Genomic DNA, 205411 nt, shown 5'->3' with positions numbered 1-205411 from the left:
GTTTCTAGTTGCACTTTGCAGCTAATATGAATAAGCTAATATGAATATTGGCATCGGCTATAACTATTGCACCCTCACTGACTTACTTGAACACCATTATTTATCACCCTTTTACCTGTACTATACATTTTATCCTCTCGTGACCCGTTATGCTGATATGTGTCAGTGTAAATTCTTCTATTCCCACCCTTCCACACTTACACTAAATGCACTTGACATGACATGACATGCACTCTTGGCTATGATATGATTACTATGCAGTGTTCTTTGATGCCAGGTGGTAGCACTCAAATTTATCTGCTAGTTGCCGACTTCTCTTGTGATTGACTTTAGATAAACGTGTCTGCCAAATGAGCAAATGTAAATGTGAACGCCCAACCTGACCCCAGGAGACACGCAAACTATTATGAGATATTGTAGCAGCGCCACTAATGAAGTGGTGGTTCGGCGAAGAAGCGACTACAGAGGATTAGGAGGGTTATTGATGTAGAGACTGTCAAGTAACCCAGATTCCCAGCATGTTCCAGCACAACCGGTTCTCTGCTCTGTATTCTAAATATGTAAAACCAGGTCATACCTGACTAACCCAAACCCTCTCAGGCAAAGCCTTAATGCACTGGTGGTGTGAAGAGGAACAGTTTCAGGTGCACTGGGTCAGGTTCTTTCTGTGTCAGAAAATGCACGAAAACGAGGTTCGGGAGCACAATAGTGATCATAAAGTCCCCAGAAGTTTTCTTGCGTATTATTGCAATTAAACTTCCACTGTTGTTTCCTGTTCCGCCGTACCAACATACGTTTGTACAGTTCTTGAGCACACACTCGAACACGGAAGGAACAAAGATGATTGTGCTTCAGTCATACTGAAGCACAATCATCTTTAGTATTATCTAATTAGTATTATCTAATTGTGCTTCAGTATGAATCACCTTTTTCATACTGAAAAAAGGTGATTAGTATTATCTAATCACCTTTTTTAAAATTCTATTATACCCTCTGTCTGTCCCCCCCCCCCATCTTCCTGATTCTCTCACCCCCCCCCCCACTCGCATGCACACGCACACACACACAGTCACATGCTAGTTTGCCTATGTTTGCTTATTCGCAAATTTTTTTGTAAGTTTTCCCTTTATTTTAAAACAGGCTGAAAACCATTTGCAAGGAAATTAGATTTACAAATAGGCTGCTATGCCGGGCTGGGGGAGCTGCAACAATCAGGCCCGGTGGGAATGGAGGGAGGGGAAATTGTCCCATACTTATCTGGCCGCAAGAGAATTTGACAAGAGTTGTTACTGTAATTGATAATTGTGTGTGTGGGTTGAATGCAGCGCGCCTGTTGATAATGGCTCCCATAACCAAACCACTGAATCTGCTCTTTGCCACTCGAGCATGGAGTCGCCATGTTTCCCATCGCTCTCTCAGCCCCTCGCTCAAACCAGTGGGCGCACATGCCCAAGATGCTTATCGTTGCCCAAAGTCTGCGTGGTCACAATTGCATTTTGTTGATTGATAATAGTCTCCTCTGTATCCGACATTATTCAGTGGGTTCGTTTTCTTCATAAACATACCGGATACCAAATTTGAGTGAAAAGTAATTGTTTCATGAGGGTTGCCGCTCGTCTCCCTCAGAAGTGCCCCCCTCCTTGTCTGTGTTATGCACATAGGCAATGTAATTTGAGAGTCCCATATCCTGAACCTGAAACTGCAGTACTTTCCATAATGACAGCACATACACAAGGCCTACCATATGCAGAGGAAGTCAGGAAATTACATGTTGAAGTTTTGCCAAGTGTGAAGGTCATTTGTTGTATCTGAAAGTTTGCTCTTTATTCTCCCAAGATGGCATTTCATGTTTTATTTTACATAATGTACGAGACTGGAAAATACACAACAAACTCACCTAGAGTTTAGATCGCCGTGTATGGACCTCACTAATTTCCTTCTGTGCTTCACCTTTCCCACCGGTAATCCCACCGGTAATACTGTTTAGTTTGTTTTTTAATTATTATTATTTCTCAGTGAAACTGGAAAAACTAGAAGCGTGCACTCAGTAGAGTGCAGATCCCTGCCAGGCGTACCTCCCCTGCTTGGATTGGACTTGGCGACAAACCGGCTGAGGAGTTAGCACTCAATTGGAGTATAAAACGGGTTTTTCAAAGGTTCTGAATCACCGCAGGCAGCACAGTAGTGGTTAATGCAGTTGCCTCACAGCAAGAAGGTCCTAGGTTTGAGCCATGGGGTAGTCCAACCTTGGGGGTCGTCCTGGGGTCGTCCTCTGTGTGGAGTTTGCATGTTCTCTGCGTGTCTGTGTGGGTTTCCTTTGGGTGCTCCGGTTTCCTCCCACAGTCCAAAAACATGTAGGTCAGGTGAACCAGCCATACTATATTGTCCCTAGGTGTGAATGTGTGTGTGTCGGCCCTGTGATGGACTGGCAGCCTGTCCAGGGTGTCTCTCCACCTGCTGCCCAATGACTGCTGGGATAGGCTCCAGCATCCCCGCGACCCTGAGAGCAGGATGAGCGGTTTGGATAATGGAGGTCCAGTAGTATGCGAAATTAACGCCCCTAAAACTATTCCACCTCAAAACAAGCCACCGAAAGGACAAAACAAGAGTTCAGCTGAATCAGATGTCGGAGGCTTAAGTGACCTACCGACTGCTGAATCCATACAGTCATGGCTGTTGTGCCCACATCCGTCTCTGACACAGTGTTTGATTTTTGGGAGAGGAGCAAACACGAGCAGGCATCACGTGTCCCCCGCCCTCTGACCCCCCCCCTAACATGCTCCATTGTTTTGTCTGTGGACACGACCTCTGTGACCAGCGCTGGCGGCGGTAAACAAGTGTGTGGCTTCAGGATGAACGGCAGTTAATGATTACCGTAAACCAAACAACAAATATAAAGTTTAAAAAAAATCAAGTTTTCAGAATTGTTTTGACCAACATAACCATGAAAAGTTCCCTGTTTTCATGTTAGCCCTTGTCGATAGCCTACTACTGACTGTAATGTATGAGAGGCCATGCAGTACTAATTCACCATGCGCTATCTTTAAAGTCAAGGGTTCAGTCTCACGTCTCAAGTTTCACAATTTGAAAAGATGAGGTGATACGAAGTTTGGGCACATTTGTCCTCCGCTGCAGTCTTGTCTGTACAACAGACCCTTTTTTTTTTTTTTTTGGCCTGGGCTCTATCGGAAGATAACCTTCACTCGCTGTTGGATTTAATCTCATCCATTTGGGAATAGCGTTTCTTTCCTGGGGAAAAGAGCTCATACCGTCCCGCCGTACTTCACGTCTGTGGAGGTGATTGGGAACATATGGCGCACCGTAAGGCACGACGGGTTCTGTCTCTCCGGTCAAGGTGCGGCCTGTGTTTGCCAAACGTGCAGCCGCGGAGCCGAGGTATTCCAAACAAGACATTTATGGCGCTCCAGTTTATTACCAAAGCCACAGAAAGACCAGCGCTGATAAAGAAGAGGAATGGTATGATCAGAATGCTTTGGGTAAACACCTCAACAATGGCACGTTATGACTGTTCGCTTTCGTTCACCATCCCCGCTCTGGACTCTTCCATTCAGCGGCTTGTAAGGCGTCGAGCGGCGGGGATAACAATAGATGGGCTGTTTTCTTTTAGCGTGCGTAAGAGCGGAGACCTGATCTAGCTGATACCGGCGTCCTACCCTGAGTCTTGTCTACGTCAAGATGCGTCACATGAGAACCTTAAAGGGACGTAAAGAGAAACCCTCTGATAAACCTTGGAAAAGGTCATGAGCTGCGTTGTGGCCTTGTCACGGGGTAATTGAAGGCTTGTTTTTAATGAAAAACAGAAAACGATGATGTCCGATGCGTGTTTATTTCTATTTTGAGAAAGGAGAGACATGACGGACTACAGCTGCTGTGGATAATAGTATCGCCATGAGGACAACGGTATTATTTTGCAAAGTATTATCATTACGTCACTCACATTATGGAGTACTCTAGAAGAGACTCGTGGTTTTAGTCCTTTCCTAATCAGATCAAGTCGATTATAAATTCTATTTCCATCTGCTTTTTTTTCTAACGGCAAGGCAATCAGTGACGTCATAGGCATTTTAGGCCCACTTTGAGTTTTTCACAAGTGTCAGATAATCCTCATATGCAGGGCATTTCTTTTTTTTTGATTAAACAACAACATATTGTTCTTTTTTCTTCTTCTTCTTCTTCTTCGTCTTCTTCTTATTATTGTTGACCATCAAATGGGTTTCATTCCGAACTCATTGCATAGACAGAACTTGTCATCTGATATAAATATCAACATTTTTGGCACCGGCTCCGTGTCAGCTGGTTGTATTTGATTATGCAGAAATTCAAAACTAATCACTTTTGTCGTTATTGGCAGGAGCCGTGAGCAGCTGGGGGCCTGCCAGACTCGCTGGGTTGGCTGATCTTGGAGTGCCAGAAGAATCGCTTTCCCCCACTTTGATCCCCATTATCAGACTTTGACCCTTTTTTGTAATCGAGGGACAGAGCTGAATCACACAGTTGTTTAACACAGCATATGAGTCTGACCGTTCGCGTAGCATTTCTCACCGACTTCTCTCGCAGCCACACCGTTGGTTTGTGTTAGTCTGGGTGCTGTTTACATAACTATTGTCATAGCCGGTGGGATATTGCATGCCTTGAAATGGGCAAAATTACCAACAGTCAACATTCACAAATTACACGCCGGCATATTTTATGAGGGATGCCACACAATTAGGTAATCGTCTAATGTGACCAACCTTATGCCGATCATGCTTCGATTAGCTGTTGCGCTGAGTGACCATTGGCTCTGGTTTGCTGCACACAGGCTTTCATGGAGCAGACAGCCTGTGTGTGTGCATGTGCGTGTGTGTGTGTGTGTGTGTGTGTGTGTGTGTGTGTGTGTGTGTGTGTGTGTGTGTGTGTGTGTGTGTGTGTGTGTGTGTGTTTGCATTTAGTCTGAGAAGATTAGGCAGAGAGAAGGCTCCTTTGAAGGTGGGTATACAGACAGCTAATTTGAGAGTGAATGGGCATTTTCTTTTCTGGCCTGGCTGTGGGATATGCCTGGTTGGCTGAGCAAAGCCACCCCCACCCCACCCCCCGTCCCTCATACTCTCTCTCTCTCTCTCTCTCTCTCTCTCTCTCTCTCTCTCTCTCTCTCTCTCTCTCTCTCTCTCTCTCTCTCTCTCTCTCTCTCTCTCTCTCAAAGTGAATTAAAGCAGTCTGGTGTGAGGTGCCAGAGCTCCAGTGTGTAGGATGCTAATTCTGACCTCCTTCTCGAGAGGAATGAGGCCCTCCACTTATTTAAAAGCTTCACAGAGGTGGCTCCCTCCCTCTAAAAGCCCCACTCCACAGTTTCCACAACTTATTTATTCCCTCCACCTCAGACCCTACTGTCTCTACTGCCACCGCCCCCCACACCCACCCCTCGTCTCCTACCGCTGTATGTAATTATCCTCTCATTGTCAACCCACCTGCCCCTTCACCGTGAAATACCTCCGCCTCCCCCCATTTTTACCAGCTTGCTGAAGTGCCTAAACTGCTAAGTGAGAGGGGCCAAACTCACTCCCCCCATCCACTCCCCCCACAGGGCCCTTGAACAGCATCCACACCGATGGTGCCAGGGCAGATTAAGCCTCTTCAGCATTCTCTTTTGGCCACATCTCGGCGTTGCATAAGCCCAGGGTCCTCTGCTGTCTCGCAGACGCTTTCCCTGTCGTTTTGAAAAGGCAGAACATGGTCGGTCAGGCACACCGAGACAGCGGGAGTTTACAGTACGGCTCCGCCGGTGGGGGTGGATGGTCAAGTGAGGCCCGCTCGCTAATGTCGCGCGACAGCTCGGCGTTTGAGACCTGAACATAGTGTGCCGTCCGAGGTGCCGGCGTGGCCGAGGGCTCCGCGGGGGACCCCGGCCCCACATGCACACATAGCAGCAATTAATGCAACCTGCGAGGACACTTTAGCCAGAATGAAAGTTAAACTATGGTAAGAGGAGCACCCGAAAGCATCAGACGCTGGATGACCTTTAGACCATCGTGGGTGAACCTTTGTACCTGTCAGCCGGAGGAAAAAAAAAAGAGAACACGCTGCGGGTGTTCCCGGAGCGGTTGGGCTCATGTCGAGTTCACTGAGCCACCCTCTGTGACTCACCGAGGTCCTCGCCTTTCAAAGCCGCAGAGTTTACTTTGCCCAAGCCATTTCAAACGCAAACTGGAGGTCTCGCTTTCAAACTGTAAAAACTTGAAATCAAAGCAGTCTTTTGTTTTTGGTGATATTAGCTTTACTTGTATTTCACCAGAGACTAAGATTAACATCCGTCCTTGCTACGACTCTCGGGGCTCTCAAATCCAGCATGTTTTTTTTTTCAGATGACAGAACGGCATTTCTTCTAGGGCTGTGTGTCTCATCAGCATCACGCACATTCTATTCTTTAACAGAAAAATGAAGTTGACATAATGAGTTGAAACATGAGAGCCTTCCGCTGGTCGGGGAGCACAGAGGGGAGGATTTGCACACATGGTTATTAATATACGCAGCCACAGACCGAGCTGGGTTGGGGTGATGTGGGTCAAACATGCAGAGTGCATTTGAGTGAGTGAGTGAGGCAGATTGACCCCCCCCCCCCGAAGTCCTTGTCCTCACATTCAGGGGACTGAGTCATGGGAGGGACATGGGTCATCTTGAGTCAGGAGCCTGAGCAGGCCTCTGGTTTGTCTTCAGGTGACTTGAGCCATCAGCATGTTGGGTCTGCATACTTCACACAGTACGCAGAGAGACAGAACATGCACTTCCTCCTGTTAAGAGCAGTTGCCACAGTGGGCGCAGCATTTGAGCTTGTGTCTAGTTAGGAGCTGGTTTATTATTTTATCATTAAATGAACGTTTGAGCGCTATTATCACATAGCTTTATCAGGAATCAGGAACATTTATGTCATTTCATTTCTTGCGTACATGAAATGAAACTAAATATAATTTCCTCCAGCCCACAGCAGTGCAACACAAAGACAAAAACACATATCCAAAGCCTACAAGAACACATATATCCAAACTACAGACACAATTCTGCAAAAACTACAAAAACACATATATCCAACATTCCATTCTATTCCATTATCCAAGCCGCTTATCCCAATTGGGGTCGCGGGGATACTGGAGCCTATCCCAGAAGCCATTGGCTGGTAGGCGGGGAGACACCCTGGACAGGCCACCAGTCTATCACAGGGCCAGTTTTAAATAGTTTTATAATTACTTCCTTGTAAATACTTCACGACAAGTTTGTGTGAGTAAATGGCTCGTTCTCTTTAGTTTTGTCATAAGGAAAACTCAGTATGAATCAAATCAGAGTAATTAATCATTGATAGCATGATGCTTACGCCAGTTGCAGTATTGCACCTGCTAGCTAGTGGTCTGAGAGGAAACTACACTATGAAGTATCCAACATATATCCAACGTATCCACACGAAAAAAAAAATCACTGTCCAAGAGAGCGAGCGCCAGCCAAGATGACTGTCGGAACTGCCGGTTTGGATGGGCTAGCAGTTAGCTTAGCCTGCCTCGCGTCTGCATCCTATCAGACCGCCCTCAGTGTTTCCTCTTCAGGTGCAGCTCCGGGCAGGACCGTGGTCCCTGGGTCCACCAGACGCAGCAGACCAAGCTTCCCCAGCCGATCCAGCGCCAGCTCTCCCAGCCATCAGACGAAGACACAAACCCAGACGCAGACATGGACAAAGACGCTGCATGGACGGCACTGGGTGAGGCTGCTGCAAACTTAAGTTCGCACCGCCATCTTTCCACACCTGAAGTGGAAAGCCTATTGTTTCCAGGTTTGCACAGTGTTTCTTGACATTTTTATGTCCTTTTTATGAATTCATTGATGTATGCTTTGTGTCAAACTGAGTAATCTCAGTTTCCTCCTATGGATAATCACTTATCTTATTCAAGCCAAGTTAAATTCATTTATATAGCCCTAAATCATCTAAGGGCTTCCCGACAGTCTTGAGACTGTACATGCTATATCCATGGATTTTATAAGCTTCCTCCCACTCAAACAAATAGTAAGTGCAAGAACAGCTGCTGGAGTGCTTTAAAGGAAAGCCTGCATTTGTCAGAGTTCTTCCATAAAGGACAGAAAAAAAACCAAAAAAAACCCAAACACATAACCAGATATACACATTTTTAGGGGGTCGTATTTTCTTTGCAGTGTCTACTCCAGTCATCACTATGCTGTACTCGGCGCCCGAGAGGAAGTCGACTATCTTCGTGGTGATTAGTGGAGATGTTCTCGTATCAGGGAGGAGGACCATGAGTGCATGTCTTGGACTGCCTACAGAGAGCAGGATCCCCATCTGACATTCCAGAAGGACTATGTTGATTGTCTCCGATTGACCGTCTGAAAATTACCTCCAGATTTCGGTCACATGGCTGCCTTCATGATATGATGAAAGGCCGCTGCCAATGGAGCAGAGAACAGGGCATATGTACATGATGATGTAAGGCATCCATGCGTCCCATCAGCATATGCCATCAGCGCTGGCAGAGACTTCCACTTCTCTAAGTCAGATCATTGGGATTCTGTACATTCTCTTCTTTTTATAGGCCTGTGAGAGGACCTAGCTGTTTTAGGTGCATGCAACATACTGCTCTACAAAATGCAGTTCAGAGGAGGACAAGCATTACAGTTGGATTGATTACGAAGTAACAACCCGCAACAATTTTGGAAATAAATAAACAATTTGGGCCCTAAGAAATTAAAGAAAATCCCAATGGAAATTATATTAGATAAAAGTGACACTGCAAACAAAAAAGAGGTAGTGCTTGGAAAATGAGAGCGACCATGCAGATTTATTTTCGGAAAAGCGTCTCTGTGCTACAAAGTGTAAGTTTGAGATGGCTACAAATATACCAGGACATAGCCCAAATACACTTCTAAGCCATGAAATTAAAAGGGCTGTAGACAAAGCAAAACTGAAGAAAGCACCTGGAATAGAAGGTATCCCAAATGAAGCTTTAAACTTGCCACATCTCTCAGACGTTCTCTTTTACCTTTTCAAGACGTGCTTTGAGCATGGTATATTCCCCTCAGTATGGGTACAAGTCCATTATTAAACCTGTTCCAAAGTCATCGAAGAACGACCCCAGAGTACCCCTCCACACCACTGGGGCATCAGCCTCCTCAGTACAGCTTACAAACTGTTTTCTAACATACTGAACAACAGGCTCGTACAGTATGTAGAAATGGGACGGTATCTTGTTGATGAGCAGAATGGATTTCAGAGAGAAACAAGCCTGTATCAATCATATATATTCACTATCAACCATTTGTTGGAACAATAATTGCCAAAGGCACATCCACTTTCAAGTTTTGTTGATTTTTAAAAGGCCTTTGCCTGAATTAATAGTAATTTGCTTGCCTTTAAAATTGTTGAAGTGGTGGTGGATGATAGGTGGTGGTAGATTCTCCAAAGCAATCCAGATCTTGTGTCGTTGTACAGTTGTCTGTGTTGAGAGGAATGATTTGTTTACTGACTGCTTTGATACTGAACAGGGAGCCACAGTAGCCGCTGTGTCCAGCGCGCCACCATCTTGTGAAAGGTTTTTAATGACAATAAATTATATTGAATTGAACTGACTGGTTTGATACACCTGTTGGAGTAAAACAAGGTGATCTACTCACCCCATCTCTTTTTTGCATTACGTGTGAATGACTTCGCTCTACAGATAGAGCAAGCTAACTTGGGCGTAATGTTGCATGATATTACATTGGTTACTCTATTATATGTGGATGATATAATTTTATTGGCTAACCTGCAGAATATGTTAAATGTGGGTAGTTTGTGGTGTTATAAATGGAGATTAGCAATAAATCGGAGCAAAACACAATGCATTTCAGAGAGAAAGGTATGAAAAGAAGTACACAAATAATTAGTTTTAGCTCAGTCACTTTAGAATATATTAGCATGTGAATAGTTGAGTTTCTTTCTTGATGAATTTATGTCTTATGAGGTCGGAACCGGGTCCCTTGTTGACTCTGCTGGGACAGCAAACTGAAAATATGTAATGATCTCGGATAGTCTACATGTACCCAACTTTACAATGCATGTCTCCCCCATACTGAACTATGCTGCAGGGATGTGGGGCTTAAACGAATCTAAAACTGTGGACGCCATACAGAATAGAGCTACATGATGTTTTCTGGGGGTTCATAGCAATTCAGGGAGACATGGGCCGGGTACCAGGATCTGTACAACGAACATGTGAAATGATCCGACGGTGGAACCGTCCGATCAAAAAATAAAGTATGTGGAGCAAATCACACAGTTCTCCATGGACAAAAGAGTTTTACTCAATTTTTGAGGTGGTGGACATGTTGTATATCTATCTACAGGAGTCCTTTGTGTTGTAATGTTAACTCTATGAAAAATAAGCTTTTACTGAAATTTGAAGAAGAATGGTGTGAAAATGTTGTCAAAGACAAAGTTAAGGATGTGGTGGACACGTATTGGGGATAGAATTCACCCCAGGAACTAAGGGTTAAGTCAGGGTTGCCCTGGCAGGTTAACGCAGGGTTAAGTTATGGTTGTTCAGCCAGTTTTCTGATTATTCTTTCCGCCTCCGCTCAGTCGAGCTGTGGTTTTGTTGTCTCTCTGATTTACCGTTGATTAAAGAAAGTTGCCTACACGGCTAAAGTGTGAACCTACGGTCTTCTCCGTTCCTTCGGCTCTACAAGGACATATTTGCATATCAAGCAGAAAGTTGGCCCCTAATCTATATTGTAGCGAATTCGGGGGACAATCTGGGAGACCGTCGCCATGGTCGGGACGCGAACCTGTGTCTACCGCTCCGCAAGCGACAACGTTAACCAGTCGCCTAAAGGGCCCAACCCGTTAGTAAAGGACCAACGTGTCTACTTATCCATGCACGTTACAATATGTTAGATCTCATTTATTAAGAAGTCAAAGATCTTGGGATGCACAACTGAGACGCTGGTATTCTTCCTCTGGCTATTGAGGTCGGTCAATTCAAAAATATTTTGAGGAAAATAGACCGTGTGAGCCGTGTGATTTGGGCGAAGTGGAGAGTGAGTCCCATTTTCTTTTGTACTGTACAAAGTATGATGACTTAAGATAGTTAATGTTCCTTGAAAGGTAATCGTCTCCATTAGTGACGTTCTGTCTTACTTAAGGGATGGTCTGAAGATCTGAAAGAGAAAGACGCTTTGGTTGTTTCTTTATTTTCCTTCTCTGTTGTTCGACAATCCATACACTATACTCCGGTCCTGTTTATCTAAATGTATAGTGCCTTGTAAGCCCATGTGGGTTGGGTGTAATTGTACCCAGGACACAATAATAAAAGGTCATTCATTCATTCATATTAACCAATACCGTTGTATTCACATTGAACTTTTTGGCAACACTCTGCATGAAGTCCAGGGTTTTTATCTGTGGCTGAGTTCAATAAAACAAGTTTTTTGCCTCATTTCACTTTACTCTCCATAAACTCCCATATCCTGATTTTGATAAACAGGAATTCCTTTGGTTTGTTCAGATTCCACAGTTTGTTTCCTTCGTGATTAAGGGGGCTGGATAACTCGGAGTTTATTTCATCTCCTCCCCTCTCCAGATGGCTTGCATTTGAATAAGCATGCAAGGCTCTGATCAGAGCTAACACAAAACAAAAAGAGAGCAATCAGACCTCCAATGCAGCTCCCCGAAGGACGGAGGAATGTCAATATTTGCGTTTTCAAAATGGGTCACTCCACTTTAACGACTGTTTTTCCCTCTGCTCTGCAAAGAAAACCGAAGTTTTAAGCATTATCTTTAACAATTTACCTGATTGGAGTGAACAGGAGCTCCATGCAACACGGGTACACAAGAAGTCATACTGTTGCACACGTATGCATGTGCCGTATTCCCGTTTACAACTTTGTGTATATTTACTCCACCTCTGAGGAAGCTGGCAGGCAACGGGGCTGCCATATTCTGGGTCCAGCGGAATACAAAGAGCTTCATTCACTGCTTCAGCGGCCATGACCCACACCCATACACTTGCAGTAGTTTAGAGGACACCCAGAGCCATCCACCCAGTGTGCTGCGTACTTACACAACAGCACAACATTCACAAGAAACCAGGGCATGACAGCGGGCCTCAGAAATGAGGAAACGAGAAGAAAATGACGGAGCACGAACGCAGCAGGCACATCTGCCCAGAAAATGTCACACTTCTTCCCTCTCATCCAACATGTTCTGCAGCATGCGCGCGCGCGTTCGCGCACGCACACACAAAGATGCACGCACATGTGTGTGAGATATGCACAAAAATATGCACACTTCTTTTTTTTGTCACAACCTCTTTCAGCCTGTTTTCCCTCCTTCTCATGCCAAATAGTACAACGTGCGTCTCGCTACAAATGATAAAAGTCAACTGCGTGTTGCTGCTTTTTTTCTGCAGAGGAATTATTCACAGAATTTAAATCCATATTTTACAGCTTCAGCCAGCCAAGGAGTGCAAGAGTCCACATGCCATGAGTAGAAACCGAGTCTGACGCCAGGAGCTTCCCTGGCAGTCCTCGGCTGAGGATGAAGCCAGCAAAGATCTCAGGAGACAATGAAAGGCCCCGCTGTCTGTCTGAGCAGCTCAGCACGGTATAAAACAGTCTCTCATAAACTATAATCTCCAAGAAAAAAACAACAACAACAACAACAACGCACAATCGTCATCTCGCCCCATGAGGAAATAGGCAGGCACCCTCATGGTAACAGTTCTTGACATTTTGATGAGAGTCCCAAAGTCACAGAGGGGCTTGGATTTACAAGTTGGATTACTAGGATGAGACATTATTTACTCAATACAAACTCAAAGAATGGAAAAGGAGTTTTATTTGGGTAGTGTCTGATCTTCTGCAAATAAAACTCAGGGATAGATTCATATCATGGATCATGATAGCCATCATAGATTCATGAGCCATGGGATCTTTCTTTATCAATCTTGCAGAGATCGTCTTGGTAGTTTTTCTTAATCTGCTAGATGTTGACACTTTATATAACAACACTTGCATTTTACCCAGTGAATATTAGGTAACGTTTTACATGAAGTGCATGTCATAAGTGTTAGTGAACAGGTAATAAGGTGCTTATGAGCCCTTATAAAATGTTTATTAACATTATTGTGTTAATGACACTATGATAAGTGTTAGTTAATGGGTAATAAGGCCCTTATAAGTCTTTATAAACTGTTTATTAACGTAATGCGTCAATAGCATCATAAAGACGTTTGCGGCCGCTAGGTGGCGCTTGCAAAATATGCAAAACCTACTTCCTCACATTCATTTTAGGTCGTAAATCCAATCTGCATAAAACATTTTACGTTGCATCTAAGGACCCTCGTGATTAAAAATTAAAATAATTTTGATAGTACACAAAACGCAAAAGTTATGACTTATAAGGGCCATGTTACCTGTTAACTAACACTTATTACATGCACTTAATGTAAAACATTACGAACATTAAAATGCGTGTCTGGTAGTGTGCAACACACTGTGTTTATTAGAAGAGTCACTATCGTCATCATCATCATCATCATCATCATCATCATCATCAGTTCCGTAACCTATGCACAGCTGATGCCTCAACAGGTCTCTTCCACCGTTCCGTCACTCTTCCCTCGGTGTTAATAATGCATGGAGCTGACCGATACCAGAGACGGCTCCTCCCAGACAATAAGGGGGAGACAAAACAACAGGCAAGTGAGTGAAAACCCATAGCAGCCTCATCAACTCACCGCCTTCACAACAAATGGGTAACCAGACCCCCCTCCTTTCTTTATCGGTGTTCAAAGCCGTCGTCAGTCACGCTCACAGACAGTAATACTCTTTATGATGAAGGCCGCGATAAGAGGACGCAAAAGCAGCCCACTGATCTCTTGACGCTCTTGCAGACCGTCACTCTCACTGCATATGATCAGTAATTAGTCCTGACGCTCAGATGCTGACGTCAGCCAAGACATGGCAAGCACAACTGCAACTGTTTGCAGTCGCCCCCCCCCCCCCCCCCCGACTACTGAGCAAATACCACCAGCCACTGTTATTTTACAGCTGCCCAGGCAGTGCTCGGTTATGTACCTATGCAAATGAATTTCAACCGCCACTTTTTTTTGTGTGTGTGTGAATCATTTGGCCATCAGGGGGCAATAGGTACTGAAGAACTTTGATAACCTATAAATGGTTAACCTCTGACTCCCAAGTGCTAAGCCTTATTCAAGATATCCGTTTATAATGTCAGGTTATAAATTGGGCTGGTGACACTGTCCTGTCAGTTTCTGCCCGTCTTACTTGGCTGAACTTTTGTTTGGTAAGAGCGCCTCCCGCTGGTTCGAAATGAGAATGCACAGCCAAATCCTTTTTATTACAAGAGTTTTATTGAAAAAATAACTCATGCATATTTATCAACACTGTAGAAAAAATATCAGTAGAGGGCACAGTATGTCAGTATGTATGCTTATATCACACTAGCAGCTAGTAATATTTTACCATGAAATACTGGACGCTGTCAGTTTGGCTCTTTATCACGTATTCCCTCAATTTGAAAAACAAGCTTAATGGGACTTGGTCAAAAACGCAAAGCAGGATTCAGTCTTGACATACAGTGGTAGCTGTAAAGAAAAGCTTACTAGATACTGGCTGATCTCAAACATGGTTTATGTCATATGACTTTAACAACGGCTAAACATGAACACAAAGGCGGTATCTTCGCATAATCTGGTTGAAGTTGAATGAACCTCAATACCCTCCAAACCTTTTTGGCTCTAACTTTATGTTGCATAGTGAACATAATCCCAGATCAGCGGTGAAAGGGCTTTCATAAAATACTCCCATCAGAAACATCTGATTCACCGTCACATTTGTCTTTCTGTCTGGTTAACCTTCATTTCATAAACAATCTAATGTCATAGTTTTTCATAAAAAATCTCATGTCAGAGTTATACAGTATCATTTAACGACATACACTGAGATCACCATGAATAGCTCCTCCGCAAAGTAGTGTTTAAGCACTGACTTGGGATAAAGGTCCTTTCTTTCTCTGTATGCCGACCTTCCAATATTGCTGAGGAAGACGTGAAACCGACCCCCATGTAGATCAACAGAGTAACGTTCTGTTCTCTTCCCTAATGACCAACATCACTATGAGACCATTTTCTTTTCTATAACAGGACTCGTAACAGTTTGGGTTTTCGTTGTTTTGGTTGCTTCTTGCCCCTTCTCTTTCCTGTTAGTCTCATCTACTTTCTTCACTGCCAAATCTACCCTCTTCACTGTCACTACATTGCCGCTTTCCTCCTCAGCCTTGTTGTTGACCTTCTTCAGCCTGCTCTTTCCCTTGACGGGAGATGAGAAGGTGAGTGAGGCCTTGAGGAAATCCAGCGGGAAGATGCCCACGTCTCCGTCGAAGCGGTTCTTGGTCACCTGCAGGGACCTGCGCCCAGGAGAGCTGACCAGTTTCTTCTCCTGCAGGATGAGGATGTTGTCTGCCTCCTGGCTCGCCTGAAAGGGGTTAGAGACAACACTTTTGCAAGGTTGAAAGATTGCAACTTTGTGGAGACGGTCAGCGCACAAGATTTATGTCACACACTTAATTTTAGATAGGAGTAAGTAGGTGTCGGATGAAGCACACTGTACCAGTCACACTGAGTAAGCTCTGCCCATGATGCTATTGGCATTGCGAGGCCAACTTAAGTTAATCAGGCAGGCGGTGTGCAGAACACTTCTATTATCTCTACTTGCCATCAACTTCATTTGAATTTATCACAGTAGAAAACGTTTAAGAAAAAAATGTCTAAAGATCACATTGTTTATTTGAGAAGTATCCATGTCACTGAGCCAAGTTCTACTATTCTGGAAAATTGAATCTTAACTGAAAATATTCGAACCCTAATTGTGAATTTTCACATGAATCACACAATCCTTCTTACTGAAACCAACTATTTCGTTCAACTTCTCATATTAACACCTGAAGAAAAATCTCTTTTTGAACAAATTCTTGTTCAAATCCCCATCTCATCCACTAAAAGGCATGAGTTGCTCACAATTCACAAACCTGTCTGATATGGATTCTCACTGATATTACCTGGCAGGTTGATGCAATGTTTTCACTTATTTTCACTTTCTTTTTTTTAATTTCCCCCCCCTTTTCTCGCCAATTGTATCCGGCCAATTACCCCACTCTTCTGAGCCGTCCCAGTCGCTGCTCCAGCCCCTCTGCTGATCCGGGGAGGGATGCAGACTACCACATGCCTCCTCCGATACATGTGGAGTCGCCAGCTGCTTCTTTTCACCACTAAATCAAAACTTACCTTAAAATAAAACAATGAGGAAATGTAACCATCATTACATTCCCTCATAGTCTGCAAAGGTGCATTTTGTTTTAGTTATCACCAGTGGTGGCTGGCCAGTACAGGGCGCTGGAGCGCCACCCCCTTCAAATATCAAGAGATGAAAATCTACTTAAACATGTTAAATATAATTTAGTTGTTTAATGCATATAATTATGAAATAAAAGTGTTTTTCAGTCTGTGAGCACCTGTCAGCAGCCATTAAATATTGGTTCCAAATGGTATTTGGTTTGTTTTTTTTTTCCCCCCAATTGTCTCCGGCCAATTACCCCACTCTTCCGAGCCGTCCCGGTCACTGCTCCACCCCCTCTGCTGATCTGGGGAGGGCTGCAGACTACCACATGTCTCCTCTGATACATGTGGAGTCACCAGCCGCTTCTTTTCACCTGACAGTGAGGAGTTTCACCAGGGGGACATAGCACATGGGAGGATCATGCTATTCCCCCCAGTTAGCCCCCCCCCCCGAACAGGTGCCCTGACCGACCAGAGGTGAGGTTAGAGCAGCGACCAGGACACATACCCACATCTGGCTACCCACTCGCAGACATGGCCAATTATGTCTGTGGGCATGCCCGACCAAGCCGGAGGTAACACGGAGATTCGAACCGCCGATCCCGTGTTGGTAGGCAACGGACTAGACCTTCCTGGGTGAGGGGCGCTGGCGAAATGATATCTTATGTAAGCCCTCAAACATTTGGCGAGCAGGTGACCTGAGGCTGCTGTCTAATTGATTTCTTCAGATTTTCCATGGGCCGCAGTTCTGTGCGCCCCAGACACTCACTTTTATTGGCAGCGAATTGGTATTGTTTCAATGTTTTTGATCTAATGTGATTGGACAATTCTCATGGCTGTCAATCATGTTCACACCCACCATGACGCCTTGTCTTGACTGTCAAGCATTCACCATCTACGAATCCTGATGAAATCTATAGGCTACATTGTCCTTCTGAATAACTCTGTGACTGTGTGGACATTAAAGCAGCTGTCAGGTGTGCTGAGCCAAGGTAAATTGCGCCCCCCCCCCAAAAAATTTTTTTTTTACCACCAGCCGCCACTGGTTATCACCTTGTTTTAATATGTTTGATGACTGACACTATGTAGTTCTCGTCAAGAAATTAACATCATGGCTTTCTATGTAGATTAAAAACAAGTCTGATCAGGCCTGCCCGACTGTCGTTTTGTCTAGAATCAAAGCAGATTTTTCTTATTTAGTTATCGGCTCATTTCCATCATGGACAAATATTTTTCATCATAGATTCCCTCACCAAAATTAACACCAATGTTGAATTGCCAACTAAATATTTGCAATAAGTGCCTTAAGTAGAAATTGCCCCTGAAATTACCTTAGCCGTTCCAAATATGGAAGCTGTCTGCAGTTCCTTGTCATCCTCCTCTTTCCTCGGGTGAATGATCAGGGTGATATGACAGCTGCTGTTGGTGGCAAACTTCCTGAAAGCCCCGACGATGTTATCCTGGACAGCAAATCTGAATCAGATGAAACATCTTATATATTTTTTGATCACACATCAAGGACATTGCAAAAATTACTGACAATACTGCAAAAGATGGAGCAAATACTAATTTCCAGGTGTAAACACATAAATCAAAAGGAAAAAAATGTGCCTAGAATAGAGTTCTCTATTAAAAAAGAGGTTTCAACTATCGTTTTTTTCCTAACAGATACTAAAAACCAGAGGCCGAGGAAAGGTCATATCAAATAAAGATACGATAGCTGTCCTTGGTGCAAAGAGATTACTCGGTTTAATGATAAGACTGATCTTTTTTTAGAGCCAAGACATAGGTCTTACTTGTTGTCTGTGAGTTTTTCCTGGCCCATCATAAACTGCAGGTTGTCGATGACAACATGGTTGATATCATAGAGATAGACAGCATGCTGCATAGTGTCAAGCACTGCTCTGCAGACAGGATAAAGAGAGGGTCAGACAGACTTAAAAACTGACACATGTACACTGGTCAGACACATAACATAACGATCTGCTACAGCTGGTCATTGTGGCGGTGTCATGATTCAGCATGCTTTAAAATGGTTAGTAACAATCTATTATAAAATGTTGTTTTGGTTAAATTCATTTTCCATGTTAAATTTATCTTTACACTGTAGATGAGTTCTCATTGTCCTAAGATGTATCACAGAAAGTTGAATCAGTTCATCTGGGCACAATGTTTCAGTGTTGTAGTACTCGAGTCCAGGCCTCGACTCGAGTCCGCCTCGAGTCCTGATTTTCTGGACTCGTGACTCGACTCGGACTTGAGCACTGATGACTCGGACTCGAACACTGGGGACTTGAGACTCAACTCGGACTCAAGGTTTAGTGACTCGACTACAACACTGCAACGTTTATTGAGAGGTAGGTAGGTAGGTATCCCCGACTGAAGAGATAACTTAGATGAGTGATTAAACGTTTCTCTCAATAAATGTTGGGTCCAGGTGAACTGATTCAACTTTCTATGATTTCCTTACCTGGATTACTGAGCATGCATAAAAACATCCTAAGATGTGTGTGTGTATGTTTGTGTGTGTGTGTATACAATGCGTGTGTGTGTTTGTATACAGTGCATCCGGAAAGTATTCACACCCCTTCACTTTCCCCACATTTTGTTATGTTACAGCCTTATTCCAAAATGGATTCAATTCCTTTTTTTTCTCATCAATCTACATACAATACCCCATAATGACAAAGTGAAAAAGGTTTTGTAGAAATGTTTGCAAATTTATCAAAAAATAAAAAACTGAAATATTGCATGTACATAAGTATTCACACTCTTTGCTATGACACTCAAAATTGAGCTCAGGTTCATGCGGTTTCCACTGATCATCCTTGAGATGTTTCTACATCTTGATTGGAGTCCACCTGTAATCAATTCAATTGATCGGACATGATTTGGAAAGGCACACACCTGTCTATATAAGGTCCCGATGGTCACTCTGACAGAGCTCCAACGTTCCTCTGTGGAGATGGGAGAACCTTCCAGAAGAACAACCATCTCTGCAGCACTCCAGCAATCAGGCCTTTATGGTAGAGTGGCCAGACGGAAGCCTCTGCTCAGTAAAAGGCACATGACAGCCCGCTTGGAGTTTGCCAGAAAGCATCTAAAGGACTCTCAGACCATGAGAAACAAGATTCTCTGGTCTGATGAAACCAAGATTGAACTGTTTGGCCTGAATGCCAAACGTCACGTCTGGGGGAAACCGGGCACCTCTCATCACCTTGCTAATACCATCCCTACAGTGAAGCATGGTGGTGGCAGCATCATGCTGTGGGGATGTTTTTCAGCGGCAGGAACTGGGAGACTAGTCAGGATCGACGGAAAGATGAATGGAGCAAAGTACAGAGAGATCCTTGATGAAAACCTGCTCCAGAGCGCTCAGGACCTCAGACCAGGGCGAAGGTTTACCTTTCAACACGACAACAACCCTAAGCACACAGCCAAGACAACAAAGGAGTGGCTTTGGGACAACTCTGTGAATGTCCTTGAGTGGCCATGCCAGAGCCCAGACTTGAACCCCATTGAACATCTCTGGAAAGACCTGAAAATAGCTGTGCAGCGATGCTCCCCATCTAACCTTACAGAGCTCGAGAGGATCTGCAGAGAAGAATGGGAGAAATACCCCAAATATAGGTGTGCCAAGCTTGTAGCTTCATACCCAAGAAGACTTGAGGCTGTAATCGTTGCCAAGGGTGCCTCAACCAAGTACTGAGTAAAGGGTGTGAATACTTATGTACATGCAATATTTCAGTTTTTTATTTTTAATGAAGTTGCAAAAATTTCTACAAAACCTTTTTCGCTTTGCAATTATGGGGTATTGTATGTAGATTGATGAGAAAAAAAAGGAATTTAATCCATTTTGGAAAAAGGCTGTAACATAACAAAATGTGGGGAAAGTGAAGGGGTGTGAATACTTTCTGGATGCACTGTATATATATATATATGGCAGACTACCACATGCCTCCTCCGATACATGTGGAATCAGCTGCCGCTTCTTTTCACCTGACAGTGAGGAGTTTCATCGGGGGGACATAGCATGTGGGAGGATATAGCATGTGGGAGGATCACACTATTCCCTCCAGTTCCCCTCCCCCCCAAACAGGCGCCCCAACCGACCAGAGGAGGCGCTAATGCGACCAGGACACATACCCACATCCAACTTCCCACCTGCAGACATGGCCAATTGTGTCTGTAGGGACGACCAACCAAGCTAGAGGTAACATGGGGATTCGAACCGGCAATCTCCGTGTTGGGAGGCCACGGAATAGACAGCCACACCACCCGGACGCCCAAAGACATATTGTTTTGATTGTTTATCAATATAGCATACATTTCACAAGATAATATACAGTTTTGCAGGTTTATAGAAGTTTTACTGCAGTTTTATAGAAAGCTTGTATGGATTTGACGAAAACACCTCACCATGGTCTAACCGCCACCTTCCATGAAAATTACTTTGGTGGACTCACTTGATATTCTGGTCTTGCCCAACACAACGTCTGAATCAGCATTTTGCTTATCGTGCAGAATGTTAAAATAGCAAAGTCCTATCCCTTCGAGGCCATCTCTACATGAAATGTACTCACAGCTGAATTATTGAGACATTCATGGGACTCACTTGGTTTTCTGCTGACCATGAAATGTCATGAAGTAGAGAGGCAGCTCCTCAAACTTGTCAGCCCAGTAATCATACCGCTCCAAGTTCTCTTCCAGCCTCTGCATGGCGAACTGGGTTAACATGATCTTAGCCAGGCGCACGTTGTTGATTTCAAAGCTGCCCCATAACGTGTTGACGCCTTGTATGCACAGGTCTAGGGCTAGCTCACTAATAAAGGTAGTCTTCCCACTGCCAGTAGGACCTGTGAGCAACGTTACAGGGGGAAAAAAGAAGGAAAAAAAAAGAGACAAAGAACAGACATTAGTTCACTATTATTTTCTGAGGACTGGACACAAAATATATTATTGTTATTATTTTTATACGTTTTAGTATAATATTATTTGTACTAGGGATGCATCAATATGATCTTTTCACTGTCGATACAGATCCTGGGCACCAATCTCTATGTACTGTTACCAAGTACTTGTCTGATCCATTACTTTTGCTGAACAGTGTAGACTGTTGTGGGATCAATGGACAAAACTGAGACAGAATCAGTTCTTTCTCCACCATTAAAAAAATACTGGTTTACATGTGCCAAAAATGCAGTAAAACAAGCCATTTGCTTTTATTTATGGCATGTTCCAAATGGCTTTTGGTTGTGTATTTTAGCCTTGGGTAGGGTAAAATCTCCAATACCGATACTCCATTTTAGCCTGATATCCGAAATCAGTACTGGTATCGGTACATTGCTAGTTTGTACAGGGGCTGAAAATATGGGACAGAAAGAATGCCATTCATCAAAGGACACAAGCCATATTTAAAACCAAACTTCCACAAGTACACGGTACACAGCTCAGCCAACCTGCCTAGGAGCTAAACCAGACCTCTCTGAGCTTGGAGCTCCACAAGTGGAATTGTACTCCTACTACTGAGCCATCCCAATGCTCAAAATTTAACTTTTTCTTCTGGATATTTAGGGATTCAAAATAAAGCCCAAACTATACTTGTGCTATCTCTTATATTTTATGCCATTACTACTGATTACCTGTGAAAATAGTGAGCTCTCCCCTGCGATGGCCTTTCAGAATTCGATTGAGCTCTGGAAACCTTGTCCACTTCACTCCAGCCAATTGTTCTGTGTTGGTCAACTCTCCGTAGACATCTTCTCTGAACTGTCGGAAGGACACTATGGACTTATGGACTGCTGGTATGGTGGACTTGATGATACGGGTCAAGTCCATCCCTTGGGCCAGTGCATCCACTGGACAGGGGTGGTTCTCCCCCGGTTGCACAAGGGAACAGCGCTTTAGTCCAAGCTTTCGGGAAAATATCTTTGATGCCTCCCGAGCACGCATGTCCCCCCCCAACCACAGTATCACCCGCTTGAACTGCTCCATGTAGGGTAGAAGCACTGGTGGGAGACAGCTGACCCCACGGGGCAGAGCCACGCTGGGGAGCCCCGTGGACTGACTCACCGCCAGGGTGTCTAATTCAGAACTTGTCAAGACCACCTCAGAATCCCCACGGCCCACCAGAGACAGGCCAAACAGGTCGTGATATGAGCTAGATTTTGGTACTGTTGCTTCATTATATCTTACGCTTCCAGCCTCTGTAATTTGAGCAGATAGTAGTTTTATGCCCTTTAGGCTGGAGTTATGCCCTCCAAACCAGGGGAACACCAGGCTCTTTGTGGGCTTGAAAAGCCTTATCCCAAACTTCTTTATGGTGGTGTTGGAGACATTAGTAATCTGAAAGGAGACACAGCGGTCAATTAAAAACTAGGACTTTGACATGGCCCAAATCAAAACTGCACAAAAAAAAACAACAAAAAAAAAAACAGAATAAAGTAAAACATTCCAGATACTTGCAACGATCCAGATTCATTCCAATGAATTGTAAGTGGTCTGAAAATGTCTTCCGTGTCCTTTTAATATTAATTAAACGGTTTCCTCCAATAAAAAAAAATCATGCCAGATGTAAACTAATTTAATGCTCTCCTTTTATGATCAGCCCAAATTTAGCAAATACTGTAAATTGCATCTTAACAGAATATATTTCTAAAGAATCAAAAGAAACAAATTTGACAAAAAAATCAGTCTGAGTGTCTGAGCATGAAGGCCCCTGAAATCTACGACCTTGACTTTCAACAGTTCAGTGCTTGCTTTCTTATCAATTAGGCCAACGTGAAATGCACAAATGCCCAAAATACTTTAATGTGTTATATGACACAGTAATTTAAGCCATAGCGCACCAGTACCGAAAAGGTCTATTATTTAGCTGACATGCAAACATTAATCTACATAGCCTGGGGCTTCAACCAGCATCCTTCCAAAATTGCAACGTCCTGTTGTATTACAATTTGTTATCCACCATGACATCTAATGGTATCTTAATGTGCAGAAAAAGTGTTTTCGAGAATAAGAATAACGTTAACTAAAGAATCACTGCCGTAATTAAAAAAAAACATTTTGTGGCAGTTTGTGACCAGTAATCAGGAATGACATTTTGGCAGTTTCAAGCGCAACATCTTGAGAAAAAAAAAGAAAGGAAAAGATGGAAAGGGTAATAGCAGTCTTAACTGAAAAATTTGAATTTCTTTGGTTTGGACACAGTATACATAACACATGAAGCCCTATACAAACTCGTTTTATCTCATTTTGGGAAATTCTTGAGGCAATGCGTGCATGATGGAATAAACTAAATCCGGAGTAAACCAATTTAAAATTAAAACATTTAGAAAATATAGAGCAACAAAATTCCATTGCACGGTCTACTCAGATACTCACACAATCACACCTATGCACAACCACATACCTTAAACATGGTTTTGATGAGCCGAGCCTCCTCCTCGGGAAGGTCAGAGAACGGCAAGGAGCAGGACCAAATCCTCTCAACCTCCCTCAGCTCACGCTCTCTCTCCTCCTTCTCCGCTTTGCTTTCTGAATATTCCAGTATCACTTTAGGGCTGAGGAACGTCTGGTCCCGCTTCTGCATCATATCCACGCAGTCCCGAAGGTCCCCCCAGCTCCCTTCCACCATTGTTTCTTTACATAGAAACTGACCCGTGGTTTTGTCAATGAACATAGAGCAGTTCTCCTTCTTTGAATTTGCAGGGTCTTGACGTGAACCCCTGTCAACAAAGATGCTGGGGGCAAGCAAGCAGCAGTAGCCATCATGGAATGGAATGTCTCTGGAGCGCAGAAACTCCTTGATGTGCGTGACCTTAATGGGTTTTACTGGCAGGTCTAAGGCGGACTTGGTGTCCTTTTTGTACGTCCTGGTCACAGTGGGGGACAAGTAGTCTGCACCACGTAGTGTTTCTTCTGGGAAACATGCAGACACTGCAAACCTCGGAGTTCTCCACTTGCTCCCGCATAAGGATGAAGAATGCTTTTGGGGAGGTCTACAAGTACAGCCTTGGGCTGCCACTCGCAAAAGACGGGTGGTGCCCCTAAGCAGGAAGCCCCTCCACATTAGTTATCTGTTCAAGACATTAACCCTGCAGACATGAGGATATTATTAAAAAATTAACCGATGTTAGCGAGTTGGAACACAAGAGGCAAAGCAAGAATACTGCAAGCACAACAACCTACCTATGGTTAACTTGGTCGGCATTGGTGGACACAGATTAAAAAGGGGTTTAGCGTTGATCTTTAATGTGTTCGTACAAACTGTCGTACGAACGTGACTGACGCTGACAAATAAAATAGACAAAAGACAATTGTTTTCAACTTCTTCGGTCTCTTAGAACCCCTCGTTTTCATTCATGCTCTCTGGCCCGGGCTTTTGGTGTATCACCAAAACACGTCCGTGTGAATCGAACGATGACAGGAACATTTCACAAATCTAAATCTAAAATCAATGAAATGGTTCAAAGCCTGTTAGTATCTATTTTAGAAAATATAAATAGAGTTTATAAAATATTCTGCTAGTTTAACTGGTGTGCTGCGTTTAATCTTACAAGTTTGAAATGTGCAGATTCACGATTGCGTGTTTGACTCCGGAGTTAATTCACGGATGGACTGCGTGTCAACGTGCCCGTCAAGATGTCCTCTACACGTTTAGTTGTTAGATATTGACGAAAACGAATTATTTATTTTTTTGTCCGATAGGTTTTATTTGTGGAGTATTTGATAACTACTGCAAGGCAGCCAAAAATGACCTCCAGAGGCACGCCGAGTCGCTTCCTTAAAAGTGTTCTCCAAAACGGGGTCGGTCGGTACATATGTCAGCTGAAGCGTATCTCTATCATTTTCTCAAAAACTTCGCCGGGCTCGTTAGGAATCAGGTAAGAGATATCGTGCATGCATGCCACGGTATATGTCTTGCAACGTAAATTTGGTCTTTACGCGCTGTTATTGCTTTTTTGAGGGGATTGAGCTACCGACGGATATGATAACACACACGTTAGGCCTTGGACATCCACACACTCAAGTCAGCAGCAGTGCATTCCCCACCGTAGACGTTAAGCCATATAGTAGTCACTGCTAGAGACATGCATAACGAAGTGTAAAATTAGAGATGGGAATTGATTCAATATTATTGTTTATCATCTTTCAGTGATGTATCAGAATTAAATTTGAGCTTTGTCGAGTCAACATTTTGTTGTTTGAACTAATGAAAACGAAATTTAAATAAGCTACCTCAAATTTATCACAAAATGAGGACGGAAATATTTGAGGGAGTAATATTTGAAAACTCGGTTTGGTTTGATATTATACTTTACATTACCAAACAGTTCAACGTGATGAACTACAGTTGAATTCTTAAATGTGGTATTTTTTTGCATATGTAAGCAGATATTGTGATATGACAATCTTGATAATATTTTCCATATTGCGCAGCTCCATGTATAATCCTAAAGTAGAGGGGGCACAATATGGGAGTCATTTTATTGCTGAAATGTTTCCTTTTTTTTTACTTAGGGAATTTATTGAAGAAGGAGTGGTGGATTACACCAAGAAAAACCCTGGAACTGTAGTATATGTGTCTCCCCAGGCCAGAGAGACGCCAAAACTTGTTGCAGAATACTGTAAGTGTACATGGTTTTATGTCTTGATTACATATCCCACTCAGTCTGTGTGTCTATAATTATTGTCAGAAAAGATTCGCTGATGTATGTCACTGTCTAGCTGTACAAAAATTGCAATCATGCTACATCTTTTGGAGTCAGTGATCACATTTTATTTGTCCTGGTTTAATTAAAAATTGCAGAAAAGGTCTTCAATATGGTCGATGGGGTGTAGGGTTAAATTTCACCTATACAGGGGGAATTGGGATGAGCTCCTGCTCCTGAGCTTGTGCAGAAAACTAGCTACCTATAAATAAGGAAGGCTTAGTAGTTGTTTCTACAGATAGATACAGATGGGGGGCACCAGAATACCATATTTCAGGAGCTCTGAACTTGTTCATGTATTCACTCACAGTGATAACAGGAATCTTTTATTTATGTAGGCAATGTTACATTTAGTAGCAAAAGAAATGTTTAGAAGTGGCCTGTCATTCTATTATGCTTATACATAACAACATCACAATTGATTCCCTGCAGTAAACGGCAATGTTAGGGAGGAAATCGTCAGCAGCAAAACATCTCAGGAGATTTCTGAGCTTGTGGCCAAGCTGACCAATCAGTCCGGCATGGAGATCATCCGTCTTCGCAAACCCTTCCACACAGACAGCCCAAGCATCCAGGGTCAGTGGCACCCCTTCACCAACCGGCCCCCTTCAATAGGCCCTATCAGGCCGCAGAAACCGGAAGCTAAATAAAGACTAGAACTGGGCAAGAAAAAGTCCAATCCATGTTGGATACACCTGAAAAAAGCAAGGGGAGAGCTCAATTCGTATCAACTTCGCCAAATAAGGTACCCATTTATGAGGCTCTGGAAGTGTCTGACAACATGAACTACACCTCAAAAAGATATAGTGTATCATATTGGAGTGTATTTTTTAAGTATACTTAAGACCCACTACCACAGACTGTTGTTTTTCATTACCATGCCCTACTGTCTTGCAGTGGCTGCAGAAGCCATTTGTCTGGTTCCACTGAGCCATGGAGAACATTTCATACTGTACCAGCTCTTAATACCACATTTAAATAAACTTTACATGATTACATCAGCAGAATGTAGCTGACGTACTAGAATTGCGATAACTGTTGTGCTTCTGAAGGTTAGCAGCTGTAACTTTAGGTTGAATAAAACATTTTTTTTCACATGCTGTTATTGGTCTGCTGTTATTGGTCACAAACTGTCCCCCTTTCCAGTTGTGTCATCTATAAGCAGTGCAGTTATACACATAACTGACAAGTCACACAGAAGTAGTGTACCTTTTTAATTGTAGGACATGGGAGGTGAATATGTTTTTACATGTTAACACTGATTCAGGCAGTTTTTGCTCCAGAACTTAAATGATCAGAACAGAAGGCTTCCTGATAGCTTGAAGGACATCTCTTAACCTCCCCCAACATTTTAGCTGCACAAGCAAAAAAAATAAAACTACAGCCAAATTGGTGATTTGTTCAAATTTACACAGGCAGATGGCGGCTGAACAACCCATTGCTTCCTCTGCGTTTATCGTTGTGAATAAGGGGATTCAATCCATCTTTTTCCTGACAGAAACATGGTGTTTTTCCCGGTGTTTTTCCCTCTTCACCCCTTAAATGGTCCCTGTGTATGTCTTTCCAAACCAGAATGCAGATAAATGTGACTGATCGCTTTTCCCCTGTGCAGTCTTACATAGAGGTGATGGGAAAGATGCTCTAGGACAGATTCCTAGTTTCTGCTGATTGACAGCTACCAGACAGCTGGCTAGTGACACTTGCTGCAGGGAATGGTGAGGCTTTTTCTCTGGGAAAAAAACTAATTGTGTCGAATGGTTGAGTGAGATGACTGCAAAGGAAAGGAGGGGGTGAGGAAGAGCAGGGCAGGCCAGCCTGGCTTTCTGCGGTGGGATACTGCTGTTTTTTTTGGGGGGGGGGGTTTAAGCTCACTCTCTCCTTTCTATCTGTAGTCACAAGGGAGGATGAATTTGCATTTGTGGTAAAAATGGAGATGCCCTCTTTCCTCAAATTACCCTGCGATGTATTGATTCTACATCTCTTTTTGTCATTACCTAGACGCTTTCGGGGTATAAATAAATGTTCTACATGTAATCTAAATAGATTCTAAACATATACTACAGTATTTGAGATAGGACAAACACTAACTGATGCCTTAAACAGTTCTGACCAAAGTAATCAGAAGTCCAAAAATGCATAAACACAATTGACTGGTGATATGTGTATTGACTAGATAATGCTTGCCTCAAGCATTTTCATTTATTTATATTATATAAACATCAATTACGTGAAGCAGAGCCTTGCCATGCTCACATCACACCCGCGCTCCCCGGTGGGAACTAGCAGAGCCTGACCCACACTAGGATACTAAGGGCTCTAAATAAAGATTGCTGTTGCTAAGTTACTGTGTTGGACGCTGCATTGAAATTGCCAATGTTATTCCCCTGGTCTGTCAAAACCATATGTGTGAAAGGCTTCTGATAATTTGGGTTGTAATCCCAATAATGGAAAACTGTGGCCTAGCCACTTGCCAACAACATGACCGGGTGTCATGGTGCAAAGTGATCAGGTCTTGGTGTGAACATGTTTTGCATGTTATTTCCTGACTTCCCCCTCAGGACTGAAAATTGTTTTTCCAAGAAGAAGTGAATGAAGTGTATATTTCATTTGTCTAAACTGACAATGTGAATAGAATACACAAATATAAAATTAATATCTATAATTAATAGGTACTTTGCTATCAATAACTCAAACTATGTAACAAGAATCACTGTTGTTGTTGCAGTCAGCTACAAAATGAACTGGCACAGACAACCTTTACATCAAAAATAATACAGCGCAGGAGCAGCTTTATAGAAAGTGACATAGTTACGAAGGGTATGTTGAAGCTTTTAACAAAGTACTAGGATAAGGATGGTGCAAACTCAGCTCTTCCTAACTGCAGTTTCTTTGGCCAGTGCATTATAGTTTGTCTATGCAAACCATAACTTGCATATTGGCACACCAGTATGTGAGCATGTATTGAACTTTAGGGTTGTGTTAGTTGCATAAACAAGTGCTTCACCAAGGGTTTGTGAACAGAAATAGGATGAAGGTGGGGCTGGCAGTCAGCACATTAGCATTTTTTTTCCCAAAGTGCGTAGTGCACAACACATAACAATATCAAATTCCAGTGTCCATTGTAAACAGAGATTGTCCTTCAGTGAGATTGAAGCAGCAGCAGCTGTTGCTGACTCAGATGAAGCCTTTCCCACCGTGGTTGCCACTGTCCACCTATAGCCACATACTTTAAGCAGCTGAACCTTTTCATATCTAGAAAGGAAAAAGAAAGAAAAGCAACTATTTCATCATTGTACAGGTTACAATGAATTTGTTCTCTGCATTTAACTCATCCTATTGTATAGGAGCAGTGGGCAGCTGCAGTGCCTAGGGACCAACTCCAGTTCTTCTTTCCATTGCCTTGGTCAGGGGCACAGACAGGAGTATTAACCCTAACATGCTTATCTTTTTGATGGTGGGAGGAAACCGGAGCACCCTGAGGAAACCCACACAGACACGGGGAGAACATGCAAACTCCACACAGAAAGGACCTGGGACAGCCTGGGGTTTGAACCCAGAGCGGACCTTCTTGCTGTGAGGCAACAGTGTTAACCGCTGGACCACCGTAGACAACAAACAACAACGCATGGTTAAAAACTGCAATATATTGTATGTGACACTCCAATCTTTTACTTCCCCTCCTTTCAAACTTGGACTGTAAAATCACCAGCTACTCAACATTAGAAGTGGATGACAAGCCAGAGAAGGTACAAATTTGACTTAAATAATTCAGCTTTCTTAAGCAGAATGCTTTCATGAATCACACCTGTAACATTACATCATTACACGACTGGTAGTTACAAATGCAGCTCTACTTGTTATTCCCATTCAGAAAGACTCAGCGAATCATGATTTGACATTCTGGTTGACATCCAGCATTTTATCCACCAGATATACTGCTGACATTGGGATTTGAATTTAATTCACACTGTTTTACCCTGAGGACATGAAATACCAGTCACAGCGTATAGGCATCAGTTCAGCTGCAGCTTTTATAACCGATGGAGGACGCCTAAACCTTTTTCCAAGCCCTTGACAAAACACAAGGTCGAGGGCTCTTTGAAAGCAAGCTCTAATTGATTGCTGGCTATCGTGGCGGTTTGTGAACTCAGCAGGGTCCTTGAGAAAGAGAGTGAAAGTGAGAGGAGAGTAATAGATGATACTGTAAAACAGGTGAGGTGACGAAACAGGGAAACGACAGAGAAAGGAGGGAGGGAATTAGAGGGAAGGCTGCAAGGGAGGGAGAGAGCTGGTAGAAGACACAAGAGCGGAGATCAGCAGGAGGGATTAGGAAATGAGAGGGAGAAGGAGAAAGACAGACAAAGAGAGAGAGAGAGAGAGAGAGAGAGAGAGAGAGAGAGAGAGAGAGAGAGAGAGAGAGAGAGAGAGAGAGAGAGAGAGAGAGAGAGAGAGAGAGAGAGAGAGAGGGACAGATCTGGCAAGTGCAAAGTAGCTCCCGTCAGCCTGTTGTATCATCATCAGCTCGCCAGCTGGCTAAGCAGGACACACAGGTCAAATGATTTCTGGGCTCCTCCTCCTCGGACTACGGCAATCGATGTGAACAGAAAACAAGCCCTTGTTCTCCCTCGGCGGAGGCCAGGAGTCAAGCCGAATACTGCTGTAGCTGTCAGCGATGCCCTGACAGATTACACAGTTTGCATGCGGTTGAGGTACCAGATACTGTGGAGCCGCCTCTGCAACAGCTGATCCAACACTTTCCTCAGAAGGAGATCTGTATTCAGTATCTCTGACGGGTCTCTATAAACTTATGAGATTTTATAGTCATTCCCCTTGTTTACACATCTACCTAAGGATTTAATGTTTGTGCATCTTGCCAAGGCAATCTGGTGAGCCCTCAGCCTCAGCCTGTTGTCACGCTGTTTTAGCATTGCACTGATGTCAGGTAAACACAGGGGGCACGTTGTGGGGTTGGATGACAGTGACACACATTTTCAGTGTGAAGGTCCTCTATCCTGGTCTGGCGAGTTGCCACCGGGAGCCATGTCACACCAACAGAACAGCTCGAGCACAAACACAACGCAAACCTAGGAGGGAGTAAATATGCCTGCCTGTTGTCATCAATATTGGAGGAAAGATGAAAAACCGCATTTCCTCATTTGCGGCCCCTCATCGAAATAATCAATGATATTTTCACTGCAAGAGGACAGGGTCTGTGAAACAGATGATATGACACCAATCTCCGGAGGTAACTACAATTAGATGCTTTTTTTTTCTTTTTTTTTCGTGGAATTTTCACCCTTTTTCTCCCCAATTGTATCCGGCCAATTGCTTCACTCTTCCGAGCCATCCCGGTCGCTGCTCCACCCCCTCTGCCGATCCGGGGGTGGGGGGAGGAGGCTGCAGACTACCACATGTCTCCTCCGATACATGTGGAGTCGCCAGCCGCTTCTTTTCACCTGACCGTGAGGAGTTTTGCCAGGGGGACGTAGCACGTGGGAGGATCATGCTATTCCCCCCAGTTCCCCCTTCCCCCTAAACAGGCACCCTGACTGACCAGAGGAGGTGCTATTGCAGTGACTAGGACACATACCCACATCCGGCTTCCCACCCGCAGACACGGCCAATTGTGCCTGTAGGGATGCTCGACCAAGCCGGAGGCAACGCAGGGATTCGAACCGGTGATCCCTATGTTGGTAGGCAACGGAATAGACCACTTTGCTACCTGGACGCCCCCACATCGCATTTTTCAAGACTAGGATATCCTGAGAAAGCCGAGTCTTTCAAGGTTAGTGTTGTGTGCCCATTCGAAAATGGGGCTAATTTTCAGTTTGACAAAGGAAACGTACTGCTGAGTGATATGAATGCCTCTTTTCAACATCCCACTCACCATGGTTTTCCATCCAGCGTTGCAGTTACATCTCAGTCAACTGGGCCCCCGAGGCTACTCTGTAGTCTCTGGTGAACACAATCAGTCCGACCACAAACTGAAAGCTACTTTAATGCTGTTCATCAAACTGGATTAATGAGCTAAACCTCGGTGTCTTCAGTACATCTGCTCATTTTTTTCTACCATTGCTAGATGCTAACAACAGAAAGAGGCTTGGGAAAAAAAGCCACTTCATCTTGGCTTCGCTACAATTTTTTTTCATTTACGCAACACATTATTACTAACAGCTGCAACAGTGATGTTGTTATTGCTATTTACATTAAGACAGGAAAATAAGGAAAGAGTGTTATAAATTAAGTTTGAAATGTACGATTTCTCATACCACCTGTGCTCTTGTGCACTGTAACAGAACTGGCTCCCTAATGTGCTAAAAATTTTATGGCACTAACAAATGGCCTAACACTGGGGTTTCCACAGTTTCTAAATATGTGATCACCGCCAACATTTCGTTTGGCTGGCTTTTCCTCAGTCTCTTGACCATGTCCCAAAACGCCGCTGTTTTTCCATGTCATCTGACCTCTTTGGTGTGACTGTAGTGAATCATTAGGATTTCCACACTATGGAAATGCAAAATTGTCAGACTGTAATAGAACAATCGGTGTGACTGGTTTATCCATTATTGAGTGAAATTTGTGGACTTTTTGTTATGTGAGTCACAGGGGCCTGTACATCTCAGATAAGGTTATGACATAACCCATTGAAACTTTGACACTGGTTAAGTGACAGCAGCTTTTCATACGACAGTTAATCCTCCCCACCACTAGGGGGAAACACTGGGGGAAATTAATAAATAACTGGGAGGTAGGGAATGAGATGGGGGCCTATATAGAGCTCTCATCTGGCTGGAGGTCCAGCTGTGTGTGTTTCCTCTTCTCCAGGATTCTGTTGAGCTCCTCGGTGAAGGAGTGGTAGAGGGGCGAGGTACCTTCGGGATCAGCCTGCCTCAGTAGCACATAGCTGTTCCCATTCATTTTCCTCAGGACGCTGGGCAGAGTCGCCGACAGCCCGTTGGCGTAGTCCAAGTTGGGCAGTGGGGGGGGCATCGGAAGCGGAGGGGCTGGGGGCGGTGTCTTGGGTGACATCTGCCCCTCCCCAGGGACAATCTGGAGGAAACCTTCCCCCATGTCGTCAATGTTGGGCACTGACGTGGAGCGGCGACCCTGCCGCCCATTGCAGTGGCTGGAGATGGTTTTGAGTTCGAGGTGGGAGCTCCTCTTTCGGTCGGTGGCCCCCTGCACCTGGAGCCCCTGTTGGGAGTACTTGCGGTCCCGCATCCCTCCTCTGGTGCAGAAGCTCACATACAGCAGCACCACACTCAGTACCAGACACAGCCCGCCTAGGACAGCCACTAGTGAGATGTACATGGCCTCCATGTGCCTGTATGTCTGAAATTCTGGCCCTGGGGGCAACGGGGCAGGTGGTGAAGGCAGGGGCTGCTCGGTGGGACCACTTGTAGTGAAAATGGCTGTGCTGGAAACTGTAGTGGGGTTGGTTGTGGCTGTGGGCTCTACAGGGAAGGACAGATCTGTGTGTACCCTGACTGTGTACACGTGAAGAGGGACCCAGACGGCGTTCTCGACAGCATAACAATGGTAAGATCCATTCTGCTGAGGGCGGGCTCCGATGATAAGGAGGCCATCTGTCCCGACACGGTAGCCCGAGTTGAGGCCGTAGCCCTGCAGCTCGTGGCCATTTAGTGTCCAGCGTGGAGTTGCCAGGTTGGAGTGCAGCTCACACTGAAGGAGCACGTCATCTCCCAACATCACAGAGCGCCTCCGGTGGAGCACTGAGAACCAGAAGAGAGCATGTCAAATAGAAAAAGGCAGGGGGAGCACAGAAAGACAGGTTCCAAGCAAACAGGTGTGTGTGTGTGTGTGTGTGTGTGTGTGTGTGTGTGTGTGTGTGTGTGTGTGTGTGTGTGTGCGCATATATATATATATATATATATATTCTGCTCCTCATTTGTTGAGCACTTTTATCAACACCATTGATGGTTTCCGGGAAAAAAACCCGCTATATATATATATATATATATATATGTGTGTGTGTGTGTGTGTGTGTGTGTGTGTGTGTGTGTGTGCATATATATATATATATATATATATATATATATATATATATATATATATATATATGTATTCTGCTCCTCATTTGTTGAGCACTTTTTTCCACATCACTGATGGTTTCCGGGAAAAAAAACCCGCTATATATATACTATATGTGTGTGTGTGTGTGTGTGTGTGTGAGTAGGAAAAAATACTTGGGGTCAACTGTCCAAAGTAACAGAGAGTGCAGAAGAGAGGTGAAGAAGAGAGTGCAGGCAGGGTGGAGTGGGTGGAGAAGAGTGTCTCGAGTGATTTGTGACAGAAGGGTACCAGCAAGAGTTAAAGGGAAGGTTTACAAGATGGTTGTGAGACCAGCTATGTTATATGGTTTGGAGATAGTGGCACTGATGAAAAGACAGGAGTTGGAGCTGGAGGTGGCAGAGTTGAAGATGTTAAGATTTTAATTGGGAGTGACGAATAAGGACAGGTTTAGGAATGATTATATTAGAGGGACAGCTCAGGTTGGATGGGAGACAAAGCAAGAGAAACAAGATTGAGATGGCTTGGACATGTGTGGAGGAGAGATGCTGGGTATATTGGGAGAAGGATGCTGAATATGGAGCTGCCAGGGAAGAGGAAAAGAGGAAGGCCAAAGAGGAGGTTTATGGATGTGGTGAGGAAGACATGCAGGTGGCTGGTGTGACAGAGGAAGATGCAGAGGACAGGAAGAAATGGAAACGGATGATCCGCTGTGGCGACCCCTAACGGGAGCAGCTGAAAGTAGTAGTAGTAGATGTAGGAAAAAAATATATATAGATGGGTCGAAAAGAAAGTGATTACTGAAATGAGATGAAGATAAACAGAATTAAAATGAGTAAGGAGGAAGTAAGTGAGGGGGAGAGGGGAAGGAAAAAGAGCGAGAGAGAACAAGAAAACGAGAGAGAACAAATGTAGAAAAATATGTTTTGTCACACACATGTTACATTTTTAAAGTGGAGGTGAGCAGCCCATGTTGTTCAGCATTACAATACCTCCTTTCATCACTCTGTGAATGGACTGAGCCCTGCAATACAGCCAGCACAGCTGCAAGACCCCCAACAATAGATTAACTGGTTTAAAATGTAGATACAGAGGCCTCGAGGATGGGTGAGGGCAGTACACCTAATGACACCCTAATGATGAAATGACAACTCTTAATAACCTTTATTTATCCATCCATTCATTATCCAAACCACTCATCCTGCTCTCAGGGATGCTGGAGCCTATCCAAGCAGTCACTGGGCAGCAGGCGGGGAGACACCCTGACCGTAAGGCCATCACAGGGCCCACACACACACATTCACACTTAGGGACAATATAGTATGGCTGATTCACCTGACCTACATGTCTTTGGACTGCAGAAGAAAACCGGAGCACCCGGAGGAAACCCACGCAGACAACATGCAAACTCCACACAGAGGACGACCTGGGATGACCCCCAAGGTTGGACTACCCTGGGGCTTGAATCCAGGACCTTCCTGCTGTGAAGCAACCATGCTAACCACTGGGCCACGGTCTCCATTTATCTATCTATCTATCTATCTATCTATCTATCTATCTATCTATCTATCTATCTATCTATCTATCTATCTATCTATCTATCTATCTATCTATCTATCTATCTATCTATCTATCTATCTATCTATCTATCTATCTATCTATCTATCTATCTATCTATCTATCTATCTATCTATCTATCTATCTATCTATCTATCTATCTATCTATCTATCTATCTATCTATCTATCTATCTATCTATCTATCTATCTATCTATCTATCTATCTATCTATCTATCTATCTATTTATTCAATCTTTCTTTTTTTTTGGTTTAGTTTTCAGGCAGAACAAAGAGGAGCTATGTAACAGTCAGTTTAATGTTGTAATCTCATGGAATGAGCCACTGTTTATGTGAGTGTTACGTGTTATAAAAGTGTATGTGAAGCAAAGTTTCACAACGCTGAAAGGGGAAATAAATTATTCCTTTCAAAACAGGAGGGTGTAGTTTAGTTTATGAATTATGTTAAGAGGAAAATGATTTTTCTTCTCCCCCCTTTTAACTCACACTATGTATGCAAATGTAGTTGTGTGTGTGTGTGTGTGTGTGTGTGTGCGCGCGTGTGTTAGCACATACCATATTCCGTGCTGTTCTTGCAGCCTCTGGTCCCTCTCAGTATATCCTGGGTGAGATTTGACCTGAAGGTAGAACAAACACAGTTACCCAGAGAGCACCGTTTCAAGGTGAGAGATTCATAAAGTTAACACTTCAATACATTTTTCAACAGATATTTTGTGCAACATTGACTGAGAGGTCATGAAATGTATCTTCTCCATTATGCATTTAGCTTGCATTCATTTTGTTCCTTCCTCAATTCGCGATGCTGCCTCCAAACCACAAAACAAATCCACTGGAGAGAGGCAGACGTGTCTGCTGTGGTAATGGAGATTAAGATGTCTGCAGTTCGCTCATGCAGAGTGAATGAGCTGAGGCACAAAACAGTCCCCAGCCCCACTGTGAACCAGATTCTGTGTATGTGTGTGTGTGTGTGTGTGTTGGGGGTGGGGGGGGGGTGGTCAGGGGTTCATATGAGGTATTTGCTTATATTCTAAATACCTATACCGTTTAAGACTATGGTGTGCTGTTGCCTGTCAGGCTCAAAACCAGCATCACCAGTGCTCTTAAACCAGTTGCGACATCCCACCAGTGTTAAGGATGAACAGTTATTGAGTCTCAGTAGAAAGACTTTATGTTGCAGACAAGTTTCGCTCTGCATATTGTATCAATATGTGCTCAAAATATGGGAGATATGCTCATTATTTTCTTCAGAAAACTAGATCAATGGAAAAAAAACTAAACTATACCATACCATGCCAGGACTTGGCCCCACTGGGCTGAATAGAAATGAACTGGAAAAGGCATGCCAACATAGAGATGCTGTTTGAAAGGCAGCTTGGGTTGTATAAATAATTAATTAGTTTGGAATTCCCTGTCAGACTCAGGGATTAAGCATTGCTGTCTAAGCGAGATGTTAGGAATGCCAACATTGAGCAGAAATTCGAAGTGTCTCTTCAGATGGTCAATAAGGTAAAGCTCACCATTTGGAGCATGGAGCAGGAAATGGAGAGCAACAAATATGTGTAAGTAGCTCCTTGTGGGTCTAACAGAGTAAGGGGAAGAAAATCCTTCTGCTTAAAGACACTCAAGCAACCACAAGTTGGTAAAGAGGGATAAGGAGGTGGAAAGACAGAAATGGAGCGGCAACAGCAGACATCTTGAGATGGAGATGGTTGAAGCATGCCATCAGTAGGCTGCTGCACCACCAGGCTTAGTTGATGTCCATCCTCAGGAGGGGGACACTGAATAGGAACTCCCCATGCTTAGAGACCAGAAATGTCTTGCCAGACAAAGGAGGGTAAAGAAGTGTACTGCATCTATCGTACAGGACCGACGAAGCAACCAAGAGACCATGATATCACACTTCTAGATAGGTCTTGTCTACCTAGGGAGAGGCAGCGGGAATGGCTGATATCACACCTCAGTGACTCAGAGTAAACAGGCTGAAACTTTCAACCATCGATCAGCTGAACTCCTGTGTGCTACAGGTGGAGAATGAGAGCAGCTACAAACTGCCCCGCTTGATCTAACCAACTCCCGTAAAGCTGCTGTAGTGAGTCAGTCATGAATCATAGGACTTGAGAAATTTCAGAGTTTTTGACACAAGATGGTATGACTTCTTCAGTGGTAGTGATGATGATGTCCATGCATTATCTATGCCTGGTCAGTGAGTCCCCTGTTTGGAGATCTGGCCGCTTGTTGAAGAGAGTCAGCAGCTTCCTTCCATCCATTATCCAAACCGCTTTATCCTGCTCTAAGGGTCGCAGGGATGCTGGAGCCTATCCCAGTAGTTATTGAGCGGCAGGCGGGGAGACACCCTGGACAGACCACCAAGCCATCACAGGACCCACACATACACACACACACACACACACACACACACACACACACACACACACACACACACCTAGGGACAATTATACGTTAGCTAAGGATAGCTAAAAATTGTTTTTACAATGCTAAATTTGGCCACGCTAGCTACCGAGCTTAAGTAGAGTCGGAAGCTTGTCAGAGAAAAATGAATGGCAGTGAATGGGGTCAGCTCACAAAAACATTTTAAGTAACAACACAAGACGCAACAAAAGTTTTAACCATCGACAGCAGAATACAACATTTTCATGTAGAACCAATGCTCATTCGTCTCATGCTATAACACAGCACTATTTTGTTTGTTGAAGGATGGTAGTGTATGAATATTATACCACACACAGGCTTTTTTCTTTTTTCTTTTTTGGACCCCCCCCCTTTTTCTCCCTAATTTTATCAGGCCAATTACCCCACTATTTCGAGCCATCCCAGTCACTGCTTCACCCCCTCTTCTGATCCGGGGAGGGCTGCAGACTACCACATGCCTCCTCCAATACATGTGGAGTCACCAGCCGCTTCTTTTCACCTGACAGTGAGGAGTTTCGCCAGGGGGATGTAATGCATGGGAGGATCACGCTATTCGCCCCAGTTCCCCCTCCCCCCCGAACAGGCGCCCCGACCGGCCAGAGGAGGTGCTAGTGCAGTGACCATACCCACCTCCGGCTTCCCACCCGCAGACATGGCCAATTGTGTCTGTAGGGACGCCCGACCAAGCTGGAGGTAACACGGGAATTCGAACCGGCGATCCTGTGTTAGTAGGCAACGGAATAGACCACTACGCTACCTGGACACCCTCACACAAGCATTTTTCAACAGACAAAACCTTTCCAAGATACAGCATCAGTCAGTGGGGAGAAAGAGCATCGGATGATGAATAAACCATCACCTCAGGGGTCGGCACCTAACCGATGTCAATCAAACCCACCATGTCCCTGCTTGAGAGACAGGATAAGTATTGGAGAGGGAGCGAAAAATTCTCCACATCTCTCTATCGTTATGGAGCCAAAGAGTAAAACATGGAATAAAACTTGAATTGTAGTTCAAAAAAATGATATACCCCAGGGTTACTGTAACAAGAGGAATTGATAAACTACATAAAGCCAACTATATCAAAGTGGATCAGGACATTAGGAATGATATTAAGAGGTGGGGTGTCCTGCTACTGGACCTCAGTTCAAGAATAGATACTATAAAATGAATATACTTCCATGACTCCTCTACTTATTTTAGTCACTGCCAATTGAAATACCTGAGAAACAATTCAGAGCCTGGGATAAAGTTATTTCAATGTTTATATGGAATGGTCAAAGGCCAAGAGTCAAATTTTAAACACTACAGACTGAGAAACATAAAGACGGTATGGCATTGCCAAACCTTAGGGAATATTTCTGTGCAGCACAAATTAGACCAGTGATTTACTGGTGTACTAAGGAGTATGAAGTAAAATGGAAAAATCTAGAGCAATATGTAAAATTAAAGGAAATTCAAAGCCTCATTGGAGACATACGTTAGAATTGTGGTTTCATCTAGTATGAAAACATAAATTAGAGAAAGTGCTCAGAATACTTTGATGGATAGCCTGTGACAGACAATTTATCAACTGCAACTGGGGAGAAAAAGGATCCATATGATCAAGGATCAAGAACAAACTAGTCTCTTAACTAGTATGTCAGGAGACTTTGGTGGCCAAAATAAGGCAGACAAGGATCCGAGTGGGGTCCTGAATTCTATAAACTTATAAACCGATCTAAGAGGCAGGACGGAAAAGGACAAAAGTAAAATAAAAATCCTTGACTATCTCCTTGCCTGTGAGAAAATTGTGTCTATTTGTTCATGTGTCAAAGCATTTGCATTTTCTGAGCTTTTCTCGGTACAACTAGTAACAAATCCTTTACCTCTGTGCCTGTGAGGATATTTCCACACACATTTTCCCATCCCAGCCACAGAAGGGGTCTCTGGCGAATATGCAGTCGTAACAGGAGGTGTACCTCTGGCAGGATGACATTGGCACCTGAACAACCCCAGAGTGGGAGCCAACATAGATGCTCCGCTGCAAGATGAATTACATATACATGATCAGTCTACCTGTATTGTACTGTACTGTACTGTACTGTTATAGGCCTCAGAGTTGCCACTGAAATACTCTTTGAATTGGTTGCATATTGTTTGGCATGCACACAATGGTCGTGATCTTTATGCATTTAGCTGAATTTGTTGATAATGTGTTATGCATCGCTTGTCCAATTAGTGTTTGGATTTGGCTTTGCGCTTAGTAAATAAGGTGTGATTGTGGTACAGATTGTGCATGCGACTGTGGCAGTATAGATGTGGCTGTTGTCTATGGTATTTTTTGGTGACTTTCAAGAAGTCATGACGGTCCAGGCCCAAAGAGCATGGCCTGCCACTGGGTTTTGATGGCTATGAAGTAAGTGCTCTGGGGAGAAATTGCCCTTCACAGCAGACTACATATTCGTTTTCCCCCAAAACACTAAACACAGTTAATTGAGAACAGTCCATTTAAAATTGATGGGGGTTGATAACTGAAGCTCTTCTGCAAACAGCAAAGGATTATAAAGCACTACTTCGTGTGACTAAATTATTGCCTGATGTCAAGATTAAACAGAGAGTATATACACCCTGTAGCTACCATCTTATGTGTAGTTTAGCCAAATCATGATCTGAATGTACAATATCTGTGACAACATGCCTAAACAACTGTCCACATGGTGCAGCAGTGCTCTCAATCCAAATTGCATTTCAATAACCTTTGAAAACCGACCCCTGAGTGATGCTTTCAAGATCCCTTTGATTAGTGTCTGGCAGCCCAATCAAATTAAATAAATTCTACATAAAACATACCAGAGTCGAGGATATGACCATGCTTTCTACAGGTTGGGGTTGATCAAACAGTTGCAGCTCCTCTATGATATGCATATCGCCTTCAATCTCAACTGCTCTGTGCAGCCAGCCATCATCTGTAACAAAAACATACACCATTACGTTGGACTGTTGGACTTGAACAACAGTGTGTGGAAATTGTAGCATGTGGAATAAAAATCAAACATTAAAATACATCAAACCGCAATGTGCAAAAGTTGCTATCAGTTATGACTCGACTGTTTTACTACAGAACCCAAAGTGATATTTTCTAGATCTGTATACATTTCTGTAATGCATGTGTAATACTAGAGAACCACTTCCCTTGTTATATTATGATATACTATCCATTATATACATAGCCATTTGAATATAGAGCTTTCTATGAAAGTAGCCAGTTAGGTTCTAGCAGAGTTTGTGTGCATTCTGTAAATAAGAGACCAATTTTTTGTTATTCTTTTTCACATTTTTTGGTTATTTTTCTACACCTTACACCTTATACATGCTGCTTTGGAAAAAGATTTTGTGTCATATTTATGGTGACCTATGAAAGCAACCCACCAATACAGAGCACAGATAAAACTGATTCTGGTTTTAGATGACTTGATTGACTGACTGACTGACTGACTGACTGACTGAATGGTGGATCAATAAACTGGACTGCATGATATAGTATCTCAATCTCACCGGTTCCTAAAAAGAGGAAAGTGTAAATTGTTCCATCCAGCGCTGGAACTTTATGAACGGCTATTTTGACATAGTTGATGCTCCTCTTGAACATGAGCGGTCGGGCCCCTGTGGGCTGGATCTGGCTGGCCATCAGTGGGTGTCTCCGGGCAAAGGTCAAGACATTGTCAGGCAGGTCACGAGATGAGTTGATTCCCTGTGATCTGTGCAAATCTGTTATACACTGGGGAGACACGTGGAGAGAGTAGAAGTGAGAGACGGGAGGAGAAAAATAGGGGAGAGAGAGAGAAGCAGAGAGACAACGAGTAAGACATTGAGGGAGCGAAAGAGATAAGACAGAGAGCTAAAGAGAGAGTGAGATAAAGACTGCTGTGAAATTTATTTAATTATATCTTATTTGATCTCTATTTCCTTTATGTTCAAAATATAGGATTTGGCAGTATGTGCGCATGTATTTCATGCCAAAAAAATCACTCTGAACTGAACTGAACTCAGACAGAGACAGACAGAGATGGGGGGGGGGGGGCACAATGTTCCAGTTGCAGGTACAAAGAGAACAAATAAGGGAGAAGAGAGTGAGAGGTGACACAGTAGTAATATGATACAGGGCAGGTCATACAATACTGGATGGGGGGACGGACATGTGAATTCAGACACTTACGGAGCCAGGTCTCGGTTCTGGTACTTTCCCTGTGTATTCTCTCCACTTTGAGTCCTGGACCTCCATGTAAGGTCCCTCAAAGGCCCTCTGTATATCTGAGAAAGAGTACTGGCATATAGCAGAGGCTTTGATATTCTTCCTGAAAGACAACCCCCGCCCCAAAAAAAAGACACACAGAGAACATGTATTCAGGATTAATAATTTGACATTGTATAAACATCAAGAGGTCATTATCTGGGAAGCAACTGCCACCCAGACTGGATGTTAAACATTTCACAGATCCAAAAGAAACTCTGTCAATTATTTACTAAACATTAAGCGTGTCCCAGTGGAGTTTTTTTTTTGGGGGGGGGGGTTGGAGGGTGGGTTTTGTGTGTGGATTTTTCCCTTGTTTTCTCCCCAGTTGCATCCAGCCAATCACTCTGCTCCCCGAGCCGTCCTGGTCACTGCTTCACCCCCTCTGCCAAACCGGGGAGGGCTGCTGACTACCACATGCCTCCTCCAATATACATGTGGAGTCGCCAGCCGCTTCTTTTCACCTGACAGTGAGGAGTTTTGCCAGGGGGACGTAGCGTGTGGGAGGATCACGCTATTTCCCCCGGTCCCCCGAACAGGTGCCCTGACTGACCAGAGGAGGCACTAGTGCAGCGACCAGGACACATACCCACATCCAGCTTCCCACCCGCAGACACGGCCAATTGTGTCTGTAGGGATGCCCGACCAAGCCGGAGATAACACGGGGATTCGAATCGGCGATCCCCTGTGTTGGTTGGTAGGCAACAGAATAGACCGCTGCGCTGCCCGGACACCTGGAGTTTTGGTTTTGACCCTCATTTCAGCCTTCTTGGAGATCTTCAAGTTGCCTTGAACAGAAACATAGGGGTTGTGTCACTGACAGGTGCAACACTTTCTCTGTCTGTGGTTATCTGTATTCGATGAGTAACTTCCTCTGGCCAATCCATGGGACAAACTTTGTTTGAAGTATTTTTTCCAAAGCATTTTGACAACACACTCTGAAAGACGCCCCATGAGAAACCCATTATCTGTGAGTCACACATGAAACAGCCCCAGTCATGGTTTTGACATGACAGCTTTGAAGGAAAGGTTTTATACCGCAGAATAACGACGGCATGAGTCGGCGAGGTGGGACAGGTGACCCTTAATCTTAAGGCCTAAAGGTAAGATTAGCAATGGGGAAGAAATGTCTGATTCACATTCCTAGGCCCATTATGTGCCCACCTTAGCCTTCAAACCCATTCACATGAGGGAAAAAAAGATCGACGTGAAACCAGAATCTGTCTTCAAAATCATTATGCGGCATTGCTCAAGGGCTTACTCATTCTTACACACAGGATTTCAATGAAGAGTGACAGGGGACTACTCACACAGGTGTGCAACCCCCAGAATGAGAGAGACATGACAAGACAGCTAGACAGAGAGAAAGAAAGAAAGAAAGAAAGAAAGAAAGAAAGAAAGAAAGAAAGAAAGAAAGAAAGAAAGAAAGAAAGAAAGAAAGGCACAGAGAGTGAATGATGGTGTTACTTGTCCGTTGCAATATTATATTCTCCATTTTGAATCTAAAAACCCAGGGAACAGTTTGTTGCAGCATGACTCTTGAATCACCATAAACACACACTACATTACTGCCAGAGACTCCAATGGCAACCATTCCTCTGACATTGTCACATTCCCCCCACGTACACTTCTGTCCTCCAACTTCAAATTCACATCTAATTCAACCTCACTGTGAAACAGATGCCAGTCAGCAAACAAGCATGAAATGGTATATGGAATGACTACAACACCACTTGCGATACTTACGAAGCCATGGCGTGATGTATAATAGTCGTTTCCAGAAATGGAAATCTAATCTACAGGGCACTAAAATCCACATCACACCAAACATTCACAGATTGCCCACAAAGACTCACTAAGAGTATGTGAGTGTTTGGCTGTACTACCTTACTGTAAATGTTTGGTAAATAAGAGGTGTGATAGAAGATCAATAATGTTTAAGACAGAACAACTCGACAAGCATTAAATAACATACTATGTCTAAACTCACTTTGCTCAGTATAGCCACTTACAACCATATATGGCAAGATGGATGGAGAATTGGATGGCAGGATGGTCTATTGGTTACAGACACTGTCCCATTACCGGGGTGTCACAATGTCAGTGGGAGCTAATGGGTTCAGAAACAGCTAAATTGATATTGAACTCCAACCTGCTAGATGCCTGTAATTCAGGTGTTAGAGATAAATAAAGTGATTGTGATTTGAAGGCAAGTATTGTGTCAAACTGAAGCAGAATCATTTGTCCTCTCCTACCATTCCAGGCCAAAGACACCATAGAAGATGCTGCTTTGTGTGTCTTGTTCCTGCAAGACGAACACGCTGCGTAGGATGTTGAGGTGAAGCTCGTATTCAGGGACAGAACAAACCAGTCTGGCTTTGAGGAAGGAGGTCCACTTTCTCTGCAGGGTCCTCTGGCCACCCCAGTCACCCTGGAGACATGACATAATGAAAGAACGGATGTATGGGTGGATGGATGGATGGATTAGCACAGTCTTTCACTAGCATTGATATACTCTACACTCTCAAATCATGCAGTCACACACTTCTGTTCATATACACCAACTGTGAAGCATCCAGGAAGTGACAACAATTGATATATAGCTAGATGCAGGGCTGAACAAATCGGTTGACCAGACAAACAGAACAACCAATCTTCATGCCTGGGCAACCAAATTCTTTGCAGCTCAAAGCCCAGCCGACAACTAGAAACTTCTACTTTTTGGTTCTTTTGTAGCTCTGTGTTCAAAATGAATGTTGGTGATCATAAGGCAAAATCAAGTTGATGTAAAATAGCTGGGGGGAATTTCAGCAGGCTCTTTATTTAAAAGGTGGGAATAATTTTGGTCTCTTTTAATTTTTGTTTTCTGTCTGTCACATATGTTATGACACATTCTCTCTTAATGTATGCCAAGATAGGTAATTTACAGTGTAATCCAACATTTGAATCAATTGCAAATGTATTTTTTTCATACAAGCTAAATCAAGAGCTATCAAATAGTTTGGGCAGTTAATAATAACAATAACAATAATAATAATAATCATTACATTTATATAGCGCTTTTCTAGACACCCAAAGTGCCTCACTTGAAGAGGGTAACTCACTTTAACCACCATCAATGTGCATCACCTAGGTGGGTGTTGCACAGCAGCCATTTTGCACCAGAACGCTCACCACACATCAGCTTGAGGTGGAGAGGGAGGAATAATTCAGCCAATTACATGGGGGGTGATTAGGCAGCTAAATGGAGAGAGCCAGGCTGGGAATTTTGCCAGGACACTGGGGAACCCCCTACTCTTTGCGATAAGTGCCATGGGCTGTTTAATGACCACAGTGAGTCAGGACCTCGAGTTAACGTCTCATCCGAAGGATGGCGTCTCCTACAGCATAGTGTCCCCGTCACTACACTGGGGCATTGGGATTTGATGTTTTTATTAGGACCAGAGGGAAGACTGCCCCCTTACTGGCCCACCAACACCACTTCCAGCAGCAACTCGGTTTTCCGGGGAGGTCTCACATCCAAGTGCTAGCCAAGCCCACACCTGCGTAGCTTCCGACATTTGGCAGAGCCAGGGTACATGTGGCCAATACTCTTTATTAGTCATTTGTACATACATACAAATGAAATTTACTCTCAGCATTTAACCCATCCTAGCTGTGGAGCTAGGAGCAGTGACCGTCACTGTGCAGCATCCGGGGACCAACTCCAGTTATTTCTTCCCATTGCCTTAGTCAGGCGCATAGACAGGAGTATTAACCCTAACATGCATGTCTTTTTTTCCCCTTTAGTCTAAGAACCAATTATATAGTCAAGTCAAGTCAAGTCAATTTTATTTGTATAGCCCAATATCACAAATTACAAATTTGCCTCAGGGGGCTTTACAGCTACACAATATCCTGTCATTAGACCCTTGCATCACATAAAGAACAACTCCCTAAAAAATATATAGGCCGCTAATCATCTATAAGAATGATCAAATAAATACAGGGAATGACCTTGACTATGAAAAGGTCAGCCCTGCAGAGAAACTACCCTTGCTTGGGTCAGAAATAAGTGAGGGATGAATGTGGACCAACAGTCTGTAATAACGCCAGGTTTCATGTTTCAAAGGTGTATGGGCTACAAAGGACCACCTCCTGAGCTGTGCCATGACCTGACAAGGTTCGGAGAGCCGCTGTAGGACGCTGAGTGTGGCGGGGACTTGACTTGAGTGCACAGACCAGCGGAGTTGAGTAGAGGGTGGTGGTGAGGCAAGGTGAGGGTATCTCCAGTTATCACCAGTCTTCATTTACAAACATTTTATGAACATGTTTAGCAGCGTTGTGGCATACTAAAATAAATAGGCCGACAAGGTGTGCAGGGATTAGCACTGGCGGCTAAATTTGCACTATCCAGAATTTGCTGATGAACAGTTGTTCTCCAGATTATGTAACTTAACTGTAAAGGTACGACACCGAAGGTCGGGGGCAAACTACATTCTACTTTAAATTTAAAACCCATATTCTCTTTTCAGTGTTAGAGGAGAGCAAATTATGATGGTTGTCGAGGTTAAACAGTAACTGCACACTTACATTATTTTTTTAAGGGAAACATTGAAATATATGGTTTATTTCAATGAAAGACATCAGTCCTGCATGAAATCTCAACTTTTCTGTCCACATATGATAAAATCTGCATTTCTTTTTTGTGTGTGTGTGGGGGGGGGGATTTCTGCCACCTTTTCTCCCCCAGTTGTATCCAGCCAATTACCCCACTCTTCAGAGCTGTCCCGATCTCTGCTCCACCCCCTCTGCCGATCCGGGGAGGGCTGCAGACTACCACATTCCTCCTCCGATACATGTGGAGTTGCCAGCTGCTTTTTTTTTCACCTGACAGTGAGGACTTTTGCCAGGGGGACGTAGCACATGGGAGGATCACGCTACTCCCCCCAAGTTCCCCCTCCCCGAAAAGGTGCCCCGACCAACCAGAGGGGGTGCTAGTGCAGCAACCAGGCCACATATCCACATCCAACTTCCCAGCCGCAGACATGCCCAATTGTGTCTGTAGGGACGCCTGAACAAGCCAGAGGTAACACGGGGATTCGAAACCACCGATCCCCATGTTAGTAGGCAACGGAATAGACCGCCATGCCACCCGGATGCCCAAAATGTGTATTTCTGGTAATAAATCTCCCAACACTGTGATCCAGTTAGCTGAACTAACACATACATCATACATGAAGTAAAGTATGAGTGTTATTTCCCCCTCTGATTTAAACCATCCACCTGGACAACCAGATTTGGGAAGTTGGTCACAAACATACACACACACACACACACACACACACACACACACACACACACACACACACACACACACACACACACACACACACACACACACACACACACACACACACACACACAGAGTGAGGAGGGAGAGTAGAGAGAGAGAGAGAAGAGAAGAGAAGAGAAGAGAAGAGAAGAGAAGAGAAGAGAAGAGAAGAGAAGAGAAGAGAAGAGAAGAGAAGAGAAGAGAAGAGAAGAGAAGAGAAGAGAAGAGAAGAGAAGAGAAGAGAAGAGAAGAGAAGAGAGGAGAGGAGAGGAGAGGAGAGGAGAGGCGAGGCGAGATGAAGGAGGAGGTGGGAGATTGAGTTTTATGAGGCTGGATGTGAGTACACAGTACACAGGCTCACAGTTAGTATTTTGCACATTTGCTCTAATTGCATTTCGGTAGCACTGGGAGGTAAAGCTGCAAGCAACCACTCCTGAAGAGAGTGATTTAAAGCACCTCATTTAGAAGAGCGGAAGAAAGACGGGAGGCTTTTTTTTATCTTTGTCTGAATTAGAACTTCATCTCTCTTCATTTATGTCTTCCGTGAGCACGTATCATTCATCAAAAAGGCCTGTTGAGTTCTGTGCCTCTTCTCGGCCTCCCACACAAAGCAGCTTTAATAATAAAAAAAAACATCGCATGCTAACACCCAAAACAGAAACACCTGCATCTAGAAGTTCCTGAAATGACAACCACTCTGTCTGTTTGAAATGAGAGAAAGGAGAAGTAAATGACACAAAATACAGAAGGGCTCCCTGCCCTCCTGAAAGACATAAAACACATCAGCTTTTAAAGGGTAATACTCTCAACAAATGGATCTCAGAGAGAGAGATGGCAGAAATTAGGACTGGGCGATACTGACAAAATCGAATAATATGATATTTTTGACTGAATACCTTGATATCGATAATGTGGCAATATTTTGGGAATGACTATTGGTATTATCAATATACACACACACACACACACACACACACACACTACACACACACACACACACACACACACACACACACACACACACACACACACACACACACACACACACACACACACACACACATAAGACATTTTTGAGAAATGATCATTTGTAAAGTGGAGATGATGACCAAGCAGGTAGAGGCATTCATAGTTCATTTCACTCAATTAAAATTGTCTAAACGTCAATAAAATGGTATCATTTCCCTGTAATGCAGCCTTTAAAACAAGGAAATGACAACATTTAAGTTATATCACAATACAACAATAACCAAAATTCCCAGATGGTATCTGATCTCAAATATCAGTGTTGATATTATATAAATATATTACCCAGCTCTGGCAAAAAGCTCAAAGAGTAGGAATCAAGATGGGCACCATTCAAATACCAGCATAAACAAGAGTTGGATAGCAGGTTATCACTGTAGCTCAACCGCATGTATTTTCCCAAGAGGGGAAATATGGGTCGTGATGGTAGAGGAAGTGGATGCTGATTGGCTGGGAAGCAGACAACAAAAAGAGGGCAACCAGTGGAGCATCAGAAAAATGGCACATCTCCAGTTGTTTCTGGCTTGGAGCTACTGCCACTGCACTGTCTACGGCTATGTCTCCAACCTCCGAGGGGTCTGTCTGCCACCGGGCTGAGCTGGGGACCAGAACGACATCTGCATTAGCTGTTGTGGCCTATTTCTGACTGGAGACATCACACTCCTCTACTACTCAGCAGCTGCACCACCACTGGAATATAGGAACGGAGGGAGGGGGCCCTAATCTCATTGCCAGAAAGCTGGATTCTTCTCCTTTCAGAGAGGCTGCAACAGCGATTATGGCACAACACTGTACTTTGACGATGATTGCACCAAGGTGTAATTCCATAGAGAAAGATGGGCGAGAGAGCTGAAGAGTGAGAGGGAGAGTGAGAGAACAAAAGCGAGAAAAGTAGAAATTTGTCTGAATCCTGATGAACAGTTGCAGGGCATGCCGTCTGGCTGGGAGACACTGATTGCAAGTGAAATGAGGTGAAGTGGAAAGAGAGGCAGAGGAGTGGCAGAGGAAGGAACAGTGGAATGGATGTCGGGGGGGGGGTCTGCCTTTGGAGGTGGGGGTTGGTGGGTTTTTAGTTTGCCTGGCAACAGTGGCATAGCGAGAAGTACCTCACTTAAGAGATCAAGATTAGAGATGCACACATGGTGACAAAACAAGCGCAGATTCATTCAGCACTCAAAGTGTTCTCACAAGAGATCAGCAACTCTCCTCAGACATCAAGAACAGAGAGACGCCTTCAATCCATTAATGCTTTTCTTGTTTGGCTGTGTATTGGTGTCCTTCCCTGTGACTACTGCAAAGAATGCTGTGCCTCATAGAAAATTGTGACAGGGGGCACATACAGCATAAGATTCCATGAAAATCAAAGCCTTAATAATCCAGATGCTTATTCAGCACCTTTCCTTGGTGATTTGTGTGACCTTGCCCCTTCCCTGACATTGAGGATAGAATAAAATTCAATCAAAAATCCATATAGAGTTTGGCCCTATTTGATTGTGTGTCCCTGACCAAGAAAATTCAATTACAAATTCATATAGATTTGGCCCTATTCTAGTGTGCGTTCCAGACCAAGAAAACAAATGAGAACCACCGATACCATTTTAGGTTAAACAATGTGCTCTCTGACCTTGCAGACACGGGCTACCCTGGACACCCTGGTCTGACTGGGATATGCCATCTGCTCCTGGCTCCTCTCCGTGAAGAAGAAGTAGACCTTGTCATCGTCCCCGATAGAGCTGTTGATACTCTCCTTCAGCAACACCGAGCCAACAAAATCTGCCTCTGTAGACACACACACACACACACACACACACACACAAACAGATTAGCAGCTCATCGAGTGTCTCCAAGGAAACCAAATACTAGATGGAGCTTTTAATGATAATTGAATGCCCACATCTAAGCCAGTTTAAGGAGCAGCGCATTTTTTGAGAAAATTCTCATTTTGAAATGGTATTTCATCAATTGCAAGAAGGATTCTGACAGGCCTGTAAAATAAACAACTTTAGTATGACACAAAGGAAATCCCTGATGGGATCAAAATGTAGAAAATGTCCATGAGGTTTGATCCATCGATCAGTTTAAGAGAAGAAATGGGCCGTGCAGGAGGTCAAAACACAATAGTAGGAGCAATGCAAATTAGGGGTGGGGTAAAATATCAATACTGGAATATATCTTAATACTTCTTCTTGCGATACGCTATCGAGACACTGGCGCCAATTATCAATATTTTTATTAAAACATTTTTTTCCTTGTGATCATTTTTTTCCAATTTTATTGATAACAGTCAAACTCAAACGAAGAACAAAAAGAGGGAACAAATTGCCAGGGAATTTTATTTTATATGCCCTGTGATGGACTAGCAGCCTGTCCAGGGTGTTTCCCCGCCTGCCGCCCAATGACTGCTGGGATAGGCCCCAGCATCCCGCGACCCTGAGCAGGATAAGTGGTTTGGATAATGGATGGATGGATTTTATTTTACATTGGAATGATGGCACATGTGGACAAGTTGCAGTCAGTGTGTTTTTGCATTTTAAGGGGTATTTTTTTTCTTCTTCAGTTACACAGATGTCGTGATGTATCGTAGATGATTGTCTTTCAATGTATCGAGTATTGCAGAATCACTGTATCATGACACCATCGTTATCATGGGCAACATATTGTGATAGTATTGTATCGTGAGTTACTCTGTGATTCCCACCCCTAATGTAAATACACAAATGAATAAAGAATAAAGAAATATAGATACAACTTAATTAACTAATTCTTGTTGCGTGCATTTGTGCAGTTCCAGCCTTCCTGTGTCATCTTCTGTACCTACCCAGAAGCCACCGGGTAGGGGCCTCCTCCGTCCTGAGTGTGGGGATCGGGAAGTTACGACGGACATCTGGAGAACTGCGAAACTCGTACTGAGTGGCAGTGAACATCTCTCCATCTGAGAGGATAAATGAAAAGCGGTGGTCTTGTGAAAGCCAAGGAAGTGTACATTGCAGAGGTGGCAGGCAAACTGCCTCACTGCCTTGCATAGTCATTATACTTGCATCCAGTGTAATGTTACCAAGAGAGTCTGTCCTGCTTTGTGACCCCATAAATGCCTCCTGGAGAGAGGTGGACATATTCCCTGTGTCTCCATATTGTTTTGACTACACCAACAGATGAAAGATAGAGCTCCTTACCCACTAGGAGGCCGGTGTAACCCTTGGCCGGGTCATACGGACACCTGTCTCTGCCTTCTTCCATGCCCAATGAAAAGCTGAACCGCTCTGCATCCTGACAAATAGAGCAGGGTTCAGTTCATTTATGCTACATTTATTTCAATCCACGTTGTGATTTGATTGCTTTCGATGAAGTTCAGTTCAGTTTTAACCCAGTTCAATTCAGTTTGGGTAGGTACGGCTCATTTCGAGTAGATGTGAGCTTATTTTATTTACTCTTCTTCTTCTCCTTTCGGCTTGTTCCCTATTTCCCAGGGGTCGCCACAGCGGAATCGACAGTTTCCATCGGTACCCTGTGAGGGCACAACACCGATGGCGGTCTTGTCAATCCGCATTATTCTGGCAAAATTTTACGTCGGATGCCCTTCCTGACACAACCACTAACCCTATGGACGAGCTTATTTGATTTACTAATTCACAATATTTCAGTCAGTTTGAGTTTGTTAATTTATTTTCATCTGAACTGAGTTAGTTGAGTTGGGTTCAATTCAATTCAATTCAAATTCAAATTCCCTCATTAGGCCTTAAACAGGATTGTACAAACACTCATTTAGTGCTTGTTTTTCACTCAATATAGTTTAGCTGTTGGCCTAATCTATAGTTTGAACCCACAATAAGAGAGAGAACAGGAAAAGGAGCTCTTACTATGTAGGCACAGAGGGGCCTGAAGGCATGCGTTCCACATACATACAGGTGAGTCTCATTGTAGCGTTGCAGGAACCGGATGTGGTTATAACACTCAGTCTGCAGGGAACAAGGAACAGAACAGGGTATTCACAGCTAAAATAGGCACGCTTACATGGGCAAGTCAAATCGTCTCATACATACGTGCTATTTGCTGCAATTATCCTTCAATGAAAAGGAGTAATATCACTTCTGGTAATTACAGATTCAATGCTCAAACTCCTAAATCAGTTTTCTAAGTAGTAAGTAAAGAACAGAAAAACAGAATAAGCGGTTTGGATAATGGATGGTTGGATGGATGGATTACATATGTATAAAAGAAAGAGAGAGAGAGAGAGAGAGAGAGAGAGAGAGAGAGAGAGAGAGAGAGAGAGAGAGAGAGAGAGAGAGAGAGAGAGAGAGAGAGAGAGAGAGAGAGAGAGAGAGACACAGACAGACAGACATTGGGGTTCATGCCACAGCAAAAGTCTGCACTGTTGACATTTTACATTTTGTGATAATTACTTTTTACATTTTCTGTAAAGACCTCCTGTCTTCTAACAAGAACTGGTTGAATGAGAGTGCCTGCGTTGTACCTGATTGTCTTTGCCTTTATTTAGACACTGCCTCTTCTGTTCAGCGGAAGCTTCCCAATCAATCTGCAAACAATAGGGGGTAGTAATAGCCACTCAGTCAGCCAAATAGGGAAAAAAATGAAGAGGTAAATAGAAAGAACGAAAACGTGTGCTTATGAGAGAGAGAGAGGATGGAAAGTAGGAGAAAGCTCGAGCAAAGAAACGGAGGAGGGAGGGCAGGAGACGCACAGTGTACTCTCTTTATTTGGGTTGTATGATAAAAAGTACTCCATTCAGTAATCCTTGAATAAAGGCCCAGTGCATTTAAACGATATCTGCTAAAGCTGGAGGAACACAATGGGATTTTGCTCCGTGTTTTAAGTCCATTATTAGTTTGCCCTCGTTTTGCACTTGCGAAAGAGGAGAAGTTGCTCAAAACGCGGGTTTGCTGTCGAATTGTTTTGGGTTTTTTCTCCCCAATTGTATCCGGCTGATTACCCCACTCTTCCGAGTAGTCCCGGTCGCTGCTCCAGCCCCTCTGCCAATCTGGGGAGGGCTGCAGACTACCGCATGCCTCCTCCGATACATGTGGAGTCGCCAGCCGCTTCTTTTCACCTGACAGTGAGGAGTTTTGCCAGGGGGACGTAGCATGTGGGAGGATCACGCTACTCCCCCCAGCTGCCCCTCCCCCCTGAACAGGCGCTGCGACTGACCAGAGGAGGCGCTAGTGCAGCGATCCGGACACAGACCCACATCCGACTTCCCACCCACAAACACAGCCAATTGTGTCTGTAGGGACACCTGACCAAGCTGGCGGTAACACGGGGATTCGAACCGGTTAACCCCATGTTAGTAGGCAACAGAATAGACTGCCACGCTACCCAGATGCCCCCAAATTGTTAAAAACAAAAATGGTAAGGAACATTTGAAAGAGGTATCTTGGCACTAACCATGAGGTTTCCAGGGGTGGAGATGTCGGAGGTATTGAGCGCGTACAGAGCACCCCGCCCTCCCACGTACAGCAGGCCCATCTCCTCCTCCAGCAGCAGAGTACTGTAGTTCTGGGTGGAGCCACTAAAACGCTGGCTCCCCAACAGGCCTGCGAAAACAAGCAGACACACATTTTAATGCAACTCATAAACTCCTAACGGCACCCAATCATACCCTCGATGATACTCCCAATGAATGCACGAAAACTATTTTACAGGTCATTTTTAAAATAAGCACAATTTAACGGCATGATTTTACCCATTTCGAACATATGGAAGTTGATGGTGAGGCAGCACTAATCCCACTGAATGGAGTTAAACAGAAATTCATGAACTGTGTACATTAAGATGATGCTACACCAAAGCTGGCCAATGCTCCCTTTTGATACAGCAGCCTGTTCTGCTGGCAAATCTTCAACACTTCATCTGCACCGCCGGCTTAAACTACTGACTGCTCCACTGCCCCCCCCCCCCCACAGCTGCAGCGGGCCCTTCTCTCTCCATCAGAGGTAAATGAACAGGAGAACAGATTGACTACGACAAGTGTGGAGGCCTCACCACCACAGTAAATCGATTGGGGGGAGATGAATACAAGTTCTCTTATTACTGAGAGATGGGACACGCTCCCATCCATTTAGAACAGAAGGGGAGGGAGAAACATCAGGGCAGAGAGAGAGAGCGAGAGAGAGAGAGTGTATTTGGAGGGACGAGCGAAAGAGAAAGAGAATGGAGGGAGGGAAGAATACATGGCAATTAATGTGCTCATCTGCACTACGCTGACTCATTTTCCTCAGCTTACATGGTTCATCCCTCTCCTCTCCCTCCCTCTTTCCCTCACACTATTTTGTAAAACACAACACCTGCCCTTTTTCGTCTGTTTTTTTTTTCGTTCTTTGTCTTTTCTTAATTATTTCTGATAAGAAGTGTGGACCCTAAAAGCAAATCAAACTTTTAGTGCAGCTCAAATAATTACAAATCTCATACTACGCTCCTTGAGGGTCATGTTCCCCACCCCGGTTTAAAAAATAAAACAGAGAATAACAAAAAAACGTCCACCTTTTCTTTCTCAACTCAGCTGAATGTCCTGCCCTTATTTCAGATGTGGTAGACCAGGGTGTGATCAAATATTTAGCTTTGCGACGGGTGAATAACCCGGTTCCCCACATTGAGGACAACACATCCGATGAGCCAAGAGAAATACGTTTTCAATATTTTCCATTTCATTTTATCTGAGCGCCACATAATGTAAAGGAAGTAATAATCCCAATTTGGTCTACTTACTGTAAGAAACTCCTTCCCCCATTAAACACATTCAAAATACATGAGCGCGCACACACACACACACACACACACACACACACACACACACACACACACACACACACACACACACACACACACACACACACACACACACACACACACACGTAGCATGTACTTTATGTGCACAGCACTGGTGATGGTGTTGTCACACTTTTGCTGATGAGGTCTGGCAGTACTGGGGCACAATTCCTGCTGAAGGCACTTAAACTCCCGTCACATCTGTCCCCCTCCCCCCCTCCCCACATTCTGTGGAGCCCCCTCCCAGCAACCGCACCAGCAACCCCCATCACCCAGCTATGTCGCTGGATCTTCCACCCAGTCACACTCGGTGCATTTCAGGGTCTACAGACTCCACCATGAGGCTCTCAAACAGGCGATGAGTCAAGACAGAAGCCCAGTTCGGATTTCAAACCACCCCTGCAGACCGCAATGCCACAAATGACAAGCATTTGAATCTGCTCGCATCCTTCGGTTTAAATTTCAGGAGAAATTGTTGTGTTGATCTATGCCTTTGTTGGGAACTGCATTACCCAGAATCCTATGTGAGGGATGCTGCAGGTCCTGAGGTCAAAACATCTGCTGAAACATGCAGCAGGCTGAGGAGGATTATTAAGAAACCGGACAGATTAATTGAAAGTGTCTGAGATGTAAAAAAAAAAAGAGTAATTTATGTTTATGTATGTTAAGATCTTTCATGCTGTTCATCCTTAAGGAAAGAAATTTGTTTTTGTTTTTGTTTTTTTAAAGAAGGGAAGTGTTGTTATAGGCCTTTGTCAGGAACTGCGTTACCCAGAATCCTATGTGTTACGTTGCAGGCTCGTGACAAGCGGAGGTTAGAGTTTTGGATGTTGGAACGCAGAGTCCGGATAATAGAAGCTTCGGCATGAATTTGGAAAAGGTCTCGGTCAATTCATTTTAAAACAACAGACAAAACAATTGTGACAGCAAAAATGACGAGTCCCGTGTCCACAGTAAGGCTCTAGTCACCCAAACAATGTTCTCAAACCAGCTCATGGACCTATCATCCAACGCAAACAGACAGCTGAAATTCCTTTTTCTACAAGATGCAGACACAAAGAGACAGACCCAGAAGAATTCATCTAGTCCACTACTACTGTTACTACTACGCCGGATGGTAGTGACTCTTCCACCAGTCTCTCCAATACTGAACAATGCATCACAATGTGTTTGGTTTCCTGAAGATCATATGGGGCCACTTGCCTCCCTCCTCCCCCTGGCTTGTCGCCACATTGTCATATTGGGTCGTAGCACCCTTCAACTCTTCCAGGTAATCTCCATATGACTGAATCAGATCGGAGCCCCTGTCTCCCCTGCTGCCCATCTCGCCTCCTCCGTGAGGTTAAATTAGTCAGTCTGATTACACACGTGACAGTCAGAATGACATAATATACGGCTCTCATCCGAAGAAAACCTGCATAGATAAAACGCCTAAAAGGCCAACCAAGTTGACAGCAGCAATCGCAAGAGAATAGATTAAGAGCTGTGCAAATTCTGTGGTGTGGTGATGCGATGGAGTCACACGGACATCCACCGGTTCACTGATTCAGAGGCTGCGTTCAACCGCTGCGTTGGATCGTTCAGTGATTGGACAACGCACCCCCATCAATTTACATCAAACCAGCGAGAATCACGATAATTTGACTTAAGAGGGTCTGGCTTCCAACGTAAATGGTACATAATTTATGTAACTTTCGTCGATCTCCCACTGTGTCCAGTTTTTTCCTAACAAAACTACCGCGGCTATGAGTGGGAAATGAGCATCTCGTCTGACTAAGCCAAAGGTCAGGACATGCTGGCGGAGGGGGCGGGGCAGTCACATGGAAGGACTCCTTGTCTCCCATTTCCGTGCAACTACACTGCAAGTGCAAATTTTACACTCACATACACACACACGCACACACACACACAAGAAAGTCTTAATGTTGCCTGCGAGGTTATTAGGAAATGAGGGAAACAGGCACGTCCAAAAATATGCACGGGGAAACATCCTTTTCAGGAGCAAAACCGTGACCATTATTGAAGAAGATACAGAAGAGACCAACAGTTTTGCAAATACAAGAACAGCCCGGGGCAAAGTAAAGCCCTTTACTCGTGATGCATCCAAGAGTGAGCATGAGCCCTGGCTTCTATCTTATAAAAATAGTGGTTGAATGACGTAACAAGCTCGATGCTGATGGACAGGACTGTGGTGACGCATGAAATGTCCCTGGCCAAGAGCAGCGTTTGTAATGCAACTTTTGACTTTACTATCTGTGATGTCACAGAAGGCACCAAAAAAAACCCCCCAAAAAGACAACTATGCTACACTGGTATGTTTTATCAATGTTGCCACCTCCTCCCCAAACTTCGAGGGAAAGATCCCAGACTTGTGTAGCAGAAAACCAGTGCTTAGCTTAGTTTTGAGTCATCAACCAAATAGCATAGGTGGCATGGTGGCTCAGTGGTTAGCACTGTTGCCTCACAGCAAGAGGGTCCTGGGTTCGAACCCCAGGCCGTCCAAGGTCCTTTCTGTGTGGAGTTTGCATGTTCTCCCCGTGTCTGTGTGGGTTTCCTCTGGGTACTCTGGTTTCCTCCCACCATCAAAACGACATGCCTGTTAGGTTTAATACTCCTGACCAAGGCAATGGAAAGAAATAACTGGAGTTGGTCCCCGGGTGCTGCACGGTGGCTGCCCACTGCTCCTAGCGACACAGCTAGGATGGGTTAAATGCAGAAAGTACATTTCATTTGTATGTATGTACAAAATGATGAATAAAGAGTATTCTATTCTATTCTATAAACAAGACTAGGTCAAAACCTAGTATATGGATATGGCTGGACCGTGTATGGTCAATTTTTGAAATTGTGGCCAATTTGTAACAGGGATAGTCAGTGGTAGTGTCTATAATGTGAATTCCTGGATATCAAATGTTCATCTGAAATGTTCCGTAGTGGTCTCGGTAATATTTGTTGTTAAAGTGTACTTAAGTAGCATATCACATGACATGGTTAAGCTACATTTGAGTAAAAATTAAAGGTTATAAATGCAGTTGCAAGAACAACACTTTCCACTCATATCTTGGGATGTTTGATTTGAAAGAGAACTTGCTTTAATTGTAATTATAACTATTCTAATTACATGTTAACGCCCCCTCCTCTTTCATCTGTTTCTATCTGCTGATGGCTCTCGTTTTTCTAATAAGACTCAGCTTTATCTGTGCGCTGTCCCTCGTGCCTCTCGGCACATGGAGAGCTGTTTTCTCTCCTGCTCCGCTCTGTACTGGACTGGTACAGTGCATAAGCAGATGTGGAAAGAGCAGCAAAATATTCCGTTCTTATCGTTTCGGTAGTATGCACGAGCAGCAATATATTCCGCTCGTTAGCGTGTAATATCTATCTGCTGAGCAATCGTGTAACGTCAGTGACGTTGTTGGTTACCTGATCCAGCAGCCCAATCGTGCCAGATATGATCAGTCAGTCAGTCAGTGAGTCTAAACATGATAACTCAGCGACAGCCGCGGTTGTAGGGCTGGCCCGCCGGGCAGTCTAGCCAAGAATCAATGGGGTGTAAGTACAGTCTTGCCTAAAACGAAACATGGACAACATGGTCCAAAATCATATTTCCTCTCAACACACACATGCAGTTGCATGGCGAAGGTATGAATAGTAAGAGTGCAAGGTTACTCACAGACGACATGAGGAGCATCATTGAAAACTTCCCGAATCAAGTTTCCCTTCAATTTTTGCTATTTCACAGTGACTTCACACCAATGACGTGCCCTGGCTACTGCCAGCAGGACGATAAAGCAGTATAAAAATGTCTCTAATCACCATTTGATCTGAAACTCAGTTATGTCACTGTCTTGGCTTCTTGACAACTGACAAATGCACACCTATCAATGCAGTAAATAAACAGGCCAGAACACTGAATGTAACTAAGGATTAAGCATGGACAGGAAGGACGGATTATGTAAGGGTCAAGGAAGACGTACAAAATAGTGGCCTGTCACTATTTTGTACGCACAGCACACATGTTGTACCTTGTGCGCTTTTACGAACGAATCGATGAGGAGAATCAACAGAGCAGTAGGGCGTGCCGGCACCATCTCAGCCCGCTGGCTGGTTCTGTTTACTGTAGCCTTCATGTTTGCAAGTGTGTGTGCGCATGTGCGTGTGCGTGTGTGTGTGTGTGTGTGTGTGTGTGTGTGTGTGAATGTTACTTGGAACAAAACTGACAGATGTTCTGAGGGGCAGTTGTTTTGACCCCTCACCCCTGCCCATGTGCCAACCTGTTTACACTGACACACACTTTACCTTCAGCTGCCTCACTGAGAAAGAGCGAGGACATTTCCTGCGGTGATGCAGAGCTGAGAAGATCTTTGCCGTGTGCGTTTTCGGAAAAAAAATGTGGTCCTAAGAGTACAGTACATCCAATGTACGTGTCTTTGCGTGTCATTTTGTTTGTGAATGTGTTTGTGTGTGTGTGTAGGGGCCTGCCACAATGCAACGTGTGGCTTCCTGGTGACTCACTGATCACTCATGAGGCCCTTTTAGACCAACACAAAAAGCACATGACACGCACACACGGCTGTATGACGTTCTGGGTACAAATGCTAGGAGGAGAGCCCTGATTTAACCACTTCTGACAGTGCGAGACCTGTCAGCTGTTGTCAACTCCTCTAACATTATGTAACTCCCCCATCACTATCTATCAGGCTTTGAAAGAAGAATATGATTAAATTATATATTTAATTTGAGCTCTGTAAGCAAGTTCTCTTTCTGTTTATTAGTGTCAACTATGAAACAGTACACAAGGAACTGGTGACACAGTGTGTTCCTCAAGGATAATCCGGAGGGTTGATCTTAAACCTAATTCCTTCAGCTAAAGGGCTGTCTCTCTACAACTCAATCCGCCACGCTGCTATTTGAAGGTGAATGATTAACTACATGCTTTGCAAATGTGTACTTTATGTGTAATTCCACTATCTACAAGTACACTTTACATAGTATGCCATATGACGCAGGAACAACACTGCATTGGAAGTAGGAAGTGAAGGTCAATTCCTACTTCCTACTTCACCCCCGCCGCCGCAGTCCAGGTGGCGTAGCAGTCTATTCTGTGTCTAACAACACAGGGATCACCAGTTCAACTCCACATGTATCGGAGGAGGCATGGGGTAGTCTGCAGCCCTCCCGGATGGGCAGAGGGAGTGTAGCAGCGACCGGATGGCTCGGAAGAGTTGCGGTAATTGGCCGGATACAATTGGGGAGAAAAAGGGGTGACAAAGCAAAAAGAAGAAGTAGGAAGTGGGGGGAAGTAGGAAGTGGCATGCTTAAAGTAGCATCCTGAAACACAAGACCAGAATTTATATGCATATAATGAGGAATTTACACCCACAGGTTTGACCTAATATGATTAAATGTTCCATATATGTGATGAGAACTCTTACACCAGTGATACTCTTCCTTCTTTCCATCCCAAAATTGCACCGGCTGATGTGACTTCAACTGGACAGTGAAACAGCTGGTGTGGTGTTGGGTTGGAATGAAAACCTGTATAGTCATGGCTCTCCACAGCACATGATTGAGTATCACCGTCTTACAACATGTGGGGCAAAAGGGGAACTGACTAGTCAGGACGTCTGCAAATCCACTTCATCATGAATTATTTGTCAGCCGACACACACTTGTCCCCTATCATGCAATACCACAATACCACACCACTTGTGATGACAGAAGCACATTCGAGAGTCTTCGCTGCACTCGTGCAACATCCCACACATTCACTAAATATTGTTTTACTGCCAAGAACACAAATGGGGGGGGGTGTGGGGTGGGGAGGTGAAGGACAGCCAAGACTTTAATCTCAACAATGAAAAGCAAGCACAAACACAAATAGGACTTCTCTCCTCGTTTATTTCAGGTCTGTCGGTGAGTCACAGCCACCCGGCAGCACCATCAGAGAGGAGCAGATCAGAGCCTCACCACACCACCACTCACGGAAGTTGCTGGAAAGAGTTTTCCAAGTCCAATCAGTTTTTTAATGTTTTTTTAATCCTCAGAGAGACGTCACTACAAAGAGGGAATCGTGTCTCTCGCGGTGAGTGAGAACAAACCGACCAGAGTGCCGGCAAAGTACGACAACGCAGTCTCCTCTCCGCGGGACTTGGGGGGGGGGGGGCGATTCATTTGATAATGTAATCATGTTTGTGTTGGCTGTTCAGTATGCCGCGTGTGCAGCGGCTCCGCGTTTGCTAAATTAACAAGAGACTCGGCTAGATGCTAAGTAGGCGATGTTGGAAACATGTCATCTCAGCATTACCTCACGCTTTAATAACCCTGTTGGGGAAAACGATACACCAAATGTAGAATGTAACGCCCGGTTGGCAAGTTTGGAATTCTTCTCCTCTAATAACCTCTTCAAACCTACTCACATTAACGACTTCACAGTCATTGTACTTCATCACAGAAAAGGAATCCTGCTACCGAGACCTCTTTTGCCCTCACTACTCGTCGTCCATGGTAGACGACCTTAAAGTGCATCAATATTTCAGTTGTGTATTACTTCAGGTCTGGTTGGCAAAGGCAGAGGAAGCAGGGCAAAGGAGACACCCCATGAGTACACAGCTGAGTTCAGAACAAAGTCAAGCATTAATCTCACTGTAGGGAGGGAGAGGCAAACAGTTGTTCTCACATCCGCATGCATACCTTTAGGCACACAGGCGCCGGCCAGGGGTCAAACTCGGCAGAACTAAACTGCACATAACAGAATTCTGAATACCTACACATCCTTGCGCCTTTCTTTCTTTTGGGGGGGGGGTTGTCCTTTTTTCTCCCCAACTGTATCCGGCCAATTACCCTACTCTTCCGAGCTGCCCCAGTTGCTGCTCCACCCCCTCTGCCGATCCGGGGAGGGCTGCAGACTACCACACGCCTCCTCTGATACCTGGAGTCGCCAGCCGCTTCTTTTCACTTGACAGTGAGGAGTTTCACCAGGGGGACATTGCTATGTGGGATGATCACGCTACCCCCCCCCCCCCAAGTCCCCCCCCCGAACAGGCACCCTGACCAACCAGAGGAGGCGCTACTGCAGCAACCAGGCCACACACCCACATCTGGCTTTCCCACCCGCAGACACGGCCAATTGTGTCTGTAGAGATGCCCAACCAAGCTGGGAGGTAACACGGGGATTCGAACCAGCGATCCCCGTGTTAGTAGGCAATGGAATAGCCTGCTACACTACCCGGAAACCCCACCTTGGGCCTTTCTGAGCTTGTGCTTGTAAATCCTGACTCTTCTATGGCACATGCCTTGCTCTCCCACTCACGCAGGCCATCTGCACATCCTACTGTAAATTAACGAGTGCCCCCTCACCCCAGCTGTGCAACACATTATAAATCCACTTACACAGCGTTGCTAATACATCTCATACACTCCTATAGGTAGGAGTGCAGTTCAGCAACTACACACCCACTCACACATCCATCTTATTTCCATATTCACTCAAGTCAAGTGCCAGGCAGGCACATCCTCTTCATGAGGATCTCTGCGTTCCTCCGCGTGCCCGAAGTGACATGTCTCTCCAAAGAGGAACTGAAAGGGGAGGTATGTGTATGTGTGCAAGTATTAGATGTGACTAAAGAGATTCCCCCCCTCTGTTGCTCTCCTTGAGGTTTCTTCCTATTTTCTCTCCCTGTTAAAGGTTGTTTTTTTTTAGGGAGTTGTTCCTTATCTGATGTGAGGGTCTCAGGACAGGATGTTGTGTTGCTATAAGCCCGAGACAGATTTGTATTTGCAATAATGGGCTATGCAAATAAAATTGACTTGACTTAAATACAGCCTCCCACACACAGACATGCATGCGTGTGCATGTGTGTGTGTGGGAGTGCACACATGCATGTGTGCACTCAGCTGCACTCATACAGAATACATGCACACACGTAAACAAGTCATCATCACCCCCCCCCCCCCCGCCAACACAGACTGAAACACATGCGGACAGACAAATACACATCTAATACACATTCACACATGCATGCACTCACACATCCCTTGGTAGGCAGAATGTGGGTCAAGGACTTTCTTATGTGAGGGCAAGGAGAAAAATAAGAGCTGTGATGAGACGCAGGCTCCAGCTGCAGGAAAGAAATTTGTCCACAGTGAGCAGATTCAACGTGATTTACAATACACGACAGGCTGAGAGCATTGAAATGTATAAATAAATATCCAGTGGCGTAGCAAACAGGAGTTGAGGCATTCAGAAGAGATGATGTCAATGAAGATTGTTTGTGATTGTTTGTGACATCATGACACTTGCTTAATGAAGCTTATTAAACTAAAGCGCTGTCCCATCACATGAAGCCTTCAGAGCTTGTCGAGTGTTTCTTGTCAGCTGGCTGACATAATGGCCGTCTCATTGTCAAGAACCCATTCCAGTGTCTTCTGCTCCAATAGACATTTCCAGTAGCTGCCTTATCCACATCTTGGTACCTATTATGCTTTTTTTTTTATCATTGCCTGTGGTGGCTGCAATTGATACGGTATCTTTAATACTATTATTCAATAAAATAAATAAAACTTATACTGTAAGGCAAAAATTCAGATGACTGGTTGTCCGACCATTCCTTGCATTTTCTCTGGTGGTGAAAAATATATATTTATTTGGATAATATTTCTTGCGGCAGAGCAAAAGTGCAGCAACAAAACAGCAAACACGCTGAGAATGGAAGGATTTCAGCCATGGCTGGATCAGTAATATTATAATTCCCTGTGACTAATTAGTGCTCGAAATGCCAAGTGCCTTCCATCTGCAAAGCATCGCATCACACACTGCAACAGTCTCCATAGCGCTTATGACATCACGCTGAGGAGCGGGGCAGTGGCATAGCCAGCGCTCTTCACTCCACCTCTCCTCTAATAATACTCATCCTCTGAGGACCGGACAGGAGAGGAGAGGAGAGGAGAGGAGAGGAGAGGAGAGGAGTGGAGAGGGGTGGAGAGAGGTGGAGTTACGGTGCAGCTGGAGTTCCCTTCCCTCTCCGCAGCTGCAGCGGTGCTCTCTGCCGCAGTGATGGAGACAGAGGAGAGGAGGGGAAAGGTGAGCTGCTACGGAAAAGCAGTAAAGCAGAGGTGCTAATGATGTGAGTGAATCTCCGCATTTCAACCAAATACACCTATTCAGCAGCATTTTCTATACGAGGGGAACTAATCAGGTCCTGCCCTGCAGAGGGGCTTTTTTTTTACGGGACCTGAGAGAGCCTCTTATCTATTGTTTCATTGGAGGTGCTGTGTGAGCGGTGTGAACTGGGACAGGGCTTGAGAGAGGCGATTAATAACTCTCAGGAAAAACGGAGCCAATTTTCAGGGCCGCCTCCAAAAAAAACTGTGCCACTTGTGTAAATTGTTGGGGAGGGAGAAGCTGGAGCAGCATCAGTGTTGAATAAGGGCAGGGCGTGGTGCTGTGTTTACTGTTTACTGTGCGTGTGTGTGTGTGTGCATGTGTGTGTGTGGTGATGGTGGGGGGGGGGGGTCTGTATGAGTGAATATATGAAATGGCAAACAAAAACGTTAAAGAAGTTATGCCTTTGTAGGTGTGTGTTTGTGTGTGCGCATCTGTCCATCTGTGACTTAATGCTTCTCGCTTACCTTTGGTGAAGACGGTGGTCCTGGGGGTGACATCCAGGTCCAGCGAGGGGCTGAAGGGGAAGGCCCATACTTGTGACAGGAGGCCAAGAAACAGGAGCAGCAGCAGCAGGAGAGGACGGGGCGATCTCTGCTCCCCCATATTCAGCAGACAGACTTCAGTACCAGTGTGGCCTCTGTGTTTTTGTGATTTGTTTCTTCAACACAAAAGAAATGTGTCTGTCACTCTTATCAGGCAGCTCCTGGTTAACAGCTCGTCTTCCAACAACAGCAGGCTAAATCAAACAGAAAAAGAGACGTGTTAAAGACATACCTACTTACTGTTGAATTTAAGAGTTTAAGAGGAGCAGTGAAAAACAGAAAAATCAAGGTCACGTGACAAAGAACAAATACACTTTAGGGAGCGTCCAGGTAGCGTAGCAGTCTATTCCGCTGCCTACCAACACAGGGATCACCGGTTTGAATCCCCATGTTACCTCCGGCTTGGTCGGGCGTCCCTACAGACACAATTGTCTGTGTCTGCAGGACCTGGTTGCCGCACTAGCGACTCCTCTGGTTGGTCGGGGCACCTGTTCGGGGGGGGGGGGGGATAGCGTGATCCACCCACATGTTACATCCCCCTGGTGAAACTCCTCACTGTGAGGTGAAAAGAAGCGGCTGGCGACTCCACCCCGTATCGGCAGAGGGGTAATTGGCCAAGTACAATTTGGGAGAAAAAGGGGGAAACCCCCCCTCTCAAAAAAAGAACAAATACACTTTAGAGTATGCAAACCATAGTAGGACAGGCACAATGTGGAAACACTGGTTATACATCTTCTGTACCAGCGTAGCCTTTGCCGAAATTCCACTTTTTAAACCTCTCGTTCATTACACCCTGCTATGTGCATATCTTCTTCAGGCAGTGTGTGAACAATTAATTGTAGGGAACTTTAACAACTGCTGACAAGAGATCCTATCTCTTACATGAGTGGGCTATGTGTGAACGCTCTTTACCAATCCTGACCACACAGACTGAAAATCATTGACTGATATGCATCGTCGCTCCCTCATCACAGTACATTAGCTAAACTGACTGATGCTATTGCATAAAAACCAATTAAAAAGTTTTGGGATGAGAATAAATGAGCCTCTGCGATTTCACGACACACATCTCTGCCTCATAATTAGCTACGTATGTGCACGTTGGAGCTAGGTGATGGGTAATCTAGCGATTAGGCCACATGCCATCATCACAACCTCTGCCTGGCTGCCCAGTCTGTGGCCCCATCACTGATCAAAGGGCCAACACTGAATCCCACTCCTCTGTATGGTGACATGGATGAATTTACGGCCTAATCTCCCGCTACTGCCGCTGTTAATCATTCGCAGCCTGCGAATGATTAACGAATCAAACGAATCGCAGCATGCAATACAATGAGGTTAATGAACTCTGTAGTAGTGGAATGGCTTCTGATCTACAAAACTGGACTAAATGATCAGAGAGAGAGAGAGAGTGGGAGAGACAGAGACTGAGGGAGTTCTAACAGATACATCTAACCTGCGCCTCATTATTTTCTTCAAACATATTAGAAACACCGGAGCAAACCCATACAGACAACATGCAAACTCCACACAGTGGACGACCCCCAAGGTTGAACAACCCCGGGGTTCGAACCCCGGGCCTTCTTGCTGTGAGGCGACCATGCTAACAACTGCACCATCATGCCGCCCAACTTTACAAAGGTCCAGTTTCCTCCCACAGTCCAAAGACATGTAGGTCAGGTGAATTGGCCATACTAAACTGTCCCTAGGTGTGAATGTGTCGGCCCTGTGATGGACTGGCGGCCTGTCCGGGGTGTCTCCCCGCCTGCCGCCCAATGACTGCCGGGATTATTTCCAGCATCCCCGCAACCCCAGTTGGGATAAGCGGGTGATGGGTGGATGTTAGAAACATCGCTGTTGGCAGCAAGGGAACAGCGCAGCAGCAATACAAGCAAGCCTATCAAAAAGTGTGTGACTTCTGTGATGTCTCTTGTATGTGTTATCCTAACCTCTTTGTTTCTCAGTCGACAGTGTCTTCCAGATACTACATACAGCAAAATAGCGTCTTTTGGCAACGGTGCAGAACACCCCCGGCAAGATGACGCAGAGAAGTACTCATGTGTTGCTTTGTGGGCTGTGCTGTCCTTGTATGCCGCACAACTCAAACACATCATTGTCTAGCCACATCTGCCTTTGTATCGTGTGTGCTGTTGTAGGTGGTGCCGGCATCGACAGCACAGTGTTGTCCTGCTGATGACAGCATGGAAACTCCACAGGGAAAGGTAAACACATCTGCCTCGGAGGTTCTTGCACGCCTCTAACATGTCATACATGACGGAAGCAAATGAGCCAAACAGCTGGTTGTGCCACAAACACCTTTTACTCATCAAAGTCCATCAATATCTATTTGTTTAATGGTCTCTTGGCCCAAGACTTGCAACAGATCTACTGATTAGCAGTTTGAAAAGTTGGTGGCTTGCTGTTACTTAGTTTGTCTGGTAGTTTACGTCTTTGCAGGCTGCTCATGAGAAGCTGTGAGGTGAAGTGGAAAATGGCCTCCAGCATAAGCAGGGATATTGTACAGAGTTGCATCACTCCCTCAACCTAACCAGAGTCCTATGTAAAATATTTAGCCTGAAATTTCTGCAGACAAAAACGGAATAAAGTCAAGCCTTTTGTTTCCTCACATTGTTGAATCTCTTGTGTTTAATGTACCACACTCTGCAACTCTAAGGCAACCTGCAAGGAAAATCCCTATTGACCCTCTCACATGCACCAACCCCCTACGTGGCTATCTAGATGAAAGGTACAAAATATGTTGTCTTCTAGGCTCCAAAAGACCAAAAACATCATTTGGCACAAAGAGCATCCAAATGGGCATTTTGGAGTCTATGCATATTAATAGTAAAAGCAACACAAAAATGCACATATTTTGGATGCAATATAATCCACTTTGAAGAGGCCACTTGTAAGACTCACAACAATAGCTCCACTGAGTCATAGGCTGAAGAGACAAAGCCATAAGAAGTTATTTTGACTCAAATAACATCTGTTCAAGATGAAGATAAACACTGCATTTTGAGCTCCTGCAATCCCATTTCAGTAATACTTAATTTAAATCTGACACTTCAGGAACGAAGTACTTCTCTGGAGAGAGCATGATTATGCATGTATTCAAAAGTGTTCAAGAGCTACCTACAGCTATTTTAGTTTAGGTACGTCATTTTTGGCCTGGGGCTCAGAAATCAAGGGGAATCTTAAAGGGTTAATACATGAAACTTAATCCTCGTGGCATGCAACATAAATATATTACTGTGGGTATTATGCAATACACTAAGACTTAAATTCGCTTTATTCACATCGCTTTTTCCCGACCCAAAACTAACCATGGTAGAAGGCTAGCTGCGGAGAGCATGAACCATTACTAAAGAGATTAATTCCATGGAAAACGAAGAGGAGCGAGTTCACCCTGTGGGGGCACACTCATTCTGACATGGAAAAGCTTAAATGGATCTCAGATGAGAAGCATGAAATTGGGATTGTGTCTCAAATAATCAGCAATGTTATAGCAGACATGTAAAGTATATGAGAGAATTGTTGCTCTCTTTTTAGTGTACAACATGGTCATAGCCGACAAAACCTCGAAGGAATATCATCTCTTGGTATCCAACCCAAAGAGCTTTGGGTTTCACTGGTGAACATTCCTGGTTAGAGCGACATGCCTTGAGTGACATCTGAAAAGTGATTAGGCTATATTACTCCTCTTAATACAAATTAATATACTAATCTATCCACTGCATTTGGTATTTCTATTATGCATTAATCTGAAAAGAAAGAGTAAGCAAACACCATGATGTATGTTCTTTTTTCCCAGTGAAGAAAAAGAACATTTATATATAGCTGGTACTGAAACGTTTATTGTGATGGTTAAACAAAGGCAGAATGATACCAGATCCCTGATTTTTTTTTCTTTTTTTTATTTACCCTCAGGCCCCCAGCTCCTCCTGTAACACCACCTCCCACACAAAAAAAGGAGATCAGATACAAGGTGTAGCGGATCCCTGCAGCTGAGGAATGCAACCTGAATTTGTAATTAGTAACTGCTGTCTGTCGTACGTTGAGTCTAATATCATGTGAAAAGGGAAGTAAATGGGATATAAGACAACATTTCAATCAAGAAATTTCAAAAAGATATCCGGATCAGCGAAACTAACGGACTGACTCGTATTCCACCATAAATTATCGCTTTACACAGATGAGATTACTGGTTCACTCCTGCTGCTGGTTCTCACCCATAAACTGCAGTTGGATAGCTCAGTAGGGAAGAACGCCCGCTTTCCCGTCGGAGATCTGGGGTTCAAACCTCGGTTGGGACATTTAACCGTACTGATGATTGATCAATTAAAACTGGATTTGTTGTCGTTATTCATCAATCCGAGACACCGAAGCCGACTCTCACTCGCTGCCAAATCGATTCACCTGTCCTCTCTGGGCGTTATGATACCGCTCACTTTGGCCCGTGTTCACCGGCGTCTACCCGTCTCCGGAGAAGTAATGAGCGAAATTAATAAAAATATACATGAGCGAAATAAATGGAAATATACAGTATCGGCTCGTATCCAGTCAAATATCCTGATTTATATCGGTGGGTGGTGGCGATTTGTGACTCAACGCCGGTGTTGTATAGTTATGGGGGGGGGGGGTTAGCCTAACCTAAACTAGTCTCACGCCAAGGGGAGTCAGATTCTGATGGGGGGGGGGGTCGGAAAACTATCAACACCGGTAAGGCAACGCAGTCAGCTCGGGACAGGTAGTACAGCCCCGGTGAGAAAAGCGGCGAGAAAAGCTTAACCTACAACGTGGAATATCAAGTCGTTTAATCAACGCAACTTCGCGGGTATAGATTATTCCAAGCTGAGGCTATAAACGCTTCAGATACGGTGGAAAAATAAAAAAGAAGTATAAATGAGTACTCCATATAATGAAGAATTATCTGTATGTTCACGTACACCTGGACGAGCAGTGCTGCAGCACGCGGCAGGAACAAAGCACACTCCTACATCACACACACACACGCACACACACACACACACACACACACACACACACACACACACACACACACATATATAAGCCCATGGAGAGCGAAACGGAGACTGATCTGTAAGGGCCACACGTGGACAGTTGTAATATAATAGGAACAAATACATTTATTACTCACCTGATTGTCGCTTATATCTATGGAGCAGAGAAGAAGTCCTTCTGTGTTCCCGGGTTGCCCGCACACCGCCGCTTTGCGCAGCTGGTCTCCACTCAAAATGAACTACACGCGTTATCTCTCTCTCTCTCTCTCTCTCTCTCTCTCTCTCTCTCTCTCTCTCTCTCTCTCTCTCTCTCTCTCTCTCTCTCTCTCTCTCTCTCTCTCTCTCTCTCTCTCTCTCTCTCTCTCTCTCTCTCTCTCTCTCTCTCTCTCTCTCTCTCTCTCTCTCTCTCTCTCTCTCTCTCATATAGGTCGACCTTCCTCGCTCGCTATTTCCACGCGCTCCAGCCGCCCGTGCGTCATGTCGCTCTCATTAAGTCTCCATTGCTTTTATAGACCCTCTATGGGGGAATCGATTAAAGTATAACCATTTTGGCGAATTTACACTTAAAAGCTGCTAGATTTACTCTGTTTACAAACAGCTGGTCTAATATAACCTGTAACTTTGGGGTCCAAATCGACATCGTCAAATGTAAACAGGGGCAGGGGCACGTAATTATCTTCGGGTCTCAATAGTCCATGTTTTGTTCTGTGGGCCGTGACTGCCGCCTGTCGTTCAAAACAGGACACTAGCATCGAATGGCTAATTGAGGGTCCTATTTAAACGATCTACAGCGCATGGTCTAAAAACGTATGGCGCAAGTGCATTTAGGGCGAGTCCAAATCCTCTTTTGCTGGTTAAACGGCGCATAGTTTGGGCAAAAAGTAAGGCGCAAAAGGGTTGTACATAGCCTCTTCATTAATCATGGGTGTGGTTTGGGCGTAACATGAGTTAAACCAATCAGAGAGTCATCTCCCATTCCCTTTAAAAGCCAAGTAGGCTTATGGGGTGCCGTTTGTAAACTTGGAAAAAAAAGGCCTAACCCTATTCAAGTGTACAAACGGCACTCCATATCGGCTTGCACCTTGGCGCATTACTAAATGGCGGATTCAACCAGTTGTTGGTCAACGCCGCAGTCGCTTTCCGCTGCCTCAAGATAGCAATGTGCCAACAATGTGCCTGACCACACCTCATTTTAAGACCAGCACACCCATGGGCGCAGAGATGGGCGTGAGAACGTTTGCTATTTAAACAACCGTGGGCGTTGGGCGGGAAAAAGGACAACTACGTTGGTCTGAAACTAGCAAAGACGCTGCGCTGCGTTTTGCGATGGGTGTAAGAGAGGGCCCGTTGTATTTTAGTACACCCCGCCATAATACGTTGCTATTAATGGATAGTCAGTTACGTATCCGAGTGTCCTTGTGTATAAAACTGGGGCTCGATACCATCTAAACCCAAGACAAGATGTGCATCATGTAGTTTTATGTTCAATTGGAATGCAACAGATATGTCTATATGTGTTTTGTTTTGTTTTGGCTATAATAGTAACACACAACTCAGGTAGCATACAGGTAACACACACACACGGACAGTGGAAAGCTTTTCGAATTGGTCGGGCCTATCAGCCCCCCCGGACCCATCAGCCCCCCGTCACACACACAACGCAACCACCCCAACTCCTCACTTCCCGACTTTGAACCGGAGGAGCCATTTGTATAATCGCTATGATGTCGGTGAATGTTCTCATTCATCCAGGTCATGGTTATCTGAGTTTCATCACCAGCCAGTCAGACTAGCTTGGTCTAGTCAGAAAGGCACGAACTGACGAAGCCTCTTGGATGAGAGACGAAACGTCTTCACGGATATATACTGTAGCGAATTCGGGGGACAACGCAACCACAGGAACTGCCGCGGCCGGGAAGCGAACCCGTATCGCCCGCACCGCAGGAGGCATCGCTAACCGCTCGACTAAAGGGTCAGGCCCGCGAGTCAGCGGCCAGCGTGTCTACCTATCCATGCACGTTACAATACCAAGTCCAGTTGCACTCGATTCAGTTCCTTTGGATAATCGCTATGATATTACAGCTAACACATTATTAAGACACTATAAGTCCTGTCGTATAGAATTTAAAAAGAGACGCCAAACTCACCACTCCAGTGACTCACTGCTGCAGTATTGCCCAAGGACTGTCTCCGTCTGTCGTTGTGATGGGTGAAGTCCCTGGCAACGCCCCAAAACATCCCACCATCCACCCATCCCGCTTACAGGGTCGCGGGAGCCTATGCCAGCAGTCATTGGGCGGCAGACACCCTGTACAGGCCACCACACACACACACACACACACACACACACACACACACACACACACACACACACACACACACACACACTTTAGTATGGCTGAGTCACCTGTCCTACATGTCTTTGAACTGTGGGAGGAAACCAGAGCACTCGGAGGAAACCCACGCAGACCCGGGGACAACATGCAAACACCACACAGAGTACGACTCGGGACGACCTCCAAGGTCGGACGACCCCGGGGCTCGAACCCAAGCCCTTCTTGCTGTGAGGCTACCGCGCTAACCACTGCGCCACCATGCCGCCTCCAAAACATACAAAATTGTAATAAAAAAAAAAAATTCCCTGACAGCAGCTCCTTTTCCAACTTTGGGTGGCATTGCCCCGAATTTTTGTTCTTTTTTCGGCGTTTCAATTATTCAACAAACACTAACTAGATAAACAAAGAATGAAGTGGCGGTTTAACGTTAACTTTATGTAGAGAGCACCGTTGGTGTGTGAACGTCACGTGACACAATTGGCCAATGCATTTTTAGATAATGGAATTTATTGCTTGCTGATAAACTGTGTGGGGACACACAGGGAAGAGGTGTATGATAATGTGTGGCTGCTGGATTTGATTTTTTTTTTTTTTTACTTGTTTGATGCTCAAAAGTAGGTATAGGGCCCGGGTCCACACACACACACACACACACACACACACACACACACACACACACACACACACACGCACGAGGAAGAGAGAATTTTTTTTTGTCCTTATAAGTTTATATCATTATGAAAATTCTTCATCCCAGCAGTTCCTTAAGTGCTTTTATGAGTTGTTGTTTGTTGTTATGAGTTGTTATCCTGCTCTCAGGATCGTGGGGATGCTGGAGCCTATCCCAGCAGTCATTGGGTGGCAGGTGGGCAGACACGTTGGACAGGCCGCCAGGCCATCACACACACACACACACACACACACACACACACACACACACACACACACACACACACACACACACACACACACACACACACACACACACACACACACACACACACATTCATACCTAGGGGCAATTTAGTATGGCTAATTCACCTGACCTACATGTCTTTGGACTTTGCTCTGACAACGACTCCAAAGAGGATAAATTCTGAGTCTCACCACCAGCCAGTCAGACTAGCTTGGTCTAGTCAGAAAGGCACGAACTGAGGAAGCCTCTTGGATGAGAGGCAAAATGTCTTTACAGATATATACCAAGTCCAGTTGCACTTGATTCAACTCCTTTGGATAACCATGACCTGGATGAATGAGAACATTCACAGACATGATGTCTTTGGACTGTTGGAAGAAACCAGAGCCCCCAGAGGAAACCTACACAGACACAGGGAGAACATGCAAACTCCACACAGAGGATGACCTGGGACGACCTCCAAGGTTGGACTCGAACCCAGAACCTTCTTGCTGTGAGGCAACCGCGCTAACCACTGTGCCACCATGTCACCGGGTTGTTGTTGTTGTTGTTGTTGTTGTTGTTTTCAGAAAGAACTGAAAAATCACAAAGACAGTCAGCTGTGCCCTGATTCTTCAAACTGCTTATGTTATGTGTAATGCTTCCATTGGTTCCTTCACACTCCTTCTTGTTTGTCTTGGAAATAAGAAAGAGAGAGGGAGAGGGAGAGAGAGAGAGATTGTCCTCATGTGTCCCCAGGAGTATGGGAGGGCTGCAGGACTGAAGCCAAGATCACAGGTAAATGTGTGTATTTTCAATTCAATTGTATTAAAATAAAATGTTATTCAATATAATGTGTTACCTCTCCTCCACTAACCTGCAGTGCTATACAAACAAGAAATCTTTTCTGTGTAATATCAGCACATATTGACTCAAAATCCAACAGATTGCATTGAATCCTTTCCGACAGTAGCCTTGTTTTTACAACAAGCTGATACACCCTTTACTTTGCATACCAAGTGCTTCAAGCTACTTTTTTCTCCATTCAAGCCAATCCAGGTAAAAACCACACCGATTTTCCTTTAAATTCCCTCTCTCATGGAGGAGGAGGGGGGGTAGAGGTTTAAAATTGTGTTTAAGCCTCTTCAGCTGGTGATACATGAACTATCAAACTTCTTGTAATCCTCTACCAAACCAAAATCATTGGGAATCTGATGTTTGAGAAAAAAAAAACCTCTTTATGTGCGTGGTGTGTGTGAGGTAGGCAGGTATGAATGCTATTTTGAAGGGAGATTTAGAGGAACTTAGTAACGGCTGTTTGGTGTCGTTCATTGACTGGTATAAACAGAAATGATTGTTTGGCTACGAGGACTGAACTCCATAGATGGTTGGTTGTTGTCCACCTATGGTCTCAGTTCTTTTTGCTGGACAATGAGTCTGCCAGCAAAAAAAACATCATATAAAATTAACAATAACGGATGAAGAATTAGCCTCTGTGAGTTAAAAAGCCAGTACAAGCAACAAGATGGTTTGAAAATCTGTGACAATAAAACAGCATGATAGCATTCAGCAGAAATATATTGTATTGTATTATATTATGTTAATATTTAAACAATATCACTAGAATAAGAAGCAGCATAAATAGCAAATAAGGCTTCCTTGCACCTTAATTCTTTACTTACCAAGATTTGCCCTGTCTTCTGAGCCTGCCATTCTACATTTTGCTTTTTGTTTACATGAAATAAGGCGTGTAAAGGCACGTACATGACACTTGGATTCAATTCATTTTATTTCAGCTAAGTTCTTCTGAGCCTGCCATTCCACATTTTGTTTTTTGTTGACCCCGAGAAAAGACAATAAAGCTGAACTGGAATTGAATTGAAATGAAATGAACTGAAGCAAAGTGTACTGTCAATATGCCCCAAAAGGTCATCCCTATGCATCATTACACATGGGCTACTTTATCAACAGTGCATCTACAGACGGGTGACAAATGAAAGGTTAAACCAACATAAAGGTGTTTGGGCCACCACGCGCCTACAGAACAGCTTCAATGCTCATTGTCATAGATCCTACAAGTCTCTGAACTCTGCTGGAGGGATGGACACTATTCTTCCAAAAGATATTCCCTCATTTTGGTGTTTTGATGATGGTGGTGGAGAGCGCTGTCTGACACATCGGTCCAAAATAGTTAAGTGTTCAATTGGGTTGAGATGTGGTGACTGTGAAGGCCATAACATATGATTTAAATCTTTGTCATCCACATTAATCCATTCAGTGACCCCCTCGTGCCCTGTCATCCTGGAAAAGACCACTCCCATCAGGATAGAAATGTCTCATCATAGGATAAAGGTGATTTGCGGTGCCAGTGACCCTTCCCTCTACGGGAACAAGTGGACCCAAACCATGTCAGGAAAATGCCCCCACAGTTTAATAAAGTCCCCCCCGGGGGGTCCCTCACTGTGGGGGTCAAAGCATTCGGGGTTTTCCTTTCATTTGCCACCCGTCTGTACATCATCATAGAATTACCACAGCAAATCCAAACGGGGCTGCATTGCCGCTAACGTTTCCACCGGATGGCGCTATAATCCTACGTCATCATGGCAGATCGCCGGGAAATCCTTTTGAAATCCGAGGCGAGTCCAGACGAGCGTGATAAAGCCAGTTGTTATGACGTGGTCCATCCGCTCCCTGCTAGTACTAGTCATCTCTGCCCCCCCTCTGACTAGCAGGGTAACTGGCAAGTTACTTTTACTAGCTAACCCAACCACGATATCTTCATTTTTTTTGTGGCTACCCTTGCAATGGTAAGTGATGTGTATGATTATGTTCTCTGAAACGAATCCATCTGCGTCTCATGATTTGGCGTGATTTGGCGTACCTCCATGTAGAGACGAGGCGGTTTAACGCTAACTAGCTAGCGTGAATGCTAGCTCTCGCCTAGCGATAGTTAAAGGGAAACGGGCAGCAACATTATCATTAACCAGCAAGCCAGGTTAACCCCGCCAGCCATGTGGTCAGTGGACCAGACAACCTGTAGGCTGTTAGTTGGGGCGATAATGACGGATTATGAGCCAACACGTCGACTGTCGACGAAAATAGACCCCGCTAATGTTAGCTGATTTGTTAAACATTGTAAATTTAAACTAGAACGCCTCTTTAATATGCCTCTTGTTTAACTTGAACGACGGGTAGTTTTACTCAGTTGTGTCAGCTGGCAACCGGACTTGATGTAGTTGTGTGTGTGTTCTTGTCTGTTAGACTGGTTTGCTATGTCTTCGTATTTCTCTTCTGAATACGCTGTTGCTTTCGTTTAGCTGCATTTATGATCGTGAATAAACACGGCCAACACCAATCCCCGCAGTGTTAAATCACTCCCATAAACTTTCATTTTGACTTCCCTCGCGTTCACCTCCAACCTAGTGTCTCCAAAGAACAGAAATGTGAATTTTGAGCTCTATGATTTCGTGCAACGTGTGTGTGTGTCCGGTGTCCAGTGTCGTTCCCTAGATGTGTTTAGCACGGCACCGATCCCTAATGCAAAACCAGAAACTGGGGGCTTCTGTAACAACTACGTGACCGATACTTGTTTGCCATGAGGTCAGTCGTTATGAGTTCAGTTTCACGCCCAGCCACACAATACACTACTATCTGAGCCCACAACAGGTGCATAGACTCCAAGCCTGTTTCCCCAGCCGTCGCAATAGCTCTGTGCCAAGAATTCTCTCCACAGGTGAATAAAGCTCCTAATCTGTCCCACTTGACTGGACATGAATCGGGATGTTTGTAAATTGAAGCCCTGCTCTGGTACCCTTTCCCAAGTGGGTTACGTGTGATAATCTGAGATCTCAGTCGGTGTGATGCGATATGTTTCAGGGAGCCACTGCTTAAGAGAGGCAGGAACAAGGGTGGGGAGGCATGTCGTTTCATGCAAGAGCGAGTTTGCTATGTCAAGTGTGTTATCTCACTGCGATTCTGGTACTGTTGGAGGACATTTTGTGGCCAAGAGGTTTGTGCCAAGACCACATTCCATGCGACTGACAGAAATCGCTGAGAAAGTATCCCTTTGTCTCAAGCAAACATCTTTTGTAAGACTGTTTATGGATTTCCCCTCCAAACATGTGAGATATGTAACCATGTTTAGCTTATTTTAAGACTTGGCCAAGCCGTGAGTCTGGACTTATGTGTTTATATGATGTTAAGTGTTAAGAAAACTGTTGATACTTTGAAGGAAATTAATTTCCTCAAGATGCCACGTGTGAGACTTAATTGCTCGGGTTAGGAGTAGAATCCTATTTTATGCCCGTGAGTGGCTCAACTGACATAGGCTTGGCTCCTAATGTTACACTGTTCCAACAGTGTGTATGTGGTTTCTCTGTCACAAAAGAAGTAGAGGACAAGGTGCTGTGATAAGGCAATCACATGGGGCTAAAAGCTTTTTCCAGGCATTGTCTATTGGGTTTTACTGCACCGCCTATTTAGAGAGCAGATGATATTCACACCCTCAGAGAAACACATCTTTGCATTTAGAGGGAGTGGACACTCTATTTCTTAGGCTAACCTAAATTAATAAGGTTTAATGTGACACGTAATCCTATGTCCCCAGGTGAAGTTTTGTCAGAATAAATGCTTGAATCTGACACCAAAGGACAACAAATGCACCAACCTTAACAGCGTGTTTGAAAGGGATAGTTGATGCCTTTTTCATATTGTTGTTCTCTCCCTGTGTCAGGAGGGTTAACTTTTACAGAAACTATGAGTTTAGGTATCGCAGAATTATCCTTAAAAGTAGGGGAAGGAGGTTACAATTATATGTGCACATACATACAAGCACACACACACACACACACACACACACACACACACACATATATATATATATATATATATATATATATATATATAAATTTCAGCCAGGACCTTTCTCTAGTGAATATTTACCATCCCCATAGTGACGGCCCCTTTCTGGTCTGTTTTTGTAGAGTACCGGATACTGCAAGTTAATATAGATCTAGTCTTCTTTTTTTTTCCTCAGAAATATGACTCTGATATAGTGTAATGGAAAGTTTTCAGTAATACTCAGACATGATTGCAGTGCATTTCAGTGTGTATGTGTGTGTGTGTGTGTGTGTGAGTGTGTGTGTGTGTGTGTGTGCGCGCGCATGCATGCATGCATGCACGCGCGCATCATGCACATGTGCATACGTGGTAGGAGTACACCCATTTATCTACATCAGCTGGCCTTTTTCTCAGTCCTTTATACTGCAGCGTCTCTGTCCACTAACCTGTTCCCAGTGTTTCTTTTACTGTGGGTTGGCCACCCGTAAAGGAAAAGGGGCAATATTAGGGTTATATTCTAATTAGAGATGCACTGATATGACTTTGTCTCCGTTGATACTGATGCTGAGTACAAATCTTTTTAAGTATCGTTCTGATACAGAGTACTGTTCCGACCCATTAACTTTGCTAAAGAGTGAAGACTTGGACCATTAATTTGGGGTCGATGTGCTAAATAACTGAGATAGAATCCATTTTTTTTCACCATTAAAGAAATACAGGCTTTGATGTGCTAAGAATGCAGTAAATTATGCCATTTTGCTTTTATTTATGACATGTCACTTAAAGCTTTTGGCACTGAATTTTAGTCTTTGTAAAATCTCTGATACTGATACTCCATTAGCTTGTTGTCGGCCCGAAATCTGAAACTAGTATCTGTCTGAGCGAAGCCCTAGTTCTAATGTGTGAAGGTTTCAGGTAGAGAGGACGAGTTTATCTTGGTCAGAGAGAGAGTCAAATGGTTTAGTCTCTACCTTGGATACACATGAAGGCTGTTCCGTCACGTTGTAGGATCAAATCCTGGATCTCCCCTATTGTCTTTCTCACTTCTTTAACATAGCCTCTTTGAGCAATACAAATGCTAAATGTGAGTCAAAGGCCAGCTTGCCTTTGGGGGTGAAAGCAAAAACAAAAAAAATCTAAAGGTAAATCCAAAGTGAAAAAGGCTAAAGAGCCCATTGTTTTGGATATATTGGCTTTAGCTACAGGGCTGTCTGCTTTGTCTTGCAGGCCATGGTAAGGTGGTGACCCTCAGCCAGCCAGGCTGTGGGATGATCGCAGCTCGGCACAGAGAGAAGACAAATCAGAGCGAGTGAGGAAGAAGAATGGGCAGGAGGGTCTGGGGCTTCTTCTCCACTTCAGTGCTCTACGGTTCCCTGGCCCTGTTTATCTCCATCCTCAACAATGTATTCCTGCTTTACTACGTGGAGACATTTGTGTCGGTATACAAAATTGACAAAATCTCCTTCTGGCTTGGGGAGGTGAGTGAAACAAAAGCAGTGATCTATAGCTGTCAAGAAATGGGAAGTCAAGAGTTAAGTTTTACATTTTTGTAACATGGGCTTGACACGACTGCAATTTTAGCAGGGTGTCAGCACATTTCAGCAGTGACTGTAAAGTCTCTCTGACAGTGCTGTTGGCCTGTCTGTTAAACCAGTTCTCTATTTAAACAGTTAAAGGTTTGCTAGCTGAGGTGATTCGGCTGGTGAGCATGAGTTTTTTTCAGTTCTGGTTAAAGATCACAATAAATCTGATGTTCTGTTGAACATGGCGAGCAATCCTACGCCAGTTCTCTTCTGTTCAGATTCTTTTCAATTGCGGGCTGTTGTCTTGGCGTGGCTTAACAAGCCGCCACCACCAGCCTTGATACCGCGTCGTTAAATGTATATTCTTGTCACTTTCTAAATGCCGTACTCCCTCTTTGTCTTTCCCGCTGTCGGTTCACAGGCGGTGTTTTTAATATGGAACAGCTTGAATGACCCTCTCTTTGGCTGGCTAAGTGACCGCTCCTTTCTCAGCTCTCCTCAGTAAGTAATTTCGCCCCCTCATTTCCTCCTCCCCCGTATCCCAGAGTAAACACTGTGCTGAGCTCAAATCTCAATTGTGGCCTTGGTCATTCCCTCATGAATAAAGTAGGGAGGGCACAAGTACTCTTTCAAAACCTTAGTATTCGAAAATGGTTGGTGTACCTAAATGTGGAAAATACCGATAAATACATGTTTGTAATCCTAATAGAACATTACTGTTAAATTAATAAACTGAAATGGGAACAGGTCAAATGCACAGCCCTAGAATTTTTTTTACAAAGGCAAAGGTGGTTATGCTGTATCTTGTCCCAGGCTATTTGTGTGATTTAAATAATTTTTCTTTTTTTAAAGAAAAGTGAGACCTGGAAGTTTTAATAGCTCAAACAGTGACTTGCTCATTTAGAATCATAATCATGTTTATTGGCCGTATAGGTTTGCACATACATGGAATTTGACTCCGGTTTTGTGGCTCTCTCTGTGTACTTACCACATAATAACACTACAACACAACAATCTTCAGATATATACACAAGGATTGACTATATACAAGGCAAAATAAGAGGCGATAAAGTGCAGTGGTGCAGAGAATATATCAGAGTTGCTGAAATAGATGTTAGCAGGTTACTTACATACATGCCTGAGGTAGATGGACACGACAGAGCGTACCAGTATATGTACAATGTACAGTATAGTATGTACAAAGTGGTTGGATTTATTTGACAGTATTAAGTGTTCATTTGAATGAGTGCCCATGGAAAGAAACTATTTTTTATTATAGGCTATTATTATTTATTTAACTGTTTTTATATAAATTTATCTTTAATGTCTCCTTTCAGGGTGGCTTTTGTTACCCAGGGTTGAAAAAGCTTTTAATTACTGCTTCCCTTCTCAGGGCTGGCTCACAGATCTCATCCCCAGAGGTGGTGCTTAAGCGGCTGCGGGCCCTATCCAGGAATGGCCCTCTCTTTGCCTTGTCCTTCCTGGCCTTCTGGGTGGCGTGGGCCAGGCCGGGTTTGCAGTTCTTGCTGTGCTTGTGCCTGTATGATGGCTTTCTCACCGTGGTGGATCTCAACCACAATGCCCTGCTGGCTGACCTGGCTGTGTGCGCCAGCGACCGTACGCGCCTCAACTTCCACTGCTCACTGTTCAGTGCCATGGGATCGCTGTCCGTATTCCTGTCCTACTCCTTCTGGAACAAGGAGGACTTCTTCTCGTTCCGCCTTTTCTGCGTGACGCTGGCGTCCATCTCCATGCTGGGCTTTGTCTTGGTTTCCCGCCTACTACGGCACCGGTTTCAGAACGAGGCCAAGCTAAGACAGGATGAAGCGCTAATCCTCAAAGAGTAAGCAAAGTACCCACCTGCCCCTCTCTCCGTGTGCAGTAGCCCACACACAGTGTTGGGGTTTTTTTTTTTTCAAACAATTGGAAATTGTCAGTTCTTTCAGTTAAGATGTTGAAACGATAACTATTTGTCTTGCATCACTCTTAAATAAAGCATATAGAAAATACTTACATGAACACAGAAACAACGTCAGAGTGAAACAAAGTGGTCAATACCAAAAAGACAGACATGGCTGTCAGGATGTGAACATTGATCAAGAAGGTTGTGTGCTGCCATTTCCTTTTTTTCACTGCTCTGATTCGTTCCGATTTTTTTTTTTTCACAACTCCATTTGCATCATCTTTTTTGCTGATGATATCCACTATTGAGTTATTTTTTTATTTCCAGCTCATTGTGTTATTATTGTCTGTTCTCATGGGTGAAATATGCACGTGCCCAAATATGCAGACTTGTTTCTATAGCTATTAGTGTGTCATTAAACAAACTAATCTGACACAGATTAATTGAACTGATCTCATCTCCCTGTGTTTCTTTTTCTTCTCTTCCAGGCTATCTGTGGGACATGATCCACTTACACATCAGGAAAAGCCTGTCACTGTTGGAGTGTACCTCAGGCAGCTCTCCAAGCACAAGAACTTCATGTGGTTTGTGTCAATGAACCTTGTCCAGGTAATTCTATAATGGCAGCCGTGCCGTTTAGTTTTCCAAATTTGAGATTTGCCCAGGAGTATTGACGTGTTAGGGTTGAAAGATTTGGAAACTTTTAAGTACAAATGTGTCATACATTATTAGAAACCCCTGGACTTAAAAAGGATCTGCTTTTCCCTTCATTGTGTACTTTTTAGTTCAGGGCTCATGTTTTCTGAAACTCTGTATGTACACTTACACTAAGGTCATCCCTTCCAATGTAAAAGCTAAATGACAAAGATGTCGTCATTACTGGAAGGCTTTTGACAAACTTGGCTCAGTGTTTCCTCATTCTTTGTGCTTGAACACAATTCGAGGGCAACTGCAGTTCCTAATTTTGTTCTCATCCTCCCATATTGTCTGTGCTCCCCCTGCAGGTGTTTCACTGCCATTTCAATAGCAACTTCTTCCCTCTTTTCCTGGAGCACCTCCTATCTGACAGTATATCTGCCTCTACAGGTTCCATCTTACTAGGTAAAATCATTTTAAGAGAAGGAAAAGAACCCACACATGCAAAACTTTTTAAATGCTTGTTGTCAGACTGAAAATTGACCGACTTGGTTTTGTAATTACAAACTGTTTGCTAATTAAAATTGTGTGTGAGATTAATCATACCAGGCTACTTGATCAAAAGAATACACCGATCAGCCAAAACATTAAAACCACCTGAGGCCACTGCCATCAGGGAATATCGTCGCCATGAAGGGGTGTACTTGGTCTGCAACAATGTTTAGATATGTGTCAAAGTAACATCCACATGAAAGTTAGGACCCAAGGTTTCCCTGCAGAACATTGCGCAGAGCATCACACTGCCTCTGCCTGCTCGCCTTCTTCCCATAGTGCATTCTGGTGCCATCTCTTCCCCAAGTAAACAATGCACACGCACCCATGTAAAAGAAAATGTGATTCATCAGACCAGACCACCTTCTTTCATTGCTCCATAGTCCAGTTCTGACGCTCACGTGCCCATTGTAAGCACTTTCGACGGTGGACGGGTCAGGATGGGCATGCTGACTGATCTGCGACCACAAAGCCCTATACGCAGCAAGCTCTGATGCACTGTGTGTTCTTACACCTGTCTGTCATAGCCAGCGTTAACTTTTCGAGCAATTTGAGCTACAGTAGCTCTTCTGTGGAATTGGATCAGACGGGCTAGCCTTCGCTTCTCATGCACATCAGTGAGCCTTAGGCACTCATGACCCTGTCACCGGTTCACCGGTTGTCCTTCCTTGGACCACTTTTGGTAGGTGCTGACCACTGCATACTGGGAACACCCCACAAAACCTGTCGTTTTGGAGATGCTCTGACTCAGTCGTCTAGCCATCACAATTTGGCACTTGTCAAAGTCGCTCAGATCCTTATGCTTGCCCATTTTTCCTGCTTCCAACACAACAACTTCAAGAACTGACTGTTCACTAGCTGCCTAATATGTCCCACCCCTTGACAGGTGCCATTGTAACAAGGTAATGGAATTCATTTACCTGTCAGTGGTTTTAATGTTTTGGCTGATCAGTGTATATAGGATGATCACTTAAGTTATTTAATTGCTTGCAACAAGCAAGCTTTGTGGGTACAATTCCGCTTTCGTAAATAATTAGTGCTTTTCAGTGGCCAACAAACAAGCAGATTGGCATGTACCGATGGATGCACAATGCATGGTAACGTGATCTGAGCCTTCACCAAAAAACCCACTTTTAAGTGTTTATTGAGTTCAATTCTGAAATGTAATACAAAAATACAGTGTATAGATTCCAACTGCTATGAGACAATCTTATAGTGGCTCCATGTGTTTAAAAGATTTAATATTTGTAAAAATATTTCTTTTAAATATTGCTCTGCTTTCCCCTTCCTTGCAGGGATCTCTTATATTGCCCCTCACCTGAACAACTTGTATTTTCTGACTCTGTGCCAGCGCCACGGGGTTTACCAGGTCATCCACTGGCTGTTTTTGCTCAAACTTGGCCTTAGTGTGGCCATGCTGCTGGCAGGGGCTGACCACATTTATCTTTTGTGCATCTTTATTGCCAGGTATTATATATAGATGCAGACGGTCGCACCCGTCTTTCTCATTACTTTTTTTTTCATCTTGTGCACTTTCATTTTCACTGCTGAAAACACACACTTTTTCCACACACACTGTCACATTTCAAGGACCCTTGAGTTGTGATAGCCTTTCTTTTTCTTTTTTTTTTTCTTTAACAGCCTATTTCTAACCTTGATAGACACAATTTTTCACATCAGGTGCCCCAATTTTCTTTTCTTTTTCAAAAGCTAGAAAGAGCAACAATTCCAGGTTTATGTTCCAGTTTATTGAGCCTCTGACTGCTTTCGACTCAGCAGGTTTTTTTTTATTATCTCACCACTGCTTCTTTAAGACCATGCAGTAACAGGTGTTCACTGCTAAATGTGATCCCCGCCCTCTGTTCCCTTCGGACTTCATTTTAAATGTCATCTTTATATTGCATGATTTTAATCCCTTAACCTTTTTGGCTGTAGTTACTGAATCTGCAAATCATTATTGAAGGGCAAGGTACATGTGCAAACTGCTGTTGATATCATTGGCAAGTGACAACACTATCATTAAAGTTATTAACAGATTTTGAATACATTCTGCCATGTGCTCCCCAAACGGCTTGAACAAAGCTACTGGTTATACTAATCACAAGTGCCAAAAGCATGTGAACGCTTTTCTCTCTTTTAAACACATGCACGTTGTTGTCAGCTGGATCAGTCACAATACTGACTCAGTATTGTCATCAGTGGCATGTCAATGCTTTCCGCAGGCACACACGGGTACATGTTTATATATACTTGCTGCCCACACAACCTTGAAGGGAGCGACTGTCAGACAGTAACCCCCCCAAGTATAACCCCTTTCTGTCTGTGGAGACAGGACATAATTCAGAACGAAACAACTCGGAGCTCCAATCAGATATTAACCAACTCGCTTTGCATGCCTAAGGAAAAACAAATGGAGCTAAATAATGTTTGTCTACACAGTTGCAAAGGAAAATTAAGATTTATGATAATATAGAATACACAGGGTTTTTTGGTTTTTTTTTCTCCACCAGGTGAAGCTTAACGGTGCACTTTTATTTTTTTTCAATTCACTACTAAGTTCAAGCGCCATGGACAGCTGCAAGTGTATTATTTATTTAATTTTTTTCCTGTTCAGCAAAACTCAACACTGTTGGGAATGGAAACTAACCTTAATTTTTTTTTCCTGTCCAGTAACCGAGTGTTTACGGAAGGTACCTGCAAGCTGCTGAACCTGGTCATTTCCGACCTTGTTGACGAGGACTTTGTGTTGAATCGGCGTCAGCAGGCCGCCTCTGCGCTCCTCTTTGGGATGGTTGCCTTGGTGACCAAACCTGGCCAGACCTTCGCCCCACTTATTGGCACCTGGCTGCTTTGTGTTTACACAGGTACCAACACACACACACGCACACACACACACACACACACACACACAAACCATGAATGTATTGAATGGCAGACCAGAAAAATGCAGTCTTGATGAGGCTTACCGAAACATCTAGGAACAAAAGTAGTTTTATCAAGAAGGTGAAATGATCTGACTTGCACAACAGGTAGAACTGGGCAAATAGAAAGTCAGGCATGCAAAGGCAGAAGAATATATAGATGGTAGAAAGAGTCAGTCAGTGATTCAGCCCGAGCTTGCAGTTGTCTCATGTCCATACGTTACTTAATACAGTGTGGATGAAGTGCATTTTATAAGTAAAACAATTTTTTTTAAAGCATTATCATTTCCCCCCCAAAATACAAGCTTAAGGTCCAAAACCAAAACTAAGATAGAATTTATTTCAAGGGATGGAACGACTTAAATTTAATTACCCTTTCTTGTTCAACTTGCCCTTTAATTATAACTCAGTATGTTTTCCCTGCCAGACAGCATGTCTGGGATTCTTTATTCTAGTCTTTGATCATGTCAACCATTCAAAATCTAATAATTTATGTCCAACTCAAACTGTGTACAAGTATTAAGTATTAAAAGTATTTTTTTGTTGTTTTCTTTTTTTCTGTGTGAGTGATGTCTGCAAGTGCTAGAAGCTGCTGTGTAGCGGAGTCAAATTCCTCATGTGCATGCACACTTGGCAAATAAAGTTGATTCTGATTCTAAATAAGATTAGGGTGTACATCAATAAGGAAATTCCAACATCTTATCTGTGTAAAATAATCCAACTGGTAGTGACACACGACTTTCCCTTTCCATCAGGTTATGATATTTTTGAGAGGGACGCTGTGAAGGACCCTCTGGTGGCAGCTCCTGTCGTTGCCTCCGGCCCAGAGACTGCTCCACTGCGCTTGGGTTGTTTCTACTTGTTGGTGTTTGTGCCTATCACCTGTGCCCTACTCCAGCTGACCGCCTGGTCTCGCTTCACACTTCACGGACGAAAGCTACAAGGCATTAAGACCCAGAGGCAGGGGGCCCAACATGGCTACCTGGTAGATGTCAAGGCTATATGAACCAAATGGAGAGTAGTTAAAATGCATGCCAATTGGTACCATTGGGGTAGCGGTTGGGGTATGACTTCTAAAATAATTGCTCAGGGGAGGACTGGTGACGGAAAGCTGCCCTAACATCTAAATTCAGGAACAATGCCTGCCCAGCCTGTTTTAAGAGGATGTGCCAAACTGCATCCTCTACCAGTTGAAGGAGTCACATAAAACATGACTTGGCTTGCAGCTAAAAATGGACAGTAAACTGGAAAATATGGAATGATCTTTTTCTTTTCTTTTAAATGAAACCTGCCTTATTTTGATAAAGACATTTTTTTGTCATATTTATATGTAATGTGTTGATGACCAAAAGATAAAGTAACCAATCCTTTGGATGTAAAAGGACCAAGGAAAACATTTCAGGGTTATGGCAAAAGTTGACAGATCTTGTTAAAAGTTTGTGAAGCATAGATATTGCCAAGTGCAAAGACTTAATGATTTATTTGCGATGTAATCAGCCTTGCGTATTGAGAATGGAGATAGGCTTCCCTTCCACAAGGAAATTCTTTGCCTACTTATTTCTGATGTGTTTATGAAAACATGAAGATCATGATATGAACTGCACATGTATTTAAGGTGAAATTGTTTCTGCATGGATTTTGCACACGAGTTGATTCCCTCATTTTATTCTGTTTGTTTGTTTTTTCCCCCATAGATTTTATATGGAATACCCAGTCCTTTGGTGTTGAGACACATTTTTGAGACGTGTTGACACCTAAATCAAGTTCATATTCAAAACTGCCATTTGTCCATTCGACTTATAAAATTGTGTGGTTACATGTTTAGTAGTGTTTAACAGGTGCATTGCAAAACGATGCTTTAAACATGGATCATTATGAGTCTACTCTTCTATTTTCTAGGGTTTTTTTTAATTGTGTGAAGAATGTGTGGCTTTACCTCTAATCTTCTCACCTCAAAGTTTAAATTCATCAGTCAAAGTGCCATGTTGTGCCAATATTATAAATAAAAGCATTCCATAAGTTTTATGACAATAGCTTGTATTTTTATTTGCACGGTAAACTGTTTGGACCCTGTGATGGACCGGCGGCCTGTCCAGTGTGTCTCCCCACCTGCTACCCAATGACTGCTGGGATGGGCTCCAGCATCCCCGCGACCCGGAGTAAGATAAGCGGTTTGGATAATGGATGGCAAACTGTTTGGTGTCGTTCTGGTTATCTTATCCAACCTATTGTTTAATTTTATATTGTTATATATAGTGACCAAGAACATGCACGGGGCCTTCCTACCCGGTCATAGCTTTTCTTCTGTGGTAGTAGTACACATTGGTTTGTTTTTTGTCTAGTTTGCTTGTTAACAACACGCTACATGGGGGGGGGGGGGGTTACGTCACTGAGAAGACTTTAAGCACCTGAACAAATACATTACGTGAATTAGACTTTTAATAACGGTACATATTAATTTATAACTTTGATCTCGATGACCTTTCGCTGCCGGTGTTATGATTTGTGCTACCTATCGAGATGTGCTACTTAGCGGTTCTGCGCTTGGGGAGGCGAGGTTAGGGTTATGACAGCTATAGATTTGCGCTACGGTAGCATTTTTCGACAAGGCAGCATAAATGCTCGGAACACCGGTTTAAAAAAAAAGTCAATGACGTTGTGGCTGACCAGAGAGCAGTATCACGACGTCCTCTTCACTCGCCATCACCGGGCCATGGTCCTGTTAGCCTGAGCTAGCTTACGCTCTGAAACGGAATTTATTCGTGAGTAATTCGTGCACAGTTGTTAATCTTGTCTGTTCAGTTCATTAAGCCGTTTGTACTTATGACAGCACTTGCTATTTGAATAATTATTCGGTAATACGTCGTAACCGAAGTAAGGCCTAGCTGTTGCGGTCGCCATGGCCTCGAATAAAATTCTTTGATACTGTTTCAAAATGGCTGACAAAATTGGCGTTTTGCTCAGTTTGGCAACGAGGTGCGGGCATGTTCGTCCATAGTTATTAATTGTGATGTCCTTACAGTGTGAATATTCTAAACTAAAGGCTCACTGACCCCGCCACAAGCATTTTCTCCATGCTGTGAATACAAACAATTCAAAATAATGATGTAATGATGTTAAGTAATGTAAAACGGGCTCCGTCAGGGTCATTTCACATTCCGGGTCAGAGTGCCTTTCAACCCTCACAATACTCACACATTTTGGTCTTGATTTCCCATTCCTTTGATGTCTTATCATAAATAGTAGACACCCAAGTTGTAGAAATTTTAATTAGCTGAGCTTCCACACACATTTTCAGATAATTATGAGCCAATATTCGGAGAATAAACCATACGATATGTCCACCCTGTCATGGACATATACTGTTAAAATGTTTTCATTGCAATATTAAGATGAAAATTACGTTTTCTGAAAGGTATGATGCCCCTTTAATAACAGTTATTTGTTTGCTTTCAAATTATAAATAAATAAAACATTTTATATAAACCATGTTTTTAAAGAAACATACAATTCGCACATTTTTTTTAATTTAGAGACAACTGATATTTGACTGCAGTTTTTTATTTGCATATTATTGCCCCCCACTTAGCTGTTGAACACACTAGATTATGTATACAGATATTTCACAGATTATATATACAGATATTTCACATTGAGTGGCTGTTGCAGCTAGAAAAGCACTATATAAAATGCAACTTCACTGAACTTGACTGACAGCATGATTTCATTATTATTATAGGGTGGACCAGCCTATGATGGGGTAGTCTCATAAAGCAGAAAAAACACAAAAGCATGACAAAATGGGAAAATTCAACTTTTATTCAACTTTTAAAATGGGTACATTCTCAATCTATTTGAAATAAATCCTTTCCCTGATTCATTTTAGAATTTAATTAATTTGTAGGTATAAAAAAAGTGATGATTCACATAAACACATTCTTGAACACGTTCTTGAAGAAGTACATCTTAAAAACAGTCATAACCTTTACCAGTCATGTAAACACCAAAGAGAAACAGAAACACACTTCTGAGAAGAAATATGAAAAATGAATCACTTCAAAGAACGATTAGCTGAAGCGTTATAGCTATCTGCACAACTCCTCATCTCCAGATTATAAAGACAGCCAAATTATGCAGAATGAGATCAGGCAGAATATGGGAGTGGAGGCCTCTCACTGCGCAAACAACACACAAAGTAAAAATGGCCTACGTGTGACATGCGCTTTCGTGTTGCTAATGTGAAGTTGATGTAGAAGTATGAATTAACCTTCAAAGGGGCAGCATAACACAATTGTTGAATTTGTACTGCAGGTACAAAAAAAAAAGCATATTGCTGTGCACCAACTGAATTCTTGCCCTCTGGCTCATCTCAACTGCTCTTCTACATTCTTCCATGAAGCCTTTTCTACCTGTACAGAGCGTTTATTGAGGACTTGTGGCTCTGGAATAAGACAGAGAATCTGTCGATCTGCATGCCAGGTAACGTCTTCTCTGGGACTAGGCCAGAAGAATTTGTTTATCCCATTCCGGTGCATGCACTTAACCATTATGTTGTGCTCTTCCACTTCAGTGATAATGCCAGGATAAGCTTCATCATCATAATTCACCACACACCATTCTCCAGTGTGTTTCTCCTCAATGACTTGTGGATGCAGTCGCCTTTTCTACCTGTACAGAGCGTTTATTGAGGACTTATGGCTCTGGAATAAGACAGAGAATCTTGTCGATCTGCATGCCAGGTAACGTCTTCTCTGGGACTAGGCCAGAAGAATTTGTTTATCCCATTCCAGTACATGCACTTAACCATTATGTTGTGCTCTTCCACTTCAGTGATAATGCCAGGATAAGCTTCATCATCATAATTCACCACACACCATTCTCCTGTGTGTTTCTCCTCAATGACTTGTGGATGCTGTCTGGTTTCAGTTGTGCCGTCAGATGCAAGGACATGGTTATCCTCTTCAATTATAATTGCCTCCATTAACTGGTACAGTCCAACATACCTGCCACCTCTCTCTTGCAGAGACATGTGATGTTCCGTATTTGAGCTTGCCTGGTGACACACTTGGCACCTGATGCACCCTAATCGTTCCTTTTGTTGGAGCGATGGCAGGTATCTGACGTGTGATGAAAAGAAAGATGATATGATATTGAGAATTCAATGTCATCACAATATATTAATTTCAACAATAAGAGTGTATGTACTATAGTGGTGAGGGATTGTGGGATTAGGAGACTTTACATCCAACATCAATGTGGTACCATGTGTGTTGGCACAACTCTTGTCGTTATAGAGGTATATACAGATGTACAGCAATTTAGATATGAATTCACATTCCATTTTATTATGTTTCAGCAGATCTAACTGGGTAAGTATATTGGTAGGTAGGTAATTTACTTTGTTTATTTTTATTCCAGCAGACAGAACTAGTTAAGTACATAGGTAAGTATTTATATTATATTCTGATTCAGTAGTTCTACTTGGATAAGCACTGTATAAGTAGGTAATTCACTTTCGATTTAATTCTTTTTCTGCAGACTTACCTGGATAAGTATATACTGTACTGCGAGTAGGTTCTGTTTCAGTTTATCTAACTATGTACTCATAGATGGGTAGGTAGGTCACTTTGTGTTTTATTCTCTTTCAACAGCTCTAACTGATTAAGAATATAGGCAGGTCATTTACTCTGAATTTACTTTCAGCATTTGCATTTACATTTAGGTTGTTTTCTTACCTCTGGTTTTGATTCAACATCATCTTCACTTATGTAGAATAACTCTACTGAAGAGTTGGTACATTTCAGTTTTTCTTTCAACTTTTCTAATTCTTTCATCTTTTTCCTCTTCCTTCTTTCTCGAATCCTTTCTCATTGAAGGCATTGCCTAGAATATATAAATTGTCAGATTTTTAGGGCAATCACTGTGTTGATTAGGCCTATTTAATCCTTAACCAATTCTATTATATATTCACGCCTAACAATAACAACAAAACCACACATAGAAAAGACAGTTATACACTTATATATAAACTATATGTACAGTAAATCATAATTCAAATTCACCATTCTATACTGATTTGAGCATCTAACAGAGGTAAGTATAACTAATAATATGAAATGTGATTCTACATATATCAAAATATAGATCTAACAACTTTTCCAAAGGTGTCTAACTGGGTAAATATATTAGGTGTATATAATTAGTATAATTAATAAATCTAGACCCCTTATAGATTGATACAGGTTCAAAAGATGACTTCCTGTTACCATTTCATAATCTTGATTCAAAATATTATTATTATTCATAATATTATATTTTATTTCAGGGAATCTAACTTGGAAAGTATATAGAGGTAAGTACAATTACTAATGTAAAATATTCCATATATGCTGAAATTCTATATGTAGATTTAACAACTATTCCCAGGGAGCCTATTTGGTAAGTATGATATATAGGTAAGTATTATATGAGTGACTATAATTAGTAAATTATACGACATTTACGCTAACCTTGAGGGCTGTGGTGGGCTTTCTAGAGTTGGGGGAGGAGTCTGCAACTCCACCATTGTCCGAGCTTTAGCTCTGGCAGCTTTCCTTGCCTCCCTCCATTTCTTCCTTTGAGTTCGCTGTCCTCTCTCAGTGAGTTCATTAATTCCTTTCTTCTTCCTTGTCTCTCTATCTCTCCTCCATCTCTCCCTTTCTTTCTGAAAGTATGCTTCTCATCATTCAGGGTTTGCATTCCGGCATTCTCTATATCGTCATGCAATTTCTGCCTCACTCAGAGGCATGTCCTGTGAGAAAGGCAATGATGTCATGACTACAAGCAAATCTATTTTTATAAATTAGTAAATATTTTCTATAGCAGATATTTCTATACGTTCTAATGTTAACATTTCTATAAATTGCAATCTTAACTACAATAACATGACTTCAACGTTAATATTCAAATGCTCAGACATGAATTCACAAGAATTCACGCATTAATAAACATGAAATAACTAATTAATAACACACTGTGTATGATGAAGTATGCTTAATAACATGAATTAGAGAGACAGGGAAGCGATGTCTCCTGCGGTGCGGGTGATACGGGTTCGCGTCTTGGCCGCGGCAGTTCCTGTGGTTGCCCCCCGAATTTGCTACAATACCTATGTAACTACCTGACCACCTCACTCAATGTGTCAAACGTGGTCTGGAAAACATTAATATTACATATCACAGAAAGGTGACTCAGTCCATCTGGCGAGAAAAGTTTCATCCCTCATCTGAGTGGCTTTTGTAGCTAGAAAAGTGCTATAGAAATGCAATCCATCCATCCATCTAATCAGATGTACCCTCCCCTCCTCAGGGATGGTTGTTCCCTCTTAACATAGATGGCCTCTTTGACTCCCCGTTCAAACCGGTGTTCCTCCCTATCAAGGATGTGCACATCCTAATCCTTGTAAGAGTGGCCACTGGCCTGCAGATGGTTGTATACTGCGGAGTGCTGGCCTGACGCGTTAGCTTTTCTTTGTTGTCCCATCCTCTTGGCCAGTGTCTGTTTGGTTTCCCCAATGTACAAGTCACGGCAATCCTCCTGGCACTTAACAGCGTACACTATATTGCTCTGTTTGTGCCGGGGGACCCGATCCTTGGGTGGACCCATTTCTGCTGCAGTGTGTTTTGGGGTTTGAAAGCAACAGAGGTGCAGTGTTTGGGAAATACGTGTCTCAACTGTTCCGAAACTCCCACCACCAGTTTACGCTTAAGCAGCTGTTGTCCTTCCCCTCTCTTCGATCGGCTGGTGCACTGTTTGGGCATCTTCCTGACTTTGACAAACGCCCAGTTAGGATAAGCACACTTAACCAGGGTCTGTTTAATGTGGGATTTCTCCCGTTCCCCAGCCGCTGTGTCGGTGGGGACATAACAGTACAGCAGCCGATCAAAGCGAGAAGCACAACAGCTGCTTAAGTGTAAACCAGTGGTGACGTGTTCAAGGATGTACATGTCCTCATCCTTGAAAGAGTTGCCACTGGCCCTGATTTAAATATATATATAATCCAGTGACTTGAGTAAATTCCTTGTTCTTTCTTTCTTTCTTTCTTTCTTTCTTTCTTTCTTTCTTTCTTTCTTTCTTTCTTTCTTTCTTTCTTTCTTTCTTTTTTTCTTTCTTTCTTTCTTTCTTCTCTATTTGTTGAGCACGTTCCATACCGTTGAGTCTTTCTTTTAACAAAGTTATATATATATATGGTGGAGGTGGGATTAAATCAGGGATCGGCTCTGAGCCCTTTTTGTTTGCAATGGTGATGGACAGGTTGACGGACAAGCTCAGGCAGGATTCTCTGTGGATTATGATGTTTGCAGATGACACTGTGATCTGTAGCGAGAGTAGGGTGCAGGTGGAGGTATGCACTGGAGAGAAGAGGAATGAAAGTGAGTAGGAGCCAGATGGAATACATATGCGTGAACAAGAGGGAGGACAGTGTAATGGTGAGGATGCAAGGAGTAGAGGTGACGAAGGCGTATCAGTTTAAATACTTGGGGTCAACTGTTAATGGGGAGTGCAGACGAGAGGTGAAGAAGACAGTGCAGGCAGGGTGGAGTGGGTGGAGAAAAGTGTCAGGAGTGATTCGCAACAGAAGGGTACCAGCAAGAGTTAAAGGGAAGGTTTACAAAATGGCAGTGACACCAGCTATGCTGTATGGTTTGGAGACGGTGGCATTAACGAAAAGACAGGAGGCAGAGATGGAGGTGGCAGAGTTGAAGATGCTAAGATTTTCATTGGGAGTGATGAAGAAGGACAGGATTAGGAATGAGTATATTAGAGGGACAGCTCAGGTTGGGACGGTTTGGAGACAAAGCAAGAGTGGCAAGATTGAGATGCTTAGACATGTGTGGGGGAGAGATGCTGGGTATATTGGGGGAAGGATGCTGAATATGGAGCTGTGGAAGAGGAAAAGAGGAAGGCCAAAGAGTTATGGATGTGTTGAGAGAGGACATGCTGGTGGCTGGCGTGACAGAGGAAGATGTAGAGGATAGGAAGAGATGGAAACGGACGATCCGCTGTGGCGACCCCTAACGGGAGCAGCCGAAAGTACTACTACTACTAGAGTAGTAGATGTAATATTAATGTGTTTTCCAGATCATGTTTGTCAGCATTAAGTGAGGTGGGCAGGTAGTTATATAGGTATTTACGCACTTGAAAGCCTGGAAAATACATATTAAAATGGTGAAATATATATCCCCCAAAACCAAGCGTTTTGGTGGGTGAACAGTCTAAATCAGCACCTTTTGTAACATATTTGACATCATAAAGTCCAATGGTGGTTGAATAGCAAACGAATATCCAAAAGAAAACTAACTTTGCCGCAATTAAAGCCTTTCCTTAAGTTAAATTTAGTTAAATTTAACTCCTGCCCGTTCTTACACCGGACATCCCCGGAGATGTAATACGCATGCGCATGATTTACCCGCCGCCTGACTCGTTTATCATGAATCAGGAACACTGTCATTTCATTTCATGAAACGAAATATCGTTTCCCCAGCCCACAGCAGTGCAAACCAAAGGCAAAAACTACAAGAACACACATATCCAAACTAACACGTATATCCAAACTAAAAAAAATAAATTAAAAAAAATCACTGTACAAGGGAACGAGCGCCAGCCAGGATGACTATCGGAACTCGGAACTGCCGAAAGTTATAACATTATGGACATTATACGGTTAGTTATCTAGTATTTTTCCATTATATTTACATTAAATTGTACTCCGCGTTGAACCGGAGGTCGCTTCTAAAATGTGCTTCCGATATGTAAAACCAAAGGATCTATCACGAATACTCACCCATCATGCAATGCGCGCAATGTTTTAATATTAGTCCTTTTTAACCCGTAATATATTTTAATTTGTATTTTATATGCGTGACATGTGGGACATGCGTAATTTGAATGAAGGTACAAATGCAAAGAAATACCTTTGGAAAGATGCAACCGTGAACGACAATTGTACCTATGGGAAAGGGACCCTCCGTGGTGAAGTACGGAAGGCAGTACACTCTTGTTTCTCTTCAGATCGTATAAATCTTTCGCCTTTTACTAAAGATTTCCGTGGAGAGGAACACTATGAGTATAAACTAATTTTTTGATGCCCTGCCTAACGGCGGGGCTTCCATTGCTGTCTGAAAAACAATCAAGAAATATCCCGTTTAATAGGTTATATATTGAATACGGAGCATTCTATATAACACGGCAAAAGTGAAACTTGCTTACACAGTGCGAGAGTGCAAATGGGGAAAAACGCCAAATTGATACATATCTCCTCCTATTCCATTATCCAAATCGCTTATGCTGAGCTGAGCACAGTGTTGCGTGGATGCTAGAGTCTATCCCAGAAGTCATTGGGCAACAGGCAGGTGGGGAGACGCCCTGGACAGGTCGCCAGTCCATCACAGGGCCGATACACACCTAGGGACAATTTAGTACGGCCGATCTACATTTGTTTGGACTGTGGGAGAAAACCGGAGCACCCGGAGGGAAACCCACACAGACACGGGGAGAACATGCAAACTCGACCCCCGGGCTATGATTGGTAGTCTACAGCCAGTTTCTACAATATGATTGCTAGTCTATCGTCAAATTCGACTAGCCGACCAGTCAGAAGGCACAACTGCTTACAGTCGCTAAAGACTTTTGCAGTTTCCCATGAGCCACCGTGCCCAACTCCGCGCGCATGCGTATAGATTGCTATTAAACCATATTGCTGCAAGTGATTGGACCGGGCGGGAGTGTGAGCGCTGCACGGCTCTCACGCTATTGTTATTCTTGCTCTTCATTTTCATTGTTTTTATTATTTTGCCGTTTTTTGGCAGTCTGGATCACAGCCCCGCTAAAGACCTGACGCGTCACGCCAGTACTGATATATCTAATCGGTGATATATAAATCGCCGGATAGATATAAATATACACATCACCGAAGACGACGTAAAAGTAAAATAGGCGACACGGCCCTTTTGATTTTGTTGACGTTGTTGTAGTTAACTATACAAGCGACTGTAGAATGGAAATGGGTGAAGGATAAAAACCTGAATAAAGAATGAACAAAATCCACAAAACTGAAAAGTAGAGAAAGAAATACACAGAATACAAATACGTGTTTAGTACGAAACGCCTTACACTATATGTTCCTTCCATCTATCCATCCATCCATTATCCAAACCGCTTATCCTGCCCTCATGGTCGCGGGGATTTGTTCCTTATATGTTCTTATATATTATATGTTATAGGCTCCAGCATCCCCGCGACCCTGAGAGCAGGATGAGCGGTTTGGATAATGGATGGATGGATGGATGTTCCTTGTGAATATGTAATACCAGGTTCACATACGACGTTATGCAGTTGAACCCACCTTACAACAGAGGGCGTCAGTATACCCATGTATAGCCAATATACGCTGAAGCGATGTTGATGGGATTAATCGAATGGAAACTCGGTTATTAAAACTTGTATTTTAACCCTTATCCCTGTTTGTTTTTCTTTCATTTCCGCCCACCCCACTGCTATCAGTCTTTCCAAGTCAATGTGTTACACTTTACTTACTCACACATACTTGCTCGGGTATAAATAGCATTCGTGGATCTATTACTGGCGCTTCTGCTCTTGACGCTGTTTTTCCTCAATTTTATTGACTGAAATGTCATCAACACCAGATGATAAATATTTATAGTTCTATGATGAGAGAATGAATCAACTGTACTTGCCACTGTTCCATTATATACCAACAACATGTCATGAGAAGAAACAGAAATACAGGAAGCTGGGACAAAATCAGACTTCTCATTTGTCACTGCTCTGTGTCTCACTATGTCTCTTTCAGAGCTGTATTGACACACTCACAGAGAAGGAAATGAGAGGAGATACACATGCATGCAAGCAGCAGTTTGTCGTTGGGGCTCAGTAAGCCAGGCTTCATCTGACAGAAAACAGCTTCAAGGCTACCCAGAGGACACACAATACCAGAAGGAAGATTTGAAGTTTGCCGAAGGAAATCATGAAACTAACAGTCGTCACTGAGGGCTCAAATACAGTGCAATGGAGCAGTCAGCAACTCCTGACTGCTCCATTTACGGTACGTTCAGTCTTCTTTGTGATAAACAAACAAACAAAAAAAGCAGACTCTAAATCTTAATGGCATTTAACAACAGCCACTTTTTGCAACTTTTCTGATTTGCTTTTTTTTTTGTAAAATAATTCAAATTCAAAATATATATGTTTATGAGAACATGTAAGTTGTGAGAGGAGTCAATATAGCTAAACTGAGGTTTTCTCCCTTATTGAATTTTTGTGATTCACACCTACCTGTAAATTAACCAAAGTGTAAAAGTGCCAAGATACTAGGTATAAATGCGGGTGGATAATGTTATAATGTAAGATTATGGCTAGAGTGAAATCATGGACTTATTTCCATTTTAACTCTGAAAAATTGCCCAACCCATATTTTTTCGTGTTATGTGAGTCAATGGAATTGGAGAAGTACATTCTGCAGTGAATGTTTCTTGAATTTCTTTGAGCCTTATATGGGGAAACTGAGGATGCAGCTTGACATTGAACTGGTGTTGTGGTTGGTGCAGGCTTCCTGCTCTGCGGTCGGCAGTTTTAAGTATGCTGCTGTAATGAACTATGAGATTTGTCTTAGCATGTTTTACAGAAAATCTGAATAACAGAAAAAGACCTTTACTTTAGCCAGCCCATTGTTTATGTTTGTCTTAACTGATCTTTTAGCCATTTCAGTCTTTATGGTAAGTCTACATTCTTTGTAATCATAATGTCCAATAACATGCAATTGGGGATGATGAAAGTGGAAAGCAGAAGATTAAGATCAGCCTATTTCTACAGGTGGAATCGTGGAGTTGAGCATTAAAACACTGATTCAAAAATGTTTGCCTCACAATCTGTGAAATCTTTGACATGTATAATGGTCATTTTCTAAAGCTACATCAAATTACCTCTGTTTTCAGCTCCCAAGATGGTAACTGTATCCATGACTATCCATTAACGCAGAGGCCACAAAAGTGGAAAATGGAGCTTGTATCAGTGCAACATGGATATGAGTACATCGCCAGAGACGGTAGCCTTGTGTCTATCAAACCTGATGAAAATTACATTCTTGTCTCCAAAACCAATGACCACTGGTGGCATGTCCGCAAAGACCAGCATACCAAGCCTTTTTTCATCCCAGCACAATATGTGAGGAAGCTGCCCTTACCCACTAAGGACTTGCAGAATCACGGACCTTGTGGCTCACATTCCACTGAGCTTTTGAGTCAGCCTGACATCCCAACAAAAAGACCAGGTGGACTGATGAAAGGAGACAAAATGTCAGCCAACAACACGCAACAACAAGCTCACAGATTCTCAACATTTGGGTTTCCTGAAAACCTAGATGTGACGTCCTGTGAGCACACAGAGACAAATGACTGGGATCAGGTGACATGGTCTGGAGATATACCATATCATTTAAAGACACTTACAACAAACCCTACAGAAAACTTTTTGTTTATCTCAGAACATCAGAATAGTGATGTTATGTCCTTGTATGCACAGCCACATCACCTAAACAAGCGTGGAAGTAGATGTAGCCAGCCACAGCTGGCCTGCCCACAGCATGATGATGAAATGGCAGTGCCAGAATCCTTGCAATACCATATACAAACACTGGATCATATGCACTCTCCTGTATATAATTGCTCGTATATCTATGAAACCATACCGGAAGTACAAGCACCAGTTTTTAACCCCCCAATTGCCAGTACATCGTGCACTGTGGTTTCCAGTAACACATCAACATTACAAGAGCGGAGACTGACTCAAACTGCTGATCCATCTCATTCTACAGATAGCTCTCTGAAAGCTCAGGTAAGAATTTTATGAGACATTAGTTTTTCGCTAAAATTTCATATCGCACCTTATAGAAACAAAACACATCAAATGCATGCAGGAAAATTCATTGTCGTTGTTATATGTGGCCACAGGAGGGCGCTATTTAATCAGTTTATAACTAGGACAGCCTATCATTCGTTTTGTCCGGTCATGAAGTGACCTTGTTACTTAAACTCTAAAGTCGGCCTAAAAAGGGGGGAAGCTTAATAAAGTTAATCTTTTTTATAAAGAGTCAGTGACCTATTTACAATCAGTTTTTGTGAATCGTGTGTAATCGTAACTAGAAAGGGCAGATGTATTAGAGAATGTACATTGTCAGACCCAGGGAGAGAATACAACCATATAATTTCTATCACCCATCTCTAATGATGATCTCATTAGATTTTACCTCTTGAAAGGGATACACTGTACCATTCACACAGTGGCCAATTTTTGGGGATTTCAAAACAAAGGAATTGAGCTTTCAATTGGACTCGTGTTCTTCATCGAGGATTAGCAGTAAATTGGAGGATAAGAAGTACAACGTAATGTAGATATAATTGTGCAGGTTATAATCAAGGAAGACCTACAAAATCAACGAGCTGGATTTACATGGGGGAGAGATGAAACGGCGTCCTATAGTGACTTTTATTGATAGAAGTCAACAGGGTGGCTTAGCACAGGTTTGCCCATTGGTCTCATGGAGCTCTGCATGGGAAATAAGGTCCTAACTGGGAACACGGCATTGGTGGAGTACAGAGAATGTGTGCCAGCTCATTAACATATGAATGACCGGCCGTGCCCTTTATGCATACCCTTTCAATGGGCAAGGGGGTGCCCCTTGAATACTTGAGTAAAGCAGTTGAATCGGTGTTCCACAGGCTTGCTTTCTCTGCTTTATTCATTTTCAACGTTCTCTTTGCCTCTGCTTGGAACGTATTTTGATTATTAATATTATTTATTTGTTTGTTTGTTTGCTTCCGGTCGTTCTATGAATCCTTTTCTTTTCGCCAAAGTTGAGACTTTCCCCTGGATTTAAACTGGAGAGTCAACGAACAGTATACACTTAAAAACACAGGTAAGCGCTGCCTCGTGTATTTGCAGAAGGACGAGAGGAAACCACGCAAGTAGCCAAGACGTCAAAACAGGTTACGAACAGGTTTATCCGCTTGCTTGTCAGGGAAAGAAAGAGTTAATCTGAAACTTGCCAGCCACTCCCAAACTACTGCCTACAGCTGCTACCAGGTTTCCCCAAGCTCCAATGGCGTTTTTCGGGGAATTATGGCACGGCAGAGACACGACTAAACATCTTTTAATGTAAAGTTCGTCTGTTTTTTTTCCGCCGTCCGACATACTACATCCGAAGCCTAAAACTCGTAGCCTAAAACCATGTTGTTTGGGACGTAAATTTCTGAAGTTCCCAACGGTTCCTCACCTGCTGCAAGGTAACGTGACGTCATCAGTGAGTCAGGTTGAGGGAGTAAGGTTTTGATAGACCAGTTTAGGCTCCGTTTTCGTGTTACACGACGGTCTGTAAAAGGGGACAAGACGCCAAACTAACACAGGTGCTGGTTTGTGCATTGTACATGTGAAATAATCAAAACTCAATAGTCTTGTGTGAGGCGGGTTTTTTTCCTATACCGTCAATATGATTGTAATATTGCACCAACAATATTTATCTGTATGTGTGGGAATTGGTATTACGATGAACATATAAGGTTTAACTGCAACTTTGGGTGCTTTTGTCCTTTTTCCCGTGGAAGAGGACGCTGCTATGAATGAGCCCTCGCTCGCATTGGCCGGCAGTAGAGCTACTGCGGCTCATGTGGACGTGCCAAGAGCCCTCAAGTGCATCAATTCTTCCCCCCACAATGGAGGGCCATCTCCATGGAGATGTCTAGGATCTGGTCTAACTCACAGGGCTTGGGAGCCAACTGTGTGTGTGTGTGTGGGGGGGGGGGGGGTTGCGTTCAGCTCTATTTGTGAGGACCCAAGGGCGTCAGTTTGGGTTGAAAAGTTGTGGAGACATAAGGGTTCAGATGGATTTTTATTTTTTTTAACATTTCAACCTATGCGATTTTACGCCATGTAATGGAGAATCGGTAGGAGGTCAGAGTAGGTAGTGGTCACGGTGAGAAAGAGTGCATAACGGCGCATCAGAAGGGCATCGCCTGGGCTACCGTAGAGTCGACAACTGATCAACATAAAACGCACAACGTCGACCGCACAAGTGAACAGTCTAAAAACACCTTGTAAAAATCTAACAAGGCCAATATCACAAAGAACAGTGCATTTCAGTCAGCCCAGCGATAACAATATCCAATACCACTGCCCTAAAATATGACGAAACAGATCCTACTGGAGGAATAACGCTGACAACGTTAGCTAGAGAAAAGCTAAAGCACAGCGCCGTCGTGTCGACACTGCATACTTTGTATAACGTTAGCGAAACAAGAGTTCACGAGAGTTCAGCCAATCACGACTCATTCTGAGCACATGGTATTTAAATATAGATGTGTGAGAACATGAATTTAACTGGAACAGGGGCCAGATTATTTCTATTTATTTATTTATTTATTCATATTAATTTTAAGACAAACTGAAATCATCGATTGTTTTCTTTTCTTTTTTATTCATTCTTTTTGAAATTCCACACCATTCATTCACACGTTTCTCAAAAATCTGTCTCGAAGCATTCTTAATTGTTAGTTAACATTTCTTGGTGTAAGCGGTTTTCCGGAATGCTTTTAACAAATTATGCTTTTGAAAAGTGACGGGGACGAATTCGGCCCTTTCAAAAAGTGGTGGGGACGTGTCCCCCGTGTTAATGACGCCTATGGGAGGATCGAATTGAGTTTTTAACCCAAAGAGCAAGGACATTTTGCCTAGTGTTAGGACTTTAGTGTTAGGGCTGGTAGAGCATGTACCACATGTCAAGGCTGAGTCCTCACTGCAGTGGCCTGGGTTCGAATCTGACCCAGGCCCTTTGCTACATCTCATCCCCTCTCTCTCCCCCACCCCCCGCCTGTCCCGTCTTTGTCTCACTCTACTGCCACTGTCAAATGGGTCTTTGTGGCATTAAATGCCAATTCTACTTTTTGTTCCCATGGGGATCATGTCGTTTAAAGAGGCTGTCCTCAATTGGGATCGTCCTGGAGGGTCCAGGCATAGCATTTTGCATTATTTGTTATTTTGGGGTTGAAAGGTTCTGTGGATACGCTGAGGTTTAGTGGACATGAGAAGTGGGTTCCAGGTTGGATTAGATGGGAAGTGTTCATATTTTGGGTTTTCTTGCCAGATCCATTCTATGGGTGAAAGCAAAAAACACCAAAAAAAAAAAACAAACCTTTGAAAAAGGGGTTAGGACTTGGGGTTAAGGTTAGGCATGTATTTTTAATGGTTAGGGTTAGAGCCTAGGTAATGAATGTAGTCAATGAGGGATAAGAAGACAAAGGTGTGTGTGTGTGCGTGCGTGCGTGCGTGCGCGTGCACATGTGCACATCTATGCAGACTTTGTATATGATATGCAGGACTGATGCACTTATGCATCGGTTTATCTGCCATGTTTAGTGGGATTTACGAATGAAAGGAAAACGAGCAGCAGCCATGTTGTCAGAGTGCCTTGTTATATTCGGGAGTTTTGATGAGATGATCCAAAACCTAAAAAACTGTACTCTTTGGAAAAGAAAAAACCTCTCTTGAAGACTCATGATGAGTAATGAATGTGGTTTGACCTGTGGATCTCAGTTATTTACAGTAGAGATAATTGCTGGTGGGAGTCCAGTGTCTCAATGATTTTTTTGGTAAGAAATAGAGAGGCCAATCTGACTTGTTGGCCTCCAGTGCATGCTGTAGCTGTGTCCCGAGGCTTTTCTATGTTTTATCGTGTGTTGCACCGCCCAGCTGACGTCTGTCTTCCAATATTGGGATATGGGAGTAAATCAGAGGGAAACAAAGTCACTTCAGCATTACCTCACCCATAATAGAGTGTACTGGCCGCTTCTGGGGAGCGAACAAAATGCCAGGAAACTGCTCCGACAGGTAGTGTGGGACAATGTAAACCTGACTACACAGGTGTTCAAGGCCAAGTATACATGTGCATCCGTTTGCTTCACAGAGTCTATCAGCGGGGGCTTTTCATTTTTACTAGTCCTGTATGGGAAATAAAACTTTGGAAGAAACTGCTGTGATTGGGAATGTTTTGTTAGCCATTTAAGCCAAGCTGACTTGCAGGAAGGAGGTTGAGCTTAAGCCTTTAGCCAACAACAGCCTGTTTTTCATATGAATGAACTTTCATTTGAATCAGGAGTGCTTTTCCTTCAGCAACTCATTAATTTCTTTAAGATAAGGCAATAGATAGAAGTTAGGAGTATGCACGCACATCCAACCACAAAAACGGCAGGTGCTGGGCTGCAAGCGAACGGCTAATGAAATGAGCAAATGAACAGCTTACACACTGCAGAGCTCCAACGTCCGCTAATATACTGCACCAAAGTGAAGTTTTTTTTTTATTTCCCCCCCTTTCTCCCCAATTGTATCGGGTCAATTACCCCACTCTTTTGAGCCACCCTGGTTGCTACTCCACCCCTTCTACCAATCCAGGGAGGGCTGCAGACTACCACATGCCTCCTCCAATGTATGTGGATTCGCCAGCCGCTTCTTTTTACCTGACTGTGAGGAGTTTCACCAGGGGGACATAGCGCGTGGAAGAATCACGCTATTCCTCCCAGTCCCCCCCCCCCCCTCGAACCGTTGCCCCGACCGACCAGAGGAGGAGAGGCGCTAGTGCAGCGACCAGGACACATACCCATACCTGGCTTCCCACCCGCAGACACGGTCAGTTGTGTCTGCAGAGAAACCCGGCCAAGCCGGAGGTAACACGGGGATTCGAACCAGCGATCCCCGTGTTGATAGGCAATAGAATAGACCACTGTGCTACCCGGATGCACGAAGTGACATTTTGACAGTGGAGCCCTGCGGTGTGCAAGCTTTTCATTTGTTTATTTCAATGGATAGAATTGGACAGTCTTACGTGCAGAGATGTTGTTAAATGCATGAAAATAAGTTCAATTGATAAAGGCAAGTGAAGTTTTTTTGTGCTCATCACATCAAGCTCTAGAGAGCGGGAGGTGGAAGCTCAGCATTTTTCATGGCCATCCGGATATTTATCTCCTCAAGAGGGTCCAATGGATGGCCAACACTATTGATAATTTGCCAGGTTTTTTTTTGAGTGATAAAAGTTTTGGTTGACTCTTTTCATACAGGATATATGCTAAGTACTAACCATACACTAAATCTTTTCTTAGTTTGTAAGCATTTATCGTGTCTCTCAGCTGCCGAAATGTGTTTGAAACTCCTGCAGATTTGCACCGTGTTTGTGCCTGCACAAGATACACCGAGTTTTCTGCATTTGAAAGCACATCCTTGGCATCACTCCAGCGGTCAGGGTTTCCCCCACTTTAAACAGCTTACACTACAGCTGCTACGTCAATATTCCTTTTCTTCTTTAAGCAGACAGTTAACAGCTGTCAGGTCCTAAGGATGGTCCACATCAGAATTCATTCAGACTGAGAAGTCTGACTGACCCGGGCCGTCCTTCCTCTGAGCTACTATCGATTTAATTTCCACATGAAACAGCCCTTGCTTACATGGCACTTTGTCCACCCCTTTTAACCAATATGCCCTTTTTGTAGGGCTGACATGACATCTGATTCTCCTCACTAATACATGTTATCATGTAGTTCTGTGTGTTGTATTGTTTTTTTGCATCTCTGATATATTCTCTGCACTATTGCACTTTATCACATCTTATTTCGCCTGTATATAGTTAATCCTTGTGTCTATATCTGAAGGTTGTTGTGTTGTAGTGTTGTTATTCTTTGTTAAGTACACTGAGAGAGCCACGAAACCAGAGTCAAGTTCCATGTACGTGCAAACCTACATGGCCAGTAAACCTGATTTTGATTCTCATTCTGATTTATCCCAATGGAATGAAGGAATAATTATAATAATGGGAGATAATACCCTATAACCACATAGCATAGCTGGAGTACCTTATTTCAGTTGATCATAATGGAGCAGGGTTTTGGTAAGGTTTGGGGAATGCCGGCCTTAGATGCAATGTTAAGGAAGGGCTTAGATCCCATGTCTTCATAGAGTGGAATTCCACATCAGGCATTCTCCGGAGTGAGCCAGGATCTGGGCCATGAGGAGTGTGATGTAACGCTGAGGTGGAGCCAGATTGATTCAATAGCTTAACTGTGTGTTTTGTGGCGTGATTTGGGCCCCAATTTGTTCCTCCATTGTTCGATTGGATGATCGCTAATGTGGTTAAGTAATCAAGCAGAGTGCTGCTTCATGCAATGCTGAGGGCAAAGGTTTATTATTCTACTTTTAAAGACGACGGATCCAAAATGTATAGCGTTAACAAGACATGCTGGAGTTGTTTACATGATATACTTCAGTCTTCTGACTGAAAGGCTAAATACAAACATTTTTACGATTAAAAACCAAACTATGCCACGTTGTGATACAGTGAAAGTGATCTGAAACCATGACTTACATAATGGGCTGAACATTCATGTGTTTCTGACCAATTGCTAAAACATCAAGTTAGCTGCTACTATCAGATGTTGTCATCTCTAGGAGGAAATGATGGTTTAGCAACTGTCTAAACAAGGCTTCCTGTTTTAAGCATTTATCCCTAAGAGGTCTTCAGTTTGAACCTCGGTTGACCTGACATGAAAGTACTAACCTGCAAAGGTCCGTTTTCATATGGTATAGACCTAGTATTGGAATAGACCAAAGACAGACGACTGGGAACAACAAGGACATTCTCAGATTGTCTCTCACCAAAGGAGTTGGGAAAACAGAAGTTAAATATTTGGCAAAAAAAATAAAAAATAAGAGAGTAGTGAACTTGACTTTGGCTCCCATGTGAAAAGCAGGGACTCTTGTAAATGCTTCCGTGCTGACATTTCCTTTTTCATCATTTGGCAATACACACAGGAAATAGGTTGGACTGACCCATTCCCTGTGTTTTGCTCCATCTGTCTCACACTCTTCCCCATCTTTCACTGTCTACCTCTCTGCCTTCCTCTGTTTTAGCGCGCGCACACGCACACGCACACACACACACATACACATACACACGCACGCACACGCGCACACACACACACACACACACACACACACACACACACACACACACACACACACCCTTCCCCCTGTTATTGTAACAGCACAGTTCTCCTTTCTATTTGGGCTGCAACTGTCACAGCTGCCGTGAGAGGAGGATGTGTGTACAGTGTAGGTTGTATTAATGTAAATTGGCATGTGTGTGTGTGCTCTCTTCATCCCTTACCGGTTCAGTGCTGTCGCGTGAGTAGTGCCGTTCACAAGCCATTGTTTCCAGTTAGCTGCATGGCTCTACCCACCGGAACAACGTAAACATGGTGGATATGTATTCAAGGGGCTTGCAAAGTCACCGGTCAAAGGGGGGCTTGACTCTGTCAATAGCACCTCAGGTAGGCATGCACCTTTTACTTAAAACTGTGGCCCTACATTGTCAAGAAATGTGACTCTGCTGTGGACAGGATGGTTTAGGTATAAGTTCTATCCCTGTTTTATGTCTGTGAATGTTCTCATTTATCCAGGTCATGGTTATCCAAAGGAGTTGAATCAAGTGCAACTGGACTTGAATCAAGTCCAGTTGCACTTGATTCAACTCCTTTTGGATATCCCGGTTTAGCTTTTTCTAGAGCTACATTGTGAATCGTCATTATAGACAGTCTGCGTCTTGTTTTGATAACCAACTTCCTGCTTAAGAGAGATGCCACCTCTGCTCTCATTTACGTTCATGTACTTTATATATAAACCGGCTGAATAGGCTGACACAGCTGTCACAGCCAAACCTTTCATTTCCAGTTTTTTTTTTTGTTGTTGTTTTAGTACTCAGTCATTGACAGTTATAAAAGATCTCAGTGCAAAACCAAGACTGAAATTTCTTAATCGCTGAGCATGAGCCTTTCTACAGAAGCACTCGTGACACAGAAACGGAGACATCAGATGCTCTCTGTCTGCAGCTTAGGTTAGTTTAAGGTCGGAGATCGGTTTCTCACTGTGCTGCCTCGTGCTGTGTGTTGACAGATTGATCTTTTTCAATGAGTAATCGTGAGCAGGATCCACTGATCCCTAAAGATTAACATCAGAAAACTGTTAAGGAGCTGCTGCTTCAAAATATGTGACTTACTGGATGTTTGTCTGAACGTCGACATCCCAGTAGATACTAGCTTGCCGTCCATAGTGCTATTTTTTTCCACCCATCTTTGTTTTGTACTTGTTATTTGCACTTTTTTTAAACTGTGTGCTGGTTTAGTGTCACAGATTTCGGCACCCTGCAAACACAGATGATGTGTTGTTTCTTGGGAGGGATGTTGGCAGTGTTTTACAATACAGATTAAAGTATCCCACGAGTATAGGATTGCAAAATTTAACTTGAATGATGATGTTTGTTAACATTCATACTTTCCTCCACCCTTAAGTGAGACATTTTGGGGTTTTTTTGTTTTTTTTCTGCAGTTGTCCTGCTAGTCCCATTATAGCATCTCTGTAATCGATGACTCCACTCTCATTTCCTCTGTTACAGTCCAGTTGGCTTCTCGTTGCTTATTTTGGGGTCAGCTGTCTGATCACGTGTATTGATTTGCCACATGGCAAAAATGTGATCAATAAAGAGGCAGGCGGCGAACTGTTAATAGTAAATGATCAGAAAGTGAGCGGTGTGCAGAGGGATCATGAACGCTATTACACCCATGCTTAACTGATCAACCTCTGTCTTACAATACCAAGTCAACTCATAGCTTCTTTGGTGCGCTGACACAGTGTCTCTCCTACATACTACTGCATATTGATGTCCAGATGTAGCACAGAAAGACACATGATTGAGGTCCTGGTAAATATAGACTATGGGGGAGGTGTAGAGAGCGGAGGTAGGGTAGAGTGCAGTGTAGCAGAGGCATTGGTGTGTCTCTCCGTGGCAGCATGACAGCATATCCAGGGCTCGTCAAGCCAGGATATCCTGCAATTCCAGGAGTGAGGAATCATCGCCTCAGTGGGACACAGGTGAGACGGGAGTGACCTCATGAAAGATGAGATCATTTTCTTCATTTCTGTCGTGTTCGGTTCAAGTGTGAAAGCTGCAGCTGTGTCTGCAGCGTTGGTGCCAAAAGTTTTTAGGACAGAGGCGGCCTTTCATTTCACCAACTATTTGCATACAGCACACCTACCTGCTACAGCAGGTCAAAAAGTATGTGGTGTTATTGTCATTATTGTAACACAACTTTAAAGATTACTTTAATGTCCTTCAAGAAGACCCGAGACTTCAAAAAAAAAATTCAAACTTAAAATCTGATTAAATTGTCAATTTACCATACAGGGAATGAACAACAAACGTGCTTTACTTTGATATTTGCAGTTGGACGGGTAGTTGCTGTATTTGTAGCTTAGACACAACTGACAGACAGACAGATAGGAGCTATGATAGTGGTGCTGTTTAACCAAGCTTTTGGTCCTGTGCCCATTGGTTTGTGGTCAGTTGTTTTGGTTAGATGTCCTTCTCTACTTGCCCTCATCGTGTTACATCTGTAAACTTTGACTGACTATGTACAGCATTTTTACTGCAGTGTCCGAGACAGAACTTTTTTTTTGCAGATATCTCTGTGGAACTGAAGTCAACAAGTAGTGGGTAATGATCTTCATTGTTGGAAGACGTGTCTGTCGTCTGTTTGTTTCAGCTGAAGGCTACTTCCTGTTCTTGTTTGTACCGGAAGACACTGGCAGCAATAGAAAGTATAGTGCTGTATATAGTGCTGTAGTGGTATTGGTGATGTACTGTTTTAAGTACCTAGAAGTGACGGGTAGAATATAAGACCTATATGCTGTACACATTTGTTCCACACAATCTTTCATTGTAGATGCACAAAGATTGACTTTAGTGCTTGCAGATTATGCTTTGGGAATCCTTTTTTTTTTAAACATCTTTTTTTTTATACTTTATATTTTTACGCTTTACACCTCACTTTATATTGTTTTTGCTATTCCATAGAGGAACAATGAAAATCTCCAGTCAGCAGTGTACGTCAATGTAGCACAGCTTCGACAGAGCATCTCCGAGTCGCCTCCCTCGCCCTACTCTCCTCAAGACTTAGACAAAGAGGGATGGGAGGTGCACACTGACCAGGACAGTGGACAGGAGTACTACTACCACCCTGCCACGGGGCAAACCACCTGGGACAACCCCTTTCTATACTCCCCCATGGACCCTGAGGTCCTCCCAGTTGAGGAGCCCTATTCCCCCTCATTTGGTCAGTCCCCTGCCCTGTCCCCATCCTCTGCCTCCTCCCCTGCGTGGTCCTCTGACTGGGAGAAATTGGTGGATGAGACCAGTGGTCGCTCTTACTTCTACAATCCAATGTCTGGGGAGACGTCCTGGGAGCCCCCAGAGCAGCTGAGCCCCTACCCCGTCATGATGGAGCCTCCGGGTGGGCACCGGCCTCCAGAGGATGTGCCGGTAAGGACTGCCTGATTGCTCTACTTAGCCACTTTCTTTCTTCCTTTATTTAGCTTCACTCTGGGGAAGGCTGTAAATACAGTGTGCTCTTCATGGAAGTACAGCTCCTGCACCTACATAACAGATGAGGCTCATTTCTATTGGGCGGGGAAATCTCACAATGCTTCCACAGGATGTCCTCCACAGCATGTCCTTAAAACTTTTGAAGAAGTGGGAGAGATTTTGACCTCATTCTAAACCTGCCAGAAATATTTTCAAGATGCTATGTATACTATGACTATGCTCAAAATGTTCAGTAACATTTAGCCATCGAAAAAATTTATTTAAGGATAGACTGGTGTTCACTCTATGGTTTATGTGCTATTGTTACATCTATTTTCATGTTTGTGCATATGTGCACATCTTTTTTTTTTCTTTTAACATCCAACATGTACACATTCTCAGCCTCCTCTACCTGAAGAGGACTACCCCTCAGAGGACTATCTGCTCACGGCTCCACCAGAGGTCCAGGAGGGGCTGCTCCCTTTGGCCCCTCCCACTCTCCCAAAGGAGTACACCTTCAGCCAAGTCACCCGGGCCATTATTCCCAGGGCTAACCTGGACAGGAGTGCCCCCTCTGGCTGGAACCTCACTGTAGACCCCGACGGGACCTGGGTGTTCACCAGCGAACACTCTCAGGAGCAGGTAGCTACAGGACCTGATCGGCATGGGCATAGAGTCATGGGAGGAGATAAACGTGTCGGTCATCACACCTTGTTGCACAGCTATTGTACATTTCCTTAAAAAGCTTGAAAGTGTGTGTGGGTGGCATGGTGGTCTATTCCACTGCCCACCAACACGGGGATCGCCAGTTTGAATCCCTGCGTTACCTCTGGCTTGGTTGAGCATCCCTACAGACGCAATTGGCCGTGTCAGCAGGTGGGAAGCCGGATGTGGGTATGTGTCCTGGTCGCTGCACTAGTGCCTCTTCTGGTTGGTCAGGGTGCCTGTTCGGGGGGGAGGGGGAACTGGGGGGAATAGCGTGATCCTCCCACACACTACATCCCTCTGGCGAAACTCCTCACTGTCAGGTGAAAAGAAGCGGCTGGTGACTCCACATGTATCGGAGGAGGCATGTGGTAGTCTGCAGCCCTCCCTGGGTTGGCAGAGGGGGTGGAGCAGTGACCGGGATGGCTCGGAAGAGTGGGGTAATTGGCCAGGTACAATTGTGAGAAAAAGGGGGAAAACTCCAAAAAAAAAAAAAGCTTGAACGTGTCTAAGAAGTAATGATGTAGCTTCAAGGCCATAGAAAGGCTTAATATCCATGAGAAATTGCCTGCACGCTTCAGCATGGTTTGAGAGAGGTCTTGGTGTTGGTGATAACTCAAAGAACTACTTTTCTCCACTATCCCAGATTTTACCCTACAAGGTCAACTTTCTCTTTCACTGTGTATTTCTTAATGTTATACTTGGTCATGCACTCTATTCTAACATTTACTAATACAATATATACAAGGTTTAAATGTAAAGAACAACTCTCCAAAAGATGACTTCATCACTTATGGAGATTTGTGGAGTATAAGCAATAATTCACATGCTCACCATATACCTGCTGTGAACATTTAGGAAAACTATTTGCTGACAGCTTTCTGTGCCATGGGATGGATTGGGGTCAACTTCATTTCAAGCCAGTCAATTCATGGGACGAAATGTGCCACTGAACAGTTGTAAATGTAAACTCTGTGTTGTGTGACAGTGGATCAAATCACTGGATGACCGAGGGCAGACCTACTACTACCTGAGAGATGGCTCCAGGTCCCAGTGGAGCTTGCCTGAGGTAAAGTTCTGCTGACTTTTGAAGGAGTGTAGTAGCTGATGTCTTAACTCAGTTTGATACGAAATGAGCATTGTGTTCATCACACCTACTAATGAAACTCATTTAAATGTTCACAAATATTAGCTGAAACTTTTCATAAGTAACTCCCAATATTGTGTTTGTTTGTTTTTTAAAAATTAAAATAACGCTAGGGTGTTCTGGTGGCTCTGTCGTGGGATATTTACTTTGTTGGCTCAGGTCTAACCTCTTCAAGTTTAAACCCAGGCCTTTTGTGTCTTTCCTGCCATCATTTACTGTCCTCTCTAAGAAAGTAAAAAACAAACAAGCAATAAAACACGCATCACAAAGCTGCCACTGTTAACATGTTTTTTTTTTTAATTCCCCTTTAGGAGTCAGAAACACTGTCACTCTTTCTGGACACCGTGTAAACTAAACTAAACCTTACAATCAGGTCTTGTCTCTTGTCTCCTCCCAGGTCCCTGTAGCGCCAGGCCAGTTCAAGGTGGGGAATGGTGTAGAGGCAGATGGTATCTCAGTCATAAAAAACTGGAGACACACAATGGGCCCCTCACAGCTCACCTCAACCCAAGAAGACGGAGTAGGGTTTCTCTCTCTCTCTCTCTCACATACACACCACACACAGGCACACACCCTTTGATTGCACACATACATGTGGTACCGCGCCCACATGCATACAAGTTGTGCCTGCTGTCTTGGCTAGAGGGCTCCAGTTAGGCAGAGGTAGCGAGGGACAACCAATGTACAGTAGAACATTTGATATTCCTGCACTTTTCAACTCTTATTTAGCACGGCAAATGGACTGAGTACACACCCTTAATTCTGTTTACAGCACAGGGGCTTTTGTCATTTCTTAAAAAAGCTTGTGACCAGAACATTGTTGGTTTGATTATAAGGAACAGCTGAGATGGGGGGGGGGGACTGTGCAGGCAAAGTGAACATATTACAGTCCCTTCACTGAACAATGCCGGTCAGTGTCTTCTTAAGCAAGGCTCCAAATTTTTAACTGGGGCCATACTGGGCAGGGTCCATGTGTTAATGCATCAAACTGTATTAAGGTGAACAAGGGCATGGCTGGAAAATAACATAAAGGCCCAGCAAACCTTACCTGGGGAAATAAGTTTCCAGTTTTTTTCTATTTTAAAGCTACCCTGCACAAACCTATTAATAACATGAGAGGGACATGAGAGAGGAAGCACCTTGGATATCAGTCATTTTACCTCAATGTTTATGACTTTTTTGATGTACTAGTATTAAGCGTTCATATTGCACTGGTAATTGTAAAAGTCAATAACCTTGCTATGCTCATCCTGCAAATAGCTCCCATGGTTTTAATCTAAATGTATTTTAGATCATAACATATAAGGTGTAAACAGAATGGCACATTGAATACTGAAATTTCCATTTTGTTTCTCTTTCCTCTGGATCAGAAGTTTGTTCCAGCTCACAGGAGGAATGCGTCAGACTATGGCAGTGACAGCTCCAGTACAGGCAACTCCCCAGAGTCACTGCATCTCGTGAGTGGCCCTCACCAACCCCCCCCCCCCCCATCCAATCTGCTGATACCAATTACACTTGATTAGCCCTAGGCTGGAAAAAAAAATGACAGCTTTGTTTCCTGTTATCTGTAAAGTTAGCCCCAGAGCACTGTGACCTCCCCCTTGTCTGAATGGTGTTCTGTGTCTGTCTCCAAAGGCTGTTGGGTATAGGCCCTGGAGAAATCCCTACTATCTGACATCCCGTTGGCTACGCTATAATGTGGGTTTTTAATGAAGCAAATCATAAGCACTTTGCCCATAGATAGCAGTTTATCTCTATCTATGTGGGCCAGAATGGCAACATAAATTCACCCAAGAACCATAAGTTGCACCCAAACATATCCGTTTCATCTCCTGCATCTGCTAGAGCATAAATATCATCCTTCTCAGAATGCTTTCCCGTTTACTGTTGGAGGGATTCTCATTGTTGTGATCCATGCTGGGACCATGCCGTCAGCCTAATAAACCACCATGTTCACCTTGCTGTGATAACTCCCTGCGAAATATAGTCAAAGATTCAGTTGGTTGGCATACAATCAGATGTTATTGATTAATTGCCTGAATGAAAACCATAGCTCTGCAACATCGGTGGCTCCCCTTGTCACAATACAGCATACAGTCTCTGAACTCATGTAACCATTGGTGTTATTTATGCCATTATACTGTATGTGATACATGTAAAGTTATGCATATAGAATAATGGAGAATATTTGTCACTTTCCATAGAGAGTGGAATACCTCATGTGTTCGTTAGGTTTGCAGTCAGCATTGCAACCAGAAGTGCACACCAGTCATCTCATCTATTTGCGTAACCCGGTTTTAAAAAATAAGAAAAGTGTCGTGAAAAAAAACTGAAAATTGCGCATATTGAATTTTCAGGTACAAAACTTGGAGAAAGCTGGAATTCTCAACAAGACAAAGGTGTCCGAGAACGGCAAAAAAGTAAGGTAATTCTTGCCCCTCTTATGTGGCATAATGGCTATCCATGAAACCTTCATGTATTTCAGCTCCTGTGAGTATGTGTGGAAAGGGGATGTCATCCTTCCCTGCTCATTGATTGACCCTCTCTTGATTTCCCTCAGAGAAAAATAATATTTATTGTTCTTCCCATCAGGAAAAACTGGGTCCAGTCATGGACTGTTCTCCATGGCGGGGTGCTGACATTTCACAAAGACCCAAAGTCTGCAGTGACAGGAACCTCGGTATAAGTAACATTTGCTAATAACAGACTTGCTGATCTCTAATGGAAGACTTAAAACACTTAACGCTAAATTCTAATAAACACTGACATCACCGCTCTGACACTTGTACATGAGTTTCACACTGGGAATTCTGCATTCCTGCCCACAATGCATTCAGTACATTTCTGGGGGATGTCAGGGGAATAAACAGGCGGGGTTATGGGGATATTTAACCATCAGCTCTTATGCTGCTTTTTAAAATTCGTACACATTGTCTGAAATCGATGCTGCCTGCAGTGTTTTGTTTGATAGTGGTTTACTGATTAAAATTTCTGACATTAACTTTGAGGTCCCAACAACACTATGGAGAGTGTCAATAGTGACAAACCCTCAGGTTATGAACAGTCTGGGACAGTCAAGGCTTTTGTTCAACTGTCTGACTTCTTGGAATGTGGTGTTGTCAGTTTCTTTAACAGCTGTGTTTTTTTGTTTTGTTTTTTTTACTCAGAACAAGACCAATCAGATCGTCCCAGAGGTTGCGGTAGACCTACGAGGGGCAACGATTGGTTGGGCTAACAGGGACAAATCCAGCAAAAAGAATGTTTTAGAGGTGCGATACGTTTGTTACTGTGAAACGTAATGTAATATGTCATTTGGCGGACACTTATCCAAAACAGAGCTTCCATTTTTAGAACTGGAGGCCATTACAATGACAAGTTAGTGCCATGTTCCGTTTAAACTAGAGGGGACCACACAAAACTCCCAAAATTAACAATTGCCATGCTTGTGCTTCTCCCAAACACTTAATGTTAATTATCTGAGTGTGAGTTATTGTGTTATTCTCTTCTGTAAATACAAAGTGAGGTCATGTGACCTTACCAATGTCATATTTCCTCTCCCCCAGCTAAAAAGCAAGGCCGGTGCTGAGTTTCTGATACAGTATGATACCGAGAGCATCATCAGTGACTGGCAAAAAGTCTTAATGGACACCATAAGACAACTTGTAAGTCCCTTCCTTAATTGTACTTTATTCTTGACTTAGTAGTCAACACTCCCCTAATAATGAACAATAGCTGCTTATACTTCTCAGACCAGGTCCAAATAATGTTTGCAAATAATTAATTCCTCTCACGTTTTCACAGTGCAAAATAGGCACACTTTTGTGTGCGTCAGAACAATTCAGATAGATACTTCATTGTCCTGTGGGAGGATTTTTGTTTTCCCCTTAAATATAGAGAATATAACGTCGCGGCATGGTGGCCCAGTGGTTAGTTCTATCGCCTCACAGTAAGAAGGTCCTGGGTTCGAACCCCAGGGTTGTCCAACCTAAGGGGTCATCCCAGGTCATCCTCTATGTGAAGTTTGCATGTTTTCCCCATGTCTGCAGTGAGTTTTCTCCAGGTGTTCCAGTTTCCCCATCATCAAAAAGACATGCATGTTAGGGTTAATACTCCTGTCTGTGCCCCTGTCCGAGGTATGGCAAGACGAACTGGAGTTGGTTCCTGGGCGCCGCAGGGTGGCTGCCCACTGCTGCTAACTACACAGCTAGGATGGGTTAAACGCAGAGAGGAATTAATATAGGGGATTAATGTAGTATACTAAAATCAAAATAAAAAAATGTATAGCCTCACATACAGTAACTATATATGTACACATATTATACATACTACCACATGAATTAAACTCAGTGAGTATAGAACTTCAATGGCAGAAGGAAGATAGGGTCAGAATGTTTTGCCAATAATTATGCATGTCTGATACTGTTCCATTAGTATTGTATGACACACTGTTGTATTTGAAGGCTATTTCTATTTCTGTGTGAGACTTATTTGTTTTCTTATGCTTGTGCATTTGCATTGGTCTCAGGAATATCAGGACCATCATTCAGAGGAGGAGGATGGGGATATCTGTGAGAGGTCCCAAAGCACAGACCGAGATGACAGGTCTATAGGCACCCTGGATAAACAAAGAGGTAAACCAAAAAAATGGGCTTAGTACTTTTTCATGGAACTGTGAAATCCAACAATGTGAGGTTTATTTGTGACATTAATGGCATAGCTGTGCTATTTTGTCAAATTTGACCCAATACGATGCGATAGACCTAATTTGGGGGGCCAGAATTAGGATCATGATGGATCAGTCATAACTAGTGTCTAACTCAGATTCTTGACTTGAAAGTCACCATTGGTGTTGACTGATTTGCACACTGATAACATGAATGCACAAACACTTCACTCAAATAAAACAAAGCTTCCCATCTCATTCACTACCCTTCCCCAGGCTCTCGAACCAGTGTCAACACCTCATCTAGCTCTGCTGGAGAGGTGGACCAGAAAAGGGTTCGGACCAAACTGATGAAGTTCCTCATGAAACGGCCAACGCTACAGTCTGTCAAAGAGAAAGGCTACATCCGAGGTATGCAAATAAGCCCTTGCTTGATTAAAAGTATTTACATTTTTCTTCCCTGGCTTGTACCACTTTAAATTATTTACTAAGTCCTTCAAGCTAGAGGCCAAAATCCTCAAGATTCATACAGTATTGTGGTGATACACAAATGAGGGTAGATTCACCAGGGGCTGCTGCTCCTTTAAGGCAGACATTCAGAGTGCCGATGTAGGCACTGCTTAGGGTTTCCGGGGGGAGCCATGTTTGCAGCAGCCTAGCGGCTAGCTGGTTGCCACGAGAGATTGTGCTGTATCGGTGTCGTTTTGTGTGGCGAGTAAACAGAATTGACTGGACTCGATCTCTCCATCTCCTCATTCCTGCACTCCCACAGTATGATATTAAAAATTACAATAGCAATTAGGGGTGTCGCGATATACTGGTATTGATGATAACTGTGATATTTAAAAAATGAATATTGATATCATGTTAATAATACACATGATAATATTGTGTAAATCCAGTGCCTCTTACATCCATCCATCCATCCATTATCCAAACCGCTTATCCTGCTCTCAGGGTCTCAGGGGTGCTGGAGCCCATCCCAGCAGTCATTGGGCGGCAGGTGGGGAGACACCCAGGACAGGCCGCCAGGCCATCACAGGGCCCATACACACACACACACACACATTCACACCTAGGGGCAATTTAGTACGGCTGATTCACCTGACCTACAGGTCTTTGGACTGTGGGAGGAAACCGGAGCACCTCGAGGAAACCCACTCTTAAATCAGTTCCGTTTATTTCCATTCTCACTTTGCCCCCTCCACACACACACACACACACACCTGATGTGACACCATGACTGGTGTGACGATTGCTCAAAATACGTTATTATAAACAATAAGCAATATGTTTCCAGCTATTAGTCTGTTTTCACTCACCTCCACACACCCACCAGTCCTGTCAACAAGTGATATGGCTCTGATATACCTGCTTTCAGAAAGACCGGCCCCTTACGTTCCTTTTTGATGAGTCGCACAAATCATTATGGTGACTGGAGGATGATGGGAGAAATGGTGTCGGAGTCAGAGCGTGAAACTGGAAATGAGTATGAGGACATGAGAGGGTTTGAAAATAAGAAAAGGAGGCAGAATACATTGAATTGCTCAAGCGATTGTAGTCAGTCATTGAGAACAGAGGAGAAGTATCTTGTTGGGAAGATAGCCGTGACAAGGGATGACGGGATTTCCAAGGACCCACATGAGATCGGAAAGTTTGTAGGGGGAAAACGATGTAAGGATAACTAGAAGTGGGATGGTTATCACTGATTGTATCTCAAAGCATCAGAGAGATAAGAGCCCTTAAGATCAAGGTATTCAGAAGTTATCTCTGTGTGGCTTGCTTCCCACTAAGACTAAGAGTAAAGAAGAAGGGAGTGATAAGTGGCATGCCACTGTCAGTAGAGGCTGAGTCATTTCGGGATGTTGCAGGTGTGTGTGAGATAAGAAGAATGACTAGATTCCGATAAGGGGAGAAGGAGGACAGTAAATCTGTGTGTTTGACTTTTGAAGGGGAATTGCCGTAGAGTGTACCTTGATTATGTGAGTATACAGGGAGAGGACATATGAGACAGCTCCTCTCCGATGTTTTTGCTGTCAAGAACATGGACATGTTGCTGCGGTATGTAATGGAGTCAGACGATGTGGGAAGGACAACTGCAATGTGGAAAATTGTAAAGTTGAGAAAGAGCAAGCACAGTGCCTGCACTGCAAGGGACATCATGATCCGGGGTCAGCAAATTTTCCAAAAAGAATTAAGGAAGAGAAAGTGAATAAGATGAGAGCAGAAAAGGGATTGTTGTATGCTGAAACTGCTAGGAGAATGGAGAGAGACAGCAAGAATGACATGAGACAAGATGCCAAGTTAGTCAGGAAGCATGCCGAGTTTTGCTTTTGTAAGGACCAGATGAAGTTTTTGGCCTTTTTTGGCAATGGTAGTTAACTGTACTGCTGGAGTAGAAAGAAAATTGGAGAGAATTGACATAATTGTAGATGCAGCAAGGACATTTCTGGGTGTTGTGGGAGTTTATGGAGAAGGTGTTCAGCAGCTGCTGAGAGAGGCTTTTAGCCCAGCAATTATAAAAACACAGTACACCTATTTTTTGCATCAGGTGCACCATGGCTCTGGATGGTTTTGTGCTTGTTTTCTCCACAACCATCTGACGACCCCTCAGGTTGAGAACCTATGACCTATAACACCATCCAAACCCCCGGCATTGAAGTAAAGCATGTTGTCACACACTTTAGACGTAGACAGCATAAACATTGTGCAGAAAACCTCAGTGATGTGTGACACCAAAATTGATGCTCTGGAAAAGAACGTAGAGAGGTTGATATCTGACAACGCAATGTAAATCGAAGGTCTAAAGAAAACAGTTGACTTTGCCTGCGCCGAGATTCAAGTTGTAAAAGGGAAAATGACAAACTTCGAAGAAAGAGTCTGCATGGCAGAGAAGAAAGCAAATCTGATGTAACAACATTTATGGAGTTCCACAGAGAGGTGATACAGATCTGCCAATCTGTCCTACCCGAGCACAAAGCCAAGTTTCCTGATATCATTGATACAGTACATCACCTCGGCCAACTGAGAAAGGATGATTCCAAGCCTCGAGGGATTATTCTCCAATTCATCTCACGTATCTACCGGGATGCAGTTTGGGAAGCAGCAAAAAAAAAATCCACTTTCCTCCATAACAAAAACCGGTGCTTTGCTGAGGATTTATTCCACTCCATTAGGGAGAGAAGGATACAGCTCTGACCACTGGTGGCGAAGGCACGCGAACAAGGAAAGACGGCATATTTCATCAGTGGACAAGCCTTTGCTAATGCTACCTGAGGTCCTGCTTGATGGTGTATGTTTAAAACTGGGAAATGCTGATTTGCACTAACCATACTGACCTACTTTGTTTTTTTCGAGTTTTTGTTGTTGTTGAAATGGGTCTTTATCCTGAAAGTTTGATAAGCACAAGTAATGCTAGTCAGGTAAATTATTTTGTTGACAGTGAGCAACACTGTTCCTTTAACGAAACCCATTCCGGTCGATGTTACTGAGGCTAGTATTTACAAACTCTTTTTCTTCTGAATGATTAATAACTTGTTGTATTTGTTATCAACAGAAAACCAAGATGCTTCGTTAATTTCATAGTTATGCTATGTTCCGCTAAATCATTTCATATAAAAATTTAAAATGCTGCAGCTCTTTACGTAGGGTTAAATGTCCTATTTTCATCCGAAATTTACCTCCCATTCTGATAATTTTATTGTTGTTGATACGTCCTTATCGATTGTCACTCTCATTGCCAGGGGGTTAAGAAATATTATAAAGCGCAAAGCTATATTTTTGTTTGCTAAGCAGCACAAAACTGATTTTTGTTTTATTCAAGAGCCAGACTCTTACCAGTGATGCAAGGCTATGGAGGTGTCAGTGGGGTAACATCCATGGCTGGCACATGGCTCTGAACACCCTGCTGGTGTTGCCACTCTAAAACACCACATTCTCTGGAACTATTCTACATTTTGTCCGTGACACCGCAGGTCATTTTCTTTATCAAGTTTTCAGCATTGACAACTTCACTTTTATAATTGTTAATATATATGGCTATAACTCTAAATCTGAGAATGAAAAGCTTCTTGAAAAGTTAGAGAATCAGATTCAACACACTCTTAATAACTTTCCAAATTCTGGTATAGCGATAGGAGGGAATTTCAACTTGATATTAGGTCATAATATGGGTCGCCGGCCTCCATGAGACTCTACTTCGGTAAATGAAAACTTAAAGGTATTTATGCAAAGATTTAATTTAATTGACATATGGAGGAATAACAATCCTAACATAAATGCTTTCACTTCGCATAATAGAACTGCCACCAGACAGTCACGACTGGACTTTTGGCTATTATCTAAAAATATTAACACTGACAATATACCAGGAATCAGGAACACTTTGTAATTTTTGTCATTTATCGTTTCCCCCAGCCCACAGCAGTGCAACCCAAAGACAAAAACACATATCCAAAAACTACAAGAACTACAAGAACACATATCCAAACTAAAAAAAAAAATCACTGTCCAGGAGAACAAATGCAAGCTAATGACTGTTCGAACTTCCGGTCTGCGTGGGCTACCAGTTACCATAGCCTGCCCCGCTTCCGCATCCTGTCAGACTTCCCTCAGTGTTTCCTCTTCAGGCGCAGGGGGAGGGCAGGGCCGAGGTCCCTGGGCCCACAGGACACAGCAGACCAGGCTGGTCCAACGCTAGCTCTCCCAGCCAGACAACTTCGACACACCTACCCGCACTCCACACGATGACACTAAAAACACAGTCAATGCTAGGCGAGGCCGCTGCCAGACCACCCTCAGTGTTATTGGAACTGCCAGTCTGCATGGGCTAGCAGTTAGCTTAGCCTACTCCACTTCCACATCCTGTCAGACCACCCTCGGTATTACCTCTTCCGGCGCAGCTCCGGGCAGGGCCGTGGTCTCTGGGCCCACAGGAACCAGCAGACCAAGCTTTCCCAGCCGATCCAGCGCCAGCTCTCCCAGGACTCAAATGAAGACACAAACTTAGATGCAGATGTGGACAAAGACACTGCATGGACAGTACTGGGTGAAGCCACTGCCAGTGAATTCGCACTGCCATCTTTCCACATCGGTACTGGGTGAGGCCGCTGCAAATACGTGAATATGTGCTGCCATCTTCATATATCATATATATCATCGCCATATCAGTTAACTAACTGATATATGGGTCATTATAGAAAATCTGTCATTATAACACCATTAACCGATCATAATGCAGTCTCCATTTCTATTCCCTTACACTCTGTCGGTACTAAGGTAGGCAGAAGCGCTTACTGGAAACTTAATAGTTTGCTGTTACAGCATTAGATAGTAAAATTAGACACTGAAAAACTTACAGTGCGAAGCTGGAACAAAGCAAAATCTGAAAATTCATTTTGTAGCAATTGGAAATTATTTGAAGTCAAAGCAAGCCAATACTTGAGAAATTATTGTGGTGTCTTAGCAAAAATCATCGATTAGAAGAAGGTTGGTTTCTGTTACAGAAAAGCCCTACAAATATGTCAGAAGAGAAATGACTAGTTAATTTCAGAACAGCTTAAACCGAATGAAATATATTGAAATAAAGCAAAGGGTGCTTTTGTAAGATTGAGAAAAAGGTGGACTGAAGAAGGTGAACAAAATTCTATTTTTTCTATTTAGAAAGTTATCATGGGAAAGTTAACATACAGCTTCATGTTAATGGCATTGTAACTGATGATAAAAAATGGCTGATTAATTTCTGTAGCAATCGATAAAAAACAAAATATTGCCATCAATCAACAACTGGGTGCCCAAACTTTTTCCCTCAGAGGGCCAAAGCTGAAACTTAATAGTGGGCCACGGGCCAAAAGCAAACACCTATTGTATTGTACCATTAACATGCATGTTAAGATCCAAGTTCCCTTAATTTAACATTCTTTTAGCTTTTACATAAATTGAATAAGCTAAATAACAACATAACATTACATGTTTCAGTCACCATAAAATTTTATTTTTTGTAAGCCGCTTTCATTACATCACATTTAATTTTTAAATTACATTTTAATTTAATTCAAGTGCAGGTAACTCAATTTCAAACAACCAGAACCAGAAGTAAACATAACATAATTTGGTGCTTAACCTCAGTCATCCAGTGCATGGCCAATCGACTCTGTGCATAACTAGTCCACTGACTTCCGGTTTCTACTGCAGCGGTCATACCAGTTTCCTGTTTGTTGGCGGGTGCTATTGACAATGGCATATTTTTCGCGATGCCTGCAAGATTTACCATGGATAAATGTCAACGCCCTGCACAGAATTGTCAACAAACTTTCACCTGCACCTACCAGCAAATGGGTGAAAACTTCCAAGTTCTACATATCAAGTTACGTCCACAATTATGAGGATGAGCGGATGGATGGATGGACGGACGGAAATGGATATCAACTTGCTGATGACATGACCTTATTTCTAAACAATGCTAGTCACGTACCCATTGCTATAAAAACAACGTTCCCTGCAGCATCTGGACTTTGTTTGAATTTAAACATGTGTGAGTCTTTTTTCTCTTAAAGACTAACATACCCTGTATCTCTAGTATAACGCGACTTTTCTCTTTAAATTCGTTTGTGTTGTAAAAAAATAACAAAGGGTCATGTGTATTCGGAATGCATGTGTCTTTTGTGGGGTTTGAGATTGACACAGACTAGTTTAAATTAGCTAGCTACTACCACAGTGAGTGGCTACTACTGCCACGCAAAATCATGTCATGAGAAATGGAAAGAGGAGGACGTTATGTAAGGGCATGGTCAGTGGACATTAAAGCACAGTATATCAGTGGTTAGTTGTATTGATGGCAGATGTTAGGCATTGTGGATCTTTTATCAGTTCATCTGGTTGCCTTTTCACTATCCATTAAGTGTAATTGTTCTTTTTACATGCTTTTGTACAGTTGTAGCTACAGACTCTCTCCACCTCCCTACACTTATTTTGAATGTAATTCATTTGCCAAAAAAGAAACAAAATGCACAGTAAACAAAGTTGAATATGAATTTGACTAATAGCATTATTATTTTGTTTTTTAATTTTCTATAGATATTGCGATATTGTTAACATGAATTCTTTTGGCCACGATAATTGTGTAGTGAAAATCTGATATTGTGACAGCCCTAATAGCAATGTGTTTGATTTAAATTTCCATTATTTTCTCTGACATTGCTTTTTTTTTCTTTTTTTTTTTTGGAGATGTGTTTTTTTTTTTTTTTGAGGATTTTAAACATACCATTTGTCTTTCTTTCTAATTCACAACAGACAATGTGTTTGGATCCCACCTGGCCACACTGTGCGCACAAGAGAAGACCACAGTTCCCCGATTTGTGCAGAAGTGCATCATTGCAGTGGAAAAAAGAGGTAGCCCAACTTGCTTTCATTTTTTTTCCCTTTGGAATCACACTTTGTTCATCCTCTCAGTAGGTTACTGATCTCCTGATGCATTGGTTCACAGGTTTAGATATTGATGGGCTCTACAGAGTTAGTGGAAACCTGGCTGTTATTCAGAAGCTGCGGTACAAGGCTGATCATGGTAAGTTCTATCAGTGCATATTGCTCATCGTAAAGTGGCCTCCTCCTATGGGGTTATTGACATTTTACAAAGCAACTGAGGCAATATAACACAAGGCAGAAGTGAGTCTTAACTCACTTCTCTTTTAGAAGAAGTTGTCGTTTTCCATTGAATGGCATAATTATGAGCAGTGTCTCACTGAATACAGCAGCGCCCTCTGTTGTTCTGCAATGAGTTGTGCTCTACTTATGTTGAACAGAGGAGCTGGACTTAGAAGATGGCCAGTGGGAGGACGTTCATGTCATTACTGGGGCGCTGAAGCTGTTTTTCAGAGAGCTTCTTGAGCCACTCTTCCCCTACAGCTTCTTTAATGGTTTCATCTCAGCCATCAGTAAGGAGATTCACAGACTTCTGTGATTGTGTCAAGACTTACTTATTCCCCCTAATGCCACATTATAGTTAAGAACTGACTCTAATATAGTTCACAGTTGTAAATTTTGGAGCTTATATATTGAATTGTTTGGACTGAAAATCTGTAATACCTTGTTTTAGGAATTGCTGATTACAACACGAAAGTATCTCATATGCATGACCTGGTCAAGGTACTTCCTCCGCCAAATCATGATACCATGGAACTGCTGTTTGGCCATTTACGCAAGTATGTGTGATGTTTTTATACCTATTACTGTCACTAGTTTAATGTCATGTTCTTTGGCAGAATTTGAGAACTTAGGGTGTCTGGGTACTGTAGCGGTCTATTCTGTTGCCTACCAACATGGGGATTGCCGGTTTATAACCCTGTGTTACCTCCGGCTTGGTCGGGTGTCCCTACAGACACAATTGCTTGTGTCTGTGGGTGGGAAGCCAGATGTGGGTATGTGTCCTGGTCGCTGCACTAACACCTCCTCTGGTTGGCCGGGGCGCCTGTTCAAGGGGGGAGGAACTGGGGGAAATAGCGTGATCCTCCCATGTGCTACGTGAAAAGTAGCGGCTGGTAACTCCACATGTATTGGAGGAAGGAGGTTGTAGTCTGCAGCCCTCCCCGGCTCAGCAGAGGTGGAGCAGCAACCAGGACGGTTCGGAGGAGTGGGGTGGTTGGCTGGATACAATTGGGGAGAAAATGGGGGGAAAAGCCAAAAAAAAAAAAAAAGAATGAGAGCTTAAATTGTACAAACAAAAGTTGATATCATAGTTGAATGGATTTGAACAGAGCTCAATTATATTTTGTTCTCTTCCCTCAGGGTCATTGACTATGGGGAAGATAATCGTATGACTGTGCAGAACGTGGCAATTGTATTTGGCCCCACACTGCTTCGACCAGAGATGGAATCGGCCAACATTACAATGCACATGGTCTTTCAGAACCAGATAGTGGAACTCATCCTGAATGAATACGAACACATTTTCCATTCCAGATAAAATGGTCATAACCCTCCAGTGCAGTTCTGGGGAATAATTTCCATTAACAGATTCTATGGACACCAATCAGCCAAAACTTTAAAACCACCTACCTAATATTGTGTAGGTCCCCCTCGTGCCACCAAAACAGCTCTGACCCATCAAGATATGGACTCCATAAGACCTCTGAAGGTGTTGTGGTATTTGGCACCAAAACTTTAGCAGCAGACCAATCCTTTATGTCCCGTAAGTTGCGAGGTGGGGCCTCCATGGGTCAGACTTGTTTTTCCAGCACATCCCACAGGAGATCTGGAGAATTTGGAGGCCAAGGCAACACCTTGAACTCTTTGTCATGTTCCTCAAACCATTCCTAAACAATGTGTGGAGTGTGGTAGGGTACGTTATCCTACTGAAAGAGTCCACTTCCATCAGGGAATACTGTTGCCATGAAGGGGTGTACCTGGTCTGCAGTGATGTTTAGGTAGGTGCTATGTGTCAAAGTAACATCACCATGAATGTCAGGACCCAAGGTTTACCAGCAGAACATTGCCTAGAGCATCACACTGCCTCCACCGGCTTGACGTCTTCCCATGGTGCATCCTGGTGCCATCTCTTCCCCAGATAAACAACACACATGCACCCGGCCATCCACATGATGTAAAAGAAAATGGGACTCATGAGTTCAGGCCACCTTCTTCCACTGCTCCATGGTCCAGTTCTGATGCTCATGTGCCCATTGTAGGTGCTTTGGGCAGGATTCACCATGGGCACTTTCACCAGCTGTGGCTACGCAGCCCCATACACGGCAAGCTGTGATTCACTGTGTGTCATGACACCTGTCTATAATAGTCAGCATTAACTTTTTCAGCAATTTGAGTCACTTTGGAGATGCTCTGACTCAGTCCTGTAGCCATAACAATTTGGCCCTTGTCAAAGTTGCTCAGATCCTTATGCTTGCCCATTTTCCTGCTTCCAACACATCTGTTCACCTACTGCCCAATATATCCCACCCCTTGACAGTTGCCATTGTAATGACATAATGTTATTAACTTACCTGTCAGTGGTTTTAATGTTTTGGTTGATTGGTGTGTGTGTGTGTGTGTGTGTGTGTGTGTGTGTGTGTGTGTGTGTGTGTGTGTGTGTGTGTGTGTGTGTGTGTGTGTGTGTGTGTGTGTGTGTCCTCACTCAAGCTCAGGTCCTCTACCAGAGGCCTGTGAGTTTGAGGGTTCTGTGCAGTATCTTAGGCGTTCCTATGACCCCACTCTTCTTGGTCACGTCAAAGTGCCAATACTTGTTATAATAAGGTGATTTGTGCCAACAGAAAGAATTGTCTTATTACTAAATCCAATTCCAAAATGTAATTTGATAAGAGCATTTATGTCACCCATTTTAATGGATAGCCCCATTAAACCCTAAACTGACTCTTTTTTTTTCTCAGAAATTCTGACTTAAATCTCGAAAGTTATTTCTGACTTTTTTCTGAGAAATTCTTTGTTTTATTTTTTTCAGAAATTCTGACCTTAAATTCAGAATATAACCTGCATGTGCCCACTTTTCGAGAAAAAACAAAAACTCCATTGGTGGCCAAAATACACTTCGGTAAATTTGCTACTTTCATTTAACATTTTATAAAAAGTTAAACAAAACCCAGAAAAAAATTGTAGCCACGGGCCTGGTCATGGGTTACAGCTGTCAGTGCAAAAGTATATTTTAACAAAATCAAGTTTAATTAAATGTAAAATTAATGGCTGCTGCATATGTGTGCAGAGGTAAGAGATAGGCTGAGGACAGCATCCTACTCAAATACCCAAATCAAAATGCATGTCAGTGTCATATGGATAAAACTGAATACAAAATATCTGCCATCACTCACTGCTGTAAACCTTTGACTGGTTATTAACCCTGACCAATTACAAGCCAACTTCAGTTCCAACTCAAACGAAAGCTTTGAAACTCAATATTAAAATAAGATGGTAATATATAACCATATTAATTGCGTTCAATTGTTTTTCCTATTTGCCATTGCAAGCAAGCATACAACAAAATTCATCCTCTGCATTTAACCCATCCTATTTTATAGGATCAGTGGGCAGCCACAGTGCAGCGCCCGGGGACCAACCCCAGTTATTCTTTCCATTGCCTTGCTCAGGGGCACAGATAGGAGTATTAACCCTAACATGCATGTCTTTTTGATGGTGGGAGGAAACCGGAGCACCCGGCGGAAACCCATGCAGGCGCAGGAAGAACATGCAAACTCCACACTGAAAGGACCTGGAACAGCCTGGGATTCGAACCCAGGACCTTGTTGCTGTGAGGCAACAGTGCTCACCACTGGGTGGGTTCCCAGTTTTTTTTCTGGACAAAACTGAAATAGTGTCAAATAGTTTAAACTACACGAGGAGTGCCTCATTTAACTTCCTGTGCACTTGAACAACCTAATGAGTGAACATGCTTTGCAAGTTAAGATAAACCAAGGATTCCTGATACTTTTTTCCTCTTTAAAATTTTTTAAGCATGAATAACCACTGTGTTATCCCCAACTGTTAGCTCCTTTACACTTGGATCATCACTGGCAGTATTGTAGAGTTTCAAAACAAGCCACACCTGAACATCAGTGTGGCTTGTTTTGTCATCTCAAAAGAGTTGCAAAGATGGCTAATTAAGAGGAAGGACTAGATTTTAGATTCTTCTCACGCCAATGTTACAAGTCACATCCTGCAAGATTCACTTATAAGACTTTTTGTTTTGTTGGAGTGACCGTTATAGCACATATGTCAGACCTGGAAAGCATTAATTCTGTTTTTAACAAATGATCAAACAAATGTTTTTGTGTTTTAGAAAATTCAAAAGACTTTTTAACGTTTGCCTTGATTTGAGGCAACGGTATAACATATGGCAATAACTGTTGAGGTATGTTAATGTATATTTTTAGGTCTCACTTTTATCCATTTAAATCTTTGTTATTTAGAAATGTATAAAAAATTAACACGACTTGCTGTGAATTAGAGACTGTTATATATAGCCTATTTGTCTTATCTGCTAGATTCTCTCCGGTGGATGGTCAGACTCCATTTTATTTGGATGAGCTGTAAGTGAGCCGTAATGACGCCATAGGATAAACTAGCAATATATTTTAGAAACAGTTTGCCAGTACTGACCATGATGAAGAAACATGGCTCTTACCAGGTTTTGCTCTGTAAATAGAAATAGATAGCATATTTATGCTGAAAATTAAAGCACTCTTTAATAAAAAAATAACTGTAAAAAGAAGTTGCCGACGTTGTGATTTCTCATCACAAAATCCATTTTACTTGTTAAGTCTGAGGGCCAAATGACAAGCATGCCTTTTGAGATGGGCGAGTCAAGTCAAGTCGATTTTATTTGTATTGCCCAATATCACAAATCCATCAATTAATGTAAAATCACACAAGAATTCATTAAAAGCAGACTGCCCTTGTCTTCTTGTTTTTTGTTGGCATCCAAAATGTTGCATTACCGCCACCTACTGAAATAAAAGAACTTCACAGTATTGCTTTACACTACATCCACAGCGATCCCATTCACGACATCGTCCATTCTACAACCCAGCGCCAGTCTGAGTCGATGCAAATCCTTCCCGCAGTGTAACATCTACATCTTCTCCAGATATGTCAACAAAACATTCAGGTATCTCCTGGCAGCGTCCAGCACCATCTTGATTCTTTCCAACCCTTTAATTTCAGCAGCCCAATTTATGACCATGGCAATGAATGCCAAAAATCTTTTCTTGTCCATGCAGATATTCTGGTCAGCTCCATTCCTTTTCTGCTCCGGTTCTTTTTGCTCTTCCACCATCTCGTCGTCTCTCTCTCCATTCTCTTAGCAGCTTCAGCATACGACAATCCCATTTCTGCTCTCATTCACTTTCTCGTCCTTAATTCTTTTTGGATACTGTGCCGACCCCCGGATCATGATTTCCCTTGCAGTGCAGGCAATGTGCTTGTTCTTTCTCAACTTTACAATTTTACACATTGCAACTGGTCCTTCCCACGTCTTCTGACTCCTCTACAAACTGCAACAACTTGTCCATATTCTTGACAGCAAAAACATCTGAGCGGTATTTTCATATCGCCTCACCCTGTAACTCACATAATCAAGGTGCACGCTTTCCCGGAATTCCCCTTAAAAAAAAACAACCGCAGAATTAGTCCCCCTTCTCTTCTTGAAATCTAGTCGTCATTCTTGCGTCACGCACACCTGCGGCATCTCGAAATGACTCGGCCTCAACTGAAAGTCGCACGCCCCCTTATCGCTCCGTTCTTCTTTGCTTTTAATCCGCGTTGGAAGGACGTCACACAGAGATAGTTTATAAATACGCCAATGTTAAGGGCGCCATCTCTCTGACGCTTTGATATACAATCAACGATAACCATCCCGCTTCTAGATGTCCTGGCCGATCGTACATCTCCCAAGTTTTCGCCCTACAGACTTTCCGACCTCATGTGGGTCCTTGAAAATCCCGTCTTCTCTTGTCACGGCTGTCATCCCAGCGATATACGTCTCCTATGTGCCCAAAGACTGACTTGAATCGATTGAGCAATTTCATGTATTCTTCCTTTTATTTTTTATTTTCTAACGCGCGTGTCTTCGTTCTCATTTCCAATTTCGCTCTCCGGCTTTGACGTCATTTCCGCCCCACCTTGCCGAATAAATTCTAACGTATGTTATATGGTTTGGAGACAGTGGCACTGACGAAAAAGACAGGAGGCAGAGCAGGAGGTGGCAGAGTTGAAGATGCTAAGATTTTCACCGGGAGTGACTGTTACGACCCTCGGTCTGGAGAGGGTGCAACAATTAGTGTACTGGGTAACAGTGAGGTGAGGGTGCAACAGTGAGACATAAAAGTATAAATATAATAAAATAAACATTTATTGACATCATGACAGGACAAGGGAACCGAACGGTTGCCAAAACAAACTACTAACAAAAGTAACCCACCCTTGACAGTGCTGAAAAGCACCAAACCTAAAGACAAAAAGTGGCAACCGCTGCTAACCTAGTGTGTCTAACAGAGGTAAACTACGTGATGGGGTGTTTGCCCATGGGCATCTTACCTTGATCCCCTTGCCCAAAAGAGCTAAACAACTAAACATAACTCAAAATAGTCAAAATGCAAACTAAACCAAAAACGGGCCAGACGTTACAAACACAAAGTAGCTACATCACACAAACTAAACTAGCTAGCCGGTGAACTGAAGACATGTGGGGGTTTAAATGGGAGACTGAACAGCTGATGAAGATTGGATTCGTTGACCGGCTGACTGGGTGATGAGGAGCACCTGGCGGATACCTGAATGTAGAGTTAAATACAGGAGGCAACAACAAACTATACGGACACACCCGTGGCCCTAACAGTGACGAAGAAGGACAGGATTAGGAACGAGTATATTAGAGGGACAGCTCAGGTTGGACGGTTTGGAGACAAAGCAAGAGAGGCAAGATTGAGATGGATTGGACATGTGTGGAGGAGAGATGCTGGGTATATCGGGAGAAGGATGGTGAATATGGAGCTGCCAGGGAAGAGGAAAAGAGGAAGGCCAAAGAGGAGGTTTATGGATGTGGTGAGGGAGGACATGCAGGTGGCTGGTATGACAGAGGAGGATGCAGAAGACAGGAAGAAATGGAAACGGATGATCCTCGGTGGCGACCCCTAACGGGAGCAGCCGAAAGTAATAGTAGTAGTAGTAGTAGTAGTGCAAAACTCAAATGGAGACAAATCACACGTTTGTTCTGAGACTGCACCTTTTCCATAAATTTAGGAAGGAACTAAATGCTTTTACTATGTCTAAAGTCTATAATAAAATTCCCCTTAAATGGGAATATGTATTGTTTGGTTTCCATGACACAAATAGTGAAAGCAACAATAAGTTTCACTTAATAAATCTTATTTATTTTTATTTTTTGCCAAATTTCCCATCCATAAAAGTAAATTTTTATACAATAAACCATTATTTCCTGCTTTAATTGTAGAAATTGAGAAATATATCTCTACCATTTTCAAAAGCACAAACAGAAAAGCAGTCAAAACATATAAGGTTTGCTTACATTATAAAATGTTCACTTAATGTACACTGTATATTTACCCCCTGGCAAAGGTGCTTTATTTTTGTTCAACATTATCATCATTGCTATTATTAACTCTACATTCATTTTCTTTATTGACTTTTGTTATGACCATAGAATGTGAAGGTATAAGGTTGTTTAGTTGATTGGTCTGATGATATATATTGTAACGTGCATGGATCAGTAGACACGTTGGCCCTTGGCTGACGGATCGGACCCTTTAGTCGACTGGTTAACGTTGTCGCTTGCGGAGTGGGAGACACAGCGGCTCGCGTCCCGGCTGTGGCGGTTTCTGGATTGCCCCCCAAATTTCCAACCGAAAAATTTCACGACAATATCTTTTCTGCAAATTAATCTTAGTCCCACAAAACATCAAATTACACGTCTTTAAGAAGTCAGTGTATATGTGTAAGTAGGTGACTTGTCTTATTAATCATGTGTGATATCAGCAAAGTATTGTTTGAACCCATTTGTCATAGAAGACCGACTTGTTTTTATACTTTATACTTTGTCTATTCTGTGGAGTTAGAAAACAACGAGACAGGAGACGTGAGAGTAGACGTAGTCGAGGTAGTTTACTAGCTCCAACTTTACATGTCATATATTCGACAACGACACTGAACTCTCTGGACCGGAAGCGGAAGTGCATTCTCTCTTAGGTGAATGTCTCTAGTTATATAGATGTGGGTCACCACAATTCCACATTAAATATTTGTGGGGAGAGAAAATGTGTTTATAAATAAGAAGCCAACATAAAACAGCCTGCCTGGGAAAATTAGATATCCTCAGAGGGAGTGTATTTACATTGCTCACCAGAAGAAACTCTACCGCATTTTTAAAAGATATTCTTGCGCCTGGGTAGCGTAGTGGTCTGTTCCGTAGCCTACCAACACGGGGATCTCTGGGGGCTTCGAACCAGAGATCCGGCTTGGTTGGGCGTCCTTACAGACGCAACTGGCCGCGTCTGCGGGTGGAAAGCCGGATATGGGTATGTGTCCTGGTCTTTGCACTAGCGCCTCCTCTGGTCGGTTGGGCTACCTGTTCGAGGGGGAGGGGGAGAATAGCGTGATCCTCCCACACGCTATGTCCCCCTGGTGAAACTCCTCACTGTCCGGTGAAAAGAAGCAGCTGGCGACTCCACATGTATCGGAGGAGGCATGTCTGCAGCCCTCCCCAGATGGCAGAGGGGGTGGAGGAGCGACCGGGACGGCTCGGAAGAGTGGGGTAACTGGCCAGATACAACTGGAGAGACAAATGAAAACTCAATAAATAAAAGATCTTGTTACTGTAACCCGCACTTTGCGTTCGGCCGTCGTCTCCCTACACGCCCTGGGACTCTGCGTTGTGTTTGTTGTAGTATGATGTTTGCGTGGTAAAGGAAAGAGGCGGAGGCTTGGGATCGTGGCTGAGACCTGGACACTTTACTGGCACTCGCTTACACTTCACCTCTCATCAATCAGCTGGCCGCTGGCCTCATCATACTCACAGCTTCCGGCAGAAGAAACAAAAAAAAACATGTTTCTTTCTCAAAAAAATTAAAATAAAAAGTGCAAATGTGCAAATAAACACATCTCATATCAAAATGCTACCTTACGGCAAAACCAAAGTAAATGTCATCCATTATAAATTAAATAAGGCACTTATTACCCATAAAATTAAAGAAAAACCATGGATAATCTGCTCAAATAATACTGCATCCTGCGTTATATGCCATGCCAATGCTCAACAGGCTAGCCAACACTTTTTGTCACATTTCTCTTGCCAAATACAATGTTCGACATCAAACTTTAACTAGGTTATAAGCAAACTTGTCTATTAACACCACAGAATAAACAGTTAGACAATATGTGCGATATAAATCAATATTTTTATGATAATGCAGACCGCCAGTAACACTGCTCACCTTCCGGCAGAAGAAACAAAAAAGAACATGTGATCAACGTAGCCTTTTGCCCGGGACAAGACTTAGGGGTACGGTGTTGCAAAAGGGACAAACATCGCCATTTGCGGCATTCCCAGGGGAACATACAGCGTAACAGTGCCACCCTGTGGCGGATTTACATTACTACCTTACATTACTAAAGTGTTTAATCCATTTCGATTTAAACGAATGCAAGTCGAACACATCTAAGCCCCCTTGGTTGTATGAATAACGTAAGATATTTTTGTTCAAATAGTGAGGCTTGTTTTCCCACATAAAATTGAATAAGGTAGAGTCTATTTTTTTAAATGATTTTGGAACATCTAATACGTTGGCCAGCTAAATTAACTGCAATAGTCCTTCAGCTTTGAACAAAAGTACCAGACCTTTGAGTGACAGACCTCTCATGAGCCACATAATAACATTTATTTTTAATTGTTGGAATGAAGGGTTGGAAATTTGATTGTACTCTGCCTGCCTGATTTTTTTTTTTTTTACAAATATTAATTCCTAAATATATTACTTTCTCCTTACTGGAATACCTTCAAATTCTGTTGCACGAATACTGCCATCTGTCAGTGGGAAAAGGCTGCTTTTTATGTTTAGAGTTAGTCCTGATACCTCAGAGAACTCATTAAGACAGGCCATTATTAGCATGGCTAAAAGAAACAAAACTTGAGCCGTATAGCAATCAATATACAAAGTTTGTATCGCCCTTTTGAAGTATTGACCAATGCCAAAAACAAATCTAATACAGGAAATAACAGATTGTATATTTATACTTGTATAGATTATATATCATGGAGTTTAAAGAGTTTTTAGCATATCATTATTGTCAAAAATAAATCTAAGCACGCTGTATATACTGTATACATGCATAATGCTGTCATGTCCACCAACCTCATGTATATAAATAAACCTGTCAACATTTTTATTCCAGCATCTTTGCACTCTGCACCATTGCCTTCCTGTTACAAAGTCGGTTTTTACAATATACGTTTTATATGCATCTAAATCTGTACATAGTAGTGAAATGTTTACCTTGTTGTCTTTGTTTTATCTGTGTTTATTCTGTGCAAGTACATGGAGAGCAATGGAGGAGCAATGGAGTCAAATTCCTTTTATTTGTAGGCCTAGACAAACTTGGCCAAATGAACTGATTCCGATTGTGTTTCACAGTGCCAAAAGCTTATATGTCTATAAATAAAATATAATTGTTGTCTGTTATGTAATCATTGTAGTCGATCAAGTCTAAGATCAATTGAATATTGTTACTAATGTGTCTACCTTGCATAAAACCAGACTGGCAGTCATCTATAACGTAACTTCAGGCTCTGCACCAAGACGTGTCTCGACACAGCTTTACTCAAGAGTTGACGGACGACCCGTCGTCGTTTCTGTTCTTCTTGCATTTTAAAGCCGACTGGCATCCAGTTTGAAGGTACATTAACGCCCCCTCATGCTCCGGAGAAAGTACCAAAGTACTGTGATTATAATTGTACATAGCTGAGCTTTCCCTTACAACTCTGTGTAGACTTTAACCACGAAGCTGCGTTCCCACGCAATCTTAGCCCTCTTTGCTCTAGTTTAGACGTGTTGCCTCGTCGTATGAACTCGAGTACTTCCATCAGTGCTCACCGCTCTGACTGAATTCTTCATCTCAATACGGTACAAATTCTCATTATTAGTCCCCGGAACTAATAAGTTCTCACATTAGTAAACCAATTTTACTTGATGAATAGTTACTTGCCCAGTTTCAAAGTAGAAAGACGACTTTTAAAAGCTCTTTTAGGTTTTTAGGCGCACAGGTATCGATTGGCAGCCGCTTCGTTACCCGGAATGATATCGACGTAGCACACGTTTCCGGGCGGTGTCAGCTGTTAGCGTCACATTTGCGATGAGTTTTGAGTGGCCCTGGCAATACAATTTCCCTCCGTTTTTCACGTAAGTCGGTTCTTTTGTCCAACGTATTCCATGAAAGAGGGTTTGTTTTAGTTATGTGCTTGGTTTCATTTGCGTTTCACTTTTTAGATACACACGATCTCTCAGTATTGTTTCATTATCTGGTATGCTAGTTTAACTAGATTGCTAGGGAAGTGGACCCCGAGACTTAACATACTTCGCTGTCTTCAGCTCAAGTTGATATATTTTATATAGGTAAATGACTTGTTGATAATTTGTTATTGGCCCTGCTCTTTCTTCTTGGCTAATCAAGTTAGCTTGATGGTTAAAATTGGTCAATATTAGCCGTGAGTTAGCTGAATGGGCTAATTTACAGGTTCGATACAAGTGCATCGACAATAATAACAATTGTATGTCAGTGACAAGGAAGATACACTTGGGTTTTACCGTCAATTTGAAAATCGCGTTCCCCGTAAGGATGGGATCTCAGTGCCTTGTTCCAACGTGATGGCAGATATACGGCCATGGTTACTGTGTTGTCATTTGTTGTTACTCTGTCTGTTGATATTACTTCCATTGCCTACAAGGAGTAAACATTTACATACTTAAATGAAGAAGAACCATAGGTCACAGGGGATGAGAACGGTATGGATTTTTGGAGAGACTTGAGTTTATCATTGAACACAAATTTAAGATTTTTAGGTAGTTGCCGATTTAATAATAATAATAAAAAAAATACCAGTTCCACATACAAAATCATTTAGATTTATGGGGTAGAAATAAAACGATGATTAAATCAATTATCTTGAGGATGATACGCTTGATTTCTATGAACAGTGAGTAAGTAGGATGCATGCCGTTTACTGCACCTGGGAATAATGCTTTTAGTGTATAATTAATAAGACTATTTATATAGCACATTTCATAGATTAAAATCCAATATATTTTACATTAAATGAAAGCACAAATAAAAAGTAGGTAATGATAAAAAGAAACAGAAAACAAAAACATCTGGCCAAGCATTTGCTCTCAGTAGGGTAGCCGCCTTACTCATCTGGGGTTAGTAATCCTGCTGCGTCTGAGACACAAACCTAGTTCTGTTTAGGTGGGGCTCGGACTCCCTGACGTCAGCTATGTTGGATGATTTTATTGCCTGTTGTCCTTTCTGTTCAGAACTGAAGATCATCTGTGGTATACTATATGAGCTGGGGGTTCCTTTTTTGACAGGTTACAGCCCAATGTTGACACCAGACAGAAACAGCTGGCGGCATGGTGTTCTTTGGCTCTGTCTTACTTCCGGCATCACAAGCTCTACACTTTGGATGTCCTGGAGGCCCAGGAGAGCCCCGTGTTCAACAACAAGAAGATAGAGCGTATCCTTGTTTACTGTCACCCAGTGGTTTAGTTACGGCCCGAATGAAAGATTAGACAATTTGATTTATGGTGGTGTTTAGTCATTGATTGTGGAACAGCTGTTTCAATAAGGCATCTTTATTGTCTGGCAATTAGAGATATGTTTACATAGCTTATTCGATTTAGAGCTCTGACTGAGGCCAGCTACTTTATTGGTATTACACTATATTTATTGGAATTACACTACATCCACCTGTCAGGAAATCACTATTGACACACATCACAACCAAGATGAGGGGTGAGGCCACAGTGTAATACCACTCCCAGGTCTATTGGTCCTCCTCGGTAGTTACCCCAACAACCATCTAGTGGTCAGAATTAAGCCAAAATTAATGAGGGTTTTTTTTTAAGCATTGAGAGGAATTCTAGATCTGGCTAAATGGCAAAAGAGGAGAGGCCTTAATGCATTCAATGGAAAAACTTGACTGTTATCCCTTAATTAACCTCCAGGAAAATTGTCAATGGAAGCCATTCAGGTTGTGTTTGAGGAACTGAGGAAAAAAGGTAAGAATGTTCTGATCACATATTTGCGCAGCATTTAGCTACGATGTCTGAAGTCACTTCTAACAGGGACTGACTCAGGTTGTTACTGTCGCTTGTTCACTTTCCCACCACAGGGAACCTGGAATGGCTGGACAAAAACAAATCGCGGTGTTTAGTCATGTGGAGGCGACCAGAGGAGTGGGGCAAGTTGATATATCAATGGGTGGGTCATCATCAGGCATTTGACTTCTTCAACAAAGACAGCTCGTTTGTGCAACTTTTTCTTTTTTTAATAAATGGGAGGTTCCCGACCTCAGTTCTCATATAAAGTAATTCTGTTGTAAGTACACTATGCATGCACACCTGTGACAACATAACTGTTCATTTAACCCAGGGGTGTCAAACTTGATTTCATCCCGAGCCACATCAGCATTGTGGTTGCCCTCAAGGGGCGATTGTAAATGTCAAACTATATGAATGTATCTACTTGTTATCATATTACATAATTGCCTCTGCATGCGATTATTATTGGTTTTAGTAATAATTAATAACTAGCTCTGAAAGCAGAATTCTAGGAAAAATAATGGCAAGCAGACATTCAAGCTTACAGCTATTATACAATTTATTAAAAAAGAAATATACAAAGTAGTATAAGTAATAACATCAAAATTACAATGAGGGTTGTTTCATTTTGTGTAGCCTACAGGAAAGATTTCAAATCCAAAATGTATATTTGCTTAAAAATGATATGGTCAAGTATTAGGCCTACTCTACACTTGGAATGACTGTGATGACATTCCATTGTATTACTATAATACAAATTGGGCCTATTACAGGCCTACACATACAAAGTAGCATATGTGGTAAAGTAAAAGAGAATAATCATATATATTTTGTGATATTGTATATGTTAAGGTTTTTAAAATATTTGTTTTCTGGCCAGAGACTGATGCCATTTCCCTGAGATCAGTCTGATTTAGGTCTTGTGCAGTAACAATCCATAAAACAGCGTGTCATCATTATTTTGAGATATTATGCACGCACAACGCATTGACAGTCACACTCCCATGCACACACATTCATACACCAAGACACACACACAGGCTATACACACATGCACATATATGTTCACACAGAAAAGCACTATGGGCATGTGTGTGTGAGAGAGTTTGATGGTGCACGTGAGGTTTGATAGTGTGTGCAAGAGTAGCTGAGAATTATGGAGTGTAGCTGAGAATTATGAGAATTATGGCTTACACAGCCTCTCACCAGGCAGTGTAGGGCAAAATTCTCATCATGGCCTACACTGCTTGATGAAAGGCCATGTATTATGAATTATGGCCTACACTGCCTTAAGAGAGGGTGTGTAGGCCATATTTCTCAGCTCCAATCTCACACACTATTTAGCCCTGTGATGGTCTGGCGGCCTGTCCAGGGTGTCTCCCCGCCCGCCTGACTGCTGGGATGGGCTCCAGCATCCCTGCGACCTTGAGTAAGGATAAGGGGTTTGGATAATGAATGTATATCTATATATATATATATATATATATATATATATGTGTGTGTGTGTGTGTGTGTGTGTATGTGTATATATATATATATATAAAACTTTGTTAAAAGAAACACTCAACGGTAGGGAAAGTGCTCAACAAATAAGGAGCAAAATAATCCAGTGAGTCAAATAAATTTTTTATGAGACAGCACAAGCCTGTTTTATGCCATAAGCAATCATCAGCTGTCAATAAAGCTACTCGGGAAAGAACATACCATTTATTGCCTCGTCATGCACATCACGTGCACAACGTCCAAAGGGGAAGGGCAGGTGCGACATTCAAAAACAATTGAAGTTTTGAATGTCGCACCTCTCCCTTCCCCATTGGACATTTTACACGTGATGTGCATGATGAAGCAGTAAATGGGATGTCTTTCCCGAGTAGCTTTATTGACAACTGATGATTGCTTATGACATGAAACAGGCTTGCGCTATCTCATAAAGAATTTTACTTGACTCACTGGATTTTATATATATATATATATATATATATATATATATATATACATACATACACACACACACACACACACACACACACACACACACACACACACACACATACACTACCGTGCAAAAGTTTGGGATCACCCAAACAATTTTGTGTTTTCCATGAAAAGTCACACTTATTCACCACCATATGTTGTGAAATGAATAGAAAATAGAGTCAAGACATTGACAAGGTTAGAAATAATGATTTGTATTTGAAATAAGATTTTTTTTACATCAAACTTTGCTTTCGTCAAAGAATCCTCCATTTGCAGCAATTACAGCATTGCAGACCTTTGGCATTCTAGCTGTTAATTTGTTGAGGTATCCGGTTTCCTATACCGGTGTGTACTACTCCCTTCAGAGGACAGCACAAACAGGCTCTAATCAGAGTAGAAAAAGAAGTGGGAGGCCGCGTTGCACAACTGAGCAAGAAGATAAGTACATTAGAGTCTCTAGTTTGAGAAACAGACGCCTCACAGGTCCCCAACTGGCATCTTCATTAAATAGTACCTGTTAGAGCCTGTTTGTGCTGTCCTCTGAAGGGAGTAGTACACACCGGTGTAGGAAATCTTCAATTTCTTAGCAATTTCTCGCATGGAATAGCCTTCATTTCTAAGAACAAGAATAGACTGTCGAGTTTCAGATGAAAGTTCTCTTTTTCTGGCCATTTTGAGCGTTTAATTGACCCCACAAATGTGATGCTCCAGAAACTCAATCTGCTCAAAGAAGTGCCCATCCAACCAATCCAACTTGTGGGAGCTGCTTCTGGAAGCGTGGGGTGCAATTTCTCCAGATTACCTCAACAAATTAACAGCTAGAATGCCAAAGGTCTGCAATGCTGTAATTGCTGCAAATGGAGGATTCTTTGACGAAAGCAAAGTTTGATGTAAAAAAAATCTTATTTCAAATACAAATCATTATTTCTAACCTTGTCAATGTCTTGACTCTATTTTCTATTCATTTCACAACATATGGTGGTGAATAAGTGTGACTTTTCATGGAAAACACGAAATTGTTTGGGTGATCCCAAACTTTTGAACGGTAGTGTATATAGCGTAATATACTGATGTCTAGTGCAGGGGTGGGCAATCTTATCCAGAAAGGGCCGGTGTGGGTGCAGGTTATAACAGAATCAGGATGCCTTCTGGGACTTGTAGTTTATTGACGCCGTACTTCCTTAACACTATAGAATTGTATTGCGCAAATTATATTCTTTGCAAGAACTTATGGGCTATATAAAATGAGGTGTTGGGCTGAATTCGGCCCGTGGACCTTGAGTTTGACACATGATGGAACCATTAACACTTAAGTACAAAGCCTCCTCCCGTTCATATATGGATTCTTGAATAACGTTTGCTTTTTTTATTCTCATTTGGGTGGTTCACAATAAAGCAATGGTGTGAAGAGTAATAAAGGAGAACAAAATGAATAAGGTTTAAAAATCTGCCAAAAAATTGTGGACTGTATGCTGTCTAGCATTTAATTATATTGAATACTTACTGAAATTAACAATTTTACAATCTTTTGTAACATTTTTTTTTATTAATGTAAGTTCATTTAAAACAATTTAATGTAAACCTTTTAGGCATTCTTAAGTCTAACCTAAGGTATGGCCTCTCTTGAATTTCAGTTGCATTGAATCTATCTATCTATCTATCTATCTATCTATCTATCTATCTATCTATCTATCTATCTATCTATCTATCTATCTATCTATTTATTCAAACCATTGATGGGGCGTTTGGCTTTGTCACAGTATTGCCCTCATCTGATTATATTTTGTATTGTTTTTTATTGTTATTCTTATATCTTTATTTTGTTTTTATCTGTCTTTATTCCCTTTACTTTATATTCTAGGTCTCCAAAAATGGCATGGTCAATTCAGTGTTTACACTTTATGAGCTGTCCAATGGCGATGACACGGACGGTGAAGGTACCGTACCAGTAATTATACCACCGTAGTAGATCAACAGAGACTATATGTGTATGTATTGGTTGACCGCAGTAGTCAAACTTCATTGACGACACATTTGCAGATGCTAGAGGCTTGTGTAGTCCTGTTTTCTAAGCATAATTTGGAGCGATCGAGCAAAATAACAGTGCCATCGTGGCGACAGATTCCCAGATTCTGACACACTCGTTAACCTTTAACAAACTCTTATTATTATTATTGTTATTATTATGTGTTTTTCCAGAATTCCACGGTTTAGAAGAGAGGATGCTGCTGCGCTCGTTGGAGGCCTTACAGACAGAAGCCAAAGCAGAAATAATTACCATGGATGATGGGAAGGGGGTCAAGTTCTTCTGAGTTAGTGTTTAAATCGAGCACTAAATCTGAGAACTTTTATACCTTCGAGGCTGTTGAGGGTCACACAGTAAAGGTGAACCTCGATGCCCAAATCAAGTTGATGCTAGCAACAGTTTGGGTTCGGAGGTCGCCATATTGGGATGCCCTTAGTTTAAAGCCTTTTTTCGTATCAGAAGGGAACCAACATTATTTTTAAATCCCTGAGAAAGAGCGGTGAAGGTGCCACAACTTGTGAAGTTGTGACTTTTTTTCAGGGTAACCTTTGCTATATATAGCATTCGTTGCCAATTAAAACACGCATTGAGTCTATTGGGGGGAGTTAGTGCTATTATAGCTGAGTATTCACGGAGGAGTTCTGTCTCCATCATCTGTAACATTACTGTCTTTTTCTTTGTTGTATGTATATATATATGACTAGTTTTTATTCTTCTTTTCCCTGGTAACAATCCACTTGGTACCATCATCTGCAGACTTTTATTCTCTGTACCACCCCACCAGACCTCCTAAAGAATGAGAGACTACTTTTAGGACCATCAGTTCTTGTCCTATTTCAGCCGAACATGATCATGGTGGAGCTCCTATGTACAGATCACTGTAACCTCATTGTACACTATCTGCTGTGACTCCTGTCATCTTCTCTCTGTATTCGACCTCATTTTTGCTACCCTGTGGGACAATAAATGAGAGAAATTTGCTTAACTCGTTGCTCTTTTACTCTCCAATAATGCCTGAGGCAACAGAAATAAAAACTTAGCCAACAATGGCAGTTTTATTTACCACCAGTTAGGGTTTTTTTCCATACACATTTCACAAATATACACTTTGTGTTGGTGAAAAGTTCTTTCATGGTCTCGTTAGGTGTATATGAACGAGTTCAACTAGTCTCAACCTGCAAATTGATTTAACAGCGCCCCTAGTGTCCTGTATTGAGACTACATGCAAGTGAATTTGTAATTCATCTTGCCAAACTATGAGTCCATGGTGATGGCTATGACTTTAAGAAAAAAAAACGTTCTTCTTTTCTTTATTTATTCAGAATGTCAGTATTTGGTGTTTTTCAGATGTTCAGAAGTTGCTTTTTCAAGGAAGCCAGGTCCATAATGTCTCAAAAGGCATTACATTTTGAGTGATAAGTCAATTTTATTTGTAAAACTCATTATTCACATATAAGATATGACGAGGTTAAAAAAAATCAAAATATTAGTTGACCGATATGGCATCACACACATACACACAAAGGAAAACAGATAAAAGGTCTCTATCCTTAATCAGAACATGTAGATAGGTTTTCATTATTCAATGTGACAAACATGACAGTTTCCATGTAAAAACATTCACAATTCAGCATTCTGATATTCATGTAAGCCATGCAGGTATGAAATACAACAGGAATATACTACCGTACATTTGGTTGAATGGATGGAAGTAACACATTTTCTGCATATAAAATATCTTTATGGGAGGGTTATAGTTTGTCTTTTGGAAGGGTTACAGAGAAGGCCGTAGTAGCAGAAGGGGGTCCAAATGGGGCCTCCAGAATCACTGATATTGTGTTGAAGATGTCTGACTAAAAGTTGTGTAAGAGTGAGTCCTGAGAAACTCCGTCCCAAGATATCTGCTGGTGTGCAGATGGAGATTTTTAGTTTGTTTGTTAGTGGTCCTGTTTAGACCAGCTGCTGAGAGAAAAACCTAAGGTCTAAGGTTTCTGTTGGCACACCAACCAGTTTCGTCATCCGGTCATGGTGTATGTGTCACTGTGTGGACAGATAACAGATCCGGGGGGCTCCTGCCTGCTCACTGATAACTGCCACTGCATGCATTTCTACGTCAGGTGTGGCTTGGCTGCTGTGGCCTTTTTGATAAAGGAGTCTTATTTCTGCAGTGACGTGCCCCCTACAGGCTCTTCTTCAGCTGCACCCAACAGATGTGCCACTAACTTTGCAGCCTGCAATGAAATGAATCACCTATTCCAAGTAGTGTGAGTAACATAATGAGGAATAAAAGCGTGCAGCCTGGTCCTTGTGCAGCTTTTCGGGGTCTCCTTGGCTCTGGGGAGGAGCATGCATGATTATTGCACAAAATAATCAAGCCGGTTAATCAGTGCATGGCATGTCTTGTTTCCAGTCGGTGGTTAAAAGTTGCTTGAATGAGATCAGGTTAAACGGATGCTGCCGGTGCACTCTCCTCTTGTGTGGGAGGTTAATCTGTAACTGATGTGCTTCTCATCACACACCATAAACAGCACATCTGCGCTCATTTAGCGCACTGGGTGTTGCTTTTGAGATGTTTAGGGGCCTTGGTCTGTGGTCAGGATTACTGAATGGGCCTACCGGATATGGACCCAGGGCCCCCGTGGGGTCCTGGGGTCCTTTAAGCCAGATCCTCTGTAAAGTCACTGTTATTAACTTTTCATTTCAAGGACTCGTTTATTTGTACCATATTGCTTTTTGTAGGCAGTGTCTTTGTTAATACTAAAGCGGAAATCTGCGATTTCCCTGATCTGATCCCTGAATTCCCTCCAGCAGTGAGAACTCCAAACAAGGTTTAACAGTAAAAATGACATCCTCAGACCAAAGCGAACACAGACAATCAAATGTATATTACAAACTAGATCAAACCATACGGGAACATTGTTCTGCTGTAAAATTAATTGGAGAATTGGTAGATTACATGTTCGACAGAAGCATCGCCACATCGTCATCACCTTCCAATCCTTTTTTTTTTGGAAGTAGGAACTGTTTGCTGCTGCACCAGTGTTCATCCTACTAGGTTAAATATTTCAACAGTGTCTCTAACTATGGTAAAGGTGCCTGTTAGTAGGCCATGTTATGTAACCTGACTTCATCCATGGTCCAGATGGAGTAAAACTGTTAATTACGGGAGAAAAATGTCGGATTTAAACTTTAAAGGTGGCTTTAACAGGCTTTAATTAAGTGTAGCTACCTGTGCATGGGGGTGAGAGAGGCTTTTAGGCGCTCAGGGGCCCATTGTCTCATAATCCGTCCATAGTCACATTAAAGCCTTGCATGGGACTCTGCGCTCAAATTAGGCCACGGGCGGACGCGTTATTACTTGACATCAATGAGGGTTATCGTTTTCCAATGAAGCGGTGAACGCTGATAAATGCTTTTCGTTAGAAATAGCCCGAAACGCATCTATTCCCAGATGAGGTGTCCATCGCTCCTGCATAGAGGGGCGGGGCGAGGTGAGGAGGGGCGGGGCGGGCGGAGTGGCGCGCGCTCAAGTAAAGCGTACGAGGCGCTCTTCAGCTCCTGTAACACAGACCCACAGACCCGCTGATTCTCCTCAGTTGAAGGTTATGGAGGACTTCGAGTGCGCAGCGACAAGAGGAATTAAGAGGGCTGCAGCGATCAATTCAGAGGAACTATGCATACGTGATAACATATTTTAAACCGGGGTAATTCCAAGTAAGTCACTTTTCCCTTTACTTTTCGCTGTTTTGCTTCTTATCAACAAGTTGCCACCTTATTACCCGTGTCCGCTATCATGATATGACATGCCCCATTAACAGGTAGATAACATATCGTACAACACAAAAAACGCATAACATTAATAGGACCGATTCACGGTTTCCGTTTGATTTAAGCGTCATTGACGTGCTGTGATTATTAGGGGAGAAACTAATCTGCAACTGAAATGAATAAAAATGAAATAACGCTTTTACTGTAGAGAAAACCTTTATTCTTTGTTGTTTGGTTGAAATGTCTTTTAGGCTCTGAAGTAAAGCGGTGAAACTGAGACGATGTCTCACGCCGAGGTGGAGTTGGGCGGCCGCGGGTTCGCGAGTCTCTCCATGGCGGACGACCGTCTGGTCCGCGTACCGTCGGTGCTGCGGACGAACCCCCTGGGCGCCCGGAGGAACTCCTACGGGCTGCAGAAAATCAGTATGGACGTCGAATCTTCCCTCTACAACGGCGCCCTGTCCAAAGCCCTGTCCTGGTCGGCGGAGAACATCCCCACTCTGTCCGAGTCCAGAGCCGAGGAGGAGAAAACGGACGAGTCCCCTGCGTCGCCGTCTCCCGTTTCCAGCCCGGGCGCCGGCTCCAACACGGAGCCTGGCGGCGGCGGCGTCCCGGTGCCCGGCCTGCTGACGGACAGCTGGACCCCGCACCGGCAGGACGCCAGCTCTGACTCGGACAATGAGCTGGTCCACAGTAAAAGGCTCAAAGTCCCGTCCCGCGTTTTGCTGGACACGAAGTGGGAGCAGGAGGAGAAGGAGGACGTGGAGACCAAAGCTGTGGCCACCTCTCCCGATGGGAGATATCTCAAGTTCAACATTGAGATCGGAAGAGGCTCCTTCAAGACGGTCTATAAGGGACTGGACACGGAGACCACAGTGGAAGTGGCATGGTGTGAGCTACAGGTGAGTTTTTTATTTGTTTCACCTGCATCACATTTACATTGTAAATTTACATTGTAAACGGGGAAAACCGTGTATATATATAATTGATACTCAAGCATGTGCCATCTCCGAAGGGCTTTGTGTTTGCAGGTTTTCACTCCAACCTGACAATATACACCAAACTGATTTCACCCATTAACACACCTTCACACCGGACAGGGAACACTGGGCGATATGGAAAATATCATTATCCCAATAATCATGAAATTCCTGACCATATGATATCATGTCTGTGAATGTTCTCATTCATCCAGGTCATGGTTATCCAAAGGAATTGAATCAAGTGCAACTGGACTTGCAGCAGCAGATATCATGATATCTGCTTGCATATGCGAAAACACCACGTTTAGGAATCCAACTGAAGTTCATCGCATTGAACTGTTTGGTAATGTAATATCAAACCAAAACCTAGTTTTCAAGTGATATTACCCTCAAATGTTTCAGACCTCATTTCGAGAGAAACTTTAGGTGACAGATTCTCATTATTGTTCATTTAGACAACAAACTTGTGCATCACAATATGACAATATCGAAATTTCATACTGGGGCATTACCGTTGAAAGATGACAAACGGTAGTACTGAATAACTGCCCAGCCCTACTGACGGGCGAGGACTAATCCATGAAACCAGTTTCGTCAGAAAGAAAACCTGCGTACACACGTCCCTGCATGACACACGGTTGAGTATCACGAGTTTGCGTGCTTGGTTTGTTCATGAGACGTGCGTAGTATAAAACGCTCTAGGTTTCTTAACCAGCTTTCTCCCTGAAGAAGTCTTCTCTAGAGATGGTCCATACTTCCTCTATTTGCTAGCTTCACTCAGGTGTAACACCCCTGCTGGGCTGCATGGGCTTTTGGAGAAAGCTCCGGAGAGCCATGTGAAGCAGATAATCTATATTCTCTGGCTGACCTTGAGTTTGGTTGTCATGGCTGTGCTTGGTAACCCAGGACATCCCGTCAACAGGCCGTTCCAAGTCAGCCAGTCGGCCTACCATGATCCCCTCTAATCTCTGTTTTCATTAACAACTAGTGACACCAGCATTTGCTCCGACTGTCTCGAGTGCCAGGCAAGATCAAATGCGGGTCAATCTCTACAGATCCCTTGTGTTCAATATTATAGGGGTGATCTACTTCGGGTCGGTGCTTGTATATATCTACTGTTTGACTGAGGTCAGTTGTGATGGATGTACCTTTCAACTTGTGAGAAGGGTTTGGGAGTAGCACCACCATGCAAGACATGACAAGGAGATTCTGCAGATCCTGTTCTGATAGGTGACCACCATAAGGTTGACAGTGATGTGTGCTGCATGGTAGCACTGTAAATACTGCCTGTCCTGTCGTCTGTTTGTGGAGAGGTACTCTGTCTGTGACCCGCGAAGGTGTCGGTCCAGCTCATGACATGATGCTTGGCATGGCAGGCAGCACCACCAGACAGCATGGGTAACAGCTGCTCTTTCTGCGTGCAACGTACGTACAAAAGCGCAATCAGGGATTTAAAGATCGCAGCTTAAATCCTTTCCAGTTGCCATTTCGTCAAACATTTGCTTTGCATCAGTGTTCGGTAGGGCTGAACAATAGTGAGAAAAATCAACAATGGGATATTTTGGGGGTTTTTTGTGATATGTATTGCGATATTAAAGCATAAAGGAGTTGCATAATTTCATCAGATACATGTAGCTTTGAACTCTGAAAGTTCCCTTTTGCAAAGAATAAATCTCTAGCAATGATTAGGGTGTTTGTTAGAGGATGACATAAGGCAGTTGTCAAAGAAGTCATTAAATGAGATTAAATTATATCATTGGTCAGATGTGCTGCAATGACTCTTGTCATAATTCTTGTTGTCAAGAGGTGTCATAAAAAAAGTGGACCTTGCTCGGTTTGTTTTCTATGCAGCAGTAAGAATTTTAGCCCAACACAAACATGACACTATGTTGCGTCCTTTGCAATGCGACTACTGCATGTGTGTACATTAGGATGTCGATTTTGAAGTGATATATCGGCCCGAGTATCGGGTAGCTCCTAGTTAAAAGAATGGTTATGCCCTTAGCACCGGCACACAATTTGGCCATAATGTAACACTGCAATCGCAGTTGCAATCAGATATCGCTGCATTGAATTGCTTACACCAATTGTGATTTCGGTTGTTTAAAGCCTAAAAAAATGTAAAGAGGTAACCTACTCATTGTCTTTTAAGTCATACACCCCCACCCCCACACACAGGAGGCAATGGGAAGGAGACAGTCAGGGATTACCTGGTGTGAAGTGAATCTGCCCCGAGGCTCTAGCCATGGGAGCAGCAGGTGGAGGACATCTACCTCCATCCCACCTGTTGGTTGACACAACAGGTGGCTGGCGGGGGAGGTTGAAGCCCTGTCACTCTTGAAAGACACAGGCACCCCCACAGTTTCAAGACTGCAATGGCCACTGCACGATATCACAGCACAGTTGTCTGACGTGTGCTCAGGTAGAGTGTAAGTGGGCTATTGATCGATACTTGGAGCCTAATCTGTGGACTCGGGTCCACCTTAAACTTTTACTGAGTCAAAATATGAATGCATTATGTCATCACGCTTTGGCTGGGAGCCATGTTGGAAACTAGCGCGCTATTTCATCTCTTTACGTGGGTCTTTAACACAGCTAAGTCCCCTAATCGCTCATAATAAGCTTAGAGGTGGCCATTGTTATGCGCCCACTTCTGTGATGATTCGACCTCTGAGGGATGGGCTCTTAACTGCGTCGGCATCAGATTAGCCAAACTCGACACAATCCGCCCATGAGGGCCCCTGATTCCTTAAATCAACCCAGATGATGGTTGCTGGTAAACACAAACAAGCTAGTGTTTGGGCGACAGTAGTTAAGCGTGTCATTAGAAATGGGGTCAGAAAGCTCTTGTGACTTTGCATAACAAAGCCTGAACTGTAATTGGCAAGTAGGTAAAAATCTGTCACCCAGAATGTGGTTCAACTGGCATCCACCCCACCGCATCACTATTGGCCTGAATACGTTGCCCATCAATATCCCGTTTTTCCCCAGTTAAAATTCCCACTGTGATGTTGGGGGGGGGGGGGTATTCTCATTGCTGGGGCATTACCTCCCTTCTTTTGCTGTTGTGCCATGCAGAGGTCCCGATGTGTAGTGGTTTAAACTAAGATGCTATGTATAAAAGGTGAACATACAGTGTAATCCAAGCGATCGTTGTTATGGACAGTGGGAAATGCATTAGTGAGCGCAGTGCTGCAGAGATACAGCACCGTGGTTGGAAACCTTTTGTATCATTGCTGCATAAAAACATGAATGCGTGTGTGTGTGTGTGTGTGTGTGTGTGGGGTGGGATGGGGCTTGTGGGAGGCAGCTTCCTAGCAACTGTGTTCTCACAGGTGAACCAGGTATACGCATTGTGACTAGGGCATTCAAAGGAAGTATAAAGGTGACTGAAAAATGCATGAGTCACTGCATGGTCTCTCTTTCTTACTGGTGCGGGGAGGGTGTTGGGTCTATACAGTGCTCGATTTATTGCATCGGATGAGAAGAATTTGTTAGTTGTGTTCATATTGTGTGACAAAATAATTCCGTTTTGCATTAAACTGCACCAGCATGAAATGTTGATAAGTACCTCATGGTGACTTTATGGGGACCTCATGATCACAACTCGCATTATAGGCATTAAGATGATGCTCCTATTTAAGATGAACTTCCCATGCGTGAAGAAGACTGTATGCTTAATAATAAGTTTTGAATCATCCCGGATGCGAGCAGCCAATGCTATAGCTCACACTAACATGCATCTCCTTTTTGTCGAGCGGCATGGGCCACGCAGGACATGTTGTTATCTGAGAATAGATCTCCAGTCGTTTCCTCCAGCCTACATTGGACATTCATACGCTCGTGTTTCACCAGACCTCATTCAGCAGACACTCATAAATTATGCTCAGGGAAAATACCGTTTACCTGGGCTCTGTTCCTGCAACTGTGTTCATTTTCGGGTCGTCTGTTTGTCGTTGTCATTTTCATTGTTTCTTTTTTTTATAAGAGCCATGGATTGAATCTGAGTGAGTGCAAAACACAACCGAAACCAGCTGGTCTTGAAATCCCTTGCAAATGTACAGAATCGGGTGACAGTGTTTGTTGATACTTAGGGGAAAATGGTGGTGCCCTGTGGTTTTAATTTCTGCATGTGATTTGAAATGACTTAAACTCGAGCAAAGATTTATTTTTTTTTGAGCAACATTTTCTTGTGACGCTAATTGCTGCAGCATGCAGAATCAGCGCAGTCTCTCGATTCGAGCTTTAGTTTGGGATATTTTTAGTTTCTTCATGCTATTTTGGTTAGCTTGTCAAGAAGAGATAGGCATGTTTATTATCTATTGATACGGAATTAAAATATTCAAGTTAGACTCCGTCACAACTGTATCACAAAGCAGCAACACAGGATTTTAATCTGTGCAGCTCACCTACTGCAAAAATATGACTTAATAAAGTACTTTTCTTCCTCAATTCACATCATTGGTTTTCTACATTGTCTCATGTGCTGTGAGAGGCTGTGGTTTCTCTGGATCCGAGGACAGAGTATCATAAGGAAAAAGGAAAAAGAGGTGGCGTGTTTGTGGGGGAAGACTTACATCACCGCTAGCTCAGTCAGCATTGGAACCATGACTGTTGTGGTGAGAGTGGGCTCTCGGGGCAAAAGGAACTGGAAGTTGAACAATTTGAGAGTTTCAGTGTTCCCGTAATGTCGCCAGATTAAATTAGAGCCGCAAAAACCCTTAATAATGTTCCACTAGCAGGTCTGAACAGTTTGCCTATTGCGTTAATGACAAAGCAACAAAAAAAAGGAGCTTTGGCACAGACCGTTTTCTTTCTGCTCCCCTCTCCAGGAGTTTAAGACAATCTCAAGCTGTGTAACCTTTATCTGAATGTGGCCGGTGTTCAGTGTCAAAACACAAGTTGAGGGCTTCCTATCAGGTCTGCTGTTGCCAACATCCACACCGTCTTTCCTCTTGGGGCCCTCGGCATAGTCTGTTCCAGCTTATCAGCCCCGAGCCAATGGGACTTAGTCGCTCTCTCTCGCTCTTGCTCGCTCTCTCTCTTGCTCGCGCTCAAAAATGAAGGAGGGCACACAAAGATAGAGCCTGCATCTACATCACATTGACGTACTGGCATGTTTGTTTGTTTGGATTAGCTTTATGTGGTCCAGCAGGAAAGGCCGTGGTGTGTCACCTACAAAATGTGTACTGTACTGTGTATGACTTCATTTGACAGACATGGAGGACCTTTACATTTTCCCTGTTGTTTGCAGTCATTATGTTATGTTTTAGTTTTTTTTGTGTGTGTGTTGGTGTGTGTGTACACAATCTGCCTCTATAAGATGTAAAAGAAGCAAATTCACTTTTTTTTTGTATGTGTGTGTGGCTTTTTTCCACTCTTTTTCACCCCAATTATACTTGGCCAATTACCCTGTTTTCTGAGCCGTCCCAGTCACTGCTCCACCCTCTCTGCCGATCTGGGGAGGACTGCAGACTACCACATGCCTCCTCCGATACATGTGGAGTCGCCAGCCGCTTCTTTTCACCTGACAGTGAGGAGTTTCGCCAGAGGGAGATAGCGCATGGGAGGATCACGCTATTCCCCCGAGTCCCCCCCAACAGGCATCCCAACTGACCAGAGGAGGTGCTAGTGCAGCGACCAGGACACATACCCACATCTGGCTTCCCACCCGCAGACATGGCCAGTTGTGTCTGTAGGGAAGCCTGACTAAGCCGGCGGTAACATGGGGATTCGAACCAGCAATCCCCATGTTGGTAGGCAACGGAATAGACCGCTACACTATCCGGATGCCCCCGAGGCACTTTAATACTAAACATACCCGATAAGAAGGTTTTTGATGAGGTAGTGTTATATTATTGGATTGGTAAAAGCTGCTCCGTTGCTGTTATCGCACAAGAGGATTACAGTGTCTATTGTCTCCTAGTTGTCAGTATTTCTCAAGGCATTTCCTGTCATCTTCGATAGTTACGGTAATCTTTCTTTACAATGTAGGATGTGTGTTGTCATAAATTTAGTGTCATCTCAAGTTAATCAAAAGCAAGGCTAGCCGAGATATCCCGGGTAAAAAGCGCAGTAAAAAAGGTCATGCATATTCATGGGTTTGCTTGTATATTGATACAAATCTTTGTTTTAGTATACCGTATCCTGGTCACATAAGCCCGTTGGTTACCCGAAACCCCGATGCAACAGCAGAAATATAAGGAGGATATCCGTGATTGGGATTGTAAGTACGAACCCTAGAAACGGCGTTTCCCAAGTTTGACCTTAGGCCACCGTATGAGTTGGTATCTATAATTCTGCGTACGTGCAGGCTAACACACTCGTGTATTAAAAGTCTCCCAGATAATAGGTGCTATTAAAACTGCCTTAAAATAGTAATTATGAGCAAATGAAGAAAATGTTTTGTTCATGTTGGTGTAGAGCCTCTCACCTGGAGGTGGACCAGACTCGGAGAGCGAGAGAGCAAGAGAGAGAGCGCTCAGTGGAAAGAACAGATTAGGAAGTGTTTGTATATAAGCCAGCTGTAATGACTGAGCTATTGTACTTTTTTCTACATACATGAAGACTGCCATTGGCAGAGGTACGTCTGTACTGAGTCACTGCTTTTACGGGAATCCCTGTGCGCATCAGTTCTTGGTGTGGGAGGTTTTTTGATTTATTTTTTTTTGCACATGGTCCAGGGTTTGAGTACATTTTTCCAGCTTGTGGAAATCAGGTTCTGGGCACCCGTATCTTCTTGGATCTGCTGACATCGACTTCGTTTGTTCTCGAATGGAGCTCAAAATATATGCGTCTCGATTTTCGTGATTTAACTGAGTTATCTGGAACTTTTATTTATTTTGAAAAAACTCAGAATTAAATAAGTCTCTATTTCTTTGTATTTTCATCTACTCTTGTTTAAGCAAATAAAACGTTTCATCATTTGACAGATATTATTGTGTTAGTTTGGCTTTGTCACCTGATCTTGTTCTGTCTCTCTCTTGTGACCAGACACTACATCCATGTCAAATTGTCATACATGGTCAATAATAATAAAACCTGATCAATAAAGGTGTATAAATTGAGTTGCTGATGTAAAGACACCCCCCCCCCCCAGTTGCATAAGCCCCAATACCTTCCCACAGTTGTGCTTATAAGTGTCGTCCTAAAAACAACTCATTCCTCTGTCTTCCAATGCATCTCAACATCATCCATTGTAAACATGAGTCAGCAGCCATACCAACATGTACTCTGGTTCTGCTGAATGACAGATGCTAAGCAGGTGTGGGCTTGGCTAGGACTTGGATTGGAGACCTGGGGAAACTTAGTTGCTGCTGGAAATGGTGGTGGTGGACCAGTAGGAGGCAGTCTTCCCGCTGGTCCTTACAAACAAATCCCAATGAAAGGGACACTGTGCTGTAGGAGGTGCCATCCTTTGGATGAAACGTTAAAAGTGAGGTCCTGCCTCACTGTGGTCAGTAAAGATCCCATGGCACTAATTGCAAAGAGTAGGGCAGTCCCCCAATGCCCTGGCAAAATTCCCAACCCGGCTGTCTCCATCTGGCCACCTAATCATCCCCTGTGTAATTGGCTTAATGATTCCACCCTCTCCACCTCAAGCTGATGTGTGGTGAGCATTCTGGTGCAAAATGGCTGCTGTGCATCACCCAGGTGGGTGCTGCATATTGGTGGTGGTGGTTGAGGTGAGTTTCCTCCATTCACTGTGAAGTGCTTTGGGTAGCCAGATAAAGTGCTGTGTAAATGTAATGATTATTATTACGAGTCCCAGCATACACTGGAAAATCAGTAATGTGCCTTTGGTGGTAAAAAAATGGCTTCATTCCAGTTTTTTTGTGTGGTATTGACAGTGTGTGACTGTATAGCATTTCCTTGGGGGCGAACCATGTGCACAGTCCACAGCGTGGGGCACAGAGAGGCTCGGGTCCTACTTCCAAAACAAGCCCGCGACCTTGACTTTAATAGCTGTCGGGGTTATGAGGCCATAGTTGGTAAGGGAAAAGACTGCCCCGCGGGATAACCTTTGGTCATTAGTGAACTGACCGTGTGTGTTGAGTGTGTAGGATAAAAGGTGTCAGAAGTGTAAACGTGCCTTAAGTAGCCATCTGTCCTGTTATGAATCGCCCTTTGGTGTATGAGTGGTACTGTAATTGGGTCTGGTTGTTTTGGGTCCTACACCTCGCCATGCCCGACAAGCACCGTCATGTGTTTTCTCAGTCAACAGTAAACTTATATTTCTCCCGGACACGTGTGCTGTACTCTACCGCCTGGGTCGGATTTATCGTCGGGCCTCTGTGGGTTTCTGACGTTGGTGCTCAAGTTCACGCTCTCAGTATGACGGTCATTGCTGATGTTTATTGGGCAAACACCCGGCAGGTGAGTCTCTTGTCTTCAGTGTTGTTGTATGTGTACATCTTTCATGCTGCTGCCATCCAGTGACAACGGTGTTATTTGCATACCATCACACCTGATAACACATTTCTTGTCCGCCAGAGAAACCCTACCTTTCTCTCTCATCCGCTGTGTGAGGTAAAGTGTAGTACACACCAAATAGCAACCAAACACTCAGTCTGAACATCTAACCTCTATACAGTAAAGTTTTAGTTTTATTAAATGTCTCATTCATGTTGGCTGGTGTTCATGAAGACACCAGAAAACCCCATCAAATAACTTAAATAGCTGGAGTCACAGGGCAAATTCACCTTTTCAATTTAACACATTTTTCTAACAGATGTTTGCGACACAAGTGGTTAGCAGGTCCTGGGTTTGATTCCTGCTCTTCAACGTGCAGACCAAAGTCTTAAAAATGTGCAAATTGGGCGTACAGGTAGCGTTGCAGTCTATTCCATTGCTTACAAAAACGGGGATCGCCTGTTCGAATCCCTGTGTTACCTCCGGCTTGGTCAGGCGTCCCTACAGACACAATTGGCCGTGTCTGCGGGTGGGAAGCCGGATGCGGGTATGCGTCTTGGTCGCTGCACTAGCGTCTCCTCTGGTCGGTCGGGGCGCCTGTTCGGGGGGAGGAGGAACTGGGGGGAATAGCGTGATCCTCCAACATGCTACGTCCCCCTGGCGAAACTCTTCACTGTCAGGTTGAAAAGAAGCGGCTGGCGACTCCACATGTATCGGAGGAAGAAGAGTGGGGTAATTGGCTGGGTACAATTGGGGAGAAAAAGGAGGGAAAAAAACATGCATACTAAATTTGTGGGAGTCTCTGAATTGCTCATAGAAGTGAATGTGAGTAAAACTTGACTGGGTCAGGATAGTTTCATTAAACTGCAATGGATGTCGGAGGACAGATTAGGACGTACTTCAACTTTGTGCCCGATGCCTGGTGGAATAATGGTCCTATGTGGTCCTCGGATGGATCAAATGATGATTGACAGCGAATGAATATACATGTGTTACTACGTCTTGTACTCGCCAACAAAAGATGAAATTTAGGGGCGTCCAGGTAACATAGTGGTCTATTCCATTGCCTACCAACACGGGGATCGCCGGTTCGAATCCCCGTGTTACCTCCGGCTAGATCAGGCGTCCCTACTGACACAATTGGTCATATCTGCGGGTGGGAAGCCGGATGTGGGTATGTGTCCTGGTCACTGCACTGGCGCCTCCTCTGGTCGGTCGGGGCGGCTGTTCGGGGGGGGGGACTGGGGGGAATAGCGTGATCCTCGCACGCGCTACATCCTCTTGGCGAAACTCCTCACTATCAGGTGAAAAGAAGTGGCTGGCGACTCCACATGTATTGAAGGAGGCATGTGGTAGTCTGCAGCCTCCCTCGGATTGGCAGAGGGGGCAGAGCAGTGACCGGGATGGCTCGGAAGCGTGGGGTAAATTGGCTGGATACAATTGGGGTGAAAAGGGGAGAAAAAAATCCCTCCAAAAAGAGATGAAATTTAAGAAAAAGAAATGTATGCCAGTCTAGGAAACGGGAGAAAGGAGGTGATCACAAACATGCCTTAGGATAACTATTAAAACAAAATGGGGTCAGTCACAAAATTGTCAGTCACAGATGAGTGTTTGATTTGAAATACTTTCCTGTAATTGTTTAAATGTATGGGCTCTCGTGCTGTCCTGTAAGGCAAAGTGGCACTTAACTCGGGTAGAAACATGCCATAAAAGCATTTTAAACGCTGTCTGATCCAGGTTTATAGGACAGTTAAAAGCACCAGCAGCGGAGTACCTGAGGAATTTATTTGAGAGGGACATACTGTAAAAGTTTGTGAGATAATTCCTGTGTTTTGTATGAATACATATAACAGCTTGGGGCCTGTACTCGGTAGCCTCGGTGTGTGTGTGTGTATGTGTGCACCCGTGTCCATTTGCATGCATGAAGGTTCTTAGCAAGTGTAGTTGCCTGGCTCCTCAACTCAGTTTAATTATGTTTAAGAGTCCTGAGATGCCCCCTATCCCTCTACGACAGGAAGGTGATGTAGCATTGATGAAACATGAGTGGCCGTGAAGTCCACTTGTGTGCTGGTACACCAAACACAGAATGCCATGCCTCTACTTACGGCTTTGGAAGCTACTTTATCTGGGATGTTTACTTCCAGTTTAGGGTAACAATCTCATGTGACAAATCGGCAGTTTCTTTCAGTGGTTCTCAATCAGGTCCTCAGGTACCACCAGTACTGCTGGTTTTCTATTCTGCCAGGTAGCCGACGCAAGGTGACTCTGCACAAGAGACCTTGTGTCTATTACCAGTACTGTAATATGATGGGGAATGTATTGTAGCAGCTCGCTGTGTTTGTCATCCTAATAGAAATGCTTGTAACCACACTTTATCTTATGAAGTCATTGTATTTGTGTCCTAATGTTTGACCAAGTTACACTGTATAACTTCATAGCTAATCTTGAGGATGTGTTGCAGTGTTATTATGGAAAAGAATCTCCCAAAGGCGGTACTGCTGGGCACCTCTTGTGATCTTGCTCTGGTTCACTGGCTGTGCTGAAGAGGACACAGTGTTTGTTCTAGTCACACTTCCCTTCAGACGCCTAGTTTATCTCGTTCTCCACTAGTACTTGCAAAAACTTCCTCCCCCCGTGGTATTATCAGACCAGATGGAAAGCAGAATGTCGTCTCCTCTCCCTCTCGCTTTAACTAGTGATAACCACTTAGAAGCCAAAATGTTTCATAGGTCAGAGAGGCCAACAAAATGGGGCTTATTTACCCCCCCACACACACACACACACACACAAAAGACAAATTAGCTATCCATCAGCCTATCAATTCCATCCACCAATACTTGGAAGTTTGGTCTCTATTCTGCAAGAGCCACAGTGTCCTCCAAGTGCAGTTTTGCTTGGCAGTTAAAGTGTTCAATTGAACCATTTAAGACTAAATTCAATGTGCACGTGAGGGAAATTGTCTCGATTCTGTGAGCTTCTACAATCGCAAGCTTCACAGTAAAAATGCAAAATAAGGTTTTATTTTCAAAAATAAGCATAAATCTCAATGCCGGTAGGATGGAAGGAAAAATGTAATTGCAACATGATGATGCTCAGGTCAAAAAAAAAGAAAAAGAAAGCCATCGAATGGTTTCTGTGGATAAAAAAATGAAGGCATAAGTTCTGAGAAATTAAATATATTTTTGAAAAAATGCTAAGTTGGGCTCCATTGGGTTGCTGCAATAAGAAACGAAGTGGATCGTTAGCTTAGACACTAGATGGTCCCTATGAGTTAAAGGATAGCCAGATCTCCGACTGGTTAACTCATATCTGTAGAAAGATTTTCCAAACAGCCCAGTTTATACCCTTGAAATGCACAGAAAAATATCATAATCCTGTATCTAGAGCCAAGACTCATTTGCTTATGCAGGTAATTAGTCAGGCGCCGCAAGTTAAGTCACTGTAGGCCGCCGGTGTGAGAGCAGCAGTCAGAGGGTGGTTTGATTCCTCAATCCTTATTAGATTAATGGCTAACCTCCCTCTGCCCACTCCATTTGCCCACTCCATTTGCAGAACATGTCAGGTTTTCTTTGGACGGAGCACACTGGCACCTCAGTTCCTCCCACCCCAATGCCTCAATGCTGCGCTGTGCCAGTGTGAGTGCGTACGTGCATGTTTGAGGGCCTCCGTAGGAAGTACACACCGCTCGGGAAGAACGGACCCCATGCCCCACTGTGACCTAATTCAGCGCTCATCCTGAACTCTGGCCAAGTCTTAGAGGCCCGTGAGCTGAGGTCAAACCGGTTTCTTCTTTTGCCTTTAACCTCAATCCTGAGCTCGACATGCCAGGCATACACAGCCCCGGATAGATGGCGTGGGGGCGGGGGATGCCGACCCCCGGCATCTACTCGTCCTCCAAAGCGAACACTTCTCTATGATTACAGGGCGGCTCACTGTGAGCATCTGGATGACCTGGGGAGTTATGGCATACCGTAAGCCCTCTCTTTACTGTGACGTTAATGACACATAAAGAAGATGATAGAGCAGGTAAAGGAAATGGCCTATGGGATCTTTCATAAGCCTGGGGGGTGGAAATTGTCATCGTTTCACGGCTTCAGATGTTCCAGAGTTGGACAGAAAGTCTCGGAGAGGATTTTTTTTTTCAGCTCCAATGCACACATATATTGGTTTTTGACTACGACCGCTAGCTAGATGGTCACATTGCCCAGCTCTGTATACAGTACTGAGCACCGAATAAACACTTACAAGCCACCCTGGGGAAAGAAATATGAAATATTTGTGGAAAACGTATATGAACCCTGCTTCTCATAGCACACTGCTGTGGTTTGACTGAGTATGTGCACTTTTTCATTTGCCCTACTTTCCCCCATTGGTTGTCAATCTTTCTCAAGAGATAATGGATTCGCTCAGCACTGATTTGATTTCACTTACATCCTGTCAGGTCATTTTTATTTTGAATGTTGTATCAGGACGATGCTAAGCAGAAGTCTTCATCGCAGCATTGAGTCCCGTGTGCACCTGGTTTGATGCAAATGTTGGCCGACACATCGTGTTCGTCTCATGGTTGTCATAATAGAGGCACTGATGGGGGCGTTCTTAATACCAGGGGCTCTTCTACCATCAACACAGCTTATGTAACTCCGTTCATGTGGCACCAGGCCCACGTGTTTCCAGTCTCAGCTTCGCAGATCCTCAAATGAATATACATACCAGTGGCTATGAATAAATCATCCCGTGGAGGAGACAGAACGATGAAGAGGAGGAAAAAATATCCCTCCATGACAGATTTAATAAAAATCCCATGGGCAGAGACTCATTACACTCCCCTTTGAATCCAAGCCACATTGTTCCTTGGGTATGGTCAGTTATCATGTCAGCACTCATGATATTACAATTAATATATTGTCGCGGATCCAACAAATTTGAAGCATCAGCTCAAATATTGCCTTTCAGATCCCCCTTATATTGTGCGGTACAATGTTTTGCATTGTTGTTGTTGCTGCTGCTATTATTGTCGATTATTCTTGTTGTGTAGTTCAGGAAGGATTGGTTGTCGGAAACAAACCAGTTTCCTCTGGATAAGAAGGATGGAGACCTTGTACGTCTACCCACAGATATGCTGTAATCTTTTTTCCAGGACATGCCGGTTGGGCAAACCAGTACCTAAACGTTTGCAACTAAGCATGGATATCGCTAAAAGGTCTCCAGACGATGAAACAGGTTTATTATCAAATCCCAGAAGATAGTTGAAATCCTGCAGGACCAAATACATCTTGTTTATTAAACTCGCTACTGATGTACTTGATGAAGTGATTTTGAAGTGGTTTTTCATGATGTGAGAACACAGTGTTTCTCAGCTGAATGTTAGCCATATGGTTGTTATCATTCCGGCTATTAGTCATAGTCTAAGTGCATGCGTTTACGGTTAAAAGCCATCGCTACATTGCCTTGAAATTGACCTGCGTCACCAACGATGCTTTCACGCGACAGTGGTGCAAAGTCAATCCGGTTGTCATTTTGCATTGGTTTATTTCAAATCTGTCACAAGTTTTCTCTATGCTTCACAGCATTTTGGCAAGGTTGTTATTTTCAACAATAAGACAGGTTTACCAGGAAGAGGTTTGGGTGAATCATACATAGAGATTTCATTTCAGTGAATAGATCATATTCACTAAATTGGTTCAGAATTGCTGGAGTGGGATATCAGTTCTTCCAAATACTCCTCCGAACTTCCCAAAACCCTTTGCAGCTTGGTAATGTTGTGATCATGGACTGTGGTCTGTATTAAATCTTGTGGTTTCAGGAGTGTCGGGCTGTTGGAGTGTGCAGGCTGTGTGCCATTGCAAATGCACATCCACTACCTCCAGTAGTGCAAACAACCTCCACTCTGCTTAAACGGCACAATCAACCATGCAAAAAGGAGACATGGCCCTTTGCACAGGGGCCTAATTAACCACCAGTGTTACGCCTCATAGAAACACAATTATGCACAGATGTACACACATACACTGCTACCTGCACATTAATACAGAGCCTGCTAATCTCTCTCTCTCTCTCTCTCTCTCTCTCTCTCTCTCTCTCTCTCTCTCTCTCTCTCTCTCTCTCCTATTTCTTTTTTTTTGCCTTTTTCATGTACAAACACACCAACAGTCTCAAAATGGCTTATGTCATGCTTGATGTATTGCATTACTATTCGAGCAGACAATGATTTTATCTTTTTATGATTATAAAATCCAGCCTACTCTCTGTAACCTACTGTTCCCAAGCTTCATAAAGCTGAGCTGAGTGTATTAACATGAAAATGCCGGAGTCACAGAATCTCACACACACACACACACACACACACACACACACACACACACACACACACACACACACACGATGGCGGAAGAGGGAGAGATCACCGATTTATTTTGAGTGTGTGTAAAGGTACGCTGAACCACGCCGTCCCCTCGACTACAGTAAACGCTCACGTGCACAAGGTAGACTTCCTGATATTTGCATATGCTCGTATCTCCAACACATATGTGGTACAAGCTACAGCCTGTTTTCATGTCCTAAACTGATCACTATCAACCCTTATTATATACAGAGTGTAAACGCAAAGGTCAACAGGTCCCCTCACAGTGTGCTGCGTTTGACACCGGGGGTCCCATGTTTGAATTGTCCGTGTAATATGAGGACTGTTTGACAAGTGATTGAGATGGATAAATAAGGCACGGCGTTGTGTGACTTGAGACAACACAGGCCTCTAAACAGCCCAGCTCCTGAGTAACGTGATCGGTAGCAGCTCCTGACTTGTAGGGAGGGTGGGAGAAGGAGAGGGAGGGAGAGACAGAGAGAGAGACAGAGGGGAGGGGGGGGGTCAAGTCGATTGTAAACATAAACATACATGCAACGTTTTTCCCAGAAGCCTGCCTCAATGCTGGATTCATAGCCCCGGGGTCTCTCAGGAGTTTTTCCACTAACCACCCACCACAGGCAAAGGTACTCCATCCCGAGCTTAAATTGGGCCATTCATTCTGCAAGGAGCACAGAACTGGTTTTGTTCCTCCGGCATGATTGCGGCATTTGGTTGAGTTGTACATGGCTTTCGGAAACCTCCTCTTTTTAAATTTGTCAGAGCTCCCCTCATCGGAAAAAAAATCTGATTATGTAACCAGGGATGGGGGCTGGGGTGGGGGTGGGGGGGTAACCCAGATGGATGAACCTGTGGTTTTGAGTTCCACAGCAAACTCATTAGGTAAAGCAAATGGGTATTTGTCAAAAAAAGGATGACACCAGACTTTATTTTGCGTTGGAATCTAAAATGGCTATAATACAAATGTAATAAATGCACTATGTAATTAAGCAATATTTTTAGCTGTTCATTTACTTGCCCATTTTTTTTAAAATTCCGTGTCATTTTCATCTGCAGACGCGTAAGCTGACCAAGGTGGAAAGGCAGCGCTTCAGTGAAGAGGTGGAGATGCTAAAGGGGCTGCAGCACCCAAACATCGTCCGCTTCCACGACTCCTGGAAGTCCACGGTGAAGGGCCACAAGTGCATCATCCTGGTGACCGAACTCATGACGTCAGGCACCCTCAAAACGTTAGTTGCTTCAGTCGAACCCTATCCATGTTGCAATGTCCCCTTTTCCCTATTCCACATGAGATCATCATTTACAAGATTGACACTTGCATTTTCCAAAAAAAAAAACAACCCCACTGAATTTCATCAGTCTGTCTCTCAGGCTAAAAGGGATCTAGTCTTTGAAAAACAAGCCATGATTTTGGTCAGTTGAAGACATAAGAGATGTTCCTGTCCTATCTTCTTTATATCTGTCACTTTTGAAAGGCGGTAGCAGTAGTAAGAGTAAGGCATGTTGGCAGAATACAAGGTCACTGAAGATTATTTATTGCATTTTTTTATATGGCAGCTATCTCTTTAGAGGAATTTCCTCATGACTCAGGCTCTTCCTCATCACGAGGATGACATTAACGCCACATTTTACACTGTGACTAATTCTTTTATAGCACTACATGGAAAAGGTGCTGGGGGGAGAGAATCACTTTAGATTACAATTTCCTCTTGGGTGTCAAAATTAAAGATGCATTACTGTGTACCTGCATAAAAGCTTCCCTTTTTCCCCAGTGTTTTGACATGTTTAGACTGCCGGTTCTTCTGTTTTAGGTACCTGAAGAGGTTCAAGGAGATGAAATTGAAACTTTTGCAGCGCTGGAGCCGTCAGATTCTCAAAGGGCTTCACTTCCTGCACACGCGTACGCCTCCTATCATCCACCGCGACCTCAAGTGCGACAACATCTTCATCACCGGCCCCACCGGCTCAGTCAAGATCGGAGACCTGGGTCTGGCCACTCTCAAAAGTGCCTCCTTCGCTAAAAGTGTCATTGGTAAGCTCAAGTCTGGTTTTTGTTATGCACGCCCAAGCCAGATTGCTTTTATTTAGATCTTCTTCCATCGGTCTTTGAACTACTGAGACAGCAACAATAACATTTTCATCATTTTCAGAAAATTATTTACTCCTGTTACCATCATCTTATTTCTGTACAACTCAGCCACTTAAAGTGGGTTGCTTTTACAGAAGATCCTTACGGTTTTCTTCTGCTTATATTCCTTCATCCTTAACCAGGTTTGCTCCAGTCACAGTGCACAAGTACCCATTAATATTTTCTTTGAGGTGCCTTAAATATGGCCCCCATGTCATCATTATTTATCAAACACCTTTTAATTTCAGTTGAAACCAAATTGCAAACTGTATCATAAAGGTTTTTTTTTTCCCTTTCTGTCAAGAAAGTGTATGATGTCTGAGGTTGAAATCATGAAAATGGGGGCGTCCAGGTGGCGTGGTGGTCTATTCCGTTGCCTACCAACATGGGGCTCACCGGTTCGAATTCCCCGTGTTACCTCGGGCTTGGTTGGGCATCCCTACAGACACAATTTGCCGTGTCTACGGGTAGGAAGCCCGATGTGGGTATGTGTCCTGGCCGCTGCACTAGCACCTCCTCTGGTCGGTCGGGTGCCTGTTCGGGGGAGGGGGGGACTGGGGGGAATAGCATGATCCTCCCACACACTACGTCCCCCTGGCAAAACTCCTCACTGTCAGGTGAAAAGAAGTGGCTGGCGACTCCACATGTATCGGAGGAGGCATGTGGTAGTATGTAGCCCTCCCTGGATTGGTAGAAGGGGTGGAGCAGCGACCGGGATGGCTCGGAAGTAATTGGCCAAGTACAATTGGGAGAAAAGGGGGGGAGGGGGATCAAAAAAAAAAATCATGAAAACGATTTACTTAGAGGGGTTTGACCATCTGGTTCTTTAACAGAGTAATGACTTCACATTTCCCACCGTCCTTTGTGCCTGACAGGAACGCCGGAGTTCATGGCCCCTGAGATGTACGAGGAGAAATATGACGAAGCAGTGGACGTCTATGCCTTTGGGATGTGTATCTTGGAGATGGCGACCTCGGAGTACCCATACTCTGAATGCCAAAACGCTGCTCAGATCTACCGCAAAGTTACCAGTGTGAGTAGAGGGAGACAGAAGGGGGACTGTCGGTGTGTGACGTGCTGTATTTAATGTAATTGCCCCCATGTGTTTGCTTCCCTCCATGTGCATAATGGAATTGGACCAAAGGCGATCAGGATATCCTGAATGCATGTCTTGTTATCCCTTTGAATCCTTGGAAGAAGTGAGCTCCACGAGCAATGGAAGCCCCATTTTTGCCAATTAAAGGCTCAGATTTATCCCTTACAGGCTCGGGGTGCGGAGCTGTGCCGTAACTTGACTGTTTTTACTGTTGTTGGACACATGATTGCAGATGTTTGAGACACTGATTGCTAACTCCTTTGGCCTTTAACAAAATCCTGTCCTGAAGCATGGGATCCTAATCATGTTTAAAGAGATATTCTTTTCTTTAGGTCATAGCACTTGAATGGAAAACGAAGGCGGCCTTTGAGAAATGTCTCAAAATTCCCTTTTAGATCCCGCTGATGCAAATAAATGGTAATTATCTGAAATAAATAAAACTCGAGGTAAATACGGACTTTTTTTTTAACCTTCCACCACAAGGTAACCATCAGTCTGGTGCTTAAGTGGGGCTCCAATCTCAGCACAGCGTGCAGTTACGCAAATGTGATTGCCGGAGCCTGCTTGTTTCCAAAAACCTTATCAAAGATCCAACAAATCCCTAGTCGTTCTCTCGAAAGCCACAGAAGCACAATGGTCAACAGTGTTGAGTTTTAATACCACAGGAACATGGTAGTTCCTGCTACAGGGTGCAAAGCTGAAGAAGGGCGTTGACGTCACAGTGGTCTGGGGCAAGCGATGCCAAAATTGTGTGTTTTTAAAATGACGTTTCACTCGCTGCTCCACAAAGACTATTTTTTCCTTTATTTTTTTCTTTCCCCCAGACAGACGTAAAGCAAACTGAGCCTGACGGTGGCTGTAGGACGAGAAAGTGACAATGCCAGCAGTCCAGAGTGGTTGTGGTTCCCACACACTGGGCATATGCAAGCAGCTACTGCCGCCATCTATGACGATAACATTGAATTTACAACCAGATGAGCTTTGGCACAGCTCTCTGGAGACTGCACTTGAAATTATTCTGGTTCTCATGTGTATTTTTTTTTTTTCAAGAGCCAACCATTAGGCTCACAGAAGCACTATGGACCAGTGCCTTATTCCTGTTTTTCTATAGGCCTGCTAAAGGAAGCCATAAATGAGTGTGACATACAAAGGCTATATAACGGAAACAATGCTGTTTCATGGCAAAATCCTATTTAATTGAATTTGTCGGGAGGAGCTGAATAATTATTTTGTCTTACTTCACACATATTGAGGAGATGTGGTAAGAGTAGTCAATGACCTTTCTCAACAGATAATTTTCCTTTATCTTCTGCGATAGCGCATTACATAAAGGCAACATGTCACTTGTTTATTTCTTGGCGCATCTTCTAGGTGGCTGCCATCATTTTGTATGCGGTTGTAGTTGTTTAGAGCTACACATCAATGCTAAATCACATTTTCCATGGAAGGAAATGGAAAATATCCTTACTGTGATCACAGTTCAGCTAAAAGATCGTTAGATGGCCTCATTTCTGCTTTTTCTATAGTGACTCATATGGTAGGTTGCATGTAGATATGTGGCAATTAGTTATTCACAGAGTAAAGTTACTGTGTAACCCAATGACGTTCGTGTTCCCTGAAAAAAAATTAATACAGCTTGATGTGGTAGATTGGGCATATTGTGTATTGATTGAAAATATTTTATATTGGGCGGCATGGTGGCCCAGTGGTTAGCGCTGTCGCCTCACAGCAAAAAGGACTTGGGTTCAAACCCCGGGGTTGTCCAACCTTGGGGTTACCCCAGGTCATCCTCTGCGTGGAGTTTGCATGTTCTCCCTGTGTCTGCAGTGGGTTTTCTCCGGGTGCTCCACTTTCCCCCACCATCAAAAAGACATGCATGTTAGGGTTAATACTCCTGTCTGTGCCCCTGACTGAGGCATGGCAAGACGAATTGGAGTTGGTCCCCGGGCGCTGCACGGCGGCTGCCTACTGCTCCTTGCTACACAGCTAGGATGGGTTAAATGCAGAGCGTAATTCCCTACGGGGATCAGTAAAGTATATATATATTAAAAAAAAAATCACATTGTAATTTGGTTTTTTGGGTCATACAGCTTGTCGGCCACATGTAGCTGGATGACAGAGACTACACCAGGTGTGAAACAAGAATATCATCACCTTGGACTCATTTAGTTTCTCTTTCACTGTCTCCCACCTCTGTCCTTTGTCTTACTTAAAACAGGAAACGGGCTATCTTGACAAAATAGATAGTAGTCAGTCATAACAAACAAAGGCACCAATGATTACATGACAGGTTGGACTTTAGATATAGCACCCAGCGTACATATGAAACAATATCTATATAGCGTTCATCTTAACACATTGCATGGCTATTTTAGCCCACACATTATTTAGACTTTGGCCCATTGTAAAAATGCTTCTTTCTTGATCAGAGTTTGGGCCGGCATGGAAACTTTAAAACTGTTGCAAACTAACAATGCCTCCTACCCAACGGTGTTTCAATCGTCGGACATTTATTTAATCCCAGCTCTAATCTTTAATAACAATGCAAAGCATTTAACTGAATAAATATATAGAAGAGAACAGTCCCAAGTGACTCTTTTCTGTCTTGCGCTATTCTGTTTGTAGCTGGTGAATAATTATCAACCGGGTTGGCTCCAGCTTAGCACAGTAAAAGCCAATGAGGGATTTATAGAGAGGTAAGGGTGGAGGAAAGCAACAAAGAATAAACAAAGAACGCTGTGGTCTTTTCCATTTTGATAAACCCTTGCTCCTGGGGATAAACCCTTTCTCCAGCTTTGTTGACATGATTACAGAACCAAGTATCATGCTGGCTGGTGGCAGACATCACAAAGCAACAGGTTATGGTAATGCACAGCGCAAGTGAAAAGGGCTGTTATTGGTTCAATACAGTGAGTTTGTCTGATGCAGGAATTGTGACCTACAAGGACGAGATGAACCACTGATTACTCATCTGATTACTCCCCAGTGTAATTCCAGTTGGTCGAATGCAAGTCAGAAAATTGGCACTGAACAAGCAGCTCTTTGGAAAAGCACATCAAATATTTGCTAAAAATTACCCTCCTATTAATTAAATCTAAACCAATCTTCTCCTGTGCTTTCCCCTACAGGGAATCAAACCCGACAGCTTCTATAAAGTCAAAGTCCCAGAGCTCAAAGAGATCATCGAGGGATGTATTCGCATGGACAAAGACGAAAGGTGCCAGTGTATTCTTATTCTCTTAATCCTTACACTCAGGTAACTAAGCCTGACAGCTGAAAGATGTAGACTGGGATAAAGTACAGGAATGATGTATATTTGAACATTTGTAGAGCTGTATCTTGATGCATGCTCAATAATCCACGTTAGAAAATAAAAGAAGGTTGAATCAGTTCATCTGGATACGTTTATTGACAGATACGTTTCATCACTCAACTAAGTGACCTCTTCAGTCTAAACTGACTGCAGGCATCCCCGCCCCTTATACACAACACAGTACAATACAGTTGCATAACAACCAAAACCAACGACCAGTTACATAAACAAATATGGGCGTGATCATTAACTAGAGTTTCAATGGCCATAAGTACTATTCACAGAGGATTTGGGAATGTTTGCAATCACAGCCGTTATACATCTGTCGCCATCTTACAATTCTGTGATTGCAACATTCCCTAATCCTCTGTGAATACTACACATGGCTATTGGAACTCTTGTTAATGGTCACACCCATATTTGCATATGAAACTGGTCGTTGGTTTCAGTCATTATACAACAGTGTTGTACTGTATTGTTTATAAGGGGTGGGAATGCCTGCAGTCAGTTAAGTCTGAAGATGTCACTTAGTTGAGTGATGAAATGTATCTGTCAATAAACGTAACCAGATGAACCAATTCAACCTTCTTTGATTTGTAGAAAGAGTTTTTACATTGTTGCCCACAAAGAAATTGCTGTTCTTTATTATTTTCTGTTTTCTCCAGTATGCTAATAAAAGCATTCTGTATCCTAACCGGTTACACCAATACATACATATTCCCAACTGGCTGACTCTAACCTGCTTCCCCTCAAACCGATCAAACCATTCTTAGTAAATGACGTTAAGACCAGATGTTCCTAATGAAACATGAAGATAGAAACTTGAAAACAATGAACAGACGAAAGCGTCGACAGCTTAAATGCAAAAGGATGGCGACCTTGGTTAGAGATAAGAATAACAAAAATAAACATTGGTTTCCTTCTTACCCCAGGTACACCATTCAAGACCTCTTGGAACACACCTTCTTCCAGGAGAACAACGGCGTGCACGTGGAGCTGGCAGAGGAAGATGACATGGTGAAGTCGGGCCTAAAGCTGTGGCTGCGTATGGACGACACCAAGAAGCTCCATGGGAAGTACAAGGACAACAATGCCATTGAGTTCCTGTTCGAGCTCTACAAGGACGTGCCTGAGGAGGTGGCCCAGGAGATGGTAGGTCTGATGCATGCAAATATGCACCCATATCTCAGGCCCATTGGGTGACCAGAGCCTTTTAAGTGGACGGGTTCTTATTTGTAACCCAGATCAACATGTAGAGGCTATTTCACCCAACACATACAGGGAAACCACATCCAGTTAACCACGTGCATGGTTCCTCTGTATGGGGAGACGTTTTTATGTTGTTTTTTTTTTTTATGGAGGAGGACTTAGCCTTGCAGAATGAGTGTCTTGGTCCTATGAGATTACATTGCAAAACATTTTCAACAAACCAAACACCCATTTTACCTTACCAACAAAAAGAAGACTCTGAAGCCGTTCTAACTACATATGGTATTGTCTGTTATGCCTTTTTTTTTGTCCTTCATCATAAATATTCCTTGCCAAGTTAATAATTAAAGGAGAGGTCTGTAGTCCTGGTTATCTTAAACTAAGGTCAAGCGTAAAATGGTGTCAAGTATTCTGCAGTAATAGTCCTGTTTATTCAGCAAGTACTGTGGATTTGATTTCTGTTGGGTAAGTATTTACTATAGTTGTGACTAAAGGTGCTCACCTGAACCCAGTAGCACTGACAAATAAACCAGTTAAGCTTAAATTGTGTCACGGTGTCAGACTATGTACGGCCCTGACTTTTCTAATATTTTTGTGCTCCATAACAAACAGTGAAGACGGGGCTTCCTATGTGCTGCGGAGATCATGAAGGTGCTTGTTTTATGACTCCATTTGAATGGCGGGCAGACACTTGACGTGTGCTCAGCCCAAAGGAACAAATGGAGAACGGCCCTCACAGAGCGTGTCAAGGGCACCGCTCAACATTTAATCATCAGCGGCTGGAAATGTGAGAACATGGCTCAGGAAGAAGCCGAGTTCTAGTCTTTAATAAGATAATGCCTCTATGGCCTGTTACAAAACGGCTCTTTAACGGCATGTCCTCCAGACCGCCCTTCCATAGAGGTCACTTTTAATGAAACTGCAGCCCCCACAGTTCTTTACCTGTTTTCTCTTTTCTTTTTCATAATGTTTTCATCATGATCAAATTTGGTATCCGCCGTGGCCACGCAGTCTGGTTTATCTGCTGTAATCTGACTACGTGTTGAGAGGCCGACGAGTACTGACTGTCCTTCTTTCTTCTGACTTTGATGCAGTGTTGCACAAGTTGTTGCCATGACATGCTTCACACACTTCCAGTGTGAATTGGTTGTCCACAAAGCAAATAGTGTTAGCTTGAAAAATCTTGTCACATCGAAAGGATGTTCATGTTGCAACACACACATGCACACACACATACAGAAGTCGTTAAGTGCAGCAGATGGATAAAATATCTATGTGTTAGCACATCTTAAACTGTGAAATCTGGACATTTGTGAGTGTTTTGCCCTGACTAATTCTGTTTTATGCAGGTTGTGCTGGGCTTTGTGTGCGAGGCAGATTTCAAACTGGTCGCCAAAGCCATACGGGACCGGGTGACAGCCATCAAGCGGCAGAGAGAGAAGCTGAGGCGGCAGGCGGAGGAGCAGAAGAGGAAACAGGAACAGGAGGCCATAGAGGAAGAGCCTGAGCCCCTGCAGCCGCCCTCGCCTAAAGCCCGTGATCCAGTCGCCCCAGAGAGCCTCACCCCCACCCTGGCACAGACACCTCCAACCCCGGTCCTGTCCCCGGTCAACAGCTCTGTGGATTCTGGCGTCAGCTCCAGCTTCCCTGCAGAAGCGGAGGAGCCCGAAGCAGACCAGCACTTCCACGGCCGACACAATAGCTGCTCCTCTGCTAATTGTGAGCAACATAACACCCCAATCCTTTCCCTCTTTGGTGAATACTTTTATCCATTTTTAACTATAGATGGCCTCAGTGGATTTGCATATTTTTTTGCGTGTGCAGCACAATTCCTCCACATAATCAATCAAGCCGCACATATATGAGAACTTAATCTCAGCGGGCGGCTCTCTCATTATCTCTCAATCTTGCGTGTTTTATTTGGGTCTAACAATCATGAGACTTCAAGAGTGTCACATCTCCTTAGGTCGTTTTAGAGCAATTTGTCATTCAGTTTAAGTCAAGTCAATTTTATTTGTACAGCCCAATATCACAAAGTTCAAATTTGCCTCAGGGGGCTTTACAGCAACACAACATCCTGTCCTTAGACCCTCGCATCAGATAAGGAACAACTCCCTAAAAAAACAAAAAAAACAAAAAAACCTTTAACGGGGAGAAAAAATGGGAAGAAACCTCAGGGAGCGCAGCAGATGAGGGATCTCTCTCTCAAGACGGACAACGTCCAATGGATGTTGTGTTATAAATAAAAATATCAGTCGCATAACAAATACTATTGTTGCGTAATGAATAGTAGATATTGGAGCATGGGGAAGGCGGTCATTGAAATGCGAGTCTATGAATAACTGTAACCCTGTAGACTTTATTTACCTCAGTGCGTGTCTTTTTCTGTGTGTTTGTGTTCTGCACTATGGTTGTTGTTGTTGTTGAATGTTTACTGGTGACCTTTAGAAACGGTCTCACTGCAGATCCCAATGAATCGCTCTAACCCTGTTTAAGTACATCAAACATTTTCTGTCTCCATTGTCGCCCCACTGCGAGAGTAATCCGTTCTTAAACCCAGCGGGTCGGTGTGAGCGAGCGCGTGTGTGTGCATGTGTTACCGCCTGCATATATATGTGTGTGTGTGTGTGTGTGTACACGTTTATGGCGTTAGTCAGTCATCCGGGCCATGATTGGTCACGTGCTAATGGCTCATGTCCGTTTTGTTGTAACAGCTGACTGTGAGACGGACGGCTATCTGAGCTCCTCGGGGCTTCAGGACCCTGTAGATGTCGATGGCCTCAACACTCATCTGACCCCTCCACTCCAACACACCAACATCCCGCCTGCAAATGGCCTCCCCTTCCCAGCCCTCCGCTTCCCCTCGGTGAGCGGCCTCAGTAAAGGGCTTGCTGTTTATTAAAAGAAGAGGCTTGGGGCTTGCAAATTTTACTGGCTTTTCTCATAGATTTTATCCTTTCTCCAACACAACACTGACATATTCTTATTCGAGGAGTAAATAGTCTAGAAATTGTTTGTTTCTGTAAATTGTCAGTATCCCAATAAAGAACCTAAAAAATAGTTTAATGCTTTTGTAAAATGTCCATTATCTCATGTTGTTAATGTTCATTCAATTAACAATATTTTCCTTTTAATCAGTTATGATTGGATATATATTGGATTCAGACAATGCAATTCTAGTGTTATTCTCAGTGGGTCTTTTTTTAGTAGGGCATCAATGTCTAAATGAGCCTTTAAATAGCCACTTGTGTGTTTCTTAGTTATAGGTGTTGCAGAATGAGGGAACAGAGTGATTTGCTTTCCATACTGATATCTGTTTTGATTGGAAACAGTCAAGAGAGAACAACTGGTGTATAAAAATAGGACTACAAAAATTACCTTCTCAGGGAACCCCTGGTTAGGAAAGCATAGTTGACGCCTGATTAATACTGCAATGAATAAGCTAATTACTCAGGGTCTCTGGTGATAAATGCTTATCAGGAATTCTTTTAACGCTTGACATTTTTCCAAAAGAGGTCTTCATGCCTACTTGTCCACATCACAAAAAAAAAGAAGACGTCTTTATTGCCACATTTGCTTAATGCCACCCATCCTTTCTTTTCCTAGAGCATTGCAGTATCCAGCAACCCAGAATGTGGCAACTCAGGCCCACCCAGCGGCTTCAGCTCTCCTGTGGACAGGTAACTTTCCTATTCCCTTTTCTTTTGCTTCCATCAGAGAAACACTCGAGCTTTGGTTAATAGTCTCTCCTCAGAAGAAACAGGAAGTCAGCATACATTTATTAGAAATGTCTGTTGTGCTGCCTTTTTTTTTTTTGTAACTCGTCCACATCTGTGTGTCCGTGACAGCAGGCCTGAGGCAATCGGCAGCCTGCTCAGTGTTTTCAGAATAGTGAAGAACGAAATTGATCTTAGCAGATTTCTGTGTGACTTGAATGTCGAATGTTGTGGAAGCTGTATTTTCCTCTCATGGTGGTGGGTGAGAAGAGAGAGGCTTTTGGTCTCCGTGGGGGAGCCGGCAGTAGGCGGGCAGATGTTGGGGCATGGGTTCATTTTCATTTGTCGTCTTCTCTGTTCATACTGTCGAGTAGGGCTGTGCAATATGATGATGATATATATATATATATATATATATATATATATATATATCGTGCGACGATAGAAATCGTCTATCATTTCATTTTAAGCTCTATCGTTTATTTTGTTGTGTCGCAAATCACACTGTTTACGGCAATATTTTTCGTCATTTGGATGACCTTTTCCGCTCTTTGCACAGCACTGACGCAGGCAGGAAATTTGCTTGAAGGCAATACAAACAAACATGGAGGACAGTGAACGTAATGCAGAACAGGGTAATTCCGAGCAGAAGGATTCCGACCAGCCAGGACAAAACGAGTAGCTTGTACCTAAAAGAGGGGCTGCTTCTATCTTATGGATGTGGTTTGGTTATGAAAAGTCTTACATGGACCAGAAAACCATACTATGCAAAATATGCCACACGCCGGTCCCCACAACAGACTGAAACACCACTAGCCTCTTCTACCACCTATGCAACTATAGTTGAAGTGTTTTCTCTTTACCTTTTTATATTTTATACATTAATATTTTATATTTTGTTACATGCTTAATTGAACATTTGCGCAAAGGTTCCAAATAAAAGGAGAAAAATAATCAAATATTAGTAAGTTTTATTTGTCGAGTATATAATTCAAAATGTAATAAGAAATAGGCCTTTCCATGTGATCATTTTATATAAACTATTTATTCATTGAATTTACAGAAAATATGCTATATCGTGATATGTGTCGTTATCGTGATATGAATGACCTATATATTGTGATATGAGATTTTTGATCATATTGCACAGCCCTACTGTCTAGTGTTGTGTTTCATAAAAGCTGAGGTATGCACGGCTTTGGATTAAATCTTGCACAGAGTGTGTGCATCAGTCAACAATATTCAACTACATCCCAGGGCTGGGTTAAAAAAAAGCGGGGGGAGGGGGGTACGTTTTAACTTTCTGGAGTATCTGATCATGTGAGGTTTTGCCTCTTTGGAAAAATATAGTGTCTGCCAAAAGGTTAAGGCTATTTAAAAGCCAACTTTCTTTACTTTTTAATGATTGATAATATGTCTGATGTTATGTGGCATGTCCCACATATCCCAAAGTGGTAAACTCCACCTCTGTGGTGCTGCTAGCAGGGTGACGCCAACAATCTGGTGGGCTATCAGTTTTCATGACACCATGATCCTCAGACATGCCTCTATTTAAGGTCATATGCATACTTTACTTGTCAATCCATGGTGCCTAATATACGTCTCCCCCTGGGAATACGTCCACATATATTCCAACTGGCCAGTAAAATTGCATTTCATAGGTGAACACACAAACCACAAGGATCATTTGCTGCAAACACAAATTAAGCAAACTGAGTATCTTTATTTGGTATAATTTCCATGTACTCGATCTTTTTTAGAGGTTAAAAACAAGCTTTGCTTCAGAACCAAAGTAACCCAGCAGGTAGAGATTTTAAATAGAGATTAGTAGACGGTGCCAGCCATCGGGCCTGTAAATGTTTGCTGGCCTTAATGGGGAAGTGGATGGGGGGAATTGTGACCACAGCAATCTAAAAAGACCCGAGAGACCCAATTAGCTCAACCAGAGTTTTTTTTATAAAATACACTGAATGTACTCCAGTTCTCTCAAACCCAAAAACTCGATCGTTGCATCAACCCAACAGCTCACGTGGATTTGTTGTTTTCTTGCCTTGTGAGTTAAAACAAGCTCTCTGTAGTCTCGTCAGCTAAAACGTGTCATTAGTCCAAACTGAGCTAACTGCCCTCTCGCTGTAGCATTTCATGGGTTGGGTTAGCATGTCAGATGTCTAGTTATTTCTTTGTAAAATGCCTAGAAAATGGGTTGTGATGGATTGTCATCTCCCTTTTCATCCACAACACATTGCAATCCATATTGCAAATTGCAGCTGAGAAAATGCATTAGTGGCTTTTATAACAGACGGACAGTTTTTACTTAGACGCGATCCATCTCTTCGTAGTTACGCCTCAGATGTGACCTCAGGGTTGAGTGACGGCTATGAGGGCCTACCAGAGAAGAGTGGCAAAACAGCTGCCAGGCGAACTGCTGGGAAGCTGTTCAGACGAAGAGCCCGGTCAAGACTGCGCATCACAGGGGTACGATAAAACAAACATTTGGTATTATTACAGCACCGTAAATCAGCCCATTCATAAACATCTCAATCAACTTAGATTTGATCATTTGATGAATGAATGCATTTTATAATTGAGCGAGCAGCGAAGCTACGCCCAAACTGTAATTTTGTCTGAAGTTGTGGTGTTTTTTCCAAAGCAGCAGGTGTCCATTTCTTATGTGATCAGGACAATCTGTGGTGTGAAATGGATTGTCCTTCGATTCAGATGCACAGCCAAACAGGCCATGTTCATTCAAATGGGCATACACTGATGAGCCAAAACATTGTGACCACCAGCCTAATATGCTGCTGGTCCTCTGTGAAGCGCCAAAACAGCGCCGCCCACCAAGGTATGGACTCTACAAGACCCCTGAAGGTGTTCTGTGGTATCTGGCACCTAAACATTAGCAGCAGATCCTTCAAGTCCTGTAAGTTGCGAGGTGGAGCCGCTATGGATCAGACTTGTCGGTCCAGCACATCCCACAGATGCTCAATCAGATTGAGATCTGGAGAATTTGGAGGCCAGGGCAACACCTTGAACACTTCATCATGAATGAATGAAAGCCACTTTATTTTATCATTGTAGGTTACAATGAAATTTGTCTTCTGCATTTACCCCATCCTATTATATAGGAGCAGTGGGCAGCTGTGGTGCAGCGCCCGGGGGACCAACTCCATTTCTTTTCCTTATTGCCTTGGTCAGGGATGCAGACAGGAGTATTAACCCTAACATGCATGTCTTTGATGGTGGGAGGAAACCCACGCAGACACGGAGAGAACATACAAACTCCACACAGAAAGGACCTGGGGTTCGAACCCAGGACCTTCTTGCTGCAAAGCAACAGTGCTAACCGCTGGGCCACCGTGCCTCCTCAGTATTCATGTTCCTCAAACCATTCCTGAATAATGTGTGCGGTGTGCCAGGGTGCATCATCCTGCTGAAAGAAGCCACTGCCATCAGGGAATACCATTGCCATCAAGAGGTGTACCTGGTCTGCAATGATTTTTAGGTAGGTGGCACATTTCAAATTGACATCCACATGAATGGCCGGACCCAGGTTTTCCCAATAGAACATTGCCCAGAGCATCACACTCCCTCCACCGGCTTGTCATCTTACCACAGTGCATCCTGGTGCCATCACTTTCCCAGGTAAACGGCGCACATGTACATGGCCATCCACATGATCTAAAAGAAAATGAGACTTGTGAGACCAGGCAACCTATAGCTCCAAGGTCCAGTTCCAATGCACGCGTACCCATTATAGGTGCTTTCAATGGTGGACAAGGGTCATCATGTGCACTCTGACCGGTCTGTGACTATACAGCTGGGTCAATGCACTGTGTGTTGTGATACATTTCTCACTTAACCATTATGAAAATTTTCTGTGACTTGTGCCACAGTAGACATTCTGTCGGTTTGGACCAGACAGGTTAGGCTTCGTTGTCCTCATGCATCGATGAGCCTTGGGTGCCCAAAACCCTGTCGCCAGTTTGTGGTTTGTCCCTCCTTGGACCACTGTTGGTAGGTACTGATCACTGCTGACCTGGAGCACCCCACAAGCCTTGCCGTTTCAGAGATGCTCTGACCCAGTCATCTGGCCATAACAATTTGCCTTTGTCAAAGTCGCTCAGGTCTGCCCATTTCTCCTGCATCCAACACATTGACTACGAGAACTGATTTTTTGCATTCCATCTAATCTACCCAGACCTTGACATGTGCCCTTGTTTGGAGATGATCAACGTTATTCGGTTCACCTGTGAGTGGTCATAATGTTTTGGCTTATCAGTGTACATGAGAGTTCACACACGTATGCATACATAGACTCCACTCACTTACCCACTTACTCAACATTGAGTAGCACAACACACACACACGCACGTGTGCGCAAAACACAAATAGAGCGTTCTTGCTTTGTCCAGTGTTTCTAATTGGTATACAAACATCCATCAGCACTATTGATCTGACTGTCCTGTGCGTCTCTGCAGCTTTCTGATAAAGTGGACCGGGTGGTGGAGTGTCAGCTGCAGACCCACAATGACAAGATGGTTACCTTCAAGTTTGACCTGGATGGCGATAACCCTGAGGACATTGCTGCTGTTATGGTAAGTCATTGTTGTTATATCGTTTGCCGATTACATATCACTTGAAACCAGGTTTGAAAAGAGGTAAAGAAAGTAACTTTATTGAGCTGCAAGATGTAAATTAATGTTTACTGATGATCAGTTTTGAAGATACCAAGCCTCTTGCAGCACAGGTCCATAAATATACAAATAAAACGTTTCATCTACAATCTGTAGACTGATAAAGAAAGCAGATCGAGTCTCTATGGTAGATTCTTTATCCCGTCTGACTGCTGATAGTACCGACTCTGCATACCGCTATCTTGTCATCGCTTCCAGGTTTTTCTGATATCAGATATCTTGCTGGGAAGTGAGTGACACAGATAAGAGGCTACAGGCGGGAGTGTGGGGTTGTAGGTATTGGTACAATATGGGGATGCACAAATGTGTCTGGGGCAGATATGATGTTGCTGCATGTCTCCACTGCTGTTGGTCAACCAGCACTTTTTGTGCACTGAATATGCTGTTTATCCAGACTCCAAAACACAGTGGGCTTTTGTTTGCAAGGCCTTGGAGCAGCAGGAGCCTGAAGCATCATAAGAGTCCCTGCTGTTATTAGTGCAGTGCTTGTGAGCCGAATTAAAAACATGCTGACAGAAGACGGTCACCACACCCAGCCCGCAATTCGTAGCCCCCCTTAAACCGCCTGAATATGCAAAACTTGAAACCCACCCCAAGAAGCTGCTGTATTGTGGATGTTGCACAAGAAGAGCCCATCTCATGTTTTACATGTGTGCAGACACAATAGACAATGGCGGAGGGCAGGTGGGTGAGTGCACAGATGAAATGATTGATGGAGAGACCTGCAAATAGTAGATCTGGTAGGCCTACATGAATAAATGCGTGTTCCCTGTTTTGTCTTCAAGGTGCACAATGAATTCATCCTGCCATCAGAGAAGGAGGGCTTCATCCATCGCATGGGTGACATCATCAAGCGGGCGGAGGCTCTCATGGCGAAAGAACACTCTGTCCACGCTGGCACGCATGTTGCTTCCCGGCCGCCCTTCCACAACGGGGTGAACTCATTGTCTGCCTCCCAGGTCAGGAACAGTGTCTGTACTTGTTCTGTACTAGCCACGCCGGAGAGAAAACGACACAGTACATTTAGGGTTTTTATCACTATCTCTTTTCAGCACAGTTCAAAAGTGACATCTTTCAAGTGACATCTACTCCCGGACAGTCTTTATATTTAATTTTCCACAGCCTTTACAGCTCAGTGTCAGCCTGCCTTTCATGTGAGCATAAAACAAAGGAGAAATATATTGCGCATTTTTTTTACAAGGTTCACTTTTTCCAGAGCACATATTTTAAAGTGTTTGCATTAGTAGCATTTACTGTCTTCTTGAACGAAGCATACGCAGCGTGTACACAGCGGTCTGTTCTGTTCCAGTAAGCCAGGTCATATACGATGAGCCGAGGACAAAGGAAGTACACTGACTGACTGTTTGATGTAACGTGCGAGGATCGGGGAGGATGATAAAAACGTATGCAGTGCCTCCAGCTGTGCCCATCTCAAGCAAACCCATAAATCCTCCACAAATGGAAGAACCATCAATACCGTGTTTGCTTATACAGTGAGGCCCACTGACCCCAGCCGTCCCCACTGGGACCTGCCCTTAAAGACAGGGGGTTGCGGCTCGAATGCCCTCAAAGACAGCTTAAGGGAACACATTAATTAGAAAGATGGGAATACTAAAAGTGGTCACGTCATAAAAACCTGTGATTTGTGGAAACGTACCCAACACCTCTTTTTATTGTTCCTTGGTCCCTTCATTTATTTCCACCCTATTAAACCCTCTTTGAGCCCCTACTGTACAATAAAACCATAAGAAATACTTGCTCACATTAAGTGGGGGAAAAAAGACACAACCCCCCCCCCCCAAGAGATTCTCACTTTGGACCAATTTATCTAATCATCATTAACTAGAAAAGATCAAAATTCTGTTTAGAAGTGAGCAAAATGATCAAATGATAGACTCTTGGGAAGTGGTGGAAGGCTGGCAACTCCACCTTCCCTCATTATAAGAGATGACCTAACCAGATGCATTGTCTGTTCTGCCAGGATACGTTCTGCTCTGCCATCCACAATCTCCATGTGCCCTCTAGTTAAAAAAAAAAAAAAAGAAGAAGAAGAAGGGGGGGGGGTGTTAAGATGTCCAGAAATAATGGAGACTGGAACAATGCACATTTTGATACAGGACAGGGGGCACATAAGAGCACTATATCTCCCCAACCTCCACACACACACACACACACACACACATGCGCCTCACTCTTCCGACCTCCTGGGTACATGATTACCCTGGGCTGCCGTGGAGAAATCTCTCCTGGCCTTGTGCCAACACCTGATTGAAAACAGGTCATGGACCGCATCTCCCATTCTCCCCTATAGCTACACTCCCCAGCTATTTGCTTCCCCGCCCCCAGGAAAAAAAAAGCAGCAAACTAGTTCAGTCAGGAAGAATGCAACCCGCAAAGCCCTCGGCCCATCTAGCTATCTGCAGTCCGCCTGTGGTGCTCCCGAGGGAAGGCTCTATCTATTCTTAGAGGAGTTGGTGAGAAGCGGTTGTTTATTAGTGGAACATGGTGAATGGGCTCCCTGGAAAGCTATGCTTGTCTAGGTGTTGTGAATTTCCCATACCCAGCCCTTGAACAAGGGATCTTTTTTTTTTTTGAGGTTGAAGGTTTGACAGGAGGCAGAGGCATGAGTGCGAGGAGCTGTTACCGATTGTGCCAGATTAAATGGGTCTTTTATCCAGATTGTGGAGTTTAAATGACTTGCAGTAAAGTAAGCTAGTGTAAATTACATAAAAAGGTACTAATGGTTATTTTAATTAGTCCATAAACTGGTGTTTATTATGGAACCATTTCTCACTAAATCAGCAGTAACCTTGCACAAATCTAATCTCACATAACGGATAAAGATATTTTATTGCCCTGAAAACACTGATAATATGTAGCTGTGTGTATGAATATGGTTGCAGCAACAGAGGTCAGACCTCAAGGTCACCAGGGAAGCACCTCTGAACCTTCCTAAGTTTCACCAAGTTTCGCTTCAGCTGTTGTAGGCATCATAGGTGTAGCACCAGTTGCTGCGCAGTCCAAACTCTATCCACCTACAAGTGCCAGAAATCAAACCAGGAAACTGAAAAAAAACTTTAAATGATTTAACACACCATGTTAATAGCTTTTGCAAAGAATGAATACAACTTGCACGTAATCATATTTTTGAATGGGATGTATGCTGATGTTTATCAACTGTAATCTCTTACAGCCCAATCTGCATAGTCACGGCCTGGCTCGAACCCACTCCTCTTCCTCCTTGCCTGGTAAGACACAAACCAGCCTGGCGACATAAGATTTATTGATCCTCAAGGGGAAATTGGGTAATTGGATGGTCTATAAGAAGCTGAAAAGGTTTGAAACGGAAGGCCTCATACGCTTTTAACTGCATTGTTTTTCTAATGGCATGCTTTGATAACCACGCATGGCTCTGTCACATAACATCTGTCATTTTTGTTTTGTATTTTACATGCTTCTAAACTGGAACCTTTTCTGCGTATGTATGTGTGTGTGCTTGCATGTGTGCCAATGTATGTGCATGCATACATGCATGCTGTCTAAGACTTCAATGGGGTCTGTGGCTCTCCCCCAGTAACCACCGGAGACCTCTTCAATGCAGACGTTACTTCACCTGGGCGACCTCTTATACGCTCCCAGTCTTTCCACAACGCCCCAGGTAAACAGCTCTGCTCCCCTCCCTCTGGCCCTGTGAAGAGACCGAGCATTGTTTAGTGTTTCACCACACAGCAAAATTATTACAGCGGCGCTTTGGCAGAGAATAGCTCAAGGCTAGTCCTGGCTACCTTGTAACCCCCCCTCCCCTTCTCCCAGGGCCCTTTCTTGGTATTGTTTGAGTGTTTGCATGGCGCCAACCACCTTCCCCACACCTCAAAGCCTGCGTCTGTGTCAGACTTACAGCAGGGCCTCTTGGGTAATTACCTCACCTGAAGGGGCGCTTTCTAGCTTTTGAGCAGACGTGAAAGCTGTCCCTGTGAAGCACAAGCTTTTCCCCAGCACCGCTATACTCTACAACATCTGTCTGCCAGCACCGGCTCCTACACAATTTCCAAGAAACAACCCCCCCCCCCGTCCAAAACACTCTCTCTACAGGAGGGGCATTCGGAGTTAATTAAAAAAACACACGGTATGCCCCCAGCATGTACGCCCCCAGCTTCAGCTTTGGTGGCCATCTGAACGTCCCCCTTCTCCGTTGTTTGCGTCCTCTCTCTGCTGGACAACCACTGTGCGCTCACTTTCGCAATGCCTCTTGGACCCCCGCCACCTTTTACAGAGTGTTGCCTAACCTATGTTTCCATCAGCATGGAAATGGAAGTAGCTGGTTTACCTCATCAACAGGAGGCGTGTTGGTTTATAACTGTAGGGCCATTGTCGAAGTGTATGTCACGTCAAGAGGATGGGGCTGGCATATTCGCAACCTGTCTATTCCCGAAGGAAAGATCCAAAATTTCTAACTGTGCTGGTGCTTGCAGACAGATCCATCCAAAGAGTTGTGTACACACACATAAACACACTCACACATTTCTTTTATATTTAAAAAAAATGTTTTATTTAATAAGCGTTGGCTCTATTGATGCTATATCCCTTCCAGACATTTACAAACAGCAATTGCAGACAGATAGTGTGTTACAGACAAAGTATGTCTGATCTCCATGGGGACTCGTACTTAAAATAACACACAGGATTTGTTCTTCAAATGATTTATGATTTGGCAGAGGGCAATAGAACAAATAGAGAGGAAGTAAGTGATGTAACTTGTCTTTCTATGTTAGCTCTGTCCAATTCTCCATTAGAACTGTGCAGGGGCGTTCCACCTAAAAATACCCCTTTTAGCCCTTGTGATATAACAGCTGAAATAGGGACATCAAGAAGATCTTCAGTGTGATTGTGAAGGGTTTGCGATTGTTTGTTTGCTAGTTCTGTCACATAATGTAAATAAAACCTCATCTTAAAACATGTCAATGTTCTTTTTGTGTTCTAGCATCTCCCCAGCATTACCAACACCACCACCCAGCCTCCCTGCTGTCCCACCACCAGCATTACCACCTGCCCTACATGGGCCACACACACTTCCCATTCCCGTACCCATCAGCCCCGGGCTCCCCCAAGTCAACCGGGAGCCACCCCTCCCTAACGCGTGTGGCTAGCAATCCCACCTTCCCATCTGCCCCCTCCCCAGCCCCAGGGTCTCCTAGTCCCCTGACCGAAACCGTAACCCCGAGCGGCAATGAGGGCGTCTCCTATTCCCCGCCCACACAGCAGCACAATAGCATGTGGCCCCCTCACACTCAGCCCCTCTTTTCCCTGGCAAATGTCATCTCCATGGCCATGAGCATGGCCCAGTCCTTCATCCCTGCCAACCAGGGGATGCCCTCTTTGCCAGGATACCAACACCAGTTACCCCCCCACATGGCGCCTCAGTCGGGTTTCCCCTCCGTCTACCCACCTCATTATCAGACCCAACCCATAGATGCCCCCTACCTCGCAGGAGGTGTGCAAGGGCAGCACAGTGTCTACCACAACCAAGATGGCACACCCCACATGGATGGATCCAGGTTCCCTCAGAGCGGACACCCTACTTGGCCACATCCCATGTCTACCCCGTCCATGCCCTCTAGCCCCCCATGGGTCCCTCCGGAGGCGTCGCAGCAGGCCAGATCCCCCAAGCAATCCAATCTGACTCAGCAGGATGGCTTCAGCAATTGTGCAGTCCCTTATCCAGGGCAAGCCCCCGTCATATCTCATCTCCGCTCAGAGAGCTCCAGCTCGAACTCCCTCTCAGATTCCTCCCCGTCACCTCCGGAGAGCCCGGAAAGCACTGTAAGTTAGTGCTGAAAACTGTTTGGGTCAAAGTGAACTGTTTTTAATGACACCTATTAACCATAAATATTGTTAATACGAATAATGTTGATAAAGATGAGATATATTGGGTATTTTCAAATAGATTTTAGTTTTATTTCTATAAAATTCAAAGTTGGCCTGGGTCAGTATTACTGGCCAACAGTATATCTGTTGCTTAGTTAGTGAACAGAGCATGAGGGCTAATTGAAAAGTTGATCAATAGAAATTTAATTGATTATGATTTTGGAACCAATTAGGCTCCAGCATCCCCGTGACCCTGAGAGCAGGATAAGTGGTTTGGATAATGGATGGATGGATAATCATTTAAGCCAAATATCAAGTAGAAATACCAAACATTTGCTGGCTAGAGCTTCACAAATGCTAAAAGTAAATTGCCTTCTTCCACTTCATATCATTATAAAACACCTTTTAGGGCTTTTTTTGCTGCTGGTCAGACCAAGCAGACTGTTTTAAATACATTACTTCGGGTTCTGGGAGTTTGTGATATGCATTTGTGGTTATCTTCGACATTATATTGACCAAATGATTAAGAAATGCATTTCCACTGTAGTTTTCAAGTGCACTTATACCTAATATAGCACGTCAAATGAGTCTCATTTTCATATGTAGTGCAAGAAAACAATCAAGAATGATGTGATCTGTCCTCCTGTTTCCCAACTAGTTATCATCCTTCAGCCCTCAGTCACGTCCTGCACTCTCTAAGGTGGATGCCAGTGTCCCCAGGCCTGATGCCTCCCCCACCGACTCCGGTAAGACATGTCACGCACGTTTTCACGTTTGTCACACGTGCCCCAGTCGCCAGGGGTGCCGGGAGTGCTGGAAAATAACATGACTTTTGTCAGCACCCCAAGTAAACGCATTAGTGTAAACACAGCACACATTTACGCCAAACCCAACTTTACAAGTTTTTTTTTTCCTCTCTTATGCAAGTCGTTCTCACTTTGTATCGGGTCTAAATACACTGTGATGTCCCTGTTACGGCCAATTTGCTGTCAGATTTGTTTTCAGTTCTCTCCCCCCACCCCCCGCTCCATTTTATCCTTGGTGGTGTTTGGTGACATTATTGCTCATTTGTGGTGCCTCAGCAGCCATTGCGTAACCGCGAGGTCTGGATGTAATGTTCCATTGACTGAGGACATAAACGTAGGTGTGATTGCGGTCCTGCCCACAGCCACTGACCAATCAGAAAGCCGCTACGCTCATCATAGACCTCTCCCACTCCCGTATCCGTACCCGTCTTTATTTATACCCGTCCTCCGAGCCCACATTGAACAGCCTTCCTTCTGTGTAAATGGGCACAGGGGCAAACCTGGTTCTGAGCCAGGTGTTCTCCAGTCTGAACTGTGAGAGGGACGCCTAGTGGACAGACTGAGGCCCTGCGCATTTCGAGCACCCAACATTTTCCACTACAGCTGCAATTTGTAATTCTTCCAGCGTTTGTTACCCTCAAGCATTTTGCTGTGAGAATAAGTGGAAACTTGCTTTCGCATATGGCAAATAAACCTGAAACTAAACTTTGAAACTATCGTTCATGCTTTATTATGAGTAGCGGAAAACAGTATGAGTTATAGCTGGAATAAATTTCTTTATAGTTATAGGACACTTACAACACACTTGGTAACATTGAGAGACGGCTTAACAATATCAAGAAAGGACTTGTAGTGTATTAGGTCATTGTTGATAATGGAATTACAAGAAAAACATGGGAATTTAAAAGCAAGATTAGATTCAGTTTTAGACCAGACATTTAAATTTAGGTTCAAAATCCGAAATGGTTAAGATCAGCGCAAATCTTTTAAGTCTAGGCAGTTTGGCTCTAGTAAGTGCTATTCGGATCTACTAAGTGCTATTTGGAAAAGGTCAATTACAGCTAAAGAGAGGAAGAAGGTTATTTATATAACATTTCAGCCTGTATTAGTAAGACAGTTATTAATATTTCAAGCCTTCTGCTAATGTCAACAAGTGTGGTGTAACAGTGTCTGTATGCTTGCTCAATAGTACAGGTGAGGAAATCATAGAAGTGTGAATCAGTTCATCTGGACACAATGTTTTTTGAGAGATACGGTTCATCACTCATCTAAGTGACTTCATCAGTCTCAGCTGACAGAGGATTGGGGAACATCTGTTGCATTCTTACAATGCTGTGATTGCAACTATTCCCCAATCCTCTGTAAATAGTACACATTGCCATGGTAACTCTAGGTAATGGTCACGGTAATTTGCATATGAAACCGATCATTGGTTTCAGTCGTTATGCTGCTGTACTGTTTACAAGGGTGAGGATACCTGCAGTCAGCTGAGACTGATGAGTGATGAAACGTTTCTCTCAATATAATAAACGTTGTGCCCAGATGAACCGATTCACCTTTTTGTGATGTGGTGTAAGAGCTTACAAGTGCCCTAACTACTCATCTATTAATCAGTATTTACAGCTATTCATTGCAAAGCATTACCTTCATCAGGTATTATTGCCATAGAGAAAAGCTCTGTAGAAGATGTGCAAATTGAGAAAAGAAAAGAAATGTATTACGTAAGAAAATGTGAAAGAAAAATGAAGCCTCACTCAGGTCTGTGGTAAATTTACATATCAAATGTCATAATCACATTGACGCAGTCGGGAATGAGTGTGGCACTGTTCTATTGATTAGATCTCTTGATCAGAGAAAACAGTTGCTTTTGTCCGGCCTGTGATTAATCTCCTACTTCAGTGCAAATGCACATATATAAATAAGCCCTTTTCATTTTAGAAGTCACCATTTTCGAGTTGTAGCTGGCCACAGGGCTGTTAAGGAAGAAACTCTCAGGTTTATTGAGGAAAAAAAAATTTGTAGATCATGCGTACATTCGATCTAAAAAACAATGTCAAAAGAAATGGTGTGTATGTGTGTGTGTGTGTGTGTGTGTGTATACATAAGATATTATTGCAGGCATTTTTATTACTACTTAATGTAGTGTAATTAACTTTACCACAAGTAAACTGATATTAATTGTCATCTCTTTGTGTCTTTACCCAGCAAAAGTCCAGTCTAAAGCGGTGACCGTTGGGCGCTTCCAGGTGACCCCCAGCATGGAGATCCCTGTGGCCCCTGTGTCTGGTGGAGCCGCTCCCGCCCGGCCCCAGTCCGTAGACACGCGCAGCAGCAGCAGCACCTCCTCAGAGAGCACCACAGAAGAACAGGGGGAGTCTGAGACCAGCCTGGGCACCTCCCTTACCATGTCTCCTCCTCAGCCCCATCCCCATAGGGGCACAACCGCGGTCCTCCAGGACCTCGAGAGCCAGGCAGGGTGGGCCGGGCATCAAGAGCCGCCGCAGCAGCAGCAGAAAGGAAAAGAAGCTGAAGAAGAGGAGGAGGAGGATGAAGAACCGAAGGCAGAAGAGGCTGAGGGGCGGCAGAGACCGAGGAGGAGAAGTCAGAGGAGAACGTCAAGCCTCAGCCTGATGGGGACATCGGCGGACAGTGGGCTCTCAGTGACAGCCGCTGAGTCGGAGGGAAGGCTGTGGGATGGCGCAGCAAGTAGCCCGCAGTGCAACACGGCCCTGCATCATTTATGGATGATGAGCTACAGTCGCAATACTGCGTACCTGAGTAGCGATGACTCTGAGAGCGAGGATGAAGACATGTTAGAAGAGCTTCAAGAGCTCAGAAAAAAGTGAGTGGCATCACTTTAAACACCTGAAAATTCACACGCAACTGAAAAGGGGAATTATTAACTCAAGACAAAAAGCAAATTGTGTCTATCAATGAAAAGAGTTTAAAAAAAAAAGACACCATTTTGATTTGAAAGATAAGGTCTTATATATATATAATCCAGTTAGTCAAGTAAATTCTTTGAGACAGTACAAGCCTGTTTCATGCCATAAGCAATCATCAGCTGTCGATAAAACTACTCGAGGAAAGGACATCATAAGGTCTTTTATATATATATATATATATACACACACACACACACACGCACATATATATATATATATGCGTCAAAGAACTGAAGAGTCAGTACCATGATGGCTGTTGTGCCCTTTTATAAATGGCTTGTTTGTTTTTGTTTTGTTTTTTGCCTTCTAGACACCTGACGGAGGTGCAGAGCCTGCAGGCCGCTCAGAAGAGAGAGATTGAGGAGCTGTATGAGAAGATGGGTAAAGCCCCCCCACCGGGCATCGTCTCTCCCGCTGCCATGCTGTCCAGCCGCCAGCGCCGCCTCTCCAAAGGCAGCGGTTTCCCCTTGTCCCGCAGGAACAGTCTGCAACGCGTGGACATACTGCCTCTCCAAGGTCAGAAATGATCCGCTCTCCTCTCTTTGGACTGGAATCTAAAATGTAAAATCAACCGGAACATGATATTTTCTGTACGTGCACGTTGTAACTACATTGTTCCTGTGAATCTTTAAAAATTGTTTTAATTTACATTTTATCGTTTCATAGGCATCATAAGGAGGAATTCTCTTGGAGGGAGCAGCAGCAGCTCCCAGGATAAACCGAGCAAAGGCGTTACCTTTGCCACTGACATTAGTAGAATGGTGAGTTTGCTTCTCGACACAAACTGAATACAAACGTGATCAGACAAATTCCTGTTACTGTTATTGTACTTGTAAAACACAGCTGAAGTTGTTTTCCCCTCTGGAGCATTATCTAAAGGCTGTAATCCCCTCACCTCACCAGTAAAAATCCTCAGCCAAGCAAGCTGTATATCTGGACTACCTCATCTGAAGCGTGACTGCAGTGGTCAAACTCATCCTGTCGGAGCCATGTCATTCGTTTCACCCTTTCTCTGGGACACCGAGGGTTTCGAACGGCTTCCATCTCTCCTGATCCGATGGTCCCAAGGTTCTGCCAGTGGTTATTTACCTCAAAATCTGTACACTGTCAATGGACAAGCTGGATTTACACAGGAACCCCAAGATGTGATTTCTTTTTTCTTTTTTCTTTTAAACCTCCATGTAACATATATCCAATTGTTTTATCGCGAGTTAAACACGGATAAATTCCTCAATATGGGGTTTCATTGGGCTAAAAGTGTACTGGCTTTTGTTCCTGTGTAAATGCATCCAAGGAAAACGGCTGTCAAACCGAATTATTTCCTATGAGATCCAGGATGTCACCTGAACAGGAATCTGCAAAGTGTCCCGATGCATGTTTGCATTAAGCAGTCGAGTGATGGCATGTGCAAAATGCTGTAGAGATACTACAACATGCAGAAATGGAGACGTGAATGATTATCCTGCCGGCGTGACTCACTGCCATTGTCAATCAGAGCACAGTAATGTGAACCATAAGGCTGTGACATGCGTCGCTGTCACTACCAGTTTTAATCACAGATGTCAATATTTTGGAGGATGTCTCAACTTTATTTGCTGCAGTCTGTTAATGATGTGTCAGCGCCTGCTGACCGCACAGTAACGTCACCTTTAATACTATAGTTTTAGCCTGTCTCTGGAGGCTCGTTGGAGCAGATCAGATGTGTTGTACAGTTGAGTAGAACCTCATTTATCCATACATGTATTTTGACAGCATGTCCGTGTAATATTGTTGTTGTTGTTTTATGTCACCCGGACATTTTACGGATGACAGAGTGAACTTGTTTTTGTTGGGTTTTTTTTTTTTAGTTCTGACTAGTTCTGACATTTTCAGATGTAGTTAATAGGATATCCAGGAGCAATGTTTGTGTAAATATGCAAATTGACTCAATCCTAAAATGAAAAAAAAGGAAAGAAAAAAAGAAGCTGTCACCTCAAAAGATTTTAATAATGTTTGTCCACCTTAAAGACCATACAGTTTTAACTTTTAGCTTACCACTTAATTGACAACAAGCTTCCCCCAAACAGACAAAGTTGGACTTTTCCAAATATCGAGGTGGGAGAGATGAGTAAGAAAAACTTTGTTTTGGAAGCTTGGCATATCTACTTTCAAATGCTATGGCTGGTTAAGAAAAGTTATGATTAGTCATAGTTAAATCCACCTAGATTTAGACTACTGGCTTTCCCTCCAATGTAAATTGTGTGTGTGTGTGTGTGTGTGTGTGTGTGTGTGTGTGTGTGTGTGTGTGTGTGTGTGTGTGTGTGTGTGTGTGTGTGTGTGTGTGTGTGTGTGTGTGTGTGTGTGTGTATATATATATGTGTGTGTGTGTATGTGTGTGTGTATGTATTTAGAATGCATTCATGGATTGTGTTTACAGGCTATGAGTAAACTAAATATTTTGGCAACTTTATAGTTCTTGCTCATGCAAAATCAAATATGACGTGTTGCCTGTTGCATAGATCAAGCACCTTCTGCACTTTAGTAAATTCTACTTTTAGTTCTCAGTCATATACACGAATGCAATGTTTGTGGGTAAACTGTGTTCGTGTGTTGAGTCGAGGGAGACCTGGTGTATTTTCTGCATGGGTTCAAATTTCTTGTTCTTTTTCATAAAGGGAGCTATAGAGTATTCTGCAAGTTAGGTCTTTCTCGCCACATTTCCTTTTGGATTAAATGTATTTTTATGTACAGTAATGATGTAGCCTCTCACGATTTCAAAAGAAAAAATGTACACACAAATAACTGTCTCGTTCAATATAGAGATCGAAGCTGTGAACCCATAGCCGTTGCCTTATAGCCAAAAAAAAAAAAAACCCACACTGAATTTTCCTGCAGATTGTACTCATAAGAGGATTCCAGTTCAACACATAATATATTCACATAAATCTAAGTACATTTCTAAATTTTGAATGTAAATATATATAGAGTTTATTGCTTTCTAAAGCTGCTGTCCTGCCATGCTGAGTCTGTGCCTTTTCCTTGCAATGTCTTATTTTATATTTTTACTCTTTAAGAATTGGTGGCTAGATCAGGCTCCATAAATCATATTTTGACAAAATTAATAAATTCAATTGTAATTACACCACCTTGTATTCTTTTGTTGTTTTACAATGTCTAATTCTCATAAACATTCACACGTTGAGGTATTGTGAAACAGAAAAGTAACTTTCTTTAACAAATCTGTATCAACAGGGGTTTCACTAAATGAATTACATCATCATGTTGGCATTCCTAGGTGTCAAGTACCACTAGAGAATTTCAGCACCTGACTGACGGAGGTTTATATTATGTGCTTCACATGCATGACAGATGACGACACTGGACTTGTCTGATAACTGGTTTGATACTGAGACTCTGCAGCATCCAGCATCTAGAAAACATTAACCAGCAAAATGCATCAAATATCAGAAGGATGTTAAAGCCAGCAGGTCAGTGTTTTCTACTCACGAGTGTGTTAGGTCAAATGTGAGTCACTGATAGCTTTACAAAACCCAACAGACTGCACAGTCAGGACATGTCAATGTCAAGTCTCCTCTCGGTCCAACACAGCCGGCCATTTCTTCCTATTAACCTGTCACTTTTGCAGGAAACCAAGTATCGTCAGGAAGCCTCCTTTACAGATTTTCTAGACATGCAATAATGAGAACACTAATTAAATAGGTATTTGAATGAAGACATGGAGTGTCTTAATTAACAAATATCAAAAGCTATGAAAGCTCTACCCATCTGATATTGGACCACTAACTGGATTGCGCTTATAAACATACTTACATTCGTTAAGATATCTATATATAATGGAATAAACAACACCAAGGACTGTGACCGAATCAGAAGAGCTATATGTTGTGTGGCTATGCCTGAGAGAGGTTAATTTTTTTTTTAAAAAAGCTGATTTAATTGTGAGCAACACATTGTCAGACTTCCTGGCTTTGTGTTTGCATAAGCAGAGGAATATTTTGCAATAAAGTTTATTAAAATGTAAAAAAAAACATGACGCCAAGCGAGGGGGTTTCCAAGATGGCCGCTGAGTAAATGTACTCGCATCAAAATTCGTGAAATTCTACAATAAGTCGGTCACTGCCAAACTGACCGGTCTGGAACACAGCAAAAAAACTGTTCACCATAATGAGTTGGAATCGTACATGAGACAACGCAACTTAAAGCTACGAGGTGTTCAGGAATCTGCCCAGGAGAACGTTCGGTTTGGGTTTATAAAGATTTGCTCACATGTCCTTCCGCACGAGAAAGATGAGGTCCCTGCTGCCATAGATTTTGCGCATCGCCTTGGTAAAGCACCGAGCAGTGAGAATAATGTTCAACCCGGAGCGACCATCATTCAGTTTACTTCACGCTTCTACCGAAATGCTATAAGGAGAGCTGCTAAGGATTCATCCTACTTAAAGACTAAAGGTCTAAAATTTGGCGTAGGTCTCTCGAAGAGTGAACGTGAAAGCGCGTGCAGAGGGAAAGGTAGTTTATTTCGTTGGAGCCACAGCATTCATCCAGGGCCAGGACGAAGTAACACCGAGAGGTCAACCTACTCCTGTGTAAGTAAAGGATCAGTCATCTTCCGCACATGCTGTTTTGGTATTGTTTTTGTTTTGGTGAATTAAATTCTCAGGGACTAGCAGTTATCAAAGCCTATTTAGAGGTCTGCGGGGCACTTTTTTTTTTGCTTTGAAACTTTTATTCCGAACTAGATGATGACGGGAATATTTCAGTTTTATTACCAATACCTTTCTGTCTTTTTCAGTGTAATGGTGCAGCCGTACACTTCGGCATATTTGTTCTACTGTATTAACTCTTTATTACTAATACGTTGTTCTATTGTTCGTTCTTCGTGTTTTTCTTGCGATGTCTTGTTCTTGTGTTGATATTGAACTACTTTCAGTGATGTGGAACTACTTTCTGTGTGTGCGCGCGCGCGATAATCGCAGGGATACTTCGTGATGTCATCGTTAGTGATGCGCCAGATAGGAAGTTCAGTCCAGTGAGCCTACAAATCGAAGTAATCGGTGTATCGGTGTTATGTTGTAACGTGAATAAAGTGAACGTTAGTCGAGACTTCGTCTAATTAATGCCGACACATAACACTACATAGTGTCAGAAGTCTAGAGGACCGAGATGGCCAAGTTTCCACCGCCTTAAAGTTTGGATTTTACGCGCCCTGAAAATTGGCTAGAATGGCGCCAACGTTTTCAACGCTTCAGGATAGCTACAAAGCTATATAAAGAAGAGGATGAGGTGCAAGTCTGCACGCTGCTCCATTAGCTGGGGAGAGAATCCGAACAGGTATTCAGGTCCCTTACCTTTGCACAAGGGGAAAGTCAGAATGATTACGAAACTGTATTGGCCAAACTTGATAACTACTTTGTACCAAGAGTTAATGTCATCCATGAGAGGGCTCGATTCCACCGGTGTGTTCAAAGGTCGGGAGAGACTGCTGAGGAATACATACGTAGCCTGCATCAGCTAGCTGCTAAAACTGAAAACATTCGTGACAGATTGGTAATAGGCACACTGGATAAGGAACTGTCAGAGAAGTTGCAGTTAACTTCGGACTTGACTCTTGACCAAGTAGTGGAGCTCGTAAGGCAGTCGGATGAATTAAAAGGGCACGTCACAGAGCAAGCAGGGGCCAAAGCAGCGGTGCAGTTAAATGAGATCGCCTCAAAGCGCACGCAGCATGCAAACGCGGCACCGGACAGAAAAAGGGGGGCAGCGGAAAACAAGCGGCACAGCCACAGCACTGGAGTGGGAAAGCCACCAAATGCTACAGTCGCGGGAAAGCACACGCTAAGAGAGTCAGTCCTCCTTCCTCAGAGAAGTCACAGAGGTGGTCGACTCAAACAGTGCATGGACAGTGAAGCTGCCACTAAGGTATCACAGTTAACTTCAAAGTAGACACAGGGGCAGATACAAGTTTCATATGAGAGAAAACCTACAACCATGATTAAAGGGCAGGGCAGTCACCTACTAGGCTGCAATGTAGCCGTTGCAATGGGCCTTGTAAAATGCATAGAAGAAATCAAAAGCTCAGCACAGCCAAGAAGCTCATGTTCAACAGAAATAGGCACACTGAAGATAAAACCAGTAAAAATAACCTTGAAAGAAGATGTAGAACCGTACAGCATAACCACAGCCAGGTGTGTGTCTTTGCCGATACTTCCAAAAATAAAAGGGAGTTAGACAGTATGATCGCTAGTGGTGTGATAACAGAAGTCAAGGAACCTACTGAGTTGTGTGCCTCAATGGTGCCTCAGTGCCTAAGAAAAACAAGGATCGTATAAGAATCTGCATGGACTTTAAAAAGTTGAACAAAGCGGTCAAAAGAGAAAAATACACACTGCCCATCGTAGACGATATTCTGCCCACTTGCTGGAGCTAAGGTATTTTCTCTTGTTAGACGCAGCCAGTGGTTTCTGGCAAATACCACTAGACTCAGAGAGTGCCAAGCTCACGACTTGACCCCCTTTGGGCGATTTTATTTCAACAGGCTCCCACTTGGCATTACGAGTGCCCCAGAAATATTCCAACGAGAAATGTCGGAGCTTATGAGAGATAAGGAGGGTGTGGCCACGTATATGAACGACATTCTCATTTACTCAGACACTATAGAAGAGCACGAGGAGCGACTCCAGCGCACTCTGCTCACGCTAAAAAAAAGCAGGGTTAAAGCTCACCCACGACAAGTGTCTCCTACGCCAGCGAAAGCTCATCTACCAGGGACACTGTATCGATGAGAACGGTGTCCGCCCTGATGAGACCAAGGTCCAGGCTATCACTCAGCTAGAACCACCATGCAATGTGACTGAGCTGAGGAGATTCTTGGGCACGACTCACTACCTAGGCAGGTATCTCCCACACTTGTCTGAGGTCACCAGACCCCTCAATGACCTCCTGAAAAGTGACGTGATATGGACTTTGGGGGGGGGCAGCACAGCAGGGAGCCTTTACAAAGGTAAAACAACGAATCACTGAGTCGCCTGTGCTGCTAACCTTTTATGACTTGACAAAGCCCACCGTAGTCAGTGCTGATGCCAGTAGTTATGGCGTAGGCGGGGTCCTTTTGCAGAAACTTGATAGACTGTTAAAACCCGTAGCCTACTGTTCTAGAGCACTCACGGAGGCAGAAAAGCGCTACGCGCAAATAGAAGAAGAGTGCCTTGCATCAGTTTGGGCATGTGAAAAATTTACAAGATGTCTGTACGGCCTTGATTCATTCACTTTACAAACTGACCACAAACAACTAATTTCCTTGATAAACAGTAGAGACTTAGATTCAGTACCAATGAGGTGTCAGAGACTATTAATGCGCATGATGCGTTATCCTACTGCTGAATATGTCCCTGGAAAGCAGCTCATCGATTCAGATACGCTGTCACGACACCCTCACCCACATGCAGCGATGGAAGTCTCGGAGCTGACCAGCGAACTGGAAGCCTATGAGGAGGCTGTCCGGGAGGCATGGCCATCACACCAACCAAGCTGGACATTGTCAAGCAGCAGACACTACAGGATGGTGAGTTGCAGTTGGTCAAGCAGTTTGTGACAAAGGGATGGCCCAGGTATTCGGCAGGTGTGCCGCTCTAGGTAAAAGCCTATTATGCCGATGTCTTACAACTTGTGAAGTTGTAGGATATCATCTTACAACTTCAAGCAGATCCTAAACCAAGCAGACCCGTTCTTAGCACTAATGACTTACAGATCAACTCCTATACAAGCCACGGGGGTGAGCCCAGCACAACTCATGCTAGGACGACAGATCTGGACTACAATCCCCACCCTGGACTCCTTCTAAAGAGGGGGAGGTGGTCACTGAGTGGGATGCTGGAGCATCCTCAACTCCATCAGTCGAGATTGAGACTCAACCTCCTGTCTCACACACTGTTGCTGCACCGAAAACTCCGGTGCGAGTGACATGCTGTGGCAGAACTGTAAAACCGCTGGACAAGTATGAGGAGTACATTCTGAAATAGGATATAGCCTGCAGTTATGATAGTGACTGGTAGTTCACTCGGATCACTTTGTTTATTGTAAGACTTGGTTATTACATGTTTTGTTTTATGGCAGAAGTTGAGAGACTGTTCCAGTGAGAGAACGATAGAAGAAGAAAAAAACCCAAAACTGATGTCAAACAAATGTTGAAATGTTGGGTCAATGTTTCATTGATGTTTAACTCTCTTTACAGGTTGTTTAAACATGTTAATATGACAAGTCTTCCAGGATTTGAGTAAGAAATAATAGTAAATGTGGAATTGCAAGAGTAACTTTATTAAGATGTATGATGATTTGTACATTCATTTCATTGGATAATGAGTTACTGTCATTTGCATGTCTTATCAGACTCAACCCAGCCACTGAGGATGCACAAGCCAGTGCATCCTTAGTGCCGGTCCCAAGCCCGGACAAATGGGGAGGGTTGCGTCAGGAAGGGCATCCGGCGTAAAATCTTTGCCAAATGAAATATGCGGATCATAAATAAGACTTACATACCGGATCGGTCGAGGCCCGGGTTACCAACGACCGCCACCGGTACTGTTAACCAGCAGGGTGTCGGTGGAAACTATGCTACTGTTGGGCGAAGGAGAAGGAGAGGAGGAAAGCATGTCCAGAGGCAGCTAGAGAGGAGGAAGGGTAGGCATGTGGAGGTGAGAGTTGGAACTTTGAATGTTGGCACTATGACTGGTAAAGGGAGAGAGCTGGCTGACATGATGGAAAGAAGAAAGGTAGGCATACTGTGTGTGCAAGAGACCAGGTGGAAGGGGAGTAAGGCCAGGAGTATCGGAGGTGGGTTCAAACTCTTCTACCATGGTGTGAATGGGAGGAGAAATGGGGTAGGGGTAATTCTGAAGGAAGAGTATGTCAAGAGCGTGCTGGAGGTGAAGAGAGTGTCAGACAGAGTGATGAGTATGAAGCTGGAAATTGAAGGTTTATTGCTGAATGTTATCAGCGCATATGCCCCGCAAGTTGGGTGTGAGATGGATGAAAAAGAAGAATTCTGGAATGAGTTGGACGACATGGTGGAGAGGGTACCCAAGGAGGAGAGAGTGGTGATTGGAGCGGACTTCAATGGACATGTTGGTGAAGGGAACAGAGGTGATGAGGAGGTGATGGGAAAGTATGGAGTCAAGAAGAGAAATGTGGAAGGACAGATGGTGGTCGATTTTGCGAAAAGGATGGAAATGGCTGTGGTGAATACATATTTCAAGAAGAGGGAGGAACACAGGGTGACGTACAAGAGTGGAGGAAAGTGCACACAGGTGGACTATATCTTATGTAGAAGGCACCATCTAAAAGGGATTGGAGACTGCAAGGTGGTGACAGGGGAGAGCGTAGCCAGGCAGCATCGGATGGTGGTCTGTAGGATGACTTTGGAGACCAAGAAGAGGAAGCGAGTGAAGACACAGCCGAAGATCAAATGGTGGAAGTTGAAGAAGGAAGACTGTTGTGTGGAGTTCAGGCAGGAGTTAAGACAGGCACTGGGTGGTAGTGAAGAGTTGCCAGATGGCTGGAAAACCACTGCAGAAATAGTGAGGGAGACAGCTAGGAAGGTACTTGGTGTGTCATCAGGACAGAGGAAGGAAGACAAGGAGACTTGGTGGTGGAATGAGGAAGTACAGCAAATCATACAGAGGAAAAGGTTGGCAAAGAAGAAGTGGGATAGTCAGAGAGATGAAGAAAGTAGACAGGAGTACAAGGAGATGCAGCGTAAAGCAAAGAGAGAGGTGGCAAAGGCAAAGGAAAAGGCGTATGGTGAGTTGTATGACAGATTAGACACTAAGGAAGGAGAAAAGGACTTGTACCGATTGGCTAGACAGAGGGACCAAGCTGCAAAGGATGTGCAGCAAGTTAGGGGCGATCAAGGATAGAGATGGAAATGTGCTGACAAGCGAGGAGAGTGTGCTAAGAAGGTGGAAGGAATACTTTGAGGGGCTGATGAATGAAGAAAATGAGAGAGAGAGAAGGTTGGATGATGTAGGGATAGTGAATCAGGAAGTTCAGCGGATTAGCAAGGAGGAAGTGAGGGCAGCTATGAAGAGGATGAAGAATGGAAAGGCAGTTGGTCCTGATGACATACCTGTGGAGGCATGGAGATGTTTAGGAGAGATGGCAGTGGAGTTTCTAACTAGATTGTTTAACACAATCCTGGAAAGTGAGAGGATGCCTGAGGAGTGGAGAAGAAGCATACTGGTACCGATTTTCAAGAACAAGGGCGATGTGCAGAACTGTAACAACTACAGAGGTATAAAGTTGATCAGCCACAGCATGAAGATTTGGGAAAGAGTAATAGAAGCTAGGTTAAGAGGAGAGGTGACGATCAGCGAGCAGCAGTATGGTTTCATGCCACGAAAGAGCACCACAGATGCGATGTTTGCTTTGAGAATGTTGATTGAGAAGTATAGAGAAGGCCAGAAAGAGTTGCACTGTGTCTTTGTAGATTTAGAGAAAGCTTATGACAGAGTACCGAGAGAGGAGGTGTGGTATTGTATGAGGAAGTCAGCAGTTGCAGAGAAGTATGTAGGAGTGGTGCAGGATACGTATGAGGGAAGTGTGACAATGGTGAGGTGTGCGGTTGGAATGACGGATGGGTTCAAGGTGGAGGTGGGATTACATCAAGGATCGGCTCTTAGCCCTTTCTTGTTTGCAATGGTGATGGACAGGTTGACGGACAAGATCAGGCAGGAGTCTCCATGGACGAGGATGTTCGCGGATGACATTGTGATCTGTAGTGAGAGTAGGGTGCAGGTTGAGGAGAGCCTGGAGAGGTGGAGGTATGCACTGGAGAGAAGAGGAATGAAAGTCAGTAGGAGCAAGACGGAATACCTATGCGTGAATGAGAGAGAGGACAGTGGAATGGTCAGGATGCAAGGAGTGGAGGTGACAAAGACATCTGAGTTTAAATACTTGGGGTCAACTGTCCAAAGTAACGGGGAGTGCAGTAGAGAGGTGAAAAAGAGAGTGCAGGCAGGTTGGAGTGGGTGGAGAAGAGTGTCAGGAGTGATTTGCGACAGAAGGGTACCAGCAAGAGTTAAAGGGAAAGTTTACAAGATGGTTGTGAGACCAGCTATGTTATATGGTTTGGAGACATTGGCACTGACGAAAAGACAGGAGGCGGAGCTGGAGGTGGCAGAGTTGAAGATGCTAAGATTTTCACTGGGAGTAACGAAGAAGGACAGGATTAGGAACGATTATATTAGAGGGACCGCTCAGGTTGGACGGTTTGGAGACAAAGCAAGAGAGGCAAGATTGAGATGGCTTGGACATGTGTGGAGGAGAGATGCTGAGTATATTGGGAGAAGGATGCTGAATATGGAGCTGCCAGGGAAGAGGAGAAGAGGAAGGCCAAAGATGAGGTTTATGGATGTGGTGAGGGAAGACATGCAGGTGGCTGGTGTGACAGAGGAAGACGCAGAAGACAGGAAGAAATGGAAACGGATGATCCGCTGTGGCGACCCCTAACGGGAGCAGCCGAAAGTAGTAGTAGTAGTAGTAGTAGCATGTCTTATCAGACTCAAAGGAAGGGAGATGTGTTGATATGGAACTACTTTCTGTGTGTGTGCTAAGTGCAGGGATACTTCGTGATGTCATCGTTAGTGATGCGGCAGATAGGAAGTTCAGTCCAGTGAGCCTACAAGTGAAAGTTATCGGTGTAGCGGTGTTATGTTGTCTCGTGAATAAAGCAAGTGAAGTTAGCTGAGACTTCGTCTGATTAATGCCGACACATAACACTACAGTCCTATATTTGAATGCCAGAGATAATGTCAAACATAAGGCCTTATTTTTGCTTACAAAAAGTTTCAAAACTGATTTTGTATTTTTTCAAGAGTCCCCCTCTTTTCCTAGCGATACCACTTTTTGGAGATCACAATGGGGCAATGATATATGGTTATCTCATGGAACAGAAAGATCTGCAGGGGTATCATCTTTGAAAAATAATTATGATGGTGTTATTTTGCACTGAGTGTGACCCAGAGGGTCATTTCCTCTGCCAAGTACTGCGTCAATACTATCTTTATCATAACAAATATCTATGAGTACAATTCAAAGTCTAGTAATGATGTCCTACTAATGGACCTAGAATGCAAGCTTAAACAATGGCTATATAAATATCCAGGTGCTTACTTTCTAGTAGGAGAAGACTTTAATGTTGTTTTAGATGAAGCTGTTGACAGGTGGCCCCCATGTCAAAGTTCTAATCAAAATTCCTCTTTAAAGCTGTTCATGGATAGATCTGATATTGTAGATATATGGAGAGAGGAATTTAAAACTGACAGAGTTTATACTTGGAGCAACAGGGGTGGCTCTAGTCTAGAATATCATTTAGATTACTGGCTTGTTTCTAAAAACTTGCCTAAGGATTTGTGTACAGTCAAGCTGATGGCAACTCCACTTACAGGCCACAAAGCCGTCTACATTACTGTCAGACTTGTGTCTGATTATGGTATTATCAGAGGTTGCTCTTTTTGGAAAATGAATAACTCTTTGCTAAAACATGCTATTGTTAAAATGGAATTGGAATGGATTATTACCTTTTATTGGAATAAAGCACAAGCTGAGGGATTGTTTGGTTGTAATTGGGAGCTCCTGAAATATGAAAGTGGTAAATATTAAAGGCAGTATGGAAGTGATTATGCCAAAGGCTGACACGCCATGGAGGAGAAGGTGGTTTCTGAAATTGCTTCCTTCACTAATTTGCCACCAGAGGAAGTGAATGATAAACACATTGTTAGGCTTGCAGAGTTGTGGATGACATGTATAGAGGGGGCTGAAGTTAGATTGGCTTTGTAAGATCCAGGTTGAAATGGCTGGAACATGAAGAGCAAATGTCAGCTTAATTTTTTTAAATTAGAAAAGCAAAGAGCAAAATATAATATTTTGCACAGCTGAAATTAATGGTTCTATTACTGATAATGCAGATAATATCTAAATTTTGTTATGATTACTGTTCTAATCTATACAAATTCAAGTTCATGAAAGTAATTTTAATTTGTTTAGTCAACATCTTGATGAATTTGATCCTTAAGTAAGGACTGTTTATCATGTGAAGTTCCAATATCAGCCTTCTACATAAGATCCACCTGTGTTACATTTGTTTGATACATTCTTTGTATCAAACAAATTTGATTTGATACATTTGTTGCAGATGTATCTCAATAAGGGCATTCATTCACTCAAAAACAATAACTTGCAATAACATATAAAATAAATAAATTACAATAACAGTCTGTTTGTTTGTGTTTAGCGCCAGCAAAGATTCTGCGTCGAGTTACTGCTGAGTCACATTGTGATATGTTCATCCTAAATTTCTGACACTGTCAGACTTTTGTCCAAGTTTATCTTCGGTCACAAGACCGTAATATCGGCCGTCTTTGAACTTGTCTCACAAGCCCCTTTTCCACCAAAGTAGCTTTGGTTCAGGCACCGGTTCCGTTCAGGATTCTGAGAACCTTGGTGTTGTGTGGCGAACGGGTCCGCGTTTCGACCAGTTTTTAGGGGAACCCATGTACGTCATCAACGTGGGACTTTGTGCGTTGCACACCGGATGTAAACGTTAGCTACAACGGACAAGGCGTTATTGTGGATCCCACTGGCGTCGACCACTAGCTAGCAATAATATGGCGTCATATTATTACGTCGTCCAGCTCCACTTTTGGGCAACTTTTTTTTATCGTCTCGGTAGTCCTTAAGGTTTTTTTTTTTTTACCAGTTGATAATTTGTTCTTGCGTTCGAGTGAACCCATTCTTGGCCATCTCTTCTACTAATTCGCCGTACAGCTTACTCTTTCTCGTGCTACTTTAGTTTTTCCTGAAACTCGGGAGATGCCCAGATAACCAACACTGAGTTTCCTCTGCTGACCGCAGCGCACCCTTGTTATTCCGCCATTTTCTCCTCTCTTCCTCCTCTGGAATGCCACGTGCCCTTTGATGTCGTCACGGTTCGCGCTGAAGAACCTGCTATTTTCTCGTGCCGGGTCGGAACAAACTTTTCGGGTTCGGAACCAATTTATTTTTGGTGGAAATACTCTGAACCGTTCAAAAAAGTGTTTGCGAACCGGCACCGAACCCGTTCCCTGTTGGTGGAAATGGGTCAACAGTGAGATGCCACAAATCGCGCAGTCTGCAGGAGGCTTTAGGAAGAAATGGAAATAAAAGTTCAAGTAAAGTTGATTTTATATCATAAAGGAATATATCTTCAGTTTGACTGAACTTGCAAAAATTCGCTGAAGCTCTATAAAACTGTAGATTTATACAGGAACCTACAGTTCAAGTGAAAAATTTCAACAGTATGCACGTACTAATTTCAACATGAACTGTTCCAGTACTAACCTACAGTTTAAACTTGGATAAATGAACGTACTTAGATAAATGAAGCTAAAGCTCCACCTGCTGGTCATGTGGCGCATAAAATTGCGCGATTTTGCACATGCGCAGTAGGGTAGAAGTTGAAGGAAAAAATGAAGCGTGTGGGTGGGAGGATTGTAGCGTAGTTCTGCGTGGGACAGACAGAGAGGTGAGAAGGACTTGAGCCGGAGACCGAAATGGGTTTTGGGCATTTGTTTTTCTGTGTCTCCGCATGACACGAGCAGCAATTTATTTTCATGAGTCTGGACCCTGTGGTGAGAGATTACGTCGCTAAAATTTGGGACCAAAACCAGATTCAGCTGACGCAATGGGCTCAAAGCTGTGTGGTGCCAGCCAGCGGAGAGCAACTTCACACCCCCAACAGAGTGCCTGCATCGAGTTCAAAGCTGCAATAAGGAGTTTTTCATTAGTCTCAATTTAATTTTGATGCCTCTATATGACCGAAAGGAGCAAATGAGATCATCAGCAAGATTATTGGATATAGTTATGTAATGATTTCAAACGCTTGTCTCCGGTCAGACTCCCCTCTTAAAATCTGCAGAAATTATTTGCTGCACAAGACCTGGATAACATAACTACAGATAGACACATACATCATTGCTTTATGTCATCCAAACATCTGTAAACACCTCTACATCTTTCACTGTTCTCTTGAAAAAAATGCACCAGCTACCAGAGGGTGAACAGAGACCTTTTCGACAAGAGACAAAGCTTGCGTGAAGTGAAGTCGTTCTTCGATGAAACACTGGCGCTTTTGTCCACGGTGGCGCTCAAAGTCAACAAAGAAAACCAACACTCCTTCTAACAGCTTTAAACTCAAAGGGTGAACATTTGAAACCATGTGATTGGGGCGAAGTGCCCCCCACCAATGCAACTACCAGTGTAGAGGCATCACTTCTGCTCCAAACTGGGACCTTGTTCTTCTGATAGTCTGGTTTTTACATTCGTTCCTCAGGGCAGTTGGCGAAAATGGTGGCGAGTTTGGAAAGTATTTGGAGATGGAAGGGAGGTTTTAAGCTTGCACTAAAAGAGGTGATGTGACAGAAATGAGAGAAAGATTTGATAGATGGGGCAGAGAAAGACATTAAGGAGAATCACAGAAAGTTGAATCAGTTCATCTGGACACGACGTTTATTGAGAGAAACGTTTCATCATTCATCTAAAGTGACCTCCAGCCTCAACTGGCTGCAGGTGTCCCCACCCTTATAAACAATACAGTGGCATAACGACCGAAACCAACGATTGGTTTCATATACAAATTGCAGAGAGCATTAACTAGAGTTACAACGGCCATGTGTACTATCGCAGAGAATTGAGGAATAGTTGCAATCACAGCGTTGTAAGATAGTGACAGATGTACTCTTAGCCCCCCCCCCCTCCCGTTCAGGGATGGTCGTTCTCTCTTCACATAGATGGCCTCTTTGACTCCCCGTTCAAACCAGCGCCCCCCCCCCATGAGGATGTGCACATCCTGATCTTTGAAAGAGTGGCCACTGGCCTGTAGATGGGTGTAGACTGCCGAGTGCTGGCCTGACGTGTTAGGTCCTCTGTGTTGTGCCATCCTCTTGGCCAGCGTCTGTTTGGTTTCCCCATTGTACAAGTCATGGCAATCCTCCTGGCACTTAACACGTGTACACTATATTGTTCAGTTTGTGCCCGGGGACCCGATCCTTGGGGAGGACCAATTTCTGGTGCGGCGTGTTTTGGGGTTTGAAAGCAAACGAGACTCTAGTTAATGGTCACGACAATTTGCATATGAAACCGATCGTTGGTTTCGGTCGTTATGCCGCTGAATTGTTTATAAGGGTGGAGATACCTGCTGTCAGTTGAGACTGAAGAGGTCACTTCGATGAGTGATGATGCATAAAGACAGTACACATATTTCTACCATATGGTTCAGTAGAGGACGTTCGGTTCGGTGCGCGTTGTGATCTGAGTGACTAGTCTATTTTTAACCACGCACGTCACGTACATAACTTTGTATGCGGCCAGTGAGTCTATTTGTAGGTTGCACTTTGATGATCAGTTGACCGAAACGTTAGCGAATAAAGTCACACTTGATAAGATACGGTGTGCTCTCTCGTCTGCATTTTGTGTGCAGAACCAAAATTAAAAAGTTTCTCCTCCCGATTCCACGCCGGAGCCGTAACTTAGCAACCGAATTAGCGCATGCTCAGTGACGCAGCCTCCTATGTATGGCGACCGCAAAGCCAGCTTGACGACCACCCCTGTCTCAGAAACCAAGCACCCCTAATGATATGTACATTGGCTGCACATTCAACGAAGTTTAGGCCAGGAGGGGATTGTAATGATCTGTGCCCTCTGGCTATGTTAATTTATAACATTAATAAAGCAAGGACGACTTCTCTCGTGCTGGGTGTTTATTCACCGACCGGATTCCGACTGACGTTGTTACATACATCACGTGACTTTGTTGTGGCGCTACGGAAAGCCGTAAGGGACATTAGCAACTCAAATGTTACTAGCAAATATTACATCTCCCTTTTTCTGAAAAGTGCTGCTTTCTCTGCAGAGATACAGACCACGTTGAGCACGTTTATAAGCGAATACAATCTTAATAAGAAAGAATATGAAAGTGGAACTCTTATATAACTGGACTGCAACAAAGTAGTGTAAAACATTTCCTTCACTGTCTAAATGTGACATCGTAATAACATTTCATCTTTTTTTTTTTCATTTCATTACTGGTAACTGCAAACAGCAGGTAGGTACACAAGGTAAGTGAACGCTGTAAATACTTCTTTTCAAAACATAGCAGGTATAGTAAAGGTTGGTGTAAAATTCTCTCTTTTTTTTAACATTCATAAGTCAAGGATTTGTCTTGGTTTGATCGTGCGACCTGACCTCGTGGTGTAACCAGGCTGTGTGTCTGGTTGTCGCTGATTGTTCGTGTCTGGAGGTTCAGCATGCTCTTGCTGATGGGCTTGTGTGTTGTTGTTAGCGCTGGTAACAGTCTGCTGTGAAGTGTGTGTGTGTGTGTGTGTAGTGTGAGTGTTCACTCTGCTTTGTCGCAGGTGTTGACGGTTGCGTTGGTAGATCTGACCTTCTTTGGTTTGGATGTGGTAGCTCCTGTCTGTGTTCGCTGGTCTTTCCACAGTTGCAGGTCTCCAGGATACATCCTCCTGCCGGAAGCGGATTGGTGTGCCTGCGGGCAGGTGGGGCAGAGGTTTGGCTGTTCGGTTGTAGTATGCCTGCTGGCGCTGTTGACATACCTCTCTCCTTTTGTGAACATCCTCCTGACTGGCGATCTGTGGCTGCAGGTGTTTTGCTGTTGATGGGAGAATGGACCGCAGCCTCCGACTCATCAGTAGCTGTGCCGGTGATTTCAGGTTGTCCACCGGTGTGTTGCGATACTCCAGTAAGCTCATGTAGGGGTCTTTGTTCTCAGCTTTGGCTTTGTCCAGGATGCGTTTGGCCGTCTGGACAGTCTTCTCGGAGAGGCCGTTGCTCTGTGGGTAGTGGGGGCTTGTGGTGGTGTGTGAGAAACCCCATGTCTGTGAGAAGTTGCGGAACTCACCAGAGCTGTAGCACGGACCGTTGTCGCTGATGATAGTCTCGGGGATTCCATGTCGAGCCATTGCTGCTTTCAGCTTCATGATGACGGCAGATGAGGTGCAGCTGTAAAGTCTCTCTAGCTCGAAGAATCTGGAGTAGTAGTCCACAGTGACTATGAAGTCCTGTGAGTTCCATGTGAATAGGTCTGTGCCTATCACTTGCCACGGCCGCTCGGGTATGGCGTGTGACATCATCGGTTCCTTTGCATTTGCGCTGCGCCATTCTTGGCATATGCTGCAGTCTGCTACCGCATCCTCGATCTGTTTCCCCATGCCAGGCCAGAACAGTAAGTCTCTTGCTCGGCATTTGCTTTTTTCCACGCCAAGGTGGCTGGCATGGATGCGCTGTATCATGTCCTTGCGAAGCTTTTGGGGGACAATGATTCTCTCACCTTTGAACAGGATACCGTCCATTTCTGAGATT

The 205411-nt window shown here is 43.4% G+C and overlaps 7 protein-coding genes and 1 non-coding gene across 8 annotated transcripts; 6 read left to right on the top strand and 2 right to left on the bottom strand.

The window, feature by feature from the left end:
• Positions 1–14976: 14976 nt before the first annotated feature.
• Positions 14977–24459, bottom strand: twnk (twinkle mtDNA helicase). Its single transcript, XM_056296728.1, has 7 exons — positions 23800–24459; positions 22031–22733; positions 21004–21244; positions 18185–18292; positions 17720–17861; positions 15242–15528; positions 14977–15091 (listed from the first exon to the last, which is right to left on the bottom strand). The coding sequence occupies exons 1-7, from the start codon at positions 24457–24459 to the stop codon at positions 14977–14979; spliced, it is 2256 nt and encodes a 751-aa protein (XP_056152703.1).
• Positions 24460–25007: 548 nt separating this feature from the next.
• On the top strand, positions 25008–27194 carry mrpl43 (mitochondrial ribosomal protein L43). Its single transcript, XM_056297472.1, has 3 exons — positions 25008–25273; positions 25911–26017; positions 26534–27194. Exons 1-3 carry the CDS (start codon positions 25143–25145, stop codon positions 26749–26751), a joined length of 456 nt encoding a protein of 151 aa, XP_056153447.1. The 5' UTR covers positions 25008–25142; the 3' UTR covers positions 26752–27194.
• Positions 27195–32140: 4946 nt separating this feature from the next.
• sema4gb (sema domain, immunoglobulin domain (Ig), transmembrane domain (TM) and short cytoplasmic domain, (semaphorin) 4Gb) lies at positions 32141–65297 on the bottom strand. Its single transcript, XM_056297363.1, has 14 exons — positions 65159–65297; positions 54152–54300; positions 53223–53285; positions 52609–52707; positions 51925–52018; positions 51570–51683; positions 50376–50530; positions 44667–44842; positions 42337–42475; positions 41676–41898; positions 40971–41086; positions 40007–40161; positions 36264–36325; positions 32141–33834 (listed from the first exon to the last, which is right to left on the bottom strand). The coding sequence occupies exons 1-14, from the start codon at positions 65295–65297 to the stop codon at positions 32870–32872; spliced, it is 2649 nt and encodes an 882-aa protein (XP_056153338.1). The 3' UTR covers positions 32141–32869.
• Positions 65298–76134: 10837 nt separating this feature from the next.
• mfsd13a (major facilitator superfamily domain containing 13A) lies at positions 76135–87890 on the top strand. Its single transcript, XM_056297301.1, has 9 exons — positions 76135–76298; positions 79558–79808; positions 80275–80354; positions 81247–81696; positions 82245–82365; positions 82761–82857; positions 84240–84411; positions 85615–85808; positions 86621–87890. The coding sequence occupies exons 2-9, from the start codon at positions 79653–79655 to the stop codon at positions 86869–86871; spliced, it is 1521 nt and encodes a 506-aa protein (XP_056153276.1). The 5' UTR covers positions 76135–76298; positions 79558–79652; the 3' UTR covers positions 86872–87890.
• An 8005-nt stretch (positions 87891–95895) lies between these two features.
• Positions 95896–96011, top strand: LOC130128110 (U5 spliceosomal RNA). Its single transcript, XR_008811880.1, has one exon. It is a non-coding gene; the product is annotated as a U5 spliceosomal RNA (small nuclear RNA).
• An 11092-nt stretch (positions 96012–107103) lies between these two features.
• On the top strand, positions 107104–129271 carry arhgap27 (Rho GTPase activating protein 27). Its single transcript, XM_056296825.1, has 17 exons — positions 107104–107284; positions 109864–110328; positions 110773–111012; positions 112064–112144; positions 112620–112742; positions 113593–113679; positions 114580–114647; positions 114815–114902; positions 115390–115491; positions 115786–115884; positions 116748–116853; positions 117162–117296; positions 124176–124274; positions 124369–124446; positions 124685–124816; positions 124978–125083; positions 125667–129271. The coding sequence occupies exons 1-17, from the start codon at positions 107210–107212 to the stop codon at positions 125842–125844; spliced, it is 2262 nt and encodes a 753-aa protein (XP_056152800.1). The 5' UTR covers positions 107104–107209; the 3' UTR covers positions 125845–129271.
• A 6445-nt stretch (positions 129272–135716) lies between these two features.
• vps25 (vacuolar protein sorting 25 homolog) lies at positions 135717–142703 on the top strand. The gene is made up of 6 exons (XM_056297461.1): positions 135717–135790; positions 136976–137121; positions 137612–137665; positions 137779–137867; positions 141546–141621; positions 141884–142703. Exons 1-6 carry the CDS (start codon positions 135744–135746, stop codon positions 141994–141996), a joined length of 525 nt encoding a protein of 174 aa, XP_056153436.1. The 5' UTR covers positions 135717–135743; the 3' UTR covers positions 141997–142703.
• A 2588-nt stretch (positions 142704–145291) lies between these two features.
• On the top strand, positions 145292–189323 carry wnk4a (WNK lysine deficient protein kinase 4a). Its single transcript, XM_056297426.1, has 20 exons — positions 145292–145424; positions 145730–146380; positions 162291–162463; positions 163046–163266; positions 164238–164395; positions 167587–167675; positions 168704–168923; positions 170330–170699; positions 171695–171846; positions 172587–172660; positions 175036–175171; positions 177175–177291; positions 178176–178349; positions 180584–180638; positions 182372–183210; positions 183914–184001; positions 186267–186903; positions 187317–187522; positions 187673–187767; positions 187910–189323. Exons 2-20 carry the CDS (start codon positions 145760–145762, stop codon positions 187910–187912), a joined length of 4428 nt encoding a protein of 1475 aa, XP_056153401.1. The 5' UTR covers positions 145292–145424; positions 145730–145759; the 3' UTR covers positions 187913–189323.
• Positions 189324–205411: the final 16088 nt, after the last annotated feature.

Source organism: Lampris incognitus, chromosome 17 (genome assembly GCF_029633865.1).
Source record: "Lampris incognitus isolate fLamInc1 chromosome 17, fLamInc1.hap2, whole genome shotgun sequence".
NCBI lineage: Eukaryota > Metazoa > Chordata > Actinopteri > Lampriformes > Lampridae > Lampris > Lampris incognitus.
The sequence above is the reverse complement of the archived record's forward strand: the minus strand, read 5'-3'. Positions and strand labels throughout refer to the sequence as shown.

Excerpts from the sequence above, each read along its gene's own strand:
- twnk (XM_056296728.1), bottom strand. The coding sequence starts at position 24,459 with ATGTGGAGGGGCTTCCTGCTTAGGGGCACCACCCGTCTTTTGCGAGTG. Across the intron at positions 18,293-21,003 it reads CATGGTCAGCAGAAAACCAA|AGCAGTGCTTGACACTATGC; the intron begins GTGAGTCCCATG and ends TCCTGTCTGCAG. Across the intron at positions 15,092-15,241 it reads ACTAACAGGAAAGAGAAGGG|CAATATTGGAAGGTCGGCAT; the intron begins GCAAGAAGCAAC and ends CGTCTTCCTCAG.
- mrpl43 (XM_056297472.1), top strand. The coding sequence starts at position 25,143 with ATGACCTCCAGAGGCACGCCGAGTCGCTTCCTTAAAAGTGTTCTCCAA. Across the intron at positions 25,274-25,910 it reads CCGGGCTCGTTAGGAATCAG|GGAATTTATTGAAGAAGGAG; the intron begins GTAAGAGATATC and ends TTTTTTACTTAG. Across the intron at positions 26,018-26,533 it reads AAAACTTGTTGCAGAATACT|TAAACGGCAATGTTAGGGAG; the intron begins GTAAGTGTACAT and ends GATTCCCTGCAG.
- sema4gb (XM_056297363.1), bottom strand. The coding sequence starts at position 65,297 with ATGGGGGAGCAGAGATCGCCCCGTCCTCTCCTGCTGCTGCTGCTCCTG. Across the intron at positions 52,708-53,222 it reads ATAAAGGCAAAGACAATCAG|ACTGAGTGTTATAACCACAT; the intron begins GTACAACGCAGG and ends TGTTCCCTGCAG. Across the intron at positions 50,531-51,569 it reads CCCTACCCGGTGGCTTCTGG|AGGCAGATTTTGTTGGCTCG; the intron begins GTAGGTACAGAA and ends GTGTGTCTACAG.
- mfsd13a (XM_056297301.1), top strand. The coding sequence starts at position 79,653 with ATGGGCAGGAGGGTCTGGGGCTTCTTCTCCACTTCAGTGCTCTACGGT. Across the intron at positions 79,809-80,274 it reads TCTCCTTCTGGCTTGGGGAG|GCGGTGTTTTTAATATGGAA; the intron begins GTGAGTGAAACA and ends GTCGGTTCACAG. Across the intron at positions 81,697-82,244 it reads GAAGCGCTAATCCTCAAAGA|GCTATCTGTGGGACATGATC; the intron begins GTAAGCAAAGTA and ends CTTCTCTTCCAG.
- arhgap27 (XM_056296825.1), top strand. The coding sequence starts at position 107,210 with ATGGTGGATATGTATTCAAGGGGCTTGCAAAGTCACCGGTCAAAGGGG. Across the intron at positions 112,145-112,619 it reads CCCAGTGGAGCTTGCCTGAG|GTCCCTGTAGCGCCAGGCCA; the intron begins GTAAAGTTCTGC and ends GTCTCCTCCCAG. Across the intron at positions 116,854-117,161 it reads CACCCTGGATAAACAAAGAG|GCTCTCGAACCAGTGTCAAC; the intron begins GTAAACCAAAAA and ends ACCCTTCCCCAG.
- vps25 (XM_056297461.1), top strand. The coding sequence starts at position 135,744 with ATGAGTTTTGAGTGGCCCTGGCAATACAATTTCCCTCCGTTTTTCAC. Across the intron at positions 137,122-137,611 it reads CAACAACAAGAAGATAGAGC|GAAAATTGTCAATGGAAGCC; the intron begins GTATCCTTGTTT and ends ATTAACCTCCAG. Across the intron at positions 141,622-141,883 it reads CGATGACACGGACGGTGAAG|AATTCCACGGTTTAGAAGAG; the intron begins GTACCGTACCAG and ends GTGTTTTTCCAG.
- wnk4a (XM_056297426.1), top strand. The coding sequence starts at position 145,760 with ATGTCTCACGCCGAGGTGGAGTTGGGCGGCCGCGGGTTCGCGAGTCTC. Across the intron at positions 172,661-175,035 it reads TTCAGCTCTCCTGTGGACAG|TTACGCCTCAGATGTGACCT; the intron begins GTAACTTTCCTA and ends ATCTCTTCGTAG. Across the intron at positions 180,639-182,371 it reads CTCCTCTTCCTCCTTGCCTG|CATCTCCCCAGCATTACCAA; the intron begins GTAAGACACAAA and ends TTTGTGTTCTAG.